This window comes from Takifugu flavidus, chromosome 2, assembly GCF_003711565.1.
Source record: "Takifugu flavidus isolate HTHZ2018 chromosome 2, ASM371156v2, whole genome shotgun sequence".
NCBI lineage: Eukaryota > Metazoa > Chordata > Actinopteri > Tetraodontiformes > Tetraodontidae > Takifugu > Takifugu flavidus.
The window spans coordinates 5,419,746-5,706,399 of NC_079521.1; the positions used below are offsets into that span (position 1 = coordinate 5,419,746).

The window sequence follows — 286,654 nt, forward strand, 5'->3', positions numbered from 1 at the left end:
AGTCAGCAGGTGCTAAAAAGAACGACAGTGTGGCCAAGTTGTCTGGTGCTCCAGGGAACTCATGTTGTCTGTGCCGGTTGTCTGTGCATCCAGGTCTGCATCTGAGATTACTGTCAGAAACAAGGTGCCATCTTCCTCTCAAAGCTCAGGTTTGAGACCTTTAAGTGCTGGTTGAATGGCTGCAGCATTTCATTAGCATGTTTTTGTTGTTAGTGATATAAGTGTCCGTGCAGCTTTAATATCATCTTTATAAAAAATATTGTAACTATTGATAACTGACTTTTAATACTGTAGACTTGTCAATGGGCCAACTTTCCACAGTGCTGTTGCAACTGCTGGTGGTGCTGGGGTTGCTGCTGTTAGTGCTGCTGCTGCTGTGGGTGGTGGTGGTGGTGGTGCTGCTGCTGCTGCGGGTGATGCTGCTGGTGCTGCTGCCGGTGGTGGTGTTGCTGCTGGTGATGGTGCTGATAGAGGTGCTGGTCCTGGTGCTGGTGTTGCTGGTGGTGGGAGACCCACTGTTGGGGACCCACTCCAGCGTCCAGCGTTTAGTTGATTGAATTTATGTTTTATACTTCTCTGGTGCAGAAGTATAAAAAATCCTCCTCAGTGATTTAGGAGACTTTCAAGACTGAAAATGTTGAAAATGACAGACTTTCAAGCCTTTGCACCATTTTCTATGTTGAGGGGTAGCTGACGAGGACATCGGCCTCCAAGATCACTGCACACATGTTAACAATGACTGAGGAAATTCTGTTTTCTGTTATAACTTAATTTGTCGACCGCTGCAGTAATGTGTTATTTTTTAGAACTGATCATATGATTGAAAGACAGCAGCGATGCTGAATTTGTCACATTTTCATGTAAATGGAACCAGACAGACTAAACAATGTTGACTTGTCAGAAATCCCTCACATGCCCACCAACCATATGGTTCATATTAGGAAGACAGCTTTGACTGTTTCAGACACTGACAACAACATCAACCAGCCACAGTCAGAAAAACACCAAGCTTTTATAATACTAACAAATCTAATCTATGGATGCTTGAGAAGTATCATATCCTTCCTCCCAACAGAAAGTAGTCTTTCAGCTGCTTTGGTCTGGGCAAATCATAAAGAAGAGTTTCAAGATGGAGAGGTAGTAAAAATAAATAACAAAGTTTACATTTAGTTATACCAGACCATGATAATAAATGTTCCATACTCTCAGTTATGCAGCTGAAGCAAATTCGCTTTCCTAAATTCATTTCACCCTAGAAAAATTGAACTTGACAATCGTCTGTTTTTGCTGTCAGCAGCTCCTGTTTGCCACACACACATATACACGCACACTCCACACACACACACACACACACACACACACACACACACACACACACACACACCCAACCTTAACTCACAGACAACCTTAACCCTAACCCAACCCTATCCCTAACACAGGCTAACCCTATTCCAGACTAACCATTAACCCACATTAACCATAACCATAACCCAGACTAATCCTAATCCAGACTAACCATAACCCCTACTAACCCTAACCCAGACTAACCCCAACCCCTAACTCCAACCCAGACTAACCCTAACCCAACCCTAACACTAACACAGATTAACCCTTAAACCACGCTAACCCTGACCGTAACCCACATTAACCCTAACCCACACTAAGCCTAACCCTGCAGGGCTCCTCTACATCCCACTTCAAGCACTTGCGAGACTTCTCACTTCTGTGTGTTTGGCAGACGACCAGAAAGCATCCGTCACCGTGACTTCTGGTGACCAATGTAGCCCAGAGCTGATGAATAATACAGAAGTGTGTGCTATTATTCATAGGCCAATGCTACAGGTATTTCTCTGAGACTAATCATGTCTGGGAAGGTGCAAAACACTTTTGAAATTTTATGTCATTTGACTTGAGCCAGCCAGGACGTAAATTTTGTTTCTGTGTGTTCTGTGTAATGCAATAGGCTTGATCATGACAGAATTGGATTGTGGAATTGTCCTAAATACATCTGTGAGAGACTGGTGTAACTCTGGATTCCCTCTCTGGTCTTGATAGTCCCTCCATCTGTTGTGTGTCTCTCAATATGCTTCCTTCAGGCTGGTGACAGATGAATCAGCCTTGTGTAAGGATCCCCCTTGTCTGACCAACCCGATCACTTACCATACGAGAAGGAGCCAAACATTAGTACCGCCGCCTAGCTAGCATGGCGAAGTGCTGAGCTGGCGCGGCGCCTACATAAAGCTGGGAGGCTCTGGAGTTACAGAGGAGGAAGGATTCCATGACTGAGCTGTATTTACACATGTTGATTGTCTGTGCACGAGAGATCTATTGACATGAATAAATTGCTGATAGTAATTAATAAATTACGAAGGGATTTTGCTGCTATATAAAACATACAGGTATGGCTATTAATAAGAGGATGTAACTAATAAACAAGATGCAAAGCTATGTGCAGAGCAGATGTGACCGTTGGACAGTTCTAACAGTGGAGGCCTTTTCCTCAGGTGTTTCTCTCAGCCTGGTCAGTTCAGCTCTCTCTTGTTTTTCCCATCAGTGAATTGGAAAAACAGCATTACAAGAATTAAATTAAATCTAACACTTCTCAAAGCTCACAGCAGTTTAGGATTTAGTCATTTATTTAACTTCATTTTCTGCTTGTCAACTGCAGGCAAATGTTCATTCTGGGTATCTAACTGACAATTTACCCTCACATAAACTAAACACAACATCAACATAAAGCAGACTCATTAAATGACACAGACAATGACACATTAGATGGACACCTTGGGCTGGGAGCTCCTGTTCTTTAATATGAATGTGGTTGAAGGTTGTGTGGAACCTTGTACTACTGAAAAAGTGACAATAGAAGCCTCTCTGAGCCAGGTAGGAGGAGAATGTCATAACAGCCAGTTTAATCCCAAGTGACATGTGACACATTGAGCAAGGGTTTGTAAGAAGTTGGAAATTGTAATTACAGGTACATATAAAGTCCATAGTGTGTGTGTGACAGCTCCAACAACGACGTAAAAGAGGAGTGGGATCATCCTGGAGAAGGGGAGCTGTGTTGAAGGCTCTTAGTGATACTGATCGAATGCCGCTCAGAGTTGAGAGCTTACTGGAAGATATTTTGACACACTGGGAGGTCTGGTGATTGACAGCTCTTTTCCTCTCATTAAAGGGATGTGCAGCAGACATACCTGAGCCTCTCAGGCAAGGTGAGATGGGTCCCCATGCAGGCTCCTCCCACAGTTCAGTAAATTCCAGTATTACAGCCGAGCCACAGTAAAAGACCTGTTAGCAGTAACCCTAACCCTACCAGGAACAAAATCAAATACATAAAGAACACTATTTAAAAAAAGATATTTCCTCTCTTTTATTCCTGCTGTTTTGTGCAGCATGAATCTATCCTTTTTGCAAACTGGGAACCAGCTCAGCTCCTCATTCAACCAACACAAATGTTTCTGGATGAGCTGCAACATTTCCTCAAAGAAAATGTGTAAGGGTGAAACCACATCAAAGAAACAATGTAGATCTGATACATGAGCATAAATCATGAGCTTGAGTCCTTTCTGACAGACAACAGGCCCTCTTGTGTCTGTGGCCAAGGTGCTAAGTCTTTTGAGCCCACTAGCATCTCTGGGTAATACTCAAAGGTCTGTGGCGAGGCATTAGATACACACAGGTGGTGTAGACATCTGAGTCTGCTGGACAAAACTCCTGTGTTACCGCCACCTCTTCCAGCAGCTGTACACATCCTGGAACTGATGGCACGGAGCTTTGTGTTGCAGTAAACATTAACATTAGACACTAGAGTTTCTGAGAGAGACAGGTATCATACTTAGCATCTCTCTCTCTCTCTCTCTCTCTCTCTCTCTCTCTCTCTCTCTCTCTCTCTCTCACTCTCACTCTCTCCTACACACACTCCTGTTTACCATATGCTCACAAATGTGCATGCACACATGCATGTACAGTGCAGGAGTTATTGAGGTACAGATCAAAAGTTATCATTAAAGAATCATTACACAGTCAGAAATATCTGTTTGTCGTTTTCATGTTTGTCATTCTTGTGTTTCTTAATTTATTGTTGGTCTATCGCTTAATTCTTTAGTCTTGATGTCTTTTCATCTACCTCCTGATCAGAGGATTAAAATGCATGTCAGTTACTTCCATTAAATCAATATCTGACTTTCCTTAAACTACTGATGCACTGAGGGTTCTTTCTGAAGTAAGGCCTGGAGCTGGTCCTGAATATGTGTTGACCACTTCGGGCCAAAATGGCCACAGGAAAAAAAGGCCTGACGAATCAATAAAACAGTGTGTTTGTCATGTCTGCACTGTAAATCAGCGATTCAAACAGAAAGAGAGCACTTTGACGTGCGTATGAATGATTCCTGTCTGTGTTCAGCTCATGTCGGCTCCAGCTGCTGCGCTCTAATGACAGCCAGCTGTTTGATGGCCGTCACTGAATATGTGTGAGAAAACTTCACAGTCCCACTATTAGCAGTGTTAAACAGTAGCCAGGAGCTGTAACCTATAGTCTTGAATAATAGGAATGAATTGAATGTGTTGGGATTCCTGAGTCTGTTTTGGTGTTTGTAGCTCTGCTGTGTCTTCATCCTTATAACAGAGAGGCACACTTGTCTTCAGTGCTGTCTCTAGCAGAAGTTACACTAATGGTGTCTCTTTTGTGCCATTTGACAGTTGTGACTCTGCAGGGTCCAAGAGAGATGCTGATTTCAGAGGGAGAAAGAGGAGAAGAAGCTGCTCCTGCCCAAGAATTTCCCAGTTTGGCTCGTGAACTGAGCCGATATCTGCAGAGTTCCTGAGTTTGTAGGAGCAAGTGCTGCTCTCTAATTCAGGATGAAAGCTGGAAAAAGAAAATGTTTGCTGACTCATTACGAAGCCTGAAAGGGGATTAAGTTGCAGCACTCATAGATCAAACAAGTTTGTGTTTGTTCATGTAACTGTTGTGAACAACTCTGCATTTATGGGATGGAACAGCAGTCTTGGGGCTGATTACATAATGACTTTATTAGCCATAAACACACTTAATCAAAGGGCTTTTCCAGCCAGCCTGCATTGGTTTCATCTGTGAACAAGGATTTCTTTGCTACATTCAGACCCACAAACGTTCACACTGTGGAGCCACTCACACATTGATGCGCTGCAGCTCCTCACAAAAGAAGCACCTTGGTGGACTTATGGAATGGGACATATCTGTTAATAGTAGCCATATTACTCAATCTAGGCATTTCTGTATCATATTTTAGTTTGGCCTCTTTTTTCAGAGTACAGAAGTTTTTATCTAAAATCTAAATAAATAAAAGCTGGAAATCGAAGTCAGGATTACATCGGCCATTCATAAAATACTCTGTTTCCATCATAATGAAAGGAAAATATCATCCTTCAAATGTACCAGTTCAGATCAATCCTAAGGTCCAGTTTTGTCTAAACACCATTGTGAGTGAGCTCAGTTAACAATATCATTAAAAGTAAACAAACAACTTCATCCTAGGGTTTCTCATCATTGATTCTAATGCTAATCCATTTGGTATGATGGTATGATGCCATGTTCCACCTTAGTCTGAGTCCTTGCTAATCTCAGAATGCAAATGTATTTTATCTCCACACCATCGCCACGAACATTTACCCTGCCAGAACCAACGGGTGCAACCTTTGACACCTGCTAATCCATCACGGGGACAGACGAGTCTCAGGTTCAGTCACCCCACTGCTTTCATGTATTCACTCACATATTCCTCTTCTCTTCTAGTAATCTGAGTATGGACACATTCTCTTCTGTGTGTTAAGGAGAAACCTTTTAAAAATAAGCAAAAACAAGTTCTGCCTTGAAAAGTTCCCCTTTGAAGATAAGGGGAAAAAAACATATTAGGAGCACTGAACCGGGAATAAAGGAGGAGGAACAGGAGCTGGGAAGGAGCTCAAACAGCAGCATGATCACCTCAGAGGTGATCCACTGTGAGTTCCCCCTGCAAGTCAAAGCTAGCTACCAGACACAAAAGCAGCCAGCAAACGTCACAGATGATCCACAGTCAAGGATTCCGCTCACACCTAGACAATGATCATAGCCGTTCTGTCTGAGGTACACAACCCTCCTCTGACTTATGCTAAGCAGTGCCATTGTCACAGTGACAAAGGTAAACGCATCTGAGGTGCTGCAGTTTGCTCAGTGTGAAATCAGGTGGAAAAATCCAAATATTTTGTTGAAAGGAAAAGATCATTTACAGCATATCTGGAGAGTTTATGTTCACAGGACACTTAATATAATAAACCAGTAATTAGTCACATTATCCACTCATCCTAAATTCCCCCAGTTCCATCCACTGTTGTGTTATCTTAAAATCCATCAGCCATTTCTGCAGAATCCTGCTCAAAAGTTAACAAGCACATCCTTCAATAACCTCAAGGTTGAAGCAGTTCACTTGTGTTGTGTGAAAAAACCCAATTTATGAAGCAAATGTCAAGTGCAAAGTGCCCTCCAATGCCAACCAATGCTTCCAGCAAACAAAGGAGCACACTGAGTTTGACCCATCCACTCCAAGTCTGCCTCCATTTACATACCTTTTGTTCCCTCACTTATATTTGACCTTTCCTGAGCAGGAGGACCTTCCAACCTGTTCAGAGTGCCACATTAACTGCTCACTTCTCCACATTCTGGACTGTTTTTTCTAAATCTGCAAAGAATCTTGGATGTCTGTCCTGGATGCTGTATCCCCCCATGACCCCTCCAAACGCATTAGACTTAAGTAAAGATACTCATTTAGATAAGTGATGACATTTCTACTGTAGATTTAAGTAGAGGGGAGCTCAGTCAGTGAGAGAGAGAGAATAGATTGATTTCTGAGAAACATTGCATAAATGCTGGTAGAACAAACAAAAAAGGGAACATGATTTACAATTAAAATGGTGATTTTATTCCTTTATTGACAAAAAATACTTTCAGTGTTTTTAAAGAGAGTCTAAAAGTGATTGTTATTATTGTTAATAACAATATTAATATTAAAAACAGTTATAAGTTATTATAACAATAATAACAATTAATACTACAATACTACAACTAATGTTAATAGGAATATTAACCATCAGACATTGGCTGCCCGTTAAATTTAGAATAATTTTTAAAACTGTTCTTTTGACCTACAAGGTCCTCAGAGGCCTAACTCCATCCTACCTGGAGGAGCTAGTGATACCTTACCAGCCCAATAGACCACTCCGCTCTCAGAATGCTGGTCTACTTGTGGTTCCCAGAGTTTCTAGGAGTAGAATGGGGGGCCGAGCATTTAGCTACCAGGCCCCCCTCCTATGGAACCAGCTCCCTGTCCAGGTACGGGAGGCTGACTCCATCGCTACTTTTAAGATCAGACTTAAAACCTACCTCTTTGAAAAAGCTTATTGTTGCTGTAGTTCCAGTTACTATCATAGACAGATGAATTATCATACTTAGGGAGTCGTCTAATTATTAGGTTAACATCTTAGTTATGCTGCTATAGGCCGAGGCTGCCGGGGTCCAGAAACATGATCACCTGTCAGGTCTCTGTCACCCCACTGGGTCATGCTCTCCTCTCCTCTCCTCTCCTCTCCTCTCCTCTCCTCTCCTCTCCTCTCCTCCTCTCCTCTCCTCTCCACTCCACTCCACTCCACTCCACTCCACTCCACTCCACTCCACTCCCTGTCCTCCCCCCAGCCAGCCATCAGCAGGAGGTTTCTTCCTGTTAAAGGGGAGTTTTTACTTGCCACTGTTGCGTGTTTGGGGTTAGGCCCTGGGATTCTGTAAAGCGCCTAGAAACAATTTTGATTGTAAAAGACGCTATATAAATAAAGATTGATTGATTGATTGATTGATTGATTGATTGATTGATTGATGATTGATTGATTGATTGATTGATTGATGATTGATTGATTGATTGATTGATAGATATTAGTATTCTTATTGTAGCTAATGTTGAAGAAAAACTTTGTAAGTAAGTTATTAGACAATCATCCACCTACTTTATGTCTAATCAGTGATTTCTGACAAAAATGAACTCCATGGAGGTAAATGTGTGTTTATATTGCCTTAAGCTTTCACATATAGAAAGTATAGAGAGGCTGCAGAGTGTAAACTTTCTCCATCTAGCGTCAGATTAGGAGATGCTCTCAGTGCTGTGTGAGGTGTCTCACCGTCCTCACTCCAACTTTAATCTGCTGTTCTCCTGACCTGCTGCTGTTTTGTCACCCTGACATGTTTAACAAATACTGTCAGCCGGCAACAGGATACACCAGAGGTGTTGTTGTCAGTTTACAGAAGGTGATGGATTAGATGTGATTTAAGATCCTCTCTTATCAATATCCTCCAACTTCCAACCCCTACACATTTCCCCACTCTCAGCACCCACATGAACACACGGCCTCAGCCAAATATTAGCATTTTGAAGACAAACAGTTTTAATTGTTTGCTCCAACCTTTCTTTTTGGTGGCTTCCTTTTTAAGCAGAAAGCCAGCTAGACGGTCAGGGTGGTTGGGGCGGCCTCAGAGCTCTTCTCCTTCAATCACTCTGCACAAAAGCAACAAAACACGCCTCTGTAAATATTTCAGTGGCTTTAGCACCTCATCCAGAGTCCTGCTACTCGCTGTCTGCCAGCCCCAGAGCCAGCCATTGTGTGGCCCCTGGTGGCTGTTTTGTCTTGTGCTGCTGGATGTGGCTGCTCTGTTGTCGGGAGGCAGCAGAGCCTGCATGCATGCAGTAGCAGAGGGGAGGATTAGCCTTGAGCTTTTCACAGTGTCTAAGGGGCTGCCAAGCATGCTGGGCCTTTTTTGCACGGCACACACCTTTGACATCATTTACTTCTGTTCACTGCAGAAAATCCAGGTTAAATATTTCAGATTAATGGTCATTAACTATCTAAAGAGATGCAGAGGATGCAGGCATGTTTTGACAAATCCATGTTTTGACATGCCCGCATAGAATTTGTGTTTTCTTCAGTCAAAACTGAATTTGAAAAAGATCAGTTTATAAAACTCAGTTGTTTGGAAGAGGAATGGTGTTCACAGTCCAAGATCATTGCTATAATAAATGGGAATGCTGTTTTAGTATAGCTGTGCCCTTGATATGAGCTGCTTCTCCAAGCGAGTCTTCAGGGAGCGCTTCCAATAAGAGTAATGTCCCCATGAGCATGGCTCCCATTCAACAATTTACGGGCAGATTACAGATTCTAATAAAATTTTTGCAGCCTTAATTAAAGAATCTGCTCCCAATTTTATGATAGTTCAGTGCACCCACACTCCCTCTGTCCAATCTAATTATTCTGATGTACACAATTAGCATGAGGAGCACATTGTTCGCTTCATTTGCATATTATATTGGATAATTGAATGAGAGTGTCTGATAATTAAATTAGCTTGAATGACAGATGATTCAGCCCACTGTGAGGAAAAGTTAACAAAATGAGCAGCCTGGGATTACAACATGTGCCTGATGAATATTTATATCTTCTACCATGGTCACCTCCAGTAGACTTGCGCTGGCTAATTTGAAAAATGTGCAGCCAGCTAGCAGCTAAACTGGTGCTGCTGTTTCTTCACCCCCATAACGGCTGCGCATTAAATATGGGAATAAAGAAGAAACTTCATTTTTGATTGTTTGTTGTTCATCATGGAGGTGACACTGATAAGACTAATGACAAGAATGTGGGGGAATTCATGTCCAGGCACTTTCAGCATAAACACAGGCTGCTGAAGTGCCACATGCTAAACTCCACTGCTGATTTCGGTTTTGGCAAAAAGCTTCCGTTTAAATCCATTTAAGCAGAAAATAAACTGCAAACATATAAACTTTCATGAATGCTTCTTTTGTTTACCTTAGAATAATACTTTCTTCTGAGCTCTATTATGGTTGATAAAATGTTAGCAGCTCATATCCTTCTGCCATTCATTCTATAGTCCTTGGAATTTTTCCATTCAGGGTTTTGAGCAGGATAAATGTTTAGAGGAAATATTTGGAACAGCTTTAGCCTTTCACATGCTAATGTAAGCACTGGCGGCACAAGAAAGCTAGCTTGACCCAGGGGCCACTGGGTGACACAGTCTGCTGATTCAGTGCCTACAGCTTTGGCTTTGTTTATGTGTGTGCACGAGAAATAATGCACATCATAAAAAGGAGAACTTTGAAGGGGAACCACTACCCCTCATGATATATGCCCCTTACTCCGTGGATATAAATAACTCTTCCCAATAGCACAAAAGCAATCTCAGGGGTGACTTATTCACTGTCATTTCTACAATAACATTGGGCCGTATTTCCACCCCTGTTGTTCTTCACACACTGAATCATTCTCTGTAGATTTGTCCAACACTGATTTCAGAGCTAGCTTACACGATTTTTGTGTGAAGACTGTGAAGTAAAACGGGGGAAAGAAAAATTAAATGAAAGCAAAGCTGCTGATTTTTCAGCATCTGTAAATTTTCGAACCTGCTAGACATAAAATGCTTCATTGGTTTACTTCAAAACAATGTCCAAACACAATTTGCATCACGTGTAACTTGTGTTTGTCTTTGCCTCCCACGTCCCTTGTAAAATCTCCTCTGTTCTCTGTGTTATAGCACACATTGGTATACAAAGTGCCGTCTGATTGTCTGCCCGGGAGTCGTTTCAGGGAGCGGAGGAATTTACACAGGCGCTGGAGCTGTCGGAAGGTGGGATAGGAAACTGTAAAGATAAGTCCCTACAGCAGCTTAAGGAGCTTTTGCAAGAGGTTTCGGCATCTCTCAGATCTCCCAGATATACAGCCGATGTTCCCCTGCTCTTATCAGAATCCTGAATCCACTTCCTAGTGCTTGGAGACACAGGCGCACTTTCTCTCTGATTGTGTGACCCTTTCGAACACATTTAAAATACCAACAACCCCTGTTCCATCCATCCATGTCTGTCATCTTACTCATTCTGGTGCAGCCAGAAATCCCAGAAAGACCTCCAACCAGTACAACCACACTGACCAATGGAAGTGATGTGACCCAGATCATTCTATGATGTCACACACAGATGGTTGGGGTTTGGCTTAGTGGGCAGATGTCATCACAGTTTCTGCCAACAACTTCTAAGTTTGTGTCTTGGTGTGTCTGCAGCTGAAATCTTTGACATCTGGCCTCCATCACAACCTTTCTCCACTTCAACTTACACTTTCACCTTCATTCAACTTAACATGTGAAGGCTGTTTTTTTATCCTCTAAAACCAACATATGCCCCCAATTGCATGATATTTATACTCCCAAAAAGAGAACAAAAAATTAAAAAACTTTTCAGGTTCACATCATTCAACTCCAATAAACCAATAATGAAGGCAAGATGAGAAGGTAAAATGTCCAGGATGCTCACTTGTGTTATGAAGCAGCTCTTCACTGTCCCTGAAATCTCCCTCTTTGCTAAAAAAAAAAAAAACAAGCTTCCAACGAGCTGCAGAATACTGGCTGACAGGCAAAGAGCAACCAAGACATTATCATGCTGTTTCTTAGAGCAAGACCAAGGCTGCCACCACTCCACCTTCAGCCCTGCCCTCCTCGCTGCTCTTGCTTTATGTCTTTTCCTGCAGCAAGCACTTGAAGAAGGATAATTTGTTTGGATGTTTAAAGTTGCAGCTCTGGCTGGTGGAGGATTATATGAGATGGACCTGTGATTTGTGGTGGCTGGTGGTGGGGAGGAGTAAGTATGCACGTACGCACGTGAAGGTGTGTCTTTCTGTGCATGTGTGTGTGTGTGTGTGTGTGTGTGTGTGTGTGTGTGTGTGTGTGTGTGTGCGTGTGTGTGTGTGTGTGTGTGTGTGTGAGTGTGTGTGTCTTCCAGGTCCTCGCTGTCCATCCTGTATTTTGTCTGCTACAGGAAGGCTTTGCGCTGTCTGATTGTTTTCTGTTTAAAGATGAATAATCTTGTAATCCCTGAAATTGATTGGTCCCAGATTTATGGAAGCCTTCTGTGCTGCGCATTTCTTCAGCGGGGAGAATCAGTGAGGATCTGTTTGGATTCACCGTGAGCATCCAAAGACCTGACACGGTTAGCTGACCTGAAGGACCAGAGTGCAACCGAGGCAGCTTTATATTTAAAGTCTGTCAAACTTCCATTGCGTTCATGAAGATTTCTCTTTCTTTGAAGAGATCAGTTTTCCATAAATCTAGAATTTCTTCTGGCCCATTTCATGAAACACTCTGATAATATTTCTCAGTATCAGCCGTGGTTTTAAATCTTCACTGCCGAGTTCTTGGGAGAATTAACCTCTTTGTGCATTTTTCTCAAGAGAGTGAAGAGATCACCAGTTACATCTCAACTTTGGTCCAAAGCATCTTGCGACAGGCCTTCATCTGATCCGTTCTGGCCCCCTTTGAACACTGCTGTAGGACGTGGTCCTGAAAAGTTTCACCCTCAGATGATAAAAAAGTGAATTATTGGTTTGTTTATCATGCTCTTAAAAGCTAAAGTGCATTATTAAACAGAGAGCACATTAAAGGGGAGTATTGTTAAAAGTGTTTTTAAAATCTTGTAAATCCTGGTAATTTATGTCACTGTTTTCCAGGAGGTTCACCTCAGGCCTTCTGGTTTTCATTTGGGTAAGGTTCTGCTCTTTGGGCTCCGTACCTGTGATTCTGCTCAATTTTCTCAGATACCATCTGACCATGTGACCCCCTTAACGGGGCATCCCAAGCCTCAAAAAGAGGCCAAACACTAAATTATCGCATTTAAAAGAAGGCATTGGAAGATCCTAATGTGTTCTATCTTTCTGAAAAACAAAATGATGGTGATGCTTTTTCAAGAAAACCTTCACATTTAAAGCCTCTGTACAATTAAATAAGCTTTTATACACACCAACAAAAATAACTGCATGAGGGAAAAAGTGACACCATGAAACTGAAATTAGTCATTAAACTTGAATGTTCCTTTTAAAGACACAGGGATTGTGATGCTTACAGAATACACACATGATCATCATAAGAATATTACAATCATAAAATTATATTTGCAGAAATATTCCATCCAGAATGGATCTATTGGAGGATTAGAAGTGAAAGTCTTGAATTAAAGCAGAACTTTGATCTCAGAGAAATGTGCTGAGGTCACTGAAACCTGGTTGTTACAACCAAAACATCATCCTTACCAAAATGAGTGGCCTGAGTCTCTGAAACCCCATGAGGTCTTACATACAAATGTTCCACTCGATCAAATTAAACACAGAGATTCTGCAGACGTCTTTACAGGCTTCTTGGTTCATTTGAATTTATGACCACGACAGCAGATTAGTAAATGTTGTGGCAGTGGTCGGAGCAGCAGTTCCATCCTTCAGCTGTTATAATGCTTTAGAGTTGTCTAGAGAAACAGAATTTTGTTCTCGACAGAACCAAAATGACAGAGTTTAGGACAGTGGTTTAGAATGTGTTAAGATGGGCTAATTCTCCTTCTGGGAGAATGGGATAGATGTCACCATGCTGGTGAAAATGGGAGAAGCCAACATGGAAATACCAGCCTGTTCCTCATGATCCACTCTTCCTCCTAATCTGACCTTCACCCTGTCCAACAGATGCTTGGCTGTGTCTGGGCCGCAAGTGGGTGCTGCTTGGGATCAGGAAGCTGCTTCTGCCTCTGGGGATTCATTGGCAGAGGCAACAATGGGTCAGAGCCTCTTCTTTGTGTGGTTGCCCTCCTTAATCAAACTATCCAGAGGAGTGATTGGATTTTAATTCTGCTGGGCCCACCATAATGGTGTGATGGACGGGGACTGGTGAATTGGAGCACGATGTCAGCCCTCAGAGGCCTCCATTAATGATATTGCTTCATTTCTTAAAGTGGCAGCCGTTCCTTGGGATGAGGGGATCTCCGCTGTTGGCAGGCGGCCCCTCATGTCTCCCTTTTGAGCTTTTTTATTTGTCTGTTTTCTCTTACTGACTCAAATCTGTCCATCACAAACATATTTGCTATTTTATTTGTGTTATTTCATTTTGTTCAAAATTGTCCAGAAGGAGGAGAATTTAAGGTCCTAAATGATCCACCTGGATCTGTCTTTATCCTGACCGGAGAGTCTGTGGGTCTGCTGTCCGCCCACATGTACTGCCTCCGCCAATATTCTCATCTGCATTGATGCTTTAATTAAAGTTGGTCTTCCACCTGAACTGACAAATCAAAAGCTTAAATGAACCTCAGCACTAAACCTTGGACTTCCTAAAAACATTGTTGAACTTCTGAACTAACACTGATGTTAGCGTGATCAAGGCCAGAGTGTCTGCCTTCAACCTTTTGATGCAGTTCCTCATCTCACCCACTTCCTCCGTGTTTGTCCTCCAACTTGGGCTGATGACACTTCTATGGGGGGGGGGGGGGGGGGGGGGGGGGGGGGGGGGGGGCTTCAGGTGAACTCTCAGTGTGTTTTATAGCAAGTCATTGTCAGGTGGGCCGGCTCCAGCCTTCCCCTGGTCTCTTAATGTGCGTTGGTGTGTTGTTTTTGCTGGAGATTTATGTGTGGGAGGGGCACAGTGATTTACGGGGCTGTGACAACGTCTCGGCAGCGGCCCAGAGAGGCGGATTCTGGCTCTCTGTGTGTGTTCCAGGTGAGCTGGACTTCACATGCAGTTTAAGTAGAAAACTCACCAATTTAAGACACATCTGGTGGGTCTGAGTGACGCAGCAGCACTGGCAGGAAGCAAACTGCTTCCAAAACTTGTCTTTAAATATAGAGTGAAAAGGAACAAAGAACTGTCAGTACAGGATGACACAAGAGGCACCGAGTCTGGATATTTACTCTTGGTGTCAGAGTCCAAAAAAGTAGCTTGTTGGATGGAAGCCTGCAGCACACAGCACAACACAGCACAGCACAGCACAGCACAGCACACCACACCACACCACAGCAAAATGCAGCACCTGAGAGGTAGAGGAGAGCTGTAAATCCAGCAGCTCCTAATTACATTGACCCTGGGATTAAACCTGATTGACTGCAAATTTATTTTCTATATATATGTCCTTTTTTGTCCCGACTCACTGATTCTGGGAGTCCTCACTTGGTGGTGGAGCAGCATGGTTTTTAATAGGTTAATGAGCCTCTACAACACAGTGTGACACCGCCCCCCACAAACATAAAACAAATAACCAAACCATGAAATTTTTTTTCTAATTATTATAGAATCAGTTGTTCATTTTTATTAATCATAATAGTGGCAATTGATTAATATCACCAGTAACTCTGTGAGATTCGTTTTTGTTCTTCAGCTAAACTTGCTTTTTGTCCATTCATTTGTTTGACCTTTCCCGTTCTGACAAGAAAACGTTTATGTTGCGTTCACTGTTTATGATGGGATCAATATTTAGCAGAACCTGGCAGCTCAAATGTAAAATTGAATTGCGGCGGTCAGTCTTCCGATTATCAACTCATCAATTCATTACTGATCAGTGAAAAGCTGTGAAATTATTCAGCTCGTTGTAACCCAAACCTCCTCAACCAGTCGAATCACGCTTCTGCCGAGCTCAGATGGAATTTTCGATGGCCAAAAGTAGTTCAAAGAGACTAAAATAAATTATCGGATATGCTGGTGTTTGGGTGGAACTAAATGAAACGTACTCACATAATACCAAAGAGATAACCGGTCCCGCCAGTTATATGATGACGTCACACCCTTAAACGAACTACTCCGGACCGCCGCAGCAAATTTGGATGAATCCTTCAGAATATGAAGATTACTCGTAATGATGAGATATATTATATGCGTGTGCCTGCGTGTGCAGACACCAGTGCTGCTGGTGAGTCCTCATTGAGAGAGCAGGACGTAGAACACGAAGGGAGGAAACGGACAAAGATCTGACAGAGAATGGGGGGATGTCGATTTCTGTCAGTATATAATATTCCTTTCATTTAGTGTGTGTGTGTGCTTCTGTGTGTGTGCGTGCGTGTGTGCGCGCGCAACCTAATATAATTACAAACGTTGTGTCATTACAATGTGTATAAAAAGCGCGTCGAACAGCTTTGTATTTTTAAAAGCTCTAATTGTTTTTTTGTTTTTTTGTTTTTTAAAAAAAAATCTTTTTCTTATTTTCAAGCTTCTAATATGCTGTTTTGGTCCATACCGCTGATTCCATATGTTACTGTATTGAATAAAGGAGAGCATTCTTCCGTGGAAAGGCCTTTGTTAGTCTCCTCTTATCTCACTTATCTTAATCCGCTCGCCTTGTTTACTTATCTTATTGGAAATAGCGCAATTAGAAATCTATTATCTACCTGTTGTCATTCAAATGTCCGATTAAGACACTGCCACATCAGCTCAAGAAGATAAAAAATAAACTTCTGTTAAAGTGTTGTAAATTAAAAACAGAATATATTTTAATCGAGTGACGAACTTTTCTGCTTGGTTTTTGTTTTTGTTTTTTTTGGGGGGGGGGGTTGTTTTAGAAATTTTCATCTTTTACTTCTAAAACGCAAACGACATGTGGAATAAATCCAAGCAACAAAATAAATAACTGTAAACCTAAAAGGTTTCAATCCACGGACTTTTCCGTGAGTGCCTGGCAGCTTTGTTGCCATCAGTCGTCCAGGTCTGAGCTGCGCTGCGCAGCGCTGCATAATAACGCAATTCAGCAAAGGAAAATAAACCGAGGAGGGGAAGTCACCCTTTACTCCTCCTCCCTCCTCCTCTCGCTGGACTTTTGGGGAGTTTGTGCTCTGTGGAAGGCTAGGGAAAGGGGGGTGGGTGCTTAGTTTGTTGTGGCTTCAGTCGGTGTATCGCTCGATGGTGATGCCAGGACGAGATAAGAGGTCGCCGAACCCTCCGCGCTGTCTAGACCAGTTTGTGACTCAACCTGAGAAACTGGACTGAGCGCAGTTTGCAGCAGATTTCTGCCCCGGAGATCAGCTGAATGGCCGCTGATACCTGCTGCATGACCCGAAGGCGAGAGGCTGCAGATGGAACCCGCTGATAAGACAAGAGAGCAACGGCTCAGCTTCACCTGAACAGGCCAAACAACATATCCTGAACTCATGAATCTGTGTTAAACCTTCCGCGTACCGAAGCAGCGTTGGTTTTAATCTAGACCGTACTCGGTTTTAAATTGGAATGGTGAATTAGAACTTTTTAAATTAAAAAGATTTAATATTCACCCCGTGGTTTTTAGTCTTTTCTAATTTTGCATGAACATCTCCACTAATGTCAGACAAATTTCTATTAAAGTATTTGCTGAAGTCTCGCAGCTGCACAGCTGGTCTAAAACGTGCCTGCGCAAAGATATGTCAATAAGCGTTATATTCATTTTTTAAATTATATTTTTATTAGTTAATAATCCCTTTACGAATTGTTTTATACCAATAAATAATATAACAATAATTTACTTTTGTTGGAGAAGCTAAAACAACCGGTATCCTGCCCTTAAGATAAAGTATTTTACAAGAAGAGATTCACATGCTCTGACCTTAAGACAAAGAGTCAACAGGGCTCCACAATCCAATAAATGTTTCAAATTTTTAAAAAAAAATCTGAAGAAACAAGACACAATATGCTCACAATAAAATGGAAATGTCTTCCTCTCTGGTGTTGCAGGAGAGCTTTGTCCTGGTAGATCCATGTGGAGGCTTCTGTACAAAAGTCCGTATCAATCATGCAACAACTCTTTTCTCAGTTTGTGTCAGTCAGAACGCCCCATATAGAACCAAATCTGGCTCAGAGGAGGTTTTCTTTCCATCTCCTGATGTGTTGGGGAGGAAAGAAATGATTTTCTTCTCTCTAGTTCAGATGAAGTGATGAGCTGGTCACATGCAGGGGGATCATAGATCATGTTGCAATTGTCCTTGCAGAATGGGAAGGTGGGACTTAAATCCCCGTTTCACGTCTCCACCGGGCTCGGTACCATACTGTTGGGGGTGTCCGGTAGCTGGGAGGACAGAGACGTCACATCGCTGCCTGAAGAGTTCCCCAGAGACCCCGACTCAGAGAAAGATACCTGTGAACACGGAGAGAAGGTGTCAAAGGTCAGATTCAGACAAACGGACTGACAGACAGACAGACAGACAGACAGGGGTACACACACCAGTTGTTGGAAGGCAGGCTGGTCCAGGTCACTCTGTAGGGCAAACTCACTCAGGGCTTTCCATGGAGGCTGGTAGGTCTGGACCTCCACCGGGTTCCCCTGCACGGCGCTCTCATGTCGAATGGGGCTTCCAGCAACCAGAGGGGTTCCTGTGAGGCCCTGCAGGTTCTATCATGTACATCCAAACATTTAAACATTTAAAAATGTTTAAATGGTAAAAACATTGTGCACACATCAACACAACTAGATTTATTTTGTCTTTTAAAAATATTTGTCCTTTTCTGATTAACATTTTCTTCTGAAATATGTCTTTTAATTGTAATAAATGAACTGAACCATCTGCTCTCAGAGTGGTCTGTTTACCTTTTTAAAAAAACATGTATCTTTAAAATTACAGATACCAAACTTAAATTAGACATTTAAATAATTCAGTGGAATAACACTGATGCCCGCTGTAGGATTATCTTTTATAATTCTTCTGCCCTCATGCAACAATTAACGTGCCAGCATCAGAAAGAAAATATATGATAATGCTTAAATTTAACAGAAAGTTTTATCTGTGTGTACAAATGCAAAAAGGTTGTGATTCTTTATTTTAAAGACTACTTTTAAAAAAAGGGAAACGCACAAATCAAAAGGAATAAATGATTTTTGGTAGGAATCAAATGGTCAAACTTACGAAGATGCTTACAGTCTTATCACTGTGTTGCTGTTGCTGCAGCTGCTTCATCAGTTGCGCCTTCTTCTTGTCTTTGCAGCGTTTGTTCTGGAACCAAACCCGAATCACTCTGGGGCTCAGGCCGGTCATCTCCACCAGCTGCTCCTTCATCAGCGCGTCCGGCCTCGGGTTGGCGTTGTAGCAAGTCCGCAGCGTGTGGAGCTGCTTCTCGTTCAGCACGGTCCTGACACGCGTCGTCTTCTCCGACTGCTTGTGGACGTGGTTCCGGTGCGTGGCCTGCCGCATCGAAACCGGGTCTGCAAACGCCGCAAACCAGAGCAAAAGGGTCAGAGACCTGAGATGAGACCGGGAAGCTCATAGATTCCCATTTGGACTTGTTAATAAAATCATCGTGACACATTAGAATCTTTTGAGCGGGGTAAAATCTCAGTTTCTTTCTGTGCCTAGTACATTAATTTAGTTTGGACACTGCGTGTTTACCTGGGTATTTGCCTATTTTCTTTGGTTGCATCTGGTACGTTTACACATTTCACTTGTATTTTTTGCCACATAAAAACACGAGAGTATATGTTATTTTCATAAACCCGGCCTTTAGCTTGATTTCGGCCCGAAGTTTGAAGCGAAGCGGCTGCTGGAGTCGCGGCAGCTGCTCCTCTCCGAGATGGAGCGCTTTCAGCAGTTGCAGGACATTATTCACACGTTAGCTTCTTTCTCTCCCCGTTGGCAGGCGATCTGAGCTCTGACAGCTCTGGACGCACACATGCACACGCGTACACGCGCTTCTCACTCACCCAATAGCAGATTATTCAGATAATGGCAACAGAGTAAGTTAAAGTTGATGAGATTAATAATAATAATAATAATAATAATAATAATAATAATAATAATAATAATAATAAGAAGAAGAAGAAGAAGAAGAAGAACATAAGAATAATGTTTGTTTTAGTTGAGTTTTTAATTCTTCAATTTTAAACGAGTCGACCGTAAGCGTTTTCTTATAAATTATTTCTGTACTAAAAACTATTTATTTTGCGCAGATCTTGACTGGAATTTATGATGCCTGCTGCAGCTTTAAAAGTCTGCTTTTTACTATAACTCCTAAGGACAAAGCTAGCCAATAATAATGAAACGAGTGGAGCAAGAATGGAGGCAGAGACCCACCTGTCAGGTGCAGGGCTCTGTTGGAGTGCAAGTGTCCGGGGCTGATGGGACTTCCTGCGGAGCTCTTCTCCAGTAGAATGCTGTGGTCGGCCCGGCAGAGCAGCTCTTCTTCCCGCAGGGAGAACTCGTCCCCCGGCAGCAATTGTCGGCTGCACACCGAGCACCTAAAACACTCGATGTGGTAAACGTGATCCCGGGCTCTCATCACCAAATCGCTGCTGCTGAATCCCAGGTTGCATTTGGCGCATTTTATTCCAAAGAGTCTGCGGACGTGAGACAGGCAGAACGATGATCAAAATGAATAATAATAATAATAATAATAATAATAATAATAATAATAATAATAATAATAATAATAATAATAATAACATGTTGTGAAATAATGTGCTGTTTGCCCCCTCCTCCAGCATTTTTAAATCTATTTAACGTTGAGCATAATGCGGATTTTTTTGCGGGCTGATAGACTTCAAAATGGAAGCCTGCATTTTGGACTCTAAATTCAGGTCTTTATATCGTTATTGAATTTTTCTTAAAGACACCTTCATCCGTGGGGAAACACATCTAAACTCCTACCTTACATAATCTCTCTTGCAGTAGGTTTTTCCGTCTCGGACGAAGCATGTGCAGGTCTCGTCCAGGTACTGGCTGCACTCCGCGCACTTCAGGCAGGCTGCGTGCCACTCCAGGTCCGGAGAGACTTTCAGTATATACTGGTCATGGATCTGGCTTCCACATCCTACACACATGGCGAATCCTTGCTTCTCTACAGGGATCAGACACACAAGTCAAACACTCGGAACCCACATTACTCAGAGTTAAGATTGCAATATTTCTGTTTGAGAAGGTACAAACGGGCAATTTCGGTGCTGTAATGAACTAGTGTTTGGCGGAAGCGACACTTGTTGTAAGAGATAAATGTCATGCAAATATTTGAAAGGAAAAAAAACAAATAAAAAATAACAATAACAATAATAATAATAATTTCAAAAATAGCTTCGCCGTCGGTGTAGCCGCTTCCACAAAACAATCACCGACCACCGAGGAGTTTGGAGGACTTACTTTTGGAATGATCCCCCATATCACCCAAGAAAGAAGAGCTAAAGATAATATCCACCATACAGGACGGACAAACGGACGGCGCTCCAGGCAGAACGATGAGCGGGCCCGCGACTCCCTCCCTGATAACGTGCGTCTTTCCAGACTTTGGGGGGCAGGAGACGAAGATGCAGGGTCCCATACGCGCACTGCTCCGACGTCATGACGTAAGCGCGGGATTTCACCAATCACGCTCTTGTACACAAAAATAAATAAATAAACAAACATTTATTTATTTAAGAGACGGGTGCAATTCTATAGATTTTCATGTAAGATTGACTTTTTAAAATAACGATCTAAGCCAATGAATGACTTTTGGAAAATTGCACACAAACTCAATAAATACGATATTATAACAACACTAAAAACGAGCAGCGCTATTACAAGTAATTACATCCTATATTACAGTTAATATTCGATTCTACTATTTACTTTGTCCTATATAATTTTACAAGTATTATTCAATATCGGAAGACGTCCAACGACTAGTGTTTTCTCTGATCTTTTTGGCATTTTCCGTGACACATCTACAGTAAATTGATTTAGCTGTCTTTGCGCTTCATGTCAGCGTTATTTTTAGCCTTTGGCTATGATTTTACCAATTCAGTTTATTTTACGCTGCAATACGAATTAAAACACGTCAACGTTTCTGTGGAATGTTCTATCTCCCTCCAAACTGTTGATCTACTCGAGAACAGCGCCGTCTACTGGCACAAATACACACCTACATCTATCAATGCCGCGATCTTGTTTTAAGAAATAATGATCGATATTTCTTCTGCAGGATGTTGGTTTGACTAGAATCTAAATTCGAAAAATCAACTCCATTAATGGCATTAAATATAGATTAAACGGACAGTCGGCATATTGTCCATAGTCAGATTTATCACGTTTTAGAAAGTTTATTAATTTCATTAAGTTTTTTTATTGTGAATTATTAAATATTTGTTTAGCACGTTATTAAACTATCTGTTATCTATCTGTTAGGGGAGCTGGCGCACTTTAGGCTGAATTCAAGTCAGGCAAACTGAACGTTTTATTAATTTAACTCGATTTATTGCCTTCAATTTAAATCAGGCGTCATGTGGCAGATTTACTAGGACTCCCCTTTAGTGACTGTGAGGTGCAACATGGACACCTTTTACTGATCTACTCTGGATACCTGCTGTGAGCAGGAGCGTCGTACGTGTTGCGCGTAACAATAGACGCGCGTTTGGACCGATGCCAACAACTCTACCTGTTTGTTGAAGCTCACGCATGGCGGACATGTTCGTCAGGCCTGCAGCACAGCTAAACAAGCGCCCTTGTGTCATCCATGGAGGAGTCAGAATCAAAGACAGATCAAGATACTAAGAAGGATGGACTCGTGTCACCAGAGTGGTTTGTAAGCGGTTTGGACACCATAAAGACAGAAACGCTACAACCAAACAGACATTGATTTTGCACATCCCCTCCCAGTTCTGCTCCTTGACATCGGGAGTTAGCATCAGCTTTCTTCAGTTATTGTTTTTCCTCATATTTCCAATATTAGCAAATTGACATGGTTAATAATCATATTTGCTCTTGTTTACTGTATAGATGAACCAAAAATCCTGATTAGACAGGCAGCTGACAGAACAGGAGGATCAGGTTGGACTCTCACAGCACAAAATAGATAAAATGGCCTTCCCTCCACATTTGAGTCCCTGACCTTCTTCCAACCCTCAACAAGAGACTTGGGGACCTCATCACGATTTTCTCAGAGCATCAGTGACCCAACACTACAAGGCCCATCTGACCACTTAAGTCCAGGCTGACCCTTGTCCAGGATGATGCACTTTGTTTCTGATGGAGCAAAGCTCTTTTATCTGATCAAAGGTTCTGGTTCTAAAACCATGTTGAAGAATAATGTTATTTATAAGAATTTAGAGGCAGGATTTTATAATTTATAATCTCCATATTCTGAACTTGCCTAATTGCATCCTGGAAAAGCTTTTTTAGTCCCACCCAACTTTTAATTTCTGCTTTATTTTACATCAGAACATGCCTGATTCTAGTCCTCAGCTGACAGTGTGCTTCTTTTTTAACTGTATACTGTAGAGGATGATGGCTAAGCTGTCCTCCATGTTGAACAACACGTCCCACCCCCTACAGGACACCCTGACAGCACTGGGCAGCTCCTTCAGTGAGCGGCTGCTTCACCCTCGCTGTGTGAAGGAGAGGTATCGCAGATCTTTCCTGCCGGCTGCTGTCAGACTGCACAATAAACATAACACCCGCTAACACAATCTGAATATTATATATTCTGATATGTATATTGTATTCACCCTCTGTACTATGTACAGGTACACAGAGGCCGAGTATCCATTTATCTGGATTATTGTAAATATACATCCTCTTTGTATATTCCAAATCCTGTTCTATTTGATTTTATCTTATTTTTCTCTGAGTGCTCTTGCTGCTGTTGTTGCACTGTAAATTTCCCCGTGTGGGACAATAAAGGATCTGAATCTGAATCTGAATCTGAACTACCATTCAGAGTTGCAGTGATGGAGACACGAAACAATCTCAACAAAACAATCAATTTTTTTAGCACTTTTATACTGTTATAGTTTTAGTTGTAATATTTATTATATTTATTTTGATTGTGTCTTATCTTGCACGGCACTCCTGCAAAACTTCATTGTAATTTCATTTATTTTAGTACAGTATGAACGCGTAAAGACATTTTGGAGATAATCCTTATCTACCCGTTTATTTCCTTTAGAGCAGCAGTTCCACTGACAGTAAAGCGGACCACCCCCACCACAATGTGGGTTTAAAGGTCACGGCTTCTCACCTGCAAAATCATTCACTGATGAGGATTAAATAATTAAAGGGAAGTTTTTAATCTTCGCTGGCTCCAAGCAGGTCTCCTCCCTCCTCAGCTCGTGAGCAGCAACTCACATTTAAGGTTCTAAATATTGAAAAATTTAGAAGAAGAAAAAACAGAAATCGAAGTCACTCAGAGATTTGAACTGATTGTATTTGGTTATGAATCAAAATAATTGTGTGTGCGTGTTCGAATGCATCCCAACTTATTTTCCTTTTCTGCCTCATCTGAAATCACTCTGGATTCTCTCACTGTTACACAATACAGCTGTCAGATCTAATGGTAGTTAAATTAAATTAGGATGCATTAAAGTAAATCTGAGGTATTTTATTACAGCTCATATTGATATTGTTTTCCAGGCTACGCGTTACTCTGTTCATTATGAGAACAAGGTGCAGCTTAATTCAGCTTTAATTCCTAGCTATGGATCATGTCTTTCAAAGGGAGTCATTTCACATGTGGCTGCTTTTGTTGCTCTTTGGCTTCAGTAGGACAAACGCTTGGACCTGGCCCATATTTGAGGCCAGGTCCAGTGGGGCCTCTTTCTGGGATTTTAGGAGACACTATTATCAAATCTCCTGTGGAAAAGTGAAGAGTAAAAGGTTAGAAGGTCACCCCTCAGGGTCAGGGCTAGGGCCAGGACAGGCCAGTCTGCTGATTGGTGAAGCTGCTGCTCCATTCATGAAAATATTTATCATAATTGTGCATCAAGTCTTTTCACAACTTCTAAAAAATTACATTCATCACTAGTGTTTGTTAAATCCTGTTAAGTCCTGGCATCTCACTCTCCTATAAAAGCCTCCCACAAGAATCTCTAATCACAGTATGATGGGGTCCATTAACCTCATGAAATATATATGTGTGACTGAAATCTTCCACTTAAACTTTGGCAAGAGTCAAACGCTCTAGTTTGGGATTTGGGGGGTGGGGGGTCATGTGAGCTGGGTTTAACTTCACAGCATCTCCTGAATGTTTTAGGCTTCTGGGGCATGCCGCCATAATTGTTGACATAATTGTAAAAGGAGAGAGGGAGAAGAGGTGAAGAGAGAGAGGGGGAGAGGGAGAAGAGAGGGAGAGAGAGAGGAGAGAGGGAAGTAAAGAGAGAGAGAGGAGAGAGAGAGGAGAGTAGAGAGGGAGATAGGGGAGTGTCTGCATGTGTGCGTGTGTTTCGTGTGTGTACGTGTGTGAACTCATTATTTGGGGCTGGTGAATCTCCAGATGTTTTTTTTTAGGTCAACAGAATGTAATCTATTATCACTGATTCTACTGTTGTAATTATAATGAGGCAGACTGAAGCTGGAATTTTAGTTAAAACCAACTCCAGTCTCTTATTTTTGTGTTGATGTCTTCAGTTTTGTGTTTTCATGCAGCTTAAGTTAAAGTCATATTCACGTTCATACTTCATTCAAAAGGAGCTGTTTGGATTAAGTTGGTTCAACTTTGCAGAAAGGTGAAAAAACAGAGTAACGTCATTTACACATTTGAATCACGTCAAATGATCTTCTGTTGAGCAACTTTAGCCCCGAACATCAAAGCCAGACATCAGATTCAGACTTATTATCACATCAAAGCAGCTTGTTAAATAAAAAAGCTCCTGATCATGCAAACCAGAATGGTCTGAGAGGAGAACCATGTTGCAGATGTATAATTCATCCTCGTGCACAGTTGATGCAGTATTCGCACCATAATTAGGATGAATTTTTGATGGCTGCCTCGGGGCCCTGTTGTATTGTGGGGCCATTATTACCTTATTAGTGTAACTGTCAGATGCCGCTTTTATTTTACAAATACACCTCGTGTATTTTCTTTTCATGGAGTCTGGTGGCGTCAGCACCGAGCTTGTGTCAGGAGCTTGTGTCATTTAAACGAAAGGAGCATCTCTGTTTACACTCATCAAAACAACCAGGGCTCCCGCTGCCTGATGGGAAACGGCTACCGCTGTATGATGGGAAAACGTATTTAACATTTACAGCTCTGGTTTATCTCAACCCTTTTTTCCTCAATCAGCTGTGGTCACCTTTAATGTCTGAAAGAAATAAATTAATCCAGCTCAGAAACCCAGACAGACAGACAATGACTTCAAATACTCCTTTAAGAAATTGTAGATGAGGTCAAATCTAAAATTTCACAGAAGAAGCCTGAAAATAAACCAAGAAACTACAGGAGCCAGGAACAGGAATCTGCAGCTGTAGCTGTTGCTGCTATTGTTGCTGCTGCTGTAGCTGTTGCAGCTGTTGCTTCTGTTGTTGCTGCTGCAGCTGCTGTGGTTGCTGTTGCTGCTGCTGCTGTTACTACTGCAGCTACCATTGCTGCTGCTGCTGTTGTTGATGATGATGCTGTAGCTGCTGCTGTAGCTGTTGTTACTGCTGCAGCTGTTTCTGTTGATGGTGCTGCTGTTGTTATTGCTGCTGCTGCTGTACCTGCTACCGCTGTTGCTGACAGGTATTGACAAAAGAGATCACATAACTCCTCCTACTGGTGTCTCTTCATTGGCTGCCCATTAAATCTAGAATAATTTTTAAAATTCTGCTTCTGACCTCCTTAAAGGCCTAGCTCCATTCTAACTGTCAGAACTAGTGACACCTTATAATCCTAATAGACTCTCCACTCTCAGAATGCTGGCTTACTTGTGGTCCCCAGAGTCTCTAAAGGTAGAATCGGGGGGCAAGCATTTAGCTATCAGGCCCACCTGCTGTGGAACCCTGTTCAGGTACGGGAGGCTGACTCCATCTCTTTCTGTGTAGATTTTCAATCATCCAGGTCATAGTTATCCAAGGTAGTTTTGGTTTAAACTGAAACGGTATGTCATTTTTTTGGAGGCTCCTCCTAAATTTCTCAGAGACCCCGGACATATAGGGGACTGAAACACTGTGGCATTTGTTTCTCTCCTCCTCTTTGTTGCTTGAGTCTCATCTTTTGAGGTCTTGGTGAAGGCCCAGCCTGGGTAACCACATGTTTTGAGAGCTTTCTTAATGTGGTCCTGTTCCTTCCTCCTGCCTTGGGATGTGGTGGGTATTTCTTTGGCCCGGTGTTGGGGGTTTTTGATCACTCCCAATTTGTGTTCCAGTGGGTGGTGAGAGTCAAACTTGAGGTAATGGTCAGTATGTGTTAGTTTTCTGTGGACTTCGATGGTGAGGTTTCTGTCCTCAGTGATCTTGACTGCACAGTCCAGAAAGGCCAGACTGTTTCCTTTCACATCTTCCCGGATGAATCTTACATGCTCATCTGTTTTGTTGAGGTGATTTGAGAACGCTTCTAATTCTTGTGTTCGAATTTTGACCCAGGTGTCATCCACATATCTGAACCAGTGGCTTGGTGCAGTTCCTGTGAAGAATGTCAGGGCCTCGGATTCCACCTTCTCCATGTATAGCTTGGCAAATATGGCGGATACTGGTGAACCCATGGCGCAGCCATGTGTCTGCCTGTAGAAGCCATTTTGGAATGGAAATAGGTGGTGTTCAAACACAGGTCGAGCATGGTGAAAATTTGGGCCAGTGTTAAGGCTGTTCTTTCTGGAAGGTTCTTGTCCAATAGAAGGCGCTTGTGGATGGTGTCTATTGTGTCGGTGGTAGGGATGCACATGAAGAGTGACGTGACATCATAGGATATGGTCTCTTCTGGTTGTAGTTTGAGACCACTAACCTTTTTTGCAAAGTCTTGGGAGTTTTTGATCTGGTGTGGGGTGTTGCCAACCATGGGAGACAAGATGGAGGCCAAGTATTTGGAAATGTTATATGTTACAGAATTGATGCTACTTAGTATTAGTCTGAGGGGGGGTTCCTTGTTTGTGGATCTTGGGCAATCCATAAATGCAAGGGATGGCTTCTCCTGGATATAGACGGTAGTATTGTGGGTGGTCAATGGCGTGCTCCTTTTCCAGTTTCTGTAGTAAATCTACCACCTTCTTCTTGTATGAGCTGACAGGGTCTCGCTTGAGTTTCTTTATATGTATTTGTGTCTGTCAGGAGATTGATTATTTAGGTGTCAGTCAGTGGTGTTGAGTAGGACCGTACACACCTTTGTCGGCTGGTAAGATGGTGATGTCCTTGTCCTTGGGTAAGGATGCAAGGGCTCTTTTTTCAACTGAAGAGGAAGTGCTTGCCAAAGGTCTGAAATTTTCAGTCACCCCTGAAGAGGTACCAATTGTTGAACTCATAACAGTCACTGAGACAGCCATCAGAAACAAACTCCTTGAAGCAGAAGCAGAACAGATTAGGCTAAAGGTAACAGCTGCATTAGCTAGTGCAAAAACTCCAACCTCCAATATCACAAATGAAGAAAAAAGGGCCCTTGCTGTTAGGTTTAGGTTTCTTCCAGGACCCAAAAGCAGGCAAAACGCAGTGGTAAGTCTTTATTCAAAACATCAAATTGGCAGTCTTCCTGGACTGCAGGGAAGCACTCGTCCAGTCTTCCGGGGCGCACAGAAAGCTTCAGCACGGAGCCAACACAGAAGTCAGGTCCTGCGCGTTCTCCAGTCTGGCAGGGCGGCGTGGAGACCTCGAACGAGCAGGCTCCTGTGGCTCCTCCCTGGTAACGTATTGCGTCACTTCCTGTCTTCTCAATCGTTCGTTGGTTGCATTGTGCACGGGGTGTTGTATTCACCTAATATTGAACACTTGGTGTGTTGTATTCACTTTACTTAAAATTTGAACACTTGGGACATTCTAGTCACCTGATAACAACAGTGAGAAACAACCCATATTAAACAAATACAGGGCTTTGCCGATTATTAGTGTTAGCATGGCCTCACCGTCTGTTTCACCCGGTGTCTTTGTCTTTTCAGAGTGTGAAATGTTTAGTTACTCCTCTGCCTCCCTTAGTAGAGGGAATAGGTGCAGAAATTGTAGTATATTTACAGCTATGGAGGCGAGACTTAGCGAGCTTGAGACGCGGTTCTGCAGCTTGGAGTTAGTTGGAGTTAAGTCAGGTAGCCAGGAGAAGCTAGCTGCTGCGGAGCCGCCTAGCGTAGCTCCAGCTAGCGGTCCCCCGGCAACAGCCGAGCAGCCAGCCAGCCAGGGCGGCTGGGTGACAGTTCGCAGAAAGCGTAGCCCAAAACAAAGGCCCACGGTGCACCACCACCCGCTTCCCGTGGCTAACCGTTTTTCCCCACTCGGCGACACACCCGCTGAGAAACCGACCCTGGTAATTGGCGACTCTGTTTTGCGCTACGTGAAGCCGACTCCAGCGACCATAGTCAAGTGCATTACGAGGGCCAGAGCGGGCGACATAGGAGCAAATTTACGGCTGCTGGCGAGATGTAAACGTAAATTTGGAAAAGTTATTATTCACGTCGGAGCCAACGACACCCAGGTTCGTCAGTCGGAGGTCACAAAAATTAACTTGGAGTTGGTGTGCAACTACGCAAAAACTCCGTAGCATTCTCTGGTCCCCTCCCCAATCTGGCCAGCGATGAGATGTTTAGCCGCATTTCATCGCTGGCTGTCACGGTGGTGCCCCGAAAACCAGGTGGCCTTTATAGACAATTGGAGCACTTTTTGGGGAAAACCTGGTCTGATTAGGAGAGACGGTGTCCATCCCACACGGGATGGTGCCTCTCTCATTTCTAGTAATTTGACTAATTTTATTAGACCCAAAGTGACCTGACAATCCAGGGTCCAGACCAGGATGCAGAGTTGTGGTCTTACACACCTCTCTGCTGCTTCCTTAGAACCCTCATCCACCAACAATAATATATTTAACACTATAGAGGTAGTCTCTGTTCCACGGTTAAAAGTTCACCAAGCACAGAGCAGGTCAATCACCATAATCTTATTAAAATTAATACTAAAGCACAAGTTGGAGAAACTAACAATTAAGTTTGAACTGTTAAATATTAGATCTCTTTTGTGTAAATCCCTGTTAGTACACGGCCTGAAAGCGATCATCACATTTATTTATTTTGTCTTACTGAGACCTGGCTTCAGGAGGAGTATGTTAGCTTAAATGAATCTACTCCTCCTACCCATCTTAATTATCATATTTCACGTGTTACTGGTCAAGGAGGGGGAGTGGCAGCGATCTATCACTCCAAGTTATTAATTAATCCTAGACCAACATATGGCTCCAGTTCATTTGAAAGCCTGACTCTTGGCATCACCCATCTGAACTGGAAGGCAGAAAAGCCACTTCTATTTGTAGTTGTATATCGGCCCCCTGCTGGGCCACATTCAGAGTTCCTGTCTGAGTTCTCTGATTTCTTATCTGACTTAGTCCTTAGAACGGACAAAGTCATTATCATTGGAGACTTTAATATCCATGTAGAAGTTGTAAATGACAGCTTTAGAACTGGCTTCATTTCATTACTTGAGTCAGTTGGTTTCCTCCACCAGATAAACCAACCAACTCATAACTTCAACCACACCCTAGATCTAGTTCTGACTTATGGTATTGATGCAGATGTCTTTCAGATAATGCTGTAGCTATGTTTAAGGAAGTGATCCTTGTGCTAATCCCAGGGCCACTGTGTGTTTCCCCAGGGATAAATCATTATAATCTTAGCCCTGCTGAGGTTGACTCTATTGCTGAAGGTGCAGCAACCTCACTGAGAATCATGCTTGATTCTGTTGCCTCCCTGAAAAAGAAAATAGTAAATCAGAGGAGGTGTGCCCCCGGTATAATTCACATATCAGGACCCTCAAGCAGAAAGTGCGAAGACTAGAAAGGAAGTGGCATTCTTGTAAAATAGACAGCTATCATGTAGCCTGGAAAGACTGTCTATTAGTTTACAAAAAGGCCCTCCGCAAGGCTAGAACAGCTTACTTTTCTTCTTTAATTGAGGAAAATAAGAACAACCCCAGGTTTCTTTTCAGCACTGTGGCCAAATTAACCAAGAGTCACAGTGTTTTAGATCCACGTATCCCTTCTTCTCTTAGTGGTGAAGACTTCATGAGCTTCTTCACTGATAAGTTCTAGCCATCAGAGAAAAAGCTAACCAGGCCATCCCAACAACTGGACCATCACCAGATGTGCTGACTGTGGGAACATACAGGTTCTCCAACGAGCCCTTAAACTCCTTCACCCCTATATATTTTTCTGAGGCGTCATCGCTAATTCAGAAATCCAAGACCACCACGTGTCTTTTAGATCCCATCCCAACACACCTGTTGAAGGATGTTTTACCATTGATAGGCAGTTCTATCCTGGACCAGATCAATGGTTCTTTAGTGTCAGGGTATGTAACCCGGTCCTACAAGGTGGCAGTGATTAAGCCGTTGCTTAAGAAACCATCACTGGATCCCGATGTGTTAGCAAATTATAGGCCAACATCCAACCTTCTTTTTATCTCTGAAGTTCTTGAGAAGGTGGTGGTTACTGGAGCACCTGCAGAGGAACAGCCTGCTTGAGGTGTTTCAGTCAGGCTTTAGAGCTCATCACAGCACAGAAACAGCACTTCTTAAAGATACTAATGATCTTCTCATAGCTTCAGATCACGGACTGGTCTCTATGCTGGTTCTGCTGGATCTCACTGCTGCTTTTGATACAGTTGATCACAGCATCCTGTGACCAATCCTCTTCACCTTGTACATGCTTCCCTTAGGGAACATTATTCGGCAGAATTTTTCACCTGAGGAACATCACAAAGATTAGGAAACTACTGACGCAGCATGATGCTGAAAAGTTAATTCATGCTTTTGTTACTTCTGGGCTGGAATATTGTAATTCTTTATTATCATGGTGTCCAAACTCCTCTTTAAGAAGCCTCCAGCTGATCCAAAATGCTGCAGCCAGAGTTATGACAGGTATTGACAAAGGAGATCACATGACTCCTGTAATGGCATCTCTTCATTGGCTGCCCGTTAAATTTAGAATAATTTTTAAAACCCTTCTTTTGACCTACAAGGTCCTCAGAGGCCTAGCTCCATCCTACCTGGAGGAGCTAGTGATACCTTACCAGCCCAATAGACCGCTCCGCTCTCAAATGCTGGTCTACTTGTGGTTCCCAGTTTCTAGGAGTAGAATGGGGGGCTGAGCATTTAGCTACCAGACCCCCTGCTATGGAACCAGCTCCCTGTCCAGGTACGGGAGGCTGACTCCATCGCTACTTTTAAGATCAGACCTAAAACCTACCTCTTTGAAAAAGCTTATTGTTGCTGTAGTTCCAGTTACTATTATAGACAGACAAATTATCATACTTAGGGGTTCGTCTAATCATTAGGTTAACATCTTAGCTATGCTGTTATAGGCCAAGGCTGCTGGGGTCCGGAAACATGATCACCTGACAGGCCTCTGTCACCCCACTGGGTCATGGGTTCCTTTCCTCTCCTCTCCTTTCTTCCTCCTCATCAAGCAGACTAGTTATGCTGATTCTTGTGTAGTTTTTCTGCTTCTCCCCCCTTCCTCCCTTCTCTATTCATTTACAGGTATCGGCGCCTTCGGAGCTGCATGATGACCTCCGGCCCCGCTGATCCGCTGTATAAATAGTGTATTTTAATGTGTGTTTCTATGCTCTGTGCCTGTCCTCTCCTCTCCTCTCCTCTCCTCTCCTCTCCTCTCCTCTCCTCTCCTCTCCTCTCCTCCTCTCCTCTCCTCTCCTCTTCTCTCCTCTCCTCTCCTCTTGATTTGATTTGATTTGATTTGATGGTGATGTCCTTGTCCTTGGCTAAGGATGTGTTGGGGTCCAGGGTTCCCGATCGTATGTTTGTGTGGTTCTGTGTGTTTCTTCCTGCAGGGGGCGTGGAGGAGCTGATATTGGCAACAGCTGGTGCTGCAGGCAGGTGCACCTGTCAGCAATCTTCATCAGGCCACCTATTTATGGACGGAGCGCCTGTCTACCAGCGTCGGAGACCTTTGGTGTTTCTCCATGATAGCGCTGACTTTTGTTTCCTTTTCATTGATTGTTTTACAACTTGTTGATACGCTTATCCCTCAAATCAAATCAATCTTTATTTATATAGTGTCTTATACAAATACTCTATACAACGGGTCAGCGGGGCCAGAGGTCATCATGCAGCTCCGAAGGCGGCGATACCTGTAAATGAAAAGGGGAGGGGGGAGAGAAGCAGAAAAACTACACAGGAATCAGCATAACTAGTCTGCTTGATGAGGAGGAGGAAAGGAGAGGACACCATGACCCAGTGGGGTGACAGAGGCCTGTCAGGTGATCATGTTTCCGGACCCCGGCAGCCTTGGCCTATAACAGCATAGCTAAGATGTGACCTAACGATTAGACGACCCCCTAAGTATGATAATTTGTCTATCTATGATAGTAACTGGAACTACAGCAACAATAAGCTTTTTCAAAGAGGTAGGTTTTAAGTCTGATCTTAAAAGTAGCGATGGAGTCAGCCTCCCGTACCTGGACAGGAAGCTGGTTCCATAGCAGGGGGGCCTGGTAGCTAAATGCTCGGCCCCCCATTCTACTCCTAGAAACTCTGGGAACCACAAGTAGCCCAGCATTCTGAGAGCGGAGCGATCTATTGGGCTGATAAGGTATCACTAGCTCCTTCAGGTAGGATGGAGCTAGGCCTCTGAGGACCTTGTAGGTCAAAAGAAGGGTTTTAAAAATTATTCTAAATTTAACGGCCAGCCAATGAAGCGACACGATTACAGGAGTTATGTGATCTCTTTTGTCAATACCTGTCAGAACTCTGGCTGCAACATTTTGGATCAACTAATTTAATGTGTGAGTTGAAGGAGAGATTTTGATCAAAAGTTACTCCTAGATTCCTCACAGAGAGACTAGCTGTTAATTAGATACCATCTAGAGTGATCATATGATTTAATCTATCCCTGAGAGGTTCAGGACCAAACACCATGACCTCAGTTTTTCCTGGGTTAAGGAGGAGGAAATTTGAAGACATCCAGGACTTTATGTCTTTAAGACAGGTCTGGAGCTTCACTAACTTCTCTGTCTCCTCTGGTTTCATGGATAAATAAAGCTGAGTGTCATCAGCATAACAATGAAAATCTATCCCATGCTGCCGAATAATGTTCCCTAAGGGAAGCATGTACAAGGTGAAGAGGATTGGTCCAAGTACAGAACCTTGAGGAACTCCATGGCTAACCCTACTGTATGAGGAGGGAACACCATGGACATGAGCAAACTGGTATCTATCAGATAAATATTATCTAAACCAGTCTAGGTGCTGTCATTTTAATCCCAATCACATGTTCCAGTCTATGTAACAGGATGCTGTGATCAACTGTATCAAAAGCAGCACTGAGGTCCAGCAGAACCAGCATAGAGACCAGTCCATGATCTGAAGCTATGAGAAGATCATTAGTAACTTTAAGTAGTGCTTTTTCTGTGCTGTGATGAGCTCTAAAGCCTGACTGAAACATCTCAAACAGGCTGCTCCTCTGCAGGTGCTTAGCTACAGCATTATCTGAAAGACATCTGCTATAGTAAGACTTTGTTCTGAGCATAGAAGAATCCTTAATCATAAATGTGAAAGTGATCTAAGAATGGTCTGACAGGAGTGGGTTCTGAGGGAACACTGACACATGTTCTACCTCAACACCATAAATCAGAACTAGATCTATGGTGTGGTTGAAGTTATGAGTTGGTTGGTTTATCTGCTGGAGGAAACCAACTGACTCAAGTAATGAAATGAAGCCATTTCTAAAGCTGTCATTTACAACGTCTACATGGATGTTAAAGTCTCCGATGATAATGACTTTGTCCGTTCTAAGGACCAAGTCAGATAAGAAATCAGAGAACTCAGACAGGAACTCTGAATGTGGCCCAGCAGGGGGCCGATATACAACTACAAACAGAAGTGGCTTTTCTGCCTTCCAGTTCAGATGGGTGATGCCAAGAGTCAGGCTTTCAAATGAACTGGAGCCATATTTTGGTCTAGGATTAATTAATAACTTGGAGTGATAGATTGCTGCCACTTCCCCTCCTTGACCAGTAACACGTGAAATATGATAATTAAGATGGGTAGGAGGAGTAGATTCATTTAAGCTAACATACTCCTCCTGAAGCCAGGTCTCAGTAAGACAAAATAAATCAATGTGATGATCCGCTATCAGGTCGTGCACTAACAGGGATTTACACAAAAGAGATCTAATATTTAACAGTCCACACTTAATTGTGATATTAGTTTCTCCAACTTGTTTTTTAGTATTAATTTTAATAAGATTATGGTGATTGACCGCTCCCCTGCTCTGTGCTTGGTGAACTTTTAACCGTGGAACAGAGACTACCTCTATAGTGTTAAATATATTATTGTTGGTGGATGAGGGTTCTAAGGAAGCAGCAGAGAGGTGTGTAAGACCACAACTCTGCATCCTGGTCTGGACCCTGGATTGTCAGGTCACTTTGGGTCTAATAAAGGTGCTCATGTTTTCACACCTGAATTAAGCTTTTCTGTGTGACTGCAGAGGTTTCATTATCACATTTTGGTATTTTATCAACAGGGCGGCAGCTGCTTGGCTCCCTGCCCTGCTCCCTCCAGCAGCTGCATGCATGTGTGAGCCTGTGGACACCAACTGTCAGGAAACCAGAGAGAAGAGAAGAGAACCGGCAGTCTGGTGGTGGAGTGAAGTCCATCGCCTGCTGCAGTCAGAAACTTTGAAAAGCTGTTTGTCTGGACCTGGATTGTGGAAGGATAAACAGCCCCCCCTCTCCTCCCCTCCGAGTGCCTTTCATACTGTATTATCCGGCCTGGCTTTTAACTCCAGGAGAACTGTGTTCACAAATTGATGCTCTGCTCCTTTGGGGCTGCGGCTGAAACATTAAATTGAACTGAAATATTCATGTGTGAGTGCATTTAGCTGAGAGCAATTGATGTGCTACTCCCCAGACACTAAATGGAAATGTTGCAGGGCCCCCCATGTGTGGCCAGACACCCTGAGCTCTGGCCGGGACACTGATTGTGGTGAGTTAAAGAACAACTGCAGAACTCTTGTTTTGGGATATTTTTGCTTTGATTTTCTTTCATGAATATAGTTTCATATCATATCTCTTAGACTTCTCCAATCTGTCACATCACTACATCATCTCACCTACCAGAGTTGTAACTCTCCCACTGTAATTATCATGTAGTCACTGTAAAATGTGGTTGTCTGTGCCATAAAAAAGAATGTGATTGTGAATATTCATGTAGCCTCAACAGGAAGGAAACAACACCATCAATGTGTGGTGAAAGTTTCCCTAAAGAGTCGGGCTTTTACTCCAAAATGTCTGCTAATTTAAGCCGAGCATTAAGTCATGCATACACACATGGTGGGTCTGCTCAATGGATTCTGTGTTTTCCATGATTTGATTGAGTTGTTTGGAGCACATAGTGATCTCCTGAGGATCCTCTAGACTGGATCACTCCTGCTGATAACAGTTGCCAGGGAAATAGGAACAAATATTTTTCTATTACGATTTTTATATAATTTACAAATAAACACTAATCATTTTCTGATTGCTGCGCAGATTTCCATTGTTGCAACATTAATTAGCCAATTAGAAGTGGGCTTCATATCTTCAGAAGACAAATTTAATAATGAATATTCGATCTCAAGGGGAATGTAGTGATTGAGCTGGGTCACTTCTGTTGTGACCCACTTTTATCTGAGAACACAGAAGCAAAATGCACTTTTACGTAAATAAAAGAAATCCTCTGTAGCCATGACAACAGTCTCATGAGCAGATTTCTTCCACCAAACCAACCTCCTGTGCACTTAAGAAATATGTTTCCAAAGAAAACCTGAGAAGCTTTTTAAAGAATGATGTATAATTCATCTGCATTTTTCTCCTGCTTCAGTCAGTCCCGACGTGTTCTGATTCTGTCACAGCAGCAGCAATGCAGCCGAGCTCCCCACAGGTATTTGTGCTCAATGAAACTGACCCTTTCAAATGCAGGAGCAGCTGTTTTAAAATCTTGTCTATGCACTTGGAGAGAAAGAATTCTCCTTAACAAATCCACAAAGATGTGAGTGTCCAGTGTCCACTTTTAATGCTTTAATCATCTCCAAATCTCATCTAACATTAATTTAAAAAAAAACAAAAAAAACCCCACATTGGATCGTGTTTCTCTTATTCACAGTACTTCATTTAAGCTAGAAATGAATGTTTTTACAAAGGTCACTTTATCTTGTGTGTTTGCAGATGTGGCCTCAGAAAAGACTTTTGGTAGCTTTTTTATTTTATTTGACTTTTTTTTAAAAAAAAGGATCATTTCAATTTCAGTCTTTTTGATGAGAGCATTTTTCTATGGATCGATTTGCAAATGTGAGCGTCTCGCTGGTTAAAAGGACCTCCAGGATGTGAAGGGCAGATGTGACTTCATCTGAAGGACCTTTGAGGTGAGATTTTTCTGCAGTGGTCCTGCAGGATTTTAGCTAAATGTATGGCTGCTGTTCCCTCTGTTCATCAGAATAAAGCCATGCTCATGTAATGTTAATGTTGTTAAAATGACTCCATTATTAAATCATTTGAATAATTAAGCTTTGTCTAATGGTCACTGTTAATTCATTTTGTTTCCTGTGAAGAAAACAGGATCTGCTCCTTGTGGTTCATCACTGAGGTCCCAAAAGCAATTTGACGCTGAGCCTGGAGGTCCAACCAGTATCTTTGTCAGTACCGAAGGCCTAACCAAGCCCTCCTGGCTGGATCCCTGTGGGGATCCAATGCTCTCTTAAGGTGCACCTGTCATCAAGCAATATTTCATGTGAACTCGATGAAGTTTGCCATGTTTGTGGGGACAAAACATTGTCATGTGTGCAGCAGTCAGAAGAGTGAAAAGTGTTTTCAGTGGGTTAAATCAGATGGGATCCAACATCTGGGGGAGGATCCCACCAGAACAAACAGAACATTACTTATTATTATCATTATCTTATTATTTAATTCTATAGCAAAAAACACATTATTATTATTATTATTAGTAGTAGTAGTAGTAGTACCTGGATGTCTTCAAATTTTCTCCTCCTTAACCCAGGAAAAACTGAGGTCATGGTGTTTGGTCCTGAACCTCTCAGGGATAGATTAGATCACATGATCACTCTAGATGGTATCTCATTAACATCTAGTCTCTCTGTGAGGAATCTAGGAGTAACTTTTGATCAAAATCTCTCCTTCAACTCACACATTAAATTAGTCTCTACAAGTGCCTTTTTTCACCTGAGGAACATCACAAAGATCAGGAAGCTGCTGACGCGGCATGATGCTGAAAAGTTAGTCCATGCATTTGTTACTTCCAGGCTGGACTACTGTAATTTTTTATTATCAGGGTGTCCAAACAACTCTTTAAGAAGCCTCCAGTTGATCCAAAATGTTGCAGCCAGAGTTCTGACAGGTATTGACAAAAGAGATCACATAACTCCTGTAATGGCGTCGCTTCATTGGCTGCCCGTTAAATTTAGAATAATTTTTAAAACCCTTCTTTTGACCCACAAGGTCCTCAGAGGCCTAGCTCCATCCTACCTGGAGGAGCTAGTGATACCTTATCAGCCCAATAGACCGCTCCGCTCTCAGAATGCTGGGCTACTTGTGGTTCCCAGAGTAGAATGGGGGGCCGAGCATTTAGCTACCAGACCCCCTGCTATGGAACCAGCTCCCTGTCCAGGTACGGGAGGCTGACTCAATCGCCACTTTTAAGATCAGACTTAAAACCTACCTCTTTGAAAAGGCTTATTGCTACTAATTCTGTAGTTCCAGTTACTATCATAGACAGACAGATTATCATACTTAGGGGGTCGTCTAATCAATAGGTCACATCTTAGCTATGCTGCTATAGGCCAAGGCTGCCGGGGTCCGGACACATGATCACCTGACAGGCCTCTGTCACCCCACTGGGTCATGGTCTCCTCTCCTCTCCTCTCCTCTCCTCTCCTCTCCCTCTCCCTCTCCCTCTCCTCTCCTCTCTGCTCCCCCCGCCTCTTCCGTATTCATCGGCAGTTTATTATAATTAATATAATGAATGTATCTGCATGATCTCTGCCTAGTCTCTCTTATACCTGTCCCCTTCTCCTCTCTCTACCCAGTTGGCCATCAGCAGGAGGGTCCCCCTACATGAGCCTGGTCCTGCTCAAGGTTTCTTCCTGTTAAAGGGGAGTTTTTCCTTGCCATTGTTGCTTGTCTGGGGTCAGGCCCTGGGATTCTGGAAAGCGCCTTGAAACAATTTTGATTGTTTAAGACGCTATATAAATAAAGATTGATTTGATTTGATTTGATTTGATTTGATTTGATTTAGTAGTAGTAGTAGTAGTAGTAGTAGTAGTAGTAGTCGTAGTAGTAGTAATTGCTATCAACAATTTTTATTCAGCGTTTTAATTGTAAAATGTTACATGTTATCCAATTTAAAATTTTCATGCTTTTAAAAGTGTCTGATGTTTCAGGTGTGATGCATCAATTTTAGATCTGTGTGCAATTTAAAATGTAAAGATGTTGCTGATATTTGTTGGATCCGCAGGATTCCAGCATTCCGTTGCTGCTGCTTCCTGTTCAGACTTTAATTGATGTGTGTGGTGTTGTTGTACTCTTTTGGTGGATGGTAGAGTATCACAAATGAGGGTCCTTCAGCACTTCTATGAGCCCTAATATTGAAGATCTATGACAAAACCCAGGGAAAAAAATTTACCAGCAGCATAAAAGAGCTCTGCAAATGAACTAAATCAGATGATCAAAGAGTCGTACAAGCTCAGATAAGCTGCTTAGTTCACCAAAACACTGCTCTTGGTTGCTTAATTGCAGCTGTAATAGTTATTAACAATTAAAAGATTGGACTCATGTAAACATTTGACAAGCAACAAAATGGTACAGAGTTTATCTTGTGAATTAATGATGGCAGGAGGTAATTAGTCTGTTAGCAACACACTCACGCTACCTCACCACAAGCCTTGAACACTTCAATAATTCACATATTTTTAATCATATGCAGATGTGGGGCCTGCACTAATGTAATAACAGTGTTCAGTGCTGTGAGAGCAACATGCACACACAGAGTCCACTATCAAGCTCAAACATGAGCAAAATGACAGCACAACCGAAGCATGTAAGGAAATATTGACTTTTATTTCTTCTATTCCCATTCAAATGACAGCACTGGCAACAACTTTCTCCGTCTTAGAAAAGAGTCTGTAAACATTAAAGTGCAAAGAAGTTTCTTGCCTTTTGGGGGCACAGATCTATTAAAGGTTCATGCTACAAGCATTCTACGGTCTTTTAACATGAGGACTTGAGAAACTTCTCATTCCACCCACACAAACACATCCTAATGGGGTTTGTCAACTAGTAAACCAAAACTACTGCTCAATTTCAAATCAGTTCATGGCACCATGTGGAGGAGGGCAGGTGATGGTTGGGGAACGTGGCTCCAGCTGTGAAATCAGTTCTAAAATTACCTGAATCTTGGGCAGCTGCTCTCACTGGAGATGCTCTCAAAAGAGTTCTAAAACCAGCTGGAAGTAGAAGAACCTAAATGTTCGAATGCTGAATTAATGTGCTTCTATGTTGACCTGGAATTTCCAGGTTAAATAAATCTGTAGCTAAACGAATGTGAAAGAAATCATCATTTTCATCAAGTGTTTCCTATAATACAAATATTGGAGAGAAAAAGTTAAAAATAGTCTGGTGAAGTCCACCTTTCTGTAAGGATCTTGTGGCTGCCTGAACAAAGAACAGCTTGATTTCTGCTTTAATGCATACGAATCAAAATAACAAGAAAATACATTAGAAAACACTTAAATAACCAAGAACACAAAGCAGCGTCCTGGTTTTTGACACTGGTCAGCAGTTTTTGATGAGTAGACATGAACGGCTCCATGCTGGTTTTGATATTCAGTGCATTAAGGACCCTTTAAAGTGGAAATTCCTGATGAATGTGTCTAAAAACATGTTCCTTTATGTTCCTGTTGAAAGTCTCTGTTGTCCTATATCAGGGCATTTTGACATTTTGATTCCAAAATCCAGGTAAATTGATTTCTTGTATTACTGTATGTTGTGAACAAGCTAACTTAAGGAGCATCAATGTGAGCTGGAAGCTAAAGGCTCCAGTTTGTTCTCAAACGGCTGAGACTGAACTGAGCCAGCATCAGGACTCATGAGGCTTTTAGGTTTAGGGTTAGGGTTAGGGTGACTGTGACCTGCCACAAAGGTTCAAATAAAAACCAAAGAGGATGGTAGTAAAAGGATGACTCTGTGTGTGTGTGTGTGTGTGTGTGTGTGTGTGTGTGTGTGTGTGTGTGTGTGTGTAGCTTATGTGTCAGGCAGGTGGTCTAGAGGTGGGTCAGAAGGTCCCAGGAGCCGGCATTTCTCCTCAAAAGATGGCTCAGTGCTGCCACTCTGTAGGTGGATCAGTGGCTTGGTTTGCAACAGAACACAGCTCCTGTCCCAACCCCCCAGCTCCTCCTGGTTCCTAAAGTTGAAAATGTTTATTCTGTTGTCCAGCTCGGGACTGCCTGCTTCTGAGCCGGCAGGGCTGGGAAGTTTAAGATTGACGGGGTCCACCACCAGGCCCTTTTGAGACAGGTGGGCGTCCTCAGAGAGGGAGGAAAGCAGCTCCTGTACAACCACGCTGGGGTCCCTGTAGGGGCTCGGGCCTGAGAGGAAGGCGGAGCGCTGACCCAGACTGAGGTCCAGAGAGGTGCTGCGGCTGCTGCAGTCCCTCACAGAGGAACCCGGAGTGTGGCTGCTGTGGCCAAGGTGGCGACCACAGCCACACTGCGGCGTGCCCGTGGAATCACTCATGACGCTGCACACTTGCTCCAAAGTGAGCACTGGGTTGGACTGGACGGTGCCGGTGGGGAGATGGACATCAATGGCTGCAGTTGTGACTTGGGCGGCAGAGGCAGAATCTCCAGCATCTGGAACACATCAGAAAGTCCAACAAGACAGACGGGATTATCTTAAAAAAGACGTTCAGCTACATTTTGATTTGCGATAGATAGATAGATAGATAGATAGATAGATAGATAGATAGATAGATAGATAGATAGATAGATAGATAGATAGATAGATAGATAGATAGATAGATAGATAGATAGATAGATAGATAGATAGATAGATAGATAGATAGATAGATTGATTGATTGATTGATTGATTGATTGATTGCCAGCAGCAAAGTCTTTCAAACTATTCTGGGATGTCTGAAAATAACCTTTATATTTATTTGATAAATTCATATATTTGTTTGCATTTCCTGATAGTTTGTATCACTGGAACCTTTCCATGGAAAAGAGGTTTAATCTCACCGCTGCTGGTTCCACTGTAGTACTGGCTGATGTAGTTATTCATGTCGTCACAGGCCGCCGCATCTGAAAAAAACAGCTTTAAGGTTTGAAAAAAAATCAAGTCATGTAAATATTGCTTGACAAATTTAACTAAACATACACACAATTCCATCCATCCATTAAACACAAATCCATAATTCAATGGCACAAATTGCCCAATCCCATCGGCTTGATCATCATTAAACTGTGTCAAGGCCCGTTTGCGGCCACACGGAAATGTCGCTTATGTTTACACCATAATATCCAGAGATGGCTTCTGCTTCAGGCACAGGTGTTCTGCTGGTGTGACGAGGGTCTGCTACGCTACACATTAGCTGCAGGCGCACCAGAGAGGAGAAAGGGAAAGTGGGACAGAGGCAGGGCAGGGCAGATTTCAGCAATAAAAGAAATGTGTGTGTGTGTGTGTGTGTGTGTGCGTGTGTAGGCGGGGGGGCGGGGGGGGGGGGTGTCATTAAGCAGGACAGAGAGCAGGATCTCTTTGTTCACGCGTAGATCCCTCCAGCCTAGTGGGCCTTCTCGGTGCATGGTGAGTGGCTGTGATCTGCTGCGCTCCTCTTTCGCTTGATTGGTCTTGAGCTCACTGTCCGCCGGCTGAGTGCGAACTCGGAGTACCCTGAGTGCTAGCTCCTGTCTCCTGGGACACGCTGCAGACTCTGATGGGTAATTTCATTTATTTTTCAGTCTAAAATATTAATCCCTGGGTCCGCCCTGGAGAGGAAGCATTGCACTCACCAAAACAAGCCCGAGACAATCGCTCCACAATTAATAACACATGACTCCTGAGAAAAAGGAGCATCCTGTCCGGCACTGCCACAGGACCATCTGACAGGTGGGTTACTGAGCCGTCCTCCCTGAAATACGAGTGCATCCTTTTAGTTCACATTTAGTGGAGCCTTTGGATAACTGAGGTATTAGTCCTGATAGACGCTTCAGCAAGATTCATGTGGGCATTTTACCACAAATTAAACATATTTGTAGGATGCTCTGTGGGATTAGGAAGCATTTCATGATAATATTAGAGCACTGATATAAAATTTTCTTTAATCTCTCTTGATGGCTACTTGCACTAACTTTATAGAGCCCCTCTCATCATGAACGTAACACGGATTTATGAGACTTGTCTGATTTATACATTTAACTGTGTTGTAACTGCTGTAAATCCATTAAACCAGGATAAATTGCACAGAATCCTGAATTTTCCCTCCACACACACACACACACACACACACACACAACGTTTGACTGTAGCAGGCTGGCACAGCGACGCTAAAGACATTCTGTAGACAGTTGAAAATGCTGCAGTTATTCTTTAACAGTCTGGTTGCACAACTGTCAGATTGTTGTTCTTCAATGGCTCATCCAGATGACAGCGCTCTGCATGCGAGATAAGCCCGCTGAGACTCGGTGCAATATTCATCAGAACAAATAAAGCCTACTTGAGTTGAGTCATCCTGACTCGACCGGCCCTGTGGCCTAAGTGTGCATACAAGTCACCATGTTTCTGAAAAAAGGCCCATTTGTTTCAGAGAGCCAGATTTCCCACTCTGCCCTCGGGGTAACACTGTGGCCACCGCGGGGCCTCGTGGGGCCACATTGTGGTTTGCAGGTGAAGGAAAACAGATGTTGACAGGAACCCACTCCTCCCGACACGGCTCAGTGAGCACTCCCACCTGGCACAGCGGTCAGAGCTAGTGAGAGCGGCTTTGCCACGAGCGCTGTGGTTAGGAGACAGTTGGGTAATACATAAGCTCGCGCACAGCGTGACGGCACAGCGGAGACATTCTTGTTGTCTCCAGGATTCACCAGATCCTAAAAGCTTTTTTTCTTCTCGTATTGATCCCAGAGCGCCTGCGGTCAGGTGGCTGTTGTGTGCAAGCGTGCGAGCAGCTAAGAGGCTGGCCTGGAAGCTGCTCCGGGGCTTCTGCTCCAGATTAACTGTACACCACTCTGGCATCCGGTTCACCCGATGTAACAGCGCTGGGGATTTTTTGTTCCACATGGTTATCTACAGACTTTATGCTGCACCTCTCTCCTGGTTTGTCAAGCTGCTTTTTCAAGCAAATGCTACATCCTGTGGTTTTACTTCTACGGGCTTCTTTCTCTGATATTCTGTAATTACGCTGCTTGAATTTGCAGAATCGATCCCTTTCATATGATACCAGATGTTCCACCAACCCAGTTTGAAAAGCCTGTTCCCCAATTTGTCTACACTGTACCTGCAGAAGCACGAAAGGTCCTGAAGTTTCTCCGTCTGCCTTCATCATCAGACTCCCCAGGAGCTGAGCCTTCTACCACTTGAAAACTCCTACCCTGTTTTCCCCACACACATTGGATCTGAATGGCTGTGTCACGCTCGGCTGCAAGATCCAGGTCCTGCTGAGCCAGATGTGCTCTCAGCTGCCTGATCTCAAACTGGAGACAGAGCAGAGAAAGGAGTTAATCATATGTAACTCTCAGTGTTGAAATTTTTTAGCAGTACCCAAAGCTATTCATATGGCTTCATCACTTTCATTTTGCTTTGGTTTCAACCACACTTCCTCTAAACTACCCACTCTATCCTTTACCCCAGTTATTTGATTAACAAGAATGTACTTTATGAACAATATATTGTATTTATCGCAGTTATTATGAACTGAGTGTTAAATTCTCATCAGTAATTATTGCGGGCTTTGTTCTTCTTTGGTACGCCCTGAGCAGAATTATCATGAAACTTGAGGAAACCTTTGCGGAGCACTGCTGCCCCCCCGTGGTGATAGATGTATTTACAGATTCATACAGATTTAATATATTAGCCTGTTGCAATGGACTGTAAAATTGACAAAGATTTGGCCTCATACCAACAATGTATGTGCTTCTCTTTACTAATATGTAAGTAAAGGCAGAGTTGTTTTGTGCTCTACTGTTGATGTGTTATCAAAGCTGCACGCTGTGCTGGACACGCGGGCTCCTCCAGCACACTTTCAGATCGAATCTCGAGTACTTACTGCCTGTTCCTGGCAGATCTGAGTGAGTCGTTCCAGCTGCTCCTCCCTCACTGCTTTTGTCCTCTCACATTGCTGGATCTCCAATTCCATCTCAACTTTGACTTGTAGGACATATGCTAGCATGAAGGAGGACAGGAAGAGCAAAGGTCAATAGGATTACAGTGTTCATCTGTTATCAGCCACCAGCCTCATTAGTGACTCTCTTTTAAAGGTTGAAATTAAGCCCATTAACATAGTTTTCATTTTTGACTGTGACTTCCTTTTACAATTTCTGTGCAGCACTATAGAAATGTTGCTCCCTGGATCGACTCCAGATCACAGGTTTCACTGTATAGCATAAAAATCGTGACCTCCTTCTTGCAGCTCTGAAATGAGGTGTGTCATTGTAGCACATTTCATTTATAAATTATAGACTTTGTGAAGCCAGAGGGACTGAGGATCGGTCCCTATTAAAGAGCTACAGTAGGAAATCTGGAGACCTGTTGCTCATAGGTGGCTCTAGAAGACTCAATCGCACCTTTATGACACCTGAAGGCTCCATCCTAATGGGGAAGGTTGCTATGAGCAACAGGTGTAGAGGTGAAATAACTCCAAAAACTAGATTCTTACTGTGTCATTGATGATGACAGTGTTGTGATCAATGGAAACATTAAAGTGAAAATCAAAAAAGCTTTCTGGTACAAAAAGATACAGAGAAAACCTGCTGCCTTCCACCATATGGCACACACACACACACACACACACACACACACACACACACACACACACACACACACACACCCACACAGACAGACAGACACACAAACACACACAGAAAGAGACACACACCTTCAGACACACACAGAGACACACACACAGGGTCGATCCTGGCAGGTGATTGGTGTCTCTTTAATCCCCCTGTGCTCAATAATGAATATCTGGATGGCGTTTATACATATTCAGAGCAACAAATAAAGCAGCACAAATGCTGATTTGATCTTCTTCTTTCCAAACTTGAACATTAGGCGGGAGATTTTTGTGCCTTCGTTATTTTCTACGTTAGCCTGTATCACATGTAGCTAATGGCAAGGTTATTCCACTTTTCTGCTCACCTCGCTGTTCTCAGCTCCATCCCTCCACACTAACCACTGAATCCTTCATTGCCTTGCACTTTTCCCTTCTTTAGGCTTGTAGCAAAGAAAGTAAATAACTCACAACAGCTCAAGATGAGTGACAAGAAAATCTTTCCCTGGAAAGGAAAACTGCAATGTGATTTGGTTGAAGTTGGAGATAAAATCTGTGTTATACTTTATTGATCATGGTCTTATCAGTCCCATCACTATCTTGTGTTCCATTTTGCATATTTATTCCTGTAAAAAATGAAATCAATAATTTAAGGACGCAATTTGTTTTGGTTTTCCTTGTTGCACGAATAAACGTAATCATCCAAATATCTAATATATTAAAGTGTGAACTTTATATATATATATATATATATATACAGTATATACATATATATATATATATATATATATATCTAAAAAGTAGCTCAACTAGCTAGCTACTGGCTATAGTTTATCTGACTAAAAAAATAGAACCCAAAGACGATCTTCTCTTGTGCACCTTTGTTGTGTTTGATCTTCTATGTAGTCAGAGATCAATGCTGAGGGTGATCTCTGACCCCTGAACAGATATCAGAGCCGTAGCATCAGGGAGAACGACCACCGCATTCATTAGGGCCTCTGAGAGTCTACTTCGGCAGACCCTCAGAATAAATACCACTTAGAGCAGCAGCGATCTCCTGTGAGGGATGATCAATAGCTACGTTTCATCATCACACAATGACTTTCTACACATCCTGTATGCTTCATTTAAGTGGCATCCTTGCATGAGGCCACCACAGCTGCTGTTGCTCATACCATCAATGAGCCTCTTGATCCTCCAGATGCGCAGGGTGATGATGAGGCTGATTGCATCCCAAGGGCTGCTTGGCCCATTGGCCACCGTGGAGGCCACCATTGGGGCCAGGGACAGCACGATGATGGCGCCGTCAAACACCTGAAAGATAAAGTTTGAAGAAAGAAGCATTTCAACAGGTGGTCTGACTGAAAATAATACCTGATAGTGACAAAGAAAGGAGTGAAAGAGGTGAAGAACACTCACAAGTACTAACCTCAACTTTGTTCTCTATGTAGTCCCAGATGCCAAGAACGACAATTCTGAAGACAGTCTGGCACAGAGAGGAATGAAAGAATTAAAATAGATGTGCAAGGGAGGCTGTTGATATTTTTAGCTTTCTGGATCATCATCTGTCAGGATGGTGCAGCAAAAGTTAATGAGGCCCATGTGTGTCACAGTGGTCACAAGAATTTAATTTATGGGAATTACATTTTTTTGCAGAGATAACATTGGAAATGTATGTAACACAGCATTCAATCCTGTCATTTCTGTGACCTGGAAGTGAACAGCAAGGCAGAGCTGCTTAAAGGCTGCCGATGTGTGGAGTGATTGATTAACCCTCCAATTATCTCAGATTGTCAAATGTCAATGGCTCTACTCATCCATCATCTGGAGTACCTAAGAAATGGGGAGGGTGTCACATGTGTTCCCATCCTGTGTTCAGGCTGTTGGGTGGGGCCGACCGTGACGCCACATCCATCTAACGCCGTCCCTACAGGAGCCATCGAGGTGTTTGGACGGATGGTATCAATGTAGCTCAATCCCCACTGCTCATTAAACTCAGCTTTAATTATTGCGCCTGCTGGCTCACTGGTAATTAATGTTTGCTTTAGGTCACTGTGACCCAGGCTGTCAGGGTAATTGGTTTCCACTGGATCAGGGACCTCTATACCCATTTCTCACAGATCCTTTATTTTTAGTTGGCCATTCAACAGTGTGATAAAAGCGGCAATTTTATCAAACAATAATTTTATTAAAATCAATCCCACTGAAAACATTTTACTGGCATCCCACTATATCCTGACAATGAAGATAACAGCTGTTATCTAAGATAACAACTGTTCCTCCAGGACTCCTAGACTGAACTTAAACAAAGTTTACCTTAGTTTTACCAATTGTGACATATCAGGGCTGAAGAGGAAAGAATGACCTGGGTCAGGGTCAAGTTTGAGGTTAGCACTAGAATCAGAGTCAGAGTCAGAGTAAGGGCAAGTGTCAAAGTCAGTCAGGGTCTCACCTCTGAAAAGAAGAGCGAGAGGATGACAAGGCTGATCCAGTGGATGATGCTGGCGAACTGAAAAGCATTGGAAACTGTGGAGAACCAAGGAGAAGATGAGAAGAGAAGCTGACAGAGGAGGTTTTGTCAGTTGTGATCTTTGGGTTCATTTAAATGATTATTTGAAATTAATTATGTTTCAAAATAAAGGTACATTAAAGAAATCCCAGAACAAAGATATTAGAAAAAGAGGCTGCTTTATATAAGTGTGGTCATTAGAAGTTTTGTAGCCTTTCAGGAGAGTGAGCATCATGACCTTTCATTGTGACTTTATACCATATTAAAATGACCTAAAGTTTTCTACACACATGTTCAGCAGATTTTTTTAAATCTGAAAAGCATGAATTTATTAACAAACACTTCTTTCTTTTAATATGAAGTTAGTTCTTGTAAGAATAATAGTGGATGCAATTTTTGGAATTTGTCAGAGGAATTTCCTCTATTTATTTTTTTTTTAAAGTTCCAAAAATCTAAGAACTGATGCTGTATTTACATTGCAGGAGTTTTGTGTCTATGAGCAGCTCCAACGACAGGAAGAGCACCACCAGGATGACACAGGACACCAGGACACAGTTGAAGCCGGTGCTGAGCAGACAGACCTGCCACAGGGCTACATGGCGACCACAACAAGGCTTCAGCCAGTTTGACCTGTGGGAATCAAAATACAAGTTCACCAGAGCACATTAACCCCCCTCGTGCTCCTCCAACCTCCATTTAAAGCGCTGCCATGTGGCCAACGGGGGGCAACAGTGCAGCCTCATGAAACTTGATTTCAGAGAGGTTCTGAGAAGAAGCCAGAGGACATTAACCTGTGATCAGAAAACTGACAGACTCAAAAATGAAGGGACCCGCTATACAGGATTGTGTTGGGAAGGGAGGCTCTGGAGGTCCTGGAGGGTCCTGGGAGGGGATCTAAAGCTTCTGAATATTCTGAAGGTTCAGGGGGATCTGAATGTTCTGAAGGTTCAGGAGCGTCTGAGTCAGGCATGTCAAACTCAGTTCTCGAGGGCCTCGATCCTGCCGGGTTTTCTATCCCACTGAATGCATTTTCAGCCTGGTAGGACATAAAAACCCGGCAGGATCGTGGCCCTCGAGGACTGAGTTTGACACATGTGGTCTGAATTTTCTGAAGGGTCTGGGTTGTCTAAAGATTCTAAAGGAATCTAGGGTCTTGTTGTTCTGGGGGGGTCTGAGGGTTTTGAAGGTTCTGGCGAGTCTTAAGGTTCTGTGGGGTCTGGAGGTTCTGAAGGTTCTGGGGGTTCCGAAGGGTCTGGGGTCTAAAGGGTCTGGAGGTTCTAACGGTTCAGAAGGGTTTAAAGTATTCAGGTGTGTTTAGCCTGTAAATGTAAAACACACACAGAAATACACACCTTTTCAGGACTTTTACTGTCCTGTGTTAAATGATGGCTTGCCTGAGCTGCTACCAGGGGCTGAGAGTGGGAGCCCAGCGGGACAGAAATGCTCTCAGCTGGAGTGGAAAGTTGACTGTGCCCACTATCTGTCGCTTCTCCCTATGTGCTGCAGGACAGACTCCATCCTTCCTCCCATCATCCCGTCATTGTCTGGCACTGTGAAAAGTTGATACTGCTTGTAGCCAATAGGAACAAATAAAGCTGTTTCTGAGTTGTTGTTTCAACCTTTTGTGTATTTTAGGTTTTTAAATTTTAAGTTTTAAATGCTAATCTGAAAATAAACCAGTGTGCAACAAAATCAATATCGAAATAATCCAATCAAACATCCTGACAGCCAAGATGTCCCTCTTCTGACCTGCCTCTATGACAGGCCACATACACGATTGTGTAAAAACCACCAAAAAAGAAAAACCTCAACGTTTAGGGGTGAGCCTTGTACTGGTGATTACCATTGTTATTATATTTAATGCAAGGTCTATTTTTTTTACCTCAGCAGAGCAGAACATTTGAGCAGAAACACCAGCCTCAAACTTTGTGTTAAAGGGAGAGGGAAAAAAACGAACCTGGACTAAACATAAAATACACGCTGAGGTTCTCCACTAAGCTCATTTATTTTACATCTGAAAGGTTCCACATCAGAAATGCCTGCAGTCAACATCCTGGAAGTCTCACTGAGGAAACCTCTGAATGACAAAACAGTTTCATTGGTTAGAAACTCAATTATTTCCATTAATAAGCTGCTGCATATTCACATTGGTCAGACTTCTGAGAATGTCTTCTAAATCTGCTTCAGACCCCAGCAGAGGAATAAAGACCTGTGGGAGATAATGGACTCTCAGATCCAAACTCCTGCTCTCTAATTAACTCCAGCCTAAAGAGAGTCTGCAGAGTTATTTTAAAAGGGGTGACTGAGTATTTGACTTTTTTTCTAAATCAATTTTCTGTTAATTGCTGCTACTGATCAGGGTCAGAGGGCAGAGCAGTCTGTCCCAGCAGTCACTGGGTGAGAGGACGGGATACAGAGCACGACAGGTCAGTAGTCCATCACAGGACACCCAGGACACACAGGCACAGGTAGAACATTCACACTCTCACCTCTGCTGTCTTCCCGCAGCTCCACACTCACAATAAAAATGTAATTAGTGACCAAACATCATTGAAAGGACAAACAGAACAGCTTTGATATTTCTGCCTCTTTCATTCAGCTTTAAGAACATTGACCAGACAAATCATCACAGATAGTGATCAATAGCCAGTTTATTTTAATAGTTTGTTTTATCGGTATAAATTTAGATGAACCATCTGGTGTCAGTACCTGAACTCTGCATGTTTGGAACGGCCAAATCACTCAACAACATATGCTTCTGCCTCTGCTGCTGGCAGACACAGAAGCATCACTGTGATGGGACGTGACATCATTCCTCTGTTCGAGTTAGTGTGTGTGCGGGTGTGAGAGTGCGTTTGTGTGTGTGTGTGTGTGGGGGGGGGGGTGAATCTTTACAAACAACAACATTTCTTTTGTTCAATTCTTCTCTCGGTCAATTAAAAAAGGAAATAAAATGAATTTCTCTACCCCTCTGCTTCAAGTCTGGCATAAACATTTTTATTGATTCTTATTAATGTCAATTTTGGAAAAATATTTCCTAAAATGTATTCACAGTTCAAAGATATCAACAATACCAGAAAGGCTTTGCATCGCCAACATCCATAAGAGAAGCAACAATCCAGGCTGTAATGAAGTAGAGATCTCTTAAACCCCCCAAAAGGTGAGAAATCAAAGATGACTGAGGGGGGAGAAGGCAGCCATGAAAGTGCTGATCACCAGCCAACAGCAGACAGGAAGATGGATGGGCCCAACTCTATTAATAACTACTCTCCTCTTACCATGGCGCCAAAACTGTTAACGCTGCAACGGCCCCTGATGGCAGCTACAACAAACACCTCCCACAATGTCGCCCACGTCCCTCCCGATAGGAACATTGGGCCAGATTCACCAATATGTTCTTAAGAATCTTCTTAGATTCTTTCTTAAGTGTCCTTAAGAAGTTTCTTAAGAAAACCCTACGTCGGATTCATCAACGCGTTCGTAAGCCCCAGAATTGTTCGCAGCTGTGTTCTTAGATTGATGAATGCCATCTGTTCGTAAATTGAAAGCGCGTGCCAGGTGAGTCTAATTAACATACGATTAGCATAAGTCACTGCCCACTAATGCCCATAAAAGGAACTGCAGCAGGACCCTGTAGACAGAGCAAAAAGCAGCCAAATGCCCAAAGCGAAATGCCCAAAGCTTGCCTCTCCACGCCTGATTTCTGACGCCGTGTTGAACAATCAAGAAAGGATGGCTAACACGCTTGATAAAATTGCCTCAACCCTGATGACTATAGCCAACACGCTTAAAGAAATCAACGAGAATGTAAAAAAAAGAAGAATGTAAAAAAAATAAACGTGTAAAAGCTGTGCTCGGATTGTGACAATAATGCATTTTATTCACAAACGGGCAATTAATCGCGCTCGAACGTGAACCGCGTGCCTGCAGTCTGGCCCCATCATTGCGTCAGGACGCACATCCTCACGGGGTTGTGGCGCTGTGTCCAAACACATCCAGCGCCCCTTTAACATGCCGATGGTGCGTTCAATGGTGGAGCGACTGCGCGCATGCATCTGATTGAATAAAACTCCTGTGGAGTCTGAGGGTTGGTCAGTGGTGTCAACAACCAGGGAGCCAGGGCATATCCTCGATCCCCTAATAAAATAAATCAAGATAAAATCAAATAAAAAGACAGTTTTGGCATGGTTTCCAATTTGGTTGATTAATGTTAAGTCATTGGCACATTTACGTAATTTTAAAATTCTCCGTAAATCACCAAAAATAGGAAATAAACAAATAAATAAATATGACAGAATTATCATTGTAATATTGAATTTTATTGAACTGCACAAGAGAAGAAAACACAACCATGCCAACATGTCGGCACTGAAATGTGCGCAAGAGTACTCCTGAGTGTTCGTAGGATTTGTTCTTACCTACGAATAAATCCAGGATAAGAAGAAATTGGTGAATGCCACAATCTTCGTAAACTGTTCGTAAATGGAACTTAAGAACAAATTTGCTCCACCATTGAACGCACCATCGGCATGTTAAAGGGGCGCTGGATGTGTTTAGACACAGCGCCACAACGGACGCACATCCTCACGGGGCCAGACTGCAGGCACGAGCGCGATTAATTGCCCGTTTGTGAATAAAATGCATTATTGTCACAATCCGAGCACAGCTTTTACACGTTTATTTTTTTTACATTCTCGTTGATTTCTTTAAGCGTGTTGGCTATAGTCATCAGGGTTGAGGCAATTTTATCAAGCGTGTTAGCCATCCTTTCTTGATTGTTCAACACGGCGTCAGAAATCAGGCGTGGAGAGGCAAGCTTTGGGCATTTTGCTGCTTTTTGCTCCGTCTACAGGGTCCTGCTGCAGTTCCTTTTATGGGCATTAGTGGGCGGTGACTTATGCTAATCGTATGTTAATTAGACTCACCTGGCACGCGCTTTCAACTTACGAACAGATGGCATTCATCAATCTAAGAACACAGCTGCGAACAATTCTGGGGCTTACGAACGCGTTGATGAATCCGACGTAGGGTTTTCTTAAAAAACTTCTTAAGGACAACTTAAGAAAGAATCTAAGAAGATTCGTAAGAACATATTGGTGAATCTGGCCCAATGTGAGGGGAACGCCGATGAATCGAGAGGAAATCAGAAAGTGCAGGAGCATCAATGATGGGACAGGCTTGTCCCTAATGGGATGTGACGGACTAGTATAAACTGGAACAAGGAACCCATGATCACAGCGGATTAGGGTCTCAAGCACTGTGGGCCCCATATATAAAGCAGAATTGTGTGTGTGTGTGGTGTGTGTGTGTGTGTTGTGTGTGTGTGTGTGTGTGTGTGTGTGTAGCCATCACTCTGTATTAGACACAACAGGAAGGTCATCTCCACCTACAGGATGCAGCAGGTGCTTCCTCACTTTCAGCATCAGGAACTCTTACTCCCTATATGCTCTTCCAGGACACACCGCAACTGTTTAAAGGCAAAGTTATGTTTTTACATAAATCCTCAACAGCAATGGGTTTGGTCCTCTTCTCCTCTTGAAGCTGATTGAAATGTGTTAATAATGATGTGAGGAAATAGAAGCATTGAAAGAGAAAATTAGCTCACTGCTTTGAATACACGAGTGGTCCATTTAGGAGTTGGCGAAGGTGTGCAGCTAACTTTACAACTATGTCTCAGACTGAGCTTTGTAAACACACATATTCTACACACATAAAGCCAACCAGGCCACCCCAACAACTGGACCATCACCAGATGTGCTGACTGTGGGAATATACAGGGTCGCCAACGAGCCCTTAAACTCCTTCACCCCTATATATTTTTCTGAGGCTTCTTCGCTAATTCAGAAATCCAAGTCCTCCACGTGTCTTTTAGATCCTATCCCAACACACCTGTTGAAGGATGTTTTACCAGTGATAGGCAGTTCTATCCTGAACCCGGTCAATTGTTCTTTAGTGACAGGTTATGTACCCCGGGCCTACAAGGTGGCAGTGATTAAGCTGTTGCTTAAAAAAACATCACTGGATCCTGATGTGTTAGCAAATTATAGGCCTATATCCAATCTTCCTTTTATCTCTAAAATTCTTGAGAAGGTGGTGGTGACTCAGTTACTGGAGCAGTTTGGAGCCAGTTTGAGATGTTTCAGTCAGGCTTTAGAGCTCACCGCAGCACAGAAACAGCACTTATTACAGTTACTAATGATCTTCTTATATCTTCAGATCATGGACTGGTTTCTATGATGCTGGACCTCAATGCTGCTTTTGATACAGTTGATCACAGCATCCTGTTACATAGACTGGAACATGTGATTGGGATTAAAGGGACAGCACTAGACTGGTTTAGATCGTATTTATCAGATAGATACCAGTTTGCTCATGTCCACGGCGTTTCCTCTTCATACAGTAGGGTTAACCATGGAGTTTCACAAGGTTCTGTACATACATGCTACAATACATGCTTCCCTTAGGAAACATTATTCAGCAGCATGGGATAAATTTTCATTGTTATGCTGATGACACTCAGCTTTATCTATCCATGAAACCAGAGGAGACAGAGCAGTTAGTGAAGCTTCAGACCTGCCTTAAAGACATAAAGTCTTGGATGTCTTCAAATTTCCTTCTCCTTAACTCAGAAAAAACTGAGGTCATGGTCACTGAGGTTTGGTCCTGAACCTCTCAGGGATAGATTAGATCACATTATCAGTCTAGATCAGGCATGGGCAAACTAAGGCCCGGGGGCCACACGCGGCCCGTTAAACGTTTTAATCTGGCCCGCCAAACTTGAAAAATTAAATGAATAAACCTTGTTAATGTTAAATTTTCACTGCAATTCTGGTGTTTTCCCACTAGAAAAAAGACAGTCAGGAGGAGAGTGATGGTGATATCCTGAAGGATAACAGAACTTTCAGTGCTTTAAAATAGAAATGGTTATTAATTTTTTTTAAAAAGGCACATTTTATTCATTTGATTTTAAGTGTTTTAAGACTCATTCCAAAGTCAGATATTTTGTTGTAATGCTTCTCTTCATTTTCATTTGAAATTAAAGCACATGTTTTCTCCATATCCCAAGATGTGTATTTTTTCTCCAATGAGGTGAGGTTACCAAAGCACTCCATCCATCCATCTGCTCCTGGTCCGGCCCCTTTGTCAAATGTTAGAACCCATTGTGGCCCACGAATCAAAATGTTTGCCCACCCCTGGTCTAGATGGTATCTCCTTAGCCTCGAGTATCTCTGTGAGGAATCTAGGTGTAACTTTTGACCAAAATCTGTCCTTCAACTCACACATTAAAATAGTCTCTAGAAGTGCCCCTTTTCACCTGAGAAACATTGCAAAGACCAGAAAACTACTGATGCGGCATGATGCTGAAAAGTTAGTCCATGCCTTTGTTTCTTCCAGGCTGGACTATTGCAATTCTTTATTATCAAGGAGTCCAAACAACTCTTTAAGAAGCCTCCAGTTGATCCAAAATGCCGCAGCTAGAGTTCTGACAGGTAATGACAAAAGAGATCACATAACTCCTGTACTGTTGTCTCTTCATTGGCTGCCTGTTAAATTTAGAATAATTTTAAAAATTCTTCTTCTGACCTACAAGGTCCTCAGAGGCCTAGCTCCATCCTACCTGGCGGAACTAGTAACACCTTATATCCCAATAGACCGCTCCGCTCTCAGAATGCTGGTTTACCTCTCCCCACAGTCTCTAGGGGGTAGAATGTGGAAACAGCTCCCTGTCCAGGAACGGGAGGCTGACTCAATCTCTACTTTTAAGATTAGACTTAAAACCTACCTCTTTGAAAAAGCTTATTATCACTAATTCTTTAGTTGTAGTTACTGTCCCAGACAGACAAATGATCATACTTAGGGGGTCGTCTAATTATTAGGTTAACATGTTAGTTATGCTGCTATAGGCCGAGGCTGCCGGGGTCCAGAAACATGATCACCTGACAGACCTCTGTCACCCCACTGGGTCATGGCTTCCTCTCCTCTCCTCTCCTCTCCTCTCCTCTCCTCTCCTCTCCTCTCCAAGTAGACCAGCAATGTTATTTCTTGTGTAGTTTTCTGCTCCCCCCGCCTCTTCCGTATTCATCGGCAGTTTATTATAATTAATATAATGAATGTATCTGCATGATCTCTGCCTAGTCTCTCTTATACCTGTCCCCTTCTCCTCTCTCTACCCAGTTGGCCATCAGCAGGAGGGTCCCCCTATATGAGCCTGGTCCTGCTCAAGGTTTCTTCCTGTTAAAGGGGAGTTTTTCCTTGCCACTGTTGCTTGTTGGGGGTCAGGCCCTGGGATTCTGTACAGCGCCTAGAAACAATTTTGATTGTAACATACGCTATATATAAAAGATTGATTGATTGATTGATTGATTGACATTATCTTGGACATGTCTGGGATGTAAAGGCATGAGAATGTGTGATGAAGTGGGACATGTGGGGGGAGTATTGTTGTGATACAAGCTCAGTGTGAGTGTCAGCAGTACCTTCTGTTGATGGTGCATGCATTTGTGTGTGTGTCTGTGTGTGTGCCTCTATACCACAGCTTATGGCTTTGATTTGCATACTCGTGAGGACCCAGTTCAGAGTGTTGCTGGACAGAGTGAAGATGGGTGAGAAAGCAGATTTACATGGTGATGGAGAAAGTGTTGCTCATCAAAAGAACAGCTCTGACATAAGCTCACACCGTTTCTGCTGTACCATTTCACAAAAGCATGCAAAGGCAGAAAAAACCTTGTCACTAGGTTACTAGAATCTATCCTAATCTGGCGTGAAAGGAAGCGTTTCATGGCAAACTTGACAGAACAAAAGCAGACGCATCCATCAAAAGGTCACAAAAAGCCAAAATACTAAAACAGTAGAGATCACGTCATCATTCTGCCATGGAGCTTTACAGGCTGATTTGATACTGTAAAACAATCAATTGTGACAGCAAATCTGTCAGAGGTGTGCCTCACACCTCTGTACCCTCATATTCACAGAGGACACAGTGGTGCAGTTTGAAACCAAAAAGCACTCACCCATCCCTGTTGTCATCTTCGTCTGTGTTGGAGAGCAGCTGTGAGCCAGCCAGTGACAGGTCCAGAGTGGCCAGGGGCAGATCTCTGTAGCCAAAGCTGAGCAGCTGGACTGGAGGAGCCAAACGCTGGTTCTCACCCTCTACTGGCTGAGAGATGACCTCCAGGTCTGACAGACCCTCCTGCTCCACTTGGCTGTGAAACAGGAGCGTGGACAGGACACAGAAATGCACACATGAAGTTAGTGCAAATGATTTCAGAATGTTGCTTCCCGACTCCCTTTATAAGTTCTGAGGAGGTACAATGACCAATAGTCACATGGGTCAACATGCACCCCAGCAGGGGGAAACTGGCCTCACACACATTACACGCTCTCTGAAAGACTCATTTTAACGATCTTTTGCATCTCATTTCTGTTGTCAAGGCAGGTGTGTTGTTCCCAGTTTGGATTAACCCGAATCCTAACCTAAAAATATATTCATGTTTGTTATGTAAAGTAAAAACTCACATTTTGATATGAGATCCAGAAATGAAATGAATACATCAATCATTAATACAATGGTTGAATAGGACAACACAGAGGGATATTTGCTTCTATTGAACTTTTTCCCTGATTTGAAATCTCAGTGTGAAAAATTGATGATTCCTTCTGCTTTTTTCACTCCTATATAAACAATTCTGCAATTCTGCAGATCAGAGCAGGTTGATCATCTCAACCTGCTGCTCAGCTGTGGTCCAGTATCATCTGACCCGACCAGCCCTGAATCCCAACAGCACCAGAGCTGGGATGCCGTGGTGCCTTCAGACAGAAGATAGGTTGCAGACTGGCTGTGTGTGTGTGCATGTGTGCGTGTGTGCGCGTGTGTGTGTGTGTGTGTGTGTGTGTGTGTGTGTGTGTGTGTGTGTGTGTGTGTGTGTGCGTGCGTGCGTATTTTTAGACTAGTGCAGATGCTAAGCGGCTCACTCCTGGTGGGGGGCACCAAAAAAAGAGGATCATGACCTTTATTAAACTGAGGAGCGTTTACTGAGGAGCGTGTCATTTACAGTGCAAAACAATTAAAATAAATTTGGATAAAATATTGATCAAATGTGCAAAATAAACAGGAACATCAGAAAGAACAAGTACAATAGAGGACAGGGACAAGTGAGTTTAGCTGAAGGTAATTCCAGATGTTTGGAGCATCAGAGAACATTGATCAAGAAATGGGCCCGGAGCTGCTGGTAGAGTTGAAAAACATCTGGTGTAAATGCAGACCCTCTTCCACACAAACACTAACACACACATGCACACACACTAACGCACACATGTACACACACACCAACACTAACACACACGTGCACACACAAATACTAAGATGTGTTTGAATTCAAAGTCAATCCTGTCATAACGATGTGAAGCTGTTTCACCGTAAATGGAAGGAAAAACGGTGCACAAATGTAAGCTGCACACAAGTCAACACTCAAGATCTTTACACTTTAATAACAGATGAGGGCCTTCAACTTTACACCAAAACATACATTAATAACGAAAGCCCCTTTGCTTTCTGGTCTTATTGTGGCAAATTCCCAGGAGCTGCTGCCCTCAATCCAGTTTGATAGAATTATTTCCCTTGACGAAGAGGCCATATACAGTATTTTATACTTTAGGAGACGGGTGCCAGAGGCCGTATTGCTGGTGACTCATGGACAATGCAAGATGTTTCATATGGTATAAGAGAGCATATGCTCAAGTTACAAACAAAATAACATACATTATTAAAAAATCAGGCTCTGCAGCAGCCTCTTCTTAAACCGATACAAACATTTCCACTATATAAGCGACAAGAATGTGCGATTATAAGCATTAACTCTCAAACATCTCTAATGAGCCCCTTGTACATGTTTCTGTCCACAAAGAACCTGGAAGATGAGGTTTTGCACAGATGTTGGATCATCCACAGTCAGACAAGTAGCCCTGTTTCCAACGTTAACCTACCTACTGTAACCAGACACCCTAAATCTGCCAGACTGCTTACTTCTGTTTCATGACAACTGTGATTGTCTTTTTCTCTTCAGCCAGTCTGTAATTACAGAACCTCACACCTATGCATCACCGATACCTCACCTATACCTCCTCTATACCTCACCTATAACTCATATATGCCTCACCTATATCTCATCTATACCTCACCAATACCTCATCTATAGCTCAACAATACCTCATCTATGCCACATCTATACCTCAATAATACCTCATCTATACCTCACCTATACCTCATCTATACCTCACCTATACCTAATCTATACCAACCTATGTGTGCAACACAGCAGCAGATATGGCTGATTTTCAAAAACACACACACAATAATTGATGACAGACACAATCTGTGGAGGCCACAGTGTTGACTAGCTAACAGCTCAGCACCTGCTCCGTTACAGTCTGCATGATGTATATAAAAGTGGAAAGAATTCTGCCGATCCATCGCTGGACACACACATCAGTTAGTCACACCCGAGCACAGTTTAGAGCCTCTAACATAGTGTGCCTGATTGTGGACTGTGTGAGGAAACAGGAGAACTTTGAAGGACACACATGCAAGACCTCAAGGCTCAACTGAACCTACAACCTTCCTGCCAGAAAAAAGAATTTTATTCCCGAAGAATCCTTTCTGCATACTTCAGACAGAAAGCTCAGGATTGCACATTTCTGAATTTCAAGTAACGTCTACGACTGCAGCTGTGAGAGGGTCAGCCCCCACAGGGGGAATGTGATACTCACAAGGATGACCAGGAGGCGGCTTGTGGGCCAGGTAGCAAAGGTCATCGTGTGACTGAAGGGGACTTGACTGGCCACAACAGAAGGTCAAGGAAGTTACAAGAAAGCAGTGACCCTAAAAAAGCTGTTGTTTGTGAATAGTTAAACTTTAAACTACAAAAGGCTTTTATTCCTGAATGTTTTTTTCAGATTCACCTGAATTGAGGTTTGCAAAATAACCTTTTGTGAGAGTTCATTCTCCAACAAACTAAACATCAGACTTAGAATGACACATTTTTTTAAATTTTCACCAAGGTTCAATAGAATACACACTATTATGAGGTATAGACAGTGAGGGTCCAGACCAGGATACAGAGTTGTAGTCTTACACACCTCTCTGCTGCTTCCATAGAACCCTCATCCACCAACAATAACATATTTAACACTATCGAGGTAGTCTCTGTTCCACTGTTAAAAGTTCACCAAGCACAGAGCAGGGGAGCAGTCAATCACCATAATCTTATTAAAATTAATACTAAAGCACAAGTTGGAGAAACTAATATCACAATTAAGTGTGGACTGTTAAATATTAGATCTCTTTTGTATAAATCCCTGTTAGTACACGACCTGATAGCGGATCATCAAATTGATTTATTTTGTCTTACTGAGACCTGGCTTCAGGAGGAGGAGTATGTTAGCTTAAATTAATCTACTCCTCCTACCCATCTTAATTATCATATTCCTCCTGTTACTGGAGTGGCAGCAATCTATCACTCCAAGTTATTAATTAATCCTAGACCAAAACATGGCTCCAGTTCATTTGAAAGCCTGACTCTTGGCATCACCCATCTGAACTGGAAGGCAGAAAAGCCACTTCTGTTTGTAGTTGTATATCGGCCCCCTGCTGGCCCACATTCAGAGTTCCTGTCTGAGTTCTCTGATTTCTTATCTGACTTGGTCCTTAGAACGGACAAAGTCATTATCATTGGAGACTTTAATATCCATGTAGACGTTGTAAATGACAGCTTTAGAAATGGCTTCATTTCATTACTTGAGTCAGTTGGTTTCCTCCAGCAGATAAACCAACCAACCCATAACTTCAACCACACCCTAGATCTAGTTCTGACTTATGGTGTTGAGGTAGAACATGTGTCAGTGTTCCCTCAGAACCCACTCCTGTCAGACCATTCTTTGATCACTTTTACATTTATGATTAAGGATTCTTCTATGCTCAGAGCACAGTCTTACTATAGCAGATGTCTTTCAGATAATGCTGTAGCTAAGTTTAAGGAAGTGATCCCTGTGCTAATCCCAGGACCACCGTGTGTTTCCCCAGGGATCAATCATTATAATCTTAGCCCTGCTGAAGTTGACTCTATTGCTGAAGGTGCAGCAACCTCACTGAGAATCCCGCTCGATTCTGTTGCCCCCCTGAAAAAGAAAATAGTACATCAGAGGAGGTGTGCCCCCTGGTATAATTCACATATCAGGACCCTCAAGCAGAAAGTGCGAAGACTAGAAAGGAAGTGGCATTCTTGTAAAATAGACAGCTATCATGTAGCCTGGAAAGACTGTCTATTAGTTTACAAAAAGGCCCTCCGCAAGGCTAGAACAGCTTATTTTTCTTCTTTAATTGAGGAAAATAAGAACAACCCCAGGTTTCTTTTCAGCACTGTGGCCAAATTAACCAAGAGTCACAGTGTTTTAGATCCACATATCCCTTCTTCCCTTCGTGGTGATGACTTCATCGCTAATTCAGAAATCCAAGACCACCACGTGTCTTTTAGATTCCATCCCAACACACCTGTTAAAGGATGTTTTACCAGTGATAGGCAGTTCTATCCTGGACCAGATCAAGGGTTCTTTAGTGACAGATTATGTACCCCGGTCCTACAAGGTGGCAGTGATTAAGCCGTTGCTTAAGAAACCATCACTGGATCCCGATGTGTTAGCAAATTATAGGCCAATATCCAACCTTCGTTTTATCTCTAAAGTTCTTGAGAAGGTGGTGGTTACTGGAGCACCTGCAGAGGAACAGCCTGCTTGAGGTGTTTCAGTCAGGCTTTAGAGCTCATCACAGCACAGAAACAGCACTTCTTAAAGATACTAATGATCTTCTCATAGCTTCAGATCACGGACTGGTCTCTATGCTGGTTCTGCTGGATCTCACTGCTGCTTTTGATACAGTTGATCACAGCATCCTGTGACCAATCCTCTTCACCTTGTACATGCTTCCCTTAGGGAACATTATTCGGCAGCATTTTTCACCTGAGGAACATCACAAAGATTAGGAAACTACTGACGCAGCATGATGCTGGAACCAGCTCCCTGTCCAGGTACGGGAGGATGACTCCATCGCTACTTTTAAGATCAGACCTAAAACCTACCTCTTTGAAAAAGCTTGTTGTTACTAATTCTGTAGTTCCAGTTACTATTATAGACAGACAAATTATCATACTTTTGGGGGTCGTCTAATCATTAGGTTAAAATCTTAGCTGTGCTGTTATAGACCAAGGCTGCCGGGGTCCGGAAACATGATCACCTGACAGGCCTCTGTCACCCTACTGGGTCATGCTCTGCTCTCCTCTCCTCTCCTCTCCTCTCCTCTCCTCTCCTCTCCTCTCCTCTCCTCTCCTCTCCTCTCTCCTCTCCTCTCCTCTCCTCTCCTCTCCTCTCCTCTCCTCTCCTCTCCTCTCCTCTCCTCTCCTCTCCTCTCCCTCATCAAGCAGACAAGTTATGCTGATTCTTGTGTAGTTTTTCTGCTTCCCCCCTTCTCTATTCATTTACAGGTATCGCCGCCTGATGCTGCATGATGACCTCTGGCCCGGCTGACCCGCTGTATAAATAGTGTATTTTTGTATGCGTTTCTGTGCTCTTTTCCTTGCCACTGTTGCTTGTCTGGGGTCAGGCCCTGGGATTCTGGAAAGCGCCTTGAAACAATTTGGATTGTAAAAGACGCTATATAAATAAAGATTGATTTGATTTGGATTTAGACATTAAACATGTACACTGGACTCTCTTTGACACATGAAATAAAAACAGAATTTAAAGCAGTTTAAAGGGAAATTTGGTAAACACAGGACACCGTCACAATTCTGTGATGGCAAAGTGCTTAAAGCTGTTTTAATGCTATCCTAAAAACAAGAAGAAAGTGTCCATCCTGAGACTTTTTTATTAGGAATCAGCTTGTTTTCAGCCTCAGCACATCAACGCCCACAACAGGAACACACGTGTAAGGAGCTACAGCCAACAAACAATTGGCTGACAGCACCACAAACACTTGCTGCTCTGAAGACCACCGAAGGAGCTGGACATCTTCGGGGCTACTGTTTCTTATTGTAAATGTCAGGCAAGGTGACCTTGTCACAGCTCCATTCCCCCAGTTCCCTCCTATCCCTCTGCCTCAGTAATTTCCCACTCTCCCTGCCTCTGCTCCACTCTACCTGCCAGCCACTCCTACCCTGTCAGCTCAACTCCACTCACCTGCAAGCACAGCTGCAACCGATTCCCAATCAGCCCTGCTTATAAGCCTCCCCTGCACTCGCACTCATCGCCAGATTGTTCTTCTGTGTTACCATGCAAGACTATCCAGCACTTCTTACCTGCCTGACTGACCTCCTGTTGCTGAACCTGTTTGCCTCTGACCTGCCTACACTGCCTGTCTCCCGGTAAACTCACCAGCCTTCCGTCCCTGACCACAACTTCTGGTCCTGACTTCGCTGCTGCTCATCCCCAGTCTGCTCTGCTGCATCATCGGTCTCATCTCCTGTAAGCCCCTTTCTGTCACTCCTGCCCGCTGTAAACGGAACTGTACAGTTCTGAGGGTTCTCGTCCTTCCCCTCGGTTCCGCATTCTGGCTCTGCTCAACCCAATCCCCAAGCCTGAAACCCATAGAATTTGTGTGGGCCCTGAGCCTGAAGAACGGACTGTTTCCTGTGTTTCCTTGTCTGCCTGAGTTCTTGTTTGCCCGTGTACTAATAAAGGTCATTACAAATGGTCCCAGCTTTCCAGAGTGAGTAAAACTTGATGTTTTACTTCTGCATTGTTCACAATAGCACATTTCTTGCTGGTTATAGGGTAGAATTTCTGAGTGTGTAATGTTGGTCTCTGCTACTAACACAATATCCTAACTTCTCATCAAAAAAGATGAAGTAAAGTAAATGCTGTCAGCTTTAAGCGGCAGAACATTGTGGGCTGTGTAGAGATGACAGCAGTAGCAGAATTCCTCACCTCAACTCTTAACACTGACCTGTTCAAGTGCAGCAAGTCAGGAAAAACACAACAAAGCACACGTGACTTCAAAATCATTTCAGCTCCAACTCTGCCAGACTGCTTCCTTCAATCACAAGGATTTAAGTCTACATGCACATTAGCTCATTACTAACTTTAGAAATGAAAGTATGTTCCAGCCTGGTGTGCATGGTCTCTTATCTGACCTTTGCAAATGCAAGCTGCAGGAGATGTGCTGACCCTCGTGGGGCTGGACTCAAGACAGAAAGCTTGACAGGTGTATCTACATTTTTATCTGTAAGGATGGTTTTCATGTCACATGACAGAGATTAGGATTGTTGAATTTTTTTTTTTAGCTGTTTTAAGAAATAATTTCATCAAGAAAATTACTTTAATTCTTTGCATGCTGCTCTCTGCAGACTGACCAACAGATTATTACCTACATCTGCTTCCTGGATGAACCTTTAAACTACGGGAAGAATTTTTCATTGAATTCTGTGCGTGCTGGCATTAGCCCAGGGAACTATTTTCCTGTGTGCAGTGGAGGTATTATTTCCTCCTATTAAAATGGAAAGATTATTTTCAGTCATACGTGTTTATAATGAAATAATTGTGCTGACAACATTTTAGTGTCAGTCTGATGAATCTAGTTTTGTCCATGTGAAAACAGGCCAGACTTAATGCAATTAGAAAAGAGGACAGGGGTGTTGAAACCCAGCCTTCATGGGCCAGAATCCAACCAGGTTTACTGTCCTCCCAGGCAGAAGACAGCTTCCACCAAGGCAAAGAAGGACCCAGGTGAACCCGGCACTATGTTAGGTCAGAGATGCTGGTTGGATTGCAGCCCTTGAGGTCTGGATTTCAATACGACTGGTTTAGGGGCATTCTAGACCAGTCCTGGACATCAGTGGTCTCAGCAGGTAAAAACTAACCATCTAAACAGTCCAGATTGGAGACAGGATGGACCCATTTAATCAAACGAGACTGATTCTTATGAAGGAAGTACCGATACAACACAGCCCATTTGGTTGAGTGAAAATTGTTTAATTGAGATTTGAGAATTCAGATGCCAAGATCTGAACAACACTGAGGTATTTTGTCGCAGTTGCTTTCAGATTTATGCAGGAAGATAAGACTGTACGTGTACAGTCAGTGGGATGATGGATAGAGATCAGTGAAAGGCTACACTTACACAGCGTTGGCCATGAAGCTTGCTGAAGCACAGCAGCAGTTGGGCTGATGTTGCTTGTCACAAGGTGTCGACTCAATTCTGGCAGTTTTAGTGCTGCACTTTGTTTGTTCTCCAGATGGCTGCTGCGTTCATGCTGAACCTGGAGTGAAGACATAAAGGAAAGTCATACTTTGAGTTCCAGTCAAAATGGAACAAACTGAACAGTTGCTTTGACCACATGGACGATGAGCCATGAGCTGGATCAGCAAAGACCTGCAGCACTGCTCCTCAAAGAGCTTCGAAAAGTTGGTTTCAGTAACGCTGCCTCACCAGCCACATTCTCAACCTTCACTCTAAAAGTCACAGCAAAGCTGCTTTGAGCCTCAAAATAAACTCCTGCACAGGCAAACATTTAACCCCCAACCCTAAGCCAAGCCACGGAGCATCCACATTGCTGCGTGGACGTTAGAGTTCTGCTACCTACAGAACAATCATAGGTTTCTGTCCAGAGAGTAAGACTGGGAGATGCAGCATAAATGTGTTAGTGATGGGAGTAAAAACTTACCTGTGACACATTGTGGACAGGTAACGACTACCCTGATGCGTGAGTGAGGCTTGCGCTGTGCGCAGGCTGCAGCTCTCCTATGTGAGGTTTGCATTGAACCACCACCTCCTCCTCCTCCTCCTCCGCCGCCGCCGCCGCCGCTCGGATTTCAATGAAAAACCAAAAGATGGACTGAAGCCCAGACACAAACATAACCCGGCAAGATCATTCTGCGCCTTTTTAACGAGTCGGTCTGATTAAATCCCAATCCTTTAAAGCGCGGTGTCCTCTTCCGCCAACTCCGTGTTAAAGGATGTACGTGCGCGGCTCCAGATCCAGGCTGCCATGCACAGCCGAGGGTTTTCCCGGCGAGCGCAGCGGGGAACCCTGCGGAAGGAGCCGTCCAGGCGCCGCGGCGGAAGTTGGGCCAACACGGAGCACGATTTCACTCGAACGCCATCTGACGTGTCGGAGCCGGAACCTGACAGGAGCCAATTTGCATCTCTCTGGTCACGACATAGCCTTAAATTTCATGCGTGTGCGTGAGGCAGAAACAGAAGCGATTTCTTTATGTTAGGACGATTTTGGTGCGCGCACTCGCCGCAGATGGTAGTAGATCTCCGCCTGGCAGGTCGTCCCTCTCCGTGTCAAGAGCGTCTTTTTTTATTGTCACCCAAAATAAATGTACTATGAGGATATAAATCGCCTTGACAGCAATTGGCTTAACCGTTCGTCATTCATTGGAATTAGCCAGTCGATGGTGAAAGCGCACATCAATCAATCTGAGACGCTTCTTGCTTCATTGAAACCCGCCTGGACGTGGGCTGCGAGGCTGTCATAGGCTGAGACTCCCATGTCTGGGTGTGCACCAGACAACTGGAACACTGATGTGTGTGTGATGTATGTTTGCGCTTTATTTAGGGGAAAGATGAGCGGGTGAGAGGTCGGGCACATGTGAGACTAAAGTGCATCCACAGTAATTCTGTTGAACAAGGCATGCGCCATACAGCTGAGCACCACAACATCAACCACCATCTAATCGGTTTTTTTTGTGGGTTTTTAAAAAAAAAAAACTTGGATGGTTTATTTTCTGTAGCCAACCACCAGAAAACCGATTTTAACAGCAGAAAATCAAAGGAGAGCAGAGAGCCTCCAGCTCCTGGCCAGACTTACTCCTGGACCATTGCTTTGACCCCCCCCTTCAATCTCAGGGGTGTAAGTGGGCAGTGCTGTGATCTAGAAGAGAGTGGCTCTTGAAATTTAGGCTTTTCATACCAACCTTCCTGCTATTCTTAGAAATATCCCCCCCAGGCTGTTTAAAATTGGAACCCAGGTGATCAGAACTTCGCAGAGAATTTAAAAATAACTGTCAAAATCAAATCAAATTTCAACAAAGTATCAAATGATTAAAAAGACTTGATTGCACTTGGCTTCAGGACTTCTCTGCCTTATTCAGATCATTGCTGGGAAATCAATCTTCTTTCACATCCCTTCTTTTTTATATCCAGCTTTCAAAGTCCTCCAGGACCAGCTCAGATCAGCATCCTCTCAACACCACTAAACCACTGTCAGTGTCGCCACAGCAACAGTCCTGGATGTGACAGCTAACTGCTGTCTGTCCCATCTCAGCCTCTGAAGTTTCAACCGTCTCTTAGTAATCAAAGGTGCTTTGGTGGCCTCCTTCACTAGTCTGCACATTTCATTAATATTTTTCAGGACCCTATTTTTCAGGGAGTTCTTTTGTCCGCGTGCTGTAGTTGTAGGGACACTGATTGGCCATCCCACTCTGATCAACTCAGACACTACAGGGCTGCCATTCTCACACATTTTCTAATGAGATCTTTCATGTTAAATGGCTTCAACATTCATGCTGCCACATTTTCGTAGACTGCTTTAAATGTGTCTGGGACTTTGTAGAAATCTGTTTGCAATTTCACAAACACTTTGTGAAAGAAAATACTTTTTGCTGCTGAAAATAGCTAACAAATCAGTCTAAATAGCAGGCTAAAACAGTTTATTACTTTTGTGCTTGTCAGACAAAAGTTTAAAACAACATCCATCATTAGGAGGAAGGTCATTCAAATCAGATGCTCCTGATTTTGTTTACATGGCTCCCTCATCTTCAGTAAAGAACACTGAGGCAACTATATACATCAGCACAGTAAAGCAGGGATTACGATACTTCTGCAAAGCAAAAAGAGCAAGGAGCCAAAAGTGGAGCGGTAAGCCCTGAATGGCTGCCAAGTTTTGAAGATAAAACATTGTCTGGATGTAAGTGAGATGTGCTCATAGGAGGAGATGATGCTGTCACACTGGTAGCTACTGAGATCATTTTTCTGCTGTATGAGCAGAAATGCAATAGCTAAACTTGTCAACGTGACTTACAAACTTTACAGACTGATTCTTCTTCCCGTATTATTGTACCAGCAGCACCCTGACTCATTTTCCATTTCTGCCATTTGTCCCTTTCGCTGCGGGTCCAGTCAACCAAAGTGGACCAGGGTCATGACTGTGGTGTACTCGTGCTGAAGACTGTTTTTGTCAGAGTTGCACAGTGTGTAGTCATCTTTGACAATTCGGTCGCAGCCGATCTCTCCGTTGCCAAACAGCCCAAACAGCGGGATGCTGGGAAACACCTTGTGAAAGGCAGCAGATTCAACGTTGCTCTGGTTGTTGTAGTAGTTCCGTCCTCTCCCTACACAGGCAAACATGAACCCCATAGTGTTCCTCTCGGGAATTTTGGCTGCTTTTAGTCGACGAATGGTGGCTTCGGCCTCTTTTGGGTTACTGATATCTTGGTCCAGTAACACAGAGGCTGCCTGCACCCTAGGACCACTCAGGGCCAAGCCCACCACTCCATACGCACCCAGGCTACAGCTACAAGGGAACAAAGTACAGGGAAGACAAGCAAAAAACACAAATACCGTATCCCTTCATTTGGAAATCTTCCTTGAACAACACTTTGACCTCAATGAAAAGCAGAAACTCACCAGTGTCTGGGGGGAGAGAAGACACCTTCTACCATTCCGCCAGCGATGAGAGCTTTGCTCTTGGCCAGCGGCTCCAGGATCTGTTTGAGAAAGCGTCCTCCCCCGGACTGATAAGCATCATATACAAACAACAAAACCACACGCAGGTCTCGGTTATCAAGCAGTCCTGGAGGAGGCCACAACAAAACACAGCAGTGTCAGTGACAAAAGACAATACTGTAGAATGTAAGTCAAATGCAAAATTTCTCCTCTCAGTTTGTGACCTCACCCGCTTCTTTCAAGGCTGTTGGGGAAATGGACTTCTTGCAGAAATGAAAGGGTTTCACATGGGCTCCATCCATGCTGGGGAACATGATGGCAAAGCCAGCCTCCCCCTCCTGGTGCTCCTGAGGAAGGCTGGAGGGGCCACAGGGGGTCACTGCATAGAGGAGCATTGAGGAATTCATATAAATCCTTCCAGACAAAAGGAAGACCCAAAATGATGCACTAATCTGTAGGAAAGTGCATCATCATCCCCGAAATCAGTTGGAAATACAACCCGCAGGACATTTATTTAAATGTGTGAATTACAGAAATCCCGCTAATTATGTTATCTATAAAGACAAATATGATGACATATTACATGCCTGGTCATTTTTAATAACACTCATAATGAACAATCATAAATACCAAGTTGTAATACAGGTCATCATGTATTACAAGCAATCTGCAGATTCAAGCCGAACCTATCAGAAAAATTTGTTTAATTTGAATTGGATGTGTGTGGTGAACCGAGGGTGACCCCCAGCTGCGCCGTGACAGAGTGGAAACACAAACAGCACCATTAAAGCTGATATAGAACAATAAGCCATCATCTCACAGAAAGACAAGGCGGCTGATGGAGGGCTGGGTCTCTGCCCTGTCGTGATCATGAGCAGAAATGATAAGCATCAGCATGGCTGCAATTTATCACCATAAGCTGCATTTCTGAGAATAGAACCTTCCTCAGGAGCTTTTGGAAGAACCCTCCAACACAGCACGAAAATCTTTGTCTCAAATAAAACGGTCTTTGCATATGAAATGGGAGGCTGATGTTTTACAATCTGCAGCTAAGAGTGAAAGAGACACTTACAGACGACTCCGGGAGTAGTGATGCCCATAACATCACAGGTTTTGGGGAAGAGGCGGCTCAGTTCATCTGCTGTGTCCAGACTGTGGCGACTCTTTTTTGCTTTAGAGTAAATAAAAGTTGTTAATGAGCATTGTTAGTTTTCACATAGGTTTAGTTTAAAAAAAAATAAACATTAAATATGCCTTTGGGAAAACTGGTACAGCCCAGCAATTCAGATTAATCATGTCATTTTGAAATCAGTGATGAATAAGAAATTCAGTTATCTGACCTTTAGAGTGCTTATGTGACATTTATTTTGAGTGGGAATTGGGGTATGTATACCGGTAGTTGGAAATGTAAGTTATGCTAACAAAAATGGTTTAGGCTATTGCATCACTTGAGGATGTTTTATAGATTTTTATTTTAAATTAATCTTTAACATAAGATCACATTTGACTAGCTAAAACATGCTATAATAATTTAATCAATGTCTTACATCTACTAATACAAACTTTCAATTTTCAAAAGTTCAAGCAATTGCCATTACTCTGTAAAGACTATGGAACAGCCAGGCCTCCTGTAGAGGTTCTCTAGTTACACATGAATCCCATTGCTACCAGTTACTGAACTTTCTCAGGCCCGTTATCAAGCCCATTTGTTGCTAGTTACAATTAATATAAGGACATCATCTTAGTTTGAACAAATGTGAAGAGGGTTCTCAGATGTTTTCTGTCATGGAGGGGGGATTAACACTGATGCTGGGAGACATCATGATTAATGAACTTAAGACTCAAGCTAATGTTTCTGAATTGGAACTCTGCTCTGAAATTAAAGACATCTACAGGTGTTGGCCGTCAGGCTTTTGACGGGAAGGTCCAGTCTCATCAGATCATCGTCTGAGCGGTTTTTCGATTAGCTACATATTTTGAGGCTTAGATCTAACAAATATAAACTGAAGTTCCAAAACTTCAAAGTTAAAACCGACCTTCACTCTGTTGAAAACGGTAGGAACGTCCATGGAAGGTGTCGCAGTCCACCATTGCCAGGACTGTTTTGGGCAGGAGAAACACTTTCTAAAAGTAGTTAAAGAGCAAGAGTACATGTGTATTTTACAGATCGTAGCACTGATTACAGTCTCAAAATACAAATGTTTGATCAGCATCTCGCCACAATTGCTTCAGTTTCCTAAAACAGAACTGTTAATTTAACGTCAGGCCACCTAACATGATACCTCCACATCTTGGGCCAGTATGTTGCAGAGGACATGGACCTCTGTTGTTGACGGTCCGATCGCTGACACGTAGCTCAGCAGCTGCTGGCTCCTCAGAACTCTGCGGGCGCAATTTCTCCACAGCCTGCAGACACTGACAACCATACGAAGATCAAATCCCTCCTAGCTTGGCAGGAAGTGGGCAAGAAAAACTATTACTTCTGTAAAAAGGTAAAAGTAGTCTATAATCTTGTCAAAATAGCTTTATTTTAAATCCAGCTAAGGTCGATGTAGCACAAAAATAATACTGCTTACCGTGCGATCCGAAGAAGCGCTTTAGTTGGTACAAACGTCAGAATTCTCTCAATAACTTCGGCAACATTGCTGAGCACGTATGAAGCTTTACTGTCTTGCAATGAAGTGGCAAAATCTTCATTTTCACCCATGTTTCCTTGTTAAGGTTTTCAGGAACGACTGCCTGACGACCTTTGACCTGCGCTGGTCTGCTTTGATGAACCAGAAAAGTGGCACAACGCTCCCTTGTGGTGAGGAAGACTCACGGCTGCTCAATGGACTCCTGAACTGTTAACATGAGGGTAACATTAAAGTCTGTTTTCTCTCAGATGAAGAGATGCTTTTATTAAAATAGAATACAGGATAAGATATCCCTTAAATTAAATGCATCAGGACAAAACTAGGTGGTACAAAAGAAATAGTACAAAACAGGCCAAAAAAATAACATTTATAAACAGCAGACAGCAAATCATACTTTAATGAACCATTTATTCACATTTAAATTATGAGAAAATGTGGACACAAAAAGTTTCAACAAATAGAAAAAGTGGCTGTTTCTTTTACTTAAGTTAAATAAATAGTACATTAATCTGTGATTGATAAATCGCTTACCAGGAGGAAGGTGTACAGTCAAAACCAAATCACATTTAAATCAGAAGGGAGAAAAAAAGACTCACGCAACCTTACAAAAATGTACATAAAAATGATTTTATACAACCTTGGCTTAAATTATGGCTTTATTTTCATTGATTATACACAGAATTCTTTCCTTCAAAGTGCAAACCCTTAACCAGTTGGTGCAATCTAAAAGACTTGATTCTAAATGAGCTTTAATTACAGTGTAACAAAAACAAAAACTGTGGTCCTACAAACCCACGAGTGATAGTTTGTGTACAGCTGAATTCTTTGACAACACGATGCAGGGACACACAAGCACAAAGCTCCACATTGTCTGCAACATGGCAGCCATATGTGGGAGCAGCAGATGAGGCAAGGTTGACGAAGAAAAGGTTGGGTCAAATGTTAAACACCTCCATTAGAGTCTGATCCAGCTTCTGCTGCATGCTCGCACCTTCCTCTCTAGTGCGTGTGATTTTATCTGTTAATTATAGCAATGCATGAGTTAAAAATCAGATGCAAACCTTTCAGAGATGAAAATAACAAAGAAAAGGCTTAGACATGGTGGGCATGGTAACAGACCCAACATGTGCGACCAAAGTTACTCAGTGGTGCAACACAGCAGAGCATTCGTCAGGTACATATCAGATGCAACACTGCAGGCCGCTAATCTGTAGCCATTACACCCAGATTATTGGCAGGGCAATTGAGGGAAAAAGTTCTCTTTGAAAAGGTTGGATTTACCGTATTTTCACGACTATAAGGCGCACCTAAAACACTGAGATTTTCTCAAAAATCGACGGTGCGCCTTATAATATTGTGCGCCTTGTGTGTGGACTGAGTTACAAAATCTGCTGTGCGCCTTTGGTGGGTGCACTACGGTAAACGCTCCGCCAATTGATTAGCGGCACACCTATGCGTAAGGATCCCCTAAAATGGCGCCGGGCAAGCGAGACGCGTATGAATGAGGCTTACTTTAAACTGCAGGCCATCGAATATGCGGCTGAAAATGGCAATCGAGCAATCTTAGTGTTTTCGCTTTATGAGGAGGCGGCATCTCTCCATACGCGCAAGGACATCTGTTGCGCAGCGGCTGCCCGTGGACTACCAGGAGAGGGCGGCCATCTTCCGCACCTACTACCGCAACAAGGGCTGCTGCCCAGCCACATCACCAACATGGATGAGATCCCTCTGACTTTTGACATCCCTTTGACCCACAAAGCGGAGAAAAAGGGACCAACACGGTGGCGATACGCACAATAGGGCACGAGAAGTCGTCGTTCACCGTGGTTCTCAGCTGCCACAGAAACGGACAGAGCGCTGGATGATGGAAGGCGAACACTCCTTCACAAAGACTATGAGGCAGTGGTGGGCAAGTTATGCCACCATATGCGGGTGGATTGTAGATGCATGGGCTATGATACCGTCTTCATGTATTGTAAGAGCTTTCACAAAATCAATGCTGAACCGGAACCGGTCGGTGAGTCCGATTCAGATGATTAAGAAGAGGAATTTGGGACATTGGACATTGAAATAGTGCAGCTGTTTAATTCAGATACAGAAGATGAAAACTTTGATGGTTTTGTGGCGGAAGAATGAATTTTGTTCAATAAATGTCGAAACTCACTGTTTTACTTCCGTTGTCATTTTTTACTGTATGTTTCAGCATGCGCCTAATAATACGGTGCGCCTTATGTATGTTTTAAATACAGAAATAGCACCCATAACTGAGACTGCGCCTTTTAATACAGTGCGCCTTATGGTCGTGAAAATACAGTATACGAAATAATTTTACCAGTGTGCCAATGTGACCCAACGCAAAGACCACTGAGGTAACATGTTCACATCAAAATTCTTGTTCCAGCCATCATCCAGCGTTCATGGTAATAACTTTTCAATTACACACTAAAGGAGCTTCCAATTAAAAATGTCTCTATTGTATCTGCCACCATGGTCTGCCAGAGTAGCTGGCGTGCTACAGCTCTGTCAATAACTGAGGACAAGTCCACAACCCCGACAACCTCTCACTTAAACCTCCAGCCCAGGCATGCACAAGAGAATCAATAAAAGGGCATTCATCTTTATAGAATCACAGCATTAAAAAATATGTTTGAGCTTGAGAGGAAAAAAAGCCCAGTAGAGGCTGTTCCAGTCTAAGCCTCATTTAAAGCTACTCTCAGTTCATTGGTCAGAAGGCGGTTTTTCTCAAGCTGCTTGAATAGATGATCTTGACAGTCAGAAAGCAGATAAGAGAAAAGGAAAAGAGAAGGCAGGTTAGTGCAACAGACAAAGTTAGTATTGCTTTGAATATTATCAAACAGATGTGTAAGAGTGGAGTGACTGTGGAATGCCTCCTTTTATTACAGTACATATCCACATTTAACAAAATCTACAAAGCTCCACATGACCCTGATGTGTGCATCTCTCCCCAAAACAATTGTTTTACATCCGTCTTTCATTAATACGTACTGAAGTCTTTCACCTTTATTTTCTAGTTAAACACTTAATTTCCCTTTCGGAATTAATAATGCTATTTTGCTTCCAAAGACAATAAGAAATTAGGCAGGCTAAATTATATCATGGTATATGATATTGGTACAACCCTTCTTTAAAAGTGACAACACTAAAAAACTAGAACGTTTTTAAAACTTTACACTATGGTCTCCATATTTCTCTTTGGAAGGACTAAACCTATCACACAGAACATGACATCATGATGTTCTGTCATTCAAAGGGTGACTAACTGTTGCCAAATTAACCAAATTATTAATGAGAAATTCCATTACTGCAATTAAAGATCCTCTCAAACAGAAGAGTGAACATTGAATGCGAGAGGAGTTTATTCAAAAGCTACTCAACAAAATAAATTAAAACACAAGACAGAAAAAAAACACAGAGGTGACAAATGGAAATGAAGAAACATGGCAGGAGGAAGGGTGAAGAACTGGCATCGATGGAACAATGTTTATTTTACATGAAGCAATGTGGCTCAAAATATCTGCATGAGAGATGAACAAATGGATGATGGCAGCTATGACCTAATGTGCAGAAGTATAAGAAACGCAGAGAGAAAAGTTAGGCTGTGCTGCACAGGAGAGACATGATGACACTCAACCAGCTTCTGGGATGAAGGGGGGAAAGATTTAGCTGTGAAGAAGAGAAGAGAAGTGTTGGAGGGACATAAAAAGATCAAGGAAAATAAATAGCATGCAAAGCTATAATAGGAGGGGAAAGGAATGCAGAACAGTCAGGAAGTGTGGCTGAGTTCTGACGAGCTTTCGACAGAAATGTTCAAAGATTATTTGAACCAGCTTTAGAAATCAGTAATAACAGACAAACATTTACATTTGGTTCATGCATGTTAGACCAGCAGGTGAGGTTCACAGAGGGAAGGGTCGATCTAGCTATAGTGCAGCTCAAAAATAGCCACAGCACTCAAATACGCTGTTAGGGAGCACTAGCGTTCATCAGCAAGAGTTAAAGGTGGTAGGGTCACTCCAAATACAACCAGTATGTGATGAGTTTACATGGAAGTCATGTCGTTGAGGGCGTGGTCCAGCTCCTCGCTGATGGCCTTGTACTTCAGTTTCTGGGCATACAGCTCATCTATTGTATGGTTGTGGTAATTAAAATAAGGTGGCAGTGAAGGATTGGTATTTAAAGAAAAAAGACAGAAATAAATATCAGAGAACAGAAGTGAAACAAAAATAGATTAACTGGGGAAATAAAAGCAAGACAAGAATAGGAGTATGTGGAACAGCTGTTGCTACTGTGTTAGATTCCTGAGGAGTCAGAGAGAACCTTCCTGGTGTGTTCAGTGTCCCTCAGAGGACTTGAAGGGACTGAGCTGGCCTTGAAAAGCCACCACAACACAGCGTGGTGTAGTTGAATGCTACAGTGCAATGATGTGCCGTATGTTATGCCTAACAAGCAGGGAAATAATCTCACATTGCAGAGTGAGAGAATAATTTCCTTTTATGCAAGCAGAAGGTATGTTTGAAGACAACCATTTTGGTGTCTGAAGACAACTGTTTTTGTGCTTTTTACCAATGATGACACAAAAAGAGATTTCCTTGGTCTGAAAATCAAAAGGAAAAGATTCATACCCTCAAGGTCATCAATGGTCTTCTCAAGCTTGGCCACTGATCTCTCAGCAAACTCAGCACGAGTCTCAGCCTGAAGAGAAGAAGATAGCCAAGCGTCAGCAGTCATACATGAGGAGGTTGGTTCTGTAGCCAACAATCAGCATTTACATGCAGGAGGCCGCTGGACATGTAAATCTACCGGACAAATGAGTTGCTTTAACTTGCCTCCTTGAGTTTGTCTGTGAGAACCTTGATCTCCTCCTCGTATTTGTCTTCCTTTTGCGAGTACTGTGTTTGCACAAAATGGACAGAATGAGGTCAACATATTCAAGATGGAGTGATTAAAAAGATTTCATTCATTTAAAAAGGTGAATTTTTGCCTTTATTCCAAACATTTATCCTTACCTTCTCTGCCTGGGCCTCCAGAGACTTCAGGTTGTTCTGCACCGTTTTCAGCTCCTCCTCAAGCTCAGAGCATTTGCTACAGAATTACATGTTTAATCAGCATAATGACTAACGTTCGAGCAAAGGAATCCTAAAAGAAGTTTTCAGACACTGTAAGGAGAAGCCGATCATGGAGGGACTGCTTTACCTCTCAGACAGCTCAGCACGCTCCTCTGTACGTTCCAGGTCACTCTCAATGATCACCAACTTACGGGCCACCTGAAGTCAAAATGTACCAGCTTAAAGAGACGCCATGAGAGCGAAGAGGTCACCGATGGCAGCTGCCTCTTGAAAGCAAAGAATGTGGAACATGTTGTGCTCAGAGGTGAGTAATGTGGAGAGCTGAGTAATGTGGAGAGCTGAGAAACTTGCCTCCTCATATTTGCGGTCAGCCTCCTCTGCAATGTGTTTGGCCTCCTTCAGCTGGATCTCCTGCAGCTCCATCTTCTCCTCGTCCTTCATTGCCCTGTTCTCAATGACCTTCATGCCTCTGAGAGAATAAAGTATGATCATCAGAACAAGACGACACCTGGCTGGATGAGCACATGAGCTGCTCTCCGCTTGACATTCAGCTGCTCCAGGTCTTTCTCCTACTGATCAGTTTAACTCTGCTTTAAAGATAAAACTGACTGGAGATTCTGCTAGTGTGATTATTTTCCTCAGGATGCAGAATACTAAAAGATTTATTCTGCAACTTCTCTCTTGGTGCCGATCACAACAGCTATGAAAGATCTACTGCTAACAAGATAAACTCACTCAAATGGAGCCGTGGCTTTGTGTTTCTTTATATCCGAGCATATTGATGATGAGCAGAGAAAAGCATGATGGATGAACCAACCTATAAATGTGAGTTTGTCTCTAAAAACCTCTCTCAGGACTTTTTTATTTATTTTATTATTTATTTTAAATCGTAGGACCCCTTTAATGCCAGATGGGATTTGTTCTGGATACCCACCTCTCGCTCTCATCAGCAGCCTTCTCTGCCTCCTCCAGCTTGGTCAGAGCTGTGGCCAGACGCTCCTGTGCACGGTCCAACTCCTCCTCAACCAGCTGGATACGTCTGTTCAGGGAAGCTACATCACCCTCAGCCTGCAAGAGCACAAGACCGCCACACCGGAGTCGGATCAGAACACATCACTTGCTGTACTAGGGAAGGTTAAGCCATCTCAATAAAAGGATGCAGCCTCCATTAAACTCATTGTCTCCAGGGCTGAAATTTAGCGCAGCACCGTAGCATTTTCATCTGATCTCACCGGGGCCAAACAGTCCCAGCCTGCCCCGCCCAGCCGATGGCTGTGGTGCTGCAACATTCAGCCCACTTTTTCAGACACTTAGTTGTCTCTCCATCCGTCCACCCTTTAAGTGACGCTGCAGGCGGCTAATTTCACATATAACACCGGACTAAAGCTACGGATAACCGTAGCTGTCTGGGCCTAGCAGCCACGCTTTTTGACCAGATTTACGACTAATGCCGTCGACAGTCTGAGGGCTAATTGTCTTAAATAATTAGAGGCAGCTTACGGCTTCCCTCGCCCTCGTCTCCTTGTTGAGATCTCGCTGTAGGGACGCTGCTCGGTCCTCCGCAACATCGGCCTGCTCCTGCAACGACTTGATTTTCTTCTTCACAGCCTCCAAAGAGCTAACAGCTGCCATAATTTCGCAGATTATCCTCTGGGTTAAACTAGATAGGGCTCAGATCGGTGAGGGCTGTTACACCCTCCAAGAGATGCGGCGCGTTTGATCCCTGCCCCCACCTCCCTTAATCAAGCGCTGCTGAGGATTGGGATGTGCCACCAACCCCGGAAGTCTCCCGATGTTCAGGCCAAATTTGAGATTCAGCGAATACGTTCAAACGGTGTGAGACTTGTCAGCGTTCACTGACCTTTAAAATTAACGCTAATTGTTTCAATGACAGCTTTTGTTCATGTAAATAAAACGTCATGTTTGATCAGTTTTCTAGTCCGTCCCCTGCTGCTAACTTGAGCTGATCCTATCAAACGGTGGAGTTGAAACCTTCAGGGTCTGGGAAAACTGCTGCTACGAATACTTCTATTACCAATACTATTACTACTACTGCCACATACTACTACTAAAACCACTACTGCTGCGACTACTACTATCGTTGCTACTACTGCTACTACTACTGTTGCTATTTCTACTGCTGCTGTCACTGCTACTGCTACTACTGCTACTTCTGCTACTACTGCTACAGTTCAACAATTACACTCACCCATTGTTATTATTACTATGATTACATTTTGGGAATTTGATTCCCATGGACATGATGCACAATCCTTTATTAAAATATATATTTTTAAAGGTTTGTAACTTATTTCTTATTATGCAAATTAATGGCATTTATAATGAGTCTCGTGTCTACAAACATATGCTTTTGTATGTTTGTGTGTCCCTTTTTACATCTAAAAATATACATTGTACTCTATATTTTTTTGCAATCTATAATATTGTCCTATTTTGTAGTGACTCAATAATTCTATTATAATTAAAACACTTGATACTAGTTTGTTGCCGTCCATAGTCAGAAAATCAATTAGTTGTACTTGCGGAAGATAAAGAGCAGGCAATAAAGTTGTCATTTAATCTGGGTTGGACTGAACTGAAAGCAGAGCTTGTGTCTGCAGGCCAAAACTTGCTTACAGAATGCCAGACTGAAACCCTACACTGGCCCTCAGATTTGTCCAAATGGCTCTGGAATGCATTGGTAAGCCAGTGAGCTTTGGTCTTACCATATACAGCACATGAGCTAAATTTAACTGTATAGATTTTCACCCTCGACAGCTCAGGGGCACATTAAAGCCTCTTGTTGCATAATTATCATTGGAGTCAATCTGCTTGGTCTTGTAATCCATCCTGTTTTTCTCCATGAGGGTGGACTGTTGGTCCCACTGGGGCATTTCCACTGCTCAGTGGTTCTGTTTTGCCAAACTCACATCTGTGGCCTTCTTCTCAGCAAGCTCCAGTTTTTCCTGGGCATCCTTCAGTGCTTCAGAGTACTTGTCCAACTCATCCTCAGTTGCCTTCAGCTTCTTCTGTAGTGCCACCAGGTCATCTTCAAGCTTGGGAACAAAGAAATGAGAACTTTAAAACCTTGTTTATCTTTACCATCTAATTTATTAAGCATGGTATTAATACATAACCTTTAAAACAAATATTATTAAACAATTAATATGTCTTCCTTATATGACAATATGTAAAATGTATAAGAAATCTTGTCATTCATGTGATAAACTTAAATTCTCAAATAACTGTGACTTTTCCCCCCCAAACATCGCAATAATGGTGACACCACCTTTAATTCTTTTAGCCACAAAAGGACACAAGCCAACATAAAAGCTGCTATTTTTTCCACCAATTAATCTAATATTTATGCTAGCACACGGACATGGAGGGCCATCAAAGCGCGTCTCCCACCTGTTTGCTCCGGTCCTCGGCTGCCTTCTTGTCTGACTCAGCCTGCTCAGCTCTGTCCATGGCATTTTCCTTGTCGAGCTTGAGCATCTGCATCTTCTTCTTGATGGCATCCATGGCTGCTTAGTGTGAGGGTTGACCGCCCGGTACAAAAGAAAAGAAACTGAATGAAAAGGATCGGAGCGTCCGAACCAAGCTGAACGTCAAGCTGGAGTGCGAGCTCGCCCCGACTGTAGTCAGTCAAATATGTAGTTCAGCTGGGCAGTTACTGGACACCCAATACTTTTTTGGAAACAACTGTAGCATTTGCATATGGAGACCTGTCTTTTTTCTGGACCGGCGCAGTGATTCGCTGTTAAGAGACATTTGACTACTTGTATGACTATAGATGGGCGACGGACGTCGATCTACCCCCCCCCCACCGCCGCCAACGAGGCGTCTCCACTCCGATTACCTATATGAAATGTAGAATGGGTGGTTCAGCTGGAAGAGTCATTTGTGAAAAACATGCTGATAATATCAACCTAATTACCACCCTGAAAGATAACCCAGAACCTACATGTGACAAAGGTGACCGATGTCCTACCAGTAATTCTACATGCAGCTATATCATAACCAGCTCACCCTCACAACAGAGTGACACCTCAATTAAGAGTAATGGCACTCCACACATCAGAGCAATTCATGCAAAACAAATATACCTCATTGGATAAGCCCCTGTGAAAGTTCTTCACTCTCTGGGGTGTCACATTAGCTACCGAAGCCTGTTTGTCTTTCAGGGAATCATTTCAGCTCCAAACAGCACACGTTCACATCCAGGCAGCGATGAGATCCAAAGTAGAGACATCATCACACTTGTGCTGTCTCCCAGTTAATATTCATGCTGGAGCACTGTGTCTCAAATGCACCTTGGAGGGTATGAAGGCCTGCATGATGTCCAGAAGCTTTGGTATTTCAATAGTCTCATTCAAAGCCCCTCTGGTGAGGGCTGAAGGGATCACTGGCGCGTCACAGCTGTTACTGACAACCTGTTGTCAGGACTGGCTGAGCAATAATGGTTTAGTTACAGGGGCTTGAACTGAACTATGGAAATCCATTAAAATTAAGATAATTGTAAAATTAATATGATTGTAGATGTCCCCGTGTCTTGTCCACTTTCCCCCTGCAGAGTGCCTTTTGTCATTTTCTAAGTGACCTTTAGACGTGAGTGTGCCTCCTTCTTTCCCAGGCCCTATTTGTGCTTCTGCTTTGTAAAGTGAATATTTTTGGTGCCTTGCTTCTTGGCAAGCACCTGCTCGACTCTGTCCAAGCTCCTGTAACCACTCCCACTCTGACAGGCCCACCAAGATGGTCTTAAAGACACCACACATCACTATTTTAGTCCAGCAGTGGAGGAAGTTAAGTGAAATGTAAAAAAAAATGTTAGCTCCTCATGTGTGTATGTGTTCATGATTTCACCATCCTGAGCAGCAACAACCCTTTCATGCATTTGCCCAACAAGAACACAAGCTTTGTCATGACACACTGATTCTCTTCTGGTGTGTCCTGGCTGTCCACTCTGACATCTCTGCTTCTGAGCTTTTTAAAAGACCCTCAGCTGTCACTATGTCGTCATCCCAGCATGTGTTTTGCGACTCTTAAGCAGCCGGCCAGTCATGCCAGTCGTGCACTGAGATCAGAGGAGCTCACAGGGAAATCGATGTTAGCCCAGGACTGTGGCTAGAGACAGCTTAACCACACCATCCCCATGGATGGAATTTATGATTGAAACGTTTATGCTAGGGAATTGCCCAGTGTACGCTCTGAAAACCATCACCCACTAATGCTGAATATCATTGCCCTGAAACGGGAGGACTTTGAGAGCTCTGATTTCAAGAATTTTCAAGTCAGATAATGTTTTTAAAAAAATTAGAGCCCACAATTTTGGTTGTAACTACTTTGTTATCATCAAAGCTTGATTGTGCTGTGTGGACATGTTTGTGGTAATCAGTGAAACGGGAGTGCAGTGATGATTCTTAATGTCTTAAACTGGAATTTCCCACCTCCTCTTTAGTAACTTAAACCTACTGTGATAACTTTGAAATCTTTTACTGCTTTTATCGAGTCCAACCTCAGACCTTCACCAGCTCACATCACACACTAGTCTGAGTATTTTTTAATTTTCCAGTTTGGGGAACAAGGTGTCGGAAAGCTGAGTGACATCTGTCTGTTTACTGAATCTGCAGTGATGAGAAACTAAACCTGCCTTCACACTTTATAGCACCAAAGTATCAACAGCTGCTTGTTGATATTAAGAGTCTTCACTTTTAGCCAATAATCCCTTCCTGTGTTACCAGGTCAGAGTCAATAAAAAATATTTCACTGTTTCAGGTTTATGTCATGTAAAAAATGCAACCAAAATCTAAAATAATGGTGTTAATGAAAAACTGAAGTTTGAAAACTGTCCTGGGAGCAGCTGGGACTGACATGACCACCTCAAATTTTAGTGCCAGACAAATTTAGCACAGGTCTTGGTTCATTGGAGGGACCGAATATAGCTTTAGCTCTACGCTGACTCGGAAATACCAACTTGTCCTGACACTGACGGGCCGTAGAACCTCCTGCTGCTGAGAGGACTGGATGGATACACACCATCACGTACTCAGCAGGTGTGCACTCGTAGCGTTTCTTTCCTTTAATGTAAGTTTAAGAATGACAGATTTTTGAGTCGTTTTAATCTGAAGTAAAACTTTAATTTATCAGTTGAATTGACAAAGAATTGTGGATTACATCAGCAAAGCTATCGGTGCTATTGTTGGTGTAAGCAGAGGACAGCGGTCACGTGGTCTACCTTTAGCCTAACAGTAAATTGTAGATTGTGAGTCCAGCACATATGTTCACTGCTGAAAGCATCATGGCAGGGCTCCGCTGGACCCGACCCTTTAACTTTGTCACCTTTAATGGTCTAAAATGGCCTTTTATGGCTAAAATTTAAAAAAAGTAATAATCTCTGATCAGGCTCCACTTAACACCCCAGAATGATTTAAAAAGGTGCACTGCCATAAATATTCAGAACCTTTGGTTTGACACTTTAACTTTTACTTCTGCTTCTCTGGATTATTTTACAGATGCTTCTACACCTGGTTTAAATTCATCTAGACACGAGTTTTCATTATTGAATTGTATATTAATCAAGCCATGTGCCAAAGAACGGCTTCCAGTTCGGCTTCTTGAAGCGATTGCGTTGAAGCAGAGATCTGACTACAAATGGATTTCTGCTGCACTGAAGCTTCCCAGGAGCTCAGTGGCCTCCATCATTGTCAAACAGAAGAAATTCGGAACATCGAGCAGTCTTTTCAGAGATGAGTGCTCAAATAAACTGACCAACCTGGAGGGCACTCTGGCTGAGCCGTGCCAGGAATGACCACAGAAACAAGATGCTCTGCTGGAACCAATATTGAATTTTCTTGGCCTGAATTCTAAGCAGCAGGTATGAAACCAGGCTCTGCCGCTCACCTGTCTCATGCCACAGGATGGCTACGTGGGGGTAGCAACATGCTCTGTGTGTGTTTGGGGGGGGGGGGGGGGGGGGGGGGGGTTCTTCAGCAGCTGGGAGATGGACACTGGTCAGGGTTGACCAAACACGTAATTAGAGCAAAATACGGAAAGAAAACGTGATCCAGAAGACTTGGAACCCAAAGATCACCTTCCGGCAGGACTGTAAGCACGCAGCAAAGACAACAGGAGAGACAGTTTGGAATGTTCACAAGCATGAATGTTCAGAAATGTGAATGTCCACCTGTGGATCAGCCAGAGAACTGACTCAAATCAAACATCTTGGGAAAGACCCCAAAATGTCTCCACATATGTACATGGTCCCACCAAAGCTGACAAGAGCTGGACAGGATATGCAGAGAAGAAAATCAGAATGTCTCCAAATCCAAATGTGCAAAGACTGAAGCATCAAACGAATGAAGGCTGGAGGTGTTGATAAAGGTGCTTCATTCAAATAAATATTTGTTTCATTCTGCAGCATCGAGTGGTGATTGAAATGAGGATGGAAAATTGAACTTTTTTTAGAGTACTGATATAAAATACAAACTGTTTCTGAAGGATCAGTCTTTTGTGTTTATGGTGAATTTGTGCCAACAGCAGTCTGCAAAATTTTTGCAGGTATTTAATGTAGTTTTGTACTTTAAGAGTTGATCCCATTTTGTAAATGTGGTTTCATGTTTCAGTATTTGAAAAACATCTGTCAGTTCCAAAGACACGAACAAATCAGTGGTACTTTACACTGTAATGCTTTATGTTCAGTGAATACAAAAAATAATTTCATTGAGGCCAGATAAATATCTTTTATGTCCTACACTTATCACATTTCTTTTTTAATCACACTTATTTTTCTGTGTTAAAGGAGAAAACATACAGTACATATTTGACTTCACACACCACAAATGTGTCACATCAATCATCATGGTGACACAAATTTTCCAATCCTATTTCTTAATCTTAAAGGCTTAAAAGCACAAAAAACAAAAGCCCACTGTGTAGTTAAAGCCACAGAAGGGTCAAACCTAGGGTATGTTGTAATACAGAACTGTGGAACATGACCTAGGACACAGTAGAAAAATGCCTTCATGTACTTACATATATCATTGGATACATTTTTGAGTCTGCCCTCCCATAAAGGCCCATCACGTGGCAAAAAAAGGATAGCAGGTTCAGCACTTAATGAGTTAACAAAAGCCCGACTAAATGAACCTTCTTCCCCCTTAAACTTGCTTCTGGAGGCCTTCGTGGTGACCGATGGTGTGAAACACTGCTACAGACTAAGGCACTAATAATAACACTACAGACGTGACGGATGAGCAGCGGATGCCAAATCCCCAAATACCACTGGATTCACACCCAACTGTTAAAAAAAAAGACAAAATGATTTTACACTAAGGCTATCGGTAACAGGGGTTGGAACAGGTGGGTCATTAACAGACATGCATGTTCACAGCACGAGACACCAAACATGCCTGTAGAACCAAACTTCACAATCAAATGAGAACAGTCGTCTGATGGAGGAAGTCAGCTGTTCAGCTCAGGCACAGCAATGCATTCTGCAGTCACACCTCCTCTGTTTCATACAATTCATTTGATAAACTTTCTTTTTTGCTTTTTTGCCACCACAGAGGTGAAGAGAGTCCCTCAGATCTTTTGAAACAAGACTAATGACTGAGAAAAAACCTGCTGCAGATGACACACAGACGCAGTGTTGAGTCTCTTTAGTGATTCTGGAGGTCTGAGGTATTTACAAATATTCATTTCGACAGTGGAGCCACTGATCAGCATGTGCAGCCACTCAAATCCCCGTTTGTCTCTACATTATCTGCTGTATTCTACCTTTCACCCGCAGAAACCAACTCAGGAAACCAACGCTGCCCCCTAATGCATCATCCCTCTTATCGCATTTTGACTAAACTGCAGTTATACTGAGATTTCACTGGGTTAAAATGGTTTCACCTTCCAGAAAGACACATGTGACTAATAAATATAGCCTACATAGATAGTGGGAGTAATATGGAAACACGGTGCATGTGACGACGCCTACATTTACAAGAAGGGACCAAAAATGGAAAAGAAGTGAAGCCCATCGACATCTGCATTAAATTTTTTTTGAAAGAATGAAACTGACTGTTTGACTGTCTACAGCCATCCAAAAAAACAGTCAAATCTGCCTTCATGTTAGTGTCCAAGACCAATCAAACACAATGGGAGATACACACAGACCCCAGGGGACTAAACTAGAGCGGAACGGCCAACATTCATCAGAGCAGTGAGCGAAAGTGGCCCGAGGAGCTGACGTTCAAAGGCTGTGTCACACCAAGGCCAATACAATCAAGTCTGCGGTTTAAAAGGTTGTGCACTAGAGTTGCATTTGTCAAAGAAAGTAAACGTAACTCTAGCCTTAAACATTAGCTGTTTGGTTCGTCTGAAGTGTGTCACGTTCTAATATGTGCAAGAGAAAGATCAGCTCTGCTGTCGAATCATCACCAACTGTGCTACTCTTTGCAGAAGGTAGTTGGGTTCACAGAGTGGTGTTTGTAACTGTAACTAAATGTCCATGTGGAAACAGAGACCCACACCAACAAAGGTCTGCCCTTTGTACTGCAGCAGTGGCCAGCCTCTGTGTGTGTGTCTAGTCATTGTCCTCTCGCAGTTCGCTGGGCAGAAACTTGTACTGTTGCTGTCTGATCTGAGCCAGCTTCTTTCTGGCCTCTTCCAGTTCCCGCTCCTTCCTCAGCATCTCCTCCTGGGCTGCAATAATCTGGACAGGTTAAAAAATAGTTTTTATTTCAAGATTCCAAGCATGTCCTCTTTTTCTTTACAAGAATGTCAGATGGCTGACGGTTGCTGCTGAGGAACAAAATGGATTTTTGTTACACGTGAATCCAAAAATATTAGGTTGGTAATACTATAACCTGGTGTCTGGGTCATTTCATCATTATTTGACAATCCTGTGCATTTACCTCACTCATTGAGAATTAGGCACATAAATATGATCCCTGAAACTCTTTTCATGCTTAATCTATTTGGAAATATGCTAAATTTCCTGTGACTGTTCCTGCTAATGTCTTGGTTCTTATTGGACAGAAGATTCCTGCTGGGACTTTTTACCTGTGCTATTCCGCCCACAAACTTCGTCTTGACCACTATGTTGTCGTCATCAGCTTTGTTGAACGCTGCATTCTGAGCTGCTCGCACCAGGTTGTCTGATGCCTTCTTCACTGCATTCCCGGCAATCTGGCAGAAGACAGCAGGTCTAGTTAAAGCGTCATCCTAACAGATGCCGAACAGAAAAAATTCCAGTTGCTCTGGCGTTGGATGGTGCCTTACCTGTAGTCTCCTCATGGCCTCAGAATCCTGGTCAGCCTTCACCTTGCAGGCTACTAGCAGCTGAGCAGTGGAGGCTGCCACCTGTTTAGCTGAAGAAATGAGTTTCTCTTCACTGGCGTGGCCCTGCACCGATGCGTTAGCTGCCTCACACAGGTTGCTGGTTGCTGCTGCCACCATGCGTGCCTGGAGGAAAATTTAAATTGTTTCTTCGTAAAATTCTGCCTTATAAAATATAAAAGCAAGTCATAAAGTCTTAAATGGCACACTTACAGCAGAGATGAGTCCCTGGGACCACTGTCCATCATCCTCAGCATTGGCAGAGATCAGACCCACTTTGCCCTGAGCCACCAGCTCTCTCTGGGCAGCCGAGGCAGATTTGACCAGAGCGCTGGTGGCTGCAGCGATGGACTTGGCGGCTTCCAAAATCTGCTCCTCAAAGTTCAGCGTCTCATCTGCCTGCTGAGGGCCAAAGAGACCAACCAGTTAAACAGGAGGATTTTTTCTAAAATAGTCCCCTTCAGGGATTTAACTCAAAAAACCTGATGATTAATCATGTAGATAAATGATCACATACACATACTTCCACAAATCAGTTACAAAGGTAATCTATCAGGAATCTGTGCAGACAGACAGACAGGCAGACAGACAGACAGACAGGCAGGCAGGCAGGCAGGCAGGCAGGCAGGCAGGCAGGCAGGCAGGCAGACAGACAGACAGACAGACAGACTCTGTAGACAGAGCGGGACACTGTAGGAATATGTTTGATATATAGTTGGGACTGAATAACAACCTAATATATCAAACATATCAGACAGAGCCCTGCAGAGAAGGCCTCTGTTGGTTGGGGAAGGCAAGCAGGAAGGGGAGGAGTTAACTGGGAGCTCGGGGACACATAATCTGATGGATGATCTGAGACAAATATGCTAGAAGTATGAAAATGAACATATCCACAAGTATCTGGTGATGTGGGGAGGTTCTTGATTATTGTCTCAATTGCCTGATCATAATTTAAGGTGAAAGAAAATCTGATGGGTTTATGTGGAGAGGAAAGGACAACACAAGACGGAGCAGAAGGGGCTGAACTGTAGCGGAGGAAGTGCACCAATCGCTTGAATTTCAACTGAACCCTAACCACAAACAACAGGCAGAGAAAAGTATGTGTAGTGTTTGAGTTAATGGTGGACCCTCTTCAATCTCAAAACTAAAAAGACATGAAACTTTTCTTTTCTTTCATTCAGCAAATGGTGCTGGCTCAGTGCAGCCACCAACCACACACTGCGAGACGCTTCCACCAGCGCATTCAACGTCGGAGTTCTCATCATGGGCTCTCCTTAGCTGGATATTATTGAACATTCACCTCCACTTTGTCCTCTATGCAGTTATGTTGTGTTGGCTTTGATTTTTTTGGACTCCTTTTATTTTCATAGTATTTAGCCAGCAATGCTAATTTCTGTGTTTGCGATATTGTTATATACAGTGTATTGGAGTGCTCTGGAGGGCTTTGGCGCGAGAACTTGTTGTTCTGTGTGTTGTAATTACAGTTCGTGAATGAGTTTTGTAAATGAGAAATTAGTTGATACTGAGTGTGTTAATTCATTCATTTGTGTTTTATAAAGGTGACGTAATGTTGGTGGGACCAGGCGAGAGTCCGGAAGAGTTTAAAGTAAAACTAAGCTCTACGCACCTAACCTGCGAGTATCAATGAATATACTTGAACAGAGACATTGAGCATTACGAGACTACTGAGACAGTTCTGGCCGGATCAGGTGAGGGTCGGTGTCAGCGACGGGTTAAAAGGCAAGAAACCTCCGTCATCACCTACCTGTGATTTTAATTGTGTGTATGTGTGTGCGCACATCAGAATGCAATAACAGAACTGCAATAACATGCACATCAACTATTTTTCAGTAATGTCTTCATCTTCACACCAACCTTGGCAATGAAGAGCTGAAAAAGCTGATAATGGCTCACTGACCTTTGGCTTGGCTCTGGGTTTGAGCTGTTCCAGCTTCTTAGCCGCCGCTTCTATGGATGCCGCAGCTCCGAGCAGCTCCGTCTCTGCAATTACAGTTGGGTCTTCCGGGTCCACCCACTCTGAACCTGAAGCATGTTTACAAGAGCCCAAATTAAAATGTACCTCCTGAGCAGCACATCACAGGGTCATGCCAACAAAACCAGCTGATCTCACACACAAAAACACAGCATCTCATGCATAGATGATGGAGGCCACAACGCAGCATTCACTGCACCAAAGATGGAGTGATTTCTTTCGAATGTGATGCATACGGAGTAAAGCGGGGTGGCAGATGGAGCCGAGTCTGCGTTAGACAACACAGCAAGCGGCTGGATTTCAAAGTGAGATTAAATGAATCCTGTTAGCACTCAAAAGAGTGTTCAACAGCTGAAAATGATGCTAACTTACCGCCGTCTGTAGCAAAAGAAGGAGGACAGGAACATTACCATGAGATCAATTAAAGCATTGCACTGTTTATCTATTTGTTTGTTGGCAATTAAAAATTTAGGGTTACAGGAGTTGGAGCCTCCTTCTCCATGAGTTCATCATCATTACATTATTGGAGCCTTAGATATTTAAAACATGACTGCTGCTGGTGCTCACGATTGACACAGCTACCTTTCATGGCTTCGGCCGTCTGGATGAGCTCGGTCACGGCGCCTGCCACTTGTTTGGAGCAAACTGCCAGCTGTTGCTTGAATTCTGCACTGGGCTTCTGCAGAACCTACAGGATCACATATGCACATCCTCAACAACAATCCTTATGATCACAGCCATTGCCAGATTTGAACCAGGAGGTGCATATCCACATTAGTTTAAGGAATCTTTGTCTACCTGCTGTGTGTACCTTCAGCATCTAACAGTGTGTTTTTCTATTTAAAGCTTTTTAAAACTCATTGCACATCGAAAGCAAGAAATGTCCCTTGCTGCAGTCAACCCACCAGTAGAACATGGTCCAGCAGGTCGATGTATCCGGTTGCACACTGTGACCCAAACATCAGTGCTCTGTTCTTCACCTCCTCGCTGACATCCGGATGGTAGGCCGCTTGCTAAAATACACACAGACCCGGTTCAAGAGCGAAAATTCCCTGAAATAATGTCGACATGAAGATTTTTCCTTTGTCATCACAGTAAAGTTGAAAGAGAACCTTGCAGGTGCTGAGCATGTCTGACATGGCTTTGCGGCTGAGGTTGGCTGTATGGATGATGTCTTCCTGTCGTGCAGAGTTCCCAGCAGCCACTGCTTTAGCAGTTGCTATGGTTATGCCCTTTGTCATGCGAATAAATTCCTCAGGTGTGGTGGTCTTGGTAGGTGGATCCTTGGACTGGAAAAGCTGAGGGAGGAAAATAAAAAGAATTCTATTGTTATTTGAAATGTTTCTCAGCATCACTTGCTTTCCTCACCGCCAGTTCCTGTTTGATGCACTCAATTGTGGCCTCCAAGGCTCTGGTGCCGCGAGTGGCCTCATCTTCTACAGCCTTCACAGTCTTCAGCAGCGACGTCACGTTGGTCACCATCACCTGATGAATGACACAACAGATAAAAATACATCTTTCTCACATCTGTCTCCTGCCAAAACATCTTTCATTCTAGGTGCACTTAGCAAATCATTTCCACTGATAGAACTTTAGGGTTACACTACAGCAACTCAAAGATAATCCACAAAGAAGCCTCACAGGTATCAGGGAAGGAAGTTAAACTAAAACTTGATTTACAAGATTTTTCCCTCCATCTTATTATGAATAGAATGTGGGTAAGCAGTGTTAAAATCCTCAAAACATTGGGCTGAGAAAGATCACAGCAGGAGGTGATAATGAACCGCTATCTCTGCATGTTAGCTGAGCGATATTAATCCCAGCTTCCCGTCATCCTTAACAGTGACAACGTCCTCAGTTCAAGCCATAAACAGGCTGATGAGATATTTCACAGCAGTTTGGCTGCTGCTGGATTAAATGATGCACATCTAACACGTGGTCGGATGCTGTATCATGTAAATAACCTTTTGTGTGGCTCACCTTGGCGGCGCTCTTCAGCTGGTACATCGATGGATCATCAGCTGCCTTGCCAGCAGCACATTTGGTGGCACTAATGAGCTCACCCAGAGCCTTTGCCACATCCTTCACAGCATTTATCAGAACCACCTAGAGAAAAAGGCACAGAATTATCGCAGGTGCTCCCAGATGGAGAGTTAACCGGAAAGGTTACCGCTCAGCATCCATATTTGAGAGGACAGAGGTGCAATTTGAAAGAAATATGAAGCAGAAGAATGGTCCCAGCTAACCTGTGTTTCTGGGTCGTCGGAGCCGATGCTGGCAGCTCCCAGTTTAACCACATCTGTTAGCTGGGTAATGGTTTTGGCAGAAGATTGCGCAGCCTGAGACAGCTTGTCCTGACTGGAAGCTGCACCAGACACCAGCATCTTTGTGTCCTCAACCAGAGATTTAGCTGTCTTTAAAATATTCTCCCTAAGAGAAGGCACGAAAACAAAGGTTTCATTTGCTTTCAAGGATTTCAGCAGAACTAAAGTGTAAATGTGTGAATGCTAGTTGGCAACGTGACGGATTTCTTTGACAGGCTACAGTGAAAATCATCTTCATTTTATAAAGTTTACTCTTGATTTTCTTGTCAGTGGTTTGGTTCGGGTTCTTCAGTGCTGGAAGCACAGGTTTACCCGTCTAAATCGATGCGGGTAAATCACTTTTGGTGGGCAGCATGTCAAAGCTTCTTTTGCTGCAGCTGATACCTTAGGTTTTGGGCCAGCGTGACCAGAGTCAGAGGTAGTGACCTGGTTCCCTAGAGAAAGAACATCTCTTTATTTCGGAAATAATTTCGGCCACTGAGATGACTTCACTCAATTCTTTCAGTTTGAAAGAAGCCAAATGCGGGAATGAATGTTTTTGAATGTTAGAGAAGTGGTATGAACCAAAACATGCTGGTTCATCCAGGAGCAAACTGCCGTCACACGTTCAGCTCCAAAATGCTGCTGAACAAAGATCACAGCTGTTTCAGAAAAGACACGGCGATGCTATCAGAAAAAGCAAAAACTGAGATAATCTAATCATGACACAAAATCCCAAACTTTTACAGGAAAGAAAATTGAAAATCCAAAGTGTAAAATTTGGGGACTTGTTGAGAAATGTGAGGCTGCTTTGATTTGATAGAATTTGGGTCAGGTCATCTGAACAAATTCTGATGATTGCGAGTTGCTGTGTTGAACATCAGCCAGAGGGTTATATGAGATTATTAAAGACTTTTAAAATAGTTTCTTTTTTTCTGTCTCTTCAATCGCACATCAGCAGGGACAAAATTTAAGAGCATGAGCATATTTTTTGTACTTTCTGACTTCAGATATTTTTGTCTTTGATTCCAGTCTCTTCTGCACTGGCGGGCCTGGTGATGTCTGCCTGGACTCCCCATCACCCAGCTTCAGACGCTCACCTGTGGTCAGCAAAGGACTCCTCATTCTCCGAATTGAGTGTGCCGGCGGAGGCAAACATGATGGTGGTGTCCAGATCGGCAATGATACCAGACACTGCATTAGCTGCTGTGATGCAAGCCTGGGTGCCTTTGTTGCCAGCATGGAGGGCAGAGAGCACCAAGGACACCTGGGACAGACAACATACAATTCATCCAGGTGACAGAGTTAATTTTCACATGCCTCCTTGCTGCCACCTGCTTTGTTCCATGATGGCTGGTGACTTAGGAACATTGCAAGTTAGTCAAGTTTGATTTAATTCATCTTGGATGACTCTATATTAGACCTGCCTGTCTCCGTATTTACCAAAGGACTGAATTACACAGGTGGCATTTGAAGTTCTGTTTTGAGCTAAAAATTTGGTTTTAAATGTTCTAATTCAGGAAGGATGAGATAAAAAAATACGGCTAAAAACCCTCTTATGCTATTGCTACCATAACAAGAGCTTTGCTTCTGAAACTCGGGAGAGGTGGAGCTTTACTGCACAAATCAAGAATAACCCAGCAGGAGTTTAGAGGAACCGAAGCAGGAAAGCTTCATAATACCTTCTCTGTGACAACACGGGCACAATCTATGAGCTCCCGTTTGGTAAAGCTGTCAGAGGGAGTGATCTGTAGAGCTCCAGCCTTCTGGACGAGGAAGATACAGCCGTGTCCCAGGTCCTGCACCCGAGTCTTAATCTGGAAACCAATCTGGAAGATAGACAGTACAGATGAAATGTTCTGAGTTACTGTTCTTGTGAAAAAGAGAAAGAAACTAAAATCTGTCTATCAAGAATAAGATGGCAGGCTGCTGCAGTTAACCGAACCTTAGGTAGGTTACTCAGATGTTTCCCAGCATCACTTAAGATCTAAAGCGTCAGCATGGTTTTGAACTAGATGGACTATTGGTGCAAAACTCAAATATTGTCAAATTGCTTTGATGTGTGGCTAAAATCTGAATGCTTGTGAAGGTTAAAACATTTCCTGATAGATCACATTAATACTGATGGGAAAAACCTGAAAACATGACTGGAACATGTCATCAGTACCAGCCGCCACTGCTGAGAGGGAAGAATAGGACAGATCATCGCATCACTCCAAGTCTTTGTGGACATCCTCACCTCCTCTGGCTCAGCAGTGTGAGCAGCTAGCTGTCCCTGAACCGCCAGCTGGCTGTAGTCTCCGGTCACTTGAGACGCCAGAGCTCCCAGCTCATCCGGGCATGTCACTGATTTGGTAATCTGAGGTGCAACAGCACAAGGACCCTCAGCGCAAATGCAAACACGTCTTCATCTCACATATGGATCCAACTCAAAATAGAATCAATAGCTGATTCATGTCTGAATATTAAAGCATTTCCTCTAAAAAGATCCAAGAGCCTAAACAACAGTCTTCTGAATGTTTACCATCTCCTGAGCAGTCACAGCAATGGCTTTTGAGTGTTTCACCATGCTGGTTTGGTAATCCACAAATGAGCCCTCCGGTGCAGACGGTGATCCTTCATCCAGCTGATGAGAGACAAACAGGACTCTTAACAGGACTCTTGGTCCTTTGACTAAATCAAATGAATGAACATTTTCAGAAAGATGATTCAGGTCTTTAGCAAGTGTGGACAGAAGCCATCTGCCTGCATAAATGCTGTTTTACATCTGAACACTATGCAGCATAGCTCCGGGTAGCCATGTCGCTTTTTCATGACATTTTAACAGCAGCATCAACAAAATGTGCAATGACCAAACAAAAAGTTTCATAAGCCCAGACTGGAGCAGAGTCTTCTCAGCTCTTTATGAGATTACCCGAACCAGTAAGAATTGTGTGTGTATGTAATTAGAACTTTGCCGTGCACCTCCTGACCTTGGCCATGGCCTCTGTAATGGAGTCCACCATTCCTCCCACCATTCCCACTTCACTAGCCGCTTCGTTGAGTGTCACCATGATATCATCAACAGCCTCCTTCATGAGCATGGCTGCCTCTGCTATTGCATCGTGGGTATGTGACGCCTGCATGTGACCACAGCACATTTAGAATTAGCAGATCACCTCCAACGTGGAGCAGGGCAGCAGAGCAGCTCTTCTACCTTCAGGTTTCCGCCTCCCTCCTTGGCAGCGTAGAGCATCTGAAGAGCCGACTCAGCCATAGTCTTGGTCTGGTCCAGGAATGTCATCTGCTGCTGGTGGTCCTTCAGCTTGGATGCCACCCCCACAGAGGCCTTGATCAGCGGTTCAAAGTAACCCGCCAGCTGGGTCACCTGTTGAAAAGGGTCGGGACATTCAGTGAAACTTGGCGATACTTGGCTCTCAAAAGAATATCAACGTTGTCCAAATGGCTCAGTTGAAATGCTAGAAAGAGCGTGTATTACGGCAAACATTACTTTGTTGCGCCATTAATCTCCAGCTTTAAAGTCGAGTAATTAACTCTCTGCCCCATTTACCTTATGTCCTAGTTGGGAAGCTTCGCCTCTGGCAGCAGTGGAAATGGGGTCGATTAAATGGCCAATTTCTTGCACGGTGGATGTGAGCTGCTCTTGTAGCGCCTCAAAAGAGAAACAGCACTGTTATTTCTACCATCAAGTGCATCCAAAAAAGCTTTGTAAGTACAAGAAAGAAGAAAAACTAATTAGAACTGACAGAATCCACCAGAGAAGGCCAAAGTGAAGGAGAGATATAAACAACCAAAGAAGGAAAACCGAAATTGAAACAGGAGCAACAACTGGTTGCCTGGAAAAAAACCACACGTCATTTTCTGATGGCCCTTTACCTCCAGTGATATGTCATCCCTGCTGGGTAAGTTCTGGCTGACTGCTGCCAGAGAGGCCTGCTCGATGTCCCGGATACCTTTGTTGATCTTATCGATGGAGGAGTCGCACTCGCGCTGGCCCGGAGCCTTGTCACTGAGCGGCAGGGGGGGGAAGAAAAGTTCAGGGATGATGTCATAGAGAGAAAGAGAGGGGGGAGCTCACTCTAGGGTGGTGGTGGTAGCTCAGTCTAGGGTGGTGATGGTGGCTCAGTCTAGGGTGGTGGGGGCTCAGTCTAGGGTGGTGATGGTCGCTGAGTCTAGGATGGTGGTGGGTCAGTCGAGGGTGGTGCTGGTGGTCGTGGCTCAGTCAAGGGTTGTAGTAGTGCTCAGTCTAGGGTGGTGATGGTCTTGGTGGCTCAGTCTAGGGGGGGTGGTGGCTCAGTCTAGGGTGGTGGGGGTGGTGGTGGCTGAGTCTAGGGTGGCGATGGTGGGTCAGATATCAGATATCAGATCACATCTGCTGAAAGCTGACCTCCAGCAGCACCACAAAAAGCTAACATCAACATTTATGGCCAAGCACCATGGTGCACCACTTTCTCCTATGTGTAACTAACAGCATTATAACACCATCTGAGCAGGAGCATTAAAATGCAGCAGATCTGACTACAGGATTCTTGTGAGCATCAGTTGTGCTCAATAAATGTGATAAAGAACAGATGAGGATGAAGAACAATCATTGTTTCTGAATTTGTATCTCCGCACTGACACTACACTCTTCTTTCAGGTGTTACACAACTGCAGATGGAATTAAAACTTCCAATTGACACAATTTCTCCTCCTTAGTGAACTGTTTGTGAATCAGGTGTGAATCAGAAAGACTGAAAAATATATGTGTAAAAACACAACTACCGGTATGTGTGATACAGAATTTAAGAGTGGAGAGATGCCTGTGGGTCAGCTGAGATATTTTGTAGTAACTTCTCTTGTATGAGCAGTAAAATTCCCCAACTAAAAAGCAACAAAACAAAAACGTTTTTTTCGTTATTTTGTTTGTATCCTTCTCTTTTAGTTCACTGACCGGATAGCTGTGATCAGGCTCTTGATGGAGTCAGACACGGTGCGAGAATGACCGGCAAGAACCGACCATGTCGGCGGGTCTTTGGGGTTTATGACCAGCGAGCGTGCTGTCTTCAGCAGGTGGGAGGAACTGTCGAGCATTGAGCAGGAAGACTGGAGGATGGGTTCCTGCGCTGCAGCACCCTAAAACAGACGAGGACATGAATAAGACCGGAATCTGGACGGTGTCCACTTGTTCCGCAGAGGCTCGCGTGGTTGTACCTCACGGCTGATTTGAGCAGGGACGCTGGCAAACTCCGGGTTGGAGGCAAATATAGTCAAATTTTCAACAGCTTCAATTAGCGGCGCTGTGGCGACACCACAGCTGTTCCTGTTTTCATCAGAGAAATCTCCATCTAAAGCCTGGTAAAGGACCGAGACAGACTGTGATATATAATGGAAAACTCAAGTCCACAGAGCTCACAATCACCATAACCACATGTAAATTTGGTTGGTGGTCAGGTCATTCTACCTTGATGGTTTTGACCAGGTTGGCCGTGCTGTTGGCTACTTCCTTGGCCGACTGGACAAAATGTCTCTTGGCAGCTGGGTTGGTTGTCTTGGACGATGCCAGACGACAGGCGTTGCAGAGAGCGGAGGTGTGCTTAGCAACAATGGTGGCTGCAGAGAGAACCTGGTCCACACAAAGTGTGTGAGATTCACCAACTTATTAGTAGGTTGGACGCAGTTAAACATGCTCTGATATCATGATATTAGAAATCACTTCTACTAAAGTGTTAGAATAATGTGTTGATATCCTCTTTTCAGGGCTGGCACTAGGATTTTGGTGGCCCTGAGCAAGATTTGTTCTGTAGTCCCAAAACCAGAGCAGACCTTCATAGGTATACTTTTATGCTTTATAGTCACAGCGAGGGTGTGTGTACCTGGGAGGGACTGCTCTCTGGGTCTACAAGATTCTGACAGGCCATATGGATTGCCTGGTTGGCTTTGGCAAATTGGACTGGATCCACCAACCCCTGATGTCCTGCCTGACTGTTGGGATCTGACACACCAACCAGGTAGGCTGCCTGTGAGGACAAAATACTGCCATCAACAAAAACAAGCAGTAGGCAAGAAGCACTTGTGCTGTTTGAGCATCTTACCTGTCCTGCAGCTTCAGTGAGGCCACACAAGGCTCTGGAAGCAGATGCCACACAGTCTCCGAACACAGCCACGTCTCCGTTCTTACAGTTCATGGAGATCCCTGCCATGGATTCTCCCAGGACCTGGATGGAGAGGAGTGGATGCCCAGGATGAAAGGTGGCTTGTCTCGGTATCTGGTTTCAGCTGTATCTCTGAGGGCCTACCTTAGAGTTCCCCATCACGCTCTCGATGCAGTCAAAGTAGGAGAGGTCACTGACTGGCTCGTTGGGGTTGTGCAACATTCCTCTGACAGCCTGCAAAGATGAGAGCAGGAAAGTCGGGGTTATTTTGAACTGTAGCTTAGGGATTCCATTGGCCTCCGCTCAAGGCTTTTTCAGTCATGATCCCCAATAATTATCCTCATTTCTGACAGTCAGGTCTGGTCACCTCCAGCTCTCTCAACGCGTTGTCACACTCCTTCTGGCCTGGAGCCTGCTGCGTGCACAGGGTGATGAGCTGGTTGATGCTGTCAGTCACAGCCCTGAAACAAGGAATAGAGGAGAATCCACAATACTCTTTATGAAGCTTCATTGGTTGGAAATAACTGATTACGTGCTTCATAATTAGACTCATGAAACACTAAATAAAATATGTATTTTATTCTGCCTCATCATTTTCTCATATTATGTAATAACTATACCTAGCAGCAGCAGCCAGCAAGTTCTTGGCATTGGCTGCTGCTGGGTCAACAGATAGGCTCTTAGCTGCCAGCAGCAACTTGCTGGAGGCCATGGAGATGTTCTTCAGGCTACCGATGACCTCCACCTGATCATCTTTTTTCTAAAAGGACACAAGCAAAATGTCATGACAGACTCTGTGCATTTGAACTGAGCTCATAACAACACCACTGACCTGAGTGTGGCCGGCCATCTCTATGCCAGCATCCAGGAACTCATCAAAGTCTTGGCTGAACTTTCCAGAAGCTACTGCCAGCTGGCTGCTAGGCCCTCTGGAGGCATGGACCACCTCACCCGCTGACTGGTTCAGGTCTGCGGCCGTCTGGTTCAGGTCGTTTTGGGCCTCCTGGAAAGACTTGGAAGCTGGAGGGATCTGAAAAAGAAAACAGGAGGACAAGTTGAAACTCCATAATTATCTTTCACCTCTGGGTTAAGAAGAAAAGGCAAACTCACAGTGTCAATCAGCAGCTTTTTGCTAGTCTCTCCGATGCTTTTGAGAGCCATGTCCACGTCCTTCTGTCCAGGCAGACAGCTGACGCAGTTGTTCAGGGAGTGAGAGACAGCCTTGGCCACCTGGAGAACAAGGAAGCTTTACAGCAGCCTGAGCACAATCAGTCTGAATAGGCTCACAGACGAATAAATATTTTTTAGGCTTTCTGTTTTTTTTTTCTTCTCTCAACACCGGTGTCCTCCAAAGCCAGAACAGGAGCTGCTGCTTACTTTAACAAACCCAGCTTCTCAACATCAGCCAGTTGAATATAACAGAGCTTATTTCTGTTTGCGTTTTAGAACCAATAAATCACTTTTGCAGACCCAGAGATAAATAATTGATGCATTTGGAGGTTTAATAATGAGTCGCTAACTGCGTTTGACAGCTGTTCCCTTGCATGCACAGCTGAACTGATGCACACGTTCATTCAATAGCAATATGTTTTTTTGTGTGTTTGATCTTCCTGTTTGTGCACGTCCAAGAATTCACCTTAAAGTACATTCATGAAACATCCTTCATCCCCCTCAAGGCTCACCTGTGCCAGCCTCTGCTGGCTTTCAGCATCACCGGGGAAAACCAGCACCTGTTTGGCCTCTTTGATGAGCAGCGTTGAACCTTCCATGACATCTCGCGCTGAGTCCAACATAGCGGAGGAGGCTTTTGGGTCTGTGGTGGAGGCGGCGACGCCCCGCGCTGCCTGCGCCAAAGTTTTCAGGGCCTGGGCCGTCTCCCTGGCTGCAATTCCTGCACAGAATCAGACAGAGATGAACAAACTAAATCTCTTCCTCAAGGTAAAACCGAATCATGAATAGGTGCAAAATAAAAGGGACACATGATGCTTCCAGTGAAAATTTTAAACAGAAAGAATCTTCATGTGGAGTCTGTTCTGAAAGCCAAAAGTGCACATTTACCCAATAAAAGAACAAGGGTCATTGTGAGGACTGTCATTAGCATCACTCAGAAAATCCTCAGAAAAGTTTTATTCTAAAGAAGCAGCACAAACCTGTGTAATGTTCATTTCCTTGTGCAGCGCATGTGAGCAGCTGAGCCATGGAGGATCCCACTGACTTTGAGGTGCTGCCCAGATCTTGAGCACACTTTTCCAACTAAAGTAAAGGGTTTCAAATCGAGAACAAATGGAAAAATGACATCTTGGGATCGAAATATCAGGGCGAAACCACCGAACACGGCTTACTGCTACCTATATCACTCACTGATTCGCCAGGCAGCGGCTTCAGCTGGGTGTTAACCGCCGCCATCTTGGCATCTTGCAGCTCACTCCTCAGAGTCTGGATTGCTGTGAGAGCAGAGTCGATCTCCATGGGGCCACAGGCTTCATGAGCCTGTAAAATTAAGAAAGACAACAAAAATACATACATCACTTTGACACAAGCTCTATTAATGTCACAAAGAAAAGAAAACCTTCGCTATCAGTCCTGCAACTGAGGCCAGCAGAAGATGGCTGCTTATCTGTGGAGGTAAAAAACTGGATATAATCTTTCTGTGCTCTACCTTCTGTGCAGATGTTCTCAGCTCTGCCAGACAGGTGGCCAGGTTCTTGGCACACTGACCCAGTTGCATGGCTGCAGCCTGATCCGTCACCGTGGGAACAGATGACTTGGCTGAGGTCACCATCTTACTACCGGGCTAAACAAAATAAAATTTAAAAAATAATAAAATAATTGTTGATTCACATGAGGGTGCAAGAGCCCAGCATAGTTATGTGGGGATTAAAATCAGTGCTGCTTTCTAGACAGAGCTAAGAGGCCCCAAATAAACTATTTATAATCTAAATCAGCCTGGATGTAGGATCGAATTGGGACGTGAGGTTTTACTGAGAAGATTTTAAAAAACATCTTCTCTGTGTGTCTCTGAACTGCACCTGTAAGAAGTTCTGGCTTGCAACGATGAGCGCTAGCTGTGCGCTGAGGTCTTCAGGATTGGCCTGGCTACTACGCACCCCCTGCACCAGCTGTGGAATGTGGTCCGCCACTGCCTACACACACGAGACACACGGTCTTCAATACAGCCTGTTAGATCATCTCGGAATCAAACAGACCCAAACAGCAGACACAACTAAGTAAAAACACACATCAAAAAAGTGATGAATGTCACCGTGGTGGCATACAAATCGTGATCCATTTGTTTTAGGATTATGTTAATTTGAACTTCTAATATTTGCGTAGTTAATCTCCAGGTGATAGTGGGCATCTGTTTAATAAGCCTGGTGGCCTCTCACCTTGCAGCTCTGCACCAGCTGCTGATGTGCAGCCGTGTTCTTGTTGGAGGCAGCAGCGTTCTGAGCAGCAGCAATGGTCTGTGTGGCTGCAGCTGCAGCCTGCTTGGCAGCATTCTAAGGACAGAGAAAGAATGCTTGAAAACTGTGTCTTCTGTAGTCCGTTAATCTGTAAATGCACAAGTGTCTTGTCGTCTGCTCAGATTTGACTTCACTGACCTCCAGTCTGTTAATCAGTTTCTTTTTGATAGCGTTCTGCGCAGCAGCATTGGTGGCCACCCTCAGACCCTCCGCTGCCTCCCTCAATCTCTGCTGCTGGTCCTCATTCTCTGGGTACGCCGCGGCGCCCTGGCAACACACACAAACAAACATGAATAATTACCAAGGAGAGGATGGCTATGGGGAACAAAATTAACAGTATTTTCCTGCTTCTGTATCATTTTTAAAATGCAGTATTTTTCATAATCTGCTTTCAAACTTTTACATCTGCTTTGAGACACTTTTTGGCCTCCCATGTTCAGTGTTATGACAATCATGTATTATAGATCTGTGTGAAAATGACCAAAATTCAGTCAGAAAAATCTGCACTTTTGACGACTCCAAATGTCAGCGAGCACTTTATCATTTGTTCATGAATCCAGCAGCACAGTTAAAGCGCCTGTGTCTCCTGCTGTTGTGCTGGAAGATAAGCTCGCTGCTATCATGTTAACTAGAAAATGGCAAGCTTAACCTGCAGCTGAAGAAATACAGAGCTCAGTCCTACAGATGGTGCTAGAAGAGAACATGACAATGATAAACACAGAGAAACCATATCAAAGCACTATTCATAGTAATGTCACTGCCGACAACATCATGAGTATCACTTAAGTTGTGAAAAATGCAGTTCAGAAGCTAAGAGGTAGCACTCTGTAGAACAGCACCCAGCTACAGGGCAGCAGTTAACTTCCCCCATTTATTAACAATGCTGCAATTCTGTGGACAGCTAACGGGGCTGATGTGGAGAGATTCGAGATAGAGAGCTGGTGCAGGACCACATACTGGATCTCTGCGTCCTATCTGGATGTTGTGGCTGGTTATTTACCACATTCCTTGTCCTGTAACATCGAGCAGAGCCACCGCAGCAGAAGGGGCTCATTGTTTTGTTGCGAAGGACGTAAATGTGTGTAGCAGTAGCTACAAGTAGCGAGCCATCTGAAGGATTTCAGCAACAGAACCAGAAGCCACGAGGCTTTTCAAAGCGCATTACTGTTTGGAAAGTTCACTTAGAAGCAAAAGTTTTTCATATTGCTGAATATTTTCAATAGAAAACACATGCAGGGGTCAACTTCACGAACTGGGGATTGATTAGAATTTCTGTTTTTTTGACAGCTTTTGAGCAAAAGCACTCAAATGCTTTACTGGTTCACCTTTGCTGCCTCCACCATCCTCGCAGTCGCATCAGCCAGCAGTTTAGCAGCTGCCAGCAACTTCTTCGAGTTATCCACGTCCACCTCAGCTTCGGCATCTGACCTCATGGCGTTCACCAGGTCTGAGGTGGCCTGGGCCAACACCCGAGCCTGGCGAACCATCTCTCCTGTGTGGAGACAAGGCAACGAGCCAAAGGTAAAGTTTAAAGTTTGCCATAAAATATTGAAATTATTTTTAAACACATTCTGTCTTCAGATTAAAAAAGTGCTCTCCGGATTGAGGGTGTTTTATGCCACCTGCACCGTTTCCTGTTGTGGGTGTATAATATCTGAACCAAAATGCTTTTGAAAACATTCTATTTATTAGGCTAATGAGGTAAGACCAAAAGGATAAGAAAGGTTTTTTGTCTGTATTCCCTCCATGAAAGCCGTCCCAGAATGCCACAAGAGATACAACTGATGTGTGACGGACTGCTTTTCTCCATTTCATGTTTCACATTTGGACCCACATCAGTTTTCCTATAACCTGACACGCTGTTAAAAAGTGATATTTCCCAGCTATCTTCATGAATTCTGTGGTGCAAACAGCAGTTCTACTTGTCTATCGGCTCCATCAGTCAGGCAGAGCTGTCAGAACCCAGAAGCCAGTTTTATCTCTGGGGCTTCACCGTTACTGTCAGCAGCCCATTCAGAACCACAGTCAAAAGCCTTGGAGCTAAAGAAAGATTTGACCTTTTCGGTGGTCAAGAACTTTCATTAGATTTCTAATGTACTCTGATTTACAAACATTCCTGTCATGCTTGCTAGCTCAAATCTGTGCTTCCATCACTTGATACCATCGCCATGCAAAGTGTATCATATGCTAAGAGATACACAGAAATTCAGACTTTATTTAGACTGTTGTCTAAACAATCTTTCAAGACATCATACAAATCTGATCATCACCTGCATCTCCCATGGAGCTGAAGATGCTCTCAGTGACGGTCATGATAGTGTCTGTGGCCTGGTCGTAGCGGCCGATTGGCTCCCCCCTGGCTGTGTGCTGACGGACGTGTTGCAGGAGGTCTTCCAGAGCTTGACCCACCACACTAGCTGCTGCGCTCACCTACAGGACAGGAGCAGCATCATCAGCATTAGTTCAGTCAGGCTGAAGCTGCGTTACACCCTGATATCAGCAGTGGAGGCCCAAGGGCCCATGATCCTCATGCTTCTTACACACAGACTAATTACAAGCACCAGCCTGACACTTGGCATTCTAACTGAGTCACCAATTACTGTTGTCATACTCATACCCATACTCAACTGTTATATTAACATACAAGCAAAAATAAAATGGGAAATGAGCTGAGCTTGATGCAGTTTTATAGAATGACCTGTTTTAGCAGCTCGCCGTCTTCTGTGGCTGAGAGGCAGGCCTGGATGCAGCTTTCCACTGAGCGATCCACCAGCTTTCCAGCTTCGATGAGCTGCTCCTGGCACACTGGGGAACTGATGGTGGGGCTGACAACCTGCAACAATCAATCGTGAGAGAGAACAAATTGGAAACCAAACATGTTAAATAAAAGGGAAGTGCAAGTTTGCTGTTTGATTTAAGGCCAAAACACAGAAGCAAAGATTGAATTTCTTCTAAATCCACAGACATTTGTAAATGCGTTCTTTTCAATGAGATTAATCCAACATAAAGAAGGTTGAAAAGACACTGAGCAGATGGTTTTCACCAGAGCTGAACGGAGAGGAAAGGATTTGTTTAGCAAATGCAATTATTCAAATGAAGAGCCAGGAGGGCATTTAACTAATTGCAACTATGTGGGTTGTTCAATTAAAGATGTGCAAATGTGATGAGCACTCAGGGAGTTTAGCTCAGCCTGGATGCATAAAAGCGCCACTCCAAATAACACAGCAACAAATATGTAGCTGCTGAAATTTCATCAAACAAGCATCATTTACCAGTTTGGGGATCAATAAATGACATCTAGATGAAATACACAAATGAAAACAATCATGTCACATGACATATTTTTACTTGTGGGCATCTCAGAATTGCATGTTTTTGATGCTTGATGGTGTAGCTGAGGCGTAAACCAGACACATCCTGACCTTGGCACAGGCCACCAGCTGAGAGGTGGACAGAGCACACTGGGTGGCGGCAGCAATGACTCGGTTCTGCAGCACAGTGTCCTCGGCGACCTGCGCCACGTTCTTGGCCTTTAGTACCAACATGGCGGCGGCGTTGGCCACTGCTTTGGCCAGATTCATCAGGATGTCCTGCAACAACCAACAAGCTCATCACAATGTCATCGGCAGATAAGATATAAACGTGGCACCGACACCAACAGATAGAAGCTTCAGGATCAGGATACAATCCAGCATCAGTTTATTGTCACTATGGCCTTCAGGCTAAAGCTTGGAAATTCACATGTAAAACACTGAACAGAAAGGAAACACATGAATGCTTGATTTTATGAAGAACAGCTATAATCATGGCCCTTCTGGGGGTTGCACTATGGCCTGAATACCACGAATGAAAAACAGCGGGTTAACCCACAAAATTAACAGGTGTTAAAAACTGAATGCTGAGCTCGATTTACAGAGAAACCTGCACAGCAGCTGGTGCAAAGACTGCAGAGTTACCTGAAACCTCTCGTCTGTCTCGTTCTCTCCAATCTGGCGCAGGAGGTCTCCGCTGGCCTGGCCAATGCTTCCTGCTGCTGTCAGCACAGTCTGTCTGGGCTGTCTCAGACACAGACATACACATTAAGTTTCGTGATGTCACAGGTCTGTACATTTTGTAGACTAGCAGTTGACAAGTGCCCACGCATTAAATTCTGAACGATGCATTCACAACAGCATCCCAACAGAACCTAGAACATTTCAAATCCTGAAACACAAGCAGGAATGCAGCTGCATCAGGGGTAAATGGATGCAGTTCTGTGGTTCAGTCAGCTGATCCATGTCTCACCTCTCCAGATGCAGGTTCCACAGCCTTCAGCAGGTCCGACACAGCTCCAGCGAGCGTCCGCGCTGCTCTCATCAGGTCATTCCCCCCACCGACATCGTCCTCCATCAGCGCAGCCAGCAGCTTCACACCCTTTGACATTTCCGTCAGGTTGGAAGAGATAGTGGTGATGGCACAGCCCACCGCAGTGTAGTCCGTGTCGGTCGGGTCGCCTGAGGACAGAATCAGTAAAAGTCATCAGAAGAACCTGGATATAACTTGTGGAGGGCGATAAAAAATGAGTGAACAGTGGGAATGGTACTAATCCGTGATGTTCTGCTGTCAGGACCTGAACTAACATGGGTCTGACAGAGTGGTTCTGGCAGAACTCTACAAAGGGACAGTTATCGGTGGAAATGTAAATCCGCCCAGTCACTGACCGGCCGTGAGGTTAACCACAGAAGCTGTTCCTGCTGTGATGGCGTCGACCTGGGAGTGGATCTCATGTTTGGACTCGTCCATCCTGTTCTGGATCCACACCCTTGATGCCTGCATACACAGAAGAAGACCACACCCAATATCAGTACATACTGTAGCAGAAGAGGACCGTTTCTCTATATTAGGAACATTCAAAATGACACAAACCATGTCCTGTCCCAGCGGTGGCAGATTGTCTACCTCATCGAGGTCAATCTGGGCTTTCTGCACGGCTTGCATACTGGAGTTGATGGTTCCCATCAGTGCCTGCTGGGCTGAACTCTACATATTCAAACACATAAAAAAATTACAAACATCAGCAGAGGAAATTTGTATGAGCATCACCCGCCTCACCAGTGGTGGCATGTGGCCGCGGTGCATTTGGCCCGTGGTGATCTGCTGCTGAGCAGATGGCATGGTGCCCACGCTGAGCAACTCTGTGCCAATGGAGCCGGATCGAATCACCCCTGGCAGCGCCACCGAACCATGCTCAACACGGCCAACTCGGTTAAACTGCTGCTGCAGGATGGTGGACCTTCCAAAAGGAAACAATAAATGAGGATGAAAAGATGCGGTGAGGTGCGAAGCTCCACAAATAAGACACATTCCTCTTGTATAAGATTAGAATCAGACACTGTAGCAGACATAGAGCCATTAGAGCTTGTTTCACAAAACTTCCATTCAACATACAGTACAACTGCAGCTGAGTAGTGATAGAACAATAACAGCAGCGAGCTGTGTCTGTCTGCCAGACACCAAGATAGATGCAGATCTGCTCTTCCATGTTGAAGGCAAAGCGGCAGATGAACTGAGCCGGGATCTGAATTCATTATTAGTTAGTGCTGACCAACAGTCCACAGTCAACGATGTCATCTGCCTCTCATAGTGAAATGTTGTTCACTAAGGTAGTGCAGCAGAATTTGCTCACACAATGATTATCTCAGAAGAATGCCAAACTACTGAGGTATTCATGTGGGGAAATGAGTTTCAGTAGGATGGATGTGCTGCCTTCAAGAACGCTGCTGAAAAGGAAATTAAAGCTAAAAGAAAAGGGGTCAGGATGATATGGTCCTTGCTGGACTATTCAATAACATGGAGGCGCCATTCCTGCTACTGCAGACTTGATATGAGATCATATAAAAGCACTACCAGGATTTTGCCACAGACTTTATTGAGGTTAATCTGAGTTGCTGGCTTTTGTAGAGCTTTTTTTAGTAGAATTATTGATTTATAGAGCTCCTTTTGAAATAAGTGACCAAATACGACAAAGAAAAAGGCGACAGCTGCCTGCATCTTTGGCTTCCTTTAGCTGCTCAGTTTAGCACAGAGGGACCATTACAGAAAATACGGCAAAACCATGTTAGTTTGCTGACAACTTCAGCAAAATTTCAACCATCTGTGAGGGTCATTCTTAAATATGAAAACATCTATGCGGAAGACCTTGTGACACACTCACATATTTCAAAGCTTGAGTTTAAATGCAGCTCCAGATCTTTTGATGTTTTGAACATAGTAAAGCAAGAAACTCCCATTTTCTTTGGCTGATCAGATCATTATAAGTTAGAATATGTCAGCTATCTGGTTCAACCATCTTGATGGGCTGAAACAACGTTAAAGCTACTATCTTTACACACTTTTTGGGGGATACGGATTCTTCCAGCATGGTGGACTCCTCATCGCCTTCCAGGCCAAAGCGATCTTTGCTTTGCTTCTGCAGGAAACAGAAGAACACACAATTTATGATGCAACTCAAGGAGGAAATGGCTGAGTAACAAGAGAACAGATAGGTATGTTTGATTGAGAAATAAATCCCTGTGAGAGACGGCTTTAAGCAGTGAGTGCTGAGACCATTGGGGTGGATCAATGATGACCAGTGATCAATGAACGATCAGCAGCAGTTACTGGCTCTCAGCACTGTCCCCTGCGTGTCTACAGAGGAATGTCACCTTTTTCAGGATGATGTCAATGTAACCAGCGATGAGCTGGGAAATCTGCTCCCCTTCCGTTGTCTGCACAGAGTAGTAGCTCTCCTGGTACTCCCCAAAGTCCTGCAAACACCCAGAAGGAGTATTCCTCTCTAGATCTGGCCGATTGCTCTCGAGCACGATAAAGGTGTATCTGCGCACATATATACACACATGGTGTTTCTCACCAGCGTGAAGCTCTTGGGTGATGCTGCCCATCTTTTCACAGTGGTAAGCGGCCACTCTTGAACCACCTCTTTGGTCCTCTCGTCCACCCTCATCACAGACTCTTTGGTGATTCCCAGGAGACGTGGCACCAGTTTGTTCTTACTCTTCATCTTTTCCTGCAGGAACATCAGCAGCGTTAAACATGCTGAATGATATGTGTGTTTCAGTCTGTGTCGGTGGAGTTTAAATGTTTGGGGTTTTTTTGCAGAGCAACTCATTCACATCATCAAATTAAGCATTAATGCATCAGCTTTCTGGAATCCATTTGGGTTCAGATGTGTTCAGATGTGTCATCAGTGGTGAAGCAGCATCTCAAGTCATTTATTTACAACTGACCACCTTGTTGTGGTTGCGCACACGCACGCACGCACACGCACGCACGCACACACACACAGACACAGACACACACACACACACGCGCTTCAAGTTCTGCAGCTGTGCCTTTGAGTCAAGTTACATAAAACCTGTAAACAATGGAATCTATTGTCACTATTGTGCACATCTGTACAGAAGTGATGCAGAGTCCTGTAGTCACATTACAAACATTATTATTAAGAGAAAAGTATATTTTTCAGTACTTCATCACAATTACAATGAGCTGAACCTCCCACCTTTATGGTCATTATTACAGCTGTTCAAGGTTTCCATGATATACAAGTATGAAAATGCAAATTGAAAGATAAGAATTACTTCCCTTTGATTCTCTGAGCTCATCAGTGATGTTGCTGATGATCAGAAAAGAAATGTATTTATTATAAAGACTAACAACCGCTAACTTTCCTGAGGGTTGTAATATCATCATAAATGAAGTCCTCTTCTAAAGCAGCTTTTGGCCATTACTGTGTATTTGTGCTTAAACTGATGCATTATGTGTTAAGAGAAGAACTAAGTGGACATTTTAATCACGGTACAACCCAACGCTCCCTTCAGTCATTTGCCCACATTCTTTTCAAACTTTATTTAGAGATGAGATCAACTGTAGCAGTATTTCAATTCACAGAAACAGCTGCTGAAAACTTACTGGGACCTGCCAACACTGACAGAAGATTAGGTTTACTAAATCATCCATCTTATTTATCTTTTCCTTGTTCCACTAAACTCTTCTACCCCACTCAACCACTCAGGTCTCCATCTTGTTGCACCACAAGTCGAGAGGAGTTTTTATTTTCCAAGCAACACCCTGGACAGACGCTGGATGGACACTGAGGGCAGAGAGGTGAGTTGTGTAAATGTCCTGGAGGACCTGTAAACTCTGTGAGGCCTTCTGGAGGTTGTGGGCAGAGCACTTCAGGGTGCAAATCGCAGCTCCTGTGTGTGGTTTCCGCTCCACTGGAACCAACTTGAGGGTAACGAAAACCACAAAAGTGGGCAGGTCAACATCAATTTGATGGAGGAGAATAGAGACTCAATGCCAGGAAACGGTCCGAGTTTTACGTTTACTCTTTAGGGCAGGCCTGGCCAACCCGCGGCTCCCGAGCCGCATGCGGCTCTTTGCCTGGTTTCATGCGGCTCTAACGTTCATATCGACATTTGGGTTTGTGTTTTTTAATGTGCGTGTTCGCTTCGCTTGAGTTCAGTACGGTACTTTTGCCAAACGTGCATGCGCGTTAGATGAAAATACCGCAACGTTTCTCAGTAGGGACAAGATCTTTTGAGTAAATAATTAGTGTCAAGTTCGCCTTCAAAATGGCAGGGAAAAAATGCACGAAAGCTTCGTGACCCGGTTCCGTGATCTACAACTGAAAAGGCCACAGATTGCGTTCCTCGTCGCCCCTTTTAATGTGAAGCCGCACTGTTTGAAAGCCCCGCTAGTCACAGATGAAGCTGCAGCTGAGTTGGAGATTATCGATCTTTGTGAGGAGGACCAACTGAAACCTGCTTTAAGGGAAGGGGCCATTGAGTTCTGGAAAAGTGTGCCAATGGAAAAATAGCCCAATGTCAAACGGGCTGCACTTATGATACTGTCAATATTTGGGTCAACATACGTCTGCGAGTCTGTGTTTTCTATCCTCAAACATGTGAAATCAAAGCATCGATCTGTTCTGACTGACACCCATGTGAAAGAATTGCCTGGAAACAACTGAATACAAGCCAGATTTGAAGAGGATTGTTCAAATCAAGGAATGCCAGAAGTCCCACTAAGCAACATGCATAGTAAGAGAAAAAAAGATATTTTAATTATTATATTTTCTTTTGTGGACTTAGTTGAATTGAGAGTTTTTGTGTGTGAGACAGTGCACACAATGTTCATTGTTGAAAATGACTGGCCCGTGGTCTGTAGAAGTCAAATTCTGTCATTATCATGTTGGTGTGTGACATTTACAATAAATCTGGCTAAGCAGAGGTCTGTGTGTGTGTGAGGAAGGGATGAGGTGATGTTCATGTGTGCCCATGTGTATGATGTGGCTCTTTGGGATAACACAGTAAAAAATGTGGCTCTTAGGCTCTGACAGGTTGGCCACCCCTGCTTTAGGGTATAAAAAAACAAGTTGAGTGTGGACATCTCTGCTGGAAACACCTGCTGAAAACTGTCTGGCAGAAGCTGAGAGAGACCAAAGAAAGGGACTTCTCCCCAGCCATCACCAAAAATGAGCTCATTTTATACAAAAGCTTTGCAATGAAGCCAGAAAGTCATTCATCGTGGCAGACAGGAAGGCTTCCCACAGGATGCCCTCTGGGGGACAAATTATCTTAGATGGAGGACCTCTCTGTCACATAACCAGCGCTGGTGCTGCATCAGCCAAAGTACTGCTTTCAGCAGATGTCAGTGGGGAACTGGACTTTCTTCAGAGGAAGGAGATCCATATCATTCCCCCCACAGCCCACCACCATAACCCACCACAGAACCCCACAACCTACCATAGCCCCCAAGAATTCCCTGTAGGACCCCATGGACCACCACAAGACCCCACAACCCACCTCTTCCCACCACAGGACCCCACAACCCACCTTAGCCCATCAGAGGACCCCATGGACCACCACAGGTCCCCACAACCCACCTCAGCCCACCAGAAGACCCCATGGACCACCACAGCCCCCCACAATCCCCCGCAGCCCACCAGAGGAACCTGCAGTCCACTGAGACAGTATGACAGTGAGACAGTGCAATGATGAACTAGTGCACTACACACGTGTTGCTGAGACATCCCAGTCAGAGAAGATCTGGACAAAGATCGACCGTCTCTGGACTCTGAATGCAGCCCTTGACGTCAGAGTATTTTTGAATTACTGCATTTGAATTGACAATCAAATGTTTTTTTAATCGCATATCTAATGAAAATTTGATATATAATATAAATTTGACATTTTATCATATAAAGTATTGCCATCTCCATAATTTCTCTTCATATCTACACTGAAGACGAGGAGCGGTTTCTGACCCTGGTTCAGAAGACCTGCAGAGACCTCCTGCTGAGCTTTGCTCCAGACTTTTTTATCCAGTTAAGATCAAATCCCAGAGAAATGATTTCATGCTTTATAGAGATATAAAGCTCCAGCTTCATTTCAGCTAATTCAAAAATCTGCTTCTCTCATTGATATAATTCAAAAACAACTAGAGGCATTGTTTTTCCTCCACTTGATCCTTTTAATGGAAGAAGCTGGTGCAGCTTCTCTCTGACACCTTACCTTGACCAGGAAGAAGGAGACGCCGTATGTCCGCAGAGAGCGCGCCAGCTTGACATATTTCACTTTTGCTTCAATCTCCGTCATTTCCCCGCAGTTTTTGTGCTCCTGCGAGTTCCATTAAACACGTGTTCAGCTCACTGACTTTTGACACAGAATTTAGTGACCTGTCATATGTACACACCTGGAATACTTTCTTCTCGGCTCCTCTCTGCTTGATATACTCTTTGGGCAGAAACTCCTTCAGGCTGCAAAAGTAAAGCCAGCAGAGGCTGAGATGAATACAGGAAGCAATGATTTCCAAATGTTGTTGTTTATTGGATGTGTGGCTCACTCCAAGAATCCAGGTTTGTGTTTATGCTCTATATGAGGTCCAAACTGGATCTGTGCCTGGATGCCTCCAAACTCACAGGCCTTATCAAAAGATACAGGATGGGAACCGTTCAAGATGTCATCTCGGGCCTGCAAGAAATTAAAACATAACATCCCATCAGTGTGGCCCCCCCCCACACACACACACACACACGATAACCAACAGCCAGGTCACACCTGCACATAAAGCAGATTGAGCTGGACTGGATCTCTGGAGTCCACATTCTGGTCAGAGTAGAAGAACTTGCGCCGGAGGAGGAGGGTCTCGTTGTCGTCCACCCCCTGCTCTCTGAAGGTCCTGCTGTGATCCAGCCAGTTCACTGGCAACAAAAGCCACAACAACCTCTTTAAAGAGAGATGGTGTAGAAAGATAAGCAGTGGAAGCAGCTCAAGGTTCTAAAGACAAACAGCACAGCCGACGCCATGCTTCAACTCACAATCATCGTCTGTGTGTAACTTGGCCTTCAGCTTCTCCATTTTCCTCTCGTCTCGCAGCAGCGTCCTGTCCTTCTTCAGCGTACCCATCCCATCCTCCTTCTTCTCCTCCACCGACTCCTGGATCAGAGAGTATTCTTCATAGTTTGTGATACCTGAGTTGAAAAACAACAGCAGAATCTCAGCATTTACTACAACATGATTCTTGTTTAACCTTATTTAACCTCAGGGAGGATGTTAGTCTACAACGTTGCACCAAAAAGCATCTAAGAATCAGCCTCAGCAATATAGTGGTTGGGCCAGGTGGACGAAACAAACCCAGTGGACACTATCATATCTCGCTCTTACTGTTAAAGTATAAACACGTCACTTCAATTATGCATTAACATTTATAAAAGGTTACCTTGGGAACACAAAATACTGGGGAATCTACAGACCTATTCTGCTACATATGGTGACCAGCAGCTCTCCCACTGTTTTAGAGTCATCCAACATGATTGTTTTAATGGCTCCGTCCAACATTTTAATTTTCTGGGGCCTCTGCTTCTTCTTGTACTCAAGGATGTCCTGTTGGAAGCAAAAGGTTGAGTAAAAATCCAAAGCAGAAGCAAAACAATGTGTCAGAGAGAGAGAAGCAAAAAGAAAATTATCAAATGTGTGAGTGTAGAGTGAGTTAAGAAGAAAATATTGGTCTACGTTATACAGCACAGCAGCTCTCCACCAAACACAAGGACATATCTAACATCTCTAACACGTGTGTTCAGCCGTGGCTTCTCCCTGGGACAGATTCAGAAGATTTATAGAGAAGAAGCAATTTGAGTTCTGATTCCAAACCCACAGGAGAACTAGGAGCAGCAAAAGAGCCTGCCTGAGGAACTACGCTGGGCTCCAGATCTTTAGTATCACAATTATTTTCAATTTCTTCTCCAGCAAAACTCCACAGATAAAGACGCCTGTGTGGCTGAGAAACTCTACCCCATTGCGGAGCATGTAGTAATCCAGGGTCCTGCCAGACTCCAGCCAGATGCCCTTCCTGGGATCTTCATCAGACAGGAACAGGCTGTAGTCTGAGGCTGAAACAGTGAGGATGGACAGCAGCATGTCAGGCGTATGTGTGAACATATTTAAGAGTTGTGACAATATCTAACACGTCTGAACATGTCTAGCACATGTGAATATTTCTAAGACATGTGAACATCTCTAACACTTGTGAACATGTCTAACACATGTGACAATATCTAACACTTGTGAACATCTCTAACATGTATGAACATGTCTAAAACACATGATAATATCTAACATGTGTGAACATGTCTAACGCGTGACCATATCTAGCACATGTTAATATGTCTAACACACATGAAAATATGTAACATGTGCGAAAATGTCTAACATGTGAACATGTCTAACATGTGAACATATTTAACACATTTAGCACGTATGAACATATTTAACGCTTTAAAAAGTCCACATGTGAGAAGCTCAGGTTTATTATTGCAGATTTAAAAATGAGTGGTGGAATTTGGAAGGTGGTGAGTAGCAAAGATCAGAGCTGCTGTGATTGGAAGGGATTGCAGTGTATAAAATTTATGTGTAAAAAAATTCACATTCTCTCATCATTTTAAATGTATTAAAGGTAGTTTAAGCTGATTGAACATTTAAATCAACATGTGCTGATCAGAAACGCAGCCAAAGCCCCCACCCCCAAAGAAAGAAAAAACAAAACACTCACCTTGTCCGGTCTGGGCCTCAGGAACCCTCTCTCTGATGATCCGACAGGCGTCATAGACGGCCGTGGATGGCTCAAACTGCATCGTCTTCACCACGTTGCACTGGCGGATGCATATTTTCAGTGACAGTACCACCATCTTGGCCGGCTGGAATGGGGCTGCAGCGACACCCGGGGTGGTCAGGCGAGTTTATTGGACACTGCAAATATGAATAAGACAAGCTAATAGAACTCATCAAATTTCTGCTGGTCTTTAAATCACCTACAACATTTTGATATGACAACTTTCCACCTAATGATAATAAATTACTTTCATTTGATCTGCAATGAAAGCTGCTGACAAACTGTTCTGAGGCAAAACATCAACAATCATCAAATTCAGTCAGCCTGAGACATCTGTTTATTACAGAGACATTATGTAATTACATAATTATATTATAAAGTATTATAAATTACATTATAAAGTAAATGATAAAGTATGAACCACAGAGAGCTGCAGCCTGAATTACTTCATAATAGAGTAACAGATTATTTCAGAGGCCGCTCTGGTGGGCAGCTGCAGTAACACAAGACCAGGTTTCTAATAAATTCTCCACTCTACATTTTTCATGAGAGTTTGTTCCTTTCAGGTGATACGAGAACATTCTTATATTCCTGAACATACTCCTGGATTAGCCCAGTTTGCTTATTTGCAGCCAAGCTGAGACTGCAGGGATCGCTGGGACCACCAGTGGTGTGTCATTCACCTTTGATGCATCCATGAGTATCAGCCTAGTGTGTTTAGGGTACAGAGCAGCAGAGCAGCAGGTTCATGTGCAGAGAAACTCTGCAGTCAGGAGTTAAACAAAGGTTCTCTTGTGTACAGACAGCTCACACCTACAGGTGAGAAACACACCGTTGGCATTCACAGAAGCAGAGGAAGCAGTGACCTCAGGAACATAGCGTCTCCTGTCTGGAGAAACATGGACCTCCTCTGTGATGGGTAGGTCAAAGGTGAGAGGCCAGTCCTGGCCAAGGCCCCTGACCCTGACTCAGACTCAGACATCAATAAACAGGTTCCTGTGCGAGAGGTGTTGACAGACTGCAGTCAGGCTTATCTAAAGCTCCCTGATTCTGCTCCATGTTCCATTACAAACATCTTTTGAAATCAGGATGAAACTGGGACCAAAACCACAGCAAAAGTACAAATTACTGATAAAGATTGAAAAGGGCAACCAAAACTAGCAACAAACCTCAAACTACAAAGAATTCATCTTTGACCTGAACACACGCTCAGCGCTGCTAAAGCAACACCGGCAGCTCTTTTCAGCTCAAGTTCAAGTTCCTTAAGTCCTTTAGCAGGATTCAGTTCAGTCTGTTAATGATAAACTACTGGAACAACACAGACCCATTTACGAGAGATTAGGGGGAGATTCTGCTACTCTCCATGGCTGAAGTTTCTCTTCTGCTGTCTACAAAAGCTAATTCAAATGAAAACGTTATCATTTCTATTCTGTCAAGACATCACCCTGGCAGCACATGAACTACAAACATCAAAGGAATAGGATCGACTTAGCTGTGTGCATGCTTCCTTCCAAAATAAAACAACTCTTTATATTTTAAGGACTACCAAATGATTTAAAAATAAATACAAATAAAAGAAGCAGGAAAGGTTGGATGTATTTAAACTATACAGGCCTTAAAATGTTTGTGCTGGTCTTCATGTCAGACCAACATCAGACCTGTCTGATCATTCAAGCAGAAGAATGACATGAGCCAGTGTGAAATGTTGTAGGACAAATATTCAGGCTGTTGGTCTCCAGGATGCCCACATGAATGCTCACTCATGCTCACACACACACACTTACACCCTCCTTTTTACCACACCCACACTGCTTCATCTACTGAAGGCTCTAATATCCACTGTTGATTGTTGGGGGGTCAGGCTCTGGGATTCTGTAAAGTGCCTAGAAACAATTTTGATTTTAACAGATGCTATATAAAGATTGATTGATTGATTGATTGATTGATTGATTGATTATATGCTGTAGACCATTGTTCATGCCCTTTCCTGCTGTGACAGCTGAGGCTAATCCGCTCTTATTGTTGAAGATGAGAGGTTATACTTTTACATGGTGCATTTACAGTTTCTTCTCTGAATGCTTTGGGTATTTGCATCATCCTTTTTGAATAAATAAATCATTAAATCATTAAATGCCTTAATGATAAAGTAAATAGAACAGCTAAACCCCTGTAGCCCCCAGCCAGAATTAGGACATCCAATAAGTCAATATTTACATTTGGTTACTACTCTGCCGTGTAAAATGCTCCAAGAGAAAATTGTCAGTGTTATCTAAAGAAAGAAGCTCCTGCAAAAGTCAGACAGGCTTGTGGAATTAAAAGAAACTGGGAGAGATCAAGTAGCCATTGTTGAAGAGGTCAATGAGGCAGAGAAGCGGCTGCTGGAAATGCCCAGCAGTATTACAGGAGCGTGGCCTTCCATCCCATAATAGAACAGCTTGCCTACAGGAGAAAGTGGCCCGGACCTGGAAACATGTGACGCGTCAGGCCAGGACGTGTCAACAACACCGGGGACAGTTCGGGCCAACAACCCTGCTTCACCCTTTAGGGGACCATCGAGCTGCTAAAACCTGTTTTAGCACACAAAATCGGAAAAAGACTTTAAGGCAAAACTGTAGCATTAGGTTCAAGCATTAAGTTCCTTAACCAAAGCAATGATATTGTCCCTGCCATGGAAAATGTACACATGTAGGACAATAGAAGCTTATCATATGACAGTGGCTTTCACACCAATGCCATACAGGCCTCAGAGACCTCTGGGAGCAGCAGAGTCACTGGAAACCAGCTTAAACCAGCTCATTTACACTGGAAAAATGAAGAGATCATTTAGAAGGACATCTGGTTTGTTAGTAGTTTGTTAGTAATCTTGTTCATAAGCTCCAACTACTGGCCTGGCAAGTGTACTATAGCATAATAATGGGCTGCATGGAGAAGTGTGTGTTTGTGTGTGTGTTTGGGGTGGGGTGAGAGAGAGACTGAGCAAGAGAGGGAGAGAGAGATTGGGGGAGAGAATGAGAGAGGGAGAGAAAGAAAGAAGAAAGAAAGAAAGAAAGAAAGAAAGAAAGAAAGAAAGAGAGAGAGAGAGAGAGAGAGAGAGAGAGAGAGAGAGAGAGAGAGAGAGAAAGAAAGAAAGAAAGAGAGAGAGAGAGAGAGAGAAAGAAAGAAAGAAAGAAAGAAAGAAGCTCCTCTCTCTCTCCTCTCTCCCCAGAAAGAAAGAAAGAAAGCCCCCTCCCTCCCTCCCTCCCTCCCTCCCTCCCTCCCTCCCTCCCTCCTCCCTCCCTCCCCCCTCCCTCCCTCCCTCCCTCCCTCCCCTCCACAGCGAGAGAGAGAGAGAGAAAGAAAGAAGAAAGAAAGAAAGAAAGAAAGACAGCAACAGGGAGAGAGACCGAGGGAGAGAGGGGGAAGTGAGAGAGAGACTAAGCAAGAGAGGGAGATAGAGATTGGGGGAGAGAAGGAGAGAAAGAAAGACAGCAACAGCGAGAGAGAGAGAGACCGAGGGAGAGGGGGGGAGAGGGGGAGAATGGTTCAGAGGGCAGGTGATGAATCTCTGTCAGCACTGGTGTCAAGTTTCAGAGACAAACAGTCGTCTGAACCCACAGACGTTCAACAACCAGATCGGTGTCAGGCTACAAACATCACATCTACTGATTCCTAGTTTGTTCATCCAGCTGATGGAGGTCTGCCTGAGACCATGGTGTTTTTCACTGTCACATGTCAGCTTTATTACTGTTAGAATATCAATTCAGTACTGATCTTCTCTGGCTACTCTGCAGCCTCTCGAGGATGTATTCAAAGCCACGTTGCCATGGTTACAAAGGATGGTTGTGGCTGGACTAATGTCCATTTCAAAAGCTGAGGAAAACATTAGAGTGAACCTTTTATAATGGAATAAAGCTAAATAAAGTGGACTCGTGCTACCTCTAACTTTCCACTGAGGTGAGATTATGGTTTTATTTCAGACTGAAAAGGTGATTTAAGCTGCTGCTTTCATTACTAAATCCTGGAGCCTCCTACTGAATTTATTCATGAAATCTTTGCCTTGCAGCCATTAATTAGCCTGCTTTAGCCAAGAAACATCTCCCCTGAGAACAGGCAGTCTATTTCAAGTCTTCATCCATTTAACTTCATTTTGCTAACTGCTGCACGCTGGAGACCCAATGTGGAAACATGGATCACAACTGACACGTTAATCATTTCCAAACAAGCCTTTCCCTCACACCAAACACGCACAGGAGCAGCTTGGCTGGAGTACAAGAAGCAGCAGGTAAAAGGGTAGAACCAAAACAATCAATCTTCTTGTGGCAAGTAGTTCAACGTACCATCAACTATTCTGGTTTATTAGACTCGGATTTACACCAGTTGTGCAGTTAAGAGCTGTAATAAATCTTCAATATCTGACATTGATGCAGTTTTAAGTCCACTAAAATGTGCAAAACAAAAAATGGTGAACGTCTGAGAGGGAATGCAGTGCAGTTCTTCATTGGTTGACATCAGTATTTTCTTTTAAAATATACTGTGGCAGAAGGATGTTTGCTCAGCCAGCGGGATGAGACATAAAGACAAGTGGAAGGAAGCATCATCTGGTAAAGGTGCACACATCTTTTCACACCACACTTTTAGGTTTTCTTAAAACATTTTTCCTGCCTGACGTGTTTGAACCTCACTGGGAATTGAAGACAGACTCCTAAATTTAAATAACACTGACTAAAGGCAAATCATAGTTGGGATTCTACTTTTGTTTATGTGCAGAATTGATTTGGGAAGTGGAAGGTCAGGGGTCAAAAAGCAAAAACCCTTCAAGCAATCGTTCTACTAGAACTGTTTCTCATTCTGTTGGGCTGCAGGACCCTGTTTCTATCAGTCTCAGATTTAGTACCAAAGGAGAGAGCAGCATGCTGATAGTGGCACTGAAGTCTCATTGGGCCTTTTGGCCAGAACAGCGGCTTTGCTCAGAACAACAGGTTACTCACAGTCAGTTGCTGCTGATGGACTTGTTCACCAACACAAGGAGGCGACCACCACTCACCTATATAATCTGTGCTGTGGAGGAATAGTGGCATTACTCAGGCATCACAGCTGCCCACTGATATAACAGTTAGCATGGAAAGTGAGTTGGTGACCCAGCCGTGAGGCAGACAAACCAAGTCGGTGTGGCGTTGACTCAGTGACACTCCACTAGGCCTGGTTGCAATCAGGAGTAACTGCTGCCTTTAAAGTTGCTGCGTATGGGTGAAAACAGGTCCATCACCCGTTCATCACAGGGCCCTGTGTGAGCATTTAAGGATTCGGTACCTTGCTCAAGGGTACCTCAGCAGTGCTCTGAGCTCTCAGCCGAACAATCGCCCCTCAAATATACTGATCATTTTAACAATTCTGGAGGAAATGACAAATCCTGAACCTCATTCAACTGTGAGTCTGAAGCCGGTTGCAGCCCCACCAGGAGTGGGGCCCACTGGCCCAAGTCCAGACTAAAACGCATGGAACAACATCTAAATACGGTACTGGAGAAGCTGGGAAGGGCTGTCTTTGGCTCTGCTTCAAGGTATGAGTGTGCAAAAAGAGCAAAAAAAGGAGTGAGCATGACCCTCCATAGTGGGTGAACAAATGTGCCTCAGTTCTTTGAGGTTTCCGTCCTTTAAGAATGTTCTGCTAACATATTCAAGTTGATAGGAAAATATTTATATCAAGAATGTTTGGAACCCCAAATGACAGTTCATGTCCACGAATGTAAACAACACAGTCCAGAATCACCTCTGTCCTTTCAAAAGGCCTGCAGACAGCTGCTCTGCTGTATCGCAACACCAATACACAACATCCAAAACGCTGCTGTGAACCAGCAGCAGGAGTCTGAAGCAGCGCTGCAGCTTGTCCCCAGAAAACTAAAATCAGGTTTGTTGGGCCACAGCGAGAGGTTGCTGGTTCCTGGGTCCATCAGCGCAGGCATGTCTGTGTGTGTGTGTGTTTGAGTGAGAGCGTGTGTGTGTGTGTCGACAGTGAGTCATAATGACTTCATGGAAAAATGAACAAATCATCAGTGTGTGAAAATGTAAAGCACAGCCAAAACTCTGTAAAAATGAAAACCCTATGATGACAGCCTGTAAACTCCACTAAAGGTAAAAACTAAACTTTGTTCTGACTGACCAAATATGGGGGGGCATGTAGAGTTTGTTCCAGTTTGAATGATCGTTGAGATTAAATCACTACACTCATTTGCTCTGTAAAATCATCTCTTTGCTCCGAGTGCTGCTACCAGCACCAATTAATCTTCTGTCGTTACACCTGCACAGACAATAAAATGTTTACATGCCAAAGAGGAGATGTCATAATCTCCATATTCTATATGCTGCTCCTCCATCTTCAGCTTCACATTCTTACCTTATAGCAGAGGAGAACGCAGCCTTGGATGACAGCCCACTGCCCACTTTCACAACTGCAAAGACAAATGAAGGATGTGTTAGAGACAAAAGCTGTGGTGACATTTTCCATTCACACGTGTACCTTAAACAAGTTCAGCCTACCAAGACTTCAGCAACTCCTGATCAGAGCCAAACATCTGTAGAGTTTTACAGCCATTTTACAGCTGGCTGGAGGAGGAAATAAACAGCTTTGATACAGTGTTTTCTCTGTAACCATATGAGAGCACGTATTTTTGTTTAATTATTTAGATTTCATACAAACCCCATTTTTACCTTCAAAAAGGAGACGGTGAAGGTTCGTCAAACCTGAACTCATCGGGTTTGATTCACAGCCTCGTTTTTCCTTAATTAAACCAATTTACACCACCCTGAAGCCGTTACACCACCATGACGCTGTTACACCACCCTGACAGCGGTGAACTACCAACGCTGTTACACCACCCTGACGCTGTTACACCACCCTGACACCTGTGCACTACTATCAGGCTGGTGTAACATTTACAGAGCAGATGTGAACCATCAACCAGAGTCTGACAAAAGAGCCTGTGTGAAATTAAATGTTGCTGATGCTGTATAATGCTGTTTTATAATTCAAATGGGAAAAGTAAACAGGAGTGAGAATCTGTAACCAGTTATAATTCTACCCTGTAAGATTTGTTGATGCAATTTGATGTGGCAACGCCTGAACATGTGCTTCAGGTTTTTAAACCAGTTTAGCAGAACATCTAGTTTGGTCAAACTGTCCAGGCTGCAGAGTGAGGAGGTCGCTGACTCTGCGGACAGGCTGCAGACTGATGGGAGACAGGAACCAGGACAGACTTCTGAAGGTGGATCACTGGAGGGGACTCTCCCTCCAGATGCTGGAGCTGCAGCAGGAAGGCACCAGAGATGCACAATTACAGGCAGCCAACAGCCTAAAGGTCCAAACTCTGCTCTGGTGTCATTTCCTCCCACAATGCTGCTGATCTCACTTAGAGCCAAAATAGTGAGTCAAAAGCAACACAGCAGTGTCAAATTACCATTTGGCCACCCAGCAGAAAGTCTCGTAGAAGGGGCTGTGTGACCAGCGCTACAGCCTTCAGCAGAAATCAGTCAGGATTACAGCCAGTTAGAAAGCTCACATGCTCCACATCAACAATATTCACATCCAGAAACTGCTGCTTCACTTAGTCAATCACTTAGGCCTTAGGGCCTCTGGCAGGATGATGATGATGATGATGATGATGAAGACGATAATAATAATACAGGGTGACAAACTGCACATGCCTATATCATCAAATAACAACACAAAGGAAAAACTTTAACCAACTGTACTGTAGTGTCACCTGTGAAAAGAGCCAACAGTTTCTTTATTGCAAAAAATAAAGAAAGGCTGGTAAATAAATGTTTAACATTTAGCCCTCCAGGGACAATATGCATGAAAACATTATCTCACACATCATACAGGAAGCCTGCAATTCCTGTTTCATCTGATCTGAAAGTGATGGGAGGTGTCTTAATTAACTATGAATGATGGCGTTTGATTAACTTCTGTTACATCAAAGAAAGGTGGGTGAATGCGTGGGGAGACTCGGCTGTTCCCCCCGTGGTTTCCAGAAGTGGAGGACGGAGACACGTCACCAACAGGCCACTGGAGACTCCATGCTTCCCCCGGCTGGCAATTTCATTACATGCAGGGCAGAAGAGGAGCAGAGAGTGGGCATGGGCCAGGCAATCTGTTACCTGGGAAACACCTTCCTGAGGCTCAAAAATTGAAGCTTTAATAAGACTTCTCACGAGGACTTCTCAGCAATTTGCACCATAGACACAGCTGGATTGCATACAGATCACTGCAGAGGTGAAGTGTGTGTCTCCATGGGGTCAAGCCAGAGTTTGTTTTGAGTGGAATAAAGAATTTCAATAAAGAATAAAGATTTTCAGCACAGGAAAGCAGCCAGCAAGAAACGGAAATGAAAATTTGACTGATCACGTATCACTTTGTTGAAGTGTTGCTAGTTTCCACCTGTAGGGAGAAGGTTTAATACTTAACGCCACATATTACACGTCAGTGGCTCAGCCATTAGCTTAGCATGAGGGCCTGTGACAACTGTTCAGCCAGCTGGGGTTCAGCTGGCTGGAATTCCATGTTTCTCAGACATCATTTGAGTTTCATCCAGTTCAGCCACCACAACTGTGAGAAAATCCACACCATAATAATGGTAATCTTTACCTCCACCACCCATCTGACCTACTGGAAAGGTGCCAGGTGGAGTCTAATGTTTCATCTGACAGCAGCAGTGAGTTCGAACCCGATTCAACAGTCTAAAGCACCAGGAACAACCCTGAAATCTCTTGTTAGCATGAGCACAAACTGAAGTTTATACACAGAGAACTAGTTCAGAGACCCTTCCCTGTACCAGTTGCGCCTTCACTACCACAGCAAGGATGGACCTCAGCCCTTCAGCCCACCAACAGGTCTGGTGTCTTCCACCAGCAGCAGATCCTGATAGGCAACTACTTAAATGAGTCTATAGGGTCTGGACATAAAGGGGGAGGTGGAGGTGAGTGTGAGTGTGTGTGAGGTGGGCATCTGAACCCACTGGAACTACAAACAATATTAGTTTCAACCACTTGAGCAGGTAACATGTTTCTCTGAGGTCACGGTGAGATCAAGTGATGACTTAAGGACCATGATTGATGGGACAGGACAGGACAGGACAGGACAGGACAGGACAGGACAGGACAGGACAGGACAGGACGCAGGATGTATTAAATGGACTAACACATAAAACGTGGGGGTCAACTTAAAGGTTGTGACCGTACGTATAATTATATCGAGGGAACATAGAGATCATTCATGCTGTAAAATGAGGACACTGTCAATCATTGAAGACAGAGGTGTAGAGAAAGAACTTAAGAGCAAAAGAAAAATGCTCCTCTCAGCTAGGGCTCTGAATGACCTGACTCCTGGTGGTAGAGGTAGTGGCCTGTTTGTCACTACTAAATTTATTATTGTGGTTACAGTAAAACACCATATAATTATTGTCTTAGATAAATTTAAATGATAGAACACATTACGAGAGGGCCAATGAGAAAAGTGGAACTTAAGAGCAAAAGAAAAATGCTCCTCTCAGCTAGGGCTCTGAATGACCTGACTCCTGGTGGTAGAGGTAGTGGCCTGTTTGTCACTACTAAATTTATTATTGTGGTTACAGTAAAACACCATATAATTATTGTCTTAGATAAATTTAAATGATAGAACACATTACGAGAGGGCCAATGAGAAAAGTGGTTTAAAGAAACACACACAAATTAAACATGTCAAACATCCCACCAAAACAACAAATAGAAGCAAAGGCATCATTATTGCTGTAGTATGGTTGATCAAAGTCTTGTGTCAATCAATGGATTGGTGCATTTTTGATTAAACATTTTGAATCTGTAGCTCTGCTGGAAACTGATGACATTGTCATGACAACATCAGCTGACCGAGATCAAACATGACTCAGAGGAAAAACAACGACAGAAATGCTGCGAGTCCAACACACACACCCCTTTAGGGACACTATTCTGTTTCATGGGGGGGGGTTGAGGACTTCTGGAGAACAGCTGTTGCTTTACATCTGACTGACTGTCTCTCTCTCACACACACACACACACACACACACACACACACACACAACACACACACACACACACACCACACACACACACACACACACACACAACACACACACACACACACACACACACCACACACACACACACACACACACACACACACACACACACACACACACACACACACACACGGCTGTATTGTGACGTCTAGGCTGAGCACATTTCTGCCACACTACTAATTAATTCTCTGGTCCTGAGCGGCCGGCATGCGGGTCAGGTTCCAGTGATGCCTGCTGAACTTCAGAGATGTCTGTGATGACAACAGAGAGTTCGTTAACACACTAAAGTTAACAGGAAGGCTGTCATTTGTGTTCCACAACTGTCCCTGACTTACAGCCAACCCTGCTGATAAGAGCTGAGAGACGTCACATACCGGTATTTGAAGATATGGCGACTGATGTCCTTCACTTCCAACCACAGACAGCAGCAGATGATCCTTCATGCCGTCTAGCATTGCCAATGCCCAGTTTTATAAAAACAACGTCTGACAACATGGTGGAACAGACCCAGCCTGCAAATCTTCTCTTGCATCTCAGCTGTGGTGATAAGGGGTCTCCACTATGTTCAATGAGTGGACACCAAGCTTCCCTCTCGGAAACTTCAGCTCCCATCTCTCCAAAACTCGTTCAACAACATGCATGATGCCATGTTTATTTAGATTAGCAGCTGTATGTTCCCCAAAATCGATGATGGACTTTTCTGAGGGACTCTTTTTAAGCCCGATTTGAGAGGTTGAGTCCAATTCTAGGCAGGTGAGACAAAGCTATGGGGACACACCTGTAACCTACTCCAACAGTCTGTGTTTGTCCACCGGAGGAAGGGGGGGGCACCCAACTCCTCTGGCCACTTGCTTTTCACTTCTATTGTTCCAGGCAGACAGGTGCCGCTACTGCTTACCTCATTCAAAAAGCATCATTGTTTAGGGATTGGGAGGCCATAGCCAACTCACACGCCTACAATGTGCCCACGCTTCTTGTGCTTTTAAAGCACTGGGTGTACAAAGACGAGGTGTCAGGGACTTGAGATGCTCCACAGCTGGAGCTGATTTAAAGACAAAATTACCTGATTTTGTATCCAAAGAAATGGTTTGACTGGTTATCAAGACATTGTTGCAGCATGGAGAGACTAAAGAGAAGACATGTGCCAGAAAAATTCCAACTGAAAAACAATGAAACAAAAGGCACCAATGTTGGCTTTGTAGAGGTATACAAATGAAACCCTCTTAAAAGATCATTTTCCTCCTGATGGTTTTTAATTAACGAGTCTTTGGTAGCAAACAAGTTCAGGTTTGCACAATAAGCCAAAGGTGGAGCTTTTTCTGAATCTGAAAGACACAAATATAAAAAGAGCATTAAAACTGCATCTAAACGAGCCATTAGAGCAGGCAAGTGTCCCTTTAATCGGGTTGTGTCACTTAATCCCTGCGAGGGCTGCAGCCGGGGCGTCAATACACTCGCTGGCTGCAGGCAGACGGGTGGTGGAGCCCAGATAGGGATGAGGAGACAGCCGAGAACAAGCTAATGAGATGAGGAGCAAGGGTGGCAGGTGCAATGATATGTTTTTATTTAGCTGGGGAGGGGTGAGAATGAGGCTGCTGCCATTTTCACTTCAGTCAGCAGAGTCGTGGCTGATTCCAGACCAGCAGAACTCCCAATCAGAACAAGATGGGGCACAGCAACCTAAGTTGGGGGATTAGTCGATGAAAAAAAGTCAACCACACAAAACAATTAGGCAGATAGACGGATGGACGGAGCTCCTGATGTCTGCAGACAGGAAAAGTGAATGTTGTCCTCAAACAGAGACACATAGTTCATGGTTGACGCTTTAAGATATGTGGGTGGAGGTGCCTCCTCAGGTAATTCCCTGAGGGTCTGTTCTACGCTGGACAGATAAGGAACTGAGGCGAGGACAAGGATATCATTCTACCCGAGTTCTACACAAAACAGCCGAGTCAATTTAAAGGGAGTCATCTGACAATGCTGCAGTTGTCTGGTGGCCAGTCGGAGAACAAGCTCCCCACAGACATGAGACACAACAACTTCACAGCAAAAAACATCCCTGGAAAACAACCGAAGGCTTCACATTGGCTCACATTTAATAAACTAAAACAGGGAACAATGAGAGGCATCTTTAGGAAGCCTTCTGAAGAATTACTGGACTCTCAAAGTGCAGCCACAAACCTGGACAAGCATGTCCATTAGGGAGGAGCCATGTTCATGGGGTCATACATGTGTCCCACAGATAGCTGCTCCTAGTTATAAATGTAATAAAAGAAAGCTCATTCATTTATATATACAGCCAAAGAGGGTGCACAAAGTAGCCAATAGCAATGATGGTGCTTGATAAGCCCTGGTGGCAGGCTGCAGTAACAGCTTTTAGAATTTAAAATTTTGATTAAATTAGCTATAATGTATACGTAACATCATATTGCCCCTTTCTTGCTCTTATGTTCAATTAAGCAGTAGATCATGACAGGCTGTGGTATAGATTCATTATACCACAGCTAAGAGGCATTTTTAGCATGTGTACTTATTTTATAAAATGCTTAATATTGACCATTTTAATATTAAATAGGCTTAAAATCTCAGGTTGTTTATTCCAAATAAAAGTTGAAAAGTGAGGGACTACCAAAAATACAGGACTACTTGGTTGTCTGGTCCCAATTGTGTTAGTTGTTGACATTAATGTTGGATTGTGGCTCCACTAAACCTATCAGTGTTTCTGAGGAGGCACCAGGAGCAGCTGGGTGGAGACCCTTGAAGATGCTAGGTCCATATAGTTCACTCTTCCTGACAGGACCATCTCTAGGACATGCTTGAAGTGCTGATTGGACACCGTCTCCTCGTCCATCCACTCACTGTTGTCCCTAAACCAACCTACAAAGAGCTTCATTTCCATTTTCTCCGTGTAGATTCTCAAGCATCCAGGTCATAGTTACCCAAATAAGACCTCTGCGTCGACTGGACTTGTTGGGGTTTTTCTTGAAGACGTTTTGCCAAGATCTGTTAGCTTAGCAAAACTTAGACTAGTAGTTGTTGTAACAGGCACTACTGTGATGTACCGGTATGTTGATTATATGCGCAGCTAAGAACCAAGCAGAGCACCTGAATTCAGCGTTCTTGTTTATGCTTTTCAGCACATTGTACACTATACAAGTTGAGATGAATGTTCTTGCCCGGGTGAGCATCTGAATCTGATTCTGCTCGTCTGTGTCTGAAGCGCAGCCCACACATGGCATCACAGCACAAGACTGCAGCTGCCAGATCAGTTCAGAAACTTCATGCTGTACAAATGGAGAATGTGGCGCTGCGTCTTGGTTTAATTCATTTAAATAAATAGGCCACAAACAGCCAGTATCACTCTTGACTGCAATAAAACAATAAACTAAAAGGAATTACTGCAGGAAATGTTCCGTTATTGACAGATACCAAAATCTAGCCGATACCACCTCTTTACATTGTGAGCCCACCGGCCATAGCATAGCGTTAAAATAAAAGGCTATTTCCAGCCAGCTGATTAACGTTGGGCTTTAAACATGTAATGTAGTCCAGCTGCCGCGCTCATGTTTACAGCTATCCACAGCAGAGAAGACGATTGAAGCCGTGGTTCATCTTCTTTGTGTCCCGTTTTGGCCCAGAGGCCTGGCAGCACTCCCGTGTACTCTCCCTTAACTAATAAACAAAGAACTCTTTCCCTTATATAGTTCTATTTAAAGTCTGCAACAGGCAACTTCAGAGGGGGGAGGATGAGCGCACCTCTACCAGACGGAGAGCTTTATCGGCCGAGAGAACCGGTGGAACAATTGTGTAACAGTCGCACATTAATAGCCACTTAAAGAGCTACTTCTGATGTTCCATCCACAGAATCAGGTAGAAATGACAAAAGCAAACATCATCTTTAGGGAGATCCACCTTGTTAGAACTAAGGCTTTTATTAATTTACTCATTTAAAAAGCAATTAGCAGATAATCACAATGAACCATTTAGTCGTTTTAAACAGAAACAAGTTACAGTAGCAGCTCACTACTAAGAAGTCATACTTTGCTTGTTAGCAACTAAACATTTGTAGCAAGAATTCCTCCTCATGAGAAACCCAAGAATAGAAGCTCCCCCGGGCTGCACAAGGGCCAAGACACATTTGCAGTACTCCCAGAATGATCCCCCAACTTCCCAGGGAAATTCTATGCGAGATTATTTTCAGAAACCAAAACATCACAGAGATAAAAAATAATGTGACGAGTGACGCAACTGGTGAAATTTGTCACCAGAAACATGAGGTCGTTGTCAAGCCAGCTGCTGCTGGGGAAGGTTCAAAGGAACCGAGGATGCAGAGGACCCCCTTTTCATCAGAACCATCAAGGAAGGCATGATCGTAGTGCATCGGGCTCTGCTGAAGAGGCGACTGCCATAGAAAAGGTTTTGGGAATCTTGTCGGTCACACCTGAAGCAATTCTATGCAAACTTTCACAATGATGACAAAAATGAAGCAAAAATAGACATTACACAGTCAAATCTGGATCTAAACCACTGCAGCTCCCTCTGGAAGATCTGCTGTGGCCGACACGTTCAGTTCAAAAACTCCAAGTGGTCCAGTTCTGCTTCAATAACTGTGCTTCTTGAACCAAAAACATGGTCTGCTCAACTGAAAAGGCCTTGGTGGTCCATTCAGTCGTGCTGATGGACCAGGAGCAGCAGACACCTGATTAGGTTCCATTTCTGCCCCATTGACTCAGAGGCATTGGCCTTCTGGTGGCAATCATGGCAGCAGGAAGTTCTGCCAGAGACGCGCTCCAGCAATAGCAGCAGAGCTCAGCTGCAACCTGAAACATTTCAACAAGGATCCACTTTCAGGCTTGGGTCAGGCCGACGCTGCCACCGGCCTGAAATTACAAGCTGGGTTTAGAGGAAACCTGGATTTTGCCCCTTGAGTAGAATAGTGCATATTAAACTGCAGCCGAAAGGCAAAATTACATGAAACTGTAAACTTTGAGCAATGCTCAAATCAAGGCAACTTTATTTACACATTCAGGCAGGAGACTCAGAGGACAACGGGCTACTGCAGAATGCAGAAGCTATATAAAGACTCAGATATGGAGGATTTTCATTTTACAAATTTTAACAAAATAACTTTAACAAAATAAACACAAAATCGTAGATTCTCCACAACTTGTAAGTCAGAATTTTCCCAGAACTTTTTGGCACATTGGTGGGGGCTCAGGTCCTCCTGTCAACTGACCAGGATTTGAATCCAGCTTAGGAGATTGGTGGCGTGTCTCACACACCACGCTGCCCTCCATGTTTCCTGTCTCTATCAAATAAAGGCTAAAATGCCCTTAACATAAGACACTGCCATGCATAACTCTATAACCTAATACCCCATTTAACTAATGAGGGGGTTCATGTGCTACTGGCGTATCTAGTTGCTAAGATACGCTGCTCATGAAGGTCTGACATCAGAAACAGATGAAGGGAGAGAAAGTTGGATAGAGAAGGCACAACTTTAGTCAGATATGTTAGAGTTACGGACCAGAGCAGCTGTGTAAGTCATCCAAGTCTGTGGCTTCGTTGTGCATGCCGGCTACTGCACAGAGCCATGCGTGGAATGTGTACATGCAAAACTCTTAACTAATCACAGTCTCTCATCATTCGTCATCACAAAAATTACCGTTGCTTCTCTCTAATGTGTGGCACCAAATGAGCAACTCTTTTTAAAGTGGTGACAGGAAGGGCCAGCACCATGACAACAGATAACTCAGTGCGATCAAAAGGTTGTATTTTTAGCTCAAACATGAGGTTTGACCCATTTGCATTAAAGCATGAGCAGGACCTCCAACTCGGACTGCTGGTGAGGCAACAGTTGCTCAGGCAGGCTGCTCTGCTCACGTTTAATTATAGTCCAAAAACCAGGCAACAAACCCAGCTTTCCTTCAGAACCAGAACCAGCCAGTGCTGTATCTACATGCACAAATCTGGTCCTTTACACAAGGGGAGCTGAGTGAAGTTGCTGCTGATTCTGATGTGAGACCGATAGCAAGCACGGAAACGAAGAAACCTGCACAGGGTTCCCACAGGGTTAGGGTTAGGGAGCCCTGAGCTTTGCTACACATGCCTCATTTGGTCACAACCAAGTGTGAAATTCTGTCATATTGTTAAATCGAACTAGACTAGGCCAGGGAAATATTTAGCACATATTTAGCAAAAAGGAGCATATTAGCTGCAGTTTTTACAGCTTTAAGGTAGGCATCATGAACTTGTGTAATGAGGTTTGTTCTTGAATTACAGACTCGTGGTTTAATGGGCCCCAAACCAACAGCTCATTAGGGCTAAAACTGGGAATCTACTCCATCCGGATATTAGAGCTTCTGAGAAGCATCAATCAAAATGAAGACTCCTACAGAAAGGGCAGCACACACTTGGCCTCTCCTGTCGAACATCAGCAGCTTGATATGGAGAAATGGCCCAGATGGGTAGAACCTCTCCTTTGGTAGCTCAGTTTTCACCTGTTTGGGCTAACAGATTAGAAAGCGTGCAGAAATGGGTCAAAATGAAACCAGCAAGAAGGTTACATCCACAGTTAACATCAGAAAAGCAAATTCCTGCTCTAGAAGCAACAGTGGACTGACCTCAGTGATCCAGAGCCTTGATGCCACTTCCCATGATTCAAGTCTCAGCATCTTACTAACTGATGGCAATATTTTCATGTGCGAAGCAAAAGAACAGATCGATAAATGAGTGACCTTGCTGCTAGCATGCAGGAGCAGTCTTCAACACCTGAGCAGCAAGATCAAACAGCTTCCCAGCAAGAGTCCATATTTCTGGGGGAAACAATCAGCTAGCAGTTCTGCCATCATAGCCACGCAAAGCTTTTAATTCCACCCATCATGGTGGGTTTAAAACGCCTTTAGCCTCATGGTGTGTAAATTCCAACGTGACTTCATGAGGATTCTAAGCCTTGCTGCTTTCAGCACTGATACTTGAACAACTACAGCGTAAAGAGCAAATTCCACAATCCCTGTTGGATTCAGGCCACCGAGCAGGTCGGACCCATGGCTGATGTGGGACACAACCAGAGAATGTGGAACAAACAGCTCAGAACCAAGGGCACAAATTTGCCTATCAAAGTCCCTGAAAAAAACATGTAATTCAGTCCTTCATTGACACCCTCACTCTGATACCAGCGTGGAGCGTATTGATCAGCGGTGAGGGGGACCTGAGGGGGCAGAATACACCTGTGTGGTATTAATGGCAGATTTCTTCAGAGGGGTGTGGCAGCTGATCCAGACAGCCACCAGCACAACTGAGGAGTCTGACCTCCTGCTGCTGAGGAGCCACACAGCCTTCCATGAGTCGCTTAACCCCCCTCCCCCATAACCTTGTCCTCAGTAATAACCCCCAAGGAGGAAAACCACATGCGCTACATGACTGCAAAGTTATTCTGCCAGTCAGCGGCACACTGAGGCTGATCTTCCTGTCCAGACCTGACGCCCCCACAGGTGACCACCCTTTCACCGTTCGCGTCCTCCGAACGCGTCGTTGGGGGCGGAAAAGTTAATGAGACTCAGCGGGAGCGTCACTATTTGGCAGCTTGGTGGAGGTGTGGGAACTAAACATGGCGGAGACCCTGGTCGGTGCACTCAACTCTTTATGACCACACACGGTTTCAGACACAACAGATCCGGCAATAAAGAGCGTTCCCCCCGCAGCAGCAGCCGCCTCTGGGAGAAGGCGACGATCGAAGGCGCCACAAGTTTCCTTCAATTCCAATGAGCATCGCAGCATCTGAACTTAGCAGAATCCGAGAGGCGCACGTCTCTCCACAGGCGCACCCGCAGAAATAGATTGCACGCATGTACGTACGCACGCAGAGCCGTGCAGTTTATTTTACAGCTCTCAGAAGGAGAAGGTCAGACAAATCCCTCCGTCTGCCGCGGAGGAGATGGACACCGCGATAAAGCCGATTAGGGGACATGTTCACCCACCTTCTGCTCCTCTACTGGCGCATTTGAAGCTCCTCAGCCCAGAGAAGATACAAGTCGGCGGACGGCTCCGCGTCTCAGCCACTCAAATATCCTCCGCGTTGGGAGAAATTTTGTGGTGTTCGAGTGTGAGCAGACACCACTCCGTGTGTGCATGTGCGTGTGTGTAAATGAGGAGGGGGCAGATCATCCCACGGTGGGGCAGAGAGGAAATGCGTCATTACTAATGGACCGAGGATGTTGTAGTTCTCCGGAGGCTCAAACGCTCTTAAAAATGTTAGTGGAACAAAATCTCCCGATGACCTCTAGGCTGCGACCATCACCTGGTGAAATCAGTTCATTCATTCGTTCATTCGTTCGTTCGTTCATGCATTCACACATTAATAAATAAATCCATATTTTTTAGAATTAATTTAGTTTCCTTTAGGTTGGTTGCAGATGATTTATTTAAGATGTAATAAGACTACATAAAAATATCAGTGATCTGGTCAATCAATCAATCAATATTTATATAGCGTCTTTTACAATCAAAATTGTTTCTAGACGCTGTACAGAATCCCAGGGCCTAACCCCAAACAAGCAACAGTGGCAAGGAAAAACTCCCCTTTAACAGGAAGAAACCTTGAGCAGGACCAGGCTCATGTAGGGGGACCCTCCTGCTGATGGCCGGCTGGGTAGAGAGAGAGGAGAAGGGGGAGGACAGGTAGAGGTGTGATAAGTGTGACAGTAGTGCAAATAGATTTAATCCATTCATGTTAATGTTTCATGTTTAACACAATGAAATGATTTTAAACGTTTTGCTGCAGTAAAGGTGGTAAACTGGAATTATGGAAAAATGAACACTGTTAAAGCAGCTATGTTTCACATATTATTGTTACTGTTCTTATAATCACCATCAATAATTGTAGCAGTATTATCATTATTGTAATTGAAGCCACACTCAGAGAACAGTCATTCAAAAATCAAACCTGAAAAATCGAACCTGAGCTGAATGGCTCCTGGTGAGGTCGCGCTCCACATGCTAAAGTAGGCTGTGGCGTCTTGTTGTCAGGGGACAGAAACATGAAGCTAATGTGTGTGTGTGTGTGTGTGGGGGGGGGGGGGGGTCTGGGGGATTTAAAGATGTTAACCTGGGCCGGAGTAGGACGACCCAGGCTAGATTCCACACATTCTGACATAAACAGTTCAGCAGTGTCGGCGTGTTAACACATCTGCACCAATTTCCAATTCCACAAACTCTACAGCATAAATCAGTGGCCCCGGTACCATAAGTGACCTTTTCCAATGGGCCTATAAAGCATCACACTTATTTAACACACCCAATTTGCAAAGGTACCTTTGACATAAGAAGCCAATGAACACAGTCACTGTAGCAACGGGGTTTCATGTTGACTCTTCATGTTGACAAAAATGGCAGGAAGCACAGGTAACCATTATGTTGCAGCGGTTCTGTGTCACACCTTATTTGATTTCAGACCTAATCTAACAGAATACTCAAGCAAAATTTTAAATTGAACCGAAGTTTAGCACTTTGCTAAATTTTGACGTGGCTCCACCTTGTGGTGCAGCACGAATAATGCATGCTAGTCCTACAGGCGTTCACTTACATTAACTTCTAATGTGTATTGGCAGAAAAGTGTAGCATCTTCTATTTATTGGTCATTTTCCCGCAATTACTATTGCATAACTTCCGAAATTTGTTGTTATATTGGAGTGTTTACAAATGGTTTAACAAACCACAATGAAAAGGGTGAGCAGACCTGAATTTGTGCTTGATTTAATTGAGGTTTAGAAAGGTCCTTTAGGTCTCCTGTGTGACTGTTAAATACTTCCTTGACTATGTCTCCTATATAGGATATGTGTTGTGGACATCAAAAAGGTACATTGTAGTTAGAAATTCTCTTTAAAGCTTAAATCAATTTACAGATTCATAATTCATTCTAATTTAAATGGACTGAATGTTCATCAATTATCAGGCATTGATGTCTTTTGACAGGTTATGTGTTCACTTGGAGATGGTGTGATGAGATCAGATGAAAAGGTTAAAGTTAAAGTTTATATTTATGCCCAGAGTTGGTCACCAAGTCATTACTGGAACTTTAATTTTCAATAAAAATAATGGCAACAATCATAGTCATTTTATGAATAATGGAAAACAGCACAACCTGGTTAATAGCAGTGAAAGAAAATAAAACAAAACACAGTCCATCCATTCTCTTACATTTCTTTGGGTTTAGGCTGACTTATGACAGATTTCATTCCTGGCAGACAACTTCTTCTGCGTGCAGCCGTCTCGATCTTCTGTACCAGCTCTACGTCCCATGGATGACACACAAAACTGAGCACCTCCACGTCTGTGGGGCCTCCTGCCCTGCCCACTCTCCCCGCTCTGTGGATGTAGTCTGTGTAGGATTCTGGACAGTCATAATTGACAACCAAGCGCACCTTGGACGTGTCCAAGCCTCTGGACCCAATGTCTGTGCATACCAGCACATCCACCACCCCCTTCTGGAAGGACAGGAACACTCCTGCACGTACAGCTGCAGGCATCTCTCCTTGCAGACGTAAGTGCTGAACTCCCATCTCCTCCAGCATGTAGCCCAGCCAGTTTACAGTGGCGGACTTGTTACAAAACACCAGAACTGCGCCCCCACCTTTCTCCTGCTGAAGCTGCTTCAGCGCCTGCTGGAGCTCCAGAATTTTATCAGCACCCTTCACCTTGAGAAACATCTGCTTGACGTGAGGCATGAGTAAGTGCAGCATCTTGCTCTTGACCACCACCATGCTGCCAAGGTCCATCACCCTGCTAAGCACGTCCCCAACACCGCCAGGGAAGGTGGCCCCTACTACCAGCAGCTGGGCTTTATGATCTAGGCCACGCGTCTCTCTAGGATTACTTGAAATATGAGTGTAATGAAGGATGTCCTCTAGCATATGTGAAAAGCTATGGTCAAACATGGTGTCAGCTTCGTCTACCACAAAAAATTTCAGGTGACTGAGGTACAGGCAGCGCCTGCGCAGCGCCTTCGCCAGAGCACCTGGTGTAGCCACTAAAATATCTGGCTGGTTCCTCCTGAAAATCCCCTTGATGTGTCCCACACCTCGACCACCCCCCACAGTCTTGGTTAGCAAGCCAAACGGAGAACACAGAGTTCTGGAGACAGCTGCGACTTGTTCAGCCAGCTCCCTGGAAGGCACGAGGACAATGGTGCGGATGCTGTTTGCACCTTCAGCATGCGTCCCACAGCTTTTATCAGCCTGCAGTCTGTGGACCACAGGCAGAAGGTAACTCAGCGTTTTCCCACTTCCTGTCTCTGCTGCACACAGAATATTGTGGCCTTTCAGAATCTTTGGGATGCACTCAAGCTGCACAGTGGTTGGATGGGTGATGTCCATATTGTGCAAAGCTTCAAGCAGTTCTTTGCAGATGGGCAGGTTTTTAAAAGATGGCTGGTCCACAGCCTTCACAATGAAGGGCGCAACCGCTGTGACATTGTTGATGGTGAAGTGATCACCAATAGATTTGTTATGTTTCCATCCTTTCGAGCAAAGTGTGGGCTGTTCGAATTTTCCAAGAACGTATCCTGCAGACTGGTTTCGGCTGGGATTCCTGCTCTGGATGAGGAGTTTTCCAGCTTTAATGTTGCTGATCTTGTTCTTGCCTAGAGTCTGTTTGACGGTGTCAACGCGCTTCTGCAGGTTGCGAGGAACACGGATAACTGTGGTATCGTCTCCTACTGTCTGACAAAAACGAACTGGGGCAGAAAAATTAACATTGTACTGTAAACAGTGATACCAGCATGAACGAACCCCTCTCGTCGCGGCGAGCCAACCAACTTTCACAAAGTACATTTTAACAGCCGCGTTTCCATTAGCCAAAAACAGCTGAATGTCAAACTAAATGAAAACTCAATAAAAGAGGGTAAATTGCTCCTGGAACCACTGCCTCCGATTGGAAATGTTCTGTTTTCTCCATAAAGCAGTTAGCATTTCTCCCCTCAAGAGCGGAAACGCCATGCTTTGACCGGCACTTGTTGATGACGTCACAAAGGGTATGGAAGTATGGCGCAGGATGAAACCGTCACTTCCGCAAATGTTACGAAGCCAAATGTGACGAATCAATCAAGCCATAAAAACCGTATTTTAGATGAAGAAATTAAATATTAAAACCTACATGTGCAAAACAGGAGTAAACGGTCAAAAAACTGGATTACAGAAATTGAAATAATAGCACCGGCATCGTCAGCGGCAGATGCAGGATGATGAATTGAGGTCAACATTACAGCTTTGTGAGATACTTTTTTTTTTTTTTTTAAAGAAAATGATTCATTTATCTGAAAAATTCGATTTTGTGCGTGCACGCGTGTGTTTTAAGCATAGCAGTTTGCACACAAGTTGCTGCTTAAGTTTTTGCCTGTTCAAGGCTATTGGGGAGATAATCCACTGTTGCCTCTCAGAATGAAAGCTAATAAGAAAGAGACTTATTCTAATTACAAAAGGCCAAGTTTTATTTTTTCCCCAGGAATACATTTGCAGTGGGTCCTCAAAAATACCAATATACTTCTACTATTTGGTCCTTTATTTCATGAGTTACCTGTCAAAAATGTCATGCTTGTTTTGGTAATATGAATTGTATTTCATATTTGCTCCCTGTCTGTGGTGCAGTGTAGAAAGTGTTCATCACTGCTGCTGTCAGCATTGATTCTACATCAGTTGTCCTTCCCAAGTGCTGAATGAACCAGCTCTCTAATTGATTTACTGGAGAACAGGACAAACACTCCCAGGTCAGTCCCACTCATGGCATTTCTGTCAGAGGCTGAACCATCGCTGGGGTGGACTTAATGTGCTCTCCTGCTGATATCTTTAACAAGCAAATTTACAGTTTTATTACTTTAATATGTGCAATTTTGTATTTGTAATCATTCATATTAACCTGTGACATACTTTTTTTTTTTTTTACATTGCCGAGGTAGTTTCGAGGATTGACCAATAGAGGACAGCACATAGGAGGGATTTGTGCTGAGAAGTCTTCTGTGGAGAAGTTTTTTCCATAAAAATAAATAATTTTGCTTCTTAAAGATTATTTATTTAAAAAAAATAAGTTCTTCGCTGATCCTGTCTATAGCATCATCAATGATCTGTTAATCAAAAACAGGCAAAATGTAATATAAAAGATGGGTAAAAATCAAATGTGTGTTATAAAAGTGATTACAATCATTGTTAATGCTTCAGGGTTTTTTGTTTTAATTACCTTCGCTAGTTAACATCACACTCACGAGCATCGCCAACATGTCACATTTCTTTCACTTTCCTCTTTTCTCTTCTTGACAAGAGCATAAATCTCAAACCACATCTACAACCTCCCGCACAATTACTTTTCTTTATCTTCTCCCTTCATACGTCATCATAAACGATAACACAGGTAACCCGAATTACACTCAGGCGGGTCTGGAGGCACAGGAGAAAGTTCAGTCATGGAAACTCTGTTGCCACCATCACTGCCCTAATTTAAAACAGTGATTGAGGTCTTGCATGTGGATTATATTGAAACGGATTTTCATGTTATTTGTTAGGTTCAATTTTATTGATAATTGAAATGATTTCATCTATTTACTATTTCCTTTACATAATAATGATTTTAATATTATCAATTATTTGTACACTTGATTGGATGTCACTGGTATACTAATGTTTTCTTTAATTTTAGCAGTTCAGAATGCAATTTTGTTTATTAACTCTGCAGAAAATTTCCTTTATACGATACTAGGTTTTCAAAGCTGACAATGCAGCCTGAAAATAACAACCAAAAAAAAGAGGCAATTTCTTCATAATTGATCTCATCAGTAAAATACGGGTAAATCTGCCGTATTTGCTTGGAAGCGAAGACCACAGGAAAGATGCATTTGTAGAGCTTGTCATCACGCCCACATACAGCTCAGCACTGGTGCTTGGAGCCAACTGCTACAAACTATAAACACCCAACTGTTTTATTCCATGAATCAGTGATGGTTGCAGGAGATAAACTGGACCAATAAGCTTAAAACAACTGGACCATACAGCTTAAAAAAAAAGAATTTTATAACTCTGCTTATCAATGTTATAAAACCTTTTGGTAAAACATTAAAAACATGCTCAACATTGTGTGTGTGTGTGTGTGTGTGTGTGTGTGTGTGTGTGTGTGGTGTGTGTGTGTGTGTGTGTGTGTGCCATTCATCATGTATAGTAAGATTTATGTTTGGTTAAAATCTCACATCTTACTTGTTTTAATGCCTTGACTGTTTTGACACGTTTTGATCATTGTGTAGCACGAGGTCTAGTCTTGGTTGACTGCTCCTGTGGATGTGCCATATATTTATATACAAATCTAAGACCTGTATAATAGTAAAGCAGTCAGCTTTTGCATTTTTCTCATTTGGCCAATCCCAAAATGATTTTTTTCCTACCCTCTTGCATGATAGAACCCAAGTCACGCATCAAATGAATGGAGCTTGTTGCTGGCAGGATGAAGGGATCTAAAGGTAAATAGTCCACGGTGTCATTAGCATCCTGCTTTGGAGGGGAACTATCAAACGATCTCGCTGAGGACCAGCAAGCTGATGGCAGGTGGTTGCAAGAGTAGAGGATCCATTAAATGGAGGAAAGTGGCATTAAGGCTTTCCTTGCACAGTCAAGAGTTTTCTGATAGCAAATACAAGCACACGTTGGTCAACAGAAGAGGTTATAACATTAACAAGTAGTCGCAATAACAGTGTAATAACACAAGTCGCTGATTTAGCATCATTCTGTATAATATTACAAATCGCCACGTTAGGACTTTTACACGTATTTATTCCATTCTTTGGAAACATGGTATACTTTCATTTGTTGCGTTGCTGTACGTGCGCGTACGCGCGCGTCCTCCGTGTTGTGTTGTGTCTGCTGACGTCACTGCTGGAACTGCCTTGTCACGCGGGTTAGTAAAAGTTGGGAGAGCAGCTCCGGAGAGAGAAGAGAAAGACGGAGGACAAAGACAGGACAGAGGCTCCCTTCAGTCCCGCTCAGCCGCACTTCAGCGCCGAGCGGCTCGGAATACGCGGAGAAGGGACGTCGCTGAAGCTCCGAGCGACGCGGAGGGCCGGCCGACTTTCCTTGAAGTTGGAGAGCGACTTTCGCTGGTACCGCGCCGGGGAGGAAGAGGGGCCGACGACCCGCGGGGGGATTTGTCAACCGACGGAAAGAGACTAGTTCATTTAAGGCCGAATGCCCTTGAGATAAAGAAGGAGACAAAAGTTGGTCGGTAAATGTGACATTTTAAGAGAGCTTCAACTTCGAGCGGTCGAGTGACGGGCTAAAACCCGACCCGTCAACCCCGATGACGACGGCAAACTGCCCCGGGAACGAGGAGCTGGACTTCAGGCTGATCTTCGGAGAGGACGGGCAGCAGCCGCCTCCGCAGCAGCCGCCTCTAGGCCCCGCAGGTCGGTCTGTCCACACGGTCAACAACTTCATTTCACCAAAGTTGCACTGCAACGAGCCTTTGTTTGAGTGTTCTCACAGGCTTCGGCCGTCGGTGTCATTTAACCCGGCACCGTTGGGGCCATGTTAACATTTGATAGCCTCATGAAAGAGGAACCGACTCTTAGAAGTTGATTTTAGGAGAAACTGGAGATATTAACGCGACCAGCTCATTACCGTAGCTGTCATCTCATGCTAACAGCTAGCAAGTGCGCCTAATTGATGCGTCCACCTGAAGTTACTAATGTAAATAAATGTAAAGTTTTTTAACAGTTGGTCAGATGGGATTTTGGCGCGTTAATCAGTTAAGATACTGTATGAATCTGTTTTTACAGCAGGCTTCTGCTAAGATCACATGCTACATTTGCAAACATTTAATCTTTACAAAGTCGGTTAAAAGTAGAAGTGATGCGATTGTAATAAGCCAGTATTAAACTGGATTATTTTACTGAGGAGGTCGGTTGAAGAAATTTAATTAGTGACTTCAGCTGCGTGTGTCCGTTCATTCGTTTAGATATTGACGACCATAATATGGTTTTAATTAAAATTATACCGTTGTTGAATGAATGAAGGAAAATGTAACATTATTAGTCAATAATATTGTTTCTTAGTTTTGAAATTATTAGTGTAATCTCAGCACTAAACTACACATTGTACATTTTGACTGTCCGATCTTGGATTCTGTCTTTGGGGAAACGTCTAAATTAATCTGTGGCTTCAGATAAATGCCACGATAAATGATGTAAAAGCTTCTAACTAATAAACCCTAACTAAACCAAAAAAATATGAACCCTTACCTGGGCTGGTGATTAGGATAGGTTAGGGCTGGTGAAATTACAGTTTAATTTTCAATTCAAATTTTAGGCTGCGGTGCTTTGATAAAACACAATATGTGCTGTTATGCTTAATCTTACATTTGGAGATAAACAAAATCGGAGTATTGTCATAATCAACAAATTAATGTCAGTCTCTCATCTGTTATATACTTTAAATTATATGCTGTTTAAAGCTGTTTAGCAAGTCAATTATTACAGCAGAATTCGTGCCATAGTTGATTAATTAATGTGGAGGTGAGGTACACTGATGGAACAAGCAGACACACAATTATGTTGTTGATCACTGTCAACGTTACGGCTCTGTTAATGTGTAACAGAAACACTACCAGTTAATATGGATGATACTGGACATACAAATGGTCACATTCCCACAAATACGCCCTAACTGGGCATCAGGAAAGACAGTAGATCTGTGTTTGTTGGACGGACAATATTTCCCATTATTTTCATATTTACACCTCATCAAATGGGTTCTGTTGGAGTAATTTGGGGTTAATCGCTTTAAAAACCATGTTTAACAAACATTTAATAATGTTCAAGTATATGATTATTTAGGCAGAGTTCAGAAACTTTGTAATTGTAACTTTCTTTGTTTTTTATTGCATCTGCGCTTTTTAAAAATTGTATTTTTGGGCCTTAACTCCTGGAATAGCTGAATTCGCTGCCCATTCTTTTCTTGACTCAATAAAAGCTTTGGTTGTTTAATCCTAAACCATTTTTTCCTTCAATTAAAAGCAATGTTTGATTTGGAGATGGGATGGGGGGGAAAAAATACTGTTGGAATAAAGGCAGCAGTGTGCAAGTGGTTTGACTTGGTCCTGAAGGGTTTTGCCTGACTAAAATCATAACATTAGTGTGTAATAAGGGATCACAGATGCAGAGTGAGGAGATGCTCACTGAATTGGTGTCTTTTTCTTAAGGCCAGGATCAAGTTGGGGCTTGTTGTTGTAACAACCAGGACAGCTTCAACGGCGAATTTTTGACGGGTTTCTGTACCACTGAACATTCAGACTGATTGTTAGCAGAAGTTTTGAAAAAAGAGTCTCAATCCAAATTTGCCATTGAACTGCTCTGTTGTTGAACAGTGTATTTTAGGTCGGTTCAGTTGTCCAAATGAGATTAAATTACGTTTAAGATGGTGCACGTTAACATCTTTAATCTTCTAAAACAACTCTTGCAGCAGACCTGACATGTGTGGGACACAGATGTCCCACACATGTCAGGTATGGGAGACAGATGTCCAAACACAGCCTCCAAATTCATGGAGACCATATGGGATTACTGTTTCCATCAAGCTCACCACCATGATACTGGTTTTTCTCTGCTTTCACAGTGATCTTAGAGCAGCCTTCACATTTTCCAGCCATGACCTTTCCAAGTATCCTTCAGCGAGTGGCTGGATTTTCGGTTGTTTTTGAGTTCCTAATGGATTATTTTTGTTGTTGTTGAGTCCTCAGGTTATCTTTAAACTAGTCCATCTACTGTGCTAATCTTTTGTTGCACTTTCCTCCCACAGAAGAGATTTTTGTTGGCACTTTTCTGAAAAGACACTGTATCTGTATCAATGTACCTGACAGGATGCATCTGGTGTCGGCCTCCTTGTTCTCACCCGTTTTGAAGTGCTTATGTTAGTTGAAGAGCAGGAGAACGGTGAGTTTGAAGTTCAAGAGGGGTACTCTGGCTGGGTGCTACAGTTGGTCTTAGGTCTGTGGTTCAGAATTGCTTGTTCTGGGTGGCAGAATTGTTGCTCTGGCTGTCTTCCCAGATCTGCCACGTGGTGTTTAGGTGGCCCAGTGTAATGAAGGCAGAGGAAACACGCCGCTCTCTGCTGCTGGCAAAGGGAACGTGAAGGCCACATGCTTTTGTCTTTTGGTGTATAAGTGTAGACATTTTATCTCATAAATTATTTTGGATTAACACCCTCCTGTCCTGATCACCACACTGTTTTCTGAGGACAGCTGAGAGTTTTTTTTTCCTGTCGGCTTTGAGAGGATGTGTTCAAGACCACCAGTGACATCAGAGAGCTTGATTTGGGCTAATGAAATCTCCATATGTACTCTCCCCAGCCTCTGGGTTTGACTGCGCTGTGACACCAGTAAAATTTGACTCCATATATCAGGGTTTTAGACTCAGTTTTAATGGAGTTGAGAGGAGCTAGTGCAGAGAGCACGCTCGCCTCTGTTGTTGTCATTGATCTAAATCTGTGAACCAAGATCACCAACCTGCCAGTCCTTCATCGTGGGAAAGACTGAAATTACATCGCTCTCATGTGGGACTATTTTAAGCAGCCACAGAGGGCAGGCAACAGGTTCTAGGGACTCGTTTTTAGTCAGCACAGGAGAACCCCCTCTTGTCCCAGCACGTCTGTACTCTTCTCCTTTTTACTGCACTTTGTGACCTCAACTGGGAGACGAGCTGAAGAATGTTGTGCGCTACATCACCAGGTGAGTGTGTTGGCTGCTTCTGGGTGTAGTCTGTATGCTTGTATTGAGGGGTGGGTGTCGACGAATGGACAGACGGGCGTAGCTTTGTTGCTAATGACGCCACATGGGCCCAGGCCTGTACCTCTTAAGATATAGGTTACACCACCTGATTTGGGCACATGAGGAAGGCCCTTGACTTTAGTAACTTTGATTATGAGGCTGGATAAAAGCTGTTTATTACTATGTTGGTTGTTGTTCCTGTTGATGCTTTTCAATATTAAAATTGAAACAACAGAAGAAAAAATCACATAGAAAAACAGTGCATTAAAACCAAGGTGGCCTCAATTTTAAAGAACGACATTTGTTTGGAATAGTCAAAGTAAGAAATTTTAGTTGATTACTAGAGCTGGTAATATTTTGCAGAAAACGTGAAAGCCAGAGGTCAAAGGGCAGACAGTCATGCATGAGATGCACATGTGGGTGCCCCCTAACCCCACTGGAGTGAATGGGTCACAGAAACCAATGTGATGAATGAGACTTTTGTTTCCTGGGGTGAGGCATGAGTAACTATGTGTGGCATCTGTCTAGTTTAAATTTAGTGTAACTGAAGCTTCCACCGACTGCGCTGTATCAACATGTCGCGGGCTGCATTACACCAGAGGGAAAGCAGCACAACTCCTGCGCCCGCTTTCATTTTTTTCACTTCTCTCTTTGGCACTTTTTTAAGAGGTGCGGCTTTCCTACACGACGATTAGGGCGGTTTAAATCCCATTTTATTTTAAGCGACCCCTCAGAGCCATATTCCAGCCAGGCTAATCCTCAGTATCGGCACATCGACCCTATGAAGTTTTTCTGGGCCCCACCCTCACGTGTGCTCGATGACCTGGTGCAGCATAAGAAACTTTTCTGTCAGGTAAATACATAAGATGATGACAGTAGAGGTCCCAGTGCCAGCCCATGTATGTGAGTGAGTGGAGAACTGGAATGTCCACATGTGGACTTTGACAGCTGGGCTTTGTGGAGAGATGTATTTATATGGAAGTACAATTACTTAATGCACCAAAGAGTCAACCGGAGACAACAAGGACAGGTCGGTCTCTTGGTTGCAACATGTTTTAGTCCACCTACAGTAAAAACCATTCCTCCTTCCCAGTCTACTTCTTTCCTTGTCTTGTCTTGTTGCTGACATCTGTTTTCTTGTGCATCTATTTGTTAGTCTGCTGGGTTGGCGCCTGGGCAACAGAGCACGTGTGAACCAGCTATAGGTCCATTTGTAACCTGACCATTTTTAACACACAGTAACAATATAACAACCTAATTTGTGTTAGAATTTTGGAAATTCAATCCTGTGGGATTTCAGTTAGATTATTTTTGTGACTTTGCTTACACTTCAGAATGCACGTGCTGTGTGCTGTAATCACTAAACTTTCCAGAGTTCCTTACTTGTGTCTCTCTGCCTGTTTTGTCTCTGCTCTTTATTTTTGTCTCTACTTTTCTTACACAAAAGCAACTTCCATTCTCTCTGCCTGTCTTGTTCTTTCTTTCTTTCTTTCTTCTTTCTTTCTTTCTTTCTTTCTTTCTTTCTTTCTTTCTCTCTCTCTTCTCTCTCTCTCTCCTCTCTCTCTCTCTTCTCTCTCTTCTCTCTCTCTCTCTCTCTCTCTCTCTCTCGCCCCCCCCGTAGTAGTCTCTGATGTTATCTTTTGTGGGTTATTGCAGGCCAGCAGGCCAAACACACTCTGCTTAACTGAACAACTACAAATGTGAAATACTCACAAGTCTTGCCTTAGTGCAGGGGTGCCCACACTTTTTCAGCATGCGAGCTACTTTTCAAATGACCAAGTCAAGAAGATCTACCTACTATAAATTTGCAAAACATACATTTATTCCTAAATATATTGAGAATTCTTTATATGATCCATATATGTTGGTGTACCTCGCATAACTACCCATATTTTCTGGACTATATGTCGCTCCGGAGTTTAAGTCGCACTAGCCAAAAAACGCATCATAAAGAAGAAAAATAGATATATAAGTCGCACTGGACTATAAGTCGCATTTTGGGGGAAAATTTATTTGATAAAATCCGAGACCAAGAACATACATTTCATCTTGAAAGGCAATTAGCATGGATTAGCAATAGGGTTACGGTATGCTAACGTAACAAATTCAGCTACATGACCCACAACGAACTGAGTATGTGTTTGCTTTGTTAATGTAACATATTAACACTTATTCAGATAACTATAGCATAAAGAACATCCGAGCAAGTTTACCAAACAATCAAGTCTAACTCCATAGATGAAGCACCACTTCTTCTTCTGCGTCGCTAAAGGAACTCGTTCCTCAGGTACACACGCCTAGAGCGCCCTCTTGTGGTTGTCAGTGTGAAAATAACGAACATGTGACATTCTGTAATAATATGTTTATTTAAGTCACTCCGGAGTACAAGTCGCACCCCCTGACAAACTATGAAAAAAGTGCGACTTATAGTCCGGAAAATACGGTACATGAATCCATATTGCTCAATACAAATCTGTGCATTTTTTCAGCATGCGAGCTACTTACAAAATGATCAAAATGATCTACCCACCACAAAAATGCAAAACATCTAATTATTTCCAAAGTATTGAGGATTCTTTGTATGTACAATGTATGTTGATGTACCTTTCATAACCGAATGAGCCAATATTGCAAAACGCACATAATAATTAACTAATTGGCTTAAAATCAGAGGTAATTAGCTGAATAGCTTAGTGCCATTGTTTGCACATGAGCGGTGACCTAAAGGTCAATCAAGTAACGGGACTGCTGATAGGCTGACATCGTAAGTTCTGCTGCACTTAGCGCCGTTGTTTGTGCTTGATTGGTCACCTGAATGTCAAATTCAGTTGTCATCTAACTGGCTGCCCTGTATATCAATCAAGTGACAGGATGAATGATAGGCTGATATTTTTTAATGTCACGCCGCGATCGACCAGTACTACCTCTGCGATCGACCGGTAGATCGCGATCGACGTAATGAGCACCCCTGCCTTAGTGGATAGAACGCCGGAAGAATGGTACCATTTAGATTTTTATCATGCAAATGATCCAAGTGCAAAAAAATTACAAGAACCCAGACAGACTTGGGAGGACAAACTGGTTACAAACTTGGGAATATGAAAATTCCTTTTGGTTAAGCAAAAAGCGGAGACATTTTATTTGCTTGATAAAATTTACATGTAAGATAAAGTTTAAGCTTTTTAAAGTACTTTGTAGAAATCAGTTTTCCATATTGGTCGGATGTTGACAATTGGCGTGTAACTGGATGTGTTTGGTCACATTTACTAGGGATAAAGGAAAAAGTGCTACGGGTCCACTGAATAACAATCATTTTGATTATTGCTGCAAGCACATTATATTGGTAAAGTACCTTTTTCAGTCACAGTCAAAGATCTTTTTATGTACTATTTGTGAGGTTGAATTTTTAGGAATTTTGTAGAATTTCTACATGCCAGGTTCAATAAAGCTTAAAACAACAGTTACATCATTCAGCCTCTAAATTTTTCAAAGCACCAAATTGATGTAAATGTAAATTGAGTGATGTGTGTGAAAGGGATCTTTGTCACTGGGTGTTTAGTTCAGGAGGCTACTTGGCATTCAGTGTTTATCCCATAATGCTATCTCGGCATGACATTGTTAATTGGGAGCTTAATTTAGCTCCCGGCATATGTTAGCATTGGCGTAGACCACCATTGTTAAGTCTTTGCTTGCTGATAGGTCTGCTGTGGTGGAGGAAGGGTGTTTGATACAGCACTAACAGAACATGGTTCGTAATAACAGGATAACAGCATGGCTAATAATGATCTGCCTTTCCTACTAACACTTCAAACCACTGCACTCACTCACCCCAAATCAACTTTTTACAAGCGCAGTTCCAGGTGCATGCAGATGCACTGACAGGTGAGTGCTAGACTTGGGGATTTTGTGTCAGTAGTAATATGAGGTGTATAATAGCAGTTTTTCTTACCATTTTCACGTCTGGTCCTTGATAAGACAAACGTCTCCATTGAGTGCAACCGACTTTACAACGTTGTTCAGTAACTGTTAATTTCACATTTCTACATTGTTGAAATAATATTGGAGCTGGAGGATCATGTACAACCCTCTTTAAGAATCAAGATATGTTTGTAAAAGTCATAGAAATATTAGCCATATTTTATTTGTATGTCTAATAACTGATTGTTTTACAGTCCATTGTTATTTTTCACCTGATATTCATCAGGTTTTGTTGAATTGTCTCATGTGACTGGTGCTGCCTGAGCACTGGCTCAGGTCTGCTATTTAGCAGCTTGTGCTGCGCTGAAAGGGGAGACTGATTGGAACACAAAGGTCTGCGTATGAGGGACGTAAGCAGAGCTGCTTCCAATTCACCTTCCTGTCCACCTAGGGAACGCTGGCTGTGTTTGAGTAAGTGGCTAACCTGAGGCTTTAACGTGTAATGGACTGTCCATTTACATTGTGATACACTATCTACAGCTTTATGCAAATCATTATCCGCATAAACAGAGGCAGGAAAAATGTGTGCTGGAAATGATATAGCATTTAGCTTGTTACGTATTAGAAACAAGTCCTTTCATCAGCACTTCATCGGTAGTAAACCAGGCTTTCTCAGAACAGTGTCCTGAGTGGCACTTCAGGTCACAGGCCTCTGACACACTTCGTATACACTGAACATAATCTCCATGCTATGGGATTATCCCCCGTAGCAAGAACCTCCAGGAATTGTGACAGTCCGCCAGAGTTGGGTTTGGATTTGCTTCATAGAGCCAGAGATACAAACTTCTACAGCAGGTCCGCTGGTTACACTGAAAACACTTTGTAGTGAATGACATTAAACAATTTGTACTTTAGAACAACATCTTCTAGTGAGCTATTGTTAGCTTAGGTACAAGAAAGCCTCTTACAGCTCTTTATTTAACCAGATTGGCTGTCTGATGTAGGGACAACTCTTCCATGCACGGGACCACCATGACCTCCTTTGAAACAAGGCCCTGACACCCTCCTCTCCTCTCCTCTCCTCTCCTCTCCTCTCCTCTCCTCTCCTCTCCTCTCCTCTCCTCTACTATGACTCCTCTTTAGCCTTAAAAAGAGAGCCCTAAAGGTCAAGAAATGCAAGTCCTGGCTAAAACAGCATGTGTGTTGTTAATTTTTTATTCACATACAAGAGTATGTAATAAAACGTTTCAATTTTTCTGCAGTATGTGTTATACGTATAATTTATGTTTTATTTTTAGAATAATGGATTTACCTTTGCACTTCCCTCTATTGTTTTGTCCTTCTGTTGCTCTCCCTGTCAATCAGATAATGTTGTCAGAGGATCCAATGCTGGGTCTTGTGACAGGCGAACAGGGGCAGTTCTATTATTGTGCTACTATTTTGAGATGAATGAGACAAATAACTTCTGTAAGTTACAATCTGTATTCATTAACGCGCAACAATATTCATGAACAACACCATTTTAATTTGTGGGAACTTTTAAATAGTGTAGTGCAATTAATTGATGCTCTATAGTTCAAAGAATTTCGTCTGAAAAACATACTTTCAATGTAAAACATCCTAGTGAAATCAACAGAGCGTGTCCAGTGGAACCTCATCAATAACCTCTTACAGAGTAGTGCCAATATGGACAATAGGCCCCATCTATTCATCTGTGTTTGTGTCTTTATGTGTGTAGCTACCGCCCTGCACAGGATGACCTTTGTTATAAATAGCCTGCCAGTGCTAGCTATAATGACAGCCGACAGCACGCACCACTTGTGAATTTGTTTCCTGTGTAGTGCTGTTCATCGTTATCCCTCTTGGAACCATGCCTGTATGACTGCTTGCTACCCAGCAACACTCTGGCCTCTAATTTCCTGAAGCTGGTCTCATTTGAAAGTGTTAACTCATAGTGCAATCGTACATGGACCGGTCACTAATTTTTTTAAATTTTGACTGTCATAAAGCAGTTTAAGCCTTCTGTTTAGTGTTTTATGAACATAAGTGCATAAATATGAGCAATGCAATATCTGTCAGTTGTCATTCTTATATATTTTCAAGCATCTTGACTTGAGCTTGAAGATGGGGTTTTGTGACTATTGTTGACAAAACGGTGTTTCAGAAGTAGTGGTTGTTGGGATATTAATGGTTTTAAGTAGGCTCCTTTTTAAAACATCATTTCCATCACTCATTCCTCTGGTGTCTGTGTCCTAATCTGTATTATTCTTCCCTCTCTTAGATCTGGAGCCTGACAACAACACATCCTTCTACATCCTAAATGTGGGGCAGCCCCAGTCAGTTGTCAATAACCACCAATCTCTTGGTCTTCCTCGGCATGGCATGCAATCACACTCCCAAATTATCAGCACTTCCCCACGTTTTCAGACTCACAGACCAGGGGCTGAGCCTCCAGGCTACGAGACACAAGACACAAAGTATAGCACCTCCCCCCTGCTGTCCTCTGCTCCTCTGGAGGCACCAAAGGCCTTTGCATGCCCAAGCATCCAGATCACCTCCATCTCTCCTAGTTGCCAGCAAGAGATGGATCCCAACGAGGAGGATCTTAGTGCAAATGGACCTGATAGGGACTACCTTGGAGAGAGGCCCCTGTCTAGAGACCACTTGTATTTGCCCCTAGACCATGCATATCGGGATTCCTCACTCAGCCCGAGTCCTTGTAGCAGTCTCTCGTCAAGGAGCTGGTTTTCTGATGCCTCTTCGTGTGAGTCATTCTCACACGTCTACGATGATGTTGACTCAGAGCTAAATGAAGCAGCTGCTCGGTTCAACTTGGGGTCACCATTGACCTCCCCTGGCTGTGCCTCCCCTCAAGCCAGTGGTGGAGTTTTAGAGGAGCAGCCCCACTGGCAGCACCACCATCCTGCCATTGTGCACCAATCCCACCCCATCACCCTGTCACCACGCCAATCCCCCTGCCACTCGCCACGCACAAGTGTCACTGATGAAAACTGGCTTAGCCCACGGCCACCTTCCAGGCCCTCCTCACGTCCCAATTCACCTTGTGGAAAGCGACGCCACTCTAGTGCAGATATTTGCTACCCTGGTTCATTGTCACCCCATCACTCTCCCACAGCCACACCAGGACCTTCACCTAGGGGCAGCGTGACAGAGGACACCTGGGTTGGGAGTCCGACTGTAGGCATGTCACCCTTTTCGTGTTGTCCGTCTGAGGCAGACATCCCATTGAAGACAAGGAAGACTTCCCAAGACAGGACAGCTATGCAAACAGTGAAAGGAGAGCTCGGACCTGATGACCAAGGAAACATGTCTCCTAATCTAGACTCACCTTCGGACGAAACCATGCAGAGCCTGAAGAAGGATGGGCCTGGAGAACAGTTCCTTTCTGTTCCCTCTCACTTCTCATGGAATAAACCCAAACCTGGTCATACACCTATATTCAGGTAACTTTGGCTAATTTAAGGTGAATACTTCAAATGTACTGTCCTCAGACAACTGCTACATTTAATACCTAAATTAAACTGTATTTATTAGAACTGGCAAAATGATCATTAATTTACCTGGACCCATTGCAATGATAGGTTTATGCTATTACCACACATGCAGACTAACATTGTAGTTTATGGGGAGCGGACCATGCAGGCGAGCAAATGAGAAATGAACGCCGCTGCCCCCACTTATTAGCTTTGATTAATAGAAAAATAAAGAGGGACTCATTTCTGAGTATGTGGTGATTTGCAGGCCCTGCAGGAAGATGTTTTCATTCACTGAAGTGCTGTGAGATGGAAGCACCGTCTCAATACGTAGCACTCTTGTCTAGGGTTTAAATTCTGCTTAAATGCCTGGCTAACTGTATACATCTGCCTCTTCGCATTTATCTCTGTCTTGCATTTTTCGGACACATTTTTGATAACAGCTACCCTGTAATTAATCGGATTAAAAATGTAATCATTTGACAGTCATAGTATGTGTCTTCAACAGTGAGCACTGTCTCAACTGTTAAAATAACTTTCTGTTGCAATCTGTGTGTTGTGAAGTCCTTCCTCTTTGCTTCAGAAAGCCTTCATAACAACAGTCATGACTCACATATTACCATGGAGGAAATTCATTTGAGTTGTATGTTAAATGTTCTTCTACAGACTTGCCACACTTTAGTGCACCATCAAAATCATAAATGTAATCAAAATAAAATTATTTACATTTTGATTCATTACAACATATTGTTTTAATACAAGTTTCTAAAAAACGGCATCTACTTTATTAAGTGTGAAGAAACCAGGTCTCTAAAGTGAGCAGCATATGACTACATGGCCCTGTTTGTTTGCGCTTGCCCCTACTGCTATAAATCAGCAAATGGACATTTACCACAGGACCACCTCCCTATGCACACACATATGTATGAAGACATAAAATAAATACATGTTCACATAGATGTGATGCTCCAGACAATAACGGAATACCATGTTCACCTTTATGATGACTCTCCTTCAGCTTGTTGTATACTTCTCCTGAAGGATCCATTGACCAACCCAGATTATGGTCGTTTCTATATAAGGTATAATGTATGCAGAGCTGTTTACCTTAGTGTTATGAGCATAGAGCTAATTTACTTTTTTTTAACTTATGCTCTTTACTCTTAAGTTTGACTTAATAGTATTATTGGTAATTCAGTCTGTAGGGGACGGGGTTGAGAACCGGAGGGTTCTCAGATCAAGCAGACAAAAGTTGCAAGGTGTTCTGGTAGATGGGGGAGGTGCCCGGAGACATTCAGAACTTTGCTGAGGTACCTTTGAGCAAGGCAGCAAACCCTGCAATGAGCTGGCGACTCGTCCAGGGATAGACGAGGGTGCTGGAATGGAGTCCAGCACCCTCCCCACGACCCCTCAAGAGAAACCGCAGTCACACTGAAGTATTGTTATTAATTGAAAGTTATTTTTACAAAGCCTGTGGTACGATTGTCTTTAAAGCAGTCGTTCACATCATGTGTGTGTTTGTAAAATATAAACACATCAATGTACACTGTATTTATATGTAACACCTGTAACGCCTATAGACAGGGAGCCCATCTTTTGATCCATCTTGTTCTTGTGAAAGTCGCATTCACACATGTCTATTCAATTAACCACACTTTCTACATGTAACTACTTTTTGACAGATTTACTAATGTTAGTAAACTAAATTTCTTAATTTTTACATGGTGTTGTAAATGTGGCCTGCACTTCCATGCAGACTTGACTAGACCAGAAGTGATCTACAAAGGTCAGTACCAAGGTAAAGATGAGAATATAGTCGAATACCTCAGTTCGTGACTCTGCAATAGTAGAGTTGGCAGCGGCCTACAAATGAGTCCCTTTACTGTTTTTGTTGAATGCATCCAGCCATATAAATTGCAGACACAAGTATGGTGGACATATTCACCACTGGCTATACTGCTGTAAAAAGAGTGTCACACAGCTGGTCACATATTCACACTAATATTATGCACAGTTCAAGTATACATCAAATATTGATTACGACAACCAAACTACAATATATGCAGCACATACACTGTATTATATGCATTTTTTACAATTTGATGCTACCATATTTTCACGACCATAAGGCGCACTGTATAAAAAGGCGCAGTCTCAGTTATGGGTGCTATTTCTGTATTTAAAACATACATAAGGTGCACCGTATTATTAGGCGCATGCTGAAACATACAGTAAAAATGACAACGGAAGTAAAACAGTGAGTTTCGACACATTTATTGAACAAAATATTCATTCTTCCGCCACAAAACCATCAAAGTTTTCATCTTCTGTATCTGAATTAAACAGCTGCACTATTTCAATGTCCAATATCCCGAATTCCTCTTCTTAATCATCTGAATCGGACTCACCGACCGGTTCCGGTTCAGCATTGATTTTGTAAAAGCTCTTCCAATACATGAAGACGGTATCATAGCCCATGCGTCCACAATCCACCCGCATATGGTGGCATAACTTGCCCGCCGCTGCCTCATAGTCTTTGTGAAGGAGTGTTCGCCTTCCGTAATCCAGGGCTCTGTCCGTTTCCGTGGCAGCTGAGAACCACGGTGAACGACGACTTCTCGTGCCCCATTGTGCGTATCGCCACCGTGCTGGTCCCTTTTTCTCCACTTTGTGGGTCAAAGGGATGTCAAAAGTCAGAGGGATCTCATCCATGTTGGTGATGTGGCTGGGCGCGGTTATCTTGTCGCGGCAGTAGGTGCGGAAGATGGCCGCCCTCTCCTGGTAATCCGCGGGCAGCCGCTGCGCAACAGATGTCCTTGCGCATATGGAGAGATGCCGCCTCCTCATAAAGCGAAAACACTAAGATTGCTCGATTGCCATTTTCAGCCGCATATTCGATGGCCTGCAGTTTAAAGTAAGCCTCATTCATACGTGTCTCACTTGACCGGCACCATTTTAGGGGATCCTTACGCGTAGGTGTGCCGCTAATCGATTGGCGGAGCGTTACCGTAGTGCACCCACCAAAGGCGCACAGCAGATTTTGGAACTCCACACACAAGGCGCACCATATTATAAGGCGCACCGTCGATTTTTGAGAAAATCTCAGTGTTTTAGGTGCGCCTTATAGTTGTGAAAATACGGTAATCCATAACAGTAAAAACATGGACTCTGTGGTGATTCTATTTTTGAGTGCACCTTCTGCATTTGTTGATGTAAAGGACAAAAATATTGAGAATAGACACTTGTGGCAGCCACTGCGTAACCCACACCTACGCACACAGTTTATGGATGAGATTAGTGGAGAGGACCTTCAGGGACTTTCTGTCTACCGGGGCCACGTATTCTACATGTTGTACTATGGTATAGGCCCAGTTATACGGTTTTGTACTATAGGAGAATCCCACCTTTTAGCTTTGGGTTGTTTTCAGACCACTCAGAGAAGGTTGTTGTCAAATCGCATACCATAATATGCTTTCTTGGTCTGGGAGAAAACACATGTGGAGGTAAAACTGTCTTAGCTTAGTTGAGAGATTTGACAGTTTACAATATAAATAATTAAATTCCACATATTTGATATAATATTTGCTCTTTATCTGAAAGTGGTCTTGTATTTTTTCTCAGGACCTCATCATTGCCCCCACTAGACTGGCCTCTGCCAAACCAGTTTGGCCAGTTTGAGCTGAAGATAGAGGTTCAACCCAAAGCTCACCACCGAGCTCACTATGAAACAGAAGGTAGCCGAGGAGCTGTCAAAGCCTCGTCTGGAGGTCACCCACTTGTCAAGGTAGGGTCACAGCACGGCTGTGGTTTATGGTGGGAGTTGTGTCATCTATCCATCCATTGATCTAATAACTACAGTAGTATATTATATAATACCAGTATATACACACACACACATATATACACATACAAAAGACTCTGAGGTCACTATTATGTACCAGTATGTACAGTGGCCCGGCAACAGGTTTATGTGTATTCTTTCTTTTGTGTGGATTTTGTAACACTTTGGTCTGAATGTAAATAGTGAATTGTCTCAGGTGTGAGTGTGCTAGTGCTGCCTGTCCTCAACTCAAGCCTGATCATCAGGTAAGAGTCACCTTAATCACCTTTTTGCCATTTCAAGGTAGTTTTCAGGTCAAAGGTATGATCTGGGGTGTCATGAAATCATTAATCTCTGGTCATCTGAAATCTTAATAACCCTTAGTGTAAATGCAAAAACATCTTTGTGTTTTATAATATGTTTTCCCCAGCTCTTTAACTTGCCCAGTGAACAAATTACAAACAATTATTTACCACCAAGAAAATAATCACGCAGCTTTAAAAATGTGGACCAGAAAAACATTTCTTCCAGACACCATGTTGATGATGTGAGCAAAATAAACAATACAATACAATTTGCATCCGTAGATGTCACATGTATCCATTTCTGGTAGTCAGATGGCATTTACACAGGCAGAAGTGCCGTCATCACAGCTCAGTCAGCTGAGATCTCATCTGATACCTGCACGAATGCTGCAGCTTCTCAGTGACTGAGCCAAAGATGCAGAGAACTACAGCAGAAGGTTTCAACCTAATTAATATTTCAGCACAGTGACAAGCTGTCTTTGTGTGTCGACAACAGGTTAGCTCCGTCAGCCAGTTCATCAGCTGTACAGCCTGCTGAAGGTTCAACTTTCTACATCCCAATATTCACACAGGGACACAGCAAAAAGCTTTTCCTTAAATACTCACCATTAAGTAACTAAGCATGTTGTGGCAAAAGCCATCCAGTTTATCCTCTGTGTTATCAGCCAATCTAAGTAATCATTTAGCAGACCGCTTAGAAACCTCTTGCCTGGGACAAACTAATCACCATTACTGAGGTAACTCAAGATAATTCACACATTTTTATGCACAGATGGGGCAATAAGCAACAGCTGTATAGTTAAATTCAAGCATTAGCTGTAAGGAAACAGAAGCCACTAATTGGTGCCATTTGTTGCTTTTAAAGCAGTCCCTGTCTCCATGCATTCAGCCACGCAGGCTCCCTGCAGGGCAATCATTAACCATTTCAACCTTAGTTAGAACAAGATTCTATCCTTCCATATGTGACAATGCATAATTTAGATGTCAAATGTTTTCAACCGAGCACTTGCCTCACTTGCCCTCATTTTGCCTCCCTGGAGAACTGTTTCATTTTGGTGTAAGTTGACAGTGACTTTACATTCTTCTAAGAGACACTCAGACTAATATTCAAGAAAAATGCTAGACATGTTTTGCTGGTCTGTCTCTGTGCAGAACCATAGTTTCAGCACTTGTCCAGCAGGTCTAACCGCCAGCTTGTTTGCTAAACATGCCTCCTCTATTGTTGCTCCCTATGCAAAGAGCCATCATGCTAAAAATCATTCATTTACCATGTGATGCCATTTTTGCCTCTGCAACATGTAATATGTGGTAAGCTTTCTTCTATTCATTGGTTATTCTATTCATTTTGCTAATGCAGTGATAAACTAATTAAAACTTTAAAATCAGGATTCAGTATTTGAGGAAAAGCTAAAGCCAGGGTCTGATTGTGTTAGAAAGCCTGTGTTGGTTCCCAGGTGCTCTCTACCGTGGGTGTAAACCAAGTTAATCCCCAAGGGCAGAATGACGCTGCTTCTGCTGCACAGTTTCTCTACAGGGCAGACACAGTAACAGTTTATCAATTTCACTTAAAACAATCTTTTCAGAAAATCAAACTGGACATAATCTTTTAAATGGTCACGTGTAGTTGTCGAGAGGACGTGTTTAAAGAGTAACATCTTTGTGGGTGCTTGTTTTACCTGCATTGCCTGGATGCTAATCACTGCTTGCCACCAGGGTGGCGGTGATCCGTGCACCATTAGGTGCTGCACTTCTATTGGTTAGCTCTGGCAGCAGTCACAGTGGGAGACACTATCAAGACGCATGTGTTCTACTTTATAATTGCTATGTTGGAAGCAAATGTGTGATCACTAAATAATTATGCTACTTAAATTTGGAGAACGTTATATTGTTTTCTGTCATCTTCTGGTGTTTTTGCTCAAGAAATAATGATTAATAGATTTGAGTGTCTTGTGCCATGTAGGTGCTAATGCGCACCCTGTGTAATCATACAACACCAGTCAACACCTGTCTTTAGGTGGGAATCCCAACAGGTGCTTTACTGGTCAACGACTGCAGCTTCTCTAATATGTTTTGACACTGTGGCACAATAGTGCAAATGCTTAAAACATAAAATGTTAAGTTAAAATGTTTACATTTGTGAGAGCACATCAATCTTTGTTTAAACTATTAAGTTTAAGAGTAGATCTGTGGTTTTACATTAAATTAATTTCAAACTCTGCAAGTTGATCTGCATTTGAATTACTAAATATATAAACATGTAACAGAAAACCTTGGAGGCCATGCAGGCAGGCACACCAGTTTAGTCTGACTACACCTTATAGCGCACCATGAAGGCATTGGTTGGATATTGGAAGGCCAGCTGTCTGTTAAAAATGGCACTAACAACAAGGCAAGGTCATAGTGAAGCCTCACAAACAGACTCTAGATGGCTTAATTCACCATCTTATTCTTTTTTAAATCTCTGCATTATGTGAAACATTTCCGAAATTGTTGATCAAACAATCTCTGGGAATTAGTTTTGCTATCGGTAGATGTTCCTTCTGAGCCTGGCTGGCTCTTTTAGCCATTCCTCTGGGGTGAGCTGCAGACCATAATCAGTCCACCTGTTGCTAGGAGACATGTAAGTCCAAAGCCTCTCTGGCTGGCTGAGGTATCCTTGTGCGTATTTAACCAGCTTAATTGAGTGCTGCTGCACCCACACGAATGCAAGGAGCCCCTCTGGTATTAGCTGCTGCCTCAGGCCAACGCTCTTGAATACACTGAAGAAACAGTGAAGAAACTGAGCAGCAAGTAAATAGCACACAAGCAGAATATTGAAGTAGTATTTGAAAGAAAAAGTCATAAAGTCGCCCAACCCAATTCAAGGTTGGGATGTATTAGGAGATTCTGATTTTAGTTTTTGAGGATCTTTACTTTAGTAATTCATCAACACATTTTCACGTCCGTCTGTCCATCTGTCTATCCGTACATCTATCTGTCTGTGGTTTTGAACTATACTGAAGCTTCACACTGACCACAATGGAATGATTCCAGCTGCAGAAAACCACTCCAGAATCCACCGTGTAGATGGAATGGAGCTGATGCTGCTTTACCCTAGTAGAGACACACAGGCAAGCAGGTAGACAAGCAGGCAGGCAGGCTGCCAGCCAGCCAGCCAGCCAGCCAGCCAGTCAAGCAGCCAACAGGCAGGCCTGGCAGGCAGGCAGACTGTGTGTTAAGTGTACACATAATAGGGAATGACAGAGACTGGGGGATGTTAAAATAAGGAATAAGAGGAATTGAGCTTGGACCAGTGGATTATGTCCATATACAGTCCTCACGCAGTATACTGCGTAAGTCTGTATATGTGTGTGAGCGTGTGTGTGTTGACCTTGTTTAAACAAACAGTCAACTAGCCCCCTGGCTCTCTCTGCCCTCTCTAGTGTGCCGGGCAAAAATCAAGTGTGTATGTGTTTGTGTATGTCGATAGGTCCTGGCTTATTGTGCCACAGTAACACCAGTGCCAGACAACTTGGCCCACTGATGACCTTGCACACCACTGCTGTCATTTTTACATCTGCTCCACACACATGTTGGACACTTGTGATCTACAAACCCGTTCAAGGACTACCATTGGCGTACACACTTTTTACCACGCGCTCGCACACCTTAAATAAATGACAGCAGCTCCTTGTAAGTGACGCACACATATGTGTGTATGTAGCTGCTCACTTACACACATATGCGCAGGCTAAGCATACGCATGCATACACCGAGGAGTCTCACCATGGCAACTGGGGAGCAACATAGGGAAACAACTTGGCAGATCACTCGCTGTAAGAAAGTATCGAGTTACCGCAGCAGGCTGGATCCAACATAGGTGAGAGGAGAGGACAAAGACGGCGAGGAGAGAGGATGACAAGAAATGTACCGAAACAATGGGAAAGGTGGTTCAAAGCAAACCAAAGACAAAGCATCAGATAATTTGCTGGCTGAATATGAAACACCAAGAGAAACATATTTGGGAAGGGAAGCATGTGAGTCTAATAAGTGGATCAGTAAAACAAATGATGGCCCTTAATAAGTGGAGACTTTATTTATTGGAGCTAAGTGTGTAACTGTAGCCTGGGGTTTTATTTTAGGAGAGAGTGTTCATTCTAAATTCAATCCACAGGCAGAAACAGCAGTTATTTCCAGACTTCAACCAGCACAGGCACGGGGACATGTGACTGGTTTTAATGTCAGCGTAGTTTAATATAAGAACAGATCAGCCTGCTCTTCCTCACTGACCGACCAGCTGGGGTCTCTCTGAACAGACCTAAAGGTGAGGAGTTAAAAGAGCCCATCCTCCTGTGGCATTTCACACTTAGAGTAGGAGGCTGGTGGAGGGGTGGCTCAGGACTGCAAAAGAAGTCAAGTGCGTGTGTGTGTATGTGTGTGTGTGTGATCCAGTGTCCCCTGTTATCATGTACTTGTTTACATGTGCAGTGGTTTTATATGTGCAGCTGAACCCAGAAGCTAGAAATGGAATCTGGAGTCTGGCTGGACTCTGTGGAGTGTTGGTGGTTTTAGTGTACTCAGAAATAACAATGCCTCATTTTTACTATTAGAGGATTGAAAATAAATTATTTGCTCCAATGATGGAAGTAGATTGAGTTAACTGGAATTGTCTTTATTCTTGTTTTTTAAAAATTCATATGAAATGAAATGCCACAGGAGAAGGCAATTTAAATCAAAGAAGTAGACAGTGCAGACTAAAACAATTCAAACAAGGTCAGTAACCAGATAAACAAAAAGGGGAAGTAGGTTTCATAATTGTTTGGGGTGTTTGAGGTACAGTTGTTCACACATATTCGCATGCACAGTTACATGCACAACGTGCCAACCATTACATACAAACCAAGTCTGGAAGTTTGCAGGGCCAAGGGTTCTGAAAGACAAAGTCTTTGAAGTGTGATTTGACAACACATTTTAAAGACATCTGTCTTCCCAATATCAACCTGATGATGGGGGAACCTGTCCGCACACGTGGGCATTGTTGGCTGATGCTAGTGTCATCAGGGGGCTGTTGCTGTCTGACTCCGCTGCAGGATCCTCTCCTCAAGGGTCATTTTCCCTGGTCCATGGTAGGAATTGAGCTGGACCCTGAAAAACTCCTGGGTGGGGCTTGAAGTTTCTTGGGTGCTGATTGGCTCTGAGGCTGCAGTACAGCTTATGGATGTCATGATAAACAACTGTCAGTTTGGACATAGATTTTATCGCAAACTGTAGAGGACTAAAAATACAAAGCACTATGTTGGACAGTCTCAAGCTCTCAAGATCCTGGACAATAAATCAAGATCTTTCTGTCATTACACAAGACTCAATTAACTGAAGCTTCTGAGTTGAAACAATCTGATTATTTTCAAAAACTGCTGCCTGCCTGTCAGTTTAGTGCCACCTCTCTGCAGCCTTCTAGTTATGTTGCGCTTTCTAATTGTACCTATGACACCTGTTTGTTTTTATTAATGACTACGGTATTATTGCTGATTCTACAGGGTTAGGTGCTGCATTTACATTTTATTTTTCCATTGTTCATTTAAGTGCATTATATAAGATTAAATTTAAAACAATAGGAAAGCATCTTCTCTTAGAATAATACACCCCTCAGCTCCTTCATGTTTACCTCCTTCCTCGTTGTTTTCTTTGTTATGACATCACGATTACATGGCAATCAAAATTTGCAATGCCTCCAAGGGTACGACCCTACAGTGGAGACACGACCATAAAGGGGGACAGGTGATAAGAATGGTTCCTGCCCCCAGCATTTACGGGGAACTACTGAAGTGGAAATGCACCTTTAGAGGAACTCGTTGCCTGTGTGTGTGTTTTTGTGTGGGTGTATGTGTGTGTGCATGTTTGTGCATGCATGTTGCCCCCACAGTAAAGCTGAAAAACTTAAAGGGTCCAGAGAGAGACAGACCACAAAAGGGGTTAAATGAAATTTATTTGTTTGCATGGTATCATTCATCTGTCTAAGTTAGAACATTTGTTGTCATGTCAACAAGTTTCAGATAGAATTTTTGAGTGTGGCTGCCTCACAGACACCCTCAACCAGATGCTGTTAACTCATTTCATGCTGTCTGGAACACACATGGTGCTGTGAATAAACGTGGTGATTTATGGACACACGTGTGTAAGCGCTCTATAGTGTCTGTCTTTATATATCGACAGTGAACCGACATGCTCACTAAAAACAAGGACACTTTAAAAATAATGGCAGATCCATTCACACCCACTGCATTATTAGCTTTTAGCTTGTTACTAACAAGAGTTATGTAGCTCCTAAGATGTCATGTGGTTTTCAAAATGCAAAGGTGAACCTTTACTGGTTTATCTGGACGCCCCATCAAGCATGTCTGACCACACATACGATAACATGCACATTCTCATCCAGCTGCATCATGCTTCCTTTACAGAGCAGTTAAAACAGATGGAGGATGTGGTCAAGGGGTGTCACCGTACCTCTAGGTTGGAAGTTGCTTTCTCTCTCTCTTTCACTCTCTATCTATCTATCTATCTATCTATCTATCTATCTATCTATCTATCTATCTATCTATCTATCTATCTATCTATCTATCTATCTGTCTGTCTATCTGTCTATCTGTCTATCTGTCTATCTGTCTATCTGTCTATCCGTCTATCCATCCATCCATCCATCCATCCATCCATCTTTTTTGGAAGAGCTTCTTCTTCCTCCCACCACATTTTAGCCTTAAATATTGATGGTGTGTAACACTCAGCTAAAAAGGTCAATATGCAGCTGTGGAAGTTAGTCTAGTCCTGAGTGGGCACAGGAATGAATGGTCTTGTTCTTCTAAGTTGGCCCTGATGTGCTGCCCTCCATGTGAGCTGGGGGTTTGGGCTGTGTGGGGCAGCACAGTATGTGTGAGTGAGTGAGTGAGTGAGTGAGTGAGTGAGTGAGTGAGTGAGTGAGTGAGTGAGTGAGTGAGTGAGTGAGTGAGTGAGTGAGTGAGTGAGTGAGTGAGTGAGTGAGTGAGTGAGTGAGTGAGTGAGTGTGAGTGAGTGAGTGAGTGAGGAGTGAGTGAGTGAGTGAGTGAGTGAGTGAGTGAGTGTGTGTGTGTGTGTGTGTGTGTGTGTGAAGACAGCATTCCATCTTGCTCTTCTGCTGTTTACTAAGTGCAGCATTACAAAAGTGGTGCAAGCATCATCTTTGTGTTTTTCTGAGGAGGACAGTTCTTGCCCCTCTTTACTTGTTGTAGTACTTGATCTTCCAGCACTGCGAGATTAATGAAGCTGCCTCTACTTTATCGGTTCTACCAAACAAGCATTGATGTTCGTGCTGGCATTTTTTCAACCACAATAGAAAAGGCTTCCTGTACCCAGTAGACCTCACAGAATGAGGTCTACTATTTGTGCAACGTCATACAACATTTTACATTTGCATACATAAACTTGTTTTTGTTATTATTTTTTACCCTTTTCTACTGTTTCCTTCTGTCCTGAAATCAGTATTGTCTAGAAATAGGACTAACTTAAAGCCTTACATTTACCATTTTTGTATTGTATACATGTACATGTACCCATCCATAGATATTAAAGGTTTTGGAAGTGTGTTAGCATCTATTATCTAGACTTTGACCTTATTTCTGCACTCTTATTTTGCTGTCTCTGTTTGTCTCACCTCAGCTTATTGGATACAACGAGAAGCCTGTTAACCTGCAGATGTTCATTGGAACAGCAGATGACCGGTACTTGAGGCCACACGCCTTCTACCAGGTGCACCGGATCACTGGAAAAACTGTAGCCACAGCCAGCCAAGAAATATTGGTCTCCTGCACCAAAGTTCTGGAAATTCCACTCTTGCCTGAAAATAACATGTCAGCCAGGTAAGTGCCAGAAGTATTCCATTACTGGAGTTGATCACCATGAAGGTATGCTCTCACTGACCATTGTTTTTATTCTTCAGAGTTCTGCCAACTCATACATGGCTTCAATCGTTTCGTTAAAAATCCAAAACTTTGATTAATTGTTATCATGGTACTTGATTAAGATTGAATTCAAGCAGGGATTTTGTAGGTCTGTTCTTTTCATTTACAGTTGTCTTTAATAATCATGGGCATTTTATACTGGTCTTCCCATCTTCTGTCAGACTTGTGGCCAGTTTTACTGTTTCCATTCCAGCTCTGCCTCAATATTTCTTATGTATGTTTGCTGAACCGAATCCAAATGTTTCTGCTCTCTGCCTTGCAGTATTGACTGTGCCGGCATCCTTAAACTGCGAAATTCAGATATTGAGCTTCGAAAAGGGGAGACAGATATAGGACGGAAGAACACGCGTGTCCGTGTGGTGTTTAGAGTGCACATCCCTCAGCCCAATGGGAAGGTGCTGTCGCTGCAGGCTGCCTCTATTCCTGTGGAATGTTGTGAGTGTGTCACACACTCCCAGACATATGTATTCTCACATCCTTGTATGGTACCAACACATAAACCTGCACGCTCCCATTAGCATGTGTGCATTAAGAAAACATTGTAGATTTTTTGCTGAGTTTGTCAGACTGGTGTTGACAAAATAGATATGATGATACATGACGTGTGTCACGTGTCTCCATTCATTCTGCAGCTGACTATCATATACTAAATAACATCTTCAACCATTCTGTTGTTGCTCTCAAAGCCCAGCGTTCAGCTCAGGAGCTCCCCCAGGTTGACAAATCCAGCCTGACCAGCTGTTTAGTTAGTGGAGGAGAAGAGATGGTCATCAGTGGCTCAAACTTCTTCCCAGAGTCCAAGGTCATCTTCCTAGAGAAAGGCCCCGGTAAGTGTGGATACACAGCCGTTCAGCATGGAAGTACTAAAGTTATACCAATAACAAACATAAATACAATGAAATAACATATAATGATAATACCTTGACAACTACTATATATAGACAATATTACTTTCCATGTTCATTTCTGCTGAGAACCACTCATATAGCTGCTGATGAGTACAAGAGGCTTATTTATAAGATTATTAATCCATCTGGATAAAGGGGATGTAATCTATGTCATAATTGAACATCTAAGTTAGGCATTACCACTTTATTGTTAATTTCAGTGTTATGTGACCTGTCACAGAAGCATTAGTCTGACTCTTAACGTTTCATCTGTTGCTTTACTATCATAATTATATTATGTGACAATATTCAATATTTTAAACATTTTCAGTTTTATTTACAATCATTTATTAATCTGCCTGAGAAATTGTGGTTAAAATTCATGTTGTGTGTGCATGCTTGCTGGTGGGTGTGTGGGTGTGTGTTTGTCAGAGTGTTGGTAGAACGCATGTCATTTTCTCAGCTTCAGCAAGTTCGTTACGACCACAGAAAATTTTATAGAACGCATCACAGATTCATGTCTGCTAGTGATGTTGTTCATGGGCGGACAAGAGGACAACTGGGGCCATGCATTGTCCTAGTATCATTGATTTTACATGTTTTACTTCATTTCACTTTTCATGACTTTATTAATCTTTTAAGGTCACTTTAAGAAGAAATACAAAACTATAAACCACTTTCCATATGTACAAAAGAAAGTGAAACTAAATCATATATTGTTAATAGATGTTGAATAACTATTAGATAGTTTTAAAATAGATACAATTTGTTATTTATTGTCATTATTTACATAATGACATCATTCATATCTATCTATATAAATGAAACCTTACAAGTCTTACAAGTAAAATGGTAAAAACAAACCCAAAAAGGAAGCAAAGAAGGTAAATTTTAGTTTGTATCTGCAATGAATGCTGGATCATATTTGCTTTACAGTAGAAATGCTGTTGAGAGAAAGTGGGAGGTTCTGGATAAATACGGCTTTATTTCTGCAATTTGTGAGGTAGAAGTTGTTTGTATCATTGAACAAAGGCTTGGGCTAAAGAGATCACAAGGTTAAAGTCTTGTGTTGGCTCCCAGCTTGTTTTGCCTTATCTTGTTTTTCTTTTGTGCAGTACCCAATCTAAAGCTCATGTCACAGCTGCACATGTTTGTAGCCAGTCTGTGCCTGCCCGATGTACCTTTGTAATGTATGGCAACAATTTCACACAAATAAGTTTGAGTCCTCTCCATGTGTTGCTCACATAGATACAAATGCAGTACAGAGGACCTTCTTTCAGGTGGACTGGATGAAGTGTGGCCAGAACAAGCAAAACGGATCAAACACGTCACTTTTGGTCGTGTTTTTATGACATCTAGTGGAAACCTCATAGAGGGTGCGTCATGGTTTGGGAGGCAGGCAGGGGCCCCGTGGTGCATGAAGGCAACATTGTGGAAAGAGAAGCAGAAGGAAGGGGCAGATTAATTGATTCTCCTCCTCATGACTAATCCTCCTGTTTTAGTGCAAACAGGCAGCAACTGCAGTTAATAAAGGCAAGCAAAACAACACAAGATATAGGGAAGAGGGAATGGCATCTGTTTAACCAGCAGCTCTGACTCGAGTAACAACAGCAGTTTTTGCTTGACTTGGTGTTTGGTGTAAAAACGCATAAAGTAAAGCATCCACGAAAATATTTCTATTTACAGCTGTTACACAAGATTCTTTTTCCAGTATTTGTACCTTTTCAGGTATAGAACACTTAAAACATATTAGTGAATACATTCTTTGAACTGAAAAGTAAGTTTTTTTGTACCTTTGGCCAGATTTTAGTTTATCCTGGGTTGCTAATTACATTTAAATCAGCACAATTAAAGACATTTAAAGTATGATGTCTGGCTGATCCATGTTATTGGTCCTGCCTGGTATGAGGTTCCTGTTGATGCACGTTGTCTAAACCGAGACTGTGGGTCCTTGCTTCTGCCTGTTGAATGTCAACAAGCTGCACTGTAGTGAGGAGCTTCTGTCAAAGACTTTCAAGGTCATTTGGCACTTTGGAATGACGCACATTTGCAGCATTCCCATGCTTCCTGGAAAATCAGGAAAACCTGGAAGAGTAATGAGCAATTTTCCAGTCATAGCAAACTATAAAGAAAAGGTCAAATGTGTCTTGGAAAATATTACAAAAGTGGGAACCCTAACTTGGTTGTATGTATGTAATATACCTTCACAGGAGGGACTAACTTCCATCAGACCCTCGGTGTTCATAGAAAGCTGAATTTTTCTGTTTCATGTCATGTTGACTGTAAGTTAACGTCCTTATGCAGCTCATCTGCACATCAGAGTGGTTTGTTGGCGGAATCCTTTTGTTTTGTCAGAAGGTAAACAAGAGTAGAGTGGATTTCCTCCATGGGAGTGTGATAAAACAAAGTACAAAACAAAGTTGCACCCACACTGTACAACATAGACTTGATGTGTTACTTGATTCCAGAGTTCCAACACACCTAAAGCTTTCACTGTTTTCAGAGCAGCTGCTTTAGTTTAAGCAGCTATTTGAAGATTTTTGGCCAAATATTTATATCCTTCGAAATGAAAAGGGCATCCTCTTTTCATTACAACTCAAGTAAAATAATTACTACATTCCCTTTATAATTATGGGAAGGAATAAACAGAACAGCTTTTCCCTTTAAGGCTTCTGAGTCTTTGAAATGACATAATTCTGACTTGGTTTTCCAGCTTTACTTCTAGTTTCATGTATCACAGTATAAAAAAAAAAACAACCTCTACCGCAACAAGATTCACTCATATATCCCCAGTTTCCATAGAGCGCCTTCCATAGTATAGCTGTTAAGCTGTCTCAGCTGGAGCTGATGATGCACTTGAAACAAAATGGGGTGTTCGAAGGAGAGCTGATGCTCACCAGGGACTGTAGCACAAAGAAAGTCTAAAAGTTCTACTTCCATTCTGTTTGTGACAACTGAAATGTAAAGACGTGAGACTCATTCAAATGCGAGTCTTTTGTTGTCTAAATTCTAGATGGACGACCGCAGTGGGAAGTTGAGGCAAAAATCATTCGTGAGAAATCTCAAGGCGTAAGTATTCTGTTTCCATCTTTCCAATGGGTAATATTGAGCTTTGAAATGATGTGGACTGTTTCTTGTAGCCTTGCATGGTGGTGGAGGTGCCTCCCTACCATAGTAAGACAGTGGCCTCAGCTGTGCAGGTGCAGTTTTATGTCTGCAATGGTAAACGAAAAAGGAGCCAATCCCAACGCTTCACCTACCTCTCAGGTAAAACACCCGCAGACAACCAAACCATCATCACTTGCTTCTTTTGCCACTGATGCAAATGTTTAGCCACTCAAAGAGACTAAGACCAGTTAGATTAGAGAGGACGTGTAGTTAAGTGATACTCTCAAGATCTTGTGTGCATTCCTCTGTGTCTGCTGCTTCCTGCGAGCAGAGACAGTCGTTACATGCTCCCTTGTTGTGCACCTCTCCCGGGGAGCTTGACTAACCCGCTTTCTTTCTTGCATTGCTGTGGTTTTGATGAGGATCCTGCACTAGCAGTAACATCAACACCTGCCAGCTGTTTATTTTGGAAAACCCAACTGCACATTCAAGCCAACTTTGTTTCCTCCTATGCACTGTAGTTGCACGAGGTTTTAGAATGCACATATTTGACTCTGGTAAATCCTTACTATACACAGACCTTGAGGTGTATTTTGGTATAATTATTGTAGCAGAAAGGAAACCGAGCCCCATTAAATTTTAATATCAAAGGATTTGACATGATTTTAGTTAAATTTCTTTCATGCTACTTGATATTGTGGTTGTATTGTCTTCCTTTCTTCAAGACAGTCATACTGAAAATACGGTTGGTGAAATTAATGTCATGTGAGCGTTTTGTGCAACGTATTTAAGCCCAGACTTTTACCGCAGTTATGTGTGTATGTATTCATGCTTTTAAGCTACCTCGTCCTTCCACCCACCAGTGTTTCTGTTTGCAAGTGCACCCACTTATCACATTTAGTTCCTGTTTCACTGATGACAGATCAGGGCGGCCAATCAGACCAAAGCTTTCCAAGTCAGCTATACTGGTCCAATTTCAAGATGAATGTTTGACAGTGCAGGAACGCTTTTAAATGAACAGTTCAGCTATGTTTAATGTGCAGATATTCAGCACCACTTCTCCCTTATCTCTGATATTGAGGCAGGATCGGGTGAGATGGGCCACACTGAGTGAATTTGCTAATTCACATGGTCTGGTTTTGGCTGTGGGGCATTGAGCTCTTCTACCCACACAACATTTCACATGATGGCACCCGGACAGACAACATATGCTCTGTGATTCAGAGCTGGATAAAAATAAAACTCACTGTCACATGGCACCAGATTGGGAAATAGGTTACAGATCGGAATAGCAGCTCTTTCAGTTGTCACAGTTAAAGGAAATGGCCCCATTTAATACCAAGATATTGCTTGGTTGTTATATGTAAAAAATACTGCGCAAGTTTACAAAAATTATCCTAAAATATAAACTCCTTGGTTTATAACCACTGACTAAAATGAAGCATTTTAATTTGGGAAAAAGATTAATTTTGAATAAAAAAAAATCGATCAAAGAAATCCTAAAAGCAAAGACTTGGGATACTGGTGTGAATTGCCCCCCATTCCCCAGTTTTAATGCCATAGACTGGATGATCCCTGGGGATTGAGAGTGTAAAGTGAGATTAGTGGATAATTGAGGCAGATTTCTAAATTGAGTTGTTTACTATACCTGTCTTTTGGATGATCCTGTAGAACTAATAATGTCTTTATCGTCTTTAACAGAATTTTTATTGTGTATGGTTCTTTTAAGTTTGTCATCTCTGCCACTTTCTGTTTCTTTCTCCCATTTAGTCATGGTGAAACAGGAGCACAGAGATGAGTTGGACCTTCCTTCAGTACCCCCTATATCAATGCCCCTGGCACATGCTTCCAGTCTGGTGTGCACCCAGCTACCTTCTCCTGAGCAGGCCCACCCATCAGACAGCCTTCTGTCAAGTCCCCCTCGCAGCCTGGCTGCAGGCTCCGGACCTGGCCTGCTACCACTGCAGCCTCCCTGCCCCTCAATGGGCTCCCCATCTTTTCAGCACCTGCCTCATGTACAGGGCCACAGTTTGCAGCACCACCCTGCAGATTGCCACATGACGTTCCATCCAAACTCTGTTCCTGCTCCTGCCAGACCTTCCTATCAGCCTATGCAGCACTGTCACAACCTGTCCTTTAATGGCCAGTCCAACCTTGCCTCTCATAGCTATGAAAGACTGCCCTTTCAGCAAAACCCCAGCTCAGCATCACACCCAATGGCAATGGGAATGGTCTACTCTTCATCCCCTTGCTCATCACCATCTGCACCTTCTACTCCAGGCAGCAATCCTATTGTAGGCTCTCCTCAGAGCCAGCAAAGCCTGCTTAACCCTTCATCACCTCACCTCCACACGCTTGGAGGCTATCACTGCTCCCCAAATCCCACCCAGGTCCCCTCACCAAGTAGCCACCCCCTTGTGGTGCAGCACTCCTCCCAGCTCCAAACAGCTATGAGCTACCACCCAGTAAGTCAAAGGTCAGCCTCCTGCCCCACACCCTCCACTGCTCCTCCTCCACGGATGATCCCCTCTCCTCATTCTGGGCCTTCCTCTCCTCAGCTCCACTCATTGCCCTATCAGTCCCCAACGTCGTCCTCTCCCACATCTGGTGGCAGTCCTCTTGGTGCTCTGCAACAGCAGCATTCAGGACAACCTTCTCCCCAGGGAACAAGCCCAGTTATTGCCAGTCTGTCTCCAGGAGCAGCAGCAGGGCCTCTGGTACATCCCCTGAGCCCACAGGGACCCTTCTCCACAGAGGGAGAGAGGCTGAACATTAAACAGGAACCAGAGGAGCGGGAGCCCACGTTCCGCTCCATCGGTCTACAGGACATCACCCTGGATGACGGTAAAGATGTGCACACATGCACGCACGCACAGCCAATAAGAACACTGTGCATACAGTAAAGTCTTTTTTTAAAATTGGATTTGTTTGTTTGCTGACAGGACATAACAAACATTTTATACATAAAAGTTAACTATTGTGCAGGAGAGATGCAAGCCAAAAAGGCTTATAAAATACCTCCCCTAGGTAAAGTAACATTTATATAGAAATTGGGTACAAAAACTGGGGTACAAAGACAAAAAAAAAAGTAGAACTTCAATCTGAAATCAACCTCTGATTAAGCTTTGGTCATCTACATTCTCTATAATGTCTGTTTTTTGTTTGTTTTGTTTTATCACATCCCAGAATGATAAACAGGGATAAACTGATTATAACAGTTGATCAAATCTCCACACTGGTGTAGGAAGAGATAATTGGAACAAGGGATGAAACTGCTCATTCCTCTTTCAGGCAAGTTGTACAGGCAAGTTGTCAAGTAGATCCTACCAGTCTCAGTCAGGATGGTTTTAAATGTCTCTGTCTTAAGCTCTTGGTTTAAGAACAGAGTTGATTGTGTTGACTTCATCAAGCTTCAGCTTTAGGAACTCGTGGAGAATTAGCAGGAGATTATTCTATATTTTGTGAAAATGATGTTAACTTAAACATTGTTTTCTGTGTAATAAAAAATCATAGATAATCCTGTGACCAAAGGAACAGCTTTAATCAGCCAAACATCACACACAGAGACTTCAGTCAGTCATGTGCCTGCTGGATTTGTTCCATCTGCCAGGAAGTAAGCTGCAAATCTCTGTCAGTCTGGGCCGTTACACAGTCAACCTAAAGTTGTCCTCTAAAAAGCGCCTCCACAATCACCTTACAAGGAGTCCGAGATTAACAGAACCCTCAGTGCAGATTTGAAACAAAAGAACTAAAGAAACTGTACTAAAATGTTAACAACTTAGGAAAGTGGTACCTGTGTTTCAGACAGAGAACTACAACAAACTGGTGAAGACAGTAGTACCAGCAGCTCCTTATCCAGCCATCATAATCATGGGAATCATAGCCAGCTGGGCTGAGGAGCCTATGAGGAAACAGGGAAGGACAGCCCCAGCTGAAGGCCATCGGCTCAATCAGAGCAGGCCCCAAAAAACCCTGTCTATTATCATGGCTGTCTCATATTTAAATCATATTTGTACTGCTTCAATTAAGACGTGGACAAAAGCTCACATTTCCTGCCCCTTCAATCAGTCAGTCATTTAAATTGACATCTACATTAGAGAGAATTCACTCAAGGACACATTAACGAATCACCCAGTGACATTTGGGGGGCCACATGGGGCTATCATGTAGCGTCCTGCCCACAGACTAATAGAAGGTGTTTCAGCACTAAAGCAGCATTTGGCCTAGAACCAAACAAGCTGTGCCAGTTTTCTGTCTTCCTGCTGACATTATTCCATATTCCTGTCCCACACTGTCCCTTCCCACAGATGTCAAAAAGGGGTCTGTGAATGAATCACAGTTTTAGTCTGGAACAGGAGTGCACAGGGGGATCAGATTTGTGCAATAATGTGACGAACACAAGATCAATGCGTATCCAGTTATGTACAAACAGCAGGACCAGTTGTTGCTTTGTCAAGCTAGTGAAAATCTGATATGTGATTATGATGATAGTCACCATAGTTACCAAGATATTCGTGTGAAGTCCTGTGGTGTGTAAGGAAGGACATACAATAGTCCTAAAGAGGACCCCCTCTGAACCAGCCGCAGGTTTAAGGGTCACTTTTAGCTTCTTTTCTGGCTTCTTTTAGGAGAGAGATGGGACCAAGACAGCAGGTGGTCTTTTGTGATGTTTCTTGATGATGTTTTGACATTGTGTTAGTGTGTGGAACCTGTGAGGTCCTTCACACCACCTGATACATCCAGATAATGGCCACAGAGCGTTACCAAGTCTGGAAAGTACAAAATCACATGAAGTCATTTTTGACAGACTGATGTAAAAAACATTTGGATGCATTTGGAGTTTGACTAAATATGGATTTTTTTTTTCTTCACAATTCAATTGATTTGAGTCCAGCATCAAGGTCCATGATGCTGCTGACAGTGTTGATCTGGATGGATGCAGGAGTTCCATAATCAGCATATGTCCTTAGTACATACACACTTGTTAGTCCAAGTGGCAATTTGAGATTAGATCTAAATAAATTTCATCGAAATTTTATCAGTTGACTTATAAAATCTGGACATTGTAGATGAGAATCAGAGCAGCTGTATGTGCACCATAAAAAAGCAAACAAAGTGGACTCTTTAGCACATTCAGGAGAAGCCATTAACCACCATTTTGACAGTTTTCTCTCCTTTGTTAACATGTCTGGTTTTGTGCTCTATGCCATATTTAAATCAAGCTCCTAAAGTGTTGGAGTTAATAAACAGCCTGACACAGCAGCAGTGAGGAGGTGTGATATGTGCGTTTGCAAGGGTCGGCCTCATTAGCACAGAACCATTGTCAATAAGTCATGTATGAAGGCCCAATGAGCACGTCTTATGCACGCCCTCACACACGCTATCCCACAGTGAACTTGTGTAGGAGAGCCTGATGACAAGCGTTGCTTCTCTATAATGTTTGTCCCTTTATAAATGATGAGTGCGCTCACAATGCAGAGGGTGGAGGAGCCCTCCGAAGGTAGGATCCTGCTCCTGACCAAAAAAGTGTGAGAAAACTCTGTGAGTGACAGGGTTTAGCTGGGAATGTAAGCTCCCCTTTAGGCCTGTTACTAAAAATAGCTTTTTGTGCAAGCCGTGTAGGCCGTGTTGTGAAGTTTACAGCCAGCTCGTTTTTAGGAGGTCACAGCTCACTTTCTAAAGTAGACCACAGACTGAGTGATCATGATAGACACACATATAAACAACAGCTCAACTAATGGCTGCTCAAAAAAGATAAAACACTCAGGCAGCCAGGAGTATTCTTTACACTGCTACATGTGCTTCCTGTTGGCTACTCTGCTTCCTGTGTATGTGGGGGTGTGTATTAGCTTTTCTGAATATACATTTCACATGCAAACTGAGGACATTATGGCTGTCATCAGGCCTGGGAGCTGGGGAAAGCACTATGTCAGTGGAAGCTAAAGGTACAAATGGGTGTAGGGTCCCCCAGTCAAGAATGAGTGTTTCTTCACTCAGCATTGTAAATAACATGTTTTAAACAGATTGTTTTAGGTCACAATTAGCATAGCATAGTTAGCATAGCTTTGGCTATGGAAACGTGAGAAAAACCTTTAGGTCATCTGGAGTTAAAAAGGGCTTCATTATAGCACATGCAGACGCATGGACATCAGCAGATATCGAGTCCTTCAGCACACATACGGACAACAGTCGTCAGTAATTTTGCAGCCACAGTAAATAGAAAGAACTGACTGTTTTCATAGTAACTTAATAAGTTCAGGTTTGCTGTAGCCCTTTTATACTGTATGTGTGTCTTTCTGTAAACACTATAGTAGCTTAAAGACTGACCTTGATGATGACGATGATGATGATTAGCTGTGATTAGCGCTGCTGAACATTTAGCTAATTTATCAGCACAGGATGATCCGTTTATTGACAGCTCATTTTTCTGGAATGCTTGTTGATGGTCCACAGAAAAGGCTGATGGAGAGGGTTAGTGGTTATGGTTCAGGGATACTGGTTAGAGGTCAGAGATAGGGATCAGGGTTAGCAGTCAGGGTTAGGGTTAACTCCTAACAGCTGTGGGAGGTAACACAGCACACCAATGACATCAAATACCTACATTATTGTCCTCTGCACGTCAGCACACGTACAGGACAGTAGTGTACAGTTTAGTGAACTCTGTCTGTCTTCAGTCAGGACAGTGAAATCAGAGACATGTCTTCTATATTTCTTTGGGAACTGTGACATCTGGTTTAACTGGTTTAAGATTGAGGCGTGCAGCATCTGAAGAGAGTTTCTTGCCTTATTCCACCCAGAGATAAGAACGCAGAACTGCCTAGAAGGTTCATTTAGGAAGATGCTGTCAGGAATGTGACCCTTCAAAGAGTACAGCCTATGGGAAATATATTAGCTGATGGGGCCTCTTGACCACAAACAGTCATTTCCTGAAGCTTGGCAACCTTTGGTAAAAGCCCACCCCCGTAAATACCAGCAGCAACTGGTGGTGGCGGCTAACAGCTGCTCCTCACTGGTTCCTCTCAGCATGTGCAGATAAGACCAGCATCAACCGAGTAGGGCAAAAGTGGAATTTCATTTCCTGTAGTAGATTTCATCTCTTTAACACCCCAAACATCTTATGAGTTCATATGATTTATAAATCCATCTTTATTTCCACACTTTTAGACCATCAGACAAAGTTGTTTTTCACATTATTGGTCCAGACCAGGGGAAAGAATACAGATACACATTTAAGTAAAGTGTGTGTGTTCCAGCCATCAGCTAAGCATGACAATAACAGAGCAGCTCTTGATTTGATGGCATGAGGAGAAGAACAGAGGAACCCAAACTTTCCATCAGATGCTGCTCAATAACAAGCTTTACTGGAACGAGTGAAACCCAACCTGCCCTTTCTCATCTTTCCATTAACTTCTGCTTTTAGAGAGCAGGATGCCGAACTCCTGGCAGGGGCTGCTCCTTGTCCCCGCCAGTGTTGGATGGGGGCTGGAAATCCTTCAGCCAGATGAAAACCACATAATAAAGGCTGAGTTTTGTTGCTGTACGATCAGCCAGTGAAACGGCAGCAGCTCGGCTCTGACTAAAGCAGAGAAGAGTTCCTGGAATTAGTTGTTCTTTTGAAAAAAAAAATAGCGTTGCTCACATTTGTCCTCAACATGTTTGTGATTAAAGTCTTCAGTTTGGGGGTGTCGTGGCTGATGTCACTATGGAAACATGCAGCATCTGATGCATTTTGCTTGGATGGAGATATTTGAAGGATTTGGACTCACAAAAGAAGGAAAAGGGTCATCTCACATCTGGAAACTGGCTGCATTTGATGGACAGAATATTCGGCTGGTGTCAGCTGATATTGAATTAAGTGTGTTAGCACCCGCCATGATGGCAGATCAGGGCGAACATGGCTCTCTGGTGATCTTCTGGTGATCTCCTTCTCTGAACATTGTCTGCGTGCTGTTTTGTTCCAGGTGGAAGGTGCGAGTCATTTATCGTCAGGTCAAACGGAAAATCCAGCGATGAATCACTGTAAGAAAGTGACGTTTGAATGAGCTTGCACGCTGCTCTGTACCCGCTGCTTCGTGCACGCTCACCCACTCTCAAACACACGTGCAGGTGAGACCCAGCAGCTGGGTAAAGTGAATGTTATGGCAGGGGATGTGCAGGATTCTCCACAGTTTGTCTGGGGAGGCTGGTGGTTCTGAGTCTGTTCTTGTGCGTGACACTGCAGAATCCAGCCAGGAAACTCTGAACTTTGATGTTCCTTCTTGTAGACAAACCCTGTTCTTTCCCCTTTCAAAGGTTTTCCACTGTAGCATGTTGTCTTTATTTGCTGGAGCCAACAATCAGTCAGAGAATCATCTAGCTGGGCTCCTCTGCCAGACTCGTGTGTGACAGAGGGGTTATTCTCTTATTGCTTTTCCATTTCCATAGCAGATCTTCTGTTCTGTGTTAGATCTCCTCAGTAGAGCTCTGATCTGAGGACCTGCAGAGACATTGTGACAGGAACAACACTCTTAAGCTCTACAGAAAGGCTGCATATTTTAAAGAATCTAGAGATAAATAAGAGGAGAGTCTTAATTTGTTGTAGGATGTTGGTATGAAGCTGCAGTCTTTGCTCCTGCTGATGTCTCCTGACCTTCAAGATGATGTTTATGTCATGACCCAGCTTTACACACTTAATCCTGCTCCATCAGAAACACAGAAACACAGGTCTAAAGATGAGCAATGAACCTGTACCAGAGCAGTGAAGAGGAAGAAGGAGTGGTGGACGCAGCAGCAGACGTGCGTATATTGGAGCAGGGGACCCCCCCTCACAGTCATAAGAAGAGGATCTCCCTCCAGCTCAGCCCTTCAGAGGAGAAGGTGGTGCTGAGTCACCTCCTGCTGAGCCGGACCAGTAAACCTGAGAGCTCCTCTTGACTCAAACCTCTCTCACTTCTGCATTATTGATGTGAGGAACTCCACCTTTAGATGATTAACGGCATCTGAAACGTGTTTCAGTCTTATGCAAAACATAACCTTTCACGCAACCTTCACGCAGAAAATCAATGCCCCTCTGAGAGATAAAGAAAAACAACTTTTTACTTTTTTCATCTTTCCTCCATCTTCAGACCAAGATGGAAATTTACTTTTTAAATTATTTTTTTTTACATCAAGATGTCCAAATTTCCACCCTGCTGAGCCAATAAAACAATGATGTCTCTGACAGATGTTCTGGAGGTTCTTTATTTACAGGAGGAAAAAGAGGTGAATCATGGAACACCAGTCTGGGTTGGCTGTAATCAGCTCAGTGTAAAATGATGGTCTTCTGCTGGTCTTCTAATATTGCTCTGATGGGCTTCTGCTGGTCTTCTGTTGGTGTTTGGCTGCTCATTGCTGAGCTGGGATCTGCCTATGGACTGAGTTTAGCACAGAACATTGTGATTGATCACCTGATTGATTTGGTTCCATCCCTTTGTTGGCTCTCACCAGTTTTGATGCTTTTTTAGTCTTCTCTACATATTTTCTCATTAAACTGACAATTTTTATTTCACCCTCGTGTGCACGTGACAAATATAATCAAGTGTTTAACTTGTAGATAAAGTCATCAACATGTAAATGTTTGCTTAGAGTGTGGTGTGTGTGTGTGTGTGTGGCTGACATGGGAAAGGAAGAGCCTCCCACGCTAACAGGATGATGTGAGTGATGGTGGCCAGACACAAAGCAAGCAGCAGAAAACACAAATAAAACCGAATGTTCTGCATGAAAAGTGCTGCTCCTGCGTAAACACGCCGGCGAGCAGCTAACAGAGGGGAAGAGCTGTCGCGGCCACACGTGGGCGGAGATGAACGCATGAACGATGACAGGAAGGTAATTATGAAAATGCTAGAGCTGATGGAAGCTACATGCATTGGTTTCTTTAGCTGCACGGACATGTGTGTTGGCAGTTCCCCTGGAGATCTTCCAAGCTGGTCAGAAAGGGCTGTAGCTAAATGGACCTTTTGACCTGCTCAGGTCACCACGCCCACCATCGGCTCCACTGCCAAAATCTTGAAAAGCCTGGAACAAGCAGCAAACACTTGGTCCCATTTTCCATGAATCCCAAACAAATGAGCACCCTTCTCCATGTTGTCTTGTCTTTGTTGAACCTTGATCGAGTCCACGTCTGCACTTTTTACTCCAACCTCTCATGTCTCCTGAGGTCTGAATGGAGGCACCAGATGTGAAAGGTCTTGTCAATGAGCGGCCCAGCACTGCCATTCACGGGATGCTCTGGACTCCCAGTGAATGTTCCCTACAGGACTGGGTCGCCACTGTCAGCAGGTTCTGGTAAATTAAAGGTCTCTCTAAAGGTGTTTTGCCAGGATCACGGTCTCCGAGGGGCTCAGGGAAGCGGCGCCCTCTGCTGGCGAGATTTTCCTCTGCACGTTGGTGCTTTTTTTGTCGACATGAGTGAAGCTCCAGCCTTTCTGCTCCATCTGTAATTCCAGGTTAACAATTTTGGCAGGATACTATATTACAGCTCTTATTCAAATTGTCTCAGTTTGTTGCGAACCCAGAAAAGAAAGTGAATCATGCAAATCAAAATAAATCAGAGAATGAACCTTTGAAGAAAAAGTTGTTTGTTCTAGTAGAATGGTGAGTGTTTCCTGGCTAAGGTGGATTTGCACTTGAGTGTAAAGGCTCAATTGCATTTTTCTTTGTTTTTCTTTCCACAGTGAATGAAATCATCGGCAGAGACATGTCCCAGTCCCCCAGGGGGGCATCTTAACTAACTCTACACAACATTGACTCTGGACCTGGTCCATGTGGATCCTGGTCCTGGTGCCTGTCCAGCTGCTGAACCTGCATTAGATGGAGAAGGGAGACCAGAAGAGAAGGGCAACAGTGTAACGAAAGATGGATGGATGAAGCAGCAGCTGTTCTACGGAGCAGCTGGACCATCAGCCCACCCTCACAGAACACGTCAGACAGAACCCACATCTTCATACAGACTCAGAAGACCTCATACTCACAAAGCCTTCAGAAGCAGCATTAGTCAAATGTGGTTTCTTCTGTCTTCTCTCAGAGCTCCAACTCTCAGGACGCTAGCAGACGCTGCAGATCTGCCGAGTTAATGTTCTACGTTCCATGAAAAATGTTTCACAATTGGATTTTTGACACTCGACCGACGGTACAGAAAACACCTCCCACCCTCTTTCTTGTTTCTAATGACAACAGCATTCAGGTCTGGGCTCCTGACAGGAAGTCCATCTAAGACCTGCAACATTCCACACAGTTAAGTAACGGCGCAGAGATCTCCCCTCTTCCTCTTCTTTGCTTCCCAACATTGAAAAGCTGCCTTATTAACAGTATCAGCAGTAGTTAAAGCTTTTCCATCAATTTGGTTGTTGCTGCACAGCTGCCTTTAAGTTTGACTGTTGGATTTTATCTAAAAGCAGATGTGCAAGTAAAACCGAGGGCATTTGACCAAAATCTGTTAAGGAGGCAATGTGTTTGGCCCCTGGGCCACATACTAACATTACTCCAGTGGCACTCAAGTTTCTCTTCAGGCAATAAATTTCCAAACTCTCCATGGGGCTCTTGTGTGCCTTCTCAGCTCTGACAACCAAGTCAACACATGGTTGGACAGGTTAAAAAGTTTTAAACTCATAAAGGCATAAATCCTATATTGCATTAGTGCCCTCCCCACCAGCAGCACATCTGGGTCAGCGTCGTCCCTGTTTGCAACAATCAATCTCTTCTCTTCGCGCAGTCTCTGTTGCCAGGGGCAGGGCGTACTTTTAACATTTTATATTGTGACACACGTGCAGCACCAGTTCAGCAGCAATAATGGCAGGATTGAACAGAGGGATTGTTACTTGTTTCCAGTCAGTCCCAAGTTCAAATCATTATGCTATGCATTAATATTTCGCGTAATGCCTTTGAAAAAAGTTTAAAAAAAAAAAAAAACCTCGATGCCTATAGGACTAGACTTAAGTAAATAGTTTGGTTCTCTCAGCATCCCAGAGTCACGTGTATGTATGTATGTGTGAGAGAATGTGTATGGTTACAGCAGTGATATTTGTAATCACTCGAGCACTCGCGTATCCAGGCTATGCAAACATCAGCAAATGTGGGAGAATAAATCAGAGAAATGAGATTATGTTTGTAATATTGTAGCTTATGAACTCCAGGAAACATTCAGACCTGTAAGATTTTAGGAGGCCTTAAACTCTTGTTTGGAACCAGTTTGTCTGCGTGTCTGGATGCTGTTCTGGGTTCAGTAGATTTCCCATGACAAAGACATTAAGTCTGTAACTTCTATTATTATTATTCATCTTTCTTTGTCAGGGTTCTGGGTGGGAGGAGGAAGAGGGTTTATATTTGCAGATCAAGCTGGTTCTGCAACTTTAAAGACTCAAGTCAGCAAAAGACAAAAATAAACAAAACCAGCATCCACATTGTGGCTCATGTTCTCTTCTGTTTCAACCAAAGACCGAACAATTTGTTCCCATTTTTGCTGTGGAAAAACAGACAGTACAACTCTATTTTTGATACTTGGTAATGGATGTCATTCCTAAAAGGTTGGGGACATTTGTTAAAGGGAAATACAGGTTTAGCTCACATGTACTGAGCCTTGTATTGTCATTTCTTGTATATTTTGGATGTTAATTTTTTTTTTTTTTTAATTTTCAAGACTGCAGTGCTTTTTGAAATTATTCAAAGGGAATACCTTGCATCATTCTGTAGGCTTCAAACTAGAATATATCAATAAAAGTGAAAACTGCTTTTGTGTCTGCTTTAATGTCTAGCATCATGCTTTATTTATCTGCAATTTAAACGTTGCCATCTAGCGGCCTGTATGGGTTGTTTCACTTTATTGATTGTGACGCAACATAAAACTGGTTTTAAGTTAATAAAAAAAAGTAACCTTAAATTCATTCATACTATACTGATCCTATTTGAGGAGAAATGTTACTGCAATTATTTATTCAAGTGTAAAATCAAATTATTCATCCAGTATTTTCTCTTTATTATTGTTTACAGTCATATAGACAGAGCTAAATTTATACAAGTCTCAAACTTGCAACAAAAGAAACATTCCCTTTGCCCCAGAGGCCAACCTATCTGTGTCAAGGCCAGTCGGAACCCTGGTTAAAAAGGAAAACAAGTAAGACAGGTGTGAGCAACCCGGTTACAGGAAAAATAACAAAAATGCAGCTTTTACACAGTTCTCTGGACATCAGAGGCCTGAAAGCACAAGAGAAGAGAAGCAGGTTGAGCAGCTGAAGTCCATCAAAAGGCTCCAGGATGAACCGCTGCTCTTTCGTATTAACAAAATCACTTTGGTAAAGAAATTGGATCTGGCTCCAGTCAGACTAATAATGTAATCTATAGCGCTCTGGAAAGCACAATGCTTTTGACAGAAATAAGTTAGAAAGGCATCAGCGGCAGATGTGAGGTGTTGTGGGTGTCCGTCTGTGGCAGAACAGACACGTGCACGCCAGGAATCCTTCACTTATTTTAGCGGGCTTAAGTCTCTATGGCTTTTTCTCTTTCCAGGCACCTCTGAACTGGAGACCACATAAACACATAAAGCTGCACAAAACAAAGGTAGAAAATCTGGAAGAATCTTAATCTTTTAGTGGTTAAGAACAAATGTTTAGAGGGGGAAAAAAAAAAAAAAAAGATCAGAAGTAGTTTGCACTACCTCGAGCACTGCAGGTTTAGATGGACATGCATATGTGGCTGAGAACATCTGCTGATACAGATGTGTCCAGGCTCCACAACCAGCGGCATGTGCACTGACATTCGTACTCATTATCCTGACATGAAGCTCGAAAGACTTCCAGCAGATAGCCCAATCTGGTTTCCAGAGCGTCAGCGCTTGCTGATGGACAAATGGAGCTCCAGTCGCTCTTTCAGACGCCATCGTGTCAGCTGAAGCTAGTTTACAGCAGATGTATGTAGCAGATGAGGGCTTTGCAGTGGGAGGTTAATTAAAGGGCTGGTGCTCAGTTACAGAAAACCAAATGGACCTGCTGGCCGTAGAAAGTGTGGTTGGAGCGCTCGGCTACGGCCTGTTTGGCCATCTCTTCGCTGGGGAATGTGATCAAGGCCTCGCCGCTGCATTGTCCACTGAAGTTGTACAAAATGAGAACAGCATCAGGCTGGAGCTGCAGGGGAGACAGAAGCAGATGGTCAGCATCTGCAGGATTTGTTGGAGTTACACTGCACAAACACCAGGGGAGCCCACAAGCCAAAGAAGGATGGTCATTCACCTGCTCCAGTCAGGTTCGATTAATAGAATTCAAATCAAGATGCGCAAGCAAACAAACAGTACATGCGTGTCATGAAGACCCACAGCCACCAACATATGTTAGTCTGCATCAGAATGCTGCACTTTCAATGATTAAAGTTTAAAGTGAAAGGATTCTGTTGGACATGCAGATATGACGTCATGTGGGGAGCATGCTGGACTGGAGATGATGGAGGTCACCTCAGAATCTGCATCTACAGGAAACTGCATTAATCAGTAAGTGTTTTAGTAAAGGTGATGGCAAACTGGTCTGTGATAGCTCCCCAACTGGAAAATGGTCATAAACTGAAGTTAACATGAAGCCATAATCTTCAGTAATGAAAATATCTAAATGTGTTTATTCACATTGCAGCTCTACAAGCAAAATGGAATTGTAATCAGTCTGCTTAAATATAGATAATACAAAAGAAAATGGATCCAATCATGAAGGATTTTTCTTTGTTAGTGTGATGGAGATACTGCTTTAAATTTGCCACCACTGTCAGCATCAACACACGTGTTCAGCAGCAGATGTACAGAGTGACAGACGTTCATACCAACATTCCAAGCGTCAGTGAGAGGAGGCAACACCTTTCTGTCCTCGCCGGCTCCAGAGGCTCCTCTTACCTTGTGGTGACGGTGGCCCTAAAGACAGAGCCACTCTTTGGGCTGAATCAGACTCCTGGCCTGTTCGCTCATCTGAACCAGGCTGCTGTACTCCTCAGGGCCGTACTGGACACCATGATAATGAACCCAGTCAGAGGGGACGGACACACATCAGAGAGGACACAAACTTCAACTACACAAAACAGACAGTGGGGGCCCTTCAAACAGCCGCCGGCACCAAAACACACCAGAGCTGCTGGAGAGCCTTTCTGAGCCAGAGGCGGCACGGGGACACTTGGGCAGTCCATAGACTAAGGGGAAGATTACTGATGTTCAACCACAACAGGTCAGACTCACATAGTCACACAGACACACACACTAAATTCTCTCTTTTGTGGCGATTGTGATGCTGCTACCTCAAACTGCAGGACTAACTCACTAACACTTTAAACACAACCAAATGCAGCACATAAGCTGAGACAGAGACCAAAGCAGACCCAAATGTTGTAACACAACAGCAGCACAAACCTCCACCTTAACCCCCTCAACCCTGTCCTGCTGCAGCCATAGCCACAACTGACAGGGATCCTACCGGTTTCAGGACTCCACCTAATTTGGTCCAGCAGTCAAACACAGAAAGGGAGGTACTGTGCAAAGATGCAAACTTGTCCCTTAGTGAGACATGAGTGGGCTGAAGCTTTGAAAACACTTAATCTTCTTAAAGTGCTCAGTAACAGCCGGTGTTGCCGACTACACAAGAGTTCATGACCAAGGTCTGCTTTAATCCAGGAATGGGTCCAGAACAGACCCAGAACATGCTCTCTGGAAATCATGGGATCATTTCTGTATCCATTTGCTGACCTGATATCCCTGGAAGAAGCTGAGGATGTCCTTGACTCCGGTGTTGTAGGGCAGGCCCTGCATCCGCACCAGCGCTCCAGGCTGAGGCAGCACAGGGGAGGAGGCAGCGGCGTGGTGGTGGGGCTGGGCAGCCACAGCTGCTGCCACCGATCCTGGTGGTGCTGCAAAATAGCCAACGGTGGAAGGAGAAACTGGAGGGCTGGACAGGGATAGAAGCCAGATGTGAGACGGGTGTGGCATCTGTTTACTGGACTAATGGGGCCGATGAGGTACCAACCTGGGGTAGTACGCTGTGTAGTTCATGTTCATGTACAGGTGAGGGTGGGGGGGGTAGTAGGCCAGGGCATGAGCAGGGCTGTGTGCTGTTGTCTGAGGAGGTCTGGGAGCAGCCAGCAGAGGGGGCTGGTACAGAGCTGCCTCAGACAGGACGGAAGGTGGGGTGGGGAAAGCAGCGTAGGCGGTAGGCGGAGATAAACCTGTATCAAACACAAACATACACGAATACCCTGTTACACAAAGGTTTCAGTGCACATACAGAAATGTCAGGAATTGTCTGAGGACAAACAACATTCGAGAGTAAATAATTCCTATAAATCAACAGCAAGAAAAGCTTTCATAAAACAACTGAGCTCCTGGTGTGTCCTTCACACTGACACTGACACAGCATAGCGCCTAGTAGCTACATGCACGTTATGATTACATACAAACAGCCACCGTCCGTGTAGCTGTGAGCTCACCCGGTGGTCCTTTTTAGCCAAAGTCAAACTGACACATGACATAATTGTAGCATTGCAGCCATTATGCTAAAACTGCAGGTAGGAGGGGAAGCTATGTAACAGCTAAGCCCTGCTATGGATGCCAATCTCAGTATCCTCTGACCCATTAGAGAAGAAAAGACACATGTAGTAAACAGTCTGGTGCACCGTCACTGTTCAAGAATCTCAAACTTGCTGGTGTGGACTCACAGGGGAGCTTGCAGGGAGGCGGTGAGAGGCCGCTGCGGTTAAGGGTTCCTCCCATCAGCACGATGCTCATCTCCTCTGTGGAGCACTGGAACACCTCCACATATCGGTCCTTCATGGTTTTTTTATGGCATTTCTGGGCCACCAGAAATGCCTTGTCAGGAGACTTCAACTGGATGAAAGCATCACCAGAGGGCCGCCCCTGCAGGGAGGAACACAACAGAAGAACTGACAAGAAGGAGGTGACAGTTTAACACCAGAGCAAAGCCCTAAAGAGAGGAAACACCATCCGAGGGATCATTTCATTCCTGCTACTTTAATCGGAGAACCAGACTGACCTGCTGGTTGAGGACCATGTGAACACCATGAGGTTTGATGTCAACCGTGTGTTCTCCCATAAACTCCAGGATATCTTCTATTCCCGCCGTGTACGGGAGGCCTCGGAGGCGAACACAGTCGCGGGTGGTGCTGGCTGTTGGAAGGAAGGGGGGTGTAGTGAGAACTGAGACCGGTACGATGGGTGAGGGGGGCAAAGTGGAGATCAGAGGTGTGGACATGTAGCGGTTCAGGACCTGGCAAGACAAGAGATATTAGTGCGTTATACACACGCTTGAGATAAGATGTTCACATCTGCATCAATAGCACCAAACAAATTGGTTCAAGATTCAAAGTTCAGACTTATCCAAAGTTCTCCAGTCATCAAAGGTTCTTTAACATATTTCATTACCTGCTGCACCTCAGCAGCTGTGCTGCGAAACAGCTCAATGTAGCGCTTGCCCAGGATCTGCTTGTGCTTTTTCAGAGCATTCTGAGCGTATTCTTCACAGGAGAAAAGCACAAAGGCGTCACCAGTGGGCCGTCCATCAGGGTACTTGACGAAGAGCAGGCCCTCGGCGCCGTCTGTGACCGGGCTCTCTGGACCGATGAAGGACAGCACTTCCTGGGGTGTGGCGGTAAAAGGCAAGCCACGCATGCGGATAATCACCTGGTTCTCCTTGGACAGGAACTGGGTCACCTCATTAGATGTACCTGGTACAGTGCAAGCACAGTAAATCTACAGATTCTTCTGAGGATCTCTGACGCAACTCCTGAATCGTGAGACTATCGGTTGAAAGGAGGGCCACACAAGATCTCAATGCTGATAATGTTAGCAAAGTATTTACTTTTCACATGTAGAATGTAAACATTGCAAAAGTTTTAAAGGCTGCTAAAGTGGCCACCTTAACATGTGGCCTATTTAAAGGACCATAGTTACCAATCTACATAACAACTTGTAACACCTACAGAATAACAAAGCAATCCGAAGAAAAGTAACCATGGTGGGTGGAAGTTAGCATGGGAAACATTTACAGCAGAGAGTCTTCATGAGCATTAAAAGAATTAGTGAATAACAGCCTTAATGTGGCTCACTCCATGGACGGACGCAGTCATGAAATCATGATGTTACACCTTTTGGATTCCGCATATTATTTGCCTAGAGTCCAATGTGCTGCGAGTCCATCCTCCTCGCTCATGGGATTAAAGTCCAGTCAGACTGGTAGCAGCTGCTGGCTTATCTTCTCCCATTGACGGTGCCTTTGTTTGATATCTGTGCTGCATTACTGCCGGCAGCTGCTCTGTAGTCTGTGGCCTCAGGTACAGCCTTTGTCTCTTCACACCCCCCCTTTTGTAGCTGCCGTCGGCCTCCTCTCTCTCAGGAGAGAGAAGCTCGAGGCCAAACTCAACAGGTAAGCTACTGTTAGCTGAGAGTGAAATTTTTCTCCAGCTGGCTTCAGGAAGCTGGGGGAAGAGGAAGGGGGTGTCGGAAAAAATCGGTGTGAGTTAGGGCAGACTCATACAAAGCGCCTTTTATGAGCTGAAGATAAGCTGCTGGAAAGTCACCGAGATGAGGCAATGACACGGGTAACAGGAGAGAGAGCCCCTTCTTCTACAGTCACTAAAGAGCTGCTCTTTAGCAGATTTGGAAAGGTCCTGGTTTTTCTCAGACATGTGGGAAAACCCGGAAATCAAAGTCTTCCCGACGTTAACAGAAAGCCTTTCAGCATAAGTCTTCCTCCAAACATGGAGGGTAGCAAAACTGAAATCTGACCTCCAGCAATCTTCAGGAATTCCTCTCCTGTAGCCTTGTAGACCTGAGAAGACAAAGAACATTTGACCCCAGAGAGCTGCAACATGCATTTCCTTTAATCTGGCACTAATAAGTATCAATGTCATTATTGCTTTTAGTGGGTAGAGGGGGAGACGTCCCCTTCAAACAAAAAACAACATGACTAAACATGCCATAAAGGCTGAATCTCACCTCGATGTAGCGGTTGCCCATGTGGTGCTTGTGTCGCTCTAGAGCAAGGTCCCTGTGTTCAGGATTGATGAAACGAACCAAGGCCTCGCCGTTCCTCCTGCCCTGAGCATTCAGACAAAGAGCCACGCCCCCTCTGCAACACATGTGCACATATAAACATAATAAACGGCCAAATAAACACTCACCGACAAACAGCTGACAGAACTACTTATGAAACAGATGTTACAGTGAACAGGTTGTCGTAGCGCATCACAGTTGCACCTGCGTGTGTGATATTCTGACATAGTCGCAACAACAAGACTTTGTCAAGAAAAACTGAAAGTAAATTCAACATGGCTAACATGTTTAAAGTAATAACTGTTAAACATACTTGGCGATAGTGAGACCTTTAAAGAAACGAGCAATGTCCTGGTCTGAAGATTGCCATGGAAGCCCTCGCGCCCTGATCACCGTCTCATTGTCCACCGGCTCCTTCTTACTACTGAACATGGGGAGGGGGGGGGGGACAAGATGACATTTTGATGACATCAGGAAACAATCAAATTAATGAGAGTTGGAGAGACGATGCAACAATTAGAACAAACACAAGTGGTTCTGGGGCAGTTAGGGTGACACAAACAGGCCACTATGACTGAGACAGGAGTGTGATTAACTGTCAGTGGGCAGCGTCAGTCAGAGAGTAGAGGGTTAGCTTTAGCATGTTCCTCATGTAGGGTACAAACAGCTTTATGATGCCTTCCTGGTCCGTTTTTTATTGCTACATACGAGTGTCTGAGGTCTTCGTGTCCGCAATCGTTCGTACCAACAGCAAAAAAGATGCGCCTAATCGCAGATGCACACTTACCATGTACCAGAATCAAACTTGTACTTCACCGTTTCAACACAGCTGAACTTATGTTCTAAAAGAAAAACAGAATAAAAATGCTTCAAATTAAAGCAGTTACCGTATTTTCGAGACCATAAGGCGCACCGTAATAAAAGGCGCAGTCTCAGTTACGGGTGCTATTTCTGTATTTAACACGTATATAAAGGCACACCGGATTATAGGGCACGGGCATGGTAAAACATATGGTACGCTATCTTAAAACATGCATGCTAGCATCTATTTAGCAATGTAATCATGTTATTTTTTTTAATCAATCTTTATCCATAAATCCATCAAAGTCCTCATCTTCTGTATCCGAAATGAATGAAATGAATCTGAAATGGCTTTTGGAAAAGCCAGCAAGCCGAAAAGCATTTGAAGATTTTAGAAGTTGGTGCACACATAAGGTGCACTGCATTTTAAGGAAATTTAAGACTTTTAAGTGTGCCTTATAGTCGCAAAAATACGGTACAAACATGCATCAGCCGTTAAATGTGTGCAAATATTTGATCTCCAGCAGCAGTTGAAATACAACTTGCACTGTGGATGAGAACATATGCACAACCGGGCCTGGTCTTTAGGTTTGTTTTTATTTGTGGTGCTCAGAGGCCTGAAGGCATCATTTCAGGTTTACAGTATGTATTCCTGTCAGAGTCTGACTTTACAAGAACTCTTGACAAAGCCGTTTATCTACTTATTCAAATCTTTGCACATTCTATCAAACATGCAATTGTGGTGAGGGAAACCACCTATAACCATAGCTGAAAAATGGAATCAATCGATTCATTCCTCATTGAGGACTGTGATATCTCCGAATATACCTTTTATAATCTTAACAGAGCAACATTATTGTCCTGTGATTTTTGTGGCTGAGCCAGAGGCTGCTGCTACAGCAGAAGAAGACGACAGCTTGGTTTATTCAACTATAACACAGATGGAGTCACTTTACTTTCCCAGATCCTGCAATTACTCAGCTAGTGACAAGTAAGATTTTACCCTTTAACAACCGGGCTACCCTCAGCTTCCATCACTTTAAAGCCAGTGGTGCTGTGACACAATGTGAAGAGCATCAAGCCTGGCAGCCTCATGTCTGACTCTTTCGCAGCAGTCAGCTGCTAACCCTTCAACTAGAGGGAGGGAGTCTAATCCAACATCAGATCCTGCCTGGTACAAAAGTGAGGTCACTTACCGTATGGTTCATCCAGGATGCAAAGAACCAGCTGGACCATGTTCCTCACCTCCTTCACCCCCATCAATGGTTCTGACACAGCAGGAAGACCAACATCTGCACACATGCAGTTAAGGAACTTGACCTCTGTAGCCTCAATTCTGCTACAGCCACCCAGCACAACAAACGCAGCAACAAAAGATACACTCCAACATAGAGGAAACCTCCAACTTCTGTGTGGGACCAGTATTGGGACAACATTTGTGAAACTCTTTCCTCAAGTCCACAAAGGAAAAGAAACATTCGGGAAGGATGAGATTCTAGTAAGGAAGACAAAAAATATATATCAGAACCTGTTCTGCAATTTCAATTAAAACCAAGGGAGAGAAACTCCCGATGAAAAGATCTAGAGTTTTGTTTAAACAACTGAAAGCTGCAGAGAGAGCAGACAGGATTCACAGATCTGCATCATGCAGATAATGAGACAAAGGAAAACTTTACAATTGTTTTCATTTTCTAGATAAAATGGGGCAAAGTTTGACCCATTACCTTTTTGGAGGCTTCAGGATGGAGCACCTGCCGGATGACGAGGGGGCTGTCGACACACAGTGTGTAGGAGCTTCTACCGAGGCTTTTCAGCTCCGAGGACACCGACTGCTGGAACTGCAACAGGTAGAGGACAGAAATTTCCAAAACATAAGATCAATCGCACCAAAGTTCACCCAAACTTTGACATTTTAGAAAAGTCCTACATCTAAGCTAAATCCATGACATTTAATGTAAATAAAAGGCACAAACACCAAGCAGAGTGTTAAATGTAAAGGCAGTAAAATCTGCAGTGAATTTGCTGCATGAGGACGCAGTCCAACAGATTCTAATGTTTGTGGACAATCTTGTCTTAGCTTTGTCACACCCTCATCAGACAAAGATCCAACCTAAACAAGCGCAACCTGTGGGTCTCTTAGTCTTAGTCAAAGTCTTAATTGCTGCCTCCTAGCTTCTCCCACATCTCCCACATGCATTGAGGCCCCTGTCCTCCTGTTGTTGGCCAACATCATGCTGAACATTGGGAGGGAATGTTATTCCCTGTCAGTGTAAAGAAAAGCTTTACAAACACTGATGAACTCAACCACAGAGGGGCCACAACTCAGAACCTTACATGGTGAGCCAGGTGAAGTACTCATACGTGTGGAGTAAAACAGTGAAAGAACCATGCCGAAACCTGAGGGCTGAGAAAATTGCAGCCTGTGCTCAGCCTTTATTCATTAGCTACCGGACTGAATGAAAACTAGTTTCTTGTGTCATTGGAATCTTCAACACTCAAAGGCAGCACTAACACCAGCGCTGACTAGATTCACTTGGCAACCAGCTGGATGGGACAGACAGAAGCAGAATATTAAGGTTGCTTGTTCAGGCACTCTGCTAAAAATCTGAGGTGCACCAAGTGCAGGGTTATTTGGTAAGGCCAACCAGCTGCCACCAAACAAATGTTCTGGAGTTACACTGGGGGTCATCGCAAAAAAAGGGGAAGGTTCTACAAACTTAAGTAAAAATCTCTTATTTCATAGACAGAAACAATGATCAATAAATAGAAGTTGGATGTACAAATATAGCTTTGTTCCAGGGAAAGTACCCTAACTTCATGCAAGTGACATGTGAACAGATTCCCAAAAGCATGTGCCATGATGTCTTTGAAACTGGCTGCCCATAATTTCTGGAACTTTTCAAATGACACAAATTTACAGCCCCCCAATGAGCCGAAGGATATTGACATTGATCACCAACAGAGTTGATCAGTTCTGACCTTATGATACAATATACTAAACCAACAACTTTAAAACCTGAGGAGTTGATCAAGAAAAATCCCACACAGCAGTAAATGTTACTTGTGGAGTGATGCCCCCCCCCCCTATTAATTCGAAAAAACAGATTACTGAGAGGAAGAAATGTTTGGCACACGCTTTGGCTTCCACGGCAGTCAAGAGTCCACAGCAAATAAGATGAACAAAAGAGAAAAATCTCACACCTGTAGACAGGTGTGAGGATAACCAGGTGTGAGGAACCAAACTCAATCATGCCAGAAATGAAGGCAGAGCTCACTTCTCAATGACCCTTAATGTCTAACAGAAGCCAGTGAAACATGACCTTGAAGTTCTCTTATTGTCCTTTTGCAGTTTTCTATCCTGCTGCCATACAAACACACACAACTTTAATAACACAATATCCTTCCTCACTGGTACACTTGACAAACCAGCCTCCAATGACCAGTTAGCTCACAACAAACATTAATTCTGAGTGATCAAACTATTCTGTTAAATGCTTTTTTCCTCATGAATGATTCCTAGAAATCGGAATTGGCCCATGACACACTCACACTACCATGGGAAAGGTATTTCCATAGATGAGGGGGAGGAAGCAGCCTTTGAACGTGGTCCTATCAGTCTCCAAAGCAGCTGTACTGTTTGCATGCTAAGGTGAGGCTGATAACAGCAGGGAGTGTCAGGCCAGTGCCCAAACCTAATACACACACACACACAAATTACTCTAAATGTAGAATATCTGCTCGACTACATGGTCAGAGAATGTGGACTTAAACTGCTTAAAGGTCCGCTAGTATTACAGTACAACATGTACAAAGCATCTGTTGTCTGCCTCCATTTCACCAGCTTTGGGTAAGTCTACCAAATGACCTCCATCCAGTGACTGGCATGAAGGTTTCAGTCTCCATGACGATGGCCTGAGCGTTTGATGATAGTCAGTGAAGCCACGGCCTGTCTGAAGTGGGACAACTAAGATTCCTATTGTTCTATAGGAAGAGTAACAGTTTCACTGAGGAAGATTTCTGAAAGAAGCTCAAGGAACCATTAACCAGTTAAGAGGAAAGGTGCACTGAAGCCATAAATATTGAATCTTTTTCAAAAAGGACACACCATCAAGGTCATGGGAAATCTAGAAGAAAGTAATCTGTGAAGCTAATACAGCCAGTAAATAGGGGTGTGCCAATGTCAGTACACGCAAACAAGTGGTGTTTCTGCTTCTTTTCTATAATTAAATGCTTTTAACAAATAATTCATGACTGACTTCAATGAGATGTTATAATCACAGAATAAATGATAAATAAATAAATCCACTTCTGTTATGAGGGCAGTGTTGTAAACTAAAGTCTTCAGTCTCCTTCACATTTCCCTAACCAGGGTTTGTCTCTCTTGCACAAGTAGAAGCACTAACCTAACAGAACAGAGGTGGCTTTAGCTCCACTCAGACACCCACAATGCACCTCTCTAAATTTGATTATGGCTGGTTTTAAAGCAAACTATTTTAAATAATTCCTAAAGTAGGGAATTGGTGTTCAGGTCTGAGGACTCAATTAACAAAAATCATCTAATAATGTGTTTAGTAAATTCATCGTTCAACCTGTGTTTCTAAAGCTTTTACAGTGACCTTTACACCAGAGCTGAACAAGGAAAGCAGGAATGAACATATGATCCTGACAAACAAAAGATGAAACCAGTCGTGCAGCATTTCAAACATGCAGTGTCAAAGGTTCTCGTGCTTCAGTCTGTGCACAAGGCAAGTGTTAGAGCTAGCTTGCACGGATATGCAAAAATACTGACGTCTTGCTTCAGGTTTGGGACTAAGGAAGCCTGAGAATCTCAAAAGTGGTGGCAGCTCAGTCTGTTGAGGACTGGGCTTAGAAGTTGAGGGTTGTTGGTTCAAGACCCAGTGTGGACAAAATCATGGGGCAAGGGGGAAGGTGCCGGAACACCTTGAGAAAGGTACTGAACCTACAATGAGCTGACAACTCATCCAGGAGTGGACTGTGCTTTCACCCACATGCAACCTTCATGCCAAATGGCATTGAAAATTCAGCATCACACACACCACAGTAATGTTGCCATTCCTCTGAAGTTAAATCTTTCACCAAGGACATGTGTTCTTGGGGCTCTGACTACACAAGTCAGCCTGAAAGCTCCAACCAGTAGGTTTCCTACTGGAAAAACACCAAGAATCAACACTTCCCTCAAAAATGTTCATTTCTGCTATCCTTCCATCAAAAAACATTAAAGCTGACTTTGGAATGACAGGATAGAGAGTAACCAGTGAGACAGAGGTATGAAAAGACCAGACAGATTGCTTGGGTTAATGTTTGAAGGTTCAGCACACAAACTAAACTACAATGGAACTGAAGTCTTACTGGCTGCACAAGCAACAGCAGAGAAACCTTCTGTAGCATCATTACTGTTGAAAGGTTTAAGAAAACAGGTTGATTTTTGATTGACTGGCCATACAGATCTGCTTGCGCACGCTTGGCATTAAAACTGCTCTTCTACCCAGATAATGAGTGGTTTTCACACAAAGAAACACAGGAGGAGTTGGGGAGGGAGACTAGTTGGAAAAACATGTTTAACTGCATAAGCTCTTTATTCAAAACACACTTCATGGCAGGAGGGAAGCCAGAATTTAAATGTCAGCAGTGAGAAAACAAACTATAAGCCAGGATCTGCAACTCCCCTCCTGGACTTCCTCCAGCCTAAAACAGAGGTGTGGTCCAGGTAAACATTCCGCCTCACAAATGTCTGTCTCAAGCATCAGGCTGAGGCAAGACCGGACCTGCGAGTCCTGCTTATCCCTAGAGGCCTCGAGCGCTGCCTCTCCTAAATGCTCAGTGCCCAAATCTGACACATCCAGCTCAGCAGGACTGAAAAGGACTGAAACTTTACACAGCTCCTGTCGAGGCTTGTCCCAAGAAATCAGTTCATTTATCAACTGTGGAATGCCCGATTAATGCAACAATAGGTTAATGTGAAACCGGAGCATCTTTGAGCTGTTTTCAGGAACATTAGGCGTCTCACCTGTTGTAGAACCTTGTCCAGGGGCTCAGCTTGGACGATGTCGCCCACGGTCAGTCCCGTCTCATCTTTGCTCTGGTCCGTCAGCTCCAATGTGTCTGGCCTGACGAGACACCTCTGAATTTTTCCAACCTGTGAAGGAAGGTCAGGGTTTCAAGGGGCAGAATACACCGCGAGGGGGTAAACATGATGACAAATTACAGCCGCAACTCAAAACAGACACTAAAGTCAAAAAAGATACAAATAAAATATACAACTGACAATGTAGCTGCAAAGCACTGAATTGTCAATGACGTTTACATGGAGAAGATGACATGCCAAACCAAAAAAGTGTGTTTTCCCAATTAGCTGAAGCACCACTCGGCTGCTTGATTAGCTCACCTGTGCGGGGGCGCTAATGTGATGTAGCCGTTAGCTAGCTGTGGTAAAAAGCTTTAATGAACACACCACGATTTAAATGTCAAAACACACTCTTCCGCTACAGGTGGATACTCTACCACGAACACTGTGAGCATATGAAACCGTAAACGAACGAACGGGTCAGAAGAGTCCGTACCTTTTTGTCATGTAGGTCCACAATTTGCCACACCAAGAGAATTATTTCCCTTTCATCCGAACCCAGTTTACCCCCATTTGCACCAGCTGTTGCCCCAAAGAACACCACCAGAGTATCACTGTGCGAAGCCATCAGGGACCACAAGGGTAAAAACTACAATTAAAGCAAAGATTAAAATAAAAATAACACGAGGGTTCACCTTTTCCAAGTGATAAGGAGAGCGAACAAAAGGGCTGGAAACTCAATTGAGGTAGACGGCAGTCAGAAAGAGAAAAGGGATTATTTTAAGAGGAGCCACGGAGGAGTTTGCGGTTCGACACTCTACCTGTTGAAGTACTTGACTGTGTTCTATCCAGAGATACTGGTTTAACTAGTAAAGACGGGTGGAAATCCGTGTTCGCTTCACACGAACTCCATAACAAGCCCGGGAGGTTTTTTTTTCTCCTCCGTCCTATCTATTTTTCCCCTGAGTTACCTGTGTGGCCCCGCCTCCGGAGCAGCACAACTGGAGAACATTGGCTGATTCGGAAAGGTGAGGGCGGGACTTGCTGTGCTTGCTGTAATGTCATTGGTCCGATCTGTAGAATCAGGAAGTAGCCCAGGAAAGGAAGACACATGAGGCATAATATAATGGAGCACCAGTTTGTTGGGTGAACAGTTAATTTGCATCATTTTAGATTAAAAAAGACAGGAGCAGATTGGCATATCATTGTAAAAAGTAGTTAGGTCCTTTCAACCATATGGAAAAAGCAGGCTGATTTGTTTTATATCTTGATGTGTGATTGTATCTCTACAGTCCTTCCTTCAGTTAATATTCACTCTATAAGGACCATTGTCCACAGAACGTAATCCCTCAGCTCATAAATTAATTTTATTCCACGCTTTATTTTTCAGTGAATCCTCAGATGCTCTAGTCACTGAGGACACCGTAAAGTCTTCCATGTTGTGGACACACCTGGTGAGCAAGTCTGGCAAGATCAGAATCAGAATCAGGGTACTTTATTGATCCCTTTGGGGGTGTCCATTAGGGAAATTAGCATCTCCCCAAAGAAACGTACAGCACTGTTTAAGATATTAAAAATAATAAAAGTAGAATAAATAAGAAATAAAATAGAATAAATTTAAAATAGAATATAAATATAAAATATAAGACTATAGAAATGTAAATAAATGAACTGAATGAATGAATGAACTGAATGAATGGATGTCCCAGTATTATGTTATTGCAGTGTTGTTCCAGTCCTTCTGTTGGCCCTCCTCCCCCCCAGTGAGGAGTTGAACAGTCTGATGGCTCGGGGGATGAATGAGTTCCCCAGTCTGTTTGTCCTGTACTTGGGGAGGCGCAGCCTCTGGCTGACCAGGCTTCTCTGGCTGATCAGGCTTCTCTGGCTGTGGATGACAGTGTGCAGAGGGTGGCGGACATTGTCCATGATGCTCCGCAGCTTGTCAATAGTTCTCCTCTCTGCCACTGTCGCCAGAGGTTTCAGCTTCATCCCAACCACCAAGCTGGCCCGCCTGATCAGCTTCTCCAGCCTGGAGAGGTCTGCTTTTGTCACACTCCCCCCCCAGCACACCACAGCGTAGGACAGGACGCTGGCGACCACAGACTGGTAGAACATCCAGAGGAGTTTCCTGCAGATGTTGAAGGATCTGAGTCTCCTCAGGAAGTACATCCTGCTCTGGGTCTTCTTGTACAGCTGCCTTGTGTTGCTTGTCCAGTCCAGCCTATTGTCCAGCCACAGCCCAAGATATTTATAGGTCTGCACGCCCTCCACCTCCTCTGTTCCTATCTGAACTGGTCTAGGTCTCAGTCGGTCCCTCCCAAAGTCAATGACCAGTTCTTTAGTTTTGGAGGTGTTGAGCTGCAGGCCGTTGTTGTGGCACCAGGCAACAAAGTCCCTCACCAGGCACCGGTACTCCTCCTCTTCGTCGTCTCTGATACATCCAACGATGGCTGTGTCATCAGCGAACTTCTGAATGTGACACATTTCAGAGTTATAACAGAAGTCCGAGGTGTACAGAGTGAAGAGGATGGGGGACAGCACAGTCCCCTGTGGAGCACCGATGCTGCTGACCACAGTGTCAGACGTGGTGTCCTTCATCCTGACGAACTGCGGCCTGTCGGTGAGGTAGCTGGAGATCCAAGCAACCAGGCAGGGGTCCACTCGCATCTGTAGAAGCTTGTCCTGTAGGACAAGGGGCTGGATCGTCTTGAAGGCACTCGAGAAATCCAAAAAGAGGATTCTCGCTGTGCCACTCCCCTTGTCCAGATGCGAGTGGATCCTAGAATTTGTTATGAGTGTGACCTTTCACAATATGAGATTCTGACAGATCCATTCACATTGCATCAATATAATGTCCAGGAAGACAAAACTGATTCCAAAATCCCTTTAATTGTTATTTCCTCTATCTTCAGGTAGTCAGCTGATTTCATTCTTTGGGCCCATAATGTTGCTGAACCTGGACCTGAGGACCTGCAGCCGCCCCAGATCAGAGGCCCCCTCCCCGAGGCCCCCTCCCCGAGGCTGGTCCAGAAAACACTAGAAATGATGGGATCATAGCTTCATCTGCCTCTCTTCTTACCCTGATGCCCCATCACTCTGGAACAGGGTAAATCTGGACTCATCAAACCACGTGACCTTCTTCCATTGCTTCCAGTGCTTTTCTGCTCTGCAACCAGTCCCTTCACATTGTGCATGTGGAAATGTTCTTAATCTCACTTGTAACCACAGTTCTGAGTTCTACTGGTGCTCTTCTACCAGCAAACCTTTGAGTGATCACTGGTCACCATCATTCAGGATGGGCTCTCTGATGATGGTTCCCCACTATGCTCTCAGTTTCAGAATGTTGGACGATTCTTAAGCCTATTTTAGAAGTTTCTTTGATCTCCTTAGATGTTTGCTCTGCTGAATGCAGGACGATGATTTGACTCTTCTGAAACAGACTAGCATCTTCTTCACCGTGAGATGAGTCCTTAACCTGATTGCTGAAGAAATGAGAAGCTGCTGCATCAGTTGGGCTTAAATAACCTGTTCCCAGCTAAAAGCTAACAGCCTCATCAGTGACGCTCCACCAGGAACCTTTGACCCCTTGGACAATAGGGGGCACTAAAACACAACGTTTGTGCCACCTACTGTTTTTTTATTTTCATTTGTAATTTACACACACACACACACACACACACACACACACACACACACACACACACACGCACGCACACACACACACACACACACACACACACACACACATATATATATTATATACACATACACACACCCACACACACACATTTGTTGTCTACAGGAAATTGGCTGAAGCAGAACTTACGTTAAAACGTTTAGGCATGTGACAGGCAAAAAATGATTCCGCTTATTGGATTCCACAAAAGGAAAAAAAGTTTTCCATTTTGCAATGTTTTTATTTTGAGGAAGTGCTCACTGGTGTCTAAAGTGCTCTAATAATAGAACACAATAAAACACAATTATCTGAATTGTACACTGTTTAATAAGACACATTAAACTTCACCAGTAGAAACAATACAGAGGTTTTAGGATAATCAAAACAGACACAAGTAGAAATGGAAAAAGAACAAGAGCCTAATAAATATGTTCCCAAACTTGTAGATTGTAGAGTCACATATGTAAAAGCATCTTTTATTCAGTTATTTATTTTTGCACACATACACACACGCACGCACGTGCACACACATGCTTATGTTAAGTAATGTAATACTTATAATATATATACTTCAATTTTGTCTGTTAATATTGCTGTCATAAATATTCATTTTACAATATCGATTTTTTTTTATGAAACAACAAAGCATTAATTCATAGGAAATGTCAAAGAAACCAACATCCAACTTCTCTTTAAACTAACTTTAAGTTTAGACTGCATGTACACAAAAATATACCGAATCTCAGAACAGAAGCCGGAAATGTACAATATTAATATCACTGACTATGTTCACACATTTTTATTAATATGTCCATTTGGTCTTTTGGCTCAGACACACACTCGGAGCTTTTGGTTTGTCTGCTGTGGTGTTTGGACACAAAGGATAACTCCTTATTACCCTCACCTCGGGATGTGCTGGAGAGGTGTCGGAAGAGTTTTTGGATTCCAGTGTCGTGTCTGGAGTTCCTGAAGGAGCGGGCTGCAAACATGTAGAGGACGGGGTTGATGGTGCTGCTAATGAAGACCATGGCTCCAGCGATGAAGATCATTGTGCTCCTAATACTCTCCAAACATTCTGCCATGTCAGAAAAGGAATTTTCAGTGGCCAGAATGATGAGAGTAAGTATGTTCCCAATGTGATGAGGCGTCCAGCAAATGGCAAACACAACCACTATGCTTGTGATCAGGACTGTGGACTTGCGCTTGAACATGAAGGACATCTGAGTAATGCGACTGCACAGGCAACCATAGCAGACCACAAGGACAGAGAAGGGCAGTATGTAACCCACCAGTGTCTGTAGTAGCACAATCACCACCTCCTGGGTTGTTGAAGTGTATTCTTGGTAGAGACAGTGTTCCTCTCCAGCCTTCTTCCCTACAACCTGGGTTTGGATAACAGGTATGCTGAACAAGAATGCAGAAATCCACAGAGCCAACAGAAGTTTATGGAAAGCTTTTTGCCTCTTCCACCCAGTTGAGATGAATGGATAGCGTACTGCCACAAAACGCTCCACGCCCAAGACAGTGATAAGGAAAACACTGCTATACATGCAAGCATTGATTATGTACACCATGGCTTTACAGAAGGCCTCCCCAAACACCCAGGAAAATGCCAGAGAGTAGATCCACAGAGGCAGGGTGATAAGGACCAGCAGGTCAGCGACAGCCAGGTGCAGGATGAGCAGCACATTGTGGGAATGCTGCTTGATGTGTCTCAAGATGGTCCAGATCACCAGCAGATTCCCAGGAGCTCCTACCAGGAAGGACAGACCCAGGATCACACAGGCAACTGCTGTCCCACCATCAAACTTCTCAGAGCCCGATTGCCCTGAAGACGACACTTTATTGGAGAAGTTCATGCTGTCAGTGTATGTGCTGACAGTGGCGTCTGCACGAGAAGGGAAAACACAGTGCTGCATAAGCACGTCTACACTTCCCTTAAAGGCGAGACTGCGCAGTAAAGTTGTTTCCTCACAGAGAGACTGAAATGACTAACCTCCATCTTTCCTTTCATGATCACAAACCATTTTTCTTATTTTCAGAAACAATTGTATGGGAAAACAGCAGCAAAATATGTGCCCCAACATTTATCATGCTGTCATTTGTTGCCGCACACTAATATATCTTATAGTTAATAAAAATGATGCTGCTCATAACATGATAGTCATGTTTTTAAATTTTAAAAATACAGAACTACATTATTTGCAAAGTGTTTTCATGACAGTTTCAGGGTCACCTTATGGGGTGAACAAGTACTGCGGATTTGTGTTTGGAGTGGAAACCCATTTCTGAGCTGTTCAACTAGTAGACAGGGAAGGATGAGAAGTATAAGGAGAAGAACCAAAAATCTGTCTGTTTCCCAGAAATCACACATGATTGAAACTGACTTCAATGAGAAAACACTATGGTCACTGTCACTGAGGTCTTTGCCCGTCATTCACCAGATGTGTCGGACATTTGTCTTTTAAAGGATTTAGGTAGCATTTAAAGACAAGATGTCAACCTAAAGAGGTGATGGAGTGCAAACACCTAGGTGTACATCAATGAGAGGTCATCAGAGGTCAGGGGGTCATCTGCTCTGAGGTAGACAACTTTGAAAGTGGAGAGGTTCAGGCTGCTAGTGTATGTCTGATGCTGGTGTCTATGAAAAGACAAAGTGCTGTAGACAGATCTTTACTTCCCTGTACTGACTGAGATCATCCAGCTGTTGACCTCAGCTTGCTGGAAGATATAGCTCTACTATTATTATTTCTGACAAATGTTGTCACATGCATTGAAGATTCTCTCTTTCTCTGTCCTCTGGCATTGCTGCCTCCTCACCACATAGCTGCAGCATTTATATGTAACGCCACAACACTTTGCACCTGCCTTTCAAATGTGTTAAATATTGATGCAAAAACATGCCGCAATTAGTTTCAGGTTTGAAAAATCACATAAATGATAACATTTGAATCTCTTCCTCTCAGTATTTTGCAGGTTCTGATAATCTGCATATAGTGCACGTGTTAATTTTTTTCATTCAACACACTTAATCCTGGGTGTGCACCTTTGTGTGCACTAAGAAGTTTGCATGTGTTTTTATACATGCAAAACCTTTGGTTAATCAGGCCCTATGTTCGTCACTTGTTTCTTCTTCTTCACAACTTTCTTCTTACATCTTTGTCGACCAGTTTGCTAGTCACTTGCGTCCTTATGCCTCCATCCTCTTGCTCTCTTCACCCTCATTCGTGACCAACCTTCTAAAAGAAGAAACCTTGTACAGCCCAAAAGCTAATGGGTTTTGATCACAAAACAACCCACTAACCTTGCTTTACTACTGCCTATACACTGTATATACTACTGCTACTGGTTAACTTGGATGGTAATTTTTAAGTTGAACAACCTCCATTAAAGGAAGACAAGTCAGATCTGTCCATTTCTCCAAAAGATCCTGGAATGAGAATCATAGTTTGGAATCTGCCACCTCAATCGTTCATTTCACTGAGGCTAAACCTCTAATAACAGACATGGTGGCAGCCAACTCAGTCACAGCATTCCAAATAATTGGAGTATTAGTTGTGGGCTGCAGTTTAAAGAAGATAACCACAGAGTATTCTAGATCACACAAAACTAGATTTGGAGCTGTCCTGCCATACAAAACTTTCATAATTCTTCTAGGATATATTGATGATTTATATCTGATTGACATTTATTCACTTTTGTTAAGGATCAAGAATTGACTTAGGAGGTGAAACGTCTGACCCCAGAAGGGAATAAGTAAGGAAGAGCTTTATTACCAAGTACGTTTTTACACATACAAGGAATTTGACTTGACTTGCATGCAGTGCAGACAAAATAACAATAATACAGTAAAATAATGATAAAAATAAGGACATATAAAAAATAAGCATATTTACAATACAATAAGCAATAAGCATATTTAAAATCCAGTATAAGGAAATGAAAAGTGTCTTGTGCAGGGTGATGCTGGTGCAGTGGAGGAGAGTGCATGGTGCTGCTATATTGCAGTGGCCCTATAGAGTCTAGAGAACGTGAACATACTCTAAAATTTTGTAGAGTTAGAATTAGATAACTTTCTGAAACACGTGTAAATCGTGCCCATGAGCCTTGGACGCTGCTTGTTCAAGTTTGGGGTCGTGTTGGATTGTCCTGTAGAGGGCAGTGTTACAGTTTACGGCCATTGAACCGCCCAGATACAACTTTAAGAAGAAGACACCCCCACCCCTCTTGCCTGACCAGCTGCCTCCTCGGTGAGATAAACATGACGATGTTGTCACCTTTCTCGGTGCTTTAAAACTTCAACTACTGCACCGAATATATCAAGAACTCTTGGATACAGATCTGTGCTAAACCAGAGCAACAGTAAGTGGTGGTTGGATTGACGTTTGACCCGTCGTGCTCGTTATCAGGTACAAGGAAGGTAGCAAACGCGTCAGCTAACGGCAGTATTAGGTAATGTTAGCCAGGTAAACAAATAACGCTGTTAGAGGTGATCATCACCCGCTCACAGCCCTGATCAGTTAGCCAACGATTCTTGGCCCAAATGTCTACTTTGATTTTCGTTACTTGTTTGGCTTTTGCAGACTAGATCTGATCCCAGACCAATGGGTTTGATAGTATTGGGTTTACACCGGTAGTGCTTTGGGCTGGTGAGGGAACATAAAAATTCCTTCAGGATGTGGGAATATTGGAATTACGATCGCTGCTGGCTCCCTTCTGTCCTCCCAGACCCGTGAAAGCGTTGGTTCGGCTCAGTCACCATTTTGAGAAGCACCGTAAACGCCGCTATGCCTCTGCTATTTTTGGAGCGGTTCCCTTGGCCGAGCCTGCAGACATACACGGCCCTAAGCGTCGCCCTTCTGGCCGGGAGCATCTTCAGCGCCTACACCACCGTGACTGACCCCGGCTTTGGGGCCTTGGAAACGGAGGAAGCGGCAGTTCCCTCTGAGCTGGAGCTTCAACATCTAACCGATGATCTTAGTCATAGACAAGTGGCCACCACTGTCCTGTGGTATCTAATCACAGACAGTCTTTTTGTATGGGTGAGTTCTACCTGCTCAACACTTTGCTAATGTTGTGGAAGCAAATGATTGGATTGTATGTTGTTCACCGCCAGGTTTTAGTCAACACTTTGTGCTGCTCATTGATGTTGATTGCTAAAGTGATCCAGTTTGTGGTATTTGGACCACTGCGGGTGAGTGAAAAGCAGGTGAGTTTGAGCATTGAATGGCATTCACACATACTGAAGCATCCACATCATTTTACATGTTCTTTTGATCTACTCCGGATCAACTTCACTTTAGATAGTGTTGATAGACAGTCTTGGGTGTGATTGGAAGGCTTAAAGTAATTTTCTTTTAGTCATTGCTATCTTATCTCCATTGGCTGCCTACACAATTGACTCCAGAAACCTAAGTCAGGATAGACAATTATTCATAGATCCTCTGGATATAATTTCCGTAAAGAAGTGCATGTTTGACGTTGATTTCAAAGTGTATTAAATAGTTCTGTATTATATATTTTGCTTTCCATGTCAAAGAAATTGAACACATAACGTAAGCAGCTCTATATGGAGATGCAAAAAATATTTTCCTTGTTATTTTTCAGCATCTGAAAGACAAATTCTGGAACTTCATATTCTACAAGTTCATTTTCATTTTTGGAGTGTTGAACGTGCAGACTGTGGATGAAGTTGTCATGTGGTGTTTATGGTTTTCTGCCTTGGTGTTTCTCCACCTCATGGTGCAGCTCTGCAAAGACAGATTTGAATATGTAAGTACTTTAAACCATCATATTTATTCATATGATGTGCTTGGATTGAGTCCAGTCATTTCTATTCCCGATGGATCTAGTCTCACTGTGTTTGTGTGCTCACTTTGTTTACTCAGACATTTTTAACTTTGTTCTCCATCATGCGCCTTCCTCCTTCACATCAAGCAGCCTGTGACGTGATGGGAACAGTTTTGTAGTTATTACTGAATGAACGATCTTTGGACACCTACAATATCATTCATCATTTGATACCCCCCATGCAACACTATCAGCATACACAAGGGCAAGTTATAGTTAACATAACTGTTAACTGTACAATAGTTCTTAATATTGAGTTCCATTCCCATGCCATTAACTTGCCTTAAATCAAAATATCAGTTATTCCCCTGTGGAAGTCATGAGCACGGAGACTCCCAGCGCTTTGACTTGTTCTTTGTTCAGAACTTTAAGGACATTCATACCAGTGCTCTTTTAATGCAGGGCCCACATTTGTCTTTTGAACATCTTGCCTCAATGTAATAACACTTTTATGTTTGTGTCTTTTTAATGTAGCATTGAGTCTTCTTAAAATTTTGCAGTGACAACTCCTTCAGGCTCTATTAATAGTTCCTTAGAGTGGGGCCTTGACTTCCAGCAGCTTCACTCACTCCCCCCGTATCAAATTATTATGGACCAGAGAACTTACCTGATAGATCCACTTGTTTTTTTGATCAACAACGTTGACATGGACCTTGAATTGGGCTTTTTCTGATTTATCCTTCATTTAAAAAGCCAGTAAGGTTTTTTTTCTCTCATTAGAGTTGTCTTAAGTTCCAGTTTGTTAACTGAGGAAAATTATTTGCACACAGCCAATATGCCCCCAGCAGGGTTCACATGCTCCGAGCTGAAAAGAGCAGTTCAGGAAAAAAAAACACCACTGGCTTCTTCTTTTGTTCCCTATTCTGCTGTATTGACTTGTGGTCCTTCTATGGTGTTGGTAATGACATTATAATTTGGGAGACGATGATCGAAAGGTCTGGTGAATGTTGGTGGATTCATCCGCTAAATCAGAAAAGGCAAAGTAAAGGTCAGTTGATGGTCGGAGGGGCATTATTCCCACATTTAAACTGGTAAAACATGTTCACTCTGTTCACATCCTTATTTGTAAGATCATTGTTTTCCTTTACTACACATGATCCATAAATCAGTGTAAAATATAAATTGCAAATTTAAAATATTTATCACCTTTTATAATGTATTGAGAAGCTGTACCCATTTAGCCCTTTAGTTGTGGAAGCCATTCTCTCACATGTCCTTCACCTGTCTAATACAATATAACGATGTCAGTCTCGTTTTGTTTGCTACAGTTGTCCTTCTCTCCGTCCACCCCCATGAACAGCCACGTGCGGGTCATCTGTCTGCTGCTCTCCCTGTTGTTGGACTGTTGTGGTCTGGCTGTGGTCTGTGGCCTGCTGGGAGCCTCCTATGGCATGCACACCCTTTCTTTTATGGCAGCAGAGGTGAGAGCATGGACACTCATGGCCTTGAGCCCTTGCATCCTTGGGTTCATAAAGCTCACTCACACACTTGATTATGTCATATTTTACATTGATCTAAGTTGAACAATTAACATCATCTTCTTCTCTTGTCTTTAGTGTCTGCTGGTGACTGTTCGCATGGGACATGTCATCATGAGGTAAGTCTTCTTTGAAAAGCCCCTTCACGTTTTCAACAAAGACAAAGAGGCCAGAATACGGGTGTACTTTTTTGTTTTTACTTAGCTGGAGTTCTCAATGAACGTTAACGGTTTTTAACAGTTTGTATCAGTTAAGAGTTATTTTGAGTCATTTTCTTATGGTCTTAGCTTCTACATCTCAGAGCGAGTTTGATTCTTTCATGCTGCCTTGTAAGCATTAATGACTGTGTTCAACAATGACCTCTCTTCTCAGATATTCCATCCACCTCTGGGATCTAAAGCATCCGGGAACCTGGGAGAATAAGGGAACATATGTCTACTACACGGACTTTATCATGGAGCTGGCTATGCTCTTTCTGGACCTTGTTCACCATATACACATGCTGGTGAGACGGTGTGCTCAAGTCTCTTTATTTATATATTTGACTTTCTGACTCATCCTCTGTTTTTTCTCTGAACAGCTGTTTGGAAACATCTGGCTGTCCATGGCAAGCTTGGTGATCTTCATGCAGCTACGATATCTCTTCCATGAGGTCCAACGCCGTGTGCGCAGGCACAAAAATTACCTCCGTGTTATTAATAACATGGAGGCCAGGTCAGTATATTGTTTTATCATTTAATTAAATGTATTAATCAAACAGTTTCATCCAAAGCTTTTTATTCTTTTCATCTGTGTGCAACTTTCCTTTTATGCAGATTTGCTGTTGCTACGGCTGAAGAGCTGGCTGCCAATGATGATGACTGCGCCATCTGTTGGGATTCCATGTTGACAGCACGTAAACTTCCCTGTGGTCATCTCTTCCACAAGTAAAAGAAAACAAAAGAATATTTATTAATTCCTCCAAATGGAAATGACTGTAATTGGGGCTTTTTACCTCCTGAAAGAGTTTCAAGAAGGGCTGTTTACAGAATGCTTGATGGGTGTGGGTTAGGCTGTTAGGAGTCTCAGCTGCAATGATGAACACTCTAAACAGGCTCCAGTACATCTCATTGTAATAAATGGATGAACATGTTTGTGTTTTCAGCTCTTGTCTGCGCTCATGGCTGGAACAGGACACCTCTTGTCCCACATGTCGCACATCCCTAAACATCAGCGGGGAGGAAGGCCAGGAGAGGAACCAGCAACAGGGCGCAGGTGTGGAGGAGAACACGGTCCCTGTCGGAGCTGTTGCAGATGCCAGACCACACATCAACCAACACAATCACTTCTTCCACTTTGATGGTTAGAATGAGACCTATCCAACGACAAATCTTCAGCTGCTTCAGGTTCACATTTGACACCTCGTCTGTGACAAATTAATTGTAAATATTCACCACTTTTCTGACAGGGTCTCGCATTGCCAGTTGGTTGCCCAGTTTTTCAGTGGAAGTAATGCACACAACTAACATTCTGGGCATTGCTCAGGCCAACAACTCCCAGCTCACAGCCATGGTGAGTTCATGGTTCCTGCTGGTAATGAGATCTAGCTTATATCAGTGTGGTTTTCTAGCAGCTATTTAACGCATTCGTTTTTATCCACTATTTCCTCCCTCCTCACGGTCCCATTCCAGTTTGTGTCAGCTCTTGTGTCTTAATTCTTCCCACATCTAACATTACCTTACTGGTTTTCACATGGTTTTAGGTCTCTCTCTCTCTCACACACACGCACGCACACAGAACATAGAAATCCTGAATGGTCGGTTTTAATTTTTTTTTTTTTTAAATATCTAAATTACTGGCATTAGTGAGTATTTTGAAGTTTCTGTTCCATGACCCAAATATTTCAAACTTTTCTATAAATGGTGTATGTTGAAATAAAATAAATCAGTATTCTTAATTTTTTTTAGTCATTTTTTTATCTTTATTTTTTTTGTGTTGTAGTTCTTGAATTAATTTCTCCCTTGCTGTGTTCCCTCCCTTTTTCATCAGGCCCATCAGATCCAGGAGATGTTCCCTCAGGTTCCCCTCTACCTTGTCATGCAGGACCTACAGTTGACCCGATCTGTTGAGGTTACCACTGATAACATCCTGGAGGGACGCATCCAGGTTCCTTTCCCAACACAGGTTTGTCAGCAGCTCATTTCCCCTCCCATTGCATCTTTGAAATTGTATGTTTTAACATATGCTTTAATGTTCTTGTAACTGATCTTATGAAATGTGCTGATGTCCTCTTAGCTAGGTCTCCCTTGTGAAGGAGATCCTGATCTCATTGGGTTATATATGGATAAATAAAGGTTAATAATAATATTGGGACTTAACACCCATGTGTGCGTGCGTGCACACATGTACCGGTACCTTGGATCATAAAGGATTTTCAAAGGTCAATGTTTCCCTGGAATATGGATCTTCACCAAAATGTAGTCATCTCTTCCTGGGCCTGTTATCAACTCTTCCTAAAAATGTAATTTAAATCTTTTCTGAAATCATTTTGCTAATGGTCACACAAACAAACACTGGCTGTCACATGGCATCCTGCTGAAGGTAACACTCATCTGAGTTATGAAACTGATCATTTTGTTTTATCCTGTGCAAACGGCGCCCTTATTTCAATGTTTTCTTAAGGGCAGGAGCATTATTCTTTTAGCCGTGCAGACGAGGTGTTAGCGATCAGAACGATGCCGTCAGATGTTTCTTTTCCATGTCTCATCTCTGCACCTGGTGAAGAGTTCAGTCTGGTACTGGCTCATTTGAAGCAGCTTGCATAAATGGTGCCACTCTACTTAGCTAAAAGCAGCAGGACTACAGACTCTTGTGCCACACTGAGGGCTGAGCACACACAGCTGCCTGCTACTGTTCCACAAATATACCATTTCTATAGTATGGTAGCATCTGGTAATCGTTTAAGGAAGTGGTTATAAATTATTGGTTAAAATTCTGTTATTCCAGGTTTTACAGATGTGTGGTATGAACAAATCAAGTGCTGATTTTCTTATTTTCCCCAGGCCATAGAGCGAGGGCCAGCACAACTGAATCCTGCTGTGGGTGAGCAGGAGGAAGCCAGTGAAGTGGTGCAACAGAGCATCAGCCAGGAGGACAATGTGGAGGTCAGAGGAAGCCGCTTCTCCAAGTCAGCAGAGGAGAGACAGAGTATGTTAAAGCAGAGGAAAGAAGAGATGCTGCAGCAGGCTCGCAGGTTTGTTCACCACTTCAATGTTTGTGTGTTCTGCTTACAGTAGCCTACAACATACTAGATGTCCCCACAATTATCAACACCTCCTACCAGGCACCATATGTACTTTTTTGGTCTCTATATTTTAAAAAACTGAGGCCATAAAGCTCCAGAGAAAGGAGGAGGATTTAGAGCGTTCCATGGTTGGTTGTCGCCACAGAATGTCCATTGAAAATGAATGCAGTGTTAGTTGAGCTCCAAAATAGTCACCTGGGATTCCAAGCACATTTTCATTACCCTTTTGCACATTTTAAATTCATGTGTTGCATATTCTTTGCCGAAAGGAGATACCTGAAGAGCCAAGAGGACCAGGAAGAGGATTTGCCTGGACTGGAGAATGATGCTGGCATGGACCTGGATTTTACTGTGTTGAGAAGAAGCACCATGGCAACAGCAGCAGAGAGACGCATTCAACATCAGCAGGAGCCTGCTGTCTGAGACCTCCTAAAGATTCTGCCCCTCCCATCACCATCTGCAGAGGCATTCCTAGAAAAAATAACCTCCTAGTTTCCCCATTTGGTGTGCAGCTATGACCAGTAAAAAACAGTAATTCTGAAGCAAGACGGGCACAGCTGATGGGGTGCCAAAATGAAGCAGGACTATTGATTTGGCTGATACCAGAGTATTTACATTATATCAAACCAGCAGGGCTGCAGGTGTTGGGTTGATTTTATAGCTGTGCCACACGTTGCAATGGCAGCTTGATTGAGGAGCCCGTATCTGTGTGACTGGGACTGGCGTGTGAGAGCAGTGCATGCATCATATTCAGCAGAGTGTTTCATTAGAGTGGTGTTGGGTATGGCCTGGCACAAGTGTTTGGGTCCTGCCTTGAGTTCTTGTGGTGTTCTTGGCACAAAGTGCTGCATTCTGGAAGAAAAAACGTCAATGGTTTCAGCTGAGAATTGGGTCAGCTGACTTACGACAGTTGTACATCTTACATTGGCTCAAGAGAACATTACTTTAGGAGTGTTCAGCCTTCCTGTTGGGTATGAATGTTGCCGCAACAAAGTGTTACTGACCCTGAGCGTCTATGTTTTACGTCTTCCCCTGCAAACGGCTGGATTTGTTGTGTAAGAAAGGCCTGGAAATCTGTTCTAAAGCTGTTCTCTGAAGCAACAGAGGCTGTTCTTGACAACAACAGTCTGTTCTCTGCAACAGCACAGGCTGTACACCATTCTGAGCATTGAGTGCAGTACCTCCCACCCTCAGTATCTCAAATATCATGTTGGGGTTCTTCATTAGATTTCCTGGCTTGCACGCAGGTCAAGAACCGAGCAGTGAAGCTTTCTTCAAGACACGACAGGTAATCCATTTGCCTTTCACTCAATCCCGTCAGTATGAAAACTGTATTGGATCTTCGGTTAGTGCAACATGTTTATGCTTTTGTCCTTCCACTTTCTCCCAAAGAGGAGGCTGCAGACCTCCAGTATGAACTAAAGTGTTACTTTTATTGGGTGTTTTTATTTTCACTATATTTACTGTTGTAAGATGATTCAGTTTCAGATTTAGATTTCAGTTATTTGCAGCTGGATAAGCAATTGAAGAGGTTTTGATTTACATCTACTATCAATACAATTATTTAATGACCTAAAATATTCATGTTTTGGTATTTGTGGGTTTATCATTTATAGCCTTTTAATTTAAACAAAGCTGATTTTTTTTTTCTGAAATGAGCTTTTCTGTACTTTGTGCCTAAATCCAAAATGGTTTAGTTGTGGATAATTTCTGTAAATCTAGGTTTTGTAAAATATGTTAATATGGAGAAATCAATAAAGAAAGCTTCTACAGCTTTTTAACAGTATGACTCCTGTAAGCTTTGTCTTATTGGCTGAAGCCTGCCCCCCCCCTTTTTTTAAAGACAATATTTCCAGGAAATGACAAATGATTTTAGCTGTGTCACAGAACTGATTTCAATGAGAAAACACTGCCCTTTATTCATCAGATGTGTCAAGACAGTTGTCCTTTACAGCATTTAGGTTGCATTTAAGGACAGAACATAAAGGGACAGAGTCCTAAAAACAACCATAGACTGATCAGGGGGAGGAATCTGTTGCTGAATAGGTAGCTGCTGACCACTGTGGCAGGAAACCTCGGTGTACATCAATGAACAGAGGTCAGGGGTAATCTGCTTTGAGGTAGACAACTTTGTGAATGGAGAGGTTCAGGCTGCAAGTGTATGTACTGATGCTGGGGTCTATGAAAAGGCAAAGTGCTCTTTGCAGTCCTTTGCAAAGTTGCATTTAGAAAATCCTTCATAGGCTGGAACCGAACACAACAAGTGCAACAGTCAATCAATATTTATATAGCAACTGTTACAATCAGAATTGTTTCTAGGCGCTTTACATAATCCCAGGGCCTGACCCCCAACAAGCAACAGTGGCAAGGAAAGGCTCCCCTTTAACAGGAAGAAATCTTGAGCAGGACCAGGCTCATATAGTGGGACCCTCCTGCTGATGGCTGGCTGGGTAGAGAGAGAGAAGGGGGAGGACAGGTAGGAGAGAATAGGTAGAACATAGAAATACATTATATTCATTAAAATAAGCTGCCGGTAGAGTCAGGTTGGGTGGGTCAGTGGAGTCGGAGGTCAGCATACAGCTTACGAAGGCCGCGATACCTGTAGAATCTACAGTGTAGATGAATACAGAGGGGAGGGGGGCAGAAAAACTACACAAGAAATAACATCACTGGTCTACTTGGTGAGGAGGAGGAGAGATAATAGGTAGAACATACAGAAATACATTATATTAATTAAAATAAGCTACTGGTTGAGTTGAGTGGGTCAGCGGAGTCGGAGGTCAGTAGGTCAGCATGCAGCTCTGAAGGCGGCGATACCTGTAGGGGGAGGGAGAGAAGCAGAAAAACTACATGAGACGAGGAGGGGAGGGTGATCAAGAGCACCATATGTGGAAAGGGTTCTGCGTAGGACGCAAGAGCGTCCTTGTGGTCAGACAACGGTGACTGACCCGTCGCTGCCTTCTCACTCTTTAAGGTGAGATGCCAGTATGCAGCAGGCATAGCCGACATCATTCTGAAAGAGCCACTGAAACGTTTGACCCCAGTACTGGCCAAACTGCAGCTCAATTTTACTGGACAATGCGAGCCCTCGCCTCCTGGCTCACCATCTCGAGACACCTGGTCCAACCGATGACTTTACCTTTTTGCATATTTCTGGTTATAAAACGAAAAATATTTAATTTAAAAAAACAAAACAAAAAAACAGCACCTTTTGATTCAAGACGTTTAAAACAAAATTGTGACAAACTTACAATGGCTTAGTTCCATTTCCTTCAATGTCTTTTTTAGCCAACTGATCATGTAGCCCACTTCTCACAACTATGTCAGTGGGGCTCTGAATAAATTAATTTAGTTGGCAAATAAAATATGGGATAATATACCTTGTTTAATACCGTTGTCCTGGAACATAATGAATCAATTATTTATTTAAACATCAAATATTGTTCAACAAAACAATATCCTAATTGGGGGGGAAATTTTAAACTAAAGGCTAAAATAATCACTCAATCAACTTGATCACAAGAAAAATACAGGTTCAGCTTCAAAGAAAATACACTTCCAGAATAAATTAGATAACTTTTAGCCATGCATGTTCTCAAATTTTAACAACTAAAATTCTTCTTTTACATTATCTCACCCCAGTGGATTCACACCCAACACACAGCCGGCAAAAACAAAAGTAATAATTGAGGCCTGCTTGCGGAAAAATCCAGGCTACTCCAAACGATCCTCGAAATGTACAAAACTGTTTCCTCGGATTTAGTTCAGTCGCAAAGAGCGGCTGTTTACATGGCGGTACCGTTGTTCGATGTTCAGGGGCAGACGGACGATGGAGTCTCTCAGGCACTCAACGACTACCTCCAGACGGTTAGGAATCACACCATGGCAGTGGTACAGGCAAGTCTTTACGATCCTGTGTTGAAACGGCAAGGCACAGCCGATAATGACGCTTCCACTCGAAACGTGACCGCACAAAAACACAGGTGTAACCCCAATACTCACTTACAGAATGCCGAGGAGACAAATCTCTTTTTTTAATTATTATTACAGAAAGATATACTGATGCTACAGACAGTGACTCTTATGCTAATTGATCTTTCCACCTGCGCCATGCGTCTTCCCAACCCCTTTCTCGTTTATCTTCACTTATCCAAAAAACATCCACCTCAACCAATCGCGCATCAGTTCAACACTTCCTCAATAACCGTGATCCTGTTCGAAATAAAGTAAAATATATAACAAAACACCTGAGTGTCTTTTAAACATTCTAACTCATATTAAATTGTACGTTTTGTGTTTTTAAGTTTTAACCCAAGATAAAAATTGTTCTTAATAATAGAAATTTTAGCTGAGTAAACCAATACAGCACATAAGTCGCTTCTGTCAACTCTTTCATATTTCAGCTCAACCCAATTTAAGGTATCATAGAATCTCAATTTGGAATATAAATCTAGTTTTACATCTGGGTTAAACGATTACATATTTTGTGTTGTTTCCATTTTTGCCGGGTAGTGAGCGTGACAATAGTTGTACGAAATGTGGTACAATTGTGAGTGAGTGAACACGAAGATCTGACCGAAGCGCAGTCGTGGCACTCTGACGCCATCAGCCTGCGTCGCCCTCTGCCACGTCACGCTGACTGATCGTGGAAAAGCAAATATTAGCCGTGGACGCCCTCTCACGCCGAATGATGTAGCACAAGCCCAGGGAAAAGCAGTCTTACCGGCATCTACTGCGCGACTTATCGTTCCGGGAACTGAAGTAGACCGTCTCCACGCGTGTCTCTCCGTTTTTAATGGTGGGTAGGTGGAGGTATCCCGACTAACCGCGTAGCTTCTCGCTTCATAGAGCTTCGACAGGCGGGGACATGGCAGCGCCTGAACCGGTGAACTTTCCCCACTGTGGGACCAATCAAGTTTATAATATCGCCTCGTCTCGACGCAGACCAGCTACGATTACATCTTGGAAGACTTTAAGTCTTTGGAAATGTGCTTGTTAAACGGTCTGATTCATTAATCCAAAACCCGCGTAATTGATGTTGATTTACATTTAAATATTTAGCGTTTACACCTGGCCCTTTGTTACTATGTATGAGTCAAGTGTGGAATATTGACTACTGACAGGAATCCCGGAAATAGATCATTTCTGTGTGCCACCCAAAAGTTCAGAGGTGTTTTTTAGAAAGGGACATTGACTTATGGTTAAAAAGGAATAGAATCAGTAGTCTGGACTCCACCTTTCTGAACATTACTATTGTCCCCTTCAGGTGGACATCCTTGTCCGGCAGGATCTGGGTTGTCCAGGGTTATTGCACCTCTCTAGCCATTTTCTATTGGTAAAGTTGTGTTTGTCAAGTCAAAGTTCTGTGTTCACCTGCCAGGCAGTGACAACATCATTGGACTGTTGCAGCAGTTTAGAAAGGTTTTCTGCGTCATCCTGATCTTTTCATTTGTGTGGACTTACCAGTTTGGTTGCTGCTCTTGGACAGATATTGTAGAATGCTGTTGGACGAGACTCCACTTTTTGATCCCTCCCTGCTTCAGGATTTAGACTGGAGTAGCAGCACGGTATCCTTCTCTCCCCCTATCTCCCCCTCTTGTCCAGGAGAAGGCTTGGTGCTGCGGCCACTCTGCACGGCTGACTTCAACCGGGGTGAGTCCAACACTTTGGATAATACTACTTGGATTAAACTAAGGTATATACTCAGAAACCGGTAGATTGTTTGGGAAAGCATTTAGCCTCCTCTTAACTGGATGAGTCACAAGAGATGGATGACAATGACTCCTAGTTGTTTCCATGTTCTGTGTTCCAGGATTCTTCAAGGTTTTGGCTGAGCTCACTCAGACTGGTGATGTCACAGCAGAGCAGTTCCTAAGTCAGTCACACTGTACACACATTTTTAAAACTGTATCCTACATTTGGCAAAATAAATTGGCTCCATCTTACCTTTATCTTGTGTGTTGGCATCCAGAAAAGTTTGAGCACATGAAGAAAACTGGAGACTACTACATCATCGTGGTGGAAGACACAAATCTGGGAGAAATTGTTGCAACAGCCACCTTAATTACAGAGCATAAATATATCCACGCATGTGCAAAGGTAAATCCAACAGTCATTTAATAAAAGACGTGGAAGTACGTTGCAGGCAGCATTATGAGGATGCTTGGATGGTCATCTATCCTGACCGTGACGCTTGTGCCCTCAGCTTCAAAGAGTTTAGTTGAGTGTGATCAGAGGGCAGAGCTACACAGTTCAGATTTTCTACCTTCACAAAGTGCTTCAAATATAGTGCCTTACCTGAAAAATAACAACATATAATTCATAGCTAGTTAAGTGCTAAAGTAACAATTTGATATTTAGCCTCTAAAATATTTAGCTGACTGGCACCTGACTGACAAACATGTAGAGTTGTAGCATAGTCCAAGCTTCCTTTGTGAGCAGCAGGATGCAGAAGTCCAGCCCGAATGCTCCAAGAACCAGAGCAATACTGCACTTTCCTGAGAAAACAGAGCTAAATACTGGGATTATTTTAAGTGGGTCAAGATGAACTTGCACTAAAATCCAGTGTGATGGTGTTTAATGAGACCTGGGTGTCTGAAAGAAAGCCTGTTCTGTCTGCAGAGAGGCCGAGTGGAAGAAGTGGTAGTCAGCAATGTGTGCAGAGGGAAGCAGCTCGGCAAACTGTAAGCTCGCATACACGGGAGATTGATCTCCTTTTCGCGTGCACATAAAATATTTTCTTAAAGTTTGTGCTGTTAAATGAAGGTGTCGCTGTCTCTCACATCTCCCACAGGTTAGTTTCAACCTTGACTCTTCTCAGCAACAAGCTGAAGTGCTACAAAGTCACACTGGAATGTTCTTCCCAAAACACGGCTTTCTATCAAAAGTTTGGCTACAAGGCTTCAGCTGAAACCTACATGCAGTGTCGATTCTTTGACTGAGGACTCGACCACCATAAACCTGCTTTTTGGGGAGGTGGGGTGGAATAAGACTTCATGCTTAAGATGAACACTGAAGAACCTTAAGGGCAGCAAATATGAGAAGCCATCATCCTGCATCACAGAATCAGTAATACAGGCTACCTTGCCACACTGGAGCCCTGATATCGGCCTCAAGTCATCATGTGTTACTTCACTGATGGATAAGTGGCTGTTTTTTTTGTTTTTTTTTGACAAATATAGAAATTGAGTTTAGAGAAGAGATTGATCTATAAATCTGAGATACAGGTCTGTTCTTTTAGCACATCTTTATCAGCTGCTTCAGTCTTTAATTTGACCAGCGGGGAAACTCAAGCTGAATTATTCCATTTAGTTTTGTTGCTGCTGGAAGAGTTTGACTGTTAAAATATTTCTAGTATATTATGTTTCTACCATGTGACAATTTAGAAATTGCTAAAATATGCTCTGTATTTTAAAAAAAGTCCAGACTTTTGTAAACAAAAATGTTTTTTTTGCTTCAGAATGTTGTTACTCTGGATATGGGGATGATATTTATGTAATTTATTTGCATATGTAATGGCTATTAATAATTTCCTCTGCATTTGTGGTTATTGTGGTGTGAACGTCTGCCTGCTACTCTGCTACGAGTGTGAAATCGGAACACTTCGGGTTTGGAACTACACCGTCCTGACAGCAGTGACGAGTGGCCACACTTTCATGTCCATCTCCTTGACCTGATGGTTCGTTACCGTGGGAAAGATGTGCGGTAAAAGTGTCCTGAATAGAAAACCCCAGTTAAAGGAGTCAGACTTGTGTTTATTAAGCAGTGAGTTGTTATTTTTCCAGTTCTTTCACTCCCACATTAAGCTCCATATTAGTTCTATCGCTCCCAAGATAAAGGCGTTGCTTCTCCTCTTCCTTCATTACCTTCCCTTTTTCTAACTGCCTCTTTCTGGTCTTCTACACGTGTTCAAGTATTGGAAGAACATTATTGCAATACTGTCCCACTGAAAATGCAAAATGCTTAAATATTATAAAACTGCAAAAAATCTCCCCTCAGTGCATACAGCTCCAGAAAAAAAGTTCAGATTTGTTCCATCCCTATCAGTCCTCCATGTCTCAGACTAGAGTGGTCCTGCTGCAACCCCACCCCCACCCCATAGAAAAAGTTCAAATATTTACATTTTTAATCCCATTAAAAATGTAAAAAGAAAAGATCAGAGTGCACTACGCCACGCTGCTAAATATCAGCAAAGCTCATCTGTTGTGTGCCGCTGCGACCTGCATGGCTCCAAAGTCCTCATCCTCCTCCAGGCTCCTTTTACGGCTTCCTGGTATGGGAGAAATAAAGAGAAGGCATCCACGTCATTTAAACAGTCAGTCCTAACAAATCACACCTTTATCTGTGACAGTGAGATAATCTCAGAACAGGAACCACAAACCACTGGATTGAGTTCAGGCCCACTACGTTACCAGACCCAAGCCTCAACATAGAGAGGCCACCCTGCACACCACAACAATGGACTTGGAAAAGGGGGTCTGGACTTGAGGGACACCTTAATCACATCATTGAAATGTGTTGTGAAAAGAACAATTAAATTAAATGGGATTGGACACTTGTATGGTCCTGGGAGACACGTGCGATTAACGGAACCACGACGGTATTGGATAAACTCTGTTGGAATTGGAACATTTCACAAATGACTGATGCTAAAGTGGGTCAGAGCTGAAGAGGGGAGATCTACACAAACCTGCCACTCCGGCCTGCAGGGAGAAGGATCTGCCCAGCTGCATCGGCGACATCATTTTGATGGTCAATTTGGCCAAGTATATCGCTTCATATTCCTTCAAAAACAGAGAAAATACCATAAAGAACAGAAATGCTGTCGTGAGAAAGCCTGTGTTAAACTTAAAGGAATGTTCACAATCCAAATTAATGATGGTTTTGTTTGTAACAATCAAAGCTAGAAGATGGACACGACACCAGATAGACCCGAATGTCGAAGCCCACGGTCACACCGTGAATCGCTCGTGAGACTGAAACCAGAGTTTTAAGGCCAAAGCTCGGGAAAACTGGAGCTCCAACCAGTGAGGTGGTCGGTTCAAGCGCCACAGAGAGCCGAAGAACCACAGCAGCTGTGATGACCAGCTGTGCTGCTGATGCTCCAGAGATCAGATAAAAACCTCCCAGGGTCATGTGAAATCAGCTGCTGCTGCTCTGACCTGTCGGCTGAACAGACCTTGACCTCTGAAGTCATGCCGATGGTGACGAGTGGAACACACTACAACTGTGTTGCTTTCATGGACCTTCAGGATATTCAAATGGCCAAAACCCACCATTAACACTTCTCACCGTCAACAGCAGGTTTCTGTGTTATTCTATCCTAAGACTGACTGAAATTATCAACAGATCTTGTAGAACACAAAGCAACCCCCCCCCCCCCCCCAAGAAGAACACCTGATAAACTCAGTCTAAAGAAAAGAGTCACAATGTTTGAGTTGATAAAAGAAAAAAGTTTCATAAATCTACTGCTTTGTTGTCCAGATCAGGCCTATAAAGACACATGTGCTCCTCTAAAGTCAGTGTGTTGCTGCTAGATCAGGTGTTTTTGCACCATCACTCATCTGCCTACTTGCCTGTAGTTGGTGCACAAAGCCCACATTGGGATTGATGCAGAACCTTCTTTCCTGGACATGGTTGAAAGCCTCCCTGTAGAGTTGAGTGTGTTGTTAATGTGGAAGAAAAAAAACACTTCTCACTGCAACAAACAGTTCCGGTAGAATGAAAGAGGCACACCTGTCTGCTCATTCTTACAATACATTTGAACACAATTTCTAATGTAGATAAGAAAAAAACAAACCAAGCACTCAAACCTCACCTGTACTTCATCCCAAATGTTTCCATAAGGTACGCAATCACTAAGGCAGCACTGAAGCACATTTAAAAAGGGTTAAAGAAAGGTTTATATTCCTCCCACGGCTTTATTCTCATTAATCGTTCAGGGACGTTATTAGACCAAATGTAATAAATACCCACAAAAACACACCAACCTTCTTGATATCCCTGCATTACCATGAACTAGTACCTTTCCTACAAAACAAGAGAAAATGTTGCTTATTATTTTACACATGTTGCCAACTGGACTTTGTGATTGACCACTGGACTGCTGCAAGCCTCACCTCCGGTTGCTAAGCAGCTATCAATAAATTCTTTAGTCTGTGGGCAGAAGAATACAACAGGAAGTGAATTCTGCAACATTCCAGTGTAGATGATGAAGGAAAGGTTGGAACTCACAGTTGGAAAAAAACGGATGATGTTTTCCACTGGATTGTCAGCAATATCCAACACAAGATATCTGCAAAGATTCAAACCTTCTCAGCCCAGGAGGCTGTAACATTGTTCACACAAGGAACCAGGAGCATTGCCGTTCTTACCGAAATGTATGAGGGAAATTAGGCTTGATAAAATTGGCCTCGATGTCTTGGCGGACACACACAATGTGTGTTACACCCTGTGTCTCCAGAATTGGCAGCTAGATGAAGATAAAGAACACAAATGAACCTCGGGACATTGTTGAAGTGCTGTTAAAAGCTGTGAAGAGTTTACCTTGCTTTTCATTGCAGAAGAGTAGGGACCTAAAAACAGACCTGGTAATATCTCCTGGAAATGAAATGATATTCTCAGGCTCCACAAATAAATGTCTCTCTCAGGTAATGGAATGTTGAAAATCAAAGCATTTTATTTGCAAGTTGATCTTTTTTTCCAACCACCTCAAATGGTGCTATCCCAGGCGGCAGCCAGTAGTAGCAGCTCCCTACACCTAATTGTTCTTTTTAAAATTTTCTTAGTGCTTGCTACACTTGTTTACATACTTTGCTCTTTGGTAGTTACGTTCTTTCTTTCCTTTTACAACTGGAGTATTCAGACACCATGTTTTGGAGGCTCGAATACTTTTTGCTCTGTTTTGTGGTGCTTGGATTATTCGCGGCCCCCATCAGCTGTGCCGAGAAGCGGACTGGTATTGTTTACACACGAGACCAGCTGATGGCTCTAAGACCACCATCCTTCGTGGTCGGAGAGAAGCCCCAAATCCCGAAGGAGCTGAAGAGGAAACGACGAGGGAGCAAAGCTGGAGTTAAACAGAGGATAAAGAGGCGACGTTTTAAACCCTGCGTCCCCGCGGTCATAACGGGGAATGTCAGGTCGCTGGCAAATAAGATGGACGAGCTGGAGGCGCTCACACGGATACAGCGGGAGTACAGAGAGGCCAGTATCATGTTTTTCACAGAGACATGGCTCCACGGACTGATACCGGACTCTAATGTGATGATCGCTGGTTTCAGCACTGTGTGAGTGGAACGAGACACCACCGCAGCCGGTAAGAAGAAAGGAGGGGGACTTGCCGTGTTCATTAGCAACAGGTGGTGCAACCCGGAGTATATTCACGTCAAGGAGCGCGTGTGCAGTCCCGACGTGGAACTTATTGCTATCGGACTCCGTCCATACTATTTGCCACGGGAGTTTACTAATGTCATCGCCATCACCGTTTATATTCCTCCGACCGGTAAAGCGAACACGGCCTGTGACGTTATTCACTCTGTCACGGCTGACCTGCAGACTAAACATCCCGGAGCCTTTATTCTCATCACAGGAGACTTCAATCATGCCTCCCTTAAGTCCACTCTCCACAGTGATGGAATGTAGGGAGCCTGAATACCACAGTGCCTGAACACCACAGTGCGGGTCATGTTCTTTGACTTCTCTTCTGCCTTCAACACCATCCAACCAAGACTGCTGAGGGCTAAGTTGGAGAACATGCAGATGGATGCTCCCCTTGTTTCTTGGATCGAGGACTCCCTGACAGGTCGAACAGTTTGTGAGAATGCGGAGCTGTATGTCCAACCCCCTGATGAGCAACACAGGGGCTCCACAAGGAACTGTGCTGTCCCCCTTTCTGTTCACCACCTACACAGCTGACTTCCAGTACCACTCTGAGACATGTCACCTCCAGAAGTACCCGGACGACACAGCCATAGTCGGCTGAGTGAGAATGGACAAGAGGATGAATACAGGGACCTTGTGGAGAGTTTTGTTAGGTGGCGCAGGGAGAACCTTCTGCAGCTCAACGTGACCAAGACGAAGGAGATGGTGTTGGATTTCAGTAAAAGCAAGTCCCCACCCTCCCCAGTCTGCATTAGTGGAAAAGATGTGGAAATAGTCCCATCTTACAAGTTCCTGGGTGTTCAGCTGGACAATAAACTGGAGTGGTCCACAAACACCGATGCTGTTTACAAGAAGGCCATGGGCACGTTCTACTTCCTCAGGAGACTCAGGTCCTTCAGTGTTTGCAGCAGGATGCTCCACATGTTCTGTCAGTCTGTCATGGCTAGTACCATCTTCTTTGCTGTAGTGTGCTGGGGAGCAAGCATTAAAGCTAAGGATGCCAACAGACTCAACAAACTCATTAAAAAGGCAGGGTCTGTTGTTGGCTGTAATCTTGCAAACTTGGACGAGGTGGTGAGGGACAGGATGGTGTTGAAAGTGCGGACAATCATGGACAGTCCCTCCCACCCACTCCATAACACAGTGGACAAACTGAGAAGCAGCTTCAGCAACAGACTCCTGCAGCCTCGCTGCTCGAAGGAACGGTACAGGAAGTCATTTATGCCGTCCGCCATCAGACTCTATAATTCATCCAATCCAATAATTGTTTACTGTTTATGTTGTAATTTTATTTCTATTGTATTCTATATTCATGCATATATGCTTATAATATATGCATATATACGTATAATATATATATATATATATAATATATATATATATATATATATATATATATATATATATATATATATATAACACTGTATATGCAGTATATATGCTTATAACATTCTAATCTTATTTGTATTTTATTTATTCTATTTCTATACTTTGTAAACACAAAACCTACACTACAGTTATATTAATTAATGTTTAGGCTGCTACTACAATTCAATTTCCCTATGGGGATGAGTAAAGTAAATCTTGAATCTCAAGGAGTTTTAAATAAATGTATTGTTAAAGCTGGATTTATGTGCATCTCTAGTCCACAGCTTACATGTGAAACCTGCACTGAGGTCAAGGTCTGCATGGTTAGATTTACATGAATTTGTTTCTTTAAGCACTCTCAAACTGGTCTATAGGCAGCAGGACATGAAGCTGATAAAAGTGCATAAAGCATAATTTGGACTTGAGATAGGAAGAACAGGGGCTGATAACAACACCGTTCCAGTAAGTTCTCCCAAATCTAACATAGAATTCAGTTTCTGTATTAGATCGTATACTTTTTGTTCACGTTTCAGGAAATGCAACTGGAGAGCAGACAGGGCAAAATATTAATTTGGATTTACCGATGACGACGTTCAACATACCTGCATTTCTCGTCTCATTGGATAAACCCAGTCCTGCAGAGTGAAACCAACCAAACATGAATCAACTTCACTTTCTTGACATTCAAGTAACTCGATTAATTTTCACCCTCAAACAAGGAGAGAAACAAGAACTGGATGGCTTTGGGTAAAATATGCAGGTAATGTTCGGGCTCGATCATCACAAGTAGTTTAGTTTCACGGATCAAACTTGAAATGCACAGTTTCTACCCGATGAGCAGTAAAAGCTGAGGGAGCTCAGATTAGCCTCACACACATCAGCTAACAGGCTGCTAACAGGCTCACCAGAAGCTCCTCTTTGGTCACGGGTAGAGACGGGAACTGTAGCTTGTTGTCCGCGTCCATTCTGCTCACGGCTCGGACCAACCGACCAGGCTCTGCCCTCGGTATCGGTGTTTCAGGAGGCTTAGCCGGAAAAACCACAGGATTTGTTTCGCGACTCCACATGCATGTCCGCCATGCTGTCTTCTGACAGAGGAGTCACGTGACCCGCATGACGGCTGGTATGTGGGCTGGTGAGGGGAAGAAATACGAGTCATTGCGCCATCTGGCGGCAGCCCTGGGAAGCGACCCCGTTCAGAAAACCAGTCAGTCCCCCCTCTCTCATGGATATCTATATCTCTCCTTAGTGTAAATATATATATGTATATGCTGTGGCGGACACATTTGGGTGTATCTCACACCCAGGTGATGCATGGGGTGATGGGCGTGGTTAGCCCTTGATTGGATGCACTGTTCAACGCGCCATTTAGTATTGTCTGCTGGATGCAGAATAAAGACGTCTAAACCACCTGCTCTGTCCGAGTCGTTCCTCGTCCTGCCACATTGGTGACCCCGTTTTGAACATGTTTGAGGCAGCAGACGATGGTATCTCCTCTTCGGCAATGTCGCCCCGACACACGCAGCCAGCCAGCGTCATCGCGTCCGTGAAGCTGCCCGACTTCTGGCAGAGCGACCCGGCCCCGTGGTTCCAGCATGTCGAAGCGCTTTTCCACCTGCGAGGAGTCACGAGGACGACTCCAGATATTATTTGGTGGTCGCGGCTCTGGACCAGCAATCCACTCGCCGCGTCATGCAACTGCTGCGGGACCCGCCACCGCGCGGCAAGTACGCAGCGATCAAAGAGCTCCTGCTCCGGAGGTACAGCCAGTCCGCCGCGGAAAGGGCGGACAAACTGCTTTCCCTGCCGGGTTTGGGCGATGGTTCGGCGGTGGACCTTATGGACAGCATGCTGTCATTGCTGGGCGCAGACGAAGGCGGGTTCCTTTTCCCGCACATTTTCCTGCGCCAACTTCCACATCCGGTCCGGGCGGCCTTGGCGAACTCCCCGAGTTTGGCTGCAGGTGATTTCCGTGGTTTGGCTGAGGAAGCGGATCGTGTGCTGCTGACTGCGAGGAGGACCTCCGTGCAGAGCGTGTTGGCTGATTCCCGGCTGCTGGTACCAGAGGACACAGACCAGGCGATGGTTGCTGGAGTTTCCTCCCGGAGGAGGAAGAGTGACCTGTGTTTCTTCCACCAGTGTTTTGGCCACAAGGCCCGGCGCTGCGTTCTTCCATGTGCGTTCGAGACGCAGGGAAACGCCAGGGCCGGCGCTCAGTAGCAGCTGTGGGCGCTGGTGAACAGGAGGAGCTGCTGTTCGTCAAAGACTCCCTGTCAGGCCGGCGGTTCCTGGTGGATTCTGGTTCCCATAAGAGCCTCCTCCCTCCAGGCAGCGCAGACCTGTCATCCTCGGGCGCAGGCCCCCAACTGACTGCTGCTAATGGTTCCTCTATTGAGACATTTGGTACCAGGTCGGTGACTGTTTGTTTTTCTGGACGCAGGTTCACATGGGACTTTGTGTTAGCCTCCATTACTGTTCCCATCATAGGCGCAGATTTTCTGTGTTCTCATGGTCTGCTAGTGGATGTTGCTAACCGACGTCTAATCGATGCTGTGTCTTTTGCCACCTTTCCATGTCTGATGGGGGGACCTGGGCTGCTGGCACATGCCAGTTTTGCTGCGGCGGGCAATGTTTTTCAGCGGTTGCCGGGTGATTTTCCGTCGCTTACTACGCCCGCATTTTCCACGGCCGTCACGAAGCACGGGGTGGAGCACTTCATTCCCACCGCGGGTCCGCCCGTTTTTGCACGCGCTCGGCGACTCGACGCTGTGAAGTTGGCAACGGCTAGGGAGGAATTCGCCACAATGGAGCGTTTAGGGATTGTGCGGCGCTCTAACAGCCCATGGGCCTCTCCGCTCCATATGGTGCCCAAGGCGGATGGCACTTGGCGGCCCTGTGGCGATTTTCGTCGTCTTAACAACATCACAGCCCATGACCGTTACCCCATTCCGCACATACAGGATTTTTCCGTTCGCTTGGCAGGCACTACCATTTTCTCCAAGGTAGACTTGGTGCGGGGCTATCATCAGGTTCCGGTGCGTGCCGAGGATGTGCCCAAGACTGCCGTGATTACCCCGTTTGGGCTTTTCGAGTTCCTGCGCATGCCCTTTGGCCTGAAGGGGGCAGCACAGACCTTTCAGCGGCTAATGGACTCGGTATTGCGTGACCTCACCTTTGTGTTCGTCTACTTGGACGACATATTGGTAGCAAGTCCTTCGGCAGATGAGCACCTGACCCACCTTGGGCAGGTTTTTCAGCGACTGGCAGATCATGGCCTGATCGTAAACCCAGCGAAATGCCAGTTTGGTCTGCCAGTGATTGATTTCTTGGGCCACCGCATTTCTTCTGATGGTGCGGTTCCGTTGCCATCTAAGGTGCAAGTGGTGGCGGAATTTCCTCGTCCGGTCTCAGTTAAGGCTCTGCAGGAATTCTTGGGGATGGTGAATTTTTATAACCGTTTTCTCCCCAGGGCAGCCCACCTCCTGCAGCCACTGTATGAGGCCCTACGGATGAAGAGGGCTACTGATCAGGTCGACTGGACTACCGAGCGGGTCCGGGCGTTTGAGGGGGCCAAGTCTGCCTTAGCCAACGCCACACTGTTGGCCCATCCGGCACCTCGGGCGGACATCGCTTTGACAACTGACGCGTCAGATGTGGCCGTTGGGGCGGTGGTCGAACAGAGTGTGGGTGGTGCATGGCAGCCCCTCGCATTTTTCAGTCGCAAGCTACGGGACAATGAGCGGAAGTACAGCGTTTTTGACCGGGAGTTACTTGCATTGTACCTGGCTACGCGTCATTTTCGTTTTCTGCTCGAGGGCCGGTCTTTCACGGCTTATGTCGACCACAAACCTCTGACATTCGCTATGTCAAAGGTGTCGGAGCCTTGGTCTGCGCGTCAGCAGCGTCACCTGGCGGCAGTGTCGGAGTTCACGACTGACGTTCGGCTGGAAAAGCTAACCCGGTGGCCGATTGTCTGTCGCGGGTGTTGATTTGTCCTGTGCATTTAGGACTGGATTTCTCTGCCATGGTGGCTGACCAGTCTGGGGACCCGGAGATACGGGCTCTTGAGTCCACCGGTACAGGCTTGAAGCTGGAGAAAGCTGTAGTACAGGATGGCGGTCCTACCCTCCTTTGTGACGTTTCCACCGGTCGTCCCCGACCTGTGGTCCCGGTGGCCTGGCGCCACAGGGTTTTTGATATGGTCCATTCCCTCTCACACCCGGGGGTCCGCGCATCGGTGAAACTGGTGAGTGCCAAGTTTGTCTGGCCTGGCCTTCACAAAGAGGTCAGAGAATGGGCAGCAGCCTGTGTGGCATGTCAGCGTGCTAAGGTTCACCAGCACACCAAGGCACCCCTTGAACCATTCGCGATTCCAGCCAGACGGTTTGACCACGTGCATGTGGATCTGGTGGGACCCTTACCTCCATCCCACGGGTACACTCATCTGCTCACTATGGTGGATCGCACCACCAGGTGGCCGGAGGTGGTCCCTCTTTCCTCCACGACATCGGCAGACGTCGCTAGAGCATTTCTTTCGGCTTGGGTCGCACGTTTTGGCTCCCCTTCCGACATTACTTCTGACAGGGGACCTCAGTTTGTCTCGGAACTCTGGTCATCTATGGCTAGGTCATTGGGCACACAGGTTCACCGTACCACCGCGTACCACCCTCAGGCTAACGGGCTTTGTGAACGCTTTCACCGTTCACTCAAGGCAGCATTGCGTGCCGCGCTTTCGGATGACAGCTGGGTGGATCGTTTACCTTGGGTGATGCTCGGTTTGCGTTCAGCTCCTAAAGAGGATTTGGATGCTTCGCCTGCGGAATTGGTCTTGGGACAACCGCTTCGTGTTCCAGGGGAATTTCTGCCAGAGAGTGCGCCTCCTTGTAACTGTCCTGCCGGAAGTTACTTTTCAGCTGGGCCTGCTCTGGTTCCATCCCCTGTGCTCCACTGTTTCCCGCGGTCGTTTGTACCGACGGACTTAGCAACAGCTCGTTTTGTTTTTGTATGACATGACGCCCACCGGTCACCCCTTCCCCCTCCGTACGACGGCCCATTCCGGGTGCTCGAGACGGGGGCGAAGAGTTTCGTGCTCGATATGGGTGGTCGGTCGGAGCGGGTCACGTTGGATAGGCTGAAGCCGGCGCATTTGCTGGTTGGGCAGGATGTGTTGCCGGCTCAGGTCCCCCGTCGGGGCCGTCCTCCCAAGGTCCAGAATGTCCCGTCTGATGATCTTTGTTCTAATTTACAGCCTGCTGTGGACTTTGTTTTCTCCTGCCTGCGACTCATCTGCGTTCCCGGAAGAGGGGCGCCGCAGCTGTTATGGCAGGCTGATTAAACCCCCTGTCAGGGACTGAAATGTAAAATTGTTATTTTTCCTTTCCCTCTTTCCGCTGTTCTTCTCCCTTCTGGGTGTTTGGGGGGGGGCTGTGTGGCGGACACATTTGGGTGTATCTCACACCCAGGTGATGCATGGGGTGATGGGCGTGGTTAGCCCTTGATTGGATGCACTGTTCAACGCGCCATTTAGTATTGTCTGCTGGATGCAGAATAAAGACGTCTAAACCACCTGCTCTGTCCGAGTCGTTCCTCGTCCTGCCACAATGCCGTGCATTTCACACCTAGGCTTTCAGTAGTGCTCCGTCTGAATCAATCCAACCCTCAATAACTGTTTTATGGCTATAAAACTTCCACTGCGACACACATAAAAAAAAGCATCAAAACAACCTGATAAAATTGAAATATTATTGTGACAAGCTAGGTCTTTAGGTTGCGGAAGAACTCAGACACAGTCTTCTGCCTGCTTATTCTGCAGTTCTGCTGCAGAATAGAGTCACTTTATTAATCACTCAAGTGAAGACATGTGAACGAAGGGAGGTCTTCGATCACACACATAACCTAGCTTATGGTGTGCAAGTGCAAACAGTAATTAAAACAGTAATTAAATACATCAACAACCAGAACTCAATAAATAGAACACTAACATTGAAAGTTGCAAAAGATAACATTTACAACGAACAAAAACAGGGTTAACACCAACCTGAACCCACTGACACACTGCCACAAAGCATGCTGGGAAATCCCCACACTGACCCTCCCCAACACGGTAAATTATTTAGGAATATAGCAACATTTTAGTATAATAATCCGGACTTTTGATTTTACTCACGAAAAATCCTGATTATTTGTACACAAAATCCATCCTCCTTTCTTTCCTCAAGAAGATTTCAATTACTCTGTTACATCAAGAAGTCCTTTTCTATCGCCATCGAAGCTAATGCTGAAAGTCGAGCCTGCCCTGTCGTATTTCTGGCATACGTTTTAATTCGCTTTAGGGCTGAGAATGTCCGTTCAACAGAAGCAGTAGACACGAGGATGGTCACCGCCAAACACAGTCTATCAGTCTTTTTAAGGTTTCCCTATTTTTCTTCACCTTTTCGTTGCGGAGCTCCGTTTCCCTGCGCACTTGCTCGCTCAGCTGTAGATCCACTCTGGTTTCCCCAAAAGTTTTGGAAAGCACCGTTGCTTGTAAGTGCAGTGCTTTGATGCCTCGTTGCTGCCTTGGTTAGGCAAGTCAAATTTACAAATCCAGTGTGGCTCCAAACACCATGTCGATCAGTGGCAAATAACAAGCACTCCCAGCAATACAATTTGCAGCGTTCCTCGGAGCCTGTGAGCCAGGAGTACCGCTTGTAGTTAGTGGACTGAAAGTGGCAGACAAATCCTTTTCCCGGTTGCTACAGGCTTGCTAGCTTCGGAGTTGCCCGACCTTGCTTAACAATGTCCAGCTTTTCTTGAAAAGTCCATCTTGAAAATGGCTTTGACAGTAAATCTGTAACCAAATCCATTTCTTCTCCTACTTCAGCCATTGTGGGTTGACAAAACAGCTATTAAATCAACACAACAATATCTTTGCTTGTGCAGCTCGCTACAAATGCAGTTTGCTAGCTCTGGCTCGTACACTCTCTGACTATCCAATCAAAGCGTGTGAATACGCTGACGTTTCCTACGCCTGCTAGAAGGCCTTGGGGTCGCCAACTCAAAATCTGATTGGTTGAAGCAACAGTTTGATCGACATTTTGTCTATGTTACAGGGCCCGCAGAACTGATTGTGAAGGCCTCCAGGCAGATTTCTTTGACCCTGGCAACAAATAGTGGCTGCAATGTGATTGGTTAAATGCTTGAATATGAAAATACACGTCTGGAAGCAGCGCAACCAGGGGACTAGCAATGAAAGGAAGCGGACAGACCATTTGGAATTATTTAATACATATTCATGGACAAAATAATATTTTAATTATATTTTGAAAATATAATTAACATCAGTCTGTGATTCAGATATTTTTAGGCCAGCAGAGAAGGCCTTGCAGGCCCTGACGGCCCACCACTGATATATATATATATATATATATATATATATATATATATATGTATATAAGGAGATGCTCTGTCCCCCCTGCTGTTCTGCATAGGCCTAAACCCCTCAGCCAGATCATCATAAAGAGTGGTGATGGGTACCAGTTCTGAAGTGGAACAACCGTCAGCCACCTCCTCTACATGGATGACATCAAGCTGTATGCCAAGAACGAGCATGACATCGACTAATGGTAACCATGAGGAGACAGCTAGGAGGTAAGCCACAGCCAAATACCTGCAGAGGTTAAGACAGGTCCTGAAAAGTCAGCTGAATGGTAAGCACAAGATCCAGGCCATAAACACCTACGCCCTGCCAGTAATCAGATACCCTGCTGGCATAATACCCTGGCCACTGGAAGAGATACAAGCTACTAACATCAAGACACGGAAGCTCCTCACCATGCACGGAGGGTTTCACCCTAAGTCCAGCGTCCTGAGGCTGTACACGAAGAGAAAGGAAGGGGGCCGAGGACTAGTAAGTGTCCAAACTACTGTCCAGGAGGAAACAACAAGCCTCCAAGAATACATCAAGAAGATGGCCCCCACTGACCCACTGCTGAGTGAATGCCTCAGGCAACAAAAGCCCACCAAGGAGGAGGAACCTGAGGGGCTAACATGAAAGGACAAGCCCATGCATGGAATGTACCACCGACAAATTGGCACTAATCATGGCTGCACAAGAACAGGCTCTGAGCACCAGAGCAATAGAGGCCAGGCTCTACCATACCAGACAAGACCCCAGGTGCAGACTGTGTGGAGATGCTAGCAGGCAAGGCATACATGGAGCGGCATAACCAGGTGGCTGGCATAGTGTACAGGAAATTCTGCACTAAGTATGGACTGGAGGTCCCAGGGTCCAGGTGGGAGACACCTCCAAAAGTGGTGGAGAACAAGCAGGCAAAGATCCTGTGGGACTTCCAGATCCAGACTGACAAGATGATGGTGACCAACCAGCCTGACATAGTGATGGTGGATAAACACCAAAAGACAGTGGTGGTGATAGATGTAGCAATCCCGAGTGATAGCAACATCAGGAAGAAGGAACATGAGAAGCTGGAGAAGTACCAAGGGCTGAAGGAGGAGATAGAGAGAATGTGGGGCATGAAGGCAACAGTGGTCCTAGTGGTGATCGGGACACTAGGGGCAGTAACACCCAACCTGAGTAAATGGCTCCAACAGATACCAGGAACCACATCAGAGATCTCTGTCCAGAAGAGCGCAGTCCTAGGAACAGCTAAGATCCTACGCAGAACCCTCAGACTCCCAGGCGTCTGGTAGAGACCCAAGTCTGGTAAACCCAAGTCTAAAGGAAGGAGGCACCGCCCAGGAGGGCGAGGAAGAGATTTTATATATATATATATATCTTTTACAATCAAAATTGTTTCAGATGCTATATAAATAAAGATTGATTTGATTTGAGCACTTCACCTGCTTCTTGTGTTCCTTCTTCCTGATACATACATACATACATACACACACACACACACACACACACACACATACATACATACATACAACAAGGTCTGCGTCAGGGTTTGTGGAGCAGGGCAGAGAACATGTTACTGCATAGGCCGAAACCCCCTCAGCCAGATCATCACAAAGAGTGGTGATGGGTACCAGTTCCGAAGTGGAACAACCATCAGCCACCTCCTTTACATGGATGACATCAAGCTGTATGCCAAGAATGAGCATGACATTGACTCCCTGATTCACCTTACTAGGATCTATAACAAAGACATTGGGATGGCATTCAGACTAGATAAATGTGGACGGATGATATCTAGAAGAGGAAAGGTGTTCGCAACTGATGGGGTTGAACTACCTGAAAGGAACATTACAGATGTGCAGCACAGTTACAAATACCTGGGGATCCCGCAGACAAATGGTAACCATGAGGATGCAACTAGGAGGTCAGCCACAGTCAAAAACCTACAGAGGTTAAGGCAGGTCCTGAAATGTCAGCTGAATGGTAAGAATAAGATCCAGGCCATAAACACCTATGCCCTGCCAGTAATCAGATATCCTGCTGGCACAATACTCTGGCCACTGGAAGAGATAAAAGCCACTGAATTTAAGACACGGAAGCTCCTCCCCATGCATGGAGGGTTTCACCCCAAGTTCAGCGTCCTGAGGTTGTACACAAAGTGAAAGGAATGGGCCGAGGACTAGTAAGTGTCCGAACTACTGTCCAGGAGGAAACAACAAGCCTCCGAGAGTACATCAAGAAGATGGCCCTCACTGACCAACTGCTGAGTGAATGACTCAGGCAACAAAAGCCCACCAAGGAGGAGGAACCCGAGGGGCTATCATGAAAGGACAAGCCCCTGCATGATATGTACCGCCGACAAATTGAGAAAGTGGCAGATATCAAGAAAACATACCAGTGGCTGGAAAAGGCTGGACTGAAAGACGGCACAGAGGCACTACTCATGGAAGAACAGACCCTGAACACCAGAGCAATAGAGGCTGGGGTTTACCATACCAGACAAGACCCCAGGTGTAGGCTGTGTGGAGTCGCCCCTGAGACAGCCCCGCATATCACAGCAGGATGCAAGATGTTGGCAGGCAAGGCAGACATAGAATGGCATAACCAGGTGGCTGTCATAGTGTACAGGAACATCTGCACTGAGTGTGGACTGGAGGTCCCAGGGTCCAGGTGGGAGACACCCCCGAAAGTGGTGGAGAACAAGCAGGCCAAGATCCTATGGGACTTCCAGGTCCAGACTGACAAGAAGACAGTGGTGGTGATAGATGTAGCAATCCCAAGTGATACTGTAACAACATCAGGAAGAAAGAACACAAGAAGTTGGAAAAATACCAAGGGCTGAAAGAGGAGATAGAGAGAATGTGGGGTGTGAAGGCAACAGTGGTCCCAGTAGTGATTGGGACACTAGGGGCAGTAACCCACCATTTGAGTAGATGGCTCCAACAGATACCAGGAACCACATCAGAGATCTCTGTCCAGAAGTCCTAGGAACAGCTAAGATCCTGTACAGAACCCTCAGACCCCCTAGAGATTTATATATATATATATATATATATATAATATATATATATATAATATATATATATATATATAAACCAGTCAACGAGTCAGTCTCAAAACACACACACACACACACACACACACACCACACACACACACACACACACACACACACATATACACTGCTCACAAAAATTAAAGGAACACTTTTTTTATTGGGCCTGGCATGAATTGAATTAAACCTGTCTGATAATTGTCTGGTTGGTTAAGCAGCTGAGGGCCTTGTTAATCAATTTCAGCTGTATTGGTGTTCATGGAATTACCAACTGGTGCACTTCAGTGGCAACAATTAGAAAACCCTCAAAACAGGACTGGTTTTACATGTGGAGGTCATTTCAAGTTTCTCCCTCTTGATCTTTTTTGGCTGATTTTCCACTCGTGCTGATTTTAGCTTGCGTAATTATCTCTACTGGCAGTATGAGGCGATTCCTTAACCCTACAGAAGTTGCACAGGTTGTCCAACTTCTCCAGGATGGCACATCCACACGTGCTGCAGCAAGAAGGTTTAATGTGTCTCCCAGCACAATCTCCAGAACATGGAGGAGATTTCAGCAGGACCGATACCTGCTCCTTTGTGCAAGGCGGAACAGGCTGAGCACTGCTCGTGCCCTACAGAATGACCTCCAGAGGGCCACTGGTGTGAATGTCTCTACCCAAACAATCAGGAACAGACTTCATGAAGGTGGCCTGAGGGCCCGACGTCCTGTAGTGGGCCCTGTGCTCACTGCCCAGCACCGTGGAGCTCGACTGGCATTTGCTCAAGAACACCAGAATTGGCAAGTCCGCCACTGGCGCCCTGTACTTTTCACAGACGAGAGCAGGTTCACCCTGAGCACCTGTGATAGACGTGAAAGAGTCTGGAGAAGACAAGGAGAACGTTACGCTGCCTGCAACGTCGTTCAACATGACAGGTTTGGTGGTGGGTCAGTGATGGTCTGGGGAGGCATATCCATGGAGGGACGCACAGACCTCTATTGCCTAGGAAATGGTGCTCTGACTGCCATAAGGTATCGAGATGAAATCCTTGAACCCATTGTCAGACCCTACGCTTGTGCAGTAGGTCCTGGTTTCCTCCTAATGCACGACAATGCCCGGCCTCACGTGGCAAGAGTATGCAGGCAGTACCTGGAGGATGAAGGAATTGAAACAATTGAATGGCCTTCACAATCCCCCGACTTAAACTCAATAGAACATCTCTGGGACATTATGCTTCAGTCCATTAGGCGCCGCCAGGTTGCTCCTCAGACTGTACAACAGCTCAGGGATGCCCTCACACAGATCTGGGAGGAAATGCCACAAGACACCATCCGTCGTCTCATTAGGAGCATGCCGCAACGTTGTCAAGCATGCATACAAGCTCGTGGGGGCCACACAAGATACTGAAAAGCCTTTTGAGTTGCAGAAATTAAGTTTTGGAAAAAATGGACTAGCCTGCCACATCTTCATTTCACTCTGATTTTATGGTGTCTACACAATTGAGTCCTCTGTAGGCTGAAAACTTTTATTTCCATTAAAAGACTTGGCATCCTTTTGTTCCTAAGACACTGCCCTGTCGTTATTTGTATAGATATCCAACTTCATATTGAGATCTGATGTATCTAATGTGTTTCTTTAAAGTGCTCCTTTAATTTTTGTGAGCAGTATATATATATATATATAAGAGATTCAAGCATCCAGAGAAAATAAAAGGACCTGTACAGAAGATGTCCTATGCAATTCTATTAGGTTATATGAGGTTGTTACACTGGTGAAGCAGATCCGTTCTGTTCCGTTCCGTTTTCTCCCGCTTATCCGGATCCGGGTTGCTGGGGCAGCAGCTTCAGGAGGGGATGCCCAGACATCCCTCTCCCCAGCCACTTCCATCAGCTCCCCCGGGGGAACCCCCAGCCACTCCCAAGCCAGGCGAGAGATATAATCTCTCCACCTAGTCCTGAGCCGGCCATGGGGCCGCCTCCCGGTGGGACATGTCCGGTACACCTCTAAAGGGAGGTGTCCGGAAGGCATCCTAGCCAGATGCCCGAGCCACCCCAACTGATTCCTCTCGATGTGGAGAAGCAGCGGTTCTACTCCGAGCTCCTCCTGGAGGTCCGAGCTTCTCACCCTATCTCTAAGGCTGAGGAGGAAACTCATTTCAGCTGCTTGTATCCACGATCTCGTTCTTTCGGTCATCACCCAACGTTGATGGCCATAGGTGAGGACTGGGACGTAGATCGACCGGTAAATCGAGAGCTTTGCCCTCTGGCTCAGCTCCTTCTTCACCACGACGGATCCGTTAAGCACCCGCATCACTGCTGACGCTGCTCCGATCCGCCTGTCAATCTCACGTTCCATCCTACCCTCACTCAAGATCCCGAGATACTTAAACTCCTCCACCTGGGGCAGGACCACCTCCCCAACCCGGAGAAGGCACTCTACCTTTTTCCGAGCGAGGACCATGGACTCTGACTTAGAGTTGCTGATCCGCATCCCTGCCGCTTCACACTCGGTCGCGAACCGTCCCAGCATTTGTTGGAGGTCCCTGTTCAAAGGTGCCAGAAGAACCACGTCATCTGCAAAAAGCAGCAACGAGATCTTCCGCCCACCAAACTCGACACCCTCCATTCCCCGGCTGCGCCTAGAAATTCTGTCCATAAAAGTTATGAACAGAACCGGTGACAAAGGGCAGCCCTGGCGGAGTCCAACCCTCACTGGGAACGAGTCCGACTTACAACCGGCTATCCGGACCAAGCTCCTGCTCCTTTGGTACAGGGACTGGATGGCCCTTATCAAGGGACCTTCCACCAGACCGAAAGTCATCAAATCAAATCAAATCAAATCAAATCAAATCATCAAATCAAATCAAATCAAATCAAATCAAATCAAATCAATCTTTATTTATATAGCGTCCTATACAATCAGAATTGTTTCAAGGTGCTTTGCAGAATCCCAGGGCCTAACCCCAGACAAGCAACAGTAGCAAGGAAAAACTCACCTTTAACAGGAAGAAACCTTGAGCAGGACCAGGCTCATGTAGGGGGACCCTCCTGCTGATAGCTGGCTGGGTAAAGAGAGAGGAGAGGAGAGGAGAGGAGAGGAGAGGAGAGGAGAGGAGAGGAGAGGGAGAGGGAGGAGAGAGGAGAGGAGAGGAGAGGAGAGGAGAGGAGAGGAGAGGGAAAAGGAGAGGGAGGGGGAGAGGAGAGGAAGTGGGAGAGGAGAGGAGAGGAGAGGAGAGGAGAGGAGAGGAGAGGAGAGGAGAGGCGAGGCACAGAGCACAGAAACACACACAAAAATACACTATACAACGGGTCAGCGGGGCTGGAGGTCATCATGCAGCTCCGAAGGCGGCGTTACCTGTAAATGAATAGAGGGGGTGGGGGGTGGGGCAGAAAAACTACACAAGAATCAGCATAACTAGTCTGCTTGATGAGGAGGAGGAAAGGAGAGGAGAGGAGAGGAAACCATGACCCAGTGGGGTGACACAGGCCTGTCAGGTGATCATGTTTCCGGACCCCGGCAGCCTTGGCCTATAACAGCATAGCTAAGATGTGACCTAACGATTAGACGACCCCCTAAGTATGATAATTTTCTATCTATGATAGTAACTGGAACTACAGAATTAGTAACAATAAGCTTTTTCAAAGAGGTAGGTTTTAAGTCTGATCTTAAAAGTAGCGATGGAGTCAGCCTCCCGTACCTGGACAGGGAGCTGGTTCCATAGCAGGGGGGCTGGTAGCTAAATGCTTGGCCCCCCCATTCTACTCCTAGAAACTCTGGGAACCACAAGTAGACCAGCATTCTGAGAGCGGAGCGGTCTATTGGGCTGATAAGGTATCACTAGCTCCTCCAGGTAGGATGGAGCTAGGCCTCTGAGGACCTTGTAGGTCAAAAGAAGGGTTTTAAAAATTATTCTAAATTCAACGCGCAGCCAACGGGATCCCCAACGGGATCCCCAACGGGTCACCATTAGAGGAGTTATGTGATCTCTTTTGTCAATACCTGTCAGAACTCTGGCTGCAGCATTTTGGATCAACTGGAGGCTTCTTAAAGAGTTGTTTGGACACCCTGATAATAAAGAATTACAATAGTCCAGCCTGGAAGTCACAAAAGCATGAATTAACTTTTCAGCATCATGCTGCGTCAGTAGCTTCCTAATCTTTGTGATGTTCCTCAGGTGAAAAAAGGCACTTCTAGAGACTAATTTAATGTGTGAGTTGAAGGAGAGATTTTGATCAAAAGTTACTCCTAGATTCCTCACAGAGAGACTAGATGTTAATGAGATACCATCTAGAGTGATCATATGAGCTAATCTATCCCTGAGAGGTTCAGGACCAAACACCATAACCTAAGTTTTTCCTGGGTTAAGGAGGAGGAAATTTGAAGTCATCCACGACTTTATGTCTTTAAGACAGGTCTGGAGCTTCACTAACTTCTCTGTCTCCTCTGGTTTCATGGATAAATAAAGCTGAGTGTCATCAGCATAACAATGAAAATTTATCCCATGCTGCTGAATAATGTTCCCTAAGGGAAGCATGTACAAGGTGAAGAGGATTGGTCCAAGTACAGAACCTTGAGGAACTCCATGGCTAACCCTACTGTATGAGGAGGGAACACCATGGACATGAGCAAACTGGTATCTATCAGATAAATATGATCTAAACCAGTCTAGTGCTGTCCCTTTAATCCCAATCATATGTTCCAGTCTATGTAACAGGATGCTGTGATCAACTGTATCAAAAGCAGCACTGAGATCCAGCAGAACCAGCATAGAGACCAGTCCATGATCTGAAGCTATGAGAAGATCATTAGTAACTTAGTAAGAAGTGCTGTTTCTGTGCTGTGATGAGCTCTAAAGCCTGACTGAAACATCTCAAACAGGCTGTTCCTCTGCAGGTGCTCCAGTAACTGAATCACCACCACCTTCTCAAGAACTTTAGAGATAAAAGGAAGGTTGGATATTGGCCTATAATTTGCTAATACGACAGGATCCAGTGATGGTTTTTTAAGCAACGGCTTAATCACTTTCTTCATAGCCTCACCGAACTCCTCCCATGCCCGAGTTCTTGCCTCCGCGACTGTCGCGGCCGCAACCTGCTTAGCCAACCTGCACCGGTCAGCTGCTTCCGGAGACTCACAGACCAGCCATGACCTGTAGGCCTCTTTCTTCAGCCTGACGGCTCCCCTCACCTCTGGTGTCCACCATCGGGTACAGGGATTACCGCCACGACCAGCACCAGTGGCCTTGCAGCCACAGCTTGTGACAGCCGCCTCGACAATGGCGGAGCGAAACTTGGCCCATTCCGACTCAATGTCCCCTACCTCCCTCGGAACACGATCAAAGCTCTGTCGGAGGTGGGAGTTGAAGACCAGCCTGACGGGTTCCTCCACCAAGCGTTCCCAACAGACCCTCACTAAGTGTTTGGGCCTGCCAGGTCCGCGCGGTGGCTTCCCCCCCACCTGGTCCAACTCACCACCAGATCATTACTGTCAATGACATCAAATGTGGTTTATTTATTTATTGTATGTATTGTATTGTAGCAGCATTGCTTACTTGAAACAAAATGGACCTCTTTTCATGTTAAATGCCACCAGTGTCACTGAATAGAAAACTAACTTTCTTGGGAGTCATAGAATATGAAAGTTAAAGCTGAGCCATTGCGTCAAAAGTGAATGCTGCACGGAAGCTGCGATGAGAAGACGGCAGATCACCCAGAAATTTTCATCTGATTGTCCTGATGGTCTTCCACAGGGACAGAGCACATTCAGTTGATGACATTTTCGTATCCATAGGCGTAGCGGCGTGTTCAGACAGGCAGAACTTGCGAGTCATTTCGGAACGAAACAGTTCAGAACCTTACCACTAGGTGTCAGTCAAACCTAAAGAAAGAGACGGCGTCTGCAGCCGGCGTTGAACGCACCTCCTTAGCGCAAACACACAGCTCTTCCTGGAGGTGATGGAGATATGGCAGTGAGAGGATGATAAATGCACGCTCAATCGCTCTAGGACACCTTTCATTTCGAGAATAGGCCTGAGGGGTCTTGAGTTTGGCTTGATGAAAGAAAAAAAAGGGCCCGGAGCTCACAACATTATCAATATTAAAGTAAATATCACAGTGGACTGGCACTGCCTTTCTGAAGGCACAAGAACATCCTTTAGAACAAACAGAAGCAGGAGAAAGTTTTCAGGTCCCCCAGCCGTCACCCCTGTGAGCTTAGACTCAGCAAACCATTATTATATTACTGATTCCAGCCGTAAAGTGATACAAATGAGGACATTGCCCCTTGATGGTTAAATGGTGGGATGTAATAATGGAGGGTGATATGTGGGCCCTTAATTGTGTGTTTACTGCACTATTTATTGGAGAGCGTCTCTCCCCCGGCTCATGGCTGATGAGGTGAGCCGTGTTTCCGCCGGCGTGCTATCAATCCTGCTTCATTAAGAACACGGAGGAGAGGAAGTGAGGGGAGCTCGGAGTTTGCCTTAAAGCTCAGCGTGGGCAGAGGAGTCAGCACTGCTAATGAATTTCAAATTCCCACTGACAGGAGATGCGCGCAGGAAAGTAATCAGGAAAAAAGATCACCTTCCTGCGTGATTAATGATGTTTTAGAGTAAATGAAGATGCTAAGTGCTTGTGAAAACCTTTGACCACATTTTACTTGTCCAGGTTGTATTCCTGGCTGGTGTCCACCATCCATCATCAGGTATTAACAGCTGATGGAGGGAAGGATGTGCGCCCTTTTCATTTCTCCATTATTGCTAAATAATAATGAGTAATTCCTTTTTTCCTGTTATTTTCTGCAGTGTTTAAGTCATATCTACAATTTTCTTGTGCGTCCAGACATATATGTCACTTATTTGATTCCATTCAGCTTCAGTTATACAGCATTTGCTACAATCAAGTCACCCCTAATGACCAACAGGGGTAGAAGTTCTCTTCAACAGAAAGAAACCTTGAGCAGGACCAGACTCAGATTTCAAGTGGCTGATTTATTTAGTTCTCAGGGTGGTTCAAACACTGTTTTTATGTTGGATTTCTGTTGTTTCAAAGAAAGTTGCACCTCTGGTGTTCCGAGTAGACAGAGATTTCCACTCATTCTTCTTTTAAAATGTGAATGAGAATGATCACATTTCAGAATCTAACACAACTCTCCTTGATCGTTTCTGCCTGGACCCTTTCTGGTTGTTACAGGATTTTGTAGAACTGATCATCTTTATGTGGGATCTGCAGCTCTGACATGGACGGTGCTGCAGGGGAGGATCACACCTCAGATTCTGCAAGTCAATTAGAAACAGTCTCATTTATTCAAAGTTCACTGCAGACTAATTGGCCTCCGATTGGAAACAAGCGCTAAAACTCAATCAGCTGTTGAAGGATCACAGTAATTGACACTCTGGTTAGTATCGCTGATGTGGTTGCCATGGGAGTCCCCATTATCATACACACGCTACATGCCCTCATTAATTTAATGGTCATTGTGTGCCTGTGTGCTATTTGGTGTAAAAAAGGGATGAAACTTCACAGCAGGTACCTGAATTAAAGATGCAGCTCTTTCAAAACACCAGCAGCGCCTCACACATATGTCTGCCCCGTGTTGCTTTTTTTACTTGCAGGCTTCAGACATATTTGAATTTGCTCCTGTCTTCAACAGAATGCATAGTTGGCCACATGGGAAATGTAGTGGCTTGCATACGGCCCAGCCAATCAAAATAAATTGGGAGGGCTTTTGTCACATCGAGTGCTGCATGTTTTCATTTACAACCTTCCCTTAGAGGGATAAAAAAAGAGAGTTTATGGAGGGCTTCTGCCTCTGAACGCTGGCCTGAATCCCTATTTTCAGCTTATGAAATGACTTATATGAAGGTTTACAGCCAACACTCATCCATCTGGAACACATCTATTCATTAAAGAGCTTTACACTTAAATGAATAGTCCAACTAAAGACCTGATTAACTGAAACACACCAACAGCAATGAACACATTAACAGGCTTTTGATCCTATCAAAAGTAATTTTTTCACTGCATGAGCTTTAAATGCAGAAATATTTTCCATTTAAAAAATGTTTTAATTATGTGTTTGTTATTCTCTTTTTTCCACCAAATTTTGCTGATTCAAGTCAGCCTCCAAACAGAGCAGACAGGCAATAGTTTTTTTTATGTAGTGCCTATAGTTTTTTTTAAAGTGCCTTTATTAAAAGTAAACCAATGTCACTCAAAGAAATCGGTTATGTCAGAGCAGCAGGTACAGAGAAGATATGAATGTGCCATAAAGCATCAGTTATGTTAATATTTTGCATATGGAAGCACATCAGACTCATTAAGAGACTCATTTGATTATAATCACACTTGGGTTGGTTAGGGTCAGGGTGTAAGTTGGTTGGGTTGGGTTGGCTAGGGTTAGTGTTAGGGTTGGGGTGGTTAGGGTTAGGGGTTAGGGTTATACTTGTGTTGAGTTGCGGTTAGGGTTAGGGATGAGAGTTAGGGGTTGGGGGTTAGGATTAATGTTACGGTTTAGGGTCAGGGTTGGGATGGGTTGGTTAGGGTTGGGGTTGGGATGGGATGGGTTGGTTATGGTCTGGCTTCTTGTTTGTCCCTTGGACAGAAAAACACCTGTCATGTCCTCCTCTCGAAGGCTCTCCGAAGAGAAGATCTCCTCTCCTCTCCTCTCTCCTCTCCTCTCCTCTCCTCTCCTCTCCTCTCCTCTCCTCTCCTCTCCCCTTCTCTCCTATCTCCAGATATTCGTTTGATCTGAGGATCCCACGCCTTTCAGCCCCCTCCAATCCTCTGGAGGTCCTATTAACAGACTCAGAGTTCTCATGTTTTATTGCCGATGATAAAACCTTGTCTCTGATCTCTCATTACAGACTGACTCTTTGGAAATGGGCCCCGAACCCTTCAGCTTAATATCGCCTGTAATGGGGCAAAAAGCTAAATGCACAAGTGTGAGTGTGTCAGGTACACACCAGGTCCCTGTGCATTAATAAGCTATCAGCTCATCCTGGCTTTGTCCTAATTGCTGTCCCCCTGCAGATTAAACACAAGGGTTTAGCTGTTTCTACACTGTCACTGTTGTTTCTACACCAATGCACATTTACACTCCTCAACATGCACTGCATGTGTGCATGCACAGAAAGAGACAATGCTGTGCTGGCTACATTGTTTTAGCTCGGTGTTGTTTTAGCTCACCTCTGGAGGACAGACTCCAACTCTGTCAGGCATCATTAAAGCAAAACAACAACAGGCCACTTTAGACCAGGGGCACTTACACTTTTTCAGCCTGCGAACTACTGATGAAATGACCAAGTCAAAATGATCAACCCATTATATTTATTTAGAAAATTATTGAGGATTCTTACAATTTATGTTGATGTACGTTGCATTACCGCATATGTTGCACAACATAACATAATTAACATGTACATGTAAATGTTTGCCATTGTGAAAAACAACTGGGACTTTCCCTTTCTCTTTTTCTGCTCACTTTTCAACAGGTATTCAGTGTCGTATATTCCATGTATTCGTATATTCCGAAAATGCCGCACCGCATTTCCCTTTTTTGGTATTGCGACGGTAGACTGGCAGATGAGGCAAAGGCACTTTGAAAATGTCATCGTGAAAAAAAAGTCCTCCTCCCATTCTGTATGAACTGATAAGTTTTATTTATCTTACTTGGTCCAGCTCCCCCACTCATTTTAATACCCTTTCTTAAGTTAAAGAGAAAAAAGTGAAAAAAATCTCCGTAACAAACTGACTAGCTTGTTAGCTTTGCTGGCTGCCCTGTAGATCAATCAAGTGATGGGACGGATGATGAGCTGACATCTATGTTTTTATTGTCGTGCGGTATACTAATAGCACCTTGGCGATTGATCGGTAGATCGTGATCGACGTATTGAGCACCCCTGCAGACTGTATGTACCGTAGATGGATAAAGTGCTGTTACTGTTTAGCTTCAGGCAACAGTGCTACTGGCATAACCTAATTATACTTGTCATTGCACATAATGTTGCAAAGGAAACAATGGAGTTGCTCCTGAACTGATGCCCGTACACAGAATTTATTGTTTATCCTGCAGAGAAGGTTAAAAAATGCAGCATGGTCATGGTCATGACACCATCATATTTATATACAATGTTGCCCATAAAGGAATTAAATATTTATTTGAATGACTGTTACTACTAATCGGTGTGGTCAGAGGTCCACAGACAGACACACATGATCAGGTCCATTGTCAGATTCACTGTGGTCATGAAAGAAATACTTTGGGAAATTTATTCCAGTATTTTATTTTAGGCATTAAAGATCTAAACATATCCAACCCCTAGCATACCTTAAATGTTGTCACTTTTGTAGATAAAGGCCGAACCTATCAGCATGGGAATTCTGCTTTTTATTTTGCTGAATCTCCAGCTGTTGGCTTCTGCATGTTCATTAATATTAATTGGACAAATGTAGACCAAAGCTGTAACAGATACAATTTCACTCTGTGTGGAGCATCCAGCTTAAATTGCTGCATATTGGATTTTTTTTATACTTTATAATTCTGCTCAAAAGCGAGTCCAAGAAGTACCGAAGTGCAAAGTTGAGAGAGTAGTGTCAGTCAGCAGTTCTACAGCTTTTACTTTCTGAGATAAGTATTTGTATAATCTCCATGTGTGATTCCACCTGTTGGGTCGAAGTTAAGTATCTGACGTAGTGACACAAAGTTGTGACATTTGCTCTGAATGTAGATCTTGGAACAGACAGAATGGAGACTGCTGAGACCAGCTGAGTTGTGATATGTTCTGACCCTCATTTAAGATGAGAAATTGTTTAAAATGTGTCTGTATTTAAAATCCACACATCGCTGGAAGCTACTTTTTCATTAGTACGCTTGTTGTGTGCACACACGGGTGTGAATGAGCTCATTCCTGCTTGTATGACTACATTTGAAGTGATGTGGAGGCTGTTCAGACATGCCTCTGTATCACAACACTCACCTAATAAAAGCCAGAGAGTAATTGCAGGACTAAAGGCCTTGCTTCCATTTCTCATGTACTCATCCAATCTAACTGCAATCAGCCTAATCTCAGACGGGTGAATGGGTGGGCATGTCAAAATATGGCTCCCCTTCTCAATAAGTCTTCTGCTTTTCTGGCCTTATTGTGCTGTTTGGAATATGCAATACCAACACATGTAACTAAAGCCAATCCGTCTTCTGAAGACAGATTTTTCCCCCATTAGATTACCTTTAAAATTCTAAAAAGGCCCCCTGCCTGTTGTTGCTCTGGTCTGGGAATTCCTTAAAGCTGTCATGCTTTATGGTGGGGGGGCTTTGGTCCCGGCGACCTCTCATCATCAATTACTTTTATTCCCTTTGAGAAAGGAAATCAAAAATGACAACAAACAAATCAACAATACCTGCAGGAGGACAGATAAGCTGCACCAGATGGCTGTGTTTGAACTGGCTTCATAACAAGAGGAGAGCGGGCTCTTACACAGGAACTGTGTGTGTGTGTGTATGTGTGTGTTGGTGTTTGTAAGCGTGAGTGAGTGTGTGTGTGTGTGAGAGAGTGTATTTGTGTGTAAGTGAGTGTGTGCGTGTGAATGTGTGTTTGGGTGTGTGTGAGTGACATTTGTCATTATTTTCACACTTTTCGACCTTCCCACCACTTGCATGTATATAAAAAATAAACATTTGATTCTAAAAATTGACATTAATGCCACTTAGACACATCAGAGCCAGCACCTGGTGGAGGTGCTGACACCCTGGCCTCTGACCTCTGTATGGACCAGACTTTCATATCATCTGCCATCAAATCAAGCATTTGATCCTTGAATGTAACAAGAACCAGGATGGAGTAAAGAATAGAGAATCTATATTTTCATTTAACATGTTAAATAAAGTGAAATCCTTCTGCAATTTTTCTTCTAATGACACACTGTGAGGATGAGGCGTGTGAGGATGCTGATTACATACAGTGACATTTTAAATGAACCACTGGAAAAATAAGAGCACCCAGTGTTTGTTCCCACTGCCACCAATGAAAGCACACACTTTCCTCCCTCCATCAGTGCTGGCTTTAATGCACCCATGCTCAGTCTGTTCATTAATGATGATATAGCAAATGCACTTTTGAGCTTCTTTGCACAAATTTACCTAATATTACCCTTCAAAAGTGACAAAATGCTGAGTCACCACGCTCTTAAAGAGCCGTGACTGAGATCAGCCATGAAATTGAGATATTCTCCGTTCTACCTCCTACAGGTGCAGAAACTGGCAGAGATACACCTGAACCACCACTGAACCTTTACTGTTATTTATGAAATAATGTTTACTGCTTAGTTATAGTGACATAATTAACTGAAAGACATAAAGACAGAATTTGGCAAAGAGAGCACTTCAGAACAGAGTTTTGAAAGAGCAGCTATGCACGACAGCCAATGTGACTTGATTTACATCACCACTAAAGACTAATGAAGTGTTTTAAAACCTGGACCTCTCTGTGCCTGTCTGTCAACATTGTGGTTTTTCTAAATACAATCCAGAGTCTCACAAATAAAAAGACAAATCACTTTTGCTCCAGATGAGTTTGGAACCAGTGTCCTTGAGGAACCTCACGCTAATTTCTTCCAGGAGATATTTAAAGGAGACTGATGGCTCGCGTCCCTTGTGATAAACCAGCACAATACGGATGTACCAGAAGAAGTGAGTGATGATGAATACATGGCGCGTTAACTCAGCTACTTGGGACAGACAGTTTTAGAAGCATTCCAGAGGTCATTTCACACTCACACAATAGCGGTGTGTGTCCAGGGAAATATGTCAGAATGGGGAAAATCCTGCAAACAGAGATATTTTCAGAATACATACCTGGATGAGCAGACGTTCCCACTCAGACGCACTTTAGTTCACACTCATCCCGACTCTTCTCTCGATCCCTACATGCCTCCATCCTGTATTTGTAAATTCGTTTTCTCACCTTGTGGGAAGAGCTGGACACCCAGGTGGAAATTGTTTGGCTCACAGAGAGAAGCTGAAAGCAATTTCCACTTGTTTCTTAGTGGGGTCCTTGGTCAATCTCACACAAACCCATAGAGACGTCAAGCGCAAGAAGAACCCACCACTTACCTGCCAGCCACTCAGCAAGGAGAAGATTAGGAAGAAAAAATATATAAAGGGGGCAGTGGGAGGGAAAAAAGATATATTATTACAGTCTTCACCAATTGATGAGCTGTGAGAGCCACCTAGATTACGGTTACTTAAACAGCAGAAGCCACACCTGAACCCCTTATAACCCCCTCTTATAACCCAAATAATATAACTCTGGACGAAGCTCCTAACTGGGTGTATATAAATGACAAACACACAACAGAATAGAAGGAGTCCATTCAGGAAATCAGGGTCAGTGCAAATTTCAATGCACTGAATTTATCAGCATTAGTTGGTCTGGACAAAGAGAAAAGGCTGCTTTGTAGCTCTGTGCAAGAGAAGCACTGGTTGCCCTAGAGGTGCTCTATAGGATGTTTGCAGGTTAAAACATCTGCCTTACTGTTAGGAGTCTGTTGAACTCAATCCCGGCGAATCAGAAGGAATTGCAACCTTTTTCTGGGGTTAGCTAACTTCTACTGCAAATTTGTCCGGGATTACAGTAAGATTGCCTCACCCCTCATGAAACTCACTTCTGTCAATGTGTTTCCAGTGGTCATCTGAGGCAGACAAAGCTTTTGAAAGACTGAAGAAACTATTCTCTGCGGCATCAGTTCTAATGCAACCTGACCCCAGCAAACAGTTCATTGCTGAGGTGGACGCCTCTGATGTTGGGGCCGTGCTTTCCCAGTACTCCAGTCCCGATAAATGACTACATCCGTGTGACTTTTATTCCCATAGGTTTACCTCCACTGAGTCGAATTATGATGTTGGGAACTGTGAGCGATTGGCAGTCAAGTTGGCATTGGAGGAGTGGCGACACCTGCTGGAGGGGGATGAACAACCCTTTGTGGTTTGGACCAACCACAAGAACCTTGCTTACATTCAGTCTGCAAAATGGCTGAATTTCCGTCAGGCCAGGTGGGCACTGTTCTACAACAGGTTCCAGTTCACCATCACCTACCGTTCTGGGTCCAGGAATTGCAAGTCTGATGCCCTCTCTCTTCAGTTTTCTTCAGACCACGGTCCATCAACACCAGTTGCCGTCCTGCCAGAGGAGCGAGTGGTGGGGCTGCTCAACTGGGGGTGGAGACGGCAGTGAGAGGCCCAGTGGCACCATCCAGACCCAGGAATGGGCCAAAGAAATCGCCTGTTTGTCCCAGACCCTGTCCACTCCCAGGTGCTGCAGTGGGGACACTCCCAGTTTGCCTGTCACCCAGGCACCCCCGCCTCCCCCCCGGCTCATTAATGATCAGCCCACTTACATGGTGCGGCGTCTGATGGATGTCCGACACAGAGGTAGGGGCCTTCATTATCTGGTCGACTGGGAGGGGTACGGTCTGGCAGAGCATTCCTGGGTGCCCCGGTCATTCATTTTGGACCCAGAACTTATCGTCGAGTTCCATCGGGAAAATCCTGACAGACCGGGTGGGTCACCTAGAAGCTCCTGTTGAGGGTGGGGTACTGTTAGGAGTCATCCTGAGTGTCGCCCCCCCCCTTCCATTTCTTGTCTGTGTTTCCCTTGTCTGTTTACTTCCAGGTTCTCTCCCATCATGTGATCTACACATCTGTTACTCATCTCCAGCTAATCGCCCACACGTGCCTCCTGCTTTAAAAGCCTGGTCCACTTTCCAATCATAACCCCCGTGGTATAGCCTGGCTTCCTTATGTTGAAATAAAACCCTTTAATGTGACAGGCTGTAGCCTTTGATGTGGGCTTTTACCATGTTCCAACATCATCTGGAGCTCAGCAACAGTGTAATGTTAGAATAAGCACGCTTCCACTTTTGCATTGTGTGTTCTGACTTACCTTAATGCATTTGTCCATTCAAATGTGCTTCGTGCATCATGACATGAATCTATTGCACAACAGTGACATCTGCTTGACCTAACGTTAATACTGAGGGTCGGGATGGAGCTGTTCACCAAAAAAGACATGCAATATCTCATTAGCATGCTAACAGTAGCAGGTCTTAAGGGAAATATTCTACGGCTAATGTGCAGTAAGCAACAAGCTAAATGTTGAAACAGCAGCAGATCTCAGATGATTTAGATATAACAGTATATGCTTTTGTCCCATTAGTAACATTACTTGAACTCTTCTCATTTAACACGGACATTACTCACCCAACACACATTATTGCTGTATCAGGGGAGGAAATGCAGCTATGAACCAGTAAGGTGAGAAACCTATGATGTCTGTAGCAGCTAAGATGGTAGCTAAAAGTAAGACCACTCTGTTGTAAAGATGAGAGATTGTGTGAGTGGAATAAAAACTGTAACTTAATCAAAAAAGTTACACCAGTATTAATAATAATTGTTAACTCATCTTAGGTTGGAATATCTGAGTAAGAGACTGACTTAATTCACTTCTGTTGCTTCTTAGTCGTCAAACAAAATAAAACTTCCAGACAGTAAAAGGACCAAAGAGATTAATATATTAAAAAACTGGAAAAAACAACAACAAAAAAGCAATATATCATCAACACCAGGTACCAAGTCAAGGTTCGAATTCAAGGTCAGGACTGGCACTGTGGTGACAAGCACTGTGGTGACAACCTGCTAGTGTGCAAGGATAGAGGAGGAGCTTTTCATCTTCATCATCTCCTTTGCCACCAGTTTACTTATTGTGGTCACTGGAAATATCACACACACACACACACACACACACACACACACACACACACACTAAATCCAGAAATGGCCAAGAAAAGCAGTCAAACATTTGAAAATAGTTGACAGAAGAAACTGATGTGTTGTCTCATTGTGATTGATGAGTCTAGGTGTCCCAGATGGAGTCAAAACCTTCCAGAACATGGACAAACATGGTGTGTAAGTGTTGATAAGTGTTGTCCACTGAAGCGGAGCAGCAGTGGTTGGCAGTGATAGAGAGGTTTCAGGGAGGAGAAGATGCAGATTAGTGTCGAAAGCAGACCAGTCAGGAGAACTGGGTGCAGCCTGTCAATGATGAGTGGAGAAAAAGGGGAAAGAGAGATTTTGATTTTTCAAAACTCAATTTAATTTGTCATTTCAAAAAACATGATCCAAAACAAACAGAAAACAGACATTCAGTTGAGGAGCAATCCAAAGACCAGCTGCTCCTCCTGCATTTCCACCAGAGAGAGTTCATCATTTAGGCACCATTTGCTCTTAAACCCCTCAATATTGTTCTTTGCTCAACAAAACTTAAATAGAGGGACAGAGGCAACGTGTGGTCTAGTCGGCGCTCTCAAGCCGAGACCGAACCTTGACCATCAGTTTTTTGAGGCGGTACATCTCCTGGTGGGTGAAAGGGGGCTGGCCGAAGTCCCCACTCTTCATATACTGCTTGATGGACTCCTGAAAGAGCTGGAGGTCTGGAAAGTAGTCCTCCACCTATACAGACCTCATCCCCTCCGTGGTCCTGAGGAAAGACTTAATCTTGGACAGAGAATAAACATGATGTACCTCCACCTGTATGTCATCATTATAACTAGAAGCCTCCTCTATGTCCTGTGAACTGTCCCTCTCCTGTGTGTCCTCCAAAGAGCTTTGTGCACTTTGTGTGTCAATTGGGGTGCTGTGCATGTCCTGTGAGCTGTGCATGTCCTGCGAGCTATGTGCGTCCTGTGGGATATGTGTGTGAGGTGAGCTGTGTGTGTCCTGTGAGCTGGGTGTGTCCTGTGCGCTATGTGTGTGAGGTTCTGCTTTGGACAGTTTCTTCACTTTATCATTTTGGACTTTTGTATCCATATTCTTCCTGTTGATGGACACATTGAGGCTGTTCTCCTCCACTCCACCATCCTCCATGTCCAGGACGGTCTCAGTCATTCTTGTGCTCATCTGCTTCACCGACTCTTTGGTGAGAGGTTCAGGTGGTCCCCCAGGTGGTCCCCCTGCAGCTCTGCTGGCTCCTCCACCTGCACGGTTGTGCCCGCGTCCCTCCGCTCGTTTTGTGCGGACTCGCTGTTGCCGTCGTGCGCACGTGGTGCCGACTGGCGGGTCAGCCGGCCGATGAGCCTCCGTGCCATTCGGGCACGACAGGATCACATGACCCTGCTCCCCACACCCAAAACATTTCAGGGAATCAGTGGTGACAAAAATGGTATAGTCAAAGTCGTCCACCCTGAAACGAAGAGCCATGCTGAGCCCTTCCTTATCGTTATTAGGACCATCGACACCTGTCGTCTGAAGGACACAACATGGCTCAGCAGTGGGGACTTGGACCCGAGAGGAATTAACCTCATCGGGGACACCACGTGTCCGTGTTGGCTGAGCTCCCGCAACAACATATCGTTCTTAAGGAACGGAAGGACGTTCGATACCACCACCTTTTTAGCCGGGTTTGACAGGGGAAACACCGGCGTATGTTCACCAATAACGACCACCCCAGCCACCACCAGCTGATCGGCCTTATCAGTGCTATCCAAAAACACCACCACCATACTGTTCATCCTGGAAGCGGACTTCACGCTTCCGTGACCAACAATGTCCCCCACAGCCAGGGTGCACTCCTCCACGGACACACCAGCCGGTGGAGAGAGTTTAACGCCATGTCTGCGGGTGAGTTTCTCCACCTCGGAGACTCCCGACTCCGCCGCCATGGCCGGCATGGCAACCGGGGCCACCAAACAATTCCACCAAAGACAGTGACATTTCTCACCTGCCTCCTCCTGTCCATTTCTCCCGGTAGTCTCCTCCGATCCTGTCGCCCTATCCCCTTCGGGTCCGCCCAGACTCCCGGCACCGGGACGGTCCGGGGCGGGAATCCCGCCCTTCGGAACTGACTGGGACCGAGCTGGCCCGGCCCGGACAGGCTCTAATTAAATGACCCTCCTCATTATAACCGAAGCACTTCATGACGGAGGAGGACGTGTACAACATGTAATCAAAGTCTTCCACTTTTACATGGAAGAAGCACGTTCAGCTCCTCCACCCGGTTATTTAATATCATATAAACTTGTTTCCTGTGAGACACAACATGCTTTAACAGCGGGGACTTGCACCCCGACAGAACCTTCCTTATAGGCGAGACAATCTTCCCGAACCTGGTGATTTCCCTGACCAGGAACTTGTCGCTGATGAAGGGAGGGACGTTGGACAGGGTGACCCGGGTGGAGGGCTGCGTCAGCAGCAGCACCCCCTCGAACCTCCCGCCAACGCTGATCCCCATCTCACTAGCCGGTTCGCCTGCTCCACCTTGTCCACGAACAAAACCACCAAGTCTGGCTGAAGAGATCCTACCGTCACCTAGGCGGGACCAAGTGTATTGCCTGCTGTCTGCGTGCATCCTCCTCCACACATCCACCAGGCTATGAGAATAGGCCAGCTGTCTCAGACAATGTTGCGAGGCTGGATGAGGCTCTGCATGGTCTCGGTCTAAAAAAGACTCTGTGCAGTTAAAATCCCCACCCAGGAATAAAAACTCTTCATCCCCACAACCATTTAAAACAGTGCTGACTTTTTCTAAAAAGCTCTTCCTCTCTGTACCGATGGTAAGAGCATAAATATTAATAAAAACCAAGGAGTGGTTCTGGAGGTGCGCCTTCACAAGCAAACACTGACCCCTCACCACATGCTCCACCTCCAGGGATGATGGAGTGAAGCCCCTTGAAAAAAGGAGGCCCACTCCACCACTTTTTTCACGACTTTTCTCAGCAGCGCCTGTCCTTCCCACTCCTTCTCCCAGTCTGCTTCGATGCCGCAGTTGCTGTAGGTCTCCTGGAAGAACATGACATCAATGTGTTTTCTTCTTGCTGTGTCGAACACAAGTGCCCGTTTTTTTGCATCTCTGGCTCCGTTGACAGTCAACGTTCCAATTTTGAATGTATTCATGGCAAGGAGAAAAAAAATCAAAGACTTTAAAAAAATAAATACAAGGAAACATGGTAAACATTTTTTTCCCCCAATTCAGCTGTTTTCTCGCTTTGCCCATGTGCTTCTTCAGCCTATATATTTCTGGGTTGATGAGATCCGACATTGCCTTGTTCCTAATTAGAAAGCTCGCTGACTGAATGAAACGGAGCCTGTCAGGGAAATATGTTCCCAGGTCAAGGCCTTTCATGCCCTTAGTCTGCATAAGGAACTTTTAAAATAGGCTTGGAGGGGACATATCAAAATCCTGCCCGTCTGGCACTGTGCCGGACAGTTCGCCGCAGTCCGACATGGACTTGTAGTAAGAAAACTCGTAAGAATTACAATAGTCCTGCCTGGAAGAAACAAATGCATGGACTAACTTCTCAGCATCATGCCGCCTCAGTAGTTTCCGGATCTTTGCAATGTTTCTCAGATGAAAAAAGGCACTTCTAGATACTATTTTAATGTGTGTGTTAAAGGACAGATTTTGGTCAAAAGATACTCCAAGATTCCTCACAGAGATACTCGAGGCTAAGGAGATACCATCCAGAGTGATAATGTGATCTTTTCTGCCCCTGAGAGGTTCAGGACCAAACACCCTGACCTCAGTTTTTCCTGAATTAAGGAGAAGGAAATTTGAAGACATCCAAGACTTTATGTCTTTAAGACAGGTCGGAAGCTTCACTAACTTCTCTGTCTCCTCAGGTTTCATGGATAGATATAGCGAGTGTCATCAGCATAACAATGAAAATTTATTCCATGGTGCCGAATAATGTTTCCTAAGCGAAGCATGTACAAGGTGAAAAGGACTGGTCCAAGTACAGAACCTTGTAGAACTCCATGGCTAACCCTACTGTATGAAGAGAGAATGCCATGGACATGAGCGAACTGGTATCTATCTGATAAATACGATCTAACCCAGTCTAGTGCTGTCCCTTTAATCCCAATCACATGTTCCAGTCTATGTAACAGGATGCTGTGATCAACTGTATCAAAAGCAGCACTGAGATCTAGCAGAACCAGCATAGAGACCAGTCCATGATCTGAAGCTATAAGAAGATCATTAGTAACTTTAATAGGTGAGCTCTAAAGCCTGACTGAAACATCTCAAACAGGCTGTTCTTCTGCAGGTGCTCTAGTAACTGAGTCACCACCACCTTCTCTACAATTTTAGAGATAAAAGGAAGGTTGGATATCGGCCTATAATTTGCGAGTACGTCCGGATCCAGTGATGGTTTTTTAAGCAATGGCTTAATTACTGCCACCTTGTAGGACCGGGGTACATAACCTGTCACGAAAGAACAATTGATCTGGTCCAGGATAGATCTGCCTATCATTGGTAAAACAGCCTTCAACAGGTGTGTTGGGATGGGATCTTAAAGACATGTGGTAGACTTGGATTTCTGAATTAGCGAAGATGCCTCAGAAAAATATATAGGGGTGAAGAAGTTTAAGAAGTTTAAAGGCTCGTCAGAGACCCCGTATGTTCTCAGAGTCAGCACATCTGGTGTTGGTCTAGCAGCTGTTGTAATGGCCTGGTTAGCTTTTTCTCTGATAGCTAGAACTTTATCATTGAAGAAACTCATGAAGTCTTAACCACTAAGGGAAGAAGGGATGTGTGGACCTAAAACATTGTGACCCTTGGTCAATTTGGCCACAGTGCTGAAAAGAAATCTGGGATTATTCAGATTTTCTTCAATTAAAGAAGAAACATAAACTGTTCTAGCTTTACAGAGGGCCTTTTTTTTTTTTTTTTTTACAAACTAGTCATCAGTATTTCGAGTATTTTCGTGATTCTCAGTGAGGCAGCTGCACCTTCAACAACAGAGTTGACCTCGGCAGGGCGAAGATTATAATTAGTAATCCCTGGAGAAACACACGGTGGTCCTGGGATTAGCGCAGGTATAGCTTCCTTAAACTTAGCTATGGCATTATCTGAAAGACATCTGCTATAGTAAGATTGTGTTCTGAACATAGAAGAATCCTTAATCATAAATGTAAAAGTGATCATAGAATAATCTTACTGGAGTGGGTTCTGAGGGAACATTGACACATGTTTTACCTCAACACCCTAGGTCAGAACTAGATCAAGGGTGTGGTTTAAGCTATGAGTTGGTTGATTTGTCTGTTGAAGGAAACCAACTGGTTCAAGTAATGAAATGAAACCATTTCTAAAGCTGTCATTTACAACGTCTACATGGATATTAAAGTCTCCAATGATAATGACTTTGTCCGTTCTAAGGACCAAGTCAGATAAGAAATCAGAGAACTCAGACAGGAACTCTGAATGTGGCCCAGCAGGGGGCCGATATACAACTACAAACAGAAGTGGCTTTTCTGCCTTCCAGTTCAGATGGGTGATACCAAGAGTCAGGCTTTCAAATGAACTGGAGCCATGTTTTGGTCTAGGATTAATTAATAACTTGGAGTGATAGATTGCAATGAAACCAGAGGAGACAGAACTTTGATAGTACTTTGATAGTAAACCAGCACAGCTTGGGATACTGGGATACTGTCAGCTTCTCCACATATGATAGACCTTTGAGGGCTAGGCAGCTCAGGAGAAGGAGTCACTTCTGGTCTTTAGGATTGTTGTAATTTCTCTTGCTGCAAGAGCTCTTTTGGATCAGCTGGAGGTCTTTTAGATCAGCTGAAGATTTCTCAAAGAATCATTTGGCCATTCTGCTAACAACTAATAACATTAGCCCAGCCTTGAAGTAACAAATGTGTGGACAAGCAGCGCGTCTTGTCTGACCACGACAGCCTACCAGTGTCCCATTGTAATAGGTAGTGTCTCTACCTATTACAATGGTTTACAGAACTAAATGAGAACATTTTCAGCTGGCTACAGAAAAGAACACAACAAATGAAGTGAAAAAAGAAGCGATGGTCTAACTGAGAAGCTACCTTATCAGCTAAGAGAGAGCAAGAGAGAGAGAAACAGAGGAACAAACCCTCACAGTAAAGACCTCATAGAAGAAAGACAAGACAGGGAGGAGTGGGAAATGATTGTGGCGATAAAAGAAGGAGTGTAATCGCCCAGTCGGTTCTTTTTCTCCCAGAGACGCCTCATAAACTGACTGGTGCTTCAGGCTTGGGCAGATAGCAGATGGAGAGATGGCAGTGGAGGAGAAGACTACAGCAAACACAAACACATGTAAAACATACAAGCGTGTGAAATGAGCACATGTGCACCTTTCTTTGATGCAAAGGCAGCCACGTTCACACAAAAAGAGGGTCTGGACGTCTCTCTTCTTCCTGTTGAGTTTCAGTAGGAGCTGCACTGATAGAGATGGAGAGCACCATGTATCGACTGTGACCGTGACCTAAAGTTACATCCAGCAACAGAAACCTTAGAGGAAGAAAAGGCATCAACTCAGAAAGGGGAGCATTCTGCTGCAGCAGCCGTGAAGCAAGCAGCCATTCTAAGGGTGCAACCGCCCCCTTCCGCTGTGCAAAAGTCTGAAATCAGGCAAAAATACTTCAAATTTCACTTCTGGGACAGAACACCGACTGCATTTGACTGGTGATGTCTATTTAGAGACCAACAGGCTCTGTAAGACCAACAGACTATTCCATCTCTTTCTGCAGATTCTTAGATTTCACACTCAGAATCAGGCTACTTTGATTAGTTAGCAAGTGATTTTCCTGACAATCCCGATTTGAATAAGGGAAAATCTTATAAAATTTCAACCGTGGACTTTTTCCACTGTCTAAATAAAGTATTAAACCTTTCAGTGTCCACAGGTCATTTCTTTCTGCGTGCTCGAGACATTTGGATTCCGATGGCCTTTTGCTGCACCAGCAGCTGCTTCACTTGGTTGGGGTGATGATGCAGTGGGCGGTTGAACTATGGCGAGAGTGAAAATCCTCCACAAAATTCTGTTGGAGGTTTTATGGGAGTGTTAAAAATGAGGCTGGCACCATGGTTCAGCGCACTACATTCTAGCATGAACTACCGGTAATGTTGACTTCCACTCCAGGCGAATGCCAGACAACTGGACTCTCCACGAAGTTGAAATGTAATTGATTCACATAAAAAATGAAATAAACATTTACATTTTGGGTATTTATATTTGACATGTCTTCTCATTTCTTGATAGACATTTCTGTAAACGGGAGATTATTTGATTATTATTGAAAAAACAAATGCTTAATTTTCTCTGGCCAAATCTCTAAATGTCAATAAAGAACATAAAAGATAGTTTGAGAAGTTGCCAAGAAATCTCCCAGTGGCATGGAGGAACCTCTGCAGGAACATGTACATGCGTGCATGGTTTTGCCCGCAAATATATTGTGGATGTGTAGAAAAGTGGAAAATAGAAAAAAAAAGAAATATGCTTTATCCTTCTTTTAATTGCTGACAGTGTGTTTGGTTTGGACAGTGCATGGGAGAAACAACCTCAGAAGATAGTCATCTAGAGCTATGGGAACATGGACACATCGGTTTTATAAGGCTGGCGGAGGTTCAAGCCTCCGTTCTTGCATTCGCCAGATGTTCCCCATAATTGCTGTGTTTAGCAGTCCTGTTTGGAGATGCAGGGTGATTATGACTTCATAGCTCCTCTTACACACAAGCATGGGTGTCCTCTATGAAGCCACATCCACATACATGGAGGAGAGTGAGCATCACCTGGGCTTCATGACTTTTGAATGATTGTCCTTGATGAAAACTCTGACTTTGCTAATTTAGGAGGAGAGTCATAGAAAGAACCCACCTTCAGCATAATTCTGTGGTCACCATAGCAATTCTCAGCTCTTGCTCCTGTTCATGGCTGCCCTTTTGTTGTATTCTACTGTTTTATTGAACAGCAATCTCTCCCCACCTGTAGGAATCACACTGGTGACGGTCTGCCAGTACTGGCGGTCCAGATCACCCACCTGCTCCAGTTCCCAGATGTAATGGTTGAAGCTGTGCTGACTGGGAACCATCCCTGCCATCTGGTCGGACTCCTTGTCTGCCCCCTGATGGCAACCAATGCAACCAGTACTCCAGATTGTTGCACAATAAATAAACCAGTCTACTCTGATCTGATGTTGGGAAACAAAAAGAAAACCATCAGGAGACAAAAGTTTACTGAATGCTTCTAACCGAAGGAGGGTCATATTTGGCTTGATCATTGAGGTGGACCTTGAACCACACCTTCACGTCAAAGCTGACTCAGCATGAATCTCAAAACATCCTCTTTGGTGTGATTTGGGTTCAGCGTCTCAATCCCTGCAAGAAAAGAGCTATTTCACACTTCTTCAGTACCAACTCCAGCACATCCAGACACTTGTGGCTACTGGACTTCTACAGACCTGAAACAGAATTATTCACTCATCACCCCTGGCTTAGAAGACAAAGCCAGAGACAGCACAGACAGAGATAGGAAAGACAGAGAGATCGAGACACACACACACACACACACGCGCACACACACACACACACACATACTGTATATATATATAGAAAGACAGAGAGAGAGAGAGAGAGAGAGAGAGAGAGAGAGAGAGAGAGAGAGAGGGGAAGACAGAGTCTCTTGCAGCACAGCTGTATGCTAAAGTCATCAGACAGACTGGAATAAACCGCTTTGCTGAAATCACAGTGGACAGGAGAGGATTCTGTCCTTTGTGGTCTATTGTCTCAGCGGTCCTTCACATGTCTCTGTTGCCACGTCTAGACATCACCCATGTTGGGAGAATGAAAGCCACTTCATGGTTCTCACTACAGGTGAGAAGATTCAGGAGTCTCCGTGATGACATGCCCAGGTCCAGTCCTCTGCTTTCATAGTTTTCCACATACACTAGTAACAAAACTACACTGTTCTACACACATTTAAAGAGGTCAAATCACATTTCGCCAGCAGGGGGCAGGATAACCCATCCCCTGATAACCAGCAGAGCCTGACCTCCGGCCTCCGCAGTGAAAACCAGCACAACACCACACTCCTTCATCCAGTTCTTGTTTTTGTCCCCTCTCAACAATTCAAAAGAAGCGCCTAAGGAATCTTTAAGTGAAGACTCTGAGTTGACTTATGATTATAATGATTGGTTTTCTTCATGACTTTCTCCCTCTATTGTGTGTCTGAATTAACAGGTTGGAGATGAAGTGATAGGATTAAGGAGGAAGAGATGGTCACACAGTCGATATTTGAGAGGAACAATGAAGACAGAGAGCGATGGAAAAGAACCACGATCCCTAATTATCGAAATCATTGGTTCATCAGAGTCAAGATGCAAAATCATCTTCAATGTTGTTGATGATGATGGTGATGGTGTTAATGGTGAAGGAGGTGATGCTGATGGTGGTGTTTATGGTGGTGGTGGTGGTGTTGATGATGGTGATGTGGTGGTGGTGGTGATGCTTATGGTGATGGTGGTGGTGGCGATGGTGGTGGTGATGATGGTGATGATGATGGTGATGTGGTGGTGGTGATGGTGGTGGCAATAGTGGTGATGATGGTGATGATGATGGTGATGTGGTGGTGGTGATGCTTATGGTGATGGTGGTGGTGGCGATGGTGGTGATGTGGTGGTGGTGATGGTTATGGTGGTGGTGGTGATGGTGGTGGTGATGATGATGGTGATGATGATGGGGATGTGGTGGTAGTGATGGTTATGGTGATGATTGTGGTGGTGGTGATGGTGGTGGCAATAGTGGTGATGATGGTGATGATGATGGTGATGGTGGTGGTGGTGGTGATGATGGTGATGTGGTGGTGGTGATGGTTATGGTGATGGTGGTGGTGGCGATGGTGGTGGTGGTGATGATGGTGGTGGTGATGATGTTGGTGGTGGTGATGATGATGATGATGGTGATGGTGGTGGTGATGGTGGTGGTGATAATGATGATGGTGGTGGTGATGATGATGGTGGTGGTGATTATGATGGTGGCCGTGAAGATGATGATGGTGATGAGGATGGTGATGGTGATGAGGATGGTGATGATGCTGGTGGTGATGGTGATTACGATGATGGTGATGATGACCCCCTCCTCTCCTCTCCTCTCCTCTCCTCCTCCTCTCCTCTCCTCTCCTCTCCTCTCCTCTCCTCTCCTCTCCTCCTCTCCTCTCCTCCTCTCCTCTCCTCTCCTCCTCTAAGTATGTGAAGATAAATCCATCAGTTCACAGTGAGACTAAAAGTACCATAAATGAGTCAAAGTTGATGCCGTACAGTTGGGAGACAACGACATCCAAGCAGTATGCATGTACTTTTCCATATATAGTTATATACTAGAGTTATATACTGTACATATATATACTGTATATAGAACATTTCATCCATTCCTTCTTGCTTCCTTCCCACACCAACACACACACACACACAACACACACACACACACACACACACACACACACACACACACACACACACACACACACACACACACACGCACACACACACACACAGATGTTTTCACTGCTTCCACACCATGACTGTCCATGTTCTGGAAGGTTTTGACTCCATCTGGGATGCCTTGACTCATCACTCACAATGAGTCAACACATCAATTTCTTCTGTCAACTATTTTCCAATGTTTGACTGCTTTTTTTGCCATTTCTGGATTTACGGTGCATGTGTGTGTGTGTTTATGATATTTATTAAGTAAACTGGTGACAAGTGACGCACGACACACACACACACACACACACACACACACACACACACCACACACACACACACACACACACACACACACACAGCTGGCTGTCTTCAGATATCGTTGGCATTTGTAGAGAGTCTAATTGCCCAAGTGTCTAGAAAGTGGCTGTTGAGAAGGTGGCGGCTAATGAGCTTCCTGAGAGATGGTCAGTAGTTAACCAGAGCAACACTGGGCCCTGCTACCTGATAAAGGTCACACACCTTCAGGGAAAAATGCCACAATGTGATGTGATGACCAACGGTAGATGGTTGTCCAGAAATAAATGAGAGAGCCATAAAAAGGATGAATTTTCTTTGAAGCAGCAGGGCATGTTGGCAGAGCAGCCTTCCATAAATACACAGAGAGACTCAGGAACCTGAAGGAACCAGCCAAGAACTGATAATGTTGAGAGCAAAGCTGCAGGGTCATGTGGTTTAGTAGTTGATGGATAAAAATGTGTAAATCTAATTATTTGTAGGCTTCGGTGTGATTCTGAACTGATGAGATTGTGTTTGCTTCTTCTTAAGAATCTTAAGAATCTTAAGAAAATACAAATGTATGTAATGAGGCATATTACATTATTTTAACACTTTTTTTGTTTTGGCCAGTTTTTGTTGCTATATTATTATTATTATTATTATTATTATGACTGACCAAATTTCAAAAACTTTCAAAGGGTGAGAAAGTGTGCAACATAAGATGCATAAAACAAGACTGGAATTTAAAAAAAAATACTTGCCAAAGGTTTGACCCAAACGGAATGGAAAATGGAATGAAAAGAATACACAGAAGCTCTGGACCATATTAGATATAACATCTCCTCACAGCATCAGTGCTGGTAAACCTGGATATTCTGCTGCTTTAGCACAACACAAAACCCAAATATGAAAAAGAAAAGAGAGTCCATTATCAGTCACAGTCCTTGGATCCATTAGAACCACTAGAAAGGATCCTGTTTTTTCTTTAGCTCCCTGTCTCCTCATTAGGCTTTTTTAATGGGACAAAAACAGCGTTGAAGCTCTGCTGCGTTCAATCTGACACCAAAAGAGTGGAAAAGAATAAAAATATCAGCCGGCTGATACTAATGGAACAAGTTGAAAACACTAATGAATGCCTCACCTCCTCCTCCCTGCACCTCACCTCATCACATCCACCACAGGCTCACTCTCCTTCCTCACTTTCTCCCATTTTAATGTGCTCACCTGTGCTCCGTGTCAGAGGTGTTTATAGCGCATGTACACAAACTACATTAACCGCTGTCACATGAGCACTGCTTCCATAAATAAACCAGTATAACCAGTCACTTGCATTAGAGACTTTATTTTATTTGGTGTATTTACGTGTTACCCAGCATATTTACCTAGCACTTATATATTAATATTATACTTGTATTATATATGTATTTTTGTCTTACATTATAAGTTATTTAGTGATGTTATCTTTGTTGGGTTTAATCATTTCTCTCTTTTCCTCATTAGATTGGTGGCTAGAGGCTGTTTAAGTACAAACACGCACACACACACACAGTTTCCTAACCCTTTCCAACCCTCAACTGATCCGTCAAACATTAATATTCTCTGATTTCAATAACACATCAGATCCATCTGAACCCCCCCCCACCCCAAAAAAAAAAAACCAAAACTGAAGTTAACAAAGAGACAAAGAGAAAAGATGTTGGAAAATCAGAGTCAGTGTTGGAGGAATGGAGAGAAGATGTAATGGACAACTGTTTTTATGAAATTGTGAGACTGGTTTATGCTGGCAGAAACTGCTGCAGCATCCATTCTGGTGCTCCAAATAAAGATGTGGTTATGTTCACAGGAAGGAGTCAGAGGGAGAATATGCGGGGGGATGGATAAAGAGGTGTGATGCACATGCACCTTTGTGCTGTTACAGGCCTGAACACTCTCCCCAAACTGAGGAGGCATATTTTTCTAAAGCCAAGACTGTTCCGCTCGAGCTATCTATCTGTATGCACTAACACCTCTCTTGTCTATAATGGCTGGTTTTCTCATCTTCCATTTATTCCATAATTCAAACCCTTCAAAAATCAAATGTGCTACTTTTGCTTGTTTTTCCTGGTTTTTAGTATTTGTCACTTTGTTGTAAGTATAAGCTTAACATTAACATTTTTAAATTACTCCTGTCTTCTACCTCGACTTTTGTTTTCTCGAATTTCGCTGCCAGTTCATTTACTCTTTAACTTAGATCTGAAATTTAGTGAACACCGAGAGAAACGTTAGAAACCATCTTTGGAGAGCCACTGCCTCCAGTCAGTGTTTCATTGTCTTCTCTCTCATATGGTTCTCATATGGTTCCTCTTCTAATTGTGGTCTGGGGTGCTGGCACGGTGCCTAGTGTGGCTGTCCCCCGACTCAGGCTGCAGGCATGCTGGCGGTGTGTGAGTCCTGCCTCCCCACGTTCTCCATACTGAGGGAGAGCATCTCCAGGCTCCAGTCCGACCTCAAGGAGAAGGACGAAATCATACTGGAGTCATCCGCTGTCGCCTTGACCCAGGACAAACACATCGCCCGTCTGAGGTCCGAGGGACAGGGTCTGCGGGCCGACCTGCTGGACCTCACCACCGTCGCTACATCCCAGGCGAAACATATCGCCCTCCTGAAGGCATCCGGCGCTGGTGATCGGAGCACGATGGCCACGAATGATACCACCCTGCCATGGACCAGGTCCATCACCGCCGGTGCTGTTGCCGGAGTTTCGGCGGAATCCCGCTGGCACCGCCGGGGCTTCCTCCACCTCCTCCCTCCGCCCCACGGAGTCGCAGGGTTTAATCTCTGGGGACGAAGCAGGAGCCCTAGTGAGCTCAACACCACTCAAACCAAGGGAACCCTGGTCGGTGGTGGCCAGGGGCGCTGGGGCTCGTCCATCTCCCCCTTCTCCGCCCCTGTATCTGCCACTGGACAACAGGTATGACATCCTAAGCCTGCAGGACTTCCCTCCTTTGAGCGCTTGTTCCAGCTCGCCTCCTGGTTCTGTCCGTCCAGTTGGCTCTTACCAGGCGAGGAACCGAGGTCAGCTCGCCCGACCTGACCACCCCCTACCATCCCGGTCAGGAGCAGCCATGGCCTCGGCGCCACCATCCCCAGGCTCGTCTTCGCCACCGCTGCACCTCCAGACAGTCAGAGGCGGCCACTCAGGTGCAGCGCACCCCCGCGGTGCTGGTGGTCGGGACCTCAATGATCAGGCACATGGCGGTGCGCGACGGCCAGACCTTCTGTCACCTTGGTGCCCGTGTTGTGGAGGTTACATCCTTGGCCCTGCACAGCACCCCTCCCCACCCCGGCCTCCAGGACCAGCATGGAGGCCGGCATCAACGACCTCAAATTCCAGCAGTCGGAGGTTCTGAAGCAGGTCTTCATCTCTCTGGTGGACCGTCTGCTGGACACGGGGAAACGGCTAATTATCTCGGGCCTGCTTCCCCCACCTCGCTACGGTGACGTCATCACTAGCCGCCTTCGCCATCTGCATCTGTGGCTGAAGGGGTACTGCTTGGGCAACAGTATCCCCTTCGTTGACAATTTTGCTGCCTTTTTAAATAGACCCCATCTTTTTAAATGGGACGGCCTCCTCCCAAACCATGAGGGGTCTTGGCTTTTATCTGTGAACATTGACCTGACTGTCCGTTCCTGCACTACATCCACCTCCTGACTCATGGTTAAAGCACATGCAAGCCAACACTCTGTCCCTCACTTGCACTCACATCTACGCTCACCCCCCGCACGCTGCACCATACATACCTCTCCATCACTACTCCTATGTTTGCCATCAGAATCACAGGTCATTCACTCCATTGAAACCATCATTTCATATAGACAGAAACCCAGGACTGTTTCCAGATGCAACAGTGCTTTTATCGTTCCCATGAAAAGACATTATGAGCGCACGTTCGGCACGGACATAAAGATGGCCGTGCTGAACGTGCGCTCTCTTTTAAACAAATCTTTTATAGTAAATGACTTAATTTTAGATAGAAAACTAGATGGTATTCTCCATACTGAGACGTGGCTTGGTACTGATGCACCTGCTGTTCTCATAGAGGCTTGCCCCCCAGGTTTTAACTTTTTATTTTCTACAAGGGGTGGCGGCCTTTTAACCATTCCACAAGTAAGCTCTAAAACGCACGGGGAAGTGGCCTTCAGTTATTATGGTCCCCGACTGTGGAACAGCCTGCCGGAGAACCTCAGGGCCGCAGAGACTATTGAGATTTTTAAAAAAGGCTCAAGACACACCTTTTTAATCAGGCCTTTAATTGATTTTTTGATTTCTTTTTCCGTCCCGTGGACGGCTCTGGCCTGGGTGGCGAGAGGGCTCTGTGCCTTGGTGTGGAGCCTCCTGTCCGTCCGGGTCGGGGTGGTCTCTGTGGTGGTACCCCCTGTGGTCATGGACCGTGGCCTCGCCCGGCCTGGCTGGCCCCCCCAAAGGTGGCGTCTCCCTCGCCTCAGGTCTCGGTGCCCGGCCATGTCTCAGCTTGTTTGTATGTGTGGGTGTGTGTGTTTGAGTGTGTGTATGCATGTGTGTGTCTGTATCTGTCTGTGAGTGTGAGTGTGTATATGAGTGTATGTGCTTATATATCTCATGTATGCATATATGTGGGGGTGGGAGGATCAGGTTTTTTTCTTGTCCTTCTTCTTGATTCTCTTGTTTCTTGATTTTCCTGTTTCTCTTTGTTGTTTTTATCCTTTGTGAGGCACTTTGTGCTACCCAGGGTATGAAAAGTGCCATATAAATAAAGATTGGATTGAATTGAACTGTGTGTCATCCAAGCTGAGACGACAGACAGAGATAATTCCATTGCATTGACAGCAACCTCTCAGAGTGGCTGCTGGTTTAAAGAGCAATGTGTATCTAAAAATAATAAATACACAGTCAACATGTTCCACCTACACACATTCATATATATACATGTGAACATACGTACACACAGTTCAGATGCTCAAAACTATTAACATAAACACACATTTTCACCTGAGTCTTTGTGTACTCACTGGATCTTTCAAAAAATATTTCTGTATGCTCAACAAGTATCGAAGAGATGTGATATTATACCCTTCAAACACACACACACACACACACACACACACACACACACACACACACACACACACACTGCTGCACCTCAGCTCCCAGGGGTGTGTGTGAAACTCAGAGGAGTGATCGTAGACTTCCAGCTCCAATTAAGCGAACAGACAGTTGGTAAGAGTGCAAGATGCTGCTCCATACAGATGCTAAAACACTCCAAGTGAATATTAATAAGACTGTGGCCTCATCTCTCTACTTGGAGCTGAATTCATTGTAATTCATCCAGTGATCACTTTGCAGATGCACTGTAAGAAATGATTCATGACCCCGATGCCTAAGCTCTGTGGTTTAAACTATGTCAGAATCATCTAAAAGGGGTTTCTCTTTATTCCTGTCAGAATTAGAATGATGACAAATATAGAAAATATGACAGGTTATCATGTACCGATGTCACTAATTTTAAAAAGGAATATCTATCATAACAATGTTAATGATTAAAAATGAAAGTAAATCAATTTTTCTTGTTCTTATATGTCGGTAGACTATTAGCTTTAATCAAATGCTACTGAACTCTGCTGTTAATTTCATAGCTCATTAGCAGAAGATGAAAAATATAAGAGCCTAATTTTGATTTCAATGTATTTTTCGATGCCAGAGTATTAAATATGCTTCCTTTAGGCATAAACAAAGAATCACACGGGACCATTCGCGAAACAGAAAACATGCAGAGTCATTTATAAAATTCTGATAACTCTTTAAATCTAGGACATTTGATTCTTGTTGCGTCTGCTGCCTCTTCAAAGGCATCCTGGGGTCACGGTGCTGCTGATGCCGCCACAGAAGCTTTGACGAACTGAGTAATTGAAAGCAGCAGGGAAATGTTGCTGAAGACAACGTTGTCATTTGTATTTGTTGCTATTTGACTCCTCCTCCTCTCTCCCTAAAGTCTTGATGTAGAGTTACAAAACTCATATTCACCGTCGGAGATCAACCCAAACATCCGTCCAGCATGTGGGTGATAATGCCTGTTACGTCAACACAAATCTTTGTTGCTTTTGTAGCCTAACTCTGCTAAACAAAGGAGAAGCTGACCATTATGATTTGCATCATAATGTGCTTGTTTTTTATACTTAATACTTGTTTTTTTTTTTTAACTCCAGCTTTGTAGTTTCAGTGTTTTTATGCGTCTGTGTCATCAGAATCTACATCTGAAGGCAGTAAAGTTTCTGCCTGTGTTGCTCATCTTCCTGCATGTCTGGATGGAATTTAACTGAACTTGGCACAAACATAAACAACTTTTAACTCCCATTTTGTTCCTGAATGTTATTAAAGTGGATACAAAACGTGTGAAGGTAAAATTATTTGTTTATAGCACGGCTTCCTTTAATCAAATCAGTAGTTTTCTGGTTATTTCTCAGGACCAGCATAAACTCCATGTAGATGTTCTCTAAGGAAACCTGCTCACCTCAGCTCAACCACAACAACGTTTAGGAGCAGATAGTTGCTTTTTCTCTTTGGTCCTCCTGCCTGTAACAGTGACGGTTGAGGAAGCAGCACAAACCAGCTATAACGTCACAGGAGTTGCACTTTAAGGAGAAAACCAAACCTCTATTTAAGAAGAATCTGAAGAGACAACAAACTAATGAATTACCTACTCATGTGGAAATGTGAGGTGAGTCAAATTCAGCTGTGCTCAAGTTCCAGTCTCAGCCGTGATGACGTCCGGCTGCCATAGAGACCTGCATCACAAGATGATCCAGGGATTTAGCCAGGACCATTACTAATACCCATAGCTGCAATGAGAATATTCTAATAGAGAAATGCTAATGATGTTGCCATTGATTTACCCAGCACTGTTGATGATGGAACAACTTTAGGATGTGGAGAGGAGCCATCTGCTGCAGGCCTCCAGGAGAGCCAACATGGTGCCGTGTTCCACTGAGTCCAACACATTTGGAATTTGCAACATGTGCAAAAAGTGACAAAGATCTTGGGTTTTAATACAAGGAATTGTAAAAGTCACCTAAGTGTTGTGGGGACCAGTACAGAAGGAATCTTCTTTTGTTTCCCCAGCTAAATGAGGGAAATGATTTGTGCTTCTTGGAGCTCTTCATCAGTATCATCATGCAGATCTCAGGATGTTTTTCTGTCCCAGAATTCATTGTCTTTACTGATTGTTGGGATCTTTTGGCCTCTGAGTCAGCTGGTTAAAACAGCAAAGGTTTTGTGAGGTGGATGAAGCCAGCTGCACGCTTCGGATAATGGTGTATGCCACATTTACCGTGATCTTTGACTGGCTGACCTGGGAAATGCAGTTACACTGTTCCCCTGCTGTCTGCCTGAATGAAGCCAAAAGTACAATGGTAACAATGAGGGGAGCAGAAGCTTTTACACCTCAAACCTGCAAAGCATTATAGATTGAAATGACTCTGAGGGCTCATTCTTAACTGCATCTATGGTGCAAACTGAAAGCAGCAAGCATTAAGTGTTACCATCCTTTTCCTTTGTTTGCTTTCTTCCCTGCAGATCCTGGCAGGATGGTGGTGGAACTACCAGGAATGAAATGACAAAGTTACCTTCATCAGTAGCCAACAGGTAAACAGCCAGATGTGTTTTAGTTAAAGGAAGTGTAACAGCTGAAATGATGGTGCGTTCATTTTGAGTTTTTTCCTTTTGTATGAGCCATCAAAGATGTTCTGATTGCTGACCAACTGAGATTAATCATTATAATAATCACTGATTCATCTCAAGTGTTTATGGGACACACTAAATGATGAGGAAGTTAGTTTATTTCTAGGTGGCGGTGTGTCCACGCCGGTTCGTCATATCTTCCTTAGGCAGATGGTTTGGTGCTTGTTCCTGGAACCAAGTTATTGCAAACATTTTTGCTGTGGCCAATTAGCAGACACAAAATGGGCCAAGCTAACATGCCATTCTGCTGGACATGTTATCTGGGCACAAATATCACTTGTGTGCCAGGTGTAACACGGCAAAGCCAGAGGCAGAGGCAGCAGGATGCAGCTGACCTCTCAGCAGCAGATTTAACCTGCGATGTCAAAGAGCCATAAAACACAAGAGCAGAAGATAGAAAAACACCAGTCTGAGCAAAAGAATGTCCCAACAGAGTGTGACTGACTGACAGGAACCAGATGCAGGATTCACTTTGATATTTGCTAAGCAGCAAATGCTGTTTAATTCTGACGCCACTGGTGGTCATGGTGACGCCTGAAGCTGACGGCCGTCCTACTGAAAGAATTGTGTTTATTAAAATGCTTGCTACTGAATCAGAAATGATCAACAGTAATAGTGCAGCTTCAGAACCCCGAGTGTGTTAACAGTTAACCCAGTGGCTTCTGAAAAAGCTCCTCAAAGAGTTAAAGAGTAAAATTGACAACTTGTTTGTGAGTGCTATAACATTTTAGCTTGAGATGCATCCTTCATCGTTTGAGCCTGGATGGACTCACACATTTCCCTCCAGGTGGAAATCAGCAGGTTGTTGAGGCAGTCAGAGATGCTTCTCCTGTTGTGAAGCAGATGGCTCAGACCACTAGAACATGCTGCCGCTGTCTCTCTGCTGTTGTCAGTTCACTCATTAGGCATTTACAGATCTCCACCCAATCCAACATTAATTTTTGTAGAAATATAGTTTCTGGTTATTGAAATTCACAATAAAAATCTCAGTTTCTGCAGCAGGATCACCTGATTTCCTCCACTGTGGTGGAGATGGTCACGATTAAATTTTGCTGATTGCCTCTGCATTCGTCGATTATTCCCCCAAAACCTCTTCCCTTGTCATCGCCTCTCAAATGGATCCTTTCCCCCCAGGGGTTCTGCTAACCTGTGGCCAGGCAACACAGGATCCATTTATCTCCACAGCATTCAGAAAATAATCCTCGAGGTGTGTGTGCACATATGGGGAAGTGTGCACGGCGGCCAGTCATGCAGAACCCAGATGCCATTGGGCAGAAGTTAGCAATAACAGAGCTAGGAAAGCTAATGCTGTGTGCGAAGAGGAGGCTGACGTGATTTAGTGGTGCCGTCAGTGAGCTGAGCAAGGACAATGGTTCACTGGAGCTCAGTGGAGAAATGAGGACAAGGCTGGGAAATTGGCAGAGGCTACGAGGAATATCAGGATAAAGTACAAGGAAAAAGAAGGGGCCCGGCTTAATGTAGCTGAGGGCCCGAGGACATGGATGGGGCTGTGGGGATTCAGAAATATGCTGGCAGGGTCAAGGCTTTTCTCCCCTATAACAGGGTTAAAGTAGCCATAAATAGTCCCTGAGTAAAACCCATTCTGGTTCCGAGGTTCTCTTTGACCCATCCTCAGCATTGACCCACAGTAGTTGTGAAGAGAGAGCTCATATCCTCTCAACTTCTGCATTAAATATGAAATGTTGTACTTAAATAAACCAGTGCAAAGCTTCCAGCTGCACAACCCCTTCAAACCCAGATGTTTCTCTTCTAGCTGCAGACCTAGTGACCCGCCCCCCCCCATTGACCTGGGGTAGATATGAGTGGATTCTCCTCAGCTTGCTCAGGATCTCCTCAGCTGCAACAGTTAACTGAAGGTGATCAATCAGCCCAGACTCCACCTTCTGCTGTTAGCTCCACTTTTTCGTTGGTGTCACACTGTTGATCTGAGCTGACATGAAACTGTTGGTTTCACTTAAAGAGAAAGGCACAAACAGACATCACTGCCTTCCATTTATCAAAATGGTTCCATTTTTCAATTCAATCTAAAGACCTTTTGACTTTAATCACACTTCAAAATTTAGTTTGTAACATGACTAGTGGGGTTCTTCTTTCAGGCAGTTGCTTTACAGCACTACAGTACTGTCATCGGTGGGCCTAGAAAGACTCAAGCAACAATTTCCTGAATATGTTCCCGTGTTTTAGATCACACTTGTGTGTTCGATGAGTAGGAGGATACACTTCCTGTCCAGAGCTCCAGCAGTAGTTGAGAAAAGGAAATCCCTTCATGTGTTTGGCTGTATGCACGTGTTCACACCAGTTCTCTAATGCTTGAACAAATGGCTGAGGACCTCTGGAGCCCCCCTTCGCTCTCAGCTCTCCATCTCTGATTCTCTTCTCATCTGGATTTTGCTCACTGAGCTGAGACCAACCTGGAAGTGTCAGCGCCCAAGGGTACCTCTGCAGGGCTCTGAGGGGGTCCTGACCCCTCCCCAGTCTCCCTCCCAGGCCAGTCCTACCACCACCCCTTTAATTCAGTCATTCGGTACTTCTAGACTTTTCAAGAAGCATTTTTATTAAGATTCAATCAATCTTAAATTCAGAATTTCATTATAAATTAAGGATCATAAAAGCACATGAAGAGAAAATGAGGAAAAAGACATTTCAAAAATACACAACTACTGTTAACGTTCATGGCCATGTGTTTTTAGATAAAGGTTACGATAGTACAGTAACCAACAGCCTCTCTGCCATTAATGAGAACCATATATCAATCTTTCAATCTTTATTTATATAGCGTCTTTTACAATGAAAATTGTTTCAAGGCGCTTTCCGGAATCCCAGGGCCTAACCCCAGACAAGCAACAGTGGCAAGGAAAAACTCCCCTTTAACAGGAAGAAACCTTGAGCAGGACCAGGCTCATGTAGGGGGACCCTCCTGCTGATGGCTGGCTGGGTAGAGAGAGAGGAGAGGGGGAAGGACAGGTAGAGGATAGAATGGAGAGGGTAGGGTAGGGGAGAGGAGAGGAGAGAGAGGAGAGGAGAGGAGAGGAGAGGAGAGGAGAGGAGAGGAGAGGAGAGGAGAGGAGAGGAGAGGATGGGCACAGAGCACAGAAACGCATACAAAAATACACTATTTATGCAAGCCGCCAGCCGAGTGAGTCAGCGGGGCCGGAGGTCATCATGCAGCTCTGAAGGCGGCGATACCTGTCAATGAATACAGAAGGGGGTGGGGAGAAGCGGAAAAACTACACAAGAATCAGCATAACTACTCTACTTGATGAGGAGGAGGAGAGGAGAGGAGGAGAGGAGAGGAGAGGAGAGGAGAAGAGAGGAGAGGAGAGGAGAAAAGAGGAGAAGAGAGGAGAGGCAGCCATGACCCAGGGGTTGACAGAGGCCTGTCAGGTGATCATGTTTCTGGACCCTGGCAGCCTTGGCCTATACAGTGGGACCTCTGCTTACGAACGTCTCTACATGCAAAATTTTCAGGTTATGAAACGTCTCAACGGAAAAATATTTCCTCTTGTTATGAAAGAAATTTCAGGATACAAAAGGCAAAAATACGCTACTGCTGCTACTCGTAGCTTGCGGAGTTTAGCGAACGCAAACATACTTGTAGCTGCTCTGCCCTTGGCTATCCCCTAGCATCTTTCTGTAATCCCATTGGCTAGGAGGGACGTCAATATGTACAATTTTGTGTGTATCCCAGCGTCTTCTTCGTCGTCTTCGGGATTTATTGTGGGTGTTCGTATGTTTGTCCATTAGATGGCGGTGTTACCACAAGTGTTAACGTTCCTTGCTAGTAATGGCGGCTAATGTAATAAAGTTAATTTTGTTCCTGGAGAAGCCTTGCACTGAATTCCTACATTCATTGTGTGGTAATCTAAGTGTAACATGTATTTGTTACATGTTTCGATGCATTTTTATGATTCATAAAAAAAAATATGTCCAAATTTTTGAGGGCTTGGAACAGATTAGGACATTTACATGGAAAAAGCGTCTCTACTTACGTAACTTTCAGGTTACAAAACAACTTCCGGAACCAATTAATTTCGTAAGTAGAGGTCCCACTGTAACAGCATAGCTAAGATGTTAACCTAATGATTAGACGACCCCCTAAGTATCCTGCAAATATCAATAAATATCCTCTCTAATGACCCGGGAAAACTCCGAGCTATTCTCCTCTTCCCTGTTTCTATAATCTGCATCACCACCGGCCCCTTTAAAGAAAGCAACCTTTAAACTCCCTCCTTGTCACTTCATGTATGAAATTCAGAGTTACATTTTAATCATTCAAGAGATCTTTATAATTAAAAAAGAAACGAAGCAGCTTTATCTCTGAGTGAGCAGAAACCCGTTCAGGTTTGTCATGAGCAGGTGGAATGGCTTCATTCTCTATGATGGGATGTGTGTGAATTCAGTATTCAGTCTGTTATATTGACATGCACACGGGTCCTGTGTGAAGTTGTGTTTGGGTATGTGTGTGTCTGCATGTGTCTCTCACTGATGTTGCATTGTATGCACATCCAGATCCACATCAAAGGGAGCATGCCTGCGAGGACTTATTTAAAAATCAATGCAGTCTTGGATGGAGCTCAAATATTTATTACTCTCTCTCTCTCACTCTCTCTCACCAACTTCCACACAAACCTCAGCACCCCCCCCCCCACACACACACACACACACACACACAAACACACACAGAACACGCTGATTCTGCATCACTGGCTGACAAAAGGTTATTTTAGCCCTACTTGCTGTGTGAGCGTCCATTGTGGCTCTGCAGGATCAAACCTTCAGCTCTCATACTTTTCTACAGGTCATCATCTGAAGTTCTTCCTGTGCTTGGAGGCCACAGATGGAGAGAGCCTTTTGTTCCTTCACATGTTAGTTGCTCTGCTGTGCTAACTACGTGAATGGTTTATTGCCTTCTTATTTGCAAATCAGTGGAAGCAGCAGTGCATTGATGCCCCAACGAGCTCTACGGATTCAAACCCACTCAGGAATATTTCATGTGTGGAACTGCAGTCCTGAGCTCAGGTCAGAAGGTTTAGGAGGACTTTCAAACATGAGCTGTGAGGCCCCTCTCTTCTCTCTTAAGCACTGTTTCCTGTGGAGGGTCCTTGGGGGATGCTGACCCAACCGGCTGCATTCAGGGACACCTCTGGATGAGTCCCCACCTCACCACATGACCTGATTTGAGCTTTATGTGACTGCTATCATCATCTTACCAGATAATTCCAGGTATCTGGAGTATTAAGAGATTTGTGTGTATCCCAGTATGGTAATTATTCATCTTCAGACAAATCTATTCAAAGTAAATGTAGGATCTGCTTATCCAACAATCGTGCTCCATTCATCAGATTTGCATCTGCAGACAACCTTTGAGATCATTTGATTCCCCTCTTAATCTGTCTTGTATGTGATTTATAGAATATATTTTATCTGAATGTGACCACCTTCTTATGTGATTAAACCTGGATGTTTGCTCCCTTTGCTTTTCTTCAAGCACCCATTTTTATATCAGTGTCCCACACACACACAAAATTCAGCATTTACTTTTCCTCAAATTGACCTCACAATCCTTAAAGGCAACGGAGAGTAAAACAAGCACCAAGGCCCTCATATTCAGCAGATGACAAGATTCTACATAAAATGAAGGTATTCCCACCATTGCTGGTGAAGTCTTTCAAAATCAGCCATCTTGCCATGAGTGTAGCTGGGTTCTGTTTGTGTGTTCGGCCTCGGTGATCACAGGACGTAGCGAATGTCTGGAATGATAGCTGTTACATGATGGGGTGCTGCCTCCGGCAACACCCACTCATGGGGTGGGGTTAGACAGCCCCAGGTCTGTCTGAACAACATGAACAACATTGGTCCTGACGAAACACATTAGTCCCCATAAAACAGGACTTTGTTATCATGACAGGGTGTGATTGTAATGAGGCGACTTCCTGGATGCAGATCCAACTCTAACTTACTGGTTGTGTTTGTATCCTGCAGCACATCGGTGCTTTTTATGATCTGCTGCAGCAAGATTTGAAAGGTAAAGCTACTGGAACACTGCAAGTGTTTCTCACGGACTCACAGCCAAGTATGGATACTGGCCAGAGAAGGCCGCTGGTTTGAGAGGGGTGTCAAGGAAGCTATCCATGTCAAATTGGAAAAACCATCCTTAAACATAGGTGGTGGGCTGAGGCACTTCCTATCACCCACGTACAATGCAGTCCTCCACTCCGTCCAACAACAAACCAAATGTACACACCATTCCTGGAGACCTGGTGACTCACCACCAAGTGAGCCTGCAGACAAAGGGGAGACACCTCAACCGAAACTAGGTGAACGACCCTACCAACGACCCTGCCAACGACTCTCAGGTGACCACCCAGATCATTAGCATGCTAATGGTCCACAGGGGGTATATCAAGCTTGGTCCCCAGCGAGTTCAGAACTGAAGAAGCCTTCTGGATAGAAGGCGAAATGTCTTCAAGAGAAGAAATACAGTCCAGTTGACAGAGAAAACTACCTTGGACAACGATGACCTGGATGATTGAGAATCTACACAGACAACAAAAATAGAGGTTTTTATTCCTTTTTCTTCTTCTGATTAAAGTGAGCCTCCTTCCTTGAGGACAGAAGATATCTAAGATAAGATAAGATAAGTTAGATAAAATAAGATAAAATAAGATTAAGATTAAGATGTACTTTATTCATCCCCGTGAGGAAATTGAATTGTAGTAGCAACCTATACAAAGTATAGAAACAGAATAAATAAATACAGATAAGATTAGAAAGTTATAAGCATATATACAGCATATATTATAAGTATATATATATACTGTATGTATATATACTGTGTGTGTATATATACACTGTATGTATATATACTGTGTGTGTATATATATACACTGTATGTATATATATATATATATTATATATATATATATGGTATATATATATATATACACATAATATATACATATTATAAGCATATATACATAAATATAGAATAAAATAGAAATAAAATTAAAAACATAAACATTACACAATTATTGTTATTGGCTGGGTTTGGATGAGTTATACAGTTTGATGACAGACTGCAGGAATGACTTCCTGTACCGTTCCTTAGAGCAGCGAGGCTGCAGGAGTCTGTTGCTGAAGCTGCTTCTCAGTTTGTCCACTGTGTTATGAAGGGGGTGGGAGGGATTGTCCATGATTGTCCGCAGTTTCAACACCATCCTGTCCCTCACCACCTCGTCTGTTTGCAAGTCTACAGCCAACAACAGACCCTGCCTTTTTAATGAGTTTGTTGAGTCTGTTGGTATCCTTAGCTTTAATGCCTGCACCCCAGCACACTACAGCAAAGAAGATGGTGCTAGCCATGACGGACATGTGGAGCATCCTGCTGCAAACACTGAAGGACCTGAGTCTCCTGAGGAAATGGAGTCTGCTCATGGCCTTCTTGTAGACAGCATCGGTGTCGGGATCCCCTCAGGAGGGAGGGGACTTGCTTTTACTGAAATCCACCACCATCTCCTTCGTCTTGGTCACGTTGAGCTGCAGAAGGTTCTCCCTGCTCCACCTAACAAAACTCTCCACATGGTCCCTGTATTCATCCTCCTTTCTTCACACACCCGACTATGACTGTGTCATCCGAGTACTTCTGGAGATGACATGTCTCAGAGTGGTACTGGAAGTCAGCTGTGTAGGTGGTGAACAGAAAGGGGGAGAGCACAGTTCCTTGTGGAGGTCCTGTGTTGCTCATCAGGGGGTCGGACACACAGCTCCGCAGACACTCCATGGCACCATCTGACCATTTCATAACAGTCCTCACAGTGACTGATTGCTGCTGAACCACAGGTGTGTATGATGGGGAAAGCAGCACGATATTATGGTCAGACTTGCCTAGCAGAGGGAGTGCAGTGGAAGTGCATGCACTGGTGACATTAGCATACAGTTAATCCAAAGTCTTCCTGTCTTCCTGTGGACTTAAGGGAGGCATGATTGAAGTCACCTGTGATGAGGATAAGATAAGATAAGGTAAGATAAGATAAGATAAGATAAGATAAGATAAACTTAATTGATCACACATGCTTTTTAAAAAACTCTTTAAGGGGTGTCGCAGAATTTTTAGCCGTTTGGAGAAGAAAAACTATTAATCTAAGTTACTGCGTAGGAGATGGTTTTAATCCAGTCAGTCGGTCAGGATACACACACGGAAGCATGCGGAGAGATCTCTGCTCAATGTATACAGTTCTGATCTTATATAGTTGAAGGCCCGCCCCTGAGGTGCAGACGTCTTCACAGCATGTGTTCCGGCTGGCGCAAGAAGTTGAATGACTGAGGATGTCCCCCCCTCAGTCCTTTGACGCTGGTCTTCCTTCAACCTTTGTTTCCATGTAAATGAATGAGGAACCAAATGGACTCCGTCTGCTCTCCCAGTCTCCATCACACCCTTCCTTTTGTTCTCAATTTACATTTCACAATAGAATACCATTTCAATTTCCTCCTTTTGTATACAATTTACATTCCACAATCAAATTCCATTTCAGGGGTTGTGGGTATTACTCAACATCTGGATAACACTTCAAGTCTCATATGTAAATTGATATTATATATGTAAAGATTAAAGTGGTCACTTTCGACATTTTGATCTTCATTACAACATGAGATAAAATGAGAGAAATCAGAATTGTCTTCCGACGTTGACCTCTCTCTCAACATTTGTTCATTTAATCCCAATAAAGGTCAGCGAAGCCATGCCTTCTGATTTCAACTTGATCCCTCTTCAATATTGAGCCCAACACTTGAGAGTACCCCCTCGATATTTAAACTGGCTTTATCAAATCCTGGACAGACAGTTGATGTGCAGCGACCAGTGTTAAGTGGAGGGAAGCCCCCAGGTCCTCTGAAGCTGACAGGCCGTCTCCCTCCTGGCATGCCTTGACTCCACTTTCGGCCTTATATGTAATTTATTCAGCTGAATAATTAAGGGCCTGGCGCCAGCAGAAAGCATGAATAGCAATAAGCAGGAAAGAGCCGGCTGCCTCCTGCAAGGGTGACCAAAGTCTCCCGACATGTTATTTAAAATGGATTTCCTGCCTTTCTTTGATTTGATTGATCCTCCTTTGGATGACAGAAACCAGCAGGGCTGCTGGGAGATACAACTTCTGCTACATTTATTCACGGTGACATTCTGCTGACTTTTAAAAAAATGTTTTCATTATATAATCTGGTGATCTGTATGTAGATCTATAATCTCACTGTAATGAAACAACTACAGTGAACAACTGAAAGGACTTCACATGGATTTTATGAGCACAAAAATATTCGATATGTATTCAATTCGAGCCTTATTTAACTTATCCACATTGGGACTGTTCAAACATCCTCTGATGACCCGTGTAAGGACTTTCCTCTGCTCACCTGCATTCTCACTTTGTTTCTTTCTAATTGAGGCCTCTGTGAGCCGTCTGGTCAGCTAAATAATGGAGACCGGACTCTATTAAAACACAGGCCCAATTAGACAGGGGGGCAAACACTGTCACTGGCTCCTGACCCCACTTCATTATTGTGCAAATTACACAATGGCGCCACCTCCGTTCTGTCTTGCAAACACGTGCGCCAGATAAACGTTACCAGCAGCTCCTGCAAACACTCAGGATTAAATAGACAGCTTTTAATGTCTTGTAATTGATTACATAGCAACTTCAGACTGCTGCTTATTAGCTCCTTTTACAAAGCAGTTAAGACATTTACATTCATGCTGATCACAAAAAGCCTATTTAAAAACAGAAATCCAGCCTGTGTAATTATAGCCAGAAAGATACACAAAAGTCCCCTCTGCTCCTTTCATTCATAGTTTTTCCTACCTCAGCAAACCCCCCCCCCACACACACACCTTTTAACAGGGATAAACCTTGAGAAGGACCAGGAAATAACTTTAAACTATTATAAATTAAATCCTTGAAATTGAGTTTCGCTCATGAATTGCTTTTATTTAAGGTAAATGTACACATAAGGATGCTTCCTCGATCTAGATGGTTGGATAAATGATCTCATATCCTCCCATTGTTATTTCTGGCAATTTGCAGTTGAGAAATGTGCTTAACCTGGCAGCTTTTTAATAGAGCTGTCAAAAAAAAAGACAAAGTGCAAAATGCAATGTGCTCGTGCTGGTTGTTATCCCCCGAGTGTGACAGGATGTTCATCCAATAACTGTGGAGCAGGTGGGCTCAGTGGAGAAATGGTCAGCACTTAATCAGATGAGTGACATCGTTGGATGTTTTAATAGAAATGAGTCTGTTGTCATTGCAATATGGAATCTTTGTCTTTACTGATGCTTTTACATATCTGTTCTTCAGTTTAAGCAACCTTGTGAGTTGGTTGTAGAGCCTGTTTTCCTGGCTTCAGTGTCGCCAGCGAAGGCCCAGCCTGCCTCACTAGTGTCATATGAATGCTAGTCTCATGCTGGTGCTGCACTTGCTTTCTTAGTTAGTGTGCACGTTTGATGTCGGCGACGGGTAAACGACGCACTAAAGTGCAGCTTAGAGCTTCTGCCCGGGGATGGGGTGAGGGAGTGAAACGATGGTGATGTTAATTAGGATTCTGAGCTTTTTCAGACAGAAACTAGATGACAGACATCCCTTTACTAGCAAATTAAAGCACATGCTAATTGGCCGTGAGCCAATTGATAATCGAGAACATTTAAGATTAATAATCACAGCTTATTTTATAAGCTATATAATATGCTAAGGGAGGCTGCTCAGTGCATTAAAAATGTTGCACTGTAAATAATAAAAGAATTACACTTGATTTGATGTGGTTAATGATGATTTTGTCAAAAGTTGACATACTGAACCAAATCATTTTTTTCCCAAAAAACCCACAACACACTTTCTTTGTGTTTCTTTATTCTTTCATAGGGGACACCCTGTCTCTTGGCTGTGCTGTTTCTGGTTAAGCCTCTTTGCCATCATGGGTCTGATGACAGTGTTTATTACCCATCAACCTGCACAAAAAGGAAAATGCAGAGGAAAACATGGCAGCAGCAGTGGCAGTGGCAGCCCATGCAGTCTAATCTGCCAGCCATGCGATACTTCGGGGCTAGGTTTGGTAATGTGATTTAGATGAGTTTCCCACGCTGGTGTGTCACAGTCGTCTCCCTTCAGTGCTCCAGCGACAGTCCCTCATTACACACCGTGCCACCATCAGCCATACCGCCAACAAGCGTTACGGTTTCTGACACCGGGACACCCTTTTTATTCAGTGACATGATGGCACAGAAGGGAAGGAGGAAGGAAAGAAAGGCAACTGGATTTTTCCTCACTCAAATTTATATGCTTTTTCTTCCTTTTTGTAAAGATTAAAGATATTCAAGAGATCGTTCATGTTGCATCTGTGTCTGGTACACAGCAACTACAAGATAACAGCTGTGCATAAACAATGAAGTGGTGTTTTAAATTCATCTTCTGAAACAGCTTCCTGCTACACTCAGAACACCCAATCCTAGGAGGCCCTTAGGGTTTAGGTGAAGTCTTTTATTGATGATCTACTTCATTATTAGTGTAATCAGTTCTTTACAAGGAGGTTCTGGGTTTGATTTCATGTTTTTGGTCTTTTTATGCTAGTCTGCTTATCCAGCTCATGTGAGGACGATTTAACTCCAGATTTAACTCAGCAAAAGGAATACACCATGCAGCACCTGTGTGAGTGTGTGTTTGCGTGTGTGTTTGGTGCGTGTGTGCTTGTTGTGACAAGTCCATTATTGGATGTTTTTACTTCATATCCTTGTTGCAAAAATTGTACTGATATTTGGAACCTTGAAACTGTTTTAAATACCAGATGATACATTTGCTGACACATTAATGGTTTTTGAGTAAAATACCTAATACAATTATATTATTTATGCAGTGTAACTAAGTGCCAACAGAATTTCAGTATTATTTCTAGTACAAAATGAAAAAAACAAAATGTATCACAGAGCTGTAAATGATAAAACAAATGATTTTAATGGTAAACTCATGCAAATGTTGGTTAAAAAAAAACCAACTGTAAATGTGTGTATTAATGTAGTTTGTACAGGACCATGTAGTAGTTACAGGTCATCCTGGATTCAGAGTTAGAGACTGTAAATAATGACAAATGTTTGTCTTCCCTGCCAGACTTGCCTCCAACAGCAATGGCTAAAGCATGAGTGAAGTGGTGTCCACATTTATGTCTCTAAGCCAACAAAACAGTTCCTGGTGCTCAATTTCAACCCAAACAGAAGAGCGAAAAGAACAGTGTCTATTTGGCTCATTAGGAAAAATATTTGGCTCAAAAAGTATTTTGAGGAGTCAGCTCAAGGACAAATTTCTTCTTTTCTGGCCCCTTTGAGGTTCTCCTGCTCTGGTCTCAATCACTTATCTCCAACCAATTATTTGATTAGACAAAGGAAGTGTTTGATTCACTGAGGTCACTTCATAATTAGGAGGGAACATTATAGGATACCAGTGATCAAGCAAATATGGAGTTAAGCCTCCGTATGAGGGGAATCTGAGCTAATCTAAAGAGCCCCAATCATTTCAACCTCACACACAAGTAAAGTAGACTCACACACATGCACACCCGGATAATACCCTCAATAGTGAAAAATACAGCTAGCCCATGATAGGGAAATAGATATTTGATTGCAGAATTTTTATCATAACCGTTTAATTGAGGTTATTTAGATTTTTTTATTTTATTAAAAATGTTTTTCATGTGTATTATTTGTTTTCTTTGTGTGCATTTGTGATCCATTCCTAAACTGGTTCACCAGTGTGTCCAATTATCTACAGCTCAGCCATGGATTAAAGCCTTAAACACTCATTGCTATTCATAAAATGACGTTTTACATTTACACAGTTTCACCTCTTTTATCCTGTTACAACTTTTTACAATAGTTAGCGGATTTTTCTAGTTTGACTTTTTTTTTCTTCTCCCAATGCAGAAAAGAAATGAGGAAGACATCCACCCAAGTCTCAGGCTCACAACTCGCTTTCAAAGGACAGGACGTGATGCAACAGAAAAGCAATGGATCCTCGGGAGGTATTGATTTCCAACTGAACAAGTAATGTTCTCACAGTTGGATGTTGGCATTAATATTGAGAGATTGGTTCAAAGGAAACTGTTTAATACAGATGATGACGAGAGCACTAGAACATCTGTTTTAGACATTCTTGCATCTGTAACTGAATGGATAACCTATTCATCTGTGTCTCAGATGATCAAACCAGAAACACATCACAAGCAATCTTCTCATTTCTTGGCTTATATTTCTGGCTCACGTGCCAACATATGCAGGAAGAATTGCCACATCAGTTAGTTTGCTAATCAGGACTCGAATATCAGCCTCTTGATCTGCCAGTATAGCTCACTAATCCAGGAAAACAGAAACATTCAAGCAGGAAGCATTATCATGTTTGCTACCAAGTAGGACAGAAATCCAGGATTGATTGGGGTCTTTTGAAAATTAGTCTGGACATCACTGGATTGAATGTCAGAGCACATCTGAGGTGAAGTGTGTGGGCATGTGGGCTCCTGCACTCATGTGATATGGGTCTGTTGGCTTTACAACAGGTGACCTGGGAGAGCTGGAAAAACCAGCAGCTTCATGACTGAGGCCACAGTGCCACCATCTACATCAGATGTCCATCAGCATTGGCTATTGATGAAAACAATGATGCCAGCATGAAGGACAGGATGAGGGATCTGATGATTCCTCTCGATGGAGGTGTTAGCTAATTGTGTCTACACTTATGCATGTGGTCACGGTGCTGATGCGCCACCTTCAGCTTCAACTCAGCTGAGTGAAGGCACGATGATGATGGTGAACGGTGTGAGTTTCACAGAGGTATAGTTCTCTGCTTAGCTGTCAGCTCTGTAAGCTAATGCATACAGATATGTGCATGTAATGGGCTGAATCCTGGAAGAAATAAAAGAAAAGGGAGAAACACCCCATTTTCATACAATGTGATTGTGGAACTTTGGGTTCAGAAGAATTAAAGGCAAGCAAGTTCTCAGCTCAGTGCTCCAAAATGTGAGTCAAATTAAGCTAAGAAGAACAGGTAAGGGTACCAAACACTTAAAAAACACATGACAATGCAGAAGGTAGGCCCACTGTTCCGCAGCATCTCAAGAGGACCTGACTAATTCTAATTGACATCAGAGGTACCCAGAAAGGCTGAAAATACCCTTCGGATGCAGACAAACACATCTCTGTCACCATCAGCGCTTAATGAAATGGGTATTTATGCAAGCATGCACACAGTTCAAACCGAAGCTAAGCTTGTCGACAGACAGAATCTCTAATCAGTCAACAACTCACAGCCCAGGGGGACGCACTGCTTTAATGAATTTGGAGGGGAAACAGAAAAACCTCAAAGAATAAAGCCCACACACATTTTGCTGTACATTTTCAATCTCTCTTTTGAACAATTCTCAAGTAGAAAGACAAGAATCTCAAGGATTGGCATCTGTGCTGCAGGTCTTCTGAGACCTCCGTAAAGCTTCACAACCACACAGAAGGAAGCTATTTTAACTGTTTTTGTGCCCAACACATTTTGCTAGCAAATGGAAAGTTGATGAAAATGCTGAACAACACTAGTTCAGACAATTAATTTTCTGTCATGGCAACAGACAACACACAGGTGCTTAATTATTAGATTCAAAATTACAGTGATAGCAGATAGAAGCAGATGAAAACCCTTGTAAGAAGATCATAGAATGCATCTCAAAGAGTTTATCTTTTTACAAGTACATTACAAGTACATTAGAAGTACATTAATGACAGGAGATGCTTCCTTTTGTCTGTGTCAGAAGGTTCGGTCAGTCTGATGGGTGTGCTGATTCAAGGAGGATCTTCAGTGGTTCTCTGGTCCTCTCTATAAAGAAATTGTGTTTATTATCAACATGTTCTGGTTTGAAATTTAAATGGTCTGCTACGTTCTACTCACAGCGATCTTGTGAAAACTAGAAATTATTGCTGAAAGTAGGATTTTTGGATCATCCTCACCATCATCTATGGTTCATACTAGTTTCCCTCATCAGTAAAAGCTTTTTTGGGAAGAGCAAGAAAATCTGAACATCCCCGTTGCAGATATTCTGCAGCTTTTCTGTCATTTGGTTTTATTTAATGCACTGATCTGTCTTAACTCCATTTGGCTTGTGTTTGTTGAGCTGGAAAGTTGTGTGCAATAAGAAGAGTATTGGATCTGCACTCAGCTTTTCCAGAGATAGCGGGACACTCGAAGGCCTCTGACAGCACTGACACAGGTCTTCTTGATAATAAGAACGGGAGCATGTGCAGCCGACAGGGTGTTCCATACTTGGAAACTTTATTTCTCTCTCACTCTGCTGTCAGCAACAGCAGCCATCTATATTTAATATGTCGACTTCTGCCTGCCCACTGACTTTGGTTCGGGAAAGGTTGAAAAAGCTTTTCATACATCTGGATGGCCCTATGATAGTCACTAAGCTTAGAATGTCTAGGTTTAGAATGAACTGGTCAAAACAGCGAATGGACAAAGACAAAAACTTTACATTGAGGGTGCAATGACACACCAAAATACTAAATATTCCCTTATTTTTTTAGATAATTGTGAAATTATATTTCTTCTAAGAGAACAATAATTGCTTCAGTCACAGGTTCTGCTGCTGATGTGAATGTTGCGGATATGCAACATCCATTAAACAGAAACCCCAGAATCTGATCCCAAACAACAACAGTGGCAGGAAAACCCCCTTTGAACACATCATCCCTGTAATTAAGACTATAATAAGCTCAAAAGTGTGACAAAGGAAGTGTTTCTTTCTCATAAACTCGCCTAACAGCCTTTAAAATAAGTTGTTATATATTCAACTTTGTTTTAATTTCATTAGAAGATGTTAAATTGAAAAAGGGGATGCCAGACATACACAAAGACATCATGTTAAACTTGCTGTGGTGTGAAGAGTTATTAACTGGCTATAACAATAAAGCCAATGTTGGGGAAAATGTCATTGACTTCCTGGTAACGTATTGCGTCACTTCCTGTCTTCTCAATCGTTTGTTGGTTGCATTGTGCACGGGGTGTTGTACTCACTTAATATTGAACACTTGGTGTGTTGTATTCACTTTACTTAATATTGAACACTTGGTGTGTTGTATTCACTTTCATTAAAATTTGAAAAATTGGGACATTCTAGTCACCTGATAACAACAGTGAGAAACAACCCATATTAAACAAATACAGGGCTTTGCCGATTATTAGCGTTAGCATGGCCTCACCGTCTGTTTCACCCGGTGTCTTTGTCTGTTCAGCGTGTGAAATGTTTAGTTACTCCTCTGCCTCCCTTAGTGAAGGGAATTGGTGCAGAAAGTGTAGTTTATTTACGACTATGGAGGCGAGACTTAGCAAGCTTGAGACGCGGTTCCGCAGCTTGGAGTTAGCTGGAGTTGTGTCAGGTAGCCAGGAGAAGCTAGCTGCTGCGGAGCCACCTAGCGTAGCTTCAGGTAGCGGTTCCCCGGCAGCAGCCGAGCAGCCGGCTAGCCAGGGCGGCTGGGTGAAGGTTCGCAGGAAGCGTAGCCCAAAACAAAGGCCCACAGTGCACCACCACCGCTTCCCATGGCTAACCGTTTTTCCCCACTCGGCAACACACCCGCTGGGAAACCGACCCTGGTAATTGGCGACTCTGTTTTGCGCTACGTGAAGCCGACTCCAGCGACCATAGTCAAGTGCATTCCGGGGGCCAGAGCGGGCAACATAGAAGCAAATTTACGGCTGCTGGCGAGACGTAAACGTAAATTTGGTAAAGTTATTATTCACGTCGGAGCCAACGACACCCGGCTTCGTCAGTCCGGGGTCACAAAAATGAACTTGGAGTCGGTGTGCAACTACGCAAAAACGATGTCGGACTCCGTAGCATTCTCTGGTCCCCTCCCCAATCTGGCCAGCAATGAGATGTTTAGCCGCATGTCGTCGCTTCGTCGCTAGCTGTCACGGTGGTGCCCCGAAAACCAGGTGGCCTTTATAGACAATTGGAGCACTTTTTGGGGAAAACCTGGTTTGATTAGGAGAGACGGTGTCCATCCCACACGGGATGGTGCCTCTCTCATTTCTAGTAATTTGGCTAATTTTATTAGACCCAAAGTGACCTGACAATCCAGGGTCCAGACCAGGATGCAGAGTTGTAGTCTTACACACCTCTCTGCTGCTTTCATAGAACCCTCATCCACCAACAATAACATATTTAACACTATAGAGGTAGTCTCTGTTCCACGGTTAAAAGTTCACCAAGCACAGAGCAGGGGAGCGGTCAATCACCATAATCTTATTAAAATTAATACTAAAACACAAGTTGGAGAAACTTTTAAGTGTGGACTGTTAAATATTAGATCTCTTTTGTGTAAATCCCTGTTAGTACACAACCTGATAGCGGATCATCAAATTGATTTATTTTGTCTTACTGAGTCCTGGCTTCAGGAGGAGGAGTATGTTAGCTTAAATGAATCTACTCCTCCTACCCATCTCAATTATCATCTTAATTCCTCCTGTTACTGGTCGAGGAGGGGGAGTGGCATCACTCCAAGTTATTAATTAATCCAAGACCAAAACATGGCTCCAGTTCATTTGAAAGCCTGACTCTTGGCATCACCCATCTGAACTGGAAGGCAGAAAAGCCACTTCTGTTTGTAGATGTATATCGGCCCCCTGCTGGGCCATATTCAGAGTTCCTGTCTGAGTTCTCTGATTTCTTATCTGACTTGGTCCTTAGAACGGACAAAGTCATTATCATTGGAGATTTTAATATCCATGTAGACGTTGTAAATGACAGCTTTAGAAATGGCTTCATCTCATTACTTGAGTCAGTTGGTTTCCTCCAGCAGATAAACCAACCAACTCATAACTTCAACCACACCCTAGATCTAGTTCTGACTTATGGTGTTGAGGTAGAACATGTGTCAGTGTTCCCTCAGAACCCACTCCTGTCAGACCATTCTTTGATCACTTTTACATTTATGATTAAGGATTCTTCTATGCTCAGAGCACAGTCTTACTATAGCAGATGTCTTTCAGATAATGCTGTAGCTAAGTTTAAGGAAGCGATCCCTGTGCTAATCGCAGGACCACTGTGTGTTTTCCCAGGGATCAGTCATTGTAATCTTAGCCCTGCTGAGGTTGACTCTATTGCTGAAGGTGCAGCAACCTCACTGAGAATCACGCTTGATTCTGTTGCCCCCCTGAAAAAGAAAATAGTAAATCAGAGGAGGTGTGCCCCCTGGTATAATTCACATATTAGGACCCTCAAGCAGAAAGTGCAAAGACTGGAAAGGAAGTGGCATTCTTGTAAAATAGACAGCTATCATGTAGCCTGGAAAGACTGTCTATTAGTTTACAAAAAGGCCCTCCGTAAGGCTAGAACAGCTTATTTTTCTTCTTTAATTGAGGAAAATAATAACAACCCCAGGTTTCTTTTCAGCACTGTGGCCAAATTAACCAAGAGTCACAGTGTTTTAGATCCACGTATGCCTTCTTCCCTGAGTGGTGAAGACTTCATGAGCTTCTTCACTGATAAAGTTCTAGCTATCAGAGAGAAAGCTAACCAGGCCATCCCAACAACTGGACCATCACCAGATGTGCTGACTGTGGGAACATACAGGTTCTCCAATGAGCCCTTAAACTCCTTCAGCCCTATATATTTTTCTGAGGCGTCTTTGCTAATTCAGAAATCCAAGACCACCACGTGTCTTTTAGATTCCATCCCAACACACCTGTTGAAGGATGTTTTACCATTGATAGGCAGTTCTATCCTGGATCAGATCAATGGTTCTTTAGTGTCAGGTTATGTACCCCGGTCCTACAAGGTGGCAGTGATTAAGCCGTTGCTTAAAAAACCATCACTGAATCCTGACGTATTAGCAAATTATAGGCCAATATCCAACCTTCCTTTTATCTCTAAAGTTCTTGAGAAGGTGGTGGTGACTCAGTTACTGGAGCACAAGTTACTAATGATCTTCTCATAGCTTCAGATCCCGGACTGGTCTCTATGCTGGTTCTGCTGGATCTCAGTGCTGCTTTTGATACAGTTGATCACAGAATCCTGTTACATAGACTGGAACATGTGATTGGGATTAAAGGGACAGCGCTAGACTGGTTTAGATCATATTTATCTGATAGATACCAGTTTGCTCATGTCCATGGTGTTCCCTCCTCATACAGTAGGGTTAGCCATGGGGTTCCTCAAGGTTCTGTACTTGGACCAATCCTCTTCACCTTGTACATGCTTCCCTTAGGGAACATTATTCGGCAGCATGGGATAAATTTTCATTGTTATGCTGATGACACTCAGCTTTATCTATCCATTAAACCAGAGGAGACAGAGAAGTTAGTCAAGCTCCAGACCTGTCTTAAAGACATAAAGTCCTCGATGTCTTCAAATTTCCTCCTCCTTAACCCAGGAAAAACTGAGGTCATGGTGTTTGGTCCTGAACCTCTCAGTGATAGATTAGATCATATGATCACTCTAGATGGTATCTCATTAACATCTAGTCTCTCTGTGAGGAATCTAGGAGTAATTTTTGATCAAAATCTCTCCTCCCCCTCCTTCTCCTTCTCCTCTCCTCTCCTCTCCTCTCCTCTCCTCTCCTCTCCTCTCCTCTCCTCTCCTCTCCTCTCCTCTCCTCTCCTCCTCCCTCTCCTCTCCTCTCCTCTCCTCTCCTCTCCTCTCCTCTCCTCTCCTCCTCTCTCTTTACCCAGCCGGCCATCAGCAGGAGTGTCCCCCTACATGAGCCTGGTCCTGCTCAAGGTTTCTTCTTGTTAAAGGGGAGTTTTTCCTTGCCACTGTTGCTTGCCTGGGGTTAGGCCCTGGGATTCTGGAAAGCGCCTTCAAACAATTTTGATTGTGTAAGATGCTATATAAATAAAGATTGATTTGATTTGATTTGATTAAATGCAGCCATTTATGCATGTGTGCTTCCAGCACATAAGCGCAGGGCTAGAGCTGTGAGTACAGATGGCCAACTAATAAGAGAACACACCTGAGAGGAGTCTTTTGATGTTACAACACAGTGATTGAGTTCTATTTAAAGGGCTTTTTCCTCCCTTCCGGTCCCCAGGGTGTGCTGCCACGCTGCATTGGTACCTGGGCTCAGACAGGGATGGAAGCAGGAACAGCGGCTCCGTGAGCTCTGCTCCACTGCTGCCATCCAAGCAGTCCCTGTTCTAGCAGCTTTGTCACTGAGTGACTTTGGTTGTTGAGCTGTTCAACGCAGGATCCGTCTTCAGCAAGGTGCTTCATCTTCAGTGGATATTAGCTGTGATACTTCTGGACTGGAATCAGGGCTGGTTCTTACACACAGATCGCTGTCGATGGCAATGGTTTGAGCTTCAGAATTCTGGCGTCTGACTGTGTCCAGCTCCGTCCAACTTGCTCTTTTGTTGGAGACGAGTTGCTTCCAGTTCTGTGGCCGATGTGTTATTCTGGACTGGCTGTTCTACTCTGTGTTCTGTTTTCAGATGGCATGTGGGCGCCTGCACTCACTGCCAGTATTTGGACCTCTGGGACGTTATTGCCCAGATGCTCCTCTCCAAAACCAAAAGTTTTGCTGCCAGCGGGGACTCACTGCTCTAATTTTTTTAATAACGCCTCCTGTGTTGCTATGCAAGCTCTTGAGCACTAAACCAGTTAGCACTTTAATTTAAACACACAAAATTGGATTAGATCAAATAGATCTTACTAAAGTATTATTTCAAATACAGTTATTGGTAAAAAGTACAAACATGAAATAATTTCTACATCAGAACGAGGGTGTGTTTCTCCATCCTCAGTCTAGAAACATAGAGTGTGTGTGTTTGTGTGTGTGTGCACGCGTGCACGTCCAACTCCAGACATGTAAAAATAATCTCGTTAATCTCACCTTCATTTACCTTCGTTGGTATAGGACCAGCCGCTGAATATAGATGTTTGTCCATTCTACACCTCTGTTCATTCTCTCCATCTCTGGCATCCTTTATTTTGTTGTGACCATTGTCAAAAGCTACACACTGGTCTTCACATTATTAAAGCAGGTGTCTTTATCCATCAGAAATACTCTGGCCTTCCCAATTTCCGCCATGGACCCCCACCAATATACACACACACAAACACAGACACACACAGACACACACACACACACACACACACACACACACACGGAAATCTCTCTCTGTCTTCTTCATAAATATTCAATGTTCCGACCAGTCTTTCGCACGCAGGCTGCCACTCCCCTTTATTTCTACACCTGAACACCCAGATGCTGACATTCTTAGCTGTCCTTATCTTCTGGGCATTTTATTTCTCTCCCTGTCTTCTTTGACTTATCTGTGCTACACACAGGTCACTGCCTCTGTAATTTAGTTGGGACAATGTTGTTTTACACTAAAATGTCACTTTAACTTTTCTGCTTGTGGATGTTCGGGATGCTTTATCTTTGCCAGATATGGAGGGCGCGCTTGTTGAGCTGGTTGTTTGCTATCGTAGCATCGGTTGTTGTTGTCCTTGAGCCAATCCTGATCCCAGATATGTGTCTGTGACATGTGAACAGATGAATGCTGCTATGTAATAAAGCATGAAGAATGAAGATGATGCAGTTTGTTTACTGTGAAAGGGAAGATACATGGTTGATGGGATGGTGCTGTTGCAGATTTGTGATAAACACTGAACAGAGCTTAGATGGTAATTCTCAGTTTCAGTCCACAACTGGGACTTGACCCATCTTGAAAGGGTGCTGGTGAGAGAGGTAATGGCATCCTTTCACATTAACTTACTGGCTCTGACACCTTATTGAAAAGAACCATTTTCCTCTTGGTTTCCTTCTTCATCTCTACAAAGGAGAAACTCCATAAACCGTTACTCAATACAAAGTAAGCAGGCACAATTGTGAAGTTCTGGAGTATGTTGAAGGAGGTCTGTATTTGAAGTATCTACTTTTCATCATTTCTGCTTCATCACATGTCAAAGTTTGCCCTTTTGGCCTTTTTGTGTTTTTGTATGTGATGTGTGAGGTCAAGCAGAAAAAGGTAATTTAACAACTAGCTGAAGGTGGTGTGGTGCCCGCTGCTGTAATGGAGTTGAACATACGTACGCCTGCTAATAGTTTGATTCTCTCCTGTGTGTAGAGACAGGTAAACCACAAAACAACATAGAGAAAAATAAAGTCAAGTCAAAAATAGATAAAAATGAGCAGAGGGAAAGGATGGAAAAAGCCTGAGTGGAGCACAGCTGGAAGTGTATCATCAGTTTCACTGGTGTCCTGCCTTGGTTGGTTGTTTGGTCTGCTGGTCACAGTGAGGACATAAATCATGTCACACGGCTGGATGACCAGATGCAGCCGGGATACAGACCCTAGCAAGGACGCTGGACAGTTACGCGGCAGAAATGTACCCTTTAGTAAAGTGTACAAGTTCAGGAGAACAGAAGAAGGTGCTGCGAAATAGCAAACACTAAAAGAAGTTTGCAGTTTTTGGGCCATTAACTTTATTTGTTGTGAAAACTTTGCTTTTGGAAATGAACAGATA

The 286,654-nt window shown here is 43.8% G+C and overlaps 12 protein-coding genes and 2 long non-coding RNA genes across 42 annotated transcripts; 5 read left to right on the plus strand and 9 right to left on the minus strand.

Annotated features, from left to right (window-relative positions):
* Positions 1-17,226: 17,226 nt before the first annotated feature.
* On the minus strand, positions 17,227-21,157 carry isl2b (ISL LIM homeobox 2b). Of its 2 annotated transcripts, none has more exons than XM_057025195.1 (6): positions 20,941-21,157; positions 20,455-20,644; positions 19,882-20,144; positions 18,733-19,016; positions 18,042-18,209; positions 17,227-17,954 (listed from the first exon to the last, which is right to left on the minus strand). In XM_057025195.1, the coding sequence occupies exons 1-6, from the start codon at positions 21,116-21,118 to the stop codon at positions 17,838-17,840; spliced, it is 1,200 nt and encodes a 399-aa protein (XP_056881175.1). In that variant the 5' UTR covers positions 21,119-21,157; the 3' UTR covers positions 17,227-17,837. The 2 variants fall into 2 exon arrangements, with proteins under 2 accessions (XP_056881175.1, XP_056881174.1); XM_057025194.1 differs by having other exon boundaries at positions 17,229-17,954; positions 18,721-19,016.
* Positions 21,158-39,754: 18,597 nt separating this feature from the next.
* LOC130521553 (transmembrane protein 266-like) lies at positions 39,755-69,022 on the minus strand. 2 transcript variants are annotated; one of them, XM_057025183.1, is made up of 11 exons: positions 68,884-69,022; positions 65,371-65,509; positions 57,218-57,409; positions 48,682-48,836; positions 48,150-48,223; positions 47,127-47,183; positions 46,873-47,011; positions 44,975-45,090; positions 44,207-44,402; positions 41,952-42,014; positions 39,755-41,563 (listed from the first exon to the last, which is right to left on the minus strand). In XM_057025183.1, exons 2-11 carry the CDS (start codon positions 65,382-65,384, stop codon positions 40,956-40,958), a joined length of 1,614 nt encoding a protein of 537 aa, XP_056881163.1. In that variant the 5' UTR covers positions 65,385-65,509; positions 68,884-69,022; the 3' UTR covers positions 39,755-40,955. The 2 variants fall into 2 exon arrangements, with proteins under 2 accessions (XP_056881163.1, XP_056881162.1); XM_057025182.1 differs by lacking the exon at positions 68,884-69,022 and adding an exon at positions 65,915-68,353.
* On the minus strand, positions 68,477-71,703 carry fbxo22 (F-box protein 22). The gene is made up of 6 exons (XM_057025226.1): positions 71,499-71,703; positions 71,205-71,337; positions 70,959-71,046; positions 69,995-70,093; positions 69,152-69,301; positions 68,477-69,049 (listed from the first exon to the last, which is right to left on the minus strand). The coding sequence occupies exons 1-6, from the start codon at positions 71,627-71,629 to the stop codon at positions 68,880-68,882; spliced, it is 771 nt and encodes a 256-aa protein (XP_056881206.1). The 5' UTR covers positions 71,630-71,703; the 3' UTR covers positions 68,477-68,879.
* LOC130521577 (uncharacterized) lies at positions 71,226-77,822 on the plus strand. Of its 2 annotated transcripts, XR_008949371.1 has the most exons (3): positions 71,226-71,414; positions 71,644-71,779; positions 77,539-77,822. It is a non-coding gene; the product is annotated as an uncharacterized LOC130521577 (long non-coding RNA). The 2 variants fall into 2 exon arrangements; XR_008949370.1 differs by lacking the exon at positions 77,539-77,822 and having other exon boundaries at positions 71,644-73,729.
* LOC130521562 (tropomyosin alpha-1 chain) lies at positions 72,197-80,341 on the minus strand. Of its 8 annotated transcripts, XM_057025203.1 has the most exons (10): positions 80,057-80,341; positions 79,576-79,701; positions 77,580-77,713; positions 76,997-77,114; positions 76,773-76,843; positions 76,586-76,661; positions 76,406-76,468; positions 76,202-76,271; positions 75,623-75,701; positions 75,046-75,242 (listed from the first exon to the last, which is right to left on the minus strand). In XM_057025203.1, the coding sequence occupies exons 1-10, from the start codon at positions 80,168-80,170 to the stop codon at positions 75,239-75,241; spliced, it is 855 nt and encodes a 284-aa protein (XP_056881183.1). In that variant the 5' UTR covers positions 80,171-80,341; the 3' UTR covers positions 75,046-75,238. The 8 variants fall into 8 exon arrangements, with proteins under 8 accessions (XP_056881184.1, XP_056881188.1, XP_056881186.1 ...); XM_057025204.1 differs by lacking the exons at positions 75,046-75,242; positions 75,623-75,701 and adding an exon at positions 72,197-72,576 and having other exon boundaries at positions 80,057-80,294; XM_057025206.1 differs by lacking the exons at positions 75,046-75,242; positions 75,623-75,701 and adding an exon at positions 73,617-74,322 and having other exon boundaries at positions 80,057-80,294.
* A 3,976-nt stretch (positions 80,342-84,317) lies between these two features.
* tln2a (talin 2a) lies at positions 84,318-132,262 on the minus strand. Of its 8 annotated transcripts, XM_057025148.1 has the most exons (59): positions 132,072-132,260; positions 120,536-120,601; positions 120,393-120,447; positions 113,961-114,157; positions 113,204-113,301; positions 112,666-112,795; positions 112,231-112,383; positions 111,971-112,113; positions 111,756-111,883; positions 111,606-111,669; positions 111,425-111,529; positions 107,758-107,913; positions 107,552-107,653; positions 107,240-107,316; positions 105,960-106,140; positions 105,774-105,887; positions 105,569-105,677; positions 105,153-105,361; positions 104,825-104,923; positions 104,291-104,458; positions 103,567-103,701; positions 103,139-103,298; positions 102,194-102,360; positions 101,007-101,135; positions 100,791-100,904; positions 100,434-100,547; positions 100,064-100,198; positions 99,766-99,894; positions 99,555-99,657; positions 99,087-99,295; positions 98,515-98,634; positions 98,237-98,434; positions 98,025-98,164; positions 97,772-97,865; positions 97,549-97,638; positions 97,345-97,467; positions 97,126-97,269; positions 96,714-96,875; positions 96,464-96,604; positions 96,204-96,385; positions 95,147-95,279; positions 94,821-94,922; positions 94,467-94,637; positions 94,243-94,389; positions 93,795-93,896; positions 93,510-93,629; positions 92,953-93,099; positions 92,371-92,537; positions 91,214-91,397; positions 90,948-91,073; positions 90,336-90,452; positions 90,080-90,265; positions 89,873-89,980; positions 89,544-89,655; positions 88,893-89,017; positions 87,188-87,376; positions 86,918-87,100; positions 86,699-86,824; positions 84,318-86,348 (listed from the first exon to the last, which is right to left on the minus strand). In XM_057025148.1, exons 4-59 carry the CDS (start codon positions 114,094-114,096, stop codon positions 86,220-86,222), a joined length of 7,635 nt encoding a protein of 2,544 aa, XP_056881128.1. In that variant the 5' UTR covers positions 114,097-114,157; positions 120,393-120,447; positions 120,536-120,601; positions 132,072-132,260; the 3' UTR covers positions 84,318-86,219. The 8 variants fall into 8 exon arrangements, with proteins under 8 accessions (XP_056881128.1, XP_056881131.1, XP_056881130.1 ...); XM_057025151.1 differs by lacking the exon at positions 120,536-120,601 and having other exon boundaries at positions 87,188-87,373; positions 89,550-89,655; XM_057025150.1 differs by lacking the exon at positions 120,536-120,601 and having other exon boundaries at positions 89,550-89,655.
* A 1,879-nt stretch (positions 132,263-134,141) lies between these two features.
* Positions 134,142-136,104, minus strand: ddx28 (DEAD (Asp-Glu-Ala-Asp) box polypeptide 28). Its single transcript, XM_057025180.1, has one exon. The coding sequence runs from the start codon at positions 135,918-135,920 to the stop codon at positions 134,286-134,288; it is 1,635 nt and encodes a 544-aa protein (XP_056881160.1). The 5' UTR covers positions 135,921-136,104; the 3' UTR covers positions 134,142-134,285.
* A 49-nt stretch (positions 136,105-136,153) lies between these two features.
* Positions 136,154-137,804, plus strand: LOC130521580 (uncharacterized). The gene is made up of 3 exons (XR_008949375.1): positions 136,154-136,357; positions 136,734-136,852; positions 137,042-137,804. It is a non-coding gene; the product is annotated as an uncharacterized LOC130521580 (long non-coding RNA).
* A 1,175-nt stretch (positions 137,805-138,979) lies between these two features.
* nfatc3a (nuclear factor of activated T cells 3a) lies at positions 138,980-179,126 on the plus strand. Of its 7 annotated transcripts, none has more exons than XR_008949361.1 (12): positions 138,980-139,525; positions 149,081-150,263; positions 153,915-154,077; positions 162,087-162,286; positions 162,651-162,823; positions 163,075-163,215; positions 166,289-166,344; positions 166,416-166,542; positions 168,154-169,227; positions 175,071-176,226; positions 176,304-176,994; positions 177,075-179,126. XR_008949361.1 is itself a non-coding variant. In XM_057025158.1 (10 exons), the coding sequence occupies exons 1-10, from the start codon at positions 139,420-139,422 to the stop codon at positions 177,125-177,127; spliced, it is 3,276 nt and encodes a 1,091-aa protein (XP_056881138.1). In that variant the 5' UTR covers positions 138,981-139,419; the 3' UTR covers positions 177,128-179,126. The 7 variants fall into 7 exon arrangements, 1 of the variants encoding a protein (XP_056881138.1); XR_008949362.1 differs by having other exon boundaries at positions 176,304-176,846; XR_008949365.1 differs by having other exon boundaries at positions 169,570-176,226; positions 176,304-179,126.
* A 221-nt stretch (positions 179,127-179,347) lies between these two features.
* On the minus strand, positions 179,348-193,286 carry esrp2 (epithelial splicing regulatory protein 2). Of its 2 annotated transcripts, none has more exons than XM_057025171.1 (16): positions 193,130-193,286; positions 192,805-192,957; positions 192,252-192,380; positions 187,948-188,061; positions 187,604-187,718; positions 187,420-187,515; positions 186,210-186,264; positions 185,736-185,846; positions 185,366-185,498; positions 185,156-185,198; positions 183,794-184,095; positions 183,405-183,638; positions 183,070-183,268; positions 182,382-182,580; positions 182,105-182,303; positions 179,348-180,515 (listed from the first exon to the last, which is right to left on the minus strand). In XM_057025171.1, the coding sequence occupies exons 2-16, from the start codon at positions 192,934-192,936 to the stop codon at positions 180,354-180,356; spliced, it is 2,223 nt and encodes a 740-aa protein (XP_056881151.1). In that variant the 5' UTR covers positions 192,937-192,957; positions 193,130-193,286; the 3' UTR covers positions 179,348-180,353. The 2 variants fall into 2 exon arrangements, with proteins under 2 accessions (XP_056881151.1, XP_056881152.1); XM_057025172.1 differs by adding an exon at positions 181,265-181,369 and having other exon boundaries at positions 192,805-193,240.
* A 3,002-nt stretch (positions 193,287-196,288) lies between these two features.
* si:dkey-148a17.6 (uncharacterized protein LOC108190685 homolog) lies at positions 196,289-197,890 on the minus strand. The gene has a single exon (XM_057025197.1). The coding sequence runs from the start codon at positions 197,841-197,843 to the stop codon at positions 196,761-196,763; it is 1,083 nt and encodes a 360-aa protein (XP_056881177.1). The 5' UTR covers positions 197,844-197,890; the 3' UTR covers positions 196,289-196,760.
* Positions 197,891-200,176: 2,286 nt separating this feature from the next.
* LOC130521548 (E3 ubiquitin-protein ligase AMFR-like) lies at positions 200,177-208,381 on the plus strand. Its single transcript, XM_057025175.1, has 14 exons — positions 200,177-200,346; positions 200,713-201,026; positions 201,101-201,193; positions 201,592-201,756; positions 203,103-203,255; positions 203,391-203,431; positions 203,685-203,817; positions 203,893-204,026; positions 204,128-204,238; positions 204,457-204,653; positions 204,760-204,863; positions 205,341-205,475; positions 206,354-206,544; positions 206,865-208,381. The coding sequence occupies exons 2-14, from the start codon at positions 200,772-200,774 to the stop codon at positions 207,016-207,018; spliced, it is 1,866 nt and encodes a 621-aa protein (XP_056881155.1). The 5' UTR covers positions 200,177-200,346; positions 200,713-200,771; the 3' UTR covers positions 207,019-208,381.
* A 1,624-nt stretch (positions 208,382-210,005) lies between these two features.
* Positions 210,006-214,356, plus strand: gnpnat1 (glucosamine-phosphate N-acetyltransferase 1). 5 transcript variants are annotated; one of them, XM_057025234.1, is made up of 7 exons: positions 210,006-211,393; positions 211,862-211,930; positions 212,062-212,247; positions 212,408-212,470; positions 212,567-212,694; positions 213,217-213,278; positions 213,389-214,356. In XM_057025234.1, exons 3-7 carry the CDS (start codon positions 212,094-212,096, stop codon positions 213,534-213,536), a joined length of 555 nt encoding a protein of 184 aa, XP_056881214.1. In that variant the 5' UTR covers positions 210,006-211,393; positions 211,862-211,930; positions 212,062-212,093; the 3' UTR covers positions 213,537-214,356. The 5 variants fall into 5 exon arrangements, with proteins under 5 accessions (XP_056881214.1, XP_056881213.1, XP_056881216.1 ...); XM_057025233.1 differs by lacking the exon at positions 211,862-211,930 and having other exon boundaries at positions 210,018-211,393; XM_057025236.1 differs by lacking the exon at positions 211,862-211,930 and having other exon boundaries at positions 210,027-211,393; positions 212,139-212,247.
* Positions 214,329-220,468, minus strand: styx (serine/threonine/tyrosine interacting protein). Its single transcript, XM_057025225.1, has 11 exons — positions 220,251-220,468; positions 219,948-219,980; positions 217,141-217,194; positions 216,969-217,066; positions 216,829-216,889; positions 216,714-216,750; positions 216,585-216,624; positions 216,413-216,463; positions 216,171-216,243; positions 215,285-215,378; positions 214,329-214,864 (listed from the first exon to the last, which is right to left on the minus strand). Exons 1-11 carry the CDS (start codon positions 220,410-220,412, stop codon positions 214,791-214,793), a joined length of 777 nt encoding a protein of 258 aa, XP_056881205.1. The 5' UTR covers positions 220,413-220,468; the 3' UTR covers positions 214,329-214,790.
* Positions 220,469-286,654: the final 66,186 nt, after the last annotated feature.

Excerpts from the sequence above, each read along its gene's own strand:
- isl2b (XM_057025194.1), bottom strand. The coding sequence starts at position 21,118 with ATGGGACCCTGCATCTTCGTCTCCTGCCCCCCAAAGTCTGGAAAGACG. Across the intron at positions 20,145-20,454 it reads TGCAAGAGAGATTATGTAAG|ACTCTTTGGAATAAAATGCG; the intron begins GTAGGAGTTTAG and ends TCACGTCCGCAG. Across the intron at positions 19,017-19,881 it reads CAGAGCCCTGCACCTGACAG|ACCCGGTTTCGATGCGGCAG; the intron begins GTGGGTCTCTGC and ends CGGCGTTTGCAG.
- LOC130521553 (XM_057025183.1), bottom strand. Across the intron at positions 48,224-48,681 it reads AGACACAAAACTCCTGCAAT|TTTCCAATGCTTTTCAGTTC; the intron begins GTAAATACAGCA and ends GGTTCTCCACAG. Across the intron at positions 42,015-44,206 it reads GACCTTTCGTGCTTCTGCAG|ATGCGGCGGCCTGTGACGAC; the intron begins GTACAGTGTAGA and ends TGTTTTTTTCAG.
- fbxo22 (XM_057025226.1), bottom strand. The coding sequence starts at position 71,629 with ATGGGTGAAAATGAAGATTTTGCCACTTCATTGCAAGACAGTAAAGCT. Across the intron at positions 70,094-70,958 it reads CCGTTTTCAACAGAGTGAAG|CAAAAAAGAGTCGCCACAGT; the intron begins GTCGGTTTTAAC and ends TTTACTCTAAAG. Across the intron at positions 69,050-69,151 it reads AACAGCCTTGAAAGAAGCGG|GACTGCTTGATAACCGAGAC; the intron begins GTGAGGTCACAA and ends GGCCTCCTCCAG.
- LOC130521562 (XM_057025204.1), bottom strand. The coding sequence starts at position 80,170 with ATGGATGCCATCAAGAAGAAGATGCAGATGCTCAAGCTCGACAAGGAA. Across the intron at positions 77,115-77,579 it reads GCTGCTGATGAGAGCGAGAG|AGGCATGAAGGTCATTGAGA; the intron begins GTGGGTATCCAG and ends TTATTCTCTCAG. Across the intron at positions 76,469-76,585 it reads TGGAGGCCCAGGCAGAGAAG|TACTCGCAAAAGGAAGACAA; the intron begins GTAAGGATAAAT and ends GTGCAAACACAG.
- tln2a (XM_057025146.1), bottom strand. The coding sequence starts at position 114,096 with ATGGTGGTACTGTCACTGAAAATATGCATCCGCCAGTGCAACGTGGTG. Across the intron at positions 99,658-99,765 it reads AGCCGCTGCCTGGCGAATCA|TTGGAAAAGTGTGCTCAAGA; the intron begins GTGAGTGATATA and ends CCTTTACTTTAG. Across the intron at positions 98,165-98,236 it reads AGATGGCCGGCCACACTCAG|AAAAAAGATGATCAGGTGGA; the intron begins GTCAGTGGTGTT and ends GTGTCCTTTTAG.
- ddx28 (XM_057025180.1), bottom strand. The coding sequence starts at position 135,920 with ATGTACTTTGTGAAAGTTGGTTGGCTCGCCGCGACGAGAGGGGTTCGT.
- nfatc3a (XM_057025158.1), top strand. The coding sequence starts at position 139,420 with ATGACGACGGCAAACTGCCCCGGGAACGAGGAGCTGGACTTCAGGCTG. Across the intron at positions 162,287-162,650 it reads GAAAATAACATGTCAGCCAG|TATTGACTGTGCCGGCATCC; the intron begins GTAAGTGCCAGA and ends TCTGCCTTGCAG. Across the intron at positions 166,345-166,415 it reads TTCGTGAGAAATCTCAAGGC|CCTTGCATGGTGGTGGAGGT; the intron begins GTAAGTATTCTG and ends TGTTTCTTGTAG.
- esrp2 (XM_057025171.1), bottom strand. The coding sequence starts at position 192,936 with ATGGCTTCGCACAGTGATACTCTGGTGGTGTTCTTTGGGGCAACAGCT. Across the intron at positions 187,516-187,603 it reads GGTTTCCTCTATGTTGGAGT|ATGTTGGTCTTCCTGCTGTG; the intron begins GTATCTTTTGTT and ends GCATGTGTGCAG. Across the intron at positions 182,304-182,381 it reads TACACAGCGTACTACCCCAG|CCCTCCAGTTTCTCCTTCCA; the intron begins GTTGGTACCTCA and ends ATCCCTGTCCAG.
- si:dkey-148a17.6 (XM_057025197.1), bottom strand. The coding sequence starts at position 197,843 with ATGAACTTCTCCAATAAAGTGTCGTCTTCAGGGCAATCGGGCTCTGAG.
- LOC130521548 (XM_057025175.1), top strand. The coding sequence starts at position 200,772 with ATGCCTCTGCTATTTTTGGAGCGGTTCCCTTGGCCGAGCCTGCAGACA. Across the intron at positions 204,027-204,127 it reads ATTAATAACATGGAGGCCAG|ATTTGCTGTTGCTACGGCTG; the intron begins GTCAGTATATTG and ends CCTTTTATGCAG. Across the intron at positions 204,864-205,340 it reads ACTCCCAGCTCACAGCCATG|GCCCATCAGATCCAGGAGAT; the intron begins GTGAGTTCATGG and ends CTTTTTCATCAG.
- gnpnat1 (XM_057025234.1), top strand. The coding sequence starts at position 212,094 with ATGCTGTTGGACGAGACTCCACTTTTTGATCCCTCCCTGCTTCAGGAT. Across the intron at positions 212,248-212,407 it reads CACGGCTGACTTCAACCGGG|GATTCTTCAAGGTTTTGGCT; the intron begins GTGAGTCCAACA and ends TCTGTGTTCCAG. Across the intron at positions 213,279-213,388 it reads GGGAAGCAGCTCGGCAAACT|GTTAGTTTCAACCTTGACTC; the intron begins GTAAGCTCGCAT and ends CATCTCCCACAG.
- styx (XM_057025225.1), bottom strand. The coding sequence starts at position 220,412 with ATGTGGAGTCGCGAAACAAATCCTGTGGTTTTTCCGGCTAAGCCTCCT. Across the intron at positions 216,890-216,968 it reads AATTTCCCTCATACATTTCG|ATATCTTGTGTTGGATATTG; the intron begins GTAAGAACGGCA and ends GAATCTTTGCAG. Across the intron at positions 215,379-216,170 it reads GCTTTGTGCACCAACTACAG|GAATATGAAGCGATATACTT; the intron begins GCAAGTAGGCAG and ends CTGTTTTTGAAG.